Source organism: Mobula birostris, chromosome 30 (assembly GCF_030028105.1).
Source record: "Mobula birostris isolate sMobBir1 chromosome 30, sMobBir1.hap1, whole genome shotgun sequence".
Taxonomy (NCBI): domain Eukaryota; kingdom Metazoa; phylum Chordata; class Chondrichthyes; order Myliobatiformes; family Myliobatidae; genus Mobula; species Mobula birostris.
In genome coordinates, this window is record NC_092399.1 from 11,374,679 (window position 1) to 11,647,687 (window position 273,009).

The 273,009-nt window shown below is 42.7% G+C and overlaps 4 protein-coding genes across 10 annotated transcripts in view; 1 reads left to right on the forward strand and 3 right to left on the reverse strand.

Moving 5' to 3' along the window:
- Positions 1-24,266: 24,266 nt before the first annotated feature.
- On the reverse strand, positions 24,267-158,421 carry LOC140190504 (calcipressin-3-like). 4 transcript variants are annotated; one of them, XM_072247138.1, is made up of 5 exons: positions 158,343-158,421; positions 150,592-150,836; positions 57,769-57,942; positions 33,385-33,556; positions 24,267-27,753 (listed from the first exon to the last, which is right to left on the reverse strand). In XM_072247138.1, exons 2-5 carry the CDS (start codon positions 150,781-150,783, stop codon positions 27,596-27,598), a joined length of 696 nt encoding a protein of 231 aa, XP_072103239.1. In that variant the 5' UTR covers positions 150,784-150,836; positions 158,343-158,421; the 3' UTR covers positions 24,267-27,595. The 4 variants fall into 4 exon arrangements, with proteins under 4 accessions (XP_072103239.1, XP_072103237.1, XP_072103238.1 ...); XM_072247136.1 differs by lacking the exon at positions 158,343-158,421 and adding an exon at positions 151,881-151,967; XM_072247137.1 differs by lacking the exon at positions 158,343-158,421 and adding an exon at positions 151,857-151,924.
- LOC140190505 (keratinocyte-associated protein 3-like) lies at positions 156,539-202,241 on the forward strand. Of its 4 annotated transcripts, XM_072247141.1 has the most exons (7): positions 156,539-156,620; positions 156,859-157,001; positions 179,324-179,508; positions 185,272-185,331; positions 186,475-186,666; positions 193,309-193,431; positions 199,650-202,241. In XM_072247141.1, the coding sequence occupies exons 2-7, from the start codon at positions 156,989-156,991 to the stop codon at positions 199,734-199,736; spliced, it is 660 nt and encodes a 219-aa protein (XP_072103242.1). In that variant the 5' UTR covers positions 156,539-156,620; positions 156,859-156,988; the 3' UTR covers positions 199,737-202,241. The 4 variants fall into 4 exon arrangements, with proteins under 4 accessions (XP_072103242.1, XP_072103243.1, XP_072103244.1 ...); XM_072247142.1 differs by lacking the exon at positions 156,859-157,001 and having other exon boundaries at positions 156,542-156,620; XM_072247140.1 differs by lacking the exons at positions 156,539-156,620; positions 156,859-157,001 and adding an exon at positions 157,701-157,796.
- A 31,444-nt stretch (positions 202,242-233,685) lies between these two features.
- LOC140190653 (hippocalcin-like protein 1) lies at positions 233,686-270,156 on the reverse strand. Its single transcript, XM_072247418.1, has 3 exons — positions 269,779-270,156; positions 236,352-236,457; positions 233,686-233,783 (listed from the first exon to the last, which is right to left on the reverse strand). The coding sequence occupies exons 1-3, from the start codon at positions 270,154-270,156 to the stop codon at positions 233,686-233,688; spliced, it is 582 nt and encodes a 193-aa protein (XP_072103519.1).
- A 14-nt stretch (positions 270,157-270,170) lies between these two features.
- The window catches only part of LOC140190469 (hippocalcin-like protein 1), a 141,525-nt gene continuing 138,686 nt past the window's right edge, over positions 270,171-273,009 (reverse strand). Inside the window, exon 3 of the mRNA XM_072247082.1 lies at positions 270,171-270,176. Within this exon, the coding sequence (XP_072103183.1) occupies positions 270,171-270,176 (6 nt within the window). The remainder of the gene's footprint in view (positions 270,177-273,009) is intronic.

Genomic DNA, 273,009 nt, shown 5'->3' on the forward strand with positions numbered 1-273,009 from the left:
CTCCCCCCTGCCATAAAACGGCCCATGAATGCATGAACGTCACAAATTTGCTCTCTATTTCACTATTAATTTATTTTTTAAAATATTTCTTATTGTAACTTACAGTAATTTTTAAGAATTGCACTGTACTGCTGTTGCAAAACAATAAAATTTACCACACTCACAACACGCTGGAGGAACTCAGCAGGTCGGGCAGCAGCCATGGAAACGATCAGTTTACGTTTCGGGCCGGAACCCTTCGTCTTTACCACATATGTCAGTGATAATAAATCCGATTCTGATTCTCGACCAGTGATTATGAAGGATCAAAAAATAGTGCATGCTTCTTGTAATTAAAATGCTTTGATTACTGTCCGGAAGAGCTTGGCAATTTATTCTGTGACTTCCAATACCTTGAGGCTCTGTATTCAGCAAAGAATTACTCATTTCTAAACCTTGAAACTGAGTTACAACAGAATCCATGAGTAACATTCCTGTTAAGACCACCCACTAATACTGCCAATGACAGTTACTGAATAATCACCCATTGCTTCTTCCATTTATATTTAGTCAATGCCTTCTAATTACTGGCTTCACTGCCAAATGAATAGGGCTTTTCTTATCTACTTTATCCAGGAAACATAAATTTGCGACTTGCGCCCGAGTTATTTGGATGCAGTTGAAAAGTTAATGGATCCAGAAGCAGTGTGACGGCAACCACTATTTGACAAGTTAGTCGCGACCCAGTCATTCTGCCACTTCTCGAGAATGTCCAGAGGGGAAAACGTAAAACTGCTCAGAGTCACTAGGACTTTCACAGCAACGGCAACAGCAGTGCTAGGCCTTCCTCCATAACCTGGATCAACGAGTTGACGTCACATGGAGGCTTGCGTGCTTCAAGGGCTCCATCAGGTGACACCAGCTCAGAGCCACCCATGTTGGAACGGCTGCGGATGAGATGCCAGATGAAGACTGATCCAACCCCCAGATCCCAAACGGGCAGACTCACGCCTGCCCCCTCCCCCGCCATGCCATGCGAAACAACAACTGTGGTATTGTAACCCCAAGACTGTTCTTTGGCAGATGACAGCTCTAGCTCCCTGAGACCTCCAGAGACCTACAGCATTGTTTCCTAGAAGGATTTAGCCATTTCCGCACAGGGCACTAACCCATGCATATGGGGAACGTCACCACGCTTCCTGAATTCAAGTCAAAATCAAAGTAAGGTATGTATATGTCAGTGTATATTTTAGACTTTTCTTGCAGGCATTTACAGGAAAATAAAGAATTACAATAGCACCAGAGAGGCATTCTGTAATGATCAATAAACCAATTGTTTGGAATCAAATGACTTTCCCTGGTGTCTCAGGGCTGGGTGTGTCTGCACCTGTGCCACACCTGTCCCTGGCACTCCTTCTCTACCACCTGCCCACACCCCTCCCGTGGTGCTCCACCCTCGCCATTCCCAACACGCTTTGCTTCCGCCGGCTTTACAACTTTGCTCTCTGCTCCACATTGGCAAATCTAGTATCGTGCAAAAATGAGGCACCCTAGCTATATATCTGTGCCTAAGACTTTTGCACAGTACTGTGTATGAAAAACTATACATAAAGACTGACAAGCAATCAATGTGGAAAAGAAGACACATTGTTCAAATAAAAGAAAATAACACCGAGAGGCATGCGTTGTAGAGTCCTTGAAAATGAATCTGTATGTTGTGGAAGGAGTTCAGAGTTGAGGTGAGTGAAGTTATCCACACTGGTTCAGGAGCCTGATGGTTGTGGGGTAATAACTGTTCATGAACCTGGTGGCGTGGGACCTCAGGTTCCTGTACTTCCTGCCCGATGGGAGTAGTGAGAAGACTGCATAGCCTGGATGATCGGTGTCCTTGCTTGAGTGGCGGAGAATTAATGTGTCAGGCAATATGGAGCACTGAGTCATACCTGTCTACTGAGCACAGGCACTCTACAAAGTGGTCACCTAATATGCATCATGTTTCTCCAGCGTCGAGCATACCACGTTGTGAATACCAAATGCCGTAACCTAGATTGGAAGAAATTCAAGCAAATCATTTCTATCTGCAGGAAAAGAAGAAACGAGTATGCTTTATTTTGGAAAGTGGCCTATGCAAGCAAGAAAGAATTAATGGGAATGGCATCAGGCCCGATTAAACTCTGAAGAAGGAAGAAGAATTCACACATTCAGCTAACCGATCAGAAAATGGATCAAAGAGCTGAATTAATTTCACAACAAGCAGTCGGTAACACAGATTGCAAAGGAATAACTGTGTACCTCAGCCCAGTTTACATTGCAGCTTAATATTCCATCTCAGATGAAATAAAATCCCATCATTTAACAGCGTGCCATTATTTCCTGTGGTAGACATGCGCCAAAGTACACAGCAGAATTATAACCAATTTAGATGCTTAACAGAATCTTTATGTTCTTTCTTCTTTTTTTTTGTGTGGCAGTCATTCATCTAGGAAACTGGTAATTTAATATCACCTGGTACATGAAATGAATTGGGGCATGGTACTGTGCAAACAAGATCAGATTCAAATCACCTCATATTCTTCCAAAATAAATGTAATTTCTAATTTAAAATATTACTAGCATGAACGTGCACACAGTGATGACTTGTTTTTGAAGGATCAGTTCCTGTGTTAGCTTGTAGTCAACAGGTTTTATGGGATACATTGAGTAGTTTTTTTGGCCTTTAACTGTTTCATATTTTTACCTCAGGCGCTAACAAGAATACAAAAAGGGTTCAATTTTAGCCAGAAAGCTTAAAGCATGAGAAACATCCAGTGGAAGTTCACAAACACAAGAGATTCTGCAGAAGCCAGTGATCCAGAGTAACACGTACAAAATGCTCAAGGAACTCAGCAGGTCTGACAGCATCTAAGGAAAGGAAAAAGAGTCAACATTTTGGGCTGAGACCCTTCAAGAGGATCTTATCATAGTAGTAGTTCAGACTTTATATTTCTTAGTCTAGGCTTCTAAATCATCTGTGAGGATTCCCAGCAGCCGATTACTCCGACAGGCAGTAAATTGCCACGTTTCACGATATATCCATACAGTTTCTGCTTTAAACAGGTAAACATTGAAGCTGTTGACAATTATCTTCAAGACCCTGGCCAAGAAGCTGTTGACAATTATCTTCAAGACCCTGGTCATTGCAAATGAACTCTGATACACCAGAGGAAGAGGCTTGTTTGAGCTATTGATAAGACATCAGAATGAGTAAAAACACAGCGGATAGAATATAACGCCAGTAAACGACAGCAAAGTTCAAAGAAAACTTATTATCAAAGTACATATATGTCACTATATACAATCTTAAGAATTATTTTCTTGCACACATATTCAGTAAATCTCAGAATCAGAATTAGGTTTATTTTCTCTGGCATGTGTCATGAAATGTGTCAACTTAGCAGCAGCAGTTCAAACCAATACATAATATAAGACCATAAAACCATAAGATACAGGAACAGACCCATCAAGTCTGCTCCGCCATTCAATCATGGGCTGATCAAAATCTTCTAGACATCCCCACTCCTCTGCCTTCTCCCCATACCCTTTGATGCCCAGGCTAATCAAGAACCTATCTATCTCTGCCTTAAATACACAGAATGACTTGGCCTCCACAGCTGCTCATGGCAACAAATTCCAGATTTACCACCCTCTGACTAAAGTAATTTCTCCACATCTCAGTTCTAAATGGACATCCTTCAATCCTGAAGTCATGCCCTCTTGTCCTAGAATCCCCTACCATGGGAAATAACTTTGCCATATCTAATCTGTTCAGGCCTTTTAACATTCTGAGTGTTTCTTTGAGATCCCCCCTCATTCTCCTGAACTCCAGGGAATACAGCCCAAGAGCTGCCAGATGGTCCTCATACAGTAACCCTTTCATTCCTGGGAACATTCTTGTGAATCTTCTCTGAACCCTTTCCAATGTCAGTATATCCCTTCTAAAATAGGGAGCCCAAAACTGCACACAATTCTCCAAGTGTAGTCTCACGAGTGCCTATAGAGCCTCAACATCACATCCCTGCTCTTATATTCTATACCTCTAGAAATGAATGCCAACATTGCATTCGCCTTCTTCACCACTGATTCAACCTGGAGGTTAACCTTTAGGGTATCCTACACAAGGACTCCCAAGTCCTTTTGCATCTATGCATTTTGAATTCTCTCCCCATCTAAATAATAGTCTGCCTGTTTATTTCTGTCACCTGGTTCGGATATGGCCCAAGTGCGGAGTGAGAGACACTGAAGTGGGTCAACATTTCACAGTCTTTAATGCAAAAGATGTTAAAGGGAAAAAGAAAACAATAAATGCTAGGGCAAACAGGATCATCGACTAAAACACTCAAATGGAAAACGAAGCCTGCTCTGCGGCTGAAAGGAACAACTAAGAATAAAATGAACACCGTTAGTCTTCAGAGTTAGTTGATTCGACAGCCCAATTTCTCAGGCAAGGCGGAATGCAGATAACGAAGTGTAGCTATGCCTTGGGTTCACGTTTCGACGAACACTATGAGGGAATGAATGGAGTTAAATACGATCGCAATGAAATAATAATTAGGGGGCATGTGCATATTCATGAGCGCAATTGCTGAATCTGCTGTGCTGCTGAATCCGTGGTTGTGACAACTTCTACCACCAAAGTCCGTGACCATACACTTTCCAACATTGTATTTCATTTGCCACTTCTTTGCCCATTCTCCTAAACTATCTAAGTCTCCCTGCAGGCTCTCTGTTTCCTCAACACTACCTGCTCCTCCACCTATCTTTGTATCATCGGCAAATTTAGCCACAGATCCATTAATACCGTAGTCCAGATCATTGACATACATCATAAGAAGCAGCGGTCCCAACACCAACCCCTGTGGAACTCCACTGGTAACTGGCAGCCAGCCAGAATAGGATCCCTTTATTCCCACTCTCTGTTTTCTGTTGATCAGCCAATGCTCCAACCATGCTAGTAACTTCCCTGTAATTCCATGGGCTCTTATCTTGCTAAGCAGCCTCACGTGCGGCACCTTGTCAAAGGCCTTCTGAAATAGATTAAAAATCATGCAAAAAACAGAAATAATATATATTAAAAAGTGAGATAATATTCAAGGGTTTAATACCCATTTAGGAATCGGATGGCAGAGGGGAAGGAGCTGTTCCTGAATCACTGAGTGTGTGCCTTCAGGCTTCTGTACCTCCTACCTGATGGTAACAGTGAGAAAAGGGCATGCCCTGGGTGCTGGAGGTCCTTAGTAATGGACGCTGTCTTTCTGAGACACCACTCCTTGAAGATGTCCTGGGTACTTTATAGGCTCGTAACCAAGATGGAGACATCTGAATTTACAACCCTCTGTAGCTTCTTCTGGTCCTGCGCAGTAGCCCCCCGCACCCCATACTAGACAGTGATGCACCCTGTCAGGGTGCTCTCCACAGTACATCTATAGAAGTTTTTAAGTGTATCTCTAGAATAATAACCGTAACAGAATCAAAGAAAGATGACATTAGAATCAGGTTTATTATCACCAGCATACTGTGTGTTGTGAAATTTTGCTGTCTTTGCAGCAGCAGTACAAAGCAATACTTAATAATAGAAAAACTCTTTTCACTTCTGATCCCTCTATGAAGACTGGTGTGTTTTCCCTCGTCTTACGCTTTCCGAAGTCCATGATCAGTTTTTTGGGCTTACTGACTTTGAGTGCAAGGTTGTTGCTGTGATACCACACAGCCTGCTGATATATCTTGCTCCTGTCCGCTCTCTTGTCACCATTTGAAATTCTGCCAACTACAGTCGTATCATCAGCAAATTTATAGATGGCATTTGAGCTGCGCCTAGCCACACAGTCATGGGTGTAGAGAGAGTAGAGCAGTGGGCTAAGCACACATCTCTGAGGTGCACCAGTGTTGATTGTCAGCGAGGTGGAGATTATATTTCCGATCTGCACAGATTCGGTTAGGAAGTCTAGAATCAATTTTCACATAAACAGAGAACCATCAATTATACTTTGAATGGAAGAAAATGGATCGGATGAAAAGATGGAGGAGTCTAGCAGCTTAAGAAAATATAAAATACCTGAAATTGATGAAATAATGGATTTTACAACAGGGTTAGTCCGTTACGTTCTGTGTCTTTACCTGGGTGGTGGGGTGGAGATACGTCTCTACCAAAGGAGATGTAAGACACTCCTTCCCTCCGCTAGCCTGCAGGTCATCCTTCGGCAAGGTTTAGCACCTGCTTAGCCCCTGATCGGGGTCACGTGAAGCCATGGGAGCTGGTGGTGGATGGTCGTAGGAGCAACTGGTGCATATTACAAGTCCTGTTTATGCGACCACTGACGCCAGGCAGGCAATCTCTGAATGATAACCCATCTTGTAAAGACACTACCGAGAAGAAGGCAATAGCAAACCACTTCGGTAGAAAAGTTTGCTAAAAACAAACATTGTCATGGAAAGATCGTGATCTCCTATGCCATTTTCAACAGGATAAAATGTAGAATACGCAGTATAACCTGTGAATACATATAAAAAGCCTCATAGTTGGGAGTTGGCTGTGACTTGGATCTACATGTTGTTGAGATGACAGAATGGGCATAATTCAAGTTCACCAAAATGCTACAATTTGTAATTAATCAGCTACCTTCTGATCCAACAAACTGTACCACAGAAGCACCCTGCTAACGTGGGTTTACCCCTGGTGGTGACCAGCATTTTTAGTTTGAAAGCCAAGCCACTCTTCTGAAACCAATAGAAATTAATCTAATTTAATAAATAGCCTGTTTATTTCATTTTTGTTAGCACTGGTGCAGATGGATATAATTTCAGTTTCAGGAGATCAAAACATACAGAATACCTGGGGTGTATGGACCCCTCGGTTAATAGTAGGGAACTCACGCGGTATATTCTCCTTAATGTTATAGCCCCTTACAAAATTATGCTTTTTGAATATTCTAATGAAATGTCGATTGTTTATCCCTCTCCATACATGCAGCCTGCCCTGCTGAGTTTCTCTAGCACATTGTGTTTGTTGCTCTGCAGAATCTCGTGTTTTTACCACAGTTAGTTTGCAAAGGATTATTTTAATGTCACTCATATCTGGGGTCTGCTATATTTACTTTCATGTTCTCCAATGATTTCATATGAACACTATACTCTGCCTCAACTGTTCTGTGTTCTTATAATTGATTGTAGTTACATTGAAGTGGGTGCAGAACCAGGGTAGAATTTGAAATAAAGATTGCAGCACCATTACAGAAAGACTAACACCAATGTTAATGTGCACGTAGTGATTCGTTGCCAAAGCACACAAGGGAAATTCAATTAGAAACCTATCACTGTACTGTGGATTCTCTCATTATCTGATGTTCAACGATAAGAGAGAATTAACCAGAGTGCCTTTGTTGCCACAGCAACCTGAACATACTCAATTCACTTTGAAGAGGAGCTTGAGAGAACCAAGGATTATTCAACAATTCAGCTATGGTGGTTGTCCATCGTGTCCGACGATGACAGGAAAGCTGTGCGGGAGAGTTTTTAAAGTGCAAAAACCATTTGCACTGGGGCAGTCCCACTCTCTCAACCTCAGAAGCATCACAACCTGGGGGTCTTGCTTTAGCAAGACACAGTTATATAACAGTGTGCTCTAGAATCATTAAAACGGAGTCAGGTAACTGACCACAGTCAGTGAACACCGCATTTGTCCCGTAAAAGCAGTGGCAAATCAGGTCATTTTGTTAACATACTAATTTATTCCATGTTTCCTATGAGAGAGAGAGCGAGAGAGAGAGAGAGAGAGAGAGAGAGAGAGGGAGAGAGGGAGAGAGGGAGGGAGGGAGAGAGGGAGAGAGAGGGAGGGAGGGAGAGGGAGAGGGAGGGAGAAGGAGAGAGAGAGAGAGAGAGAGAGAGAGAGAGAGAGAGAGAGAGACAGACAGAGACAGACGCCATTAGGTCCATACAGTCTATGCCAGCCCCCAGAACATTCCAGCATGGTGCACTGCACTCTTGGGTTCCAGTTGACCTACTTTCTACCATGTTCATTTTATTCTTCAGTGATACACATGTGGGCACGTGGCCAAGTGGTTAAGGCATTCGACTAGCGACCTGGAGGTCATGAGTTTGAGCCCCAGCCGAGGCAGTGTGTCGTGTCCTTGAGCAAGGTACTTAACCTCACGGTGCTCTGTGACGACACTGGTGCCAAGCTGTATCGGCCCTGATGAAGGGTTCCGGCCCGAAACGTTGACTGGTCGTTTCCACGAATGCTGCCCGACCCGCTGAGTTCCTCCAGCGTGTTGTGAGTGTTGTTTCGACCCCAGCATCAGTAGAGTATTTTGTATTTTATGTTTTGGCCCTTGCCCTTCCCTTGGTGAGGGGATACTTGCAGCATGGGCAACTGCCGGTCTTTCATACAACCTTGCCCAGGCCTGCGCCCTGGAGAGTGAAGACTTTCCAGGCGCAGATCCATGGTCTCGCAAGACGAACAGATGCCTTAACTTAACACATCAATATCCCCTTAAGCCCCTTACAATGGCCTGATTTGCAAAAGACTTTTATTGTAGATGGGAAGAGTAAACCTGAATGTATTTCTGTAGATCGCCTTAAACTGGCCCACCGAGACTTGGATGGTTCCACTATCATATACCCTGCATCACGACATGACCATGTGTGTGTACCAACACACCTCTGGATGAGCTGAAGGTGCCTGCTGTTACACCAACCAAGGCACATAGGACCTGAGCCCAGCTCTAAACAGACACACAACGCTGGTTTTGATGAATTCTGGAGGAGGCACGTGTAGGGTAATGTAAGGGGTGACCGGTGATATTCATTGTTCATAATAGAAACTGTTCTACATAATTCACAAACACCGTCGTTGAGTTGTTGTGTTCACTTTAAGAGACGGTCTCTGGCATAATGACATCAGTATCAGTGCTTATGGTTCGTTTGTAATGGAAGTAAAGGGCTGCGGCTTTTGTTAAGGACATAAAACTTTCGCGTGTTTTATTCACGAAGTCCTACACGTTGCCATGGTAATGCAATTAGCAATAGGCCGGTTATCTCCAATTACTATATTCCCCATAGGGGCCTTCTGGGGCTTGTATTTTAAGCACTGTTAGACAAATCAGACCTAACTCTCTGGGAGGGTAGAGATGCACATAGAATAAAATAATGTGGACTATTTTGAATATGTCTACAATTATCACACTTCAAAGGTGAAGGTGACATTCAAAGGTTTGCAAACAATTGAGGTTATTGTCCAGCAGAGCTTCGAAGTGTTTACTTTTGTATTATGGAAGTCACAACAGTAAGTACATATTCATAGTACAAAGTAAATTTATTATCACAGCCCTGAAATTCATTTTCCTGCAGGCATACTCAACAAGTCTATAAAAAAGTAACTATAACATAGTAACTATAACTATAAGAACAACCAGAGTGCAGAAGGCAACAAACTGGCAAAAGCAAATATAAATAAATAGCAATAAATAATGAGAACATGAGATAAAGTGTCCTTGAAACTGAGATCATTGTTTGTGGAAATATTTCAATGATGGGGCAAGTGAAGTTCGACGTAGTTATCCCCTTTTGTTCAAGAGCCTGAAGGCTGAGAGGTAGTAACACACAAAATGCTGGAGGAACTCAGCAGGCCAGGCAGCATCAATGGAGAAAAATACAGTCGATGTTTCAGGCTGACATCCTTCGGCAGGACCCAGATCATCCAGCATTTTTTGAGTGTTGCTTGGATTTCTAGCACCTGCAGATTTTTTCTTGTTTGTGGGTTCTCAGCCTTCACCATTTATCTCTGGTGAAGACTGAAATTTGTTTGTCATGTGTACATTGAAACTTACAGTGAAGTGTGTTATTTGCACTGACATCCAACACACACAAGGGTGTACAGGGGGCAGCACATATTCTGGTTTCACCATAACCTTCCTACAATGCTCAGCAAAAGAACACAGAACTCACCAAGCAACAAAACAACAACAGCAAAGATGAGCCATGTTCCTCCCTCCCACCCATGCACATACATAGCCTTTTAACCCCAGGACAGAGCTCCAAACTCCCATGGAATTGGGTCCTGCCTTAACCAGGATTCGACCTCATCAGTGGACTTGCAGAGATTCGTAGTCTTGGCTCTGGCAAATGGGCCTCGAATTCCGGACTTCTGATTTGACCTTGATCCTTGGCATTGATCCCAGGACATTGCTGATTACCGAGTACTAGGCCCCAACCACCAGACTCGCCAATGACGGGACCGCAAACACTAGGCCTTGAACTCCAGTCTCTCTGATTTGTAAACCCAGGGGGGATTGGAACTTGTTCCACCTGTCCGCATGGAACTCCAGAACTACTGCCAACGAGCTGACCTCAGGCCCACTTTGCCGGTCTAATATCCATGTCCCACATCCATGTCGCTGGTCTTTAAACGCAGAGTGGAGACTTAGACTCCAGGCTGACCTCTAATTCCCCCACATCCCTGTCCATAAACCCTATTCTGACCCCTAACTCCTCTCTCTGTCTCCAAAACCGTCCTTATGAACATAAAAAATGATTATAAAACTAAATCTTACTGTGATTATAAAACTAAATCTTAAAGGAACAGCAGTTATAATGGGTGACTTCAATCTACATGTAGATTGGGTGAACCAAATTGGTAAAGGTGCTGAGGAAGAGGATTTCTTGGAATGTATGCGGGATGGTTTTTTGAACCAACATGTCGAGGAACCAACTAGAGAGCAGGCTATTCTGGACTGGGTTTTGAGCAATGAGGAAGGGTTAATTAGCAATCTTGTCATGAAAGGCCCCTTGGGTAAGAGTGACCATAATATGGTGGAATTCTTCATTAAGATGGAGAGTGACATAGTTAATTCAGAAACAAAGGTTCTGAACTTAAAGAGGGGTAACTTTGAAGGTATGAGAGGTGAATTAGCTAAGATAGACTGGCAAATGACACTTAAAGGATTGACGGTGGATATGCAATGGCAAGCATTTAAAGGTTGCATGGGTGAACTACAACAATTGTTCATCCCAGTTTGGCAAAAGAATAAATCAAGGAAGGTAGTGCACCCGTGGCTGATAAGAGAAATTAGGGATAGTATCAATTCCAAAGAAGAAGCATAAAAATTAGCCAGAAAAAGTGGCTCACCTGAGGACTGGGAGAAATTCAGAGTTCAGCAGAGGAGGACAAAGGGCTTAATTAGGAAGGGAAAAAAAGATTATGAGAGAAAACTGGCAGGGAACATAAAAACTGACTGTAAAAGCTTTTATAGATATGTAAAAAGGAAAAGACTGGACAAGACAAATGTAGGTCCCCTACAGACAGAAACAGGTGAATTGATTATGGGGAGCAAGGACATGGCAGACCAATTGAATAATTATTTTGGTTCTGTCTTCACTAAGGAGGACATAAATAATCTTCCAGAAATAGTAGGGGACAGAGGGTCCAGTGAGATGGAGGAACTGTGCGAAATACATGTTAGTAGGGAAGTGGTGTTAGGTAAATTGAAGGGATTAAAGGCAGATAAATCCCCAGGGCCAGATGGTCTGCATCACAGAGTGCTTAAGGAAGTAACCCAAGAAATAGTGGATGCATTAGTGATAATTTTTCAAAACTCGTTAGATTCTGGACTAGTTCCTGAGGATTGGAGGGTGGCTAATGTAACCCCACTTTTTAAAAAAGGAGGGAGAGAGAAACCGAGGAATTATAGACCGGTTAGCCTAACGTCAGTGGTAGGGAAACTGCTGGAGTCAGTTATCAAAGATGTGATAACAGCAGATTTGGAAAGCGGTGAAATCATCGGACAAAGTCAGCATGGATTTGTGAAAGGAAAATCATGTCTGACGAATCTCATAGAATATTTTGAGGATGTAACTAGTAGAGTGGATAGGGGAGAACCAGTGGATGTGGTATATTTGGATTTTCAAAAGGCTTTTGACAAGGTCCCACACAGGAGATTAGTGTGCAAACTTAAAGCACACGGTATTGGGGGTAAGGTATTGATGTGGATAGAGAATTGGTTGGCAGACAGGAAGCAAAGAGTGGGAATAAACGGGACCTTTTCAGAATGGCAGGCAGTGACTAGTGGGGTACCGCAAGGCTCAGTGCTGGGACCCCAGTTGTTTACAATATATATTAATGACTTGGATGAGGGAATTAAATGCAGCATCTCCAAGTTTGTGGATGACATGAAGCTGGGCGGCAGTGTTAGCTGTGAGGAGTATGCTAGGAGGATGCAGGGTGACTTGGATAGGTTGGGTGAGTGGGCAAATTCATGGCAGATGCAATTTAATGTGGATAAATGTGAAGTTATCCACTTTGGTGGCAAAAATAGGAAAACAGATTATTATCTGAATGGTGGCCGATTAGGAAAAGGGGAGGTGCAACGAGACCTGGGTGTCATTATACACCAGTCATTGAAAGTGGGCATGCAGGTACAGCAGGCGGTGAAAAAGGTGAATGGTGTGCTGGCATTTATAGCAAGAGGATTCGAGTACAGGAGCAGGGAGGTACTACTGCAGTTGTACAAAGCCTTGGTGAGACCACACCTGGAGTATTGCGTGCAGTTTTGGTCCCCTAATCTGAGGAAAGACATCCTTACCATAGAGAGAGTACAAAGAAGGTTCACCAGATTGATTCCTGGGATGGCAGGACTTTCATATGAAGAAAGACTGGATGAACTGGGCTTGTACTCATTGGAATTTAGAAGATTGAGGGGGGATCTGATTGAAACATATAAAATCCTAAAGGGATTGAACAGGCTAGATGCAGGAAGATTGTTCCCGATGTTGGGGAAGTCCAGAACGAGGGGTCACAGTTTGAGGATAGAGGGGAAGCCTTTTAGGACTGAGATTAGGAAAAACTTCTTCACACAGAGAGTGGTGAATCTGTGGAATTCTCTGCCACAGGAAACAGTTGAGGCCAGTTCATTGGCTGTAATTAAGAGGGAGTTAGATATGGCCCTTGTGGCTAGGGGGTCAGGGGGTATGGAGGGAAGGCTGGTGCAGGGATCTGAGTTGGATGATCAGCCATGATCATAATAAATGGCAGTGCAGGCTCGAGGGGCCGAATGGCCTACTCCTGCACCTGTTTTCTATGTGAATCAATGGAGGGCACAACTCAGCGCCACCTTGGAACCAGCTCTCTGTAAAAGAACAGGCAGGAACTTACACATTGAAATAATCAACGGTAGATATGTTCCTTCAGAGTTTGTGGAGACTCAGCATGACATCTAAACTTTGAACAACTTCTATAGACGTGTAGTGGAGAGAATATTGACTGGCTGCATCAGAACCTAGTATGGAAGCACCATTGCTCTTCAATGGAAAATCCTACAAAAAGTAGTGGATATGGCCCAGTCCATCACAGGTAAAGCACTCCCCATTAAATGCTGTCGCAGGAAAGCAGCATCCGTCATCAGGGACCCCCACCACCCAGGACGTGCTCTCTTCTCACTGCTGCCATCAGGAAGAAGGAACAGGAACCTCAGGACTCACACCACCAGGTTCAGGGATAGCTATTACCCCTCAACCATCATGCTTTTGAACCTAAGGGGATAACTTCACTCAAGAGAAAATCTGCAGATGCTGGAAATCCAAGCAACACACACAAAATACTGGAGGAACTCAGCAGTCAGGCAGCATCTATGGAAAAGGGTATAGTCAACGTTTCCGGCTGAGACCCTTCATTAGGACTCATGTTGAAGGGTCTCGGCCCGAACCGTCGACTGTCTACTCTTTTTCATAGATGCTGCCTGACCTGCTGAGTTCCTCCTGCATTTTCTGTGTGTAACTTCACTTGCCCCATCATTGACCTGTTCCCACAACCAATGATCTCACTTTCAAGGACTCTTCATCTCATGTTCTCCATATTTATTGCTTATTTATTTATTTATTATTATTATTATTTCTTTCTTTTTGTATTTACAGTTTGTTGTCTTCTGCACGCTGGTTGAATGCCCAAGTTGGACAGTCTTTCATTGATTCTGTTATGGTTATTATTCTACAGATTTTTTGTTTATGCCCCCAAGAAAACGAATCTTAGGTTTGTATATGGTGACAGATTATGTACTTTGCTACTAAGTTTACAATGAACTTTGAACTTTGAAATCTGGGAAATAAGTAATGGTAATTAGGGGTTCCCTTTAACACTCCTATTTTCAATCTCTTTTTAAAATGGTTGACAGCACACATACAAAGACACGAGAGAATGCAGTCTGCATATAATTAAGAAAGAATCTGTCTGAGAAAATCAGTGGGTTGAGAAGCATTCGAGGGGGTGGAAAGGAACTGTTGACGTTTCGGATTGAGACTCGGGTTGTGATGTGGCTCGACTTACTGAGTTCCTCCACCAGATGCTTTATAGCTTCCTGATAGTTCACTGTGGAATAGACCCTTAGCCATGTCAAGAGGGTGTTTGTTCAGAACTCACTGAGCTAAGCTACTACCAGGTGGTGCCAGGAATTTAAAGATCCAAGTCAGTAGGTACAATGACAGCATTGTTTCTGAATGATATGTAATACTGATATACGTAGTGGAATCAAAAAGCACACGACCTGATTTCATGTTGGCATTTGCTCTCAGGAAAGGTTTAGTTTGGTGAAATAGCCTTTTTATGACTCATATGTTTGCCTCTTTGGATATGGAGCTAAAATGTGTACACAATCTGAATAGAATATTCCAACTACTGAACGTCCCATTGATAAGACCTGTCAAGGTTCCATTAGAGTAGTTACCTGACCAAGGTATGAGTAGTTTATCAAACTACCAGATTCCCACAACAAAATGAATTGTAGGCATCTAAGGTCAGAGGGAACAAGGAAGGCATCTGCTGTATATAAAAATGATCTATAGAAGCCCTGATGAGGGTCACGACCTTAAACGTTGACTTTTTATTCCTTTCCATAGATGCTGCCAGGCCTGCTGAGTTCTTCCAGCATTTTGTGCGCGTTGCTTTGGATTTCCAGCATCTGCAGAATCTCTTATGCTTATGTGTTATCTATAAAAAGATGCAGTTTTAATGCACTCCATTGAGCAGAATCTTCTTTACTTCAAGAGCAACCTTGCCTCAGTCACAAAGAAAAACTGTGCAGAGGTAAGCAATTTAAACTGTGTTTGCTTTGTGAATGTCAGTGTGACAAATTTGGAACCGCACATGCCATGGCCTTTTCAGCTTCTCAGTTTGAGAATGGTTAATGGCATATGAAATCGAATGTGCAAGATGTGAACTTAAAAAGCACAAAGGGAAGAACAGCTTTACACTTGACTCTGAGACACTTCGGCATTGGACCATTTATCAGAGTCATCACAAAGAATGGTTATTTTTACCTTCAAAATGTTGCCTGGCATCGTTCAAGTGCAGTCTTGTCATAACTTTCTTTTGATTTTCGTGGTCGTTTAAACTGGACCTCCCTCTTGAAGATCCAAAAATAGCTTGCAAGATGTGCCCATGCACCCGTTCACTGGGAAATGCATAATATACCATTAGCAGAGGCTCCCTGCCACCAGAGATGTGAAAAGAGACAATTGAGGTGCTTGAGAAGTCTTGAAGTCTCAGCTTATCTGCTGCTGAAACACCCACCTGTAACTTTTCACCCATAGACTTGTCCATTACAACACCTGTAAACTCCAGATCTAAAATTCGGCTGTCCACTCATTGACCCATCACGGAGTTTGTGGACCAGCACTGGCTTCTGGTTACTTAAAGTTTTCAAGTTCCTCTTCCTTTCACACTTGCCATTTTGACTAATTATATCTTTTACATTATAGCTCACAGGATGTGAATGCTGTTGGTAAGATTACAATCTGTCGTCCACCTCTAATGGCTACTGTGCCTTCAAGGACAATTTCAGAGTGTGGTTGAAAGTTAATCTTTTTGATTAGTCTGGAGTCATTGTAAGCCAAGACAGAATAAGGATCACAAAACGCTTTCATGGAAGACTTGTACGTGTCAGTAAGATTTCAGAATCAGGTTTAATATCACAGGCATAGGTTGTGAAATTTGTTGACTTTGTGGAAGCAGTACAATGCAATACATATTAATAGAGAAAAACATGAATTACAGTAAATATAAATATATTAAATAGTTAAATTAAATAAGTTGTGCAGAAATAGAAATAAAAAAGTAGTGAGGTAATGTTCATGGGTTCAATGTCCATTCAGAAATCTGATGGCAGAGGGGAAGAAGCTGTTCCTAAATCACTGAGTGTGTGCCTTCAGGCTTCTGTACCTCCTTCCTGATGGTAGCAATGAGAACAAGGCATGACCTGGGTGATGGGGGTCCTTAATGATGGATGCTGCCTTTTAGAGACATCGCTCCTTGAGAATGCTTTTAACAACAGATTCATCATGTCATTGTCTCTAACACCAATAACTAGCTTTGTTTTATATTTCCACTTGAACTTTGATGCACCTCCCCTTCAAGATGAGATATGAATTCTTATTTCTGGATGCCCATCCATACCTATGCATATCACCCATCAATTATTGTTTGATGATACTTTGAAGTGCTTTAGAGATGGCTTGCTAACTTAATGGTGCTATTAGTGAAAGTTGTGATTTGAATCAAATACTTGTAAAATTTCTAACATATCGCATTGCATCATTAAGATGCTGGTGTAGTGAGTGAGGGGAAGGGGTGGAGCCAAAGGACATGGAGTGACTTTGAAAATAGGTTTTATTTACAAATTAACAACACATATTCCTCTCAGAAGACTAGCTAAGAAAATAATTTATTTGATCATAAAACCTAGTGCCAACAACAAGTAATTTGATCTCCATAAAATAATTAAAGAAACATGATAAAACCTTACTATTATCTTGCCACAAATCAAACCCATATTGTTTTCAAAATGTCAGGATTGTCTACCACTTTTTTTTGGTCCTGACCTTCTAAGGAGAAATATTTCCTTTGTGCTCGAGTTTAAATGTCAACAACTGTATTCATAAAAAGAAAAAAATATTGCAAGCAGAAAAAAGGTCTTTTTTTGTAAGAATCAGTTAGCTTCTGCGCAGAAATAACCATTTAGGAATTAACATATTTAACAATGCATGGTGGTAACATTATCCACAGTGGCAAGCTGATAAAATCTGTTTTATGAAATTGCTGATCAGTGACACTACAGGCTTTGTATTCGTACTGTGGAGACACTTTTTTAACATATAACTGTTGGCACAAAGTATCAAAAAAGTGTTAAGAAATGGTGGTAGATGTCAATCTGTACCACAATGTTTCAGTTTGGTTATGTCAGTCCGTATTTTGTACTATGCCAGTAGCAGAGGTTTTGCACCAGATTTTGATAATTCTTTCACTACAATGAACAAAATTGATTGTAGCAAGGGCAAGAACTCACCGGAATTAGTTGTGCTGAATTTTCACTGATATCTTCTCTGTTGCTTGTTCAAATCTACAAGCGTATCTTATTGTAATGTCATTACACTTGGTCAATTAATAATTCACAATACCTGGCTGTACCTCTTCCAAGTCTCAATGCCTTCCCGGCAAGTATGGTAACTGAACTGGAACAGACTGGTGTAGTGGAACACTCAGCAGTCCTCATAGAGGGGTAAGAAGTGGAAAGAGTGAGCAATTTCAAGTTCCAGACTGCCAACGTATCTGAGGGTCTATCCTGGACCCAACATATTGATGCAATTTTAAAGGAGGCATGACAGCAGCTACATTTCATTTAGAGTTTGAGGAGATTTGGTATGTCACCAAAGACACTCGCAAATTTCTACAGATGTACCATGGAGAACATTCTAGCTGGAATGGAGAGGGGTGGGGAGCAGGTTACTGCACAGAATCGAAATAAGTGGCAGGGAGTTATAAACTTAGTCAGCACCATCACAGTATCTAGGACATCTAGCCTTCCTAGTATCCGAGATATCTTCAAGGAGTGATGCCTCAGAAAGGCGGCATCCATCATTCAGGACCCCCACCACCCAGGTCATGCCTTGTTCTCATTGCTACCATCAGGATGGATGTACAGAAGCCTGGAGACCCACACTGAATGATACAGGAACAGCTTCTTCCCCTCTGCCATCCAATTTCTGAATGGACATTGAGCCCATGAACACTATCTTGCTACTTTTAAAATTTCTGTTTTTGCATGACTTATTTAACTATTTAAGACCATAAGCTATAGAGCAGAATTAGGCCATGTGGCCCATCGAATTTTCTCCGTCATTTCATCACGGATGGTTCATTTTTCCTCTTAGCCCCAATTTCCTGCCTCCTCCCTCCCCCGTATCCCTTCATGTCCTAACCAATCAAGAATCTATCAACCTCTGCCTTAAATATACATAAAGGCTTGTCCTTCATAACTCCCTGTGGGAACGAATTCCACAGATTCACCGGTCTCTGGCTAAAGAAATCCCTCTTCATCTCGTTTCTAAAAGGATGCCCCTCTATTCTGAGACTGTGTCCTCTGGTCTTAGACACTTCCACCATAGGAAACATCCTCTCCACATCCACTCTATCAAGGCCTTCCACCATTTAATACGTTTCAATTAGGTCACCCCCATTCTTCTAAATTCCAGTGAATACAGGTCCAGTGCCATCAAACACTTTTCATATAACAAACCGTTTATTGCTGGAATCATTTTGGTGGCCATCCTTCAAACCCTCACCAGTTTCAGCACATCCTTTCTCAAATAGGGGGCCAAACTTTGCTCACAATACTCCAAGTGAGGCCCCACCAGTGCTTTATAAAGTCTCAGCATTACATCCTTGCTTTTATATTCTAGTCCTCTTGAAATGAATGCTAATATTGCATTTGCCTTCCTCACCACAGACAATACCTGCTAATTAACCCTTAGGGAATCCTGCACAAGGCCTCCAAAATCCCTTTGTGCCTCAGATTTTTGTATTTTCTCTTCATTTAAAAAATATTCAACCCTTTCATTTCTTCTAACAAAGTGCATGACCATACACTTCCCAACACTGTATTCCATCTGCTACTTCCTTGCCCATTCTCCTAATCTGTCTAAGTCCTTCTGTAGCCTCCCTATTTCCCCAAAACTACCTGCCCCTCCACTTTGCAAACTTTGCAACAAAGCCATCAATTGCATCATCCAAATCCTTGACATATAATGTAAAAGGAATCTGTCCCAACGGACCCCTATGGAACACTACCAGTCACTGGCAGCCAACCAGAAAAGGCTCCCTTTATTCCCACTCTTTGCCTCCTGCCATCAGCCACTGCTTTATCTGTGCTAGAATCTTTCCTGAAATACCATGGGCTTGGTGCTTATTAAGCAGCTTCATGTGTGGCACTTTGTCAAAGGCCTTCTGAAAATCCAAGCACAGATCAACCAATTCTCCTTTGTCTATCCTGCTTGTTATTTCTTCAAAGGATTCCAATAGATTTGCCAGGCAAGATTTTCCCTGCAGGAAACGATGCTGACTATGGCTTATTTTATCTTTTGCCTTCATGTACCCTGAGACCTCATCCTTAATAATCAACATCTTCCTAACCACTGAAGTCAGACTAACTGGCCTATAGTTTCCTTTCTTCTTCCTCTCTTCCTTCTTGAAGAGTGGAGTGACATTTTCAATTTTCTAGTCTTCCTGAACCATTCCAGAATCTAGTGATTCTTGAAAGATCATTACTAATGCCTCTACATCACTCCAGCTGTCTCTTTCAGAACACTAGGGTGTACACCATCTGGTCCAGGTGACTTATCTATCTTCAGATCTTTCAGTTTCCCAAGAACATTCCCTCTAGTAATGGTAACTTCACACACTTCATGACCTCTGACACCTGAAACTTCTACCATACTGTTAGTGTCTTCAGCTGTGAAGACTGATGAAAAATACTTATTCAGTTCATCCTCCATTTCCCTGTCCCTCCATTACTACCTCTTCAGCATCATTCTCCAGCAGTCTGATATCTACTTTCACCTCTCTTCTACATTTCATGTATTTGAAGAAACTTTTGGTATCCTCTTTAGTACTATTGGCTAACTTACTTTCATATTCCATCTTTACCTTCTTAATGACTTTTATAGTTGCCTTTTGTTAGTATTTAAAATCTTCCTAATCTCCGAACTTCCCATTAATTTTTGCTCTACAATAGGCCTTCTCTTTGGCTTTGACTTCTCATGTTGGCCATGGTTGTGTTACCTTTCCTTTAGAATACTAGTTCCTCCTTGGGATGTATATATCCTGTGCCTTCCAAGTCACTTTCAGAAATTCCAGTCATAGCTGCTCTGCCGTCATCCCTGCCAGTGTTCTTTTCCAAACAATTCTGGCCAACTCCTCTTTCATGCCTCTGTAATTTCTTTTACTCCATGGTAATACTGATACATCTGACTTTACCTCCTCTTTCTCAAATTTCAGGGTGAATTTGATCATATTATGATCACTTCCCCTAGGGGTTATTTTACCCTAAGATCTCAAATCAATTTGAGATCATTGCACAACACCCAATCCAGAATAGCTGATCCCCTAGTGGGCTCAACCATGAGCTGTTTGAAAAAAACATCTAATATGCATTCTAGAAATTCCTCATCTTGGAATCCTGCACCAACTTGATTTTTCCAATCTACTTGCATATTGAAATCACGCCTACTATTGTAACATTGCCCTTTTGGCATGTATTTACCATCTCCTGTTGTAACTTGTAGACCACATCCTTACTACTCTGTTGGGGTCTGTATGTGATTCCCATCAGGGTCTTTTTACCCTTGTAGTTCCTTAGCTCTATCCACAACGATTCAATATCTTCTTACCCTATGTCACCTCTGTCTAATGAATTAATTTCAGTTTTTACCAATACAGCCTCTGCCTTCCTTCCTGTCCTTTTGATACATTGTGTATCCTTGGTCATTAAGCTCCGAGTCATAATCATTTTTCAGGCATGGTTCACTGATGCCCACAATACCATACTTACTAATCTGTAACTGTGTTGCAAGTTCATTGACCTTATTCCATATACTGCATGCATTCAAATATAACCATATAACAACTACAGCATGGAAACAGACCATCTCGGCCCTTCTAGTCCGTGCCGAACTCTTACTCTCACCTAGTCCCACCAACCTGCACTCAGCCCATAACCCTCCATTCCTTTCCTGTCCATATATCTATCCAATTTAACTTTAAATATAACATCTTTAGTCCTGTATTCACCTTTTTCGATTTTGTCTGCCTTTTATATTGCAACTCATCCTGTTGACTATGATAGCCTCTCCTTGCTAGGAATCTCACTACACATTTTCTCTGTTTGTAACCCAACTACCTCATCTTAAGCACTATCACTCCAGTTCCCACCCCCTGCCAAGTTAGTTTAAACCCACCCAAATATCTCTAGCCAACCTGCCCGCAAGGATATTGGACCCCCTCGGGTTCAGGTGTAACCTGTCCCTTTAGTACAGGTCATACCTGCCCCAGAAGAGATCCCAATGATCCATAAATCTGCACCCCTGCCCCCTGCACAAGTTCCTCAGCCATGCATTCACCTGGCCAAGCAGCAATCTAGAGATTACTACCCTGGTGGTCCCATTTCTCAGCTTTCTACCTAGCTCCCTAAAATCTTTGTTCAGGACCTTCTCACCTTGTCTACTGATGTCATTGGTGCCAATATGTTCCAAGACTGCTGGTTGCTTATCCTCACCCTTGAGAATGCCATGGACACAATCCAAGACATCCCTATTCCTGGCACCAGGGTGGCAACAAACCATTCGGATGTCTGTATCACACCCTCAGAACCTGGTCTCTGTTCTTCTGACAAAGGAATCTCCATAATATATATTCTGTAACTCACTGCAATTCATGTGTTTTCTCTATCATTAACTATTGCATTGTCCTACTGCTGAAAAGACAACAAATTTCACAACATATGCCGGTGACTTAAGACCTGATTCTGATTCTGAACAGACTCAGATTTATGGTAAATCAGAAATAAATAAACAGTATGTGCCATAGATCCAGCTTTAAATTTTATTCAAAACTTTAAACCTACGAATAGTTATTATGGAGCACTAAGGTCATTTTAAAATTGCGGAATATCTATTATACATGAATGGGACGTGTACTGTAGAAACATTATCTAATGTAAATACAATAACCTCTTTGTAGTAATAGCAAGCTTCTGCTGTTCTGAGAAAGATAAGGGATATAGAACTCCTGAGTGTTGCAGGTTTAGGCTACACAAACATATTATCCACTCAAACTACTGCTATCTGAAACTTTTCATATATTCCTTTCTTCCAAACACAAACTGTTGCAAAATGAAAAACTATACTGCTATTAGGTTAATAGATTTGTGCTATTAGTAACATTAAACTCTCAGAAAACCCAGGCAAGTTGCAAATGATTACAGAGTTCATATTTGTTTATATATTTAAAACCAATGTTCAGCTGTCAGCCAGGTGGATTCTGCAGTAGGTGACTGATTATTCAAAAGATTACTGAAGCAATTTAGCTTAAGAGCTTTATTAAGAGGGCGAAAATGTATACTTGCATGCACTCTGAAAACTAAACAATACTTGTCAGTTACAGCATGAAATCACATCTTTATTATAGTTTCATCATTATTTTTTTCAAATTTCATTGCTTAAGTGGGAACCATTACATCCAGTTTGTTCGTCGAGGTGGTTAGAGCCTGCGTTGTGATGCTAGGCAGCTCATATACCACTTCTTTATGCCACTGATCGTAACTTCAAAGTAATCCATCTTTTTGTAACAGACATGCACACATGCATGCATGATAAGCATAAGAGATGATGAAACTGAAACTTTTCTCCCTATTAGGCTAAATCAAAGGATTTGGTGAATTATTATTTGCTCTTGGCCTCAGTGTGAGGATGATGATAGACAGATCACACCCAAAAATCCATACATTAAAATCAATGTCCTGACCCCAGTATTAAGATTTGTATGTGTCTGCAACAATAAAAATGCCATAAAAGTGCTTCCAATATAAACACTTAGACTTGAGTTTTTAGTATACAAAGTTCAAAATGCTATGATACTTCATTATACTTTAAGCAATTAATAATCATTTAAAGTTGTGGCACTCTCAAATCTGAATAGCAAATGTAAAGTATACAATTAATATTTTATTTTCCTCCTTAATATTTACATTCGCACAATATTTTTACATGGTCAGATGTGGAATTTAGAGACTTCATTTTAGGTTGGTAGAGAGTTTGAAAATAGTGATGCTTAATTCTCACAAATATTTTCAAAATGGGAGAATGGGACAAATTTGTTCCACCTGAGCATCCATCACTTATATATGAGTTTCTAAAGTACCTTGAAAAAAAACAAATCCCATGATGTGTGATCATCATAAATAAATTTTAAAAAAATCACATATCATCTAATCATATGAGTACAGCATTAAGTGGTCCGAACAGGAACGGCTATGGAAGTTATGGCTATGGAACAGTCGACAGTCGACATTTCAGCTGAGACCATCCATCAGTCCCGAAGAAAGGTCTCGGCCTGAAACGCTGACTGCTTTACTCTTTTCCATAGATGCTGCCTGACCTGCTGAGTTCCTCCAGCATTTTGTGTGTGTTGCTTTGGATCTCCAGCATCGGCAGATTTTCTCCTGTTTATGAAACGTCTATTGCTGCATTTTGCACAGAATGGCTACTTAAGAAAAATCATGGATTCCAATGTATCCCTAAATTGTTGCCTGATAATTTTGACACTTCCCATTCTAAAAAATCCTCTGCCTAGTAGTATTGCCCCAAACTTAAAGAATAACATATTCTCCTCCTTTCTGCTATCAGTTGGAAATTTGCGTGACTGAAGACAAACTGGACCACAGCAATGTTTAAAAGAAAAATAGCTGAACTCTCCTACTTTAGAAATCAGTAAAAGGCTATAATAGGCACCTGAAAGCCTAGGGGACCTAGCAACAAGAAGATTATATCTGAGGTAGATTTATTGTGATATATCGGTTGGTTACTGTTGCTTGTACAAGCAAAAGCAGATAAAACGCAGGAATATTTGAACGATAATCTTTATGTGTCCCTGATTCTGTATCATTGTGCTCAGCAAGAGTATTCCTTATGTTGTGCTCTGTGGCACTCTTAGTTTTGCTGAGTAGTCTGTCATTCTTGGGACTCTTTGGAAGAGTGGAGTTAAATTGATTAAAACTTTTATTTCTTTATGTTGCTTTATGATAAAGGAACTGTTACATTTTGTAGCATTGTCATCTCTGTCATGTACCATGAGGCAAGTTAAGGTAATGGAATGTACTGATTCAAGTGCTTTTGACAAACACATTTTTCTGCAAGAAGCAACCGAGAAAGACAAAATACACTAATATTCAATTGACATTTATTAGCTCGTGTTAATTTTTCTCCCAATTACTACTACTATTGATTTCTTCCAATTACTATTTTTGCAAAGAAAGCACGACGGCACCTCTACTTCCTTAGGAGTTTGCAGAGGTTTGGCATGTCATCAAAAACTTTGGCAAACTTCTATAGGTGAGGGGTGGAAAGTGTATTGACTGGCTGCATTACAGCACCGTATGGGAACACCAATGCCTTTGAGTGGAAAATCCTACAAAAACTGGTAGATAAAGTCCAGCACTTCACAGGTAAGACCCTCCTAACTTTTGAGCACATCTACATGAAACGTTGCCGTAGAAAAGCAGCATCTATCATCAAAGATCCTCACCACCCAGGCCATGCTCTTTTCTTGCTGCTGCCATCAGGTAGAAGGCACAAGAGCCTCAAGACCCACACCATCAGGTTCAAGAACAGTTACTACCCCTCAACCATCAGGCTGTTCAACAAAAAAGGATAACTACACTCAAAATCTATTTCTGGTGTTCCGACAACCAATGATCTCATTTTAAGGACTCTATCATCTTGTTATTTCATGCTCTTGTTATTTATTGCTATTTATTTATATTTGCATTTGCACAGTTTGTTGTTCATTGATCTTGCTTAGAGATCTTGTTCTGTAGATTTGCTGAGTATTAGCAAATCAGATTATCACAGTTTGCTTTGCAATGAAGGCCCCTTTACATTTAGGCATCTGATCAGGCTCTGTCAATTTTCTTGATGATTAAATAAGTTTGGATAGGAATGCAATGTAAGTTTTCCCCAAGATATAGGAATGTAGGAGAATGTGGTGCTTTCTTCTTCTGCTTACTGCAAATAGTAGTCTTACTGTGGAATAATACAGGAATTGTGACAAACAAATTCGACTCCGCATAAAGGGAATGAAATTTATGGTTGCATTGCCTTGTGCAATCTGGCCATCAAAAGAATTACTCATTTAATATGTTTGTTAAAACCTCAAACCTTGGTAATAATTTAAAGGTCAGAGCTGACGTTCTTGTACCTTCTACCGACAGTAGTGGCCACGAGCTTTTCTCACTGTTGCTATCAGGTAGAAGGTACAAGAGGCTCAGGCCTCGCACCACCAGGTTCAAGAACAGTTACTACCCCTCAACCATCAGGCTCTTGAACAAAAGGGATAACTACACTCACTTGCCATCCATTGAGATGTACCCACAACCAATGATCTCACTTTAAGGGCTCTTTACCTGATTATTTCATGTCCTTGTTACTTATTGCTATTTATTTATATTTGCTTTTGCACAGATTGTCATATTCTGCACTCTGGTTGATCTTTCATTGATCCTGTTATAGTTGCAGGGTCTATAAATTTGCTGAGTATGCCCACAGGAAAATGAATCTCAGGGTAGTATGTCATGACATATATGTACTCTGATAACAAAATTTACTTTGAACTTTGATTTAAGGCTCTGTATTTAAAGGTTAGCTCATTATCGACAGAAATCTTGGTTTGGAATATGATGTCGTGTCTAAACATACTTAGAAACAAGGTTTACAAATCTTTTGCAATTATTTCTAAGGCATAAATCTGTTATAGGAATAACCCAACTGGAAAGCATGGTTAATTAATAAGCAGTTAACTTAATCATTCAGAAAAAAACATAGAGACACTATCAGAACTAAATTAATAAATATTCAAAGTGCAGTGTAAATGTAACTCTTGATCATTATCGAGAAATTAATTCATTTCCTTAATGTTCAAATTACATAAATTTAGTAAATTTCAGCATTAAGTTCTGTACTGTTATGTATGTTATTTAGTTGCAATTTTTGGAACAGTTTATTGTCTCTAATGCAATAATGTCTATGTTTTTTTTACTAGAAGTTACTCAACAGCAAATCTGTTGCAGGAAAGCAGCATCCATCATCAAGGACCCTACCACCCAGGCCAAGCTCTCTGTGAATGCTCACTAGAAAACAAATCTCAGGGTTGTATATGGTGACATATAATGTATATTAGTTAGTTCCTCTCCATGGCTTGTGGCACATCGGGTGTCAATATTGCTGTTCCTTTAGCTGTGCTTTTTTTACGAGGCTGAGTTGCTAGCTCGATGTTCAACCCAGCACGGATGGTAAGCATGCAAGGAGCCGGCTGGATTCGAACCCGGGACCACTCCCTTCGAAGTCCGGTGCGGATGCCACTACACCACCAGTCAGCACATACTGTACGTATTTTGGTAATAAATTTACTTCGAACTTTTTGAAATTTGAACATATTCTTCTCTAAGTTTATTTATTATTAAAGTAAGTGACATTGTGGCAAGTAATTCATTACCAACAAAATCTGTTCGTTAGCTCTGAAAATTTAATGTGAACTTGTAATTTCTCGGGCAACACTTGAGTTACCTTTGACAATTGTAAAAATTGGTAGGACACGTTTCAGCATGCCACCTCTTGTCAAAGTCATTCATGTTAAATTGCTATGATTTTGCATGGATAGGAATTACAATTATCTTTTTAACAGAGAAACATTGTGTAGGTTCAACTTGTAAATAAAGTTTGAAGTGCTCACAGACATGCCTTTCCCGTACCTTTTTTTTTGGTTTTTGCTTCAGTCAGTAAACTGACCTTAGAGAGGACAAAGACAGAAGACATGCAAACACAAACGGCACAAAGTTTATAACTTCTCCACTTCAAAAGCAAGCAATATTATATATTTCACCTCTGCAGTGTTGTGGAGTGGGCGAGGAGAGCAGAGAGAATGGGGGAGACACAGCAGGGGAAGATGTGGGCGAAGAAGAATGCCTCGTATCTGTCATCCCAATCACTCACGATGTAATTAGCAAGAAGTTTTAGAAGAACACAGATGGCAGAGTATTTACTTCCCTTTTACGTGGTCAATATTTGTTCAAAATAACATACAAAATCACACATGCACATACAAGAACAGTGATAACAATACTTCAGTAGGAGACAATAGCAATATTTACATACCCCACATCTGGGAAGTGCTGAAGCTCAGCTCTGTTTAAGCACTGAAGCTGAATAAACAGCATTATGGATTTGAAGCTTTTTGAAGGAGGGGGGAGCAATGTACACACCATTTTCATTCCTCTATCAGCCAACTTATACTGATGAAGCTTCAATATTCTGCATGGAAATGAAATAAAGCTTCAACACCACAAATGAAGGAGTCCTTACTGATGTTCTTTAATCAGGCAGTCACCCAAGTTTCAACTATTTTTTTTAAAAACAGTCCTCAAGAAAACAAGAGACAGCTGATGAAGTTGTTGCTGCAGCAAATGATCTGGTCACAGGTGACGGGCAGTCAGGGCTTTCATTTCTTCCCTGCTGGGACACTATCTGGTCGCCTGGTCTGAACTATTTTCTGTTTTGGCGGCTTAACTGCACCTTCCTCTTCGTTTTCACTCTCACAGATATGGACGACAACACTCGGAGTGCACTCTGTCCCGGCGTGGACCTCGTACTTTTCACCTACAGCACAAAGGAGGGAAGAGCGATGGCGCTGCATTACAGAGAATCTCACACACCAGCAAATGGAAACTACTCCTCCCTTTCTGAAAGAAATATATGCATCTTCCACCTTTTTAACATAACAGCAGGTGAAAGTGGAGCAGCCTCTGGCAGGCATAGCAAGCAAAGCATGCATACTCACGAGTTGAGTTGGGAGTCAACCAGCTGAAGCTTTACAGGGCATTGTCAGGCCACACTCGGAGTAACGTCAGCAGTTCTGGGCTGGCATCCAAGGGGGTCCAGAGGAGAGTCACCAGAATGATTTTTGGGAATGACAGGGTTAATGTGTGAGGAGCATTTGATGGTTCTGGGCCTGCACTTTCTGGAGTTTAGTAAAAGATGGGGGGGATCTCAGTGAAACGTATTGAATATTGAAAGATCTAGACAGAGTGGACATGGAGAGGACGTCGCCTCTTGTGGGGAAGCCCACAAAGGGCACAGCCTCAGAGTAGGAGGATGTTCCTTTAGAATAGAGGTGAGGGGGAATTTTCTTAGCCAGAGGGTGGTGAATCTGTGGAATCCATTACCACAGACGGCTGTGGAGGCCAACTCACTGGGTATATTTAAAGCAGAGGTTGATCGGTTCTCGATTAGTAAGGGCGTCAAAGGTTATGGGGCGATGGCTGGAGAATGGGGTTGAGAGGGATAATAAATTGGCCATGATGGAATGGCAGAGCTGACTCAATGGGCCATTTGGCCTAATCCTACTCCTGTGTCTTGTGGTCTCAATAGTGAACAGCAGCCTCCACTACATTGACTCTGCCTATACTCCTGCTGCTTCAGGAAGGCAGCTAATATTACCAAGGACTCCTCCCAACCAGTCACTCTCTCTTCTCCCCTCTTCTGTCTGACAGAAAATATAAAAGCTCGAAAGTATGTACAATGAGACCCAAGGACAGCTTTGATCCTAATGTTATCAGAATCTTGAATGAACCTCTCAGACAAAGAAGGAACTTTTGATCTCTTTCTGGCCTTGCACTTTATTTGTTGCTTTTTGTCAGCAGCTACAACACAATATTCTACATTCTGTTTTTCTTTTACAACCATCATGTACTTACATGTGGCATTATCTGACTGGGTGGAACGGATAACAAAAGTTTTTCACTGTATCCCAGAACATGTGACGATAACTAACCAATACCACTAGCATTATCTCCTCCAAGAGGACCACAAACTTGTACGGTATAGAGGCTTGTGAGCCTCAATGACCCAGAGAGTTATGTTGGCTGGAGTCAGGGCCTTGTGCTTTGACTGTTGGTGGGATCACCCATGCCAAACAATTCACAGGGTAGAGGCCAGACTAAGAGTGGTCCAATGATCCTCCAGGTTTGGGGGTTCAGCTCACGGCTAACAAAGTTAACTGGTAAAACAAAACTGTTACGGAAACGGCAATGAAGATCCTTCAATATCTTTGTGTGACAGTATTCTTGAGTCTCCCCCTGGGACTTGCATGACTGACAGTAATGAAAACCGAGAGGAAGCTACTGGCACGATAAAGGAAGTCCTGAACACTGCCAAAATCAAGACCAAAATTGTTTTTTACAGCCGAGGACCGACAAAGATGGAGGACCTTCATTGCTGCTCTAAACTCTAGCACCGTATCAGGCAGTAAGACTACCACTATCTGTGCTTTAGCATATTATCCCAGTCATACAATTGTAATATTTCCACATCCATTCATATATTATTTCAATTAATTGATTGCTGCTTTAGCATAATTTTGAGCAGGTGAAAGTTGTGACAATCTGTGGCTGCATTAGATAGCACTCATTGGTTTACTAAATCTGACAGAAGAATTTGATCGAGGCGGCAGGCTCTGCAGCCTGCAGTCAATGAACAACACAGCACTAGATTGAACTGAACTGAGCTGAAACTGAACTCTTCAGGACTGTTTTGCTGACTTTATTGGTTTGATGTTTTATATTATGTGTTTTTCTTTTTTATTTGCTGTTTGTGCGATTTGTTCTTTTTTTGCGCAGAATGGGTTGGGGGGTGGTGGTTGATGTTTTTCCCGGAAGGGGTTCCATGTTTCTCTGTTTCGTGGCTGTCTGTGGGAGAGATGAATCTCAGGGTTGTATACTGCGTTCATACTTTGATAATGAATGTACTCTGAACCCTTGATGTGGGAGGAAATTCATCTGCTATAACTCTGCGGCAATGCGGAGTTGCCACAGTGAACGCTTCAGTTCAGCTCCAAATCATTGGTTTATTCATCATATGTCAGTCTTGACATTCTGGAGCCATATGTTACATGAAGTAGAGACCCTAAAATCATCCAGCATTCGCCTAGGTTCCAGGATGATAACCTGTCCTGCTGCAGAGTGCAGTGGGCTCAGTTTGCGGATAACCACATTTACACTCCTACCGCTGGCTCCAACTACCAGCCAACCAGATTCCTTCCTAAGATTAAAACTGCCCTGGGAGCATTCAACATATTGAAAGAAAAACTGAAAATGTTGGGAGCACACAGCAAAGTTCAAGGCTGAAAGTAAATTTATTATCAAAGTTCGTATATATCACCATATGCTACCCTGAGATTTATTTTCTTACATGCATTAACGGTAGAACAAAGAAATACAGTAGAATCAAAATGAAAAACTGCAAAGACTGACAAACAACAAAAGAAGACTTTGCAAATATAAAACAAATAATAATAAATAAGTAAATAAACAATATAGAGAACATGAGTTGTAGAGACCTTGAAAGTGAGTCCATAGGTTGTGGTGTCTGTTCAGTGTTGAGGTGAGTGAAGTTATCCACTCTGGTTCAGGAACCTGATGGTTGAAGGGTAATAACTGCTCCTGAACCTGGTGATGTGGGACCTAAGGCTCCAGTACCTCCTTCCTGATGACAGCAGCGAGAAGAGAGCAAGGCCTGAATGCTTGATGATTCTTGATGCTTGAAGGCTGTCCTTGATGATGGATGCTGCTTTCTTCTGGCAGCGCTCCTTATTGATGTGCTAAATGATGGGGAAGGCTTTTCTCGTGACGGACTGGGTTGTATCCACCACCTATTCGAGGCTTTTCCTGTCACGGACGTCAGTATTTCCATGCCAGGCTGTGATGCAACCAGTCAGGATATTCTCCACTATGCATCTATAGCAGGGCCAACAAGGACCCTTTTCCAGAACTGGATGTCAGGTAGCTGGATACCAGATCAGAACGATTTCATAGTTGGGGTTGGGAATGCAATGGGGCTGGTGGTGCAATGGTTAGGATGGCAAGGATGAGAAGGTAGATTGTGGCCATCTTGGCCTGGGCCTCAGGCATTTTGGGAAAACACACCCAAGTAGAGATCCATCCACTCCTGTGCTGGGAAGCCCAGGTTGTCCCAGGAGAGAGCTGTATAATGCTTGTTGCAAGACATTTTACATAATTCACATAATTTTGAAACAAAGTATTGGATTCCAGTAACACAAGTTCGAAGCAAGATATTAACCAAGTGAATTTCTAAGCACTACAACATATTGGCATTTTTACCTACAAAGTATTTTGTGGACAATATCAGATGAGTAGGGGATATGGGCCAGCCCATCATGGGTAAAGCCCTTCCAATTATTGAGCATATCTATAGGAAACGCAGCATCCATCATCAGGAACACCCACCATTCAGGATGTACTTTCTTCTCACTGCTGTCATCAGGGTGAAGGTACAGGAGCCTCAGGAATCACACCACCAGGTTCAGGAAAACTCAACCATCAGGCTCTTGAACCAAAGGGGATAAATTCACTCAACTTCACTTGCCCCATCATTGCGATATTCCCACAACCAATTAACTCACTTTCAAGGACTCTTCACCTCATGTTCTCAATATTTATTGTTTGTTTGTTTATTTATTTATTATTTCTTCTTTTTGTATTTGCACAGTTTGTTGTCTTCTGCACTCTGATTGAACACCCTAACTGGGTGGTCTTTCATTGATTCTGTTATGGTTATTATTCAAAAGCTTTATTAAGTATGCCCACAAGAAAATGAATCTCAGGGTTGTATATGGTGACATTTATGTACTTTGATAATAAACTTATTTTGAACTTTTATGAACTTTGAATCTCGTTTCAAAATAGCGGTGATATTTTCAGCGGGATCTGCTATTCTGGACCAGCAGAGGGCACCGAAAGCTGCCGAACACAGACTGACCCCAGGACTTTGCTGAAAAATCCTGCCTGTAGCTTTTTAAAGTCTATTGCATTCACTTTTATTAAAACTGTGGTAATTATTTTGCCTGCTGCTACATGAAACAAAAGAATTAAATGCAGAGTACTGGTGCAGATGTACCTGAGCACTGTATATTAGTAGAATGAATGGCAGATTCAGGTCAATACACAACTAGGCTCAGCTAAGCGCACCTCAGGACTCATCCAAATTGGAATGGTTCTTCTTGGGTGGAGATTTTAATGAAGATCAATCTAAATCAATAAAACCTTACAATTCTCGACCAGTCAAATCAGAAATGACACGGAAGATTCAGACAGAAATCATGCAAGTTTGATTGTATAAAACAGAAGGATCAGTCTATTCTTCAGGACTGGAAAGGAGGGGGGAGGGCACCAGAATACAAAGGTGGAGGGAAGGGAGGGAGGCTTGCAAGAAGGTGATAGGTGAAGCCCCAGGTGGCTGGGAAAGGTAAAAGGCTGGAGAGGAAGGAACTTGATAAGAGAGGAAGTGGACTATTGGAGAAAGGGAAGTGGGAGGGGACCCAGGGGGAGGTGATACACAGATAAGAAGAAATGGCCTCCTTCCCCTTGTCCTGTGCTTCACTCTCCTCTCCTATCAGATTCTTCCCTCTCCAACCCTTGGCCTTTCCCACCAACCTGACTTCACCTATCACCTTCCAGATAGCCTCCTTCTCCTCCCCCCCACCTTTTCATTCCGGCGCCTCCCCCCTTCTTTCTCAGCCCTGAAGCAGGGTCTTGGCCCAAAATGTCGACTGTTTGTCCATTTCCATAGATGCTGCCTGACCTGCTGAGTTTGCCTGGCATTTTGGGTGTGTTGTTTTGGAGTCCCAGCATCTGCGGAGTCTCCCATGTTTTGCATCAGTCTGTGCAGTTTGCCTGCTAAATATAGAATGTATTTCTGAGGCAGAACAAATTAGATGAATTTTGAAGAAAGAATGCAACACCCTGGGACAATTATAGAGTGAGTTTAGTGCCAGTAATGAGAGACAAATACTATTTTTTAGGGAGGAATTACTGTCATCAACAATCATTCAAAGACATTATTTGCAATCTTTGCTTATACATTTAGACAAAAATAAATTATTATTCCAAAGTTGTAAGGGCCAATAAACAATACTGTGAGGGTTTTACACAACACAGATCCTGGGCATAATTGCACTCAGTGCAATCTGTAATTAAGTGATTCAATTGTACAGATTTAGAGCAGTCTCACCCTTCTCTTGTGGGAGTAGGCCTCTATAGGATGGGTGTTCTAGCTCAGCAGCGAGGGAAAATTTATACTAACTGCTTTATCACAATTAATTATGAGGAATTCATTTAAGGCCCATCCACAGTAATCTGGACATCCTTACAAAAAATGCTCGGATAAACACGTGCACAAACTCAGGACTAACGTACAGATGATGCTATATCTCACCTGGCCCGAGTGTAGCAATTGCGCGCAGCAGGTCGTAGTTAATGGTCGGAGTCGCATCTTCAATTGGATGCCACCCCACTGGCGGAGAGGCTGGAGGGGAGATGAGGAACTGTTTCACAGGTGGAGGCGGGGCCAGGTACGCATTCTTGGCCTGATCTTGGGTGCTCTGGACCTGAAAAAGAAAACCAATGTCAACATTGGACACTCTGGTTACCAACACAGCTTGAAGCAGTACGATAGTCAAGTTGCAAGATTCAAGATTTAAAGTACAGTTATGATCAAAGTATGCAGTATACCACCCTGAGATTCGTCTTCCTAAAGACAGCCATGAAACAAAGAAAGAAATCCATGGACCCAGTTCAAAGATAAACATCAAACACCAAACACGCAAAAAAAGACCACAATGGCAAAAAAAGAGCGAGACCACCCGCCGCCCCCCCAGAAAATAAAACACCAAGTCACATATCATCGAACCAGTCCATGCATATTCCGATTAGATCAATCTAGTGCAGACATCCCACCCTGCAAAAACTCATTTCAGGGAGGTAGCACCATCAATTTGCGGGAGACTCCCGGAACTTCCAGGAGAGGTGGGACGTCTGCAATAGAGTAGCTCCTTAGCAGCTAGCCAGCTAGTTAAAGTAATGTTATTTATGCTAATGAACGAATGACACCTGTTAAACTCACCTCAACATGTCTTTTACAGTTTTAACCCACCATGGGCAATAGAAAAGTCACTGTTGCAAACAGTGCAGCGAGCAATACTGTCATTATTTTTAACCCCTATTAAGCAGGGGTACACTTTAGTGTAGTCTGGGGTGACGTACATTTAATATTTTCTTTTTTTGGAACACTCTGCCATGGCGCACGCGCGCTCTCTCTCTCTCGTGCTCTCTCACTCTCTCTCTCTCTTGTTCTCTCTCTCTCTCTTGCTCCTGCGATCTCTCGCTCACTCTAAATAAAAATTGATTTCCGGGATATTGTATATAATTTGCAGGCATCAGGAAGCCACTATCAACATGCGGGAGACTCCCGGAACTTCCGGGAGAGGTGGGATGTCTGCTAGTGCTATGTTGTTTGTTAATTTCAGGCCACCGGACCAGTGTGCCCCCGATCACAATCGCACAAAACAGCAACAAAAACAGGAGCAACCGGAAACCAGAAACACATGATACTGAACTACAGAGTCTAATACACAAACCACATTGATTAGACCATGCCCAAGGCCCAGGACTCCGGTACCATCCTCTGGCATCAAGCGAGAGAGAGAGAGAGAGAGAGAGAGACCATCTGGACGCAGGCACCTTCCTTCAGGAGCAGTGGACAAAAGGGAGAGCGAATTCGGTCGCCTGCAGGTAGATGCTGCTGAAGCCCCGCTCACCTTCTGCTCTCGCCTTTGGTAATTCCGATTTCCTCGACGCTTTAATCGGTGAGATCGGCAAGAAATGGCATTGGTCACGGGCTCACGCACACCGTCCCCTGGCATCTTGACCTCCAGGCCGCACATTTTCACCTGAAACCTCATCGAGCCTCCTCAGAGTCAGCAAAGCACCAGATGGCTCAATCAGCCCGAAAACACGTCATCAAAATGTAGGCCACAGGCTCCAGCTGTAGCCAAATAACATTTGAAAGAAAAAGGAGTGAAAGGAACACACATCAAAGTTCCTGGTGAACGCAGCAGGCCAGGCAGCATCTCTAGGAAGAGGTACAGTCGACGTTTCAGGCCGAGACCCTGACGAAGGGTCTCAGTCCCAAACGTTGACTGTACCTCTTCCTAGAGATGCTGCCTGGCCTGCTGCATTCACCAGCAACTTTGATGTGTGTTGCTTGAATTTCCAGCATCTGCAGAATTCCTGTTGTTTAGGAGTGAAAGGAGCAGTTTTGTGAACCCTCTGTGTAGGACGTCACCCATGGTCATGTTATTTGCTGGCCTCACCCTCCCCAGCCCAAAATGTTGTTGGCCCAAAGTTGCCAAAATTAAAATGGCAAATCAGTTTTTCATAATCATATTGCAACTTTTCCTATTTAAAATCTGTGAAGAATTCCCAATGCTTATTATTTTTCTTTGAACAGAGCAATTGCAATTATTTTGGAATCTTGAACAAATAAGGCCTTGGGGACCTATGTGTATCTTTTACACTGGTCAATCATAGTAGCTGCATTTATAGTGAACACCCTGTTCCCTTCCTTCTCTGATAAGGCATTTGTCTCTATTTTCATGGTCTGCTTCAATAGCTTCTATGGAATCACACTGTCTGATTTCAATACATTTTTTTAAGTGAGTAAGTTCGGTTTAATTTTCCACCTTTCTCCTTACTAACCTCTGCAACTCCTGAAGCCCCCACACGTGAACAGATTTTGCCATTCACCCTTTTACTAACTAGTCAAATTTACAGATAATCAATATTGTATCATTATTTCCCCACCAGTGACCCTTGCTTATCTGAAAGCCAACCAACTCAATTTTGAAGTTTTAATCATTTCTTGGCAGGAACTTTGCACTAATGTGAACTTTCTTTTTCAATATTTTTATGAATTACTTACATAGACAAATACAAAATACATTATATTATGGAAACAGAAATAAGATTGAATTTCCCCATATCTATGTATAGTAAATTAACCATAATATTGAAAAGGTATATTTTATTCTAATTTAAAGCAAAATCAAAACCCCATAACAAAACAGAAAAAAAGAGAAAAAAACAGCTGTTTGGTTAAAAGAAAAGAAAAAAAATCTCTTACATATAGTTGTAAATTCGAACATATAATAGCCATCATTATTGCTGAACAAATCGAAAACTGTGAAAGTAGTTCCAAAAAGGTCCCCATAATGTGAAAAAATCTTGTCTAGGTATAGAAATAGAACACCTAATCTTCTCTAGATTTAAACATGACGTGACATCAGTCAACCAATGGGCGGAGCGGCATCTTTCCATTTAAGCAACACAACTCTTCTGGCTAAAAGAGAAATAAAAGCCAAAATATGCAAATCATTCGGCTTAACAGTAAAATCATTTCCTCCAACAATGCCAAACAAGGCAGTCAGAGGGTTGGGTTTAAAGTTTATGGTTTTGAAATTCTAATTGTGCTTTTCTTGTAAAAATAGTGTAAGGTTTAGATTTTCACTTGTGAATGCTGCTTGTATGCTCCTGCTGAAAGAATTTCTTTGTCGCTGTGGATTAATGTACTTGTGCAGGTGACAATAAACTCAACGGCAAAAGAAATGTTTACTTACATTTCCCCAAATAGCTGCTTCCTAATTGTAAGATAATTCCTCCTTGTTCTCAATATTATCTATACTTTCAAATAACTTCAATAAAACCCAACAAATCCTACTTTAAACATCGTGAACATCTCAGTCATTAATATTCAAGGAAATGCAAACTTTATTTATGAACCAGTCGTCATTTTCTAGCCCTTTCAGTCCAGAATTGATCACTGATAATGAGTACTTGATCCGCTGGTAGCTGGGATCAAGGGTTGTGGACTGTCAGGAAGAAAATGAGTGGCCTTGAAGTTAATTACAGTGAGAGAAATGGAGGTGCGGTGGAAACAAAGGTTTCAAAATTTACCTCAACCATAGAGACAGCTGCATGACAATAAACATTTTCTGTTCTCTGGCACTGGTCTAAGAAATGTCAGATGCTATAAACCTGAAGCAGACTTCAACAAACCAATTAAAACCTACTCCACAGACATGCCTAAACCAGTTACACACAATTCATTGTGACCACAGTTGGCCAGGAGCCTCTATACATATTCATCTCATAAGATCTGCATCTCATTCCTGGGAATGCATTGCCAACACACAATGTACCCTGTGAAATTAGTATTCAGGACTTTCTATAAAATCTGATTGGGCAAGCAAACATTATACGACAGAATTTCTTGGCTTGTGCACTTCCAAACACCTACTCGTTAGATCTTGAAAGGTTACTTTTCAAGACAACAATCTTGAGAAGAACATCAGGTCACAATCCAAAGCCATGGCAACTTTCCTGAAAATAGGGAACTCATAAAGTTCAAAGTATATTTATTATCAAAGTATGTATAATACATACAATCTTTAGTTTTGTCTCCTTACAGACGGCCACAAAACAAAGAAACCCATTAAAAAGGAAAATTGTCAAACACACAACGTGCAGAAAAAGAACAAAATTGTGCAAACAATAAAAGTAAGCAAATAACACTCAGAACTGAAGTGCACGGAAGTGAGTTGACAGCCACGAAGCCAGTCGTCACTGCAGCCGATTCAGGAGCCTGTTAGTTGCAGGCCACAGCCTTAGTTCAGCGCAGAGGCAAGTAAACCTCATGGTGCAGCGAGCTGAACCAGCCCATCACTTGCCCTATATGTTCTCAGACCTGGGCCCCACCAGTTCGATTGGGCCCACACCCAACCTTTTCGATCTGGCCCACCACTTAAGTCGACCAAGCCGGTTGTTCCTTACGCTCGGGCATGGGACCCACAGCCTCAACTCTGCCCTGCCTCAGCTCTGCTGCTTTGAGCCGCCTCCAAGTCTGCTCCAGCAATGACCAAACATTGGCTCGCTCCCTGCTCTCGGGCTTGGACTTTGCCGTCTCGATTCGACCCTAGCAACCACACCACAACCATCCTGTACCTTCGAGATCTCAGTTCACACCGCAAAAACGGCAGACCGTACTGGTGGTTCAAAAGCTCAGCTCCGAAAGGGAAGTTACAGGCTATTGATTACAGTGATCAATACCAAAAAAAGTGTGATTAATAAAGCAGTTAATAGTTTTGAGTGCTGCCAGCAAATTGTCGCTGTACTTCACCAGTGCCATCTTACGGCTCATAAGGATATTAAATATAACTTAAACAATATCAGCCCTTAAATTTAACATTTGAAAAAGATGTGTAATTTTGATTCAGTTACCTTCTTGCCAAACCTTTTATATCAACATTCTTTAAAATGCGGTTTAGTTACAGCATTGCTCAGTTAAGTCAGAAGGACATGGGATAAATATCTGGCTGACTTTCAGCATGTGATCTAGGGCAACATTTCAAACCCACGTTGTTTATTGTTAAAGAAGAATTCTAGGCACTTCCTCAATCAGTTCTTCAACATCTCAGTAAGTGGAAAATTCTTTTCACTTCCTGGGCGATATCCTACTGTGGGAGTATTAACTCAAAAACAGTCCTGTTTCTAAAGGCAAAAGCAGATCATCTTACCAAAAATAACTTATTTATATCCTTTGTGAAATGCAATAACTTGGGTGGAAGTGTACAGTACTGTACAAGAAGTCCTGACACACACATATATATAGCTAGGGTGCCTAAGACTTTTGCACAGTACTGTATTTGTCAATGTGGAGCAGAGAGAGAGTTTGTAAATCTGGCGCGAGCAAAGGATGTTGGGAATGGCGAGTGTGGAGCGCCACAGGAGGGGTGGTAGGGAAGGTGTGCCGGGATGGCGGGGAGATTGGCACAGGTGTAGACACACCCAGCACTGAGACACCAGGCAAGGTCATTTGATTCCCAACAATTGGTTTATTGATCATTACAGAATGTCTCTCTGGTGCTTCCTATTCCCATCCTTCTCCCTTCCCCTTTTCCCAACCATGATTCCCCTCTCCTTACCCGCTTCACACTCTCAATCCATAAAAGAGACCCATATCAGAATCAGGTTTATCATCACTCACATACGTCAAGAAATTATTATTTTTTTGCAGCATATGTACAGTGCACCCTAGCTATATATATGTGCCTAAGACTATTGCACAATACTGTGGATTGACTTTGTTATAGTGTTGGTGTGGAAATCCCTGTTGGTTCATGCATACATTAGTGTTTAGCTGATCCCCAGGCCAGTGTAGGTGTGGTTCCCAATGGCAGGAATTCTCCGCTTGTAGTTCCCCAAAACTCATTCCACTCGCGTTTCAACAGAAAACGAGTAAGACCTGCAGAATGCAAGGGATGCAAACATACAGAAGCATACAGTTCTATGATGTTAGAGTCCTCATCTGTCATCTCCACTATGGTTCAATGATCTCTTGTCAAGCAGTTATTTACAATTAGAGAGGGATCAAAGGAGGCTCACAAAAATGATTCCAGGGTTGAAAGGCTTGTTATTGATGGCTCTGTGCTTCTACTCACGGGAATTCAGAAGATTAAGGGATGATCTCATTGAAACCTATTGAACGTTGAAAGGCCTTGACAGAGTGGATGTGGAGAGGATGTTTTCTATGGTGGGGGAGTCTAAGACCAGGGGACACAGCCTCAGAATAGAGGGGCGTCCTTTTAGAACGGAGGTGAGGAAGAAATTTCTTTAGCCAGAGCGTGGTGAATCTGTGGAATTTGTTGTGAGAAGCGGCTGTGGAGGTCAAGTCATTGGGTGTATTTAAGGCAGAGGCTGATAAGATTCTTGGTTAGTCAGAGCATGAAGGGATATGAAAAGAAGGCAAGAGATTGGGGCTGAGAGGGGAGAATGGATCAGCCATGATGAAATGGCAGAGCAGACTTGATGGACCAAGTGGCCCATTTCTGCTTCTATATCTTATGGTGTTATAATTCACAGGATTTGGCAGCATCAGTCATCTGTCTGAGTAATTAATGACTGAGAGACCCACGGCTTATCAGTTCCAACTGCCCTACCAAGACCTCAAGTGGGGATCAATGTCTAGCATATTAGGAACATCTTAAGAAAACATTAGTCACTATTGTACAATCTCCAGTCTAGAATCCTACTGTTTAGGCATTCTTTGGGAAATTGAATCAGCATTTCAGGAAAAAAAACAGCCAAGCCTGTGAATGATTTTCTTTCAAAGCAAAGAACAACAGCCAGTAAATGCGTGTTGAAGGAAAATGAGTGAATCTGGGGCTCAGCATAACCTGAACACGCAATGAAAAATTCCACTCGGCCTACAGCGTCCACATCAACCAGTGGGCACCCATCTGCACGAGTCCCATCTTTGAGTACCTCTTGCACGATTCCTTCTACATCTAGGTGCTTGAAATGCTCATCGAGACACTTCCTAAATGGTGTCAGTAACTGTGCTTCCAATGTTCTCGCAGGCAGTGTACTCCAGGCACTCCACACTCTCTGGGTGAAACAGCCCCCCCTCAAAATCTCTTACCCCTTACACCAAATCCATGTCCTCTTGTTTTGTCTACCTCCATTATGAGGAAAAGTTTGACATGGGTTACTCTATCTCACAATTTTATAGATGTAGGAGCCATGTATCTATCTATCTTTTGTCCCAATGAGCTTTCACCACCTAATTAACCAACTAATCCATACATCATTGAATGTGGGAGGAAACCAGATCATCAAGAGGAAACCCACGTGGTTACTCGAAGAACGTATAGTACGTAATCCTTACAGAAAATGGCGGAATTGAACCCGAATTGCTAGTGCTGCAATAATGTTACGCCACTCTTCTGCAATTTTCAGAAAAGATATGGTAGGCATCAGATGAAAAATATGTTGAAACAAAGCAAAGTCATGTTACCATTGCATGGGAGGGGAGGGGGGCAATAGAAATTCCACAGATTGGCATGATCCTATTTGGAAAGTGAGACGAAGGAAGTTAACTGTGAGCTGTGACACAGGAATAGAAGGAGATGCCAGCCTGAGTGTGAGCTTTGCAAGCAAGTACATTTAATTTCAGTAGACCACAAAGTGGAAGAGACAATGAGACTTGAAAGCAACATATGCTCATCAAAGGAACACTTCCAAAGGATGAAAGCAACGATTAACCTCCCACTTAAAGTACCAATCGTACTGGTGAAAAGGAAATTTGAGATGGACCAGAATGGGTTAATAACCATGATTTAAACCTAAATGTTGGGTGAGCTGCATGGTGCTGAGATAGTAATCTGTTAGGCTATTGTTATGCCTAGAGCTCAAGGTCTCAGATTAGATGATCAAGAGCGACCACTATCCAATCTCCATTCTACAAGACATTGCAGAGGACAACTAGTGGAGACCGCTGGCATAGCCTCCTTTATGTTAGTCCGACCAAATGCAGATTGAGGGACTGCTTCATTGAGAACCTTTGCTCTCTCCACCATAAAAAGTACAATCTCCTGGTGGCTACCCATTTCAATTCAACTTCTCATTCTCATCTAATATGTTGATCCAGGACCTCCTCTACTGCCGTGATGAGGCCAAACACAGGTTGGAGGAACAATACCTCATATTCCGTCTGGTAGTTTTCAACCTGATGGCATGGACATTGATTTCTCTATAATTCCAGTGATTTCTCCACCCGGCTTCCTTCTCTTTTTGCATCCTCCATGCTCCTTCCTCTCAACCCTTCTCATCTCCTCACCTGCCCATCACCTTCCTCTGGATCCCCTCCTCCTTCCCTCTCTCCTATAGTCCCTTGTCCTCTCCTATAAAACCTCTTCCACCTATCCCCTCCCAAATTCATCCCTACTCCCCAATCACCCACCTTCACCCTCACCTGGTCTCATCTACCATTGTCAGCTTGTGCTCCTTCCCCTCCCACCACCTCCTAATTAGGGCTTCTTTCCCCTTCCTATCCAGCATTGAAAGGACCCGGATGATAACGTCACGATTTATTCCTCTCCATAGATGCTGCCCGACTTGCTGAGTTCCTCCAGCACCTTGTGTGCGTTGGCTAGTGGCGTTTGGAATTTCAGCAAACCTGATGCCAGAAACGGATTGTGGAACTTGAATCTGAATGACAAGTCCTCACTATTGACAAAAAGTTAACAGACGCGTATGAATCAAGTTCTAAGGTCAACCTTTGGGCTTCAGAGTGGGAAAGGATGTATGTTTCAGCACAAAGGAGACTGAAGATGTAAGGTACAGGGGTAGCAAGTGATAGCCAAATCAAAGGAGTCAGTGAACAGAACCGAGACTGTTATCTCCAAGAAAGTACAAGGGTGGCTGAGCCCTAAATGCTGAGAAATGAGTTATAAAAGGACATAGAATGCTAGCTTGTTAAAATGGTAAACACACCAGACACAGCAAAGCCAAGGTCAGAAAAAAAGGTCACAGCTATTGCTGAGAGTGAGACCAGAAAGAATAATCAATGTATGAATTCCTCCATCTCTCCTGCCTGAGACATGCAGCAAACCTGAGAGACTGAGTGAATAAAGATGCCAAGTTTCAATGGTTGCAAATGAAAATGAGCTTTAGCAGACCTAAAGAGGAGGTATACACCGAGACAAGCCTGTCATTTTCTTCTTTTCAAAGGTCTGGGAGCAGCCAGCGTAAAAGCTGACAGTGTTTACCTCAGACTCACTAAAATAAGAGATGCCAACGTGGAGACAGGGCTATTATTTAAGAACGCAAGTCTCACATTCATCTCTACAGAGGAATTTTGTATTAGATAGTGATCACCTATCCTTACAGCAAAACTAAATGAAAAGCCTGTGTAGACCACAAGGAAGGCTCTTGAGGCTTAGAGTAATGGCTTCACTCAGGGTAAATCAACCCAGAAAAGAGACGGGTGCTAGTGGTGCAGTTTTAATCTAATAGCCCCACGGGCAGCATGAGAGACCCTGGCGTGAAGATATATAGTAGGCAAGAAATGTGTTTGTAACAAAACTACACAAGGTCAAAGAGAAAACTGATGAAGACAAGGAACTACAGATGTTCTCACAGCAAGTGCTTCAGCAGAAACAGGGTCAGCAAAGACATTATTGTTAAATCTGAAATGATGTACCACTGTAAGGTGGTGTCCTATTGCCTGAATCCGGAATCAGCACAACCAAAGGGAGAGTAGAATTAGAATTTTCATCCATTAAATCTTACATCCATTCCACAACATGAGGAAGTAAAAATCTTCACCTTTTGACTGCATTACAATGTACAGGCATGTGAATTTAGGAAGAAGCTGTCCTGTAGCCTGTCGGACCTGGCTTTAATGCTGCGGTACCATTTGCCAGATGGAAGCAGCTGAAGCAGTTTATGGTTGGGGTGACTGGTGTCCCCAATAATCTTCCAGGCCTTCTTTACGCACCTGCTACTATAAAGGTCCTCAATGGAGGGAAGTTCACATCCACAGATGCGCTGGGCTGTCCGTACCACTCTCTGCAGTGCCCAGTGATCAAGGTTGGTGCAGTTCCCGTACCAGGCGGTGATACAGCCAGTCAGGATGCTCTCAATGGGGCCCCTGCAGAAGGTCTTGAAGATTTGGGGGCCCATGCTGGATTTCTCAGTTGCTGAGATGGAAGAGACATTGTGCTCATACGACCATCCACCACCTGCTCCCATGGCTTCATGTGACTCCGATCGGGTGGGGGAGTTGCTAAGCAACTGCTACACCTTCCCCAAGGGTGATCTGCAGGCCAGCAAAGGGAAGGAGTGCCTTACACCTCCTTTGGTAGAGATGTATCTCCACCCCGCCACCCAAGTATCACTGCTACTAACAATATCCTGCTTGGGGGGGGGGTGTGGGAGGATACCATTCAATTAGCCACATAATTACTGTGGGACAGGCAACACACATCAAAGTTGCTGGTGAACGTAGCAGGCCAGGCAGCATCTCTAGGAAGAGGTACAGTCGACGTTTCGGGCTGAGACCCTTCGTCAGGACTAACTGAAGGAAGAGCTAGTAAGAGATTTGAAAGTGGGAGGGGGAGGGGGAGATCTGAAATGATAGGAGAAGACAGGAGGGGGAGGGATGGAGCCAAGAGCTGGACAGTTGATTGGCAAAAAGGATATGACAGGATCATGGGACGGTTTATTGCCCATCCTCTGGGCTTCACCCTTCCCCCTTTCCTTCTCCTTGGGCCTCCTGTCCCATGATCCTCTCATACCCCTTTTGCCAATCACCTGTCCAGCTCTTGACTCCATCCCTCCCCCTCCTGCCTTCTCCTATCATTTTGGATCTCCCCCTCTCCCTCCCACTTTCAAATCTCTTACTAGCTCTCCCTTCAGTTAGTCCTGACGAAGGGTCTCGGCCTGAAACGTCAACTGTACCTCTTCCTAGAGATACTGCCTGGCCTGCTGCGTCCACCAGCAACTTTGATGTGTGTTGCTTGAATTTCCAGCATCTGCAGAATTCCTCGTGTTTACGTAATTACTGTGGGAGACTGTGGAAAAGCCAAATAGCACTTGCAGTTGTGATAATTCTGCATTCAGCCAATATAGGCACCCTACTTTACTAGTTAGACTTTACATGAAGACTGCAGTGCAGCAGAGAGCAGCAATGTGTGTAACCCAGCAGAGCCAACGACCGAAGCTCCTGAGATAATAATCCGAGAGGAATGCTGGCTTTGAGACACGCTGCCGGCTTTTGCATTTTCTCCTGAAAAAGGGGGCACTGGGTGCAAGGCTTCTAATGTGCAGACCTACACAGAGAGCTCTCAGAGCCTTCCCTGGTGACCCTCTTCCATGAGTGGCATTAGGACACTGGGACATAGGATGTCATAGTCATAGTCATACTTCATTGATCCTGGGGGAAATTGGTTTTCGTTACAGTTGCACCATAAATAATAAATAGTAATAAAACCATAAATAGTTAAATAGTAATATGTAAATTATGCCAGGAAATAAGTCCAGGACCAGCCTATTGGTTCAGGGTGTCTGACCCTCCAAGGGAGGAGTTGTAAAGTTTGATGGCCACAGGCAGGAATGACTTCCTATGACGCTCTGTGTTGCATCTCGGTGGAATGAGTCTCTAGTTGAATGTACTCCTGTGCCCACCCAGTACATTATGTAGTGGATGGGAGACATTGTCCAAGATGGCATGCAACTTGGACAGCATCCTCTTTTCAGACACCACCGTGAGAGAGTCCAGTTCCATCCCCACAACATCACTGGCCTTAAGAATGAGTTTGTTGATTCTGTTGGCATCTGCTACCCTCAGCCTGCTGCCCCAGCACACAACAGCAAACATGATAGCACTGGCCACCACAGACTCGTAGAACATTCTCAGCATCGTCCGGCAGATGTTAAAGGACCTCAGTCTCCTCAGGAAATAGAGATAGCTCTGATCCTTCTTGTAGACAGCCTCTGCAAGAAGCTGAAATTGTGCAGCATTATCCCCCCGCCACTCAAGCACAGATCAATTCTAAAATGGCCCCAGTAGAAGCATTTTCAGGGTCGCCTGAAAATCGATTCATTCAACGGGCAGTTAAATTTAGGAGGTGACATATATTCCCCAGAACGGCCTTTGGTATGAGAAAACCATGTCGCTTAAGAATGGTATAATGAAATTAGGTGTGCGGGTGGAGATACGTCTCTGTCAAAGGAAGTGTAAGGCGCTCCTTCCCTCCGCTAGCCTGGAGGTCACCCTTGGGTGAGCTGTAGCACCTGCAGTGCCCCCCAGTCAGGGTCAGCTGAAGCCATGGGAGCAGGTGGTGGATGGTCGTATTAGCAGCTGGTGCATATCATGAGTCCTGGTTTCTACGACCGATGCCAGGCAATTTCTGAAGAGTACTGCCAATGACTGGGGTCACCCGTCTTGTAAACAACACTGGCTAGAAGAACTCTGCCCATTATGCTGCAGTCACTTACAGCAGCATTAACAGGCGACCCCAGCCATTGTTAAAACTCTTCAGAGGTTGTCCGCCTGGCGTCAGTGGTCACACAACCAGGACTTATGATATACAGCTGCTGTTCATATGACCAGCCATCACCTGCCCCCCTGGCTTCATGCGACTCTGATCGGTGGGGGTGGGGGTGCTTAGCAGGCTTTCACCACAGCCAGTCATGCAAGTCCCAGGTGGAGACTCAGGAATACCGTCACACTCAGATGTAGAAGGATTCTTCACTGCTGATTCTGTAACAATTTTGTTTTACCAGTCAGGGTTGTTAGCCCTGAGCTGGACCAGCTGAACCTGGAGGCAGGCAAGCCTCCAAACCACGACAAGGTTGTGGTCCTAGTGGAGGTGCATAGAAGAAGGCAATGTAGAAAAATTTGCCAAGAACAATCATCGTCATGGAAAGACCCTGATCACCCATCTCAAACAAAATGGCATATAATGAATAAACACACTTTACCTTGCATACTGCCGATGATTCAGATACTATATTAAACCCAAGCCTTCCTTTTACCTTTGCTTTTTTCTTTTTGCTCTGTTCCCCCTCTGCGGCTTTTGACTTACTATCTGACTTGTCAGCAGATTGCTCTCCTTCCTGGGCAAAGACAGATACAAATTCACTATTTAAAAACTCTGCTTTATTCAGTCTCCATCGATTCCTGCCTTCCTTAATAACTTTAAGTGAATTGATATTTTCTAGGATTCAAGCATAAACATATGGTATTTTAAGCAACTGAGCACTTTACATTTTGTTGCTTTTATCTACTGTCTTATACTAGCCTTATAATTTACTCTATGATCCTGCCCAGTTCTCAGCATGATTACAAAGATCAGTGCTTTTCCCCTGCACCAACAGCCGACTGAAGCAATAATTACAGGGAAAGCCCAATTTCGTTATTTATGTAGATTTCCAGATAACTTTTTTTTTACTGAGCTACAGTGTGGTCTAGACACTTCTGGGCCTTCGAGCTACACCACCCAGCAATCCCTTGATTTAGCCCTTGCCTAATCACGAGTCAGGTTACAATGATCAATTAACCTACCAACTGGGCAGAAACCGGAGCACCTGGAGGAAACCCACGCAGCGAACAGGGGAGAAGGTGCAAACTCCTTGCAGGACAGCGGTGGGAATTGAACCCAGGTTGCCTGTACTGTAAAGCGTTGTGGCAACTACTATGCTACCGCGTTGGCCCATCTGAAAATATCTCAGAAAGAAGTAGAAAGCAAAGCACCACCGATGATGGAATTTCCTAAAAATAAAACTGACAATTCAGGAAATGCAGCTGGCCTCTCAATGTCCAACTCTACATTTCCATCGTGAGAGGTGGAGACAGGTAAGGCCGGCCAACAGGGCTCTGTTGAAGCGATATAGGCCAACGCCCCCGCTGTACAGAGGATGCAATGGATTGCAGAAATGTCGATGAGCTCCAACCATACCATCGACTTTGGACGATGGAGACAGGAGGTCATCAATTGCCTATGCTCCTCTGGGAGCTCGTACAAGTGCCCAAGAAGAAGAAGCGGGAAATGCAGAAGAGGTCTGTCAGTATCTCTGGAGAGGGAAACAGAATTTATGACACAGGTCATTGAGTTACATCTAAAATATACAGATAGAAACTGAGAGTGCTTTAAGTTGCAAAGGGGTTAAAGGGAATGTCTGTGATGGAAATGTAGGGACTGAGTGATGCCAGTGGTGGTGGTAGTCCTGCCTGAGGGAGGGTAATAGCAGCTGATCTGCCTTCTGAAGGTGTTAATCAAGGGAGATGAATGAATGAAGAGAGAGAGAGAGAGAATAAAAATCAAGAATGCTGAACTGATGAGATAGAGAACACCACAGTTGCTGAGAATCTGAAACAAAAGAAATGCTGGAAATATCCAGCAAGGCAGTCAGCGTCTCTAGAGACAGAGAAAAACTGAGCTGTCATTATAGGTTGATGAGCCTTCATCAGAATGGGCCAACTCTGACATAAATTGGAGAGGCAGGTTATCTGAATTTAACTTTCTCCAGCTTTTGTTTGAAAAAAAAGTCTTCTTGAGCTTCATAAATATCCTTTCAAAATCTTTCACAGCTCTGAAATCAGAACCAGAATTAGGTTTAATATCACTGGCATATGTCGTAAACTTGTGATATGGCAGTACATTGTAACACATAATAATAAAAACTGTGAATTACAGTGAGTCTACATATATATAAATTAAAATAAATATGTTGTGCAAAACGGGGCAGCACAGTAGCGTAGTGGTTAGCACAACACTTTACAGTACCTGTGACCCAGGTTCAATTCCCACCACTGCCAGTAAAGGAGTTTGAACATCCTCCCCGTGACTGTGTAGGTTTCCTCTGGGTGCTCCTGTTTTTTTCCCACAGTCCAAAGGCGCATCAGTTGGTAGGTTAAATAGTCATTGTAAATTGTCCCGTGATTCAGCTAAGGTTAAATTGGAGGACTGCTGGGCGGTGTAGCTTGAAGGGCTGGAAGGGCGCTGTATCTCAATCAATAATAATAACAAAAATAAATAAATAACAAGAGAAAAAGTAGTGAGATAGTGTTCATGGGTTCAATATCCATTCAGAAATCTGATGGCAGAGGGGAAGAAGCTGATCCTGAATTGTTCAGTATGTGCCTTCAGGCTCCTGTACCTCCTGTGTTAAAAATAGTCCAGAACAAGAGGATTAGAATGTGCCTGAAGGGGGAGCTCTTCCAAAACATGGTAAAGTATCAAGGACTGGATGGCCTTGAAGCTGTAAAATTTATGATTCCTTCCCAGATGGCTTATGAATTTATCAATAATCACTTCAATGATCACTGTTTATTTATCCTTCATATTGAAGACAACAGTCTCTGGAGTAGTAACCAAAATATTAATAACCTTGACCTCAATAGCTGCTCTTCAACATGTCATCATTAACAAGCAACCAAAAATCAAGTTCTAGTTTAATTGTCATTCACCCATATATGAATACCCATGAGTACAGTAAACAAGACAGTATTACTCAGGGGCAAAGGTGCAACATACAGTACTAACAGTCACACACAGCACAAGGCACATATACGATAGCAACTACATATAAGATACCAGTAAAATACAGTCACACAAAAAATAAACATTATCCAAGCTCCTGATTCCATGAATGTTGCAGGAGTCTGCAGTTGAACACAATACAACTTGTCTTCTGCCGAGCGAACACTAGGGGCAGCACTAACTCCAGCTTGGACTCTGCACCTCTAGTGGAGAGTACCGATTCTGACGCTTCTCTCCTGAGCAGCTGTAAACAGGCGACACCACAACTTAAGGCCTAATCCTCCCTTTGACTGAGGCCACACGGCTCCCCCGCCATCCGCCAACAAACCAGTGAATCTTACTTGCAGCATTCCACACTTACAATGTCCTACAGAGCCTTGCAATCACGAGAGAAGTGACTAAGATGACCACTTGCTGTTAGGCTGCACACTGACTCCTCCGACGTCTCTCTGGTGCAGGCAGCAGCATGATCCACGTCACGTCCAACTCCTTCAGTTTCTCCGCCAGCAGGCAACTTGCTGATGGGGTATACCAGCAATACTTTAAATTCTTAATGTGCAGCAGGGTCTTGTGATAATAAAAAATTACATTTAAAAAGGATAACAACACCTTTGGTTCACCCCGTAGAAGCTGCTGTAATTGGACACACCGTTATCTTACTGAATCTGCAGTGTTGCCCAGTCACGTCTTCTAATTTCTTCATTAATAGGTCTCAATTATCTCAGCTAAGGTACATTCAAATTAATGTTTCTAATTTCAAGATATTGCTTTATGTACTTATACCAACTGTTAGATGGTAATAAAGCACAGTGGATATGTTTAATCACAAAATACAAGTTATTGATATAAAATGGAATTCCTCGTCCGTTATTTTCTTTTCTTTGGTCAGTTGTCCCATATTTACTTCTAAGCATAAACTTAAAAAATATCGCCGGAAACAGAGCATGATTTACATATCAGGTCAATGTTTTTACAAAACCACGAAAGTTTATTTGCACAAAAAAATTACACAAAATACAAACATCAGGTATTTACAAGACAGTGAACAAACTCAAATTAAAATATGATTATTACTGTCTATAAAACCATCCATTCCTGGAAATCCCCCACTGTACCCTTCGTGACCGCATGCTTCCTCTCCAAGGACACCCGGTCACGAATAAAGAGAGGCAGTCATTCGGCCCTGCCATGTCCACTACCTGGATCTCAATCAATAGCCTTCATTGGAATGAAGGAACGACATAGATTAGAAATGCTAATTGCATCTCTCTGTAGAAATGTTGACTGATCCAATGAGTATTTCCAGCATTTTGTTTTTTCTCAGAATCTTAGCAAATTGTTTGATTTTTGATTTATTTTTAAACACTCTTCCTGTGATTTATGCCTTCACCACTCACCATTCTCCCAGCATAACACATTCTCCTTGAACTCTTTCAAAAAAAAACAGAAAGTAATTTCCTTTTCTGCTATTTGGTCTACCTTTTCTGTCGAGGGAAAGATGCAACCCATTACTCTCGTGCTCTGCTATTTTACCAAATTTGGATTTTTGATTATAGTTTTCATCCAATCAGTGATCCTCACAAGACAAGATCATAGGCATGTTGTTTTGTCATTTGACATATTCAAGCAATCACACTGCTGGTGTTAATTTGAAGGCAAGAGATATGAGGGGGTTAGAGGTGGGGTTTCCACAAACAGGATTATTACCAACAAGAAAATGTTATGGAATCAGGAGTGAACATTTTCACCCATTCTGTACAAATTCTGTTGGCACTGCAGGGCAATTGTTCACCCTGAAAATCTATCTTTGCAGTGTATTTGAAATTTAGTGTGTAGAAGTCTTTGAAATGCAATCATTTAATCACTCAAAATGGAGCTAACAAAAAGTTGGAATGCTTATAAATATATATATAGTGTATTCCCCAGCTTTCCTTCACTTTTCAATATTTACAGAGCTAAATATGAATCTCCTCAGCTAACCTTTCTTGTGTGCTTCTGGGTCAGAATTTGGAAAGGATGTTTATGTAATGTGAAAGACATGACGGGTTTTAACTTTACTGTAATGAATGGCGTACCATGTGGATCAGTGCCAGGATCTTTGCTATTAGAAACAGCGAAGGATTAAATATATAAATGTAAGCTATTCTGCAGATGCTGGAAATCCAGAGCAACACACACAAAATGCAGCATCTGTGGAGAGGAATAAACCACAAAATACTGGAGGAATCCACCTACAACTTAATGGCATGGGCACTGATATCCCTAATTTTTTCCCCTCTCTCCTTTTTCATTCCCTATTCTGGCTCCCCTCTTACCCCTTCTCTTCTCATCTACCCATCGCCTCTCTCTGGTGCCCCTCCTCCTTCCCTTTCGCCCATAGTCTACTGCCCTCTTCTATCAAGTTTACCTCTTCCACACATCACCTCTCAGCTTTCACTTCAGCCTGTCTCCAATACCCACCTACCTCTTCCCTCACCTGGATTCACCTATCACCTGCCAGTTTGTGCTCCTCCCCCTCCCCCACTTTCTTATTCTGGCTTCTTCCCACTTCCATTCCACTCCTGATGAAGGGTCACAGCCAGAAAAGTTGACTGTTCCTCTCCACAGATGCTGTCTGATATGCTGAATTTCTGCAACAGAGTGTGTTTGTGTATGTGTGTGTCTCCAAATATATCAGCGACTTGGGTGAGTGTGCATGGCACTGTGCAAAAGTCTTAGGCACATATCTGAAGCTAGGGAGCATAAGACTTTTTCACAGGACTATAGGAATTCTATGTATTGCAATGTACTTCCGTCCGTGGACTCACTTTACGCCGCATGCTGTCGGAGCAGTGCTGCCAGGATAATCAAGGACATGACCCACCCAGCCAACACACTTTTCGTCCCTCTTCCCTCCGGGAGAAGGCTCAGGAGCTTGAAGACTCGTACGGCCAGATTTGGGAACAGCTTCTTTCCAACTGTGATAAGACTGCTGCACGGATCCTGACCCAGATCTGGGCCGTACCCTCCAAATATCCGGACCTGCCTCTCGGTTTTTTTGCACTACCTTACTTTCCATTTTTCTATTTTCTATTTATGATTTATAATTTAAATTTTTAATATTTACTATCGATTTGTAATCCAGGGAGCGGGAAGCGCAGAATCAAATATCGCTGTGTTGATTCATTCTAGTATCAATTGTTTGGCGACAATAAAGTATAAAGTACCGCTACTGCAAAAAAAAGTTTGTGACGTATGTGAGTGATAGTAAACCTGATTCTGATATGGGAATCTATTGTGAACTGAGAGTGGGAAGGGGGCAGGGAGAAGGGAATCACGGTTGGGAAAGGGGGAAGGGAGAGGGGAGAGAGCAGAAAGCACCAGAGAGACCTTCTGTAATGATCAATAAACCAATTGTTTTGAATCAAATGACCGTGCCTGCTGTCTCAGGGCTGGGTGCGTCTGTACCCACACCACCCACCGGCCCTGGCACTCTTTCTCGCCACCCGTCCCGTGGAATGCCGCCCTCGCCATTCCCAACATCCTTTGCTCCCACCAGATTTACAAACCCGCCCTCTGCTCCACGTTGACAAATACAGTACTGTGTAAGAGTCTGAGGCACCCTAGATGTATATACAGTATGTGCTCAAGTACTTTTTGCACAGTACTGTAGGTGGTTTGAGTGGGACGTTTGTCGACAGCATGAAAATTGGTGGTGTGGTAGATAGTGAAGAAGGTTGTCTAAGGGCAAGGTGGGACATAGATGAGGTGGAAACTTGGGCAGAGCGGTGTAGGGCAATGCACCATGGGAAGTAAAATTCCCATAGTTCGTGTAGGTTAAAATAGTACAAACTTGAAGAGTCCTACAAGGTGTTTTCAACCTTCTCCTTTGAGCAAAATGGAAAGGACACCCACTATTGACTGTCAGACTTTTCACTAACTCTATTGGTCAATGATACAACTGAGGCCCAACTATTGTATCTATACTTTTCAGTACAGTTGAACCTACTTGTCATACTAACTGGCAGGAAAAGAGTCCAAGGCAGATGAGCCCATTCGTGTTCTTTCAAATGAAGTTTGTGGCCACCCAGCCATTTCCTGGTGAGTTATTGGTTCCTGCGGTACCGCTGATCGTCTCACAGCTCAGTGACCTGCTGACAATCATGGGCAGCTTCAGGCCAAAACCTCACTGCAGCTTTACAGAATAGGCCCTGCAGCTAACCTTGCTCATACCTGAACATTGTGAAAGTCTGTCAGCTTGTTGCTTTCTTCTAAGTAAATCTGGCTGAACAGGTTGATCCTCAAGGGTGATGAATCTGTTAGAATCCAGTAAGTAGTGACCTTCATTCCATCAGGTACATCATGGTAACCATTTGACTGTGGGACATGGGCAACTTTTGAGCCAAGCTTGCAACTTAATCTTTTAAACCCTTCTTCCTTCCAAAAATGGAAGCTACAGCACAAAAATACTGCTTGGCAAGTCGGTTGTTTTAATTCTGGAAACTGGGCCAGGTCGTGCTGGCATGTCCTGCTGGCTACAGTTGCTGACTAAAGTACCACTAAGATGCCTGCAGACATCCTGCACTTCAAGGACAGCTTTATTAACCGATAAATGGTTAAAGCTGGCACCAGAAAATATCTGATTGCATAGCTAAATCATAACCAACCTGCCATCAGGAAGGTGGTAGAGGAGCCTCAGGACTCACACCAGCAGGTTCAGGAACGATTATTACCACCCCTACCCAATCACCAGTCATCAGGCTCCTGAACCAAAGGGAATAACTTCACTTGCCCCATCATTCGAATGTTCCCGCAGCCAGTGGATTCACTTTAAAGTAGCCTTCATCTCATGTTGTTGATATTTATTGCTTATTTATTTAGTATTATTTCTTTCTTTTTGCATTTGCACCTTTGTACACTGGTTGAACTCCCCAGCTGGCACAGTCTTTCATTGATTCTGAAATGGTCATTATTCTATTATAGATTTACTGAGTAAGTAAAATAAACCTCAGGTGGCATATATGCACGTATATAATATACTGACTTTGAACTTTGAACCTTTGTAGTATGGGGGTGTGGCTTATTCGTCAGTCAAAAGCCCCTTCCACTGTATCGATTGCTGATTGGTCAGTTTAAAGTCTGTAGCAGCTCTTCCTATTGATTGGTCTGCGGGCCAGGGCACCTAGTCTGATGTGTGCCCGAGGTTCGCTCTCTTTCCCGTTGTCTCTAGGGCATGCTGCACAGAACCTTTGGGAAGGTATGCTCTGTGCGCACTTTTACTTCTGTAGTTTGTGTAACTTGGGGGAACATAAATGTTTTGTCAAACTTTTTACTATTTGTAAATAAATTATTAATATGCTTATTCGTAGTCGGTGCTTTCTGACTCACCAAACCTGAGAACGTGCGCGCACAGCTCTCCGGTGAAATGATATCGTATCTGTTAAATAGGGGCCGTGGACAATTCTGATTTGATGAAGACAGACCTGAGAAGTAGAGGAACATCTGGAGAAATTTCTGAAATGCCCGGTTCGCTGCCGTTGTTACTGTGCGATTGAGAATCTCCGGAGGGAAGGCCCTAAAATCCCCGGCTTTGCCTGCTGCTGGCGACCGAGGCTGAGGTCAAAGCATTCGGATAGAGATGGTGCTCGGTACTCGGTGTCGGAAGGCTGATCAGAGCTTGAAGTTTTTGGACGACTCAGAGTCGGACTGTGGTTGGGCATGGCAGGGAGAGTTTTCTTCCTTCTCCAGTCTGCGTGAGATGTGGGACTTTCGAGAGACTTTGAACTTTTTTACTGTGCCATGGACTGTTCTTCATCAAGTTATGGTATTGTTGCACTGTTGTAACTATATGTTACATTTATGTGGTTTTGTTAGTTTTCCAGTCTTGGTCTGTCCTGTGTTTCTGTGATATCACACCAGAGGAATATTGTATCATTTCTTAATGCATGCATTACTAAATGACAACAAAAGAGGACTGCGTGTCTTCATTATCTAATCTAATCTAATAATCTAATCTAACCTGCCCCCTTGTTACAGACATCATCTTCATTAACAAGCCAAATGACCATGTACAGCTGCATTAAATGCATTCTACACCCATTGTTGATTAATACTGGGAGATAGTTTAGCTGCCAGTATCATCACACCAGTGCATTCCCAAAGCTGGCAGTCAATATATTGTAGCTTGCTTGACAGTACGTTACGAGATACCATGTCCAAGTTTTTAATTAGCTGCATTGTTAGCTACAAAGCTCTCAGGTCTACTCCTGCATTCGGTCTTACGCAGCAAGATATTCAACCAAGGTACCAACACCTGCCAACTAGGCTGCAGTGCCAATCCCTGTGGAAGTTACCTAGAAAAGGAAAGTCTCTACATTGATAAGCAGATTTTTCCTCTTGACAACCATCAGGGAAAAGGATTGTATCCCAATAGGTTCTATCATTTTCCAGTCCAGTGCTAGACTGTGGTTAATTTTACAGGCTTCCACATAGATATTTTTAAATCTTTAAACAATTAAATGAAGTTTGGGTTTACAACAAATTTAGCAAACTGTAATTGCTAAAATTTACTTCAACTGCTACTCACCAACTTTTCCCTCTCAGTTTCTCGTGGGATTGACATCTTCATTGTCCAGAGGAAAACAAAGGTTCGGTTAACCACAGTCAGATTCAGTTCGAATTTTTCCCCACTAACAGCAATGTTCTTTGTTTTTTAAAAAAAACAGATTATCGCAAAGGTGTTACAAACATCGATAAGACACAACGGTACCCTACACACTGGAGACTGTGGATGTAAATGCAGTTGAAACTAAACCATCATTAGTCAACTGTATTAAATTTCAATTCACAGCATACCTCCTAAAAACCTAATAAATGACAATTGCCTGAAATGTGTACTTATTTTTATGGCCAAAAGTACAACACCCCCCATCCATTAATAGACAATGGTTTGTTCCTTTGATGACATCACAGTTTTAACTGCAATGTGCTATTCCCTTTTCAACACATTTACTGTCCAATTACAAGAGAGAAAAGCAAATGGACTTGGCAATAAAGTTAAATTGCAAATCTTCTTTCTTGAGCTCTGGAATTCAGTGAAAGAAGTTGATAAACACGCATATTTTAAAATTAAAATGGAAAACTTAAGTATACTGTCTTCTGATATGATCTTTTGGGTGAAGGAATCTTTCTGAACATTCTTAGTTAGTTTGAAGCGACCAAAAACTAACGTAATCTGATCATGGATATCTGACCAAGTGTTTTGCAATCCCCAAGGCAATTGATGTAATACTTCTGGATTATTTAATTGCTTTACATTTACAAGCATTTCATCATCATCTCAATTATTGTGGAGACACCTCTCCAAGTCCAACCCTCTGTCCCCGTCATGAGAGGTGGAAGCGGGTTTGGCTGGCCAACAGGGCTCTGGTGCAGCTGTATCGGTCGATCCCTTTACAGTGGATGCAATGGACTGCAGAAGCAATGATGACTTCCAACCATACCAGCGACTTCAGAGGACAATGGAGACAGGAGTTCATCGATAGCCTTTGCTCCAGGAGCTAAGGGCCCAGGTAAGAGGGTGTTGTGGAGACAAATCAATGGGGTGAGTCAATTACCAACATTTTCACCAAATTGGCTTTCGGAGGAAGGACTGTTTTCCTTCGCACCTTTGGCATTTTTTAAATGGGTGATTGTCATCTGTGAGTACTTGACTGTGAAAAAATCCAGTGATCTTTGAAACATTAAGACTGAAGTGACTGTAGCTCTAGGTTTGAAATATTTTCTCCCATTACGTAAGGGATCTTAAATGGCTTCACACACACAGAAAAACTAGCATGTTAACGTATTAGTTACACAACTGAGAAGGAGGCCAAGAACTAAATTGTATAATTAAGTCATGAGGCTTAATTCCAGGATCCCAATGAACAATGAAAAAACAGGTCAGCAGCATCTGTGGAAAGAGAATACTTCAGGTCTAGGACCCTTCATCAGAACATACTCACGCTGAAAGAGAGTGGGTTACAAGATGCAATCAGTACACAGTTTCTGATGTAATGTCTCAGGCCTGTGACATTAAGTATTCCTCTTTCCACAGATGCTGCCTGACTCACTGAGTATCTCCAGCATTTTCTTCTCTTAATGCAGCATAAAGTCCTTTGATGAAGAAGTAGATATTCTTTGAGACCTGGCTTGTTATCTCCTTGTGCAACTGGAACCTCACTGGCAGACCCCAGTTAGTGAGGTCTTGGCAACAACATCTCCTCCACATCACCATCACCACAGGTAGCTTGCTTAGCGCCCTGCTCTACTCAATTTAGATCTATGATAAGTTGTATCAGTGTTGATTTTTATTTGCACAATTTGTCTTCTTTTCAACCTTGGTTGGTTGTCAAGTCTTCGTTTATGAAAGTAACTTCGAAAATGTGTAGGTTGGGTGGTTGATGGTTGGGTTCAGCTGCTCTCCGATCTTGGCGATCCATTTTCAAATGTTTTGACACCATACGAGGAGACATTGTCAGTGCACTGTTCACTTGTGGTGTGTCCTCTGAAAGCTTGGCCTTCTTATACTTATTGATCGATTCATAAGCTTATGAAGACCAAGCATTTGGAGGACACTCCACAAGTGAACAGCACACTGACGAGGGCTCCTCGTAAGATAACAAAACATTTGCAAATCGACTGCCAAGATCAGAGTGCAACTGAACCCAACAGTCTTTGTTTATATATAGTTTATTGTAAATTCTTCTGTATTACTTTATTTAACTGTAAATGCCTGCAAGAAAATGAATATCAAAGTAGTATATGGTAGCATAAGCACTTTGATAATAAATTTTACATCAGTGGTGACTGGACTTTGACTTTTACAGTAAACCTTTAACACCACTAACACAATAGCATACCTGTGCAAAATAAAGTTTCAGCTTGGTGCCATTGAAGTCCGATTCATGTAGTTCTATTCGTGCTTGTGCAGCTGCCTCGCGGTTGCTGAAGTTTATCTGCACTCTCTGAAAGCTCTGGAATAATTGGAATGTGGCATGTTCATCATAGAAGCGGAAAAGGGCTTCGAATCGGTCCTGTTTAAGAAAATCACATCACATAGTCACAATCTTGAAACGCAGAACGTTAGTTACAACATGATGCAAGCACATCCTTGCCAAACCTCCTTTTACAAATTGGCAATGGTATTCAAATAAACACTCCCTATGACTACTCTTTCATTTATATCACAGTATTCATTAAACAGCATATCACAAATATTATCCTGTTTGGTCTTCATTCACACTTTTCTAAACTTGCAATAAACTAAAAATAAATTATCTGCATTATTTACACTGTGTGTAACATCAACATTAATGATAGCTGGATGTATATGAAAAGAACAGAGCTGGAAAGCATTGACATTTTCCTTTTGAACTTTTGGACATTTCAATTGGTCCAACAGCAACAAGAACTGGCAGGAGCGGACTGCCAAGGTGAAACAGAAACTGGGACTGTGGGGAGGGCGCTCCCTGTCGATAACGGGCAAGAACCTGGTCATCAGGTGTGAGGTGCTCTCAGGGCTGCTGTACTTGGCGCAGGTCTGGCCCGTCCCCCGCTCCTACAGCTCGGAAATCACCCGAGCTGTCTTCAGATTCGTCTGGGGATCCAAGATGGAGCGGGTGAGACGGACCGCCATGCACAAGTCCCTGCACAACGGGGGCAAGAACGTCCCCAATGTCGCCCTCACCCTGATGGCCAGCTTCGTATGTGGCTGCATCAGGTTGTGTGTAGAGCCCAGGTATGTGGGCACCAAGTACCACTATGTGCCCAGGTTCTACTTGTCGCCCTGGCTACGAAGGATGGGTCTGGCCCCACTCCCGCGCAACGCCCCAGTCAGCTGGTCGTTGCCGGCATACCTATCCCACGTAGCAAAGTTCTTCCAGGAGAACGCCTTTGACCACAAGGCCATCAGGCAGTGGTCGGCACGAAGTGTCCTGCAGGCACTGCAGGAGAAGGACGTGATGGACACAGTGGGGTGGTTCCCTGAGCAGACTGCCCAGTTCATCTGGCAAAATGCCTCATCGCCAGATCTCACCAACAGGCACCAAGACCTCGCCTGGCTGGCGGTGAGAGGGGCCCTCCCAGTCAGAGCCCTCCTGTACGCCCGGAACGTCATCTCCGCACCCCACTGCCCACGGGAGGACTGCAGTGAGGAGGAGTCTGTGACCCACCTCTTTGCACACTGCCAGATCGCAAAGAGGGTGTGGAGGAGGATGGACGGGCTAGTGTCACGTTTCATCCCCAGCAGCTGCGTGACAGAGGACTCTCTGATCTACGGGCTGTTCCCGGGGACGCACACGGAGACCAACATCCGGTGCTGCTGGCAGATCATCAACTCGGTGAAAGACGCTCTTTGGTCAGCCCGAAACTTGATGATCTACCAGCACATGGAGATGTCCGTGGGAGAATGCTGCCGACTGGCACACTCTCGGCTGCAGGAGTACGTGCTGAGGGACGCACTGAAACTTGGTGCAGCCACCGCAAGGGCCCGGTGGGGAAGGACCACAGTATAGGTTTCTCCACCCGTGGGAGTGGGAGGGGTCGGTGGGCGGGGAGTATACCCCTCAACAAGGAGATGCTAAGCTGAACTACTGGAGTGCCACGTGGGTGGCTATAAACACGGGTATTTTACTGAGTATAATGGAAACGTATGTAAAGGATGAAAAGTTATTGAATGGTTTATTGTATATATTTATTTTTGAATAAAGTATATTTTGAAATAAAAAAAAAAAAAAACAGATCCAAACGTGGACTATTATTTGGGAAAATATATCTTGTTCATTATTTAAATAGCTCTGCCGCCAATTCTCCTCCTCCTGTCCTTGTCCAGGATGTGTACACCTCTAAAATCCAATGTCTTCCTGCCAACAACCATTTGTATTCTCTTCAATTCTACCCAAAACCAAAATGCTCTTTCCAGTGTCCCAGTTTCTCATTACTCCTGCTCTAGCCACTCTTTCACTGGAAAGTCTCGTCCTTGTTTTTAAAGACTTCCATTACAGTTCTCCTTCCTAGCTTTTGTGGCTCCTGCAGCTAAGACCTCAATTGATTTATCACCATGCTGTATGATGTGGGCAGTTATGGTCTTCCATCTGTCTTTAATCTGCGAGGAAGACCCCATTCCCGTGGCTCTTCTTATTCTTTTCTCGACCCACGACCATGATTGTTCTTGGCAAATTTTCCTACAGAACTGGTTTGCCATTTCCTTCTTCTGGGCAGTGTCTTTACAAGATGGGTGACCCCAGCCATTATCAATAGTGTTTGGAGATTGTCTGCCCGGTGCCGGTGGTCATATAACCATGACTTGTGATGTGCACCAACTGCTCATAAGGCCATCCATCACCTGCTCCCATGGCTTCATGTGACCCTGATTTTGGGGAAGGGGGCGCTAAGCAGTTGCTACATCTTGCCCAAGGTGCAGGCTAGGAGAGGGAAGGAGCACCTTACACCTCCTTTGGTAGAGACAGATCTCCACCCCCCCCCCCCCAATTATCACTGGTGGCTGTTCCTTTAATCGTTAAGGTTTTTGAGCTCTGGAATTCCTCCTCTAACCAATCTTCTACTTACATAACTCCTTAAATCCTAGTTTATTTGTTTCATTATTTTCTTAAGCACTTTGTGTCAAATTTTATTGGATTAAGCTCTGAAGATTTATTCAGAGCCCCTACACTGTTAAAGGTGTCATATAGACTCAGTGGCTACTTTGTTAGGTATATCTTATAACTAATAAAGTGGCCACTGAGTGAATGTTTGTGGTTTTCTGCTGCTGTAGCCCACCCACTTCAAGGTTCAACATGTTGCTGTGTTCAGAGATGCTCTTCTGAACACCACTCTTGTAATGCTTAGTTATCTGAGTTACTGTCGCCTTGAATCAGTCTAGCCATTCTCCTCCGACCTCTCCCATTAATAAGGTGTTTTCACCCACAGAACTACTGCTCACTGGATGTTTTTTTGTTTTCTCGCAGCCTCTGTAAGCCCTAGAAGCTAATGGGTGTGAAAAGCATTGGAGAAATCATTGCAGTTTTTGTGATACTGAAACCACCCTGCCTGGCACCAACAGTCAAAGTCACTTAGTTCATATTCCTTCCACATTCTGATGTTTGGTCTGAAGAACAACTATCCAGATCTGCATGCTTTTATGTATTGAACTGCTGCCAGATAATTGACTGATCAGATATTTACATTAATGAGCTGTTGTACTTAGTAAAGTTGCCACTGCATGTAAATGTGAGGAAGCGTTGGGTATGATTGATTCGTGTTTGGTTCTTTGCTCCAAGCTTTTTTTTCAATATCACAAGTTACTGGTTATTTTTTGTATAACTGAGCCAAAATAACATCCACAGGGCATTTAATCATAGGATGAACCATAATCGTAATCCAACAGTTAATATCTAATCTTTCAGATTGACTTTAGCTGACATATTTGATCATGAGTATGTGTCAGTTTCAGAGATAATTTCAGAATGAAGATCCTGCCCACACATGCAAACTGCACAGTTACTAAGAGTAAGATGCTAACTAAATTTTCTAGCCTGATTTTTGATAATGGTTTAACAACACTCCAGACATGTCCTGGTGATTGGCCTCTAAAAACCACAGTCTGTGGGGTATGACTGCAAAGGTGTCCCATTGATGGCTGCCGGTCAGTTTTACCATAGCCTATCGATGTCACACTTGATCAAGTGTAGCTTCAAGAGCAGTCACCCTCACCTCATCTCAGGAGCTCAGCTCCTTGTCCCCTGTTTGGATGGAGTCTTAGGTGGAGTAGTCTTGGCAAAACCAAAACCATGTCTTGGTGAGGAGTGGAATATAATGAGGCCAGGCCCAAAAGGACATCAGCAGCAAGGACGGGGAAGTGGAAGCGAGGGATAATTGCCGGTCTGATAATTGTTGGAAGATAGTCATCCCAGATTGCACCACCACTATTTAGGTCAGGCTGATTACCCTTAACTAACTGCAAAGTAGGTCATACTCAGAGACATAGGAGACTGCAGATGCTGGAATCTAGAGCAATAAGACATTGCTGGAGGAATCCATTCGACTGGGCAGCACGTTTGGTGGATTTGACAGGAAAGTTTGGCATTTTGGGTCACGGTATCCTGACACAATACATGATCACGTTTACAAACTGGGCTTGCAATTAAAACTTTTGCACAATACATAAAATGGTGAAAAATGATATCGTATCTGTTAAATAGGGGCCATGGACAATTCTGATTTGATGGAGAATGGACGTGAAAGCACAGAGGAACATCTGGAGAAATTTCTGAAATGCCCGTTCCCTGCTGTCGTTACTGTGTGGTCAGGAATCTTTCAGAGGGTAGGCCTCAAAATCCCTGGCCTTGCCTGCTTTTGGCGACCGAGAAGGAGGTCGAATCGTTTCGACAGAGATGGCGCTCAGTACTCGTTGTCGGAGAGCTGATCAGTGCTCAAAGTTTTCGGATGACTCAGAGTCGGATTGTGGTCAGCATGACAGGGAGAGTTTTCCTTCCTCCTCCTGTCTGCGTGAGATGTGGGACATTAGAGAAACTTTGAACTTTACTGTGCTCATGGACTTCTTCATCAAGTTATGGTATTGTGCACTGTTGTAACTATATGTTATAATTATGTGGTTTTGTCAGTTTTTTCAGTCTTGGTCTGTCCTGTGTTTTGTGATATCACACTGGAGGAAATAATGTATCACTTCCTAATGCATGCGTTACTAAATGACAATAAAAGAGGACTGCGTGTCTTCATAATCTAATTTAATTTATTCCACCAATGATCTTCTAGCCTCTTATTTGAAAGATGGCATAATGGTGACATGGTCCTGGCTTTGAGTGCTGCCTGTGTGCATTGTCTACATTCTCGCTGTGACTGTATGGGGTTTCTTTGGATGCTCTAGCTTCTTCTCACGTCCCAAAGTCCTGTGGTTGATCACTGCTCCTCAGGTAGAGATACCTCATAGATGCTACTCAACCCACTAAACCTTGCCACCATTAGTTTTTGCTGCAGCTACTCAGAAAATCCCCTTTAAGGCACAACGAGTGCTGGATACGTGTGTTATGACCAAAGGAAAAATGGCAGGAGTTGCTTAGCACTTTAACCCAAGGGTGTTTATTAGGTGCGACAAAAAACTAAACTTACAAAAATTAGCGAAAATAGTGAAAATTGCTAATATTTACAAAAAGATTATCTACCAGAAAACACAACATTAGCTCCGTACTTATTCTTGTTAAGTGTGAACTCCTGGCAGCCCGTACTGAGGGTAATCAGCTCTTCTTTCTTCACACTAGGACATATCATTTTTAATTACCCACAATGTTAACTTAAGCCTATACTTGAATTAGAATATGGTGCACCCACAATGTGGTTACAATCACATTACATTTAATGTCCTGGTTAAGATTTCTACTGCTATGCTGTAGGTCATTTCACTTCAGCAGTTTCCTGCAAAGGCACTGTGTCTTGCTGGAAGAATGTTTTGGTGTTGGCTAAAGATCAGAAAAACTGCTGTTCAACTTAGGAACTTGGTGTCAGCCAATCAGGATGGTGGGATCTGGAGAAAGTTCAAGAAAGAGCAGTGCAGAGAGAGTTTTGTGATGGATGGATGGTGGTCTTTTGGCGGGAGCTGCAGAGCAGACAGAAGGGAAGGTGCTGCAGAATGCCGTTGGAAGGAGAGTCCCTGTTGCAAGAAGTGCTTTGTGTAGATGAATGGCTCCAAGAAGGAAGGGGGAGAGAGGGAGAGGGGGATGGGGAGAGGGTTAGGGTGAAGGCAAGGGAGAAGATGAGGGAGAGTGGATAGAGAGAGATAGAAAGATGGCGAGATAGAGAGATAGAGAGATGGAGAGAGATAGAGAGAGAGATAGATAGAGAGAGATAGATAGATAGATGAGAGAGAGAGAGAGAAAGAAAGAGAGATAGAGAGATACCTATATAGCTTGAGTTGATCTTCAAGGGGAGTTCAAAAAAGTGGTGGGTGTTTTCACGCAGACCCATGGGTCTAGGACGTGAGTTAGAAATACACCCCCGAATACCCAGTTTTAGAAGAGACGAGCTCCAATGGTTATGTGCACATTGGACTGGTTAAACTGTAATCGGCCCATTTCCTTTTATTTTCTTTTTCCTAATAATAGTTTGATATATTTGAATTGAATTGAATGATCTTTATTGTCATTATATATAGGTACAATGAAACTGTTTGGTTTCCTCTCAGGCAATTAAATAGAGCAGTAGATAAAAACAAGACAGTAATAGAAAAACAGTATTAAATAGATAAGTAGCAGAAAATAAGCTGCAGCAGCACCAGAATATCACAGTAATGCACAAAGTGCCGTTAGTGCGAGTATTTGAGTTCTTGTGTGTGCATGAGTGTGCTCACAGTCTCAGTCATTGTTCTGTGGGAGTGGTGTGATGGAGGACACAGCTCTGGGATAGAAGCTGTTCCTCAGTCTATTTGTTCTGGCTTTTAGGGTCCTGAACCTTTTGCTGGACGGCAGCGGGTCAGACAGGGAGTGGCCGGGGTGTGGGGTGTCTCTGGTCATGCTGATTGCTTTCCTCCTGAGTCTGCTGGAGTAGATGGTGTCCAGTCCTGGCAGCTCCATCCTGACAATTTGAAATCAGTAAATATACTTTTTTTAATAATTTAATGAGGTGTACGATCTGTGATTTCTTGTTTATGGGCAGTATTTACACAGCATTCGCTCAAATCGAGGTTCCTTTAATCAGAACATAACTATGTTCCCATTTGGTTGAATCCCAAATCATACCGACTCTAGACGTATATCATTTATGAAAGATGGCCTTCTCATCACTGAGTCACGTGGCTGTTAGCAGAGATAGCTAACGAGGCAGTTTGCGGTGAGGGAGTTACATAGAAAATAAACAGAAGTCTCTACGTGAATTACAGTATACAAACAACATATACACATCCTCATTACTAAAGAATCAGGATTAGGTTCAATATTATTGATGTATGTCATGAAATTTGTTAACTAGCGGCAGCAATATATGATAATATAGAAAAAACAAAGTAAATCAATTACAGTAAGCATATATGTATATGCATATTAACTAGTTTAAATAAAATAGTGCAAAACCAGAAAAGATATAAAAACAAAAAATTGAGGCAGTATTCATGGATTCAATGTCCATTTAGGAATTGGACGGCAGAGGGAAAGAAACGGTTCCTGAATTGCTGAGTGTGTGCCTTCAGGCTTCTGTACTTCCTTCCTGATGGTAACAATGAGAAGAGGGCATGTCCTGGGTGATGGGGGGGGTCCTTAATAATGGATGCTATCTTTCTGAGGCACCGTTCCTCGAAGATGTCTACGGAAGCTGGTACCCAAGATGGAACTGACTAATTTTACAACTATCTGCAGCTTCTTCCAATCGTGTTCGGTAGCCCTCTCCCCCATACCAGACAGTGATGCAGCTTGTCGGAATCCTCTCCACAGTACATCTGTAGACACTTTTGAGTGCTTCAGGTGACAAGCCAAGTCTCCTCAAACTCATGATGAAATAAAGCTGCTGTCTTGCCTTCTTTATAGCTGCATCAATATGTTGGCACCAGGTTAGATCCTCAGAGATGGAATATTCCGCGGTGCATGGAGGGAAAGGCACCCTAAAGCTAACCTGAGTGTATCAGCTCAGTTTCGGACCCATTATGAGAATATACAGGGGAAGACAATTAAGTGCGTACACCTAGCACAGTGACAGCAGGACGACAAGGCAATGTTTGTGTGTGTGTAAATATGTGTGTGTTAGGAGTGCGTTCACCGAGCTCTCTCTCTTACACAAGGACTTTGCTCTCTGCATGGTCTCGTCTCTAATTCTCAACAGCTTTCTATTTTCATTAACATTGCAGTGTACAGCACACAAAACTGTGGTGTTACACAATCCAGTTTCAGGGCAGGAACATTACAAGGAAGGAATTTAGGCTCATTCCAAATGAATAAATAAGGATGAGTTACATGTTTTTACAGATCCAGAATTTTTTTTGTGGTCTTGCACTCATAGTAGTACCATTAAGAATCATACTCTGATAAATTAGATTAGTTAACTCAGCATAACTGAAACAACGCCAGCTGTACAAAAATAGCAAGACTTCTAAACAGAAATCCAAAATATATCGAAGAAAGGTGATCTAGTTTAGAAGCTCAAATGCAAGAGGAAATTCTGCAGCAAGAGGCAGAACCCTTAGGGACATGGATCTTTAGAGGGACCTTGAGGTGCAAGTCCACAGCTTCCTGAAACAGGAAACACAAGTGAACAGAATGATAAAAAAAAAAGAGGCACATGCCCTCATTGACTGGGTAGACAAAATAAAGTGGGGTGCTGTTCACGGGTTCAATGTCCATTTAGGAATCGGGTGGCAGAAGGGAAGAAGCTGTTCCTGAATCGCTGAGTGTGTGCCTTCAGGCTTCTGTACCTCCTCCCTGATGACAACAATAAGAGGGCATGTCCTGGGTGATGGGGGTCCTTAATAATGGATGCTGCCTTTCTGAGCACTGTTCCTTGAAGATAAAAATTGGGAAGTCAGGGTACATCTGTTTAAAACTTTGTTCAGCCACATTTGGAGTATTGTGTAAAGGTCTGGATGCCACATGTGGGGGCACTGGAGCAGGTACTGAAAAGGTTCACCAGGGTGTTGTCTGGATTAGAGAGTGTGGACTACATGAAGAAGTTGGATAAACTTGGACTGTTTTCTCCGGAGCTTTGGAAGCTGAGGGAAGACCTGACAGAAGGTCATAAAATTATGGGATGCATAGTCCAGGTATGCACAAAGTCAGGGCTATGTCAGAGTCCTTTTCTCAGGGTGGACTTGTCAAAATCTAGAGGACTTTGGTTTAAAGTGAGAGGTGTGGAGTTTAAAGGAGGTTTGCAAGGCAAGTTTGTAACAGAGAGTGGTAGATTTCTAGAATGCGCTACTGCATGAGGTGGTAGAAGAAGATATGAGAGCACCAATTAAGTGGTATTTAGAAAGACACATGCTCAGGCAAACAATCGAGGGATATAGACCAAGTGCAGGCAGATGGGGTCAGAATCAGGTTCATTATCTTTGACATACAGTAAGTCATGAAATTTGTTGTTCTGCGGCAACATTACAGTGCAATACTTAAAAAATATTTTAAAAAATTGTCCTGAATGATTTTCCCTTCTAGGGCGTTGATGTTTCCATACCAGGCTGCAAGGCAACCAGTCAAAACTAATTCAACTGTACGAGTTTCCTCTAGAAACTCTAGTTTCTTCTCACATCCCAAAAGTCCTGTGGTTAGTTGACGGTTGTGCACCGCCTGTCCTCAGTCCTGATGACAGGTCTCGGCCTGAAACATGGACAGTTCACTCTTTTCCATAGATATTGCCTGACCTACTGAGTTCTTCCAGCATTTTGTGTGTGTTGCTATAAAAGATAAGCAGTGCAAAATATTGTGGCAGTGTTCATGAGTTCAAGATTTAGAAATCTCTTGGCAGAGGGGAACAAGCTGTTCCTAAAATGTTAACTATGTGTCTTCTGGCTTCTGGTAGTAATGAGAAGAGGGTAAGTGTCTTTAATGACGCACACCACCTTCTTGAAGCATCACCTTTTGAAGTTCTTGATGGGGACTTGGCTAGTGCCCATGATGGAGCTGATGGGATGAGTTAAGGTTGACATTGTTGAATCTCTGTTTAATTTCTGATCCATAGGGTTCTTCCAGGGGTCAAGCACAGTGAGCAGTCTGAATTCCAAGATTTTGGTTCATTTTAAAGTACAAGCAACTATACAAGAACTAAATTAAAAGCTGGGAAATGATGTTGAGACAACAGACATCAAAGTTGCTGGTGAACGCAGCAGGCCAGGCAGCATCTCTAGGAAGAGGTACAGTCGACGTTTCAGGCCGAGACCCCTCATCAGGACGAGGGGTCTTGGCCTGAAACGTCGACTGTACTTTTTCCTAGAGATGCTGCCTGGCCTGCTGCTTTCACCAGCAGCTTTGATGTGTGTTGCTTGAATTTTCAGCATCTGCAGAATTCCTCGTGTTTACGTTTTTAAATGATGTTGGGAGGTGTACAGACAGAGGAATGAAAAAGAAGCCAAGACAGCGCTTCTGAAAATCCATCACTTTTATAATGAAATAAAGAAAATTCCTTAGCTAGGAATGAATTAGTTAACAGGCTAAATAATTAAAACAATTACATCGCATGGGTAAAGTGCTGGTACTTAACCAATGAAAAATGAAAAAAGTGATAAACTGTTGGTTTACCTGCTATACAGCTTTCTGCCAGTGAGTGTGAAAAATACTTTTACCTTCTACCTTAACTGCTGAATTGGTAATTAACAGTATTTGGTAAAAATCTTATAAAAAGCATCATGGACAACACAGTCAACAACTGAGAGTTGGTTCCTGTTTTGTATTGATCTATGTTTAAGGAGAAACGGTTCTATTGAAATGATTATGACATTATTTTAGCGGTTAAGCCAACGCTGTACAATACTGCTTTGCAGCAGGGACCAGACTGAATCTGTATCTTTTCTAAAGCCATCCCTGTGATCACAGAAATGCTGTGCTTTTAGATGGATCCTTGACATCGTCGTTCTGGCTGCATCAGATATTTGACCCTCATAGACTGCAGCAGTGATGCACCAATTTCCTGCAGTTTCCCACTTGCATGAGCAAACCTGCATACTCGTCATGTGCATTATTAGATCAAGTGCCTGATCAACAAATCCATTCATTTCAGTGGAGCAGAGAGGCTCCAAGGGATATGTTCAAGTCTTTAGTATTTCCATTTTTTAAATGACTGACTTAATTGAAGTGTATTTAATTTTGAAGTGGATTTAATTGTTTTCTGGTGCTTTAATTTAATTTTTTTAACTATTTTAGGAAGTGTGTTAATAGCATGATTAATTTTTAATGGATTTTTTGAGCATTTTAAATGTGAAGCAATAACCTTTGACAGCTGGTGCACTTGGGGAGAAGTTGGGCGCGACTTATCTGCTACCATTTCATCTCTGGGCTTGCATTTCCAGGACAGCCCCGCACTGGTCAGAAACTTCGGGCACCATGTTGCCTCTGCAGTGTAATAGTGGGCATGGGCAGCTTGCCAAGCACTGGAACAACTCACAGGTACGATGTAGTCTGGGGCCCGTGTTTTGTAAACCATTTCTCCAAGGGAACTGGACGTTGGAGAACTGAAGCATGGAGCAGCATCAGTGAACATCAAGAGATGAGGCAAAACTTTATACCTCTTACTCTGGAAGAGGTTCACAACCTTTTTGTTTGCTGTGGACCCCTACCATTAACTGAGGACCCCAGGATTGGAACCCTTACTCTAGGAAGCAATACATACCAACTGCCTTCCATAGATTTGATCAAAGTAGTACAAAAATAATGGTTTATTTATTTATTTATTCAGTGATACATCGTGGAGCAGGTCCCTCTGGCCCTTTGAGCCACGCCACCCCAGCGCCCCACAACCCCGATTAACCCTAGCCTAATCACGGGACAATTTACAATTACCCGTCAGCCTACCCAGTACGCCTTTGGACTGTGGGAGGAAACTGGAGCAACCTGGGGAAAACCCACACACCTCACGGGCGAGGACGTACAGAGACTCCTTGACAGAACGACGGCGCAAATCAACTCCGGATTCAGGTGCGTCCCGAGCTGCACGAGCATCACGCTAACCCGCTACGCTGGCATGGCGCCGGAGGGGTGCACCGTTTGTCCTAATAAAGGCAGGTGACACCGAATTAGGGTACAACGCGCCAAGTCAGCAGAGAATAGTAAAGGAAACACCGAGAATGCAGGCGCTGCATTCCGAGGCAACACACTACATAGCTGGAGGAACTCAGCAGCATCGTCAGAGGGAAAAGGACGGCTGATGCTTTGGGCCTTTCCCTTCATCAGGAATGATGAAAGGTCTCGATCCCAAACATCAACTGCTCCCTTCCTTAGAATAGCTAAAAAAAGTGCAGATTTATTACGAAGCAGTTAGCAAGCAAAGGAGGTGAACCTATGAGCTGGAAAAACTCAACTACATTGGCTTTAAACACAGGCAGAATGATCACATCTGACATAAGTAATGCATTAACCCTTTGCAAAAGAGTGAGCGAGGCCTGTGATTCTTGCAATGGCAGGTAAGTCAGAAGAGGGAAAATTAAGAAGGCTGGTCTACCCTCTGGAAGAATTTAGAGCAGGGGTTTCCAACCTTTTTCATTCAATGGACCCTTACCATTAACCAAAGGGTCTGTGGACCCCAGGTTGGGAATATCTCACTTAGAAGAATGAGTGGTAATATCACTGAAACATACAGAATTCTGATAGGCTGGTCACAGTAGATGTGCTGTTGATGTTTCCCTGGGCTGGAGTATCTGGAATATGGAATTGGTCATGCAGCATGAACTGAGAAGAAACTTCGTTGCCCAGTGGTTAATGAACCTTTGGAATTCTATAGCCAGTTGGGGAATGGGCATGTGGCCAACTGGTTAAGGCATTGGACTAGCGACCTAAAGGTCGTGAGTTCGAGCCCCAGCCGAGGCAACGTGTTGTGTCCTTGAGCAAGGCACTTAATCACACATTGCTCTGCGACGACACTGGTGCCAAGCTGTATGGGTCCTCATGCCCTTCCCTTGGACTACATTGGTGTTGTGGAGAGGGGAGACTTGCAGCACGGGCAACTGCCAGTCTTCCATACAACCTTGCCCAGGCCTGTGCCCTGGAGAGTGAAGACTTTCCAGGTGCAGATCCATGGTCTCGCAAGACTAACGGATGCCTTAAATTAATTGGGGAATGGAGAATCCGCTACTGACCCTCATGCAAGAAAGTGGTGCTGTGGTAAAACAAATGATCTTTTACCTTTCTGAATAACAGAGGGAATGTGAGAGGCCAAATAACTTGCAGTTCCCTCCCAGGTTCTGTGAGGTGTCTTTAAACCCCACAGTTCACAAGTCAGGACTGAATGCATGAACAGTGATCCCAGATGGCTCAAGATACTTGCAGTGCAATAGTAGACAGCAAATTCATCCCACTGTCTTCCAAACGCTCGCTTCTGTGTATGCGCTGTACTTATACACCTGTACAGGTATTGTTAAACCGTGGAGACCCTGCACTTCAGTTTTGAATCTGAAGTTGCCTCAGGGAATCCAAGCTGTTTGACTCTATTTGGCCGATAAAGCTTCCCTTGAGCACCGATTAAGGTGTGAGGGAGATTAAAGCATCGAGGCAAGTGCGAAGGGTGAGCGCTGGCTGCCTGTCTTATGATGCCTCTGTTACGGAGAGGGAAAGGTCTGCCACTGGGTCTAGGGAACGTTGCCCAGATTTTCTGCATTTTGGATGTGGACTTGGGCAATACCGACGTTTTTCCAGTCTTACAGTTTTTATACTCTGTGTTTTTTGCCCGATCTTTCTTGGTCTCTTTTTCTGCGGGAGGAGGGATTTGAAGGTCAATGTGTCTTGTTCTGTTTTGTTCATTTTTTTTGTGTGGGGAGGGGAATTTGAGGGTTTGACGTGCCCGTCTATTTTGCTCGTTTTTTTTGTGTGGGGGGGAGGGATTTGAGGACCAATGTGCCTGTTCCATTTTCTTTGTTTTTTTGTGCGTGAGGAGGGAGTTGGGGGTTGATGTGAATGTTCCATTTTGTTTGTTTTTTTGTCTTTGGGGGGTGGGATTTGGGGGTTGATGTGTCCTGTTTTGTTCTTTTTTTGCGCGGGGAAGTGGATTTGGGGGGTTGATGTGCTTGTTCCGTTTTTGTGCGGGGAGTTGGGGGGGGAGCGATTGTGCTGCCTTTCTATTCTTTCTTGGTTTCATGGGTACCCAGAGAAGAAGAATTTCTAGTTGTATACTTTGATAGTAAATGAACCTTCGAACATATGGATTTAGAGATTAAGTCATTAACGTTAAGAGCTTTACAGCACATAAAAGTTAAAGCTATTTCTCAAATGATGACAACCACACAATACTTAACATTATTATACAATGAAATTCAGCATGGCTCTGGTAAATGGGCCAAGCATGCAACGTTTCAAAGCAAACTGTGGGAGCCTTACCGCAAAATGCCAAAAATGCAAGTCGAGGAAACAGTAATAGCCAGATAAGCAATGCCCAAAGCATCCCCCACCCCCAGCTCAACCACAGCAGCTGCCAAAGATTGTACATTCACAAGTGAATTATTCAAAATAAAACTAAACCAAAACTTTGCAGGAGATCAGAACTAAGGTCAATGGAATGTAGAAGAAACTGGAACCTAGGGGTCAAATGTTAGAAAGACAACGAGAGTCAGTGGGGAGAGCACTGATGCAGAGGACCACGTTTCAGATGGATGACTATCCCCATTCCCTTTGCTTTCCAAAGAACTGCAAAATATTGAAGCTGAAAATACTAAAATGAGGCAAAAAACCGTTTGGAAAGGTCAAGGGCTGGAGAAGAAGGGATCGGATAGATTAGACCAATGGGAGAAAGGGAAGGAGGACAGGACCCAACAGCAAGTGACAGGCAGGTAAGAAGAGGTAAAAGGTCAGAGTGACCCTCCACCCTGAGGGTGGCCTCACCTTGGCACAAGAGGAGGCCATGGACCAATACATTGGAATCGGGAATGGGAATATCAGAACAGGAATGGGAATCGCTTAGTTTTTCCTTCTACCCCCATTTTGTTTTGCAGCAAAGCATGTTGAATGGAATTGGCTATCCAAATTCAGCTGCTTCATTCCCCTCGATAAATTCGATATTGTTTTATGCTGTCAAGTGTTTAACAAGGTGATGTGAAGGGCAGTGAGGAAAATGCCGATATCGACCACAAGGTTGCTCATCCTGCCTTGGGCATACATATGTGCCCTCTTTCAAATTGGCAGTCGACTGAATAATGAGTCAAGGCGAAAGGCACACCACATCCTAACAATCATCCAGTAGTTTATGATTATAGTTGAAATTAGAACCTGTGAGCTGTTTTTAGCCAATTACCTTCCTATTACTGCAGTTGTAATGACATCACAATGAGGTATTCTGACAATTTTCAGTAATACTATCATTTTACAGTGGGCACAGAACTGAATTTGTTTTTTCACAACATTGTCGAACATTAAGTGCATGATGGCAACTCTCGATGAAAAATGATACAGCTTTTACATTCGCACAGTTTGAGCAGCACAGATAGCTATGACCCTGTGTAATCAGTTGCTTCACTTGAAGAAAATAATCTTCATATGCCACCTGCTATTCCCCAAATGAAGGCCAGATGAACAGTTTGTTTCCAGACATCTGCCAACAGATTTTTCGTCCTGCTTGTAGTAAACTTCCCGGCTCTGGGAAACAGCATATTGCAGTAGTGCTCGATGTGACCAAAGATCGTTTCTGTGATAACCAACCGGTAGACTGATGCATTGCAGGCCCGTGCTGTGCTCTCAGATCGGGTGACGGTGCACCAGTGCAGAGAGAGCACAGCACGCTGCAGGTTAACGTGGCAGCATACTGTGCTGTGGAGCTCTAGCTTGCAATTCACCTTTTCAGTCCACATGCTGTGCCTCTGATCTCGGCCATGCTGTCGTGGCAGAGTTGCCAACAAAGCGCAGGAGGAGCAAAGGGAATGGAAATGAAATACATTCAGAATCTAAATGTAGGACAAGGGCTTTTTGTCCGATTCCCTTATCAGTGCATTATTAGGGTCACAGCAGCACCTTCTAGAACCCACACCCTTTTCCGATAATCCCTCAGACACTTTGGGGAGCTAAGAATATTATCCAGCTCCTGGTAAACCACTTTATCAAAGTCCCACAACTTTTCCCTTTACCCACAAAATTGGACAACTTTTCTTTTTTTTTAAAAGACATTTTTCTGAATCTCAGAACAAAAATGTAAAACATCTCACCCTCTCAGTATACAGGCAAAACATGAGAGATAAAGAAAGAAGTTAATGTCTTGCAGCCCCTTATCACCATTGCCAAACACTGATATTGGATTTTTTCCCCATTCCCTATTGACGGCACCTGAAATGTTACAAACATTTTAGCAATTTGTTTGTTAAAATTTTCCTACATTCACTTTATTTTGCTTCCTGTAAAATATACGCTTGGTACATATTTGCCCTGAGGTTGGGCAGAGCAAATGGTACATCTCTGGTACGTTATCTGTCTGGAATGGTTCGGCATCTGGCTCACTGGGTGATCGTTCTGACACTCGCTTTAAACTCGCCGGAGGACCATTTCCTCTGCTCCCTTTAAAATTATAGAGACCCTATTCTGGGACTCCTTGGAACTCTGAGGGCTCATGGTTCCCTTCCTATCTTAAAACTTCACTGGAAATTTTTGTAAACTGGCAGGCAACATGAAAAGGTATGTGAATTAAATGTGTGTTGGGTAATCAATACTCAGCAACATTCAGTAGTCTAGAAAATCTGCCAGGTCCTGAGTGTTTTGGATTATAAGAATTTTAATGTATACTATATTTAAATAGGTATTAGTAAAAGAAGCATTAGCACTTTCCTTTCTTACAAGGCTTCCCACTGGAACTATTTTTACCCTTTTGTCACAAACAAGAGAAAATCTGCAGATGCTGGAAATCCAAACAACACACACACACACAAAATGCTGAGGAACTCAGCAGGCCAGGCAGCATCTATGGGAGACAAAGTACTCCCATGTCTTCACCTTTTCGGTTGGTTTGTTTGTTTTGTGCCGTGTTGTATGACGTGGGTGATGAGGATCTTTCCATGACCATTATTGTTCTTGGCAGATTCTTCTACAGTAGTAGTTTGGCATTTTCTCCTTCTGGGCAGTGTCCTTACAGGACAGGTGACCCCAGCCATTATCAATATTCTTCAGAGATTGCTGGGTGTCAATGGTCACATAATCAGGACTTCTGATATGCACCAGCTGCTCATACGACCATCCACCACCTCATGGCTTCACATCACCCTGATCGGGGGGGGGGGGGGGGGGGGGCTAAGCAGGTGCTACACTTTGCCCAGGGTGACCTACAGGCTAGTGGAGGGAAGAGGTGCCTCACACCTCCTTTGGTAGAAATGTATCTCCACCCTGCCACCTGGAATGTTGTGGTGGGGTGCCCAATATGTGTGGATTTACTTTAGTGTTTGTACAAATTTTAAGAGGTTAACATGCTACCTTCTCAAGTTAAAAAAATTGGTGAGAGGCCAATTTAGTTATTTCGGACTTTGTTTGAGGAGAAAGAAAATTACATACTCCCCATGATATCATTTAATTGCCTTCTGATTAAGTCCTTTACGTCCTCCATACTAACCAGAAAATAAAGATTGTTGACTGTTCTTCACAGACTTAAAGAAATACGTTCCTGATAATCAGTTGCAATGCTCCACTTATCTATTTTAACTTACTAGTTTATTAGATAAACTTGAATATATTGAAACAATTATCTCACCAGATTTATTATATATTATGTTATTTATACACCTCTTTCCTCTCCAGTATTCAGAACTCCAAACAATTCTTCCAGGTGAGGCAACACTTCACCTGCGAATCTGCTGCGGTCATCTATGGTGTCTGGTGCTCCTGATGTAGCCTCCTCTACATTGGTGAGACCTGTAGTAAATGGCGGGGGGGGGGGGGGGACTGCTTCGTTGAGCACCTCTGCACCATTAGCCACAAACGGAACATCAAAGTGTCCAAGCATTTTAATTCCGATTCCCCATTCCCATTCCAACATGTTGCTCCATGGTCCCCCTCTTGTGCCAAGAATAGGCCCCCCTCAGAGTGGAGGAGCAATACCTTACTTTCTGCCTGGGTAGCCTCCAACATGATGGCGTGAATATTGTTCTCTCCTTCTGGTAAAAAAAAATTATCCCCCCACACCCCCATCCCCCCACCATTCTTCACTCTGGCTTCTTGCTTCTTCTTATCCGCCCATCATCTCACCCTGGGTCCACTCCTCCTTCTCTTTCTCCCATGGTCCACCCTCTTCTCCCATCAGATTCCTTCCTCTCCAGCCCTTTACCTTTCCCACCCACCTGACTTCACTTATCACCTTCTAGCTAGCCTCCATCCCCCTCCCCCCCACCTTTTTATTCTGGCATTTTCCCCCTTCCTTCTTGGTCCTGAAGAAGGGTCTCGGCCCGAAACATTGACTGTTTATTCATTTCCACAGATGCTGCCTGGCCTGTTGAGTTCCTCCAGCATTTTGAGCGTTTTGTCAAGCAAGTAATTACTGGCATCAATATTCAACCTGATGTAAATAAATTATTCAAACGTTTTATTCAATGGTTGAGATACATAAAATAAGCTTTATTCACAATAAAAAATTTACCTAGAAGAATAAACCATTCAATACCTTTGCATTCTTTACATCCATGGTCAGTGCTTTCCATACATTTCAAACACTGTTGCCACTTACGTGGCACTCTAGGATTTTATATTAAATATTACAGTAATCGAGGGGCTTCCTGCCCCCCTCCCAGCATCCCCCCCTCCCCAACTTCCAGCAGGGGAAGAACCCCAAACCATGGTCCTTCCCCACCAACTCTTCTGCAGTCAACATTTAATAGTAAATACTGCCATTTTAACTACATCACGGTAGCGTAGTGGTTAGCACAATGCTTTATAGTATAGGAGACCTGGGTTCAATTCCCATCGCTGCCTGTAAGGAGTTCATGCATTCTCCCTGTGATTGCCTGGGTTTTCTCCAGGAGCTCTGGGTTCCTCCCACAGTCCAAAGATGTACCGGTCGGTAGATGATTTGGTCATTGTAAATTGTACCGTGATTAGGCTCAGATTAAATCAGGGGTTGCTCGCCGACACAGGTTCTAAGGGCCTATTCAGCCCTGCGTCTCAGTAGATACGTAAATAAATAGATATGTTTACCTATCAACTCCCCCAGATCCTATCTTCCTTCCCTTTTTCCTATGGTCCACTCTCCTCTCCTATCAGATTCCTTCCCCTCCAGCCCTTTACCTTTCCCACCCACTTAGCTTCACTTATCACCTTCTAGCTAGGGTACATATCATATCTGTGGGTATTAATTGTTCTCTCATTCACACAATGATTCTGGAGGACAGACAGTTCTTTAATAATGTACTTTATGCAAGAAAAGTTTACAGAATCAGGCAGCATATCTATGCTTTGTGCCCATTACCACACAAGCAAGCTGCTTCTCCTCATAGACAAAGGGTTTCCGGAACGTTCTAACATAAACATTGCTGCAATGTATCCAGAAGGAGCAGTTGCTGATATGCTACATCTTAAAACAATTTGCACCAAAATGTTACATACCACCATATATGATTGTATAACAAAAATGTTATTTTTTTCCCCCTTCTAGTATTTTGAGTTTGACTTGCAATTATAAAATGGAATTCCAATTTGGGTTACTCATTCCTCAGTACCACATAAAATTCTAAAATCTCAAAAAGCAGCACCAGATATATCTGTGCTATTCCCAAGACTAGCACTACAAGTTGTAGGATAGGAATTTTCAGGATTTAGACCTAGAACAATGAAGAAACAGTAATATACACTTTTCCAGGCAGGATAGTATGTCACTTGGAGAAGAACCTGCAGGTGGTGGTGACCTGCCACTAATTTAAACACTGTGTCAGGTCAGAGGCAGGATATTCTGCAGTCAATGACTCCCCTCCTGACACCTCAATGCCTTTCTGCCATCTACAAGGCTCAAATCAGGAGTGCAACGAAAAATCTCCACCTACTTGACTGAGTGCAGCACTAACAACTCCCAAAAAGCTTAACACCATCTGAGACAAAGCAGCCTGCTTAATTGGCACCCAGTCCATCATGCAAAACACTTAATCCCTCTCCACAACAAGTGGACGTACAGAGGCTACATTATATGTAATGTAGAACATCTTACTGTCCATTATGCCACTGGTGTTCAGGGCAGCAATGAAGATCCTCCATCTCTGGCGGTGTTCAGGGCTTCCTTCATCATGTCAGTAGCTTCCCCTTGGTTTTCACTACCGTCAGTCACGCAAGTCCCGTGTGGAGACTCAGAACATCATCACACTCAGGTGAGGAAGGATTCTTTGTTGCTGTTTCCATAACAATTTTGTTTTACCAGTCAGGGTTGTTAGCCCTTCAGCTGAACCCCCAAACCTGGAGGACCAGTGGACCACTCTTAGTCTGGCCTCTACCCTTTGACCTGTTTGGCATGGGTGACCCTACCAAGGGCCAAAGTATAAAGCCCTGATTCCAGCCAACATAGCTCTCCAGGTCTTTGAGGCACGTAAGCCTCCAAACCACGACAAAGCTTTGGTCCTCTCGGGAGTATGTAGAACATGGATCGTACTTATTTATCTAAGCTCCTCTGATAAAAACTCTTATCTTCTACCAACATGAAGGTCAATGGCTTTAGCTACAAGGGAGCACCACCACCTGCAAATTCCCCTCAAAGGCAGACACCAGCCTAACTTGGAAACAAGTCACTGTAGCTTTAATGTTATTACTTCTAAATTGTGAAACTCCTGAGGCAACGTCACTGTGGTAACGCCTTCCCCAGAAGGGCTGCATCAATTCAACAGACAGTTCAGCACTCCCTCCTCAGTGGTTACCATGGAAAGGCAATTAATGATGGCTAGAACAGAGACACCCGCATCACGAATAACCAAAACACATCCTTACAAGATTAATTCTAAACAGGTTAAGCATGTAGCAGATTTTTAAAATAATATTCAAATGTTTAATCCACAAAATAAATCTGTCTGGTCTGAAGCAGTTTATGTATCAAAAAACTCTGAACTGGATGGAACAGGCTTCAGTGCAAATTCTCCATATCAAGAATGAATGCCTATCCAAAAAATGGTGAAAATGTTGAGAATGAGAGTTTTTTCTTCCTAGAGAAAGTATGACAAAGTAATATTTAAACCCATTGGCTCAGATTGCCCTTTGCCCTGCTGTAACCATTGAAAAGGGTGGGAGAACTCCATCCAAGCCTCTGAAGCCACATTCAGATGATTCATCGTGAGCTGGGTAACACTTAAAATTTAATAGAAATCTGAGAACATACCCATTTCCAATTGCTCCATAAAACAACATCCCAATCCATTTAAAGAGACAAAATAGTCAAGCACACTTTAACTAATTCATATTGACACAATTCTAGTGCTAAATTAAAAGGGTTAAAATGAAGCCATGGATCGAATTGCCTCAGAGTTCCGTGGAGTTAATTTGGGGTTAATTTTGCAGCTTGTATAAAGCCCAAAGTGGTGTGTGGTTTGACAGAATTCTCTTTCATTGATTTTACTCCAGAAATAATGTGACACATTTTGCATTAATACAAATTCAAGGTCATTTCGTTTCAATGCAGATGCGGCAAAAAGATCCAACTACATGAAAGAGAATCTCCATCAAAGTATCTTTTGACAAATATTTTGGAGAAACAGGGTTAACTGTAAGAATTGAATTGTGCACCCAACAAATTATGATTTTTTTTTATTTCGAAAGCCACAGGCAGCAGCCACTCAAACCTACAAGGAAATGTAAAGTTTATATAACCAAATTAACAGCATTACTGCCATGGCTAAGGTCACTGACTATATCCACAGTTCTGTTCTTACATAAATAGGCTGTGTCATTGTTGTCTAGTTCTAAAGTCATCAATTACTCACATTATTTACAGCTAAGAAGTTATAAATGATGGGAGCACTTTAAATCCCCAATATATCACTTAAGAACAGAAGTAATTTTTAGATTCATAGTCACCCAGCACAGAATGAATCCATGTAGCCTAATATGTCTGCCTCAACTCTTTGAAAGGGCCTTTCAATCCTCTAAGCTTTCTATAAAGCCCTACAAATATCTTATCCTTTTCTGAAAATACCAAATTTTCTTACCATTGAAGGGTGAGAGGGTGGAGATATGTTTCTACCTAAGGAGGTGTAAGGTGTTCTTTCCTTCCACTAGCCTGCAGGTCACCCTTGGGCAAGGTGTAACACCTGCTTAGCTCCCCCTGCCAGCTCCTCCCCGCCCCCATCAGAGTCACTCAAGCCATGGAAGCAGGTGGTAGAAGATGGCCGTATGAGCAGCTGGTGTATATCACAATTGCTGGTGATACAACCAACCACTGATGCCAAACATACTGAAGAGTGTTAATAATGGCTGGGGTCACCCGCCTTGTAAAGGCACTGCCCAGAAGAAGGCAAAGGCAAACCACTTCGGTGGAAAAAATTGCCAAGAACAATCAGGGTCACGGAAAGACTGCGATCGCCGACGTCATACGACACGGCACATAATGAATGAATTTATTTAAACCCCACCCCTTTCGACTGGCAGTTTAAATTCTGACCACTCACCTCAGCTCCTTCCGTTTTCATTTCCATTTACTTTAATCCCACATCCTCTGTCAGTGGTAATAGCTTTTCCAAAGTTCTAAGTAAATTTATTATCAAAGTACATATATGCCACCATATACAACCATGAAATTTATTTTCTTGTGGGCATACTCAATAAATCCACAACAGAATCCGTGAAAGACCATACTAACATGGGCACTCAACCAGTGTGTAAAAGACACAAACTGTGCAAATATAGAAAGAAATAATAATAGTAAGAATAAATAAGCAATAAATATTGAAGATGCGAGGTGAAGAGCCCTTGAAAGCGTGTCCGTAGGTAATGGGAACAGTACAGTGATGAGGCAAGTGAAGTTGGGTGAAGATATCTCCTTTGGTTCAAGAACCTGATGATTGAGGGGCAGTAAGCGTTCCCAAACCTGATGGTGTGAGTCCCGAGGCTCCTGTACCTTCTCCCCGATGGCAAGCAGCAAGAAGACAGCATGTCCTGGGTGGTGGGGGTCCTTGACGATGGATGCTGCTTTTCTGCAACAACATTTTGTGCTGAGTTGCATAATGGTGGGGAGGGCTTTACCCGCGATGGACCGGGCTGTGTCCACTACCTTTTAAGAGGATCTTCAGGTAGGGCATTGATGTTTCCATACTAATTTACACATTCCAGGCCACTGCTATTAAATTGACTCTCAGCTTCCCCTGTTCTTTAAGGTGAAGAATATAAAGCAGGAAAAAGGCTTCTCAACCATCCGTTGCCATACAATGAGATCAAGATTAAAATTCAACACCACACTACTTCCCGGCTTTTACAGCGACTTCTTTCATCCTCCAGAAAATTACTGAATGCAGATTTCGGTCTGATCATTGACCAATGATCCACAGTACTCCAGGATTTCTAGTCGCAACAGTTCACTAGCCATAGCATTTATCCTCTCCGGTCAGTTAAGACATTCATTCTACTCAAGAAGATTCGTTCTCATGCTTCCAACTACAAGTCTCTTCTTTTATACACTTAGAGCCCACTTTATTAGGTATGCCTGTGCACCTGCTCATTAATGCAAATATCTAATCAGCCAATCATGTGACAGTAACTCAATGCAGAAAAGCATGCAGACATGGTCAAAAGGTTCAGTTGTGAAGAAATGAGATCTAAGTGACTTTGACCGTGAAATAATTGCTGGTGCCAGACAGGGTGGTTTGATTACCTCAAAGATTGCTGAATCACTGGGATTTTCACGCATAACAGTCGCTAGAGTTTAAAGTGAATAGTGCAAAAACTGAAGAAAAAACATCCAGTGAGTAGAAGTTCTGTGGGTGAAAATATTTTGTTAATGAGAGAGTTCAGAGACTGGCCAGACTGGTTCAAGCTGACAGGAAGACGACAGTAATTTAGACAACCACGTGTTACAGTGGTGTGCAGAAGAGCATCTCTGAACGCACAACACGTCGAATGTTGAAGTAGATAAAGTGGAAGCAGAAGACAATGAGCATACACTCAGTGGCCACTTTATTAAGTCCCTCATGTATCTAATACAGTGACCTCTGAGAGCATAACCTACCAACAGCAAGTACAATCTTGAGACTAAATAAGTTTTGACAAATTAAATGCAGGGCCAGTTTGAAAAGGTCATGATGCCGGGGTCAAAGGTGAGGGATGGGTCGGTTCAGCTCACTTCTCCGAGATGTTTATTCGTCTATGCGCTGAACTGAGTGAGGCTGGGGCCTACAACTAACGGGCCCCTGAATCGGCTGCAGACTCACTTTCAGGAGCTTCAGTTCTTGGATGCTATATGCTGACTTTTATTGTTTGCACAATTTACTGTTTTTTCTTTCTCTGCACATGGGGTGTTTGATAGTCTTCTTTATTTCAATGGGTTCTATTGGGTTACTTTGTTTTGCGGCTGTCTGAAAGGAGACAAATCTCAAGGTTGTATATAGTATAGATACCTTATTATCTTTGAATTTTAAACCACAGAGCTCCTGGTTTTCTCCTACTTAGGGCCTATACAATTACAGCATGAGATCATTATTTATGCACTCGCACACTCCCTTAATAAAGACTAACCTACTATTTACCTCCCTCATTTCCTGTTCCATTCACATGTTTGCGTGCTGCTTGTCACCTCCTGCCTGAGAAGCAACTTGGATCCACTCAAATTTGTGAACCGAAGAAACAGGTCCACAGCAGGTACCATCTGTTTGGCTCTTCAGCCAACTCTGCAACATCTGGACAGCAAAGATGCATACATCAGGATGTTCTTTACCAACTACAGCTCAGCATGCAATGCATCATCCCCTCAAAACTAATAAATAAGCTCCCAGACCTTGGCCTCAATATCTCCTTGTGCAATTGGATCCTCAATTTCCTCACTTGCAGACCCCAGTCAGCTCAGACTGGCGACAACATCCCCTCCACTACGTCCATCAGCACAGGTGCACCACAAGGCTGTGGACTTAGCCCCCTGCTCTGCACGCTTTACACTTATAAGTGTGTTGCAAAGCACAGCTCCAATGCCATATTCAAGTTTGCCGATGACACCACTGTTGCAGGCCAAATCAAGGGTGAGGACGAATCAGCACATAGGAGAGAGATTGAAAATCTGGCTGAGTGGTGTCATAACAGCAACCTCTACTTGGTCAGCAAGACCAAGGAGCCGATTATAGAAGTAGGAACCTAAGGTTCATGAGTCAGTTCTCATTGGAGGATCAGAGTTGGAGAGGGTTAGCAACTTTTAAAGCCCTCTCAACCATTGAGCACATCTACATGAAATGCTGTTGCAGGAAAGCAGCATCCATCATCAGTAGCCCCTAACACCCAGACTTGCCCCATAATTGAAATGTTCCCACAACCAATGGACTCAATTTCAGGGACTCTTCATCTTATATTCTCGATATTTATTGCTTATTTATTTATTATTATCATTCTATGATTATTTTTGTATTGGCACAGTTTGTTGTCTTTTGCACACTGGTTGAACACCCAAGTTCGGCGGGAGGAGAGAGAAGCAGCCCTCCAATGAAAAATGATATTGTATCCGCTAAATAGGGGCCGTGGACAATTCTGATTTGATGGAGATGTACGTGAAAGCACAGAGGAACATCTTGAAAAATTTCTGAAACGCTCATTCGCTGCTGTCATTACTGCGTGGTCGGGAATTTTTTGGTGGGAAGGCCTCAAAATCCCCGGCTTTGCCTGCTGTTGGCGACCGAGATGGAGGTCGAATCGTTCGGATAGAGATGGCACTCGGTTCTCGGTGTTGGAGAACTGATCAGAGCTCGAAGTTTTCGGATGACTCAGAGTTGGACCATGGTCGGGTATGGCAGGGAGAGTTTTTCTTCCTTCTCCCGTCTGCGTGAGGTGTCGGACATTTGAGAGACTTTGAACTTTTACTGTGCTCATGGACTTCTTCGTCAAGTTATGGTATTGTTGCACTGTTGTAACTATATGTTATAATTATGTGGTTTTGTTAGTTTTTTTCAGTCTTGGTCTGTCCTGTGTTTTGTGATATCACACCGGAGGAAATATTGTATCATTTCTTAATGCATGCATTACTAAATGACAATAAAAGAGGACTGCGTGTCTTCATAATTTAAAAAAAATTTGGTGTGGTCTTTCATTGATTCTGTTATGGCTATTATTCTATGGGTTTATTGACTATGCCCATAAGAAAATGAACCTCAGGGCTATGTATGGTGATGTAGATGTTTATTAATTTACTTCGAATAATGATACACAAGCATTTCTATACCAACAGTTACTCTCACCATAAAAATATTCATGCTTGCATTTCCATTGTTCACTATCATCAAAAGCTTGTATTTTTTTTTAAATAGATCCTTCAATATAATGAAACATTCTCTGAAATGTATCCAAAGTATTAACAAAAACAGTCGATGATCTTTTTCCTGCTGGTTTGAAAGCAAGGGCGTTACATTCTCAAAGTCAAAGGGAGATACAGGCCATGCAGCCGTGTACTTCTACAGCAGAGACAAGCGTTGTTCTCTGGAAAGTGCCCCCTGTGTGAAATTTGCCCATTCTCCCCCTAAGATCTTGTGAGTTTCCTCCGGGTGACCTGGTTTCCTCCCACATCCTGGGAATGTGCTGGAGGGTTAATAGGCAACTGTAAGTTGCCCCTTGATGTCAGCAAAATAATCAAAACCAAAGAACTGATGGGCAATAGAAAGAGATGGAGAGTTACTGGACTGTAAGACAAGGGGGAGTGGGAATTTTTGGGATTGCTCTTATTGGAGCCTGTGCAGATTCCACAGTCTATAAACCTGCAGTCTGTTTTATAATAAGTATGCGACGTGCAATCTGTCCTGTAAGAAGTACTTGATAAGTCAAAATAGCAAGATTAAACTGCCCTTTAGAAGGATAACACACACATAGAAGTTGAGGTCTAGGAAGTTTTATCATAGAAGACGACATTTAGGTGTGCCACAAGACAGGAAGTGTGATAGAGAATGCATGAAGTCCACAGGTTTTCTGTTTGGTCCTCCCTGTGCTTGGTCTGCATGGAGGACCCCTGATATGCTCATCAGCATCAAGACGCATGACCCACTAATAGCACGAGTGGTCCATTTGCATGAAACCTTTGCACCCTGTAAGGAAATCCAGTTCAAGGTGACTGGCTTCATGTTCAGCAAAAAAAAAAGAGATGCACCCATTGTGATGGCTCTTTCTGGCACCTCATTTACCAATCCTCTTCACGACCTCTAACTCCTCCAAGCTAAATGCAACCCTGAATATTCGGAATGACAGTGTGGTACTCTAGATCACTGAGCATTCCAACTAGTGATTAGGATGGTTCAGCACATCAGTGGGACTCAACGAGAGGACCTGTAGGCAATCTGCAACTCTCGATGCCTACGGCACTCTCATAACGTCATTAAAGACCCATCCCATATTGGGCACTGTCCGTTCAATCTCATGCCATTTGGTAGGAGATACAAAGACATCTTAGCCAAGACAGAAAGACCGCTTCTTGAGGGCTATTGTGCAGCTGAATAATGCTACACCCGGCTTTCCAAAAGCCTTGGTGTTATGGACTATCGATGTCACGTGTTGCATGTAAATATGGGAATTGTTCTTTTGTAATTAAGCAGTACTACGTGCATTGTAAATATCTGTTCTTGCACAGACTGGAGTAGCACCGCAATCTCGTTGTCTTGAGCAATGACAATAAAGTTCTATTCTATTCTATTTCTGAATAACTCCCAAAAGTTAATCCTGACTAAACCCCAGCCATTCCTGACCCTTGAAATCCCTGCTTCCTTCAACCCATCATGGAGTTTCCACTTTTATCTCTCTCTCCACCAAAACACATCCACTTTCCCTTGCAAGTTCATTGGTGGGTTTCTAAAAGATTTAATATTATACTTTTGAGGGGGTAGCACAGAAGGTAGAGTCACAGCCTTACTGCACTAGAGACTCAAGTTCAATCCTGACCTCCCATGCTGTCTTTGTGGAGTCTGACTGATCCCATGTGAGAGCACCAGTTTCCTCTGGATGCGCCGGTTTTCTTCCATATCCAAAAGACATGGAGGTTGTTGGTTACTAGGACACTGTAAATTGTTTAACTGTAAGTGGATGCTTAATGTTCAGCATGGGCTTGCAGGGCTGAATGGTCTCTATCTCTTTATGACTGTAAAGAAGGGGATCCCAATCTTTCTTATGTCATGGACCAATACAATTAAACCAAAGGGTCCATGGATCCCAATTGCGAACCCCTGATATAAAATAACATCCTTAATTTTGAACTCTAAATTGGACCATCTGGAAAATGGACGTTAAGTTAGCAACGCTGTATTAACCTGCTACATATCACCACTGCAGTGATTTCAATCAGCAATCTTGGGACTTAAGGGCAAGAGAAATTTGCGGCAACAACCCCTGCAAATTAATATTTGTTGAGCTGCTATGCAGCACTCTTAAGCATGCCTTTTCCATCGACGATTGATTTCTGGGATAGAGAGTTTCAGGGGAGAATTTCAGTGCTGAGCTAATATTCTGGTAAGTCTCTGAGCATCTTCTCCAGGGCCTTTAAATCCTTCCCACAGTGTGTACCCCACAAATGGACAGGTTAGTGCAGACGAGACACAATCATTGATTCAGAAAGGTTTAGATTAACTTTCCTTGTTTATTGTAAGGAAGGGGAGGGAGTGCGTGTGACCATTGGACACAGCTGAATAGGCTGCATTAATACAGATATACACAGCTTTCAATACAGTGCAGTGCATGCATGAATTTCATAATGCCTCATCATAAGGATTTTAATAACCAACCACTACTAATTTGGTGCATCGCCATAGGGCAAAATTTCAGTGAGTACAAACAAGTACCAGGCAGATTACTTCCATCAGGAATGCAGTCATCCAGGCAGTGGTTCCCCCGAGGGCAAGGTCACAGATGGGATTGACATTACACCTGCCATTACAGTGAGGCACCCTTCTGAAGAAGGCGAGTCACAACTTCAACATTCGGTGTACTGGCAGGATTGTTGGACGTTTCACTCCAAGTGCCCAGGAGCACGGTGCCTTGGGTAAAGCTTGGAGCTGTCTTGATCACTGCATTTTAGAGCACAGCTATGTTACAGCTTCCAGTATAGAACAAGCAAAGGGACCTTCTAGCCTTCGTGCTGAAGGAGAGGCTCAGACTGCTGCCGTTGGCTGTCTGTCTTCCAACAAATTGCTCTTCCCTTGAGGAATGGGAGTGTTTACACGGAGTATGAACCTGCAGCCTTCACTGTGGACGACTGCTACAAATTTAACATTTGAGTAATCTTGTAAATATATTGCCTGATTAACCATCCTTTGTTGTTTATATAATTATGGGTTATATGTATAAATACGTGAATTACATTCATCATCACGCTACCACGTGATATGTGCACGCCTTGCTTAAAGTAAACATGAAGTTAGACTCACATTTCAGACTCTCATGTCTTCTTTTGAAACAGTTTAATATTTTGAAGTTATAAAACATAACACTGACAAATACCATCAAAGCTACATCCTCAGCCCATATCTACTCCCTGTCCACTCACAACTGCGTGGCCTGATTCTGCTCAAAATCCATTTATAAGTTATCAGATAATGCCACCATAATGAGCCGTATCTCAAATAACGATGAACCAGAGTACAGGATGGAGACATGGAGAGTTTAGCGGCCCTGTGTCCTTACAGCGACCATTCCCGCAACGTCAGCAAGACAAAAGAGACCCCGGACATGCTCTTGCCCACATCAACTTTGCTGAAGTTGAGAAGGTTGTGAGCCTCAAGACCCTGTAATCGTGCATAGCCAATAGCCCGTCCTGATCCAGCCATGTGCAGACCACAACCAAGAAAGCTAACTAGCACCTCTAATTCCTCAGAGGACTAAAGAAATTTGGCATATCCTCTTTGAAGCTCACCAATTTTTAATCAATGCATCACAGAAAACACCCAATCTGGATGGAACACAGCTTGGATCCTGACCACAATAAACTACAGAGAGCTGTGGATACAGCTCAGGACATCACAGAAACCAACCTTTCCTCCACCGACTCCCTAAAGCAGCCAGGCTCATCAAAAATCCTAGCCGCCCCAGCTGACCTCTTTTCTTCCCTCTCTCGTCTGGCAGAAGATACAAAAGATTGAAAGAATGTAGTACCAGAATCAAGGACGGGTTCTATCCCACCATTATAAGCACTGTTCCCTCTAAACTGTGCGGGTGCGTGGCCGCGCAATAACTGAAATTCTCCCGCACACATAGCCTTTGTTGCTGCGTAGCTGGAGTTGCCTTTTATATAACGTTAACAAGAAGAAAGTGCTGCGTAGTTTTCAGGCTGTGTAAAAATGTCCTGCTCACAGCAATGGTTAGTCTGTACAGCTGTAAAATAAAATGAGAGGGAGCGTTGGTTCTAAGACTAATGATAAGATGTAAGATTCAAGATCAGCATGATAAGCAGATGGTGACTTCTGAACTCGCCATCACCCTTGCTTTGACCTTCCACTTTGCTGTCTGCCTGTACTTCCCTTTCTCTGGACCGTAACACTTGATCCTGTACTCTGTTAATGTCTTACCATGTGCTACCTCAATGTGCTGTTGTAAATAAATTAATGGTATGAATATGTAAGGCAAGTTTTTCCACTGTACGTAGGTACATGTGACAACAATAAACCAATTTACCAAGGGGCAGTCCAGATCAATGTTTCTTCAAACCAGAGCTTTTGAAGGCTTCAACATAATCTGGGCCAAAATCAGTTCACCAAATTTGATTCTTGTTCAACACTTCTGTTTACTCTTCTCCCACACTCTAGAGCAAACCATAATTGTAAGTACTAATTAAGGACCTTGAGGAGGATATTGAAGTATTGGTGCCAGAATACTGGCAAGCATTTCTCACGAAACGATGAACATTCCAGACTGTGAACAGTATCCCCATTTATAAAGTACTTTTAACATTGCTTTCATGTCCCGAGGCACAAGAGCAGCTGACACCAACAAAAAAATTATGTCAAACTGTTTTCTTCCACTAACTCATTTTTCAGGATGTATGCAGTGCCGGTAATTCAGCTAATTATTGCCCATCCTGATCTTCCCTAGGGAAGCGGTGGTGAGTCACCAACGCCAAAATATTTCAGGTCTTTTAGTGAATGAACTCCCAGTGCTGTCAGAAGGGGATTCCAGGATTTAGACACAGAAACATATTGCTGGTCTTCCACTCTCTTTAGTGGTCCTTCGCGGTGCCCAATTATTAGCCCTGCCTTACGTGAATGTTGTCTGGGTCTGAGAGTATGCAGGCCCAGAGAGATACACTTATCGAGCAAATGCATGATGGAGCAGAACACTGCAAACTCATCCAACGCGCACCTACTTAAATTAAATGGACGCGAGCTTACTAAAGGAGGAGCTGAGGGCAATTAAGCCTTGATTCCTGCCCTAAGAGAGCTCTCTTTGTGATATCCTATGCTGGGAAGAACAACCAGGACGGAGTGCAACTTGCAGGGGAAGCTGCAGTGGGCGGTTTTAACCAGGGATTGAAATCAGAATCAGAATCAGGTTTAATATCACTTGCATACGCTGTGAAATTAGTTGTCTTTGCGGCAGCAGTACAATGCATACATGATAATCAAAAAAACTGAGTTACAGTAAATATATATATATAATAAGTTTATATAATATATATAAAATAGTTAAATAAGTAAAGCAAAAATAGAAATAAACAAGTAGTGAGATGGGATCAATGTCCACTCAGAAATCGAATGGCAGACGGGAAGATGCTGTTCTTGCTTCACGTGAGTTCATGCTTCTGTACCTCCTTCCTATCGATGACAATGAGTACAGGGCATGACCTGGGGGGTGGGGGTCCTTAATGATGAACGCTGCCTTTTTGAGGCACCGCTCTTTGAAGATGTCCTGGATACTACAGTGGCTAGTACCTATGATGGAGTTGGCTAACTTTCTGCAGCTTACTTCTATCCAGCTCCCCCTCCCCACCCCATACCAGATAGGGTTGCAGCCAGTTAGAATGCTCTGCACGGTACATCTAAAGAAATTTTCAAGTGATTTTTGGAGTCATACCAAATCTTTTCAAACTCATGATGAAATATAGCTGTTGCCGTGCCTTCTTTCTAACTACATCGATAGGTTGTGTCCAGGTTAGATCCTCAGAGATATTGACACCCAGGAACTTGAAATTACTCGCTCTCTCCATTTCTGATCCCTCTACGAGGACTGGTATGTGTTCCCTCCTCAATGGAAAAGGTCATGGGTTTGAATGCTGCTATTGGAGTGGACTTCAGCAGATGGTGCGCACACACCATCTACTGCAGTGTACACCAACGTACACCTGAGGTAGGGGGAATGAATGTAGCAGGTAGAGACTGCACTGTCAATCAAGTGACACAAGAGATATTGCAGACGCAATCGTGTGGCCTGCTTTGTCTTGGGTAGTGTCAGGCTCCTTGGGTACTGTGGAATGGCGCCCATTCTGGCAAACATATACAGAGATAGTGCAGAGGCTTTGAAGTGTCAGGAGGTTAGTTACTCATTGATGGATGGCTGTAGAGAGAATACTTAAGTGATTAGTTCATTTGAATTACTAATCAATGGTAACCACCAGTATGTGGACAGGAGGCCAGGTGGTGATGGCAACATCAAGGATATATACTTGGTCTGTCTTTAGATGGAATTGGTCCTTGTCTTGCATGGTGAGAGGCAAATACTGCCTGCCATTTATTAGTTCTTACCTGAATGTTGTCTGGATCTTATTGTATGCAGTCACAGACAGCGTTGCTCGCTGAGGAAATGCAGATGGGACATTGCTCCATCATCTATATTCAACTCTCTTTCAAATGGATGGATGGGTGCTCTCTAAAAGAGGAGTTGAGAGTCGTTGAGCCAAAAACTCCTATTGTAATGTTCTGGGGCTGGGATTAGTTTCCAAAATTCACAACCATCCTCCAATGAGTGAGATATGACACCAACCATTAGAGTATTTTGCCATCACTTCAAAAGTTCAAAGTTCAAAGTAAATTTATGATCAAAGTACATTCATTTTCTTGCAGGCATACTCAGTAAATCATTTGAATGATAACCATAAAAGAATCAATGATACAACACCCAACTAGGGCATTCAACTAGAGTGCAGAATACAACACACTGTGCAAATACAAAATAAATAATAATAATAATAAATAAATAAATAAGCAATAGATCTCTAGACCATGAAATGAAGAGTCCTTGAAAGTGAGCCCACTGGTTGTGGGAACATTTCAACGATGGGGAAGTGATGTTATCCCCTCTGGTTCAAGAACCCTACGTTTTTCTCGATGGCAGTAGTGAGAAGAGAACATGTCCTGGGTGTGAGGCTCTCTGATGATGGCTGCTGCTTCCGTGCAATAGAGTTTCATGTAGATGTGCTCAATCCTTGGGAGGGCTTTACACTGATTTTTGCTTTGTCTAGGTTCCTCAATGCCACACTGCGCTAAATGCCACCGAGATATTAAGGGTAATCACTCACCTCACTGCTGCAATTCAACTATATATTAAGGTCCAGAGCCAAGCAGACCTAGTGAAGTGCGGAAATCTGGAAAGCAATATTGGCAACACCTTCATCACTTTGATGATAACTGAGTAGACTAATTGAGTGGTAATTAACTGGTCTGGGTTTGTCCTGCTTTTTATGAACATTGTTGGTTGTTGCAATTGCTATAGCAAGACCGAAACAGCCTGGGCTGGACGTACAACTAATTTCAGCATGCAGGTCTTCAACACTACATATAGGTGAGATTTTTTAAAGTCCCATAGACTCATCTCCAGAAGGAAATGAGAGCACAGGATTTAAAGATCAGACAGAGGTCAGTTTTCCAGAGCATCTTAGAGGCTGGCTTTCCTGCTTATTACAGTGTAGACAGAAACAAAGATGCAAGGCTAAAACGAGGATGTAAAGATGGGGATACGTTAAACTGCTGAGGAAGGAAGCACATGACTGGTGAGTGAATGAAAATTGGCACGAGCTTGGGTGAAGCAGAAATTTCAAGATCGCCCCATTTTACAGATTGGCTGGCGGGTGGAGGAAAATACAAAGGAGGTGTACAGCGTTCCTGCCCTCCGCTAACCTGCAGGTCTCTCTTGGGCAAGGTACAGAACCTGCTTAGCCCCTAATCAGGGTCACTAAAAGCCATGGGAGCAGCTGGTGGCTGGCCGTATGAACAGCTGGTGCAGATCACAAGTCCTGGCTATGCGACCACTGACGCCAGGCAGGCAACTTTTGAAGAGTGCTGATAACGGCTGGGGTCACCCGTCTTGTGAAGACACTGCGCAGAAGTTGGCAATGGCAAATGACTTCTGTCGATAAAATTGCCGAGAACAATCAATCATGGAAAGACCATGATCGCCCATGTCATACGACATGGCACAAAACAAATGAACGAGCTACTTGTGCAAATACAAATTAAAATAAAACCCATCTGGTTTAAAGATACAGACAAAGTGGGAAGGGGAATAATGATCATTGTGATTGGGTAGAAGTGATCACGTGACAATGGTGGCGGGGTTGAGATATGCCAAACAATGTGGGGATGGTAGACAAGATTTTAATGGAATAATGAAGTCTAGATATATCAAAAGCATATTTGAGGGCTTCATTAAGTAGCTGGTGGAGCCACTATCACTCAGCACCAAAAATACTGACCAAGGGTGCTGTCCATGTGGAGTTTGATCATTCTGCCTGGTGACTATGTGGGTTTCCTGCGGGCGCTCCCATTTCCTCCCATGTCCCAAACCTGTGCAGAATGGCGGTCAGTCCCTCTAATGTTGTCCCTAGTGTGTAGTGTGTTACACGGCATGCTCGCTTTACAATACAGGCAATCCGGGTTCAATTCCTGCCCGTGCCTGTAAGGAGTTTGTATTTCCTCCCCATGACCGCACAGCTTTCCTCCGGGTGCTCCAGTTTCCTCCCACAGTCGAAAGACGTACCGGTTGGTAGGTTAATTGTTCATTGTAAGTTGTCCTGTGATTAGGCTAGGATTAAATTGGGGGATTGCTTGGCGGTGTGGCTCAAAGCATTTTATCTCAATAAATAAATAAAGGCATTTGGCCATGTGAGCTGGGTGAGACAGCTGCAGTTGTACTGAGGGTCTCATTTATTTTTGTGCAAACATCTGTGAGCTCTTCTCAGTCGCTGCTCTCACTGGAGTTGAGGGTGGATGTTGCAGGAAAAAGAGATTTAAGTCTGCTTTCAGAGCAATGCCAATCTTCAAGCTGTTGGACTAAACATTCAGACTGCAAGGTTTTGACTTCACATCCACTCCAAGGATATCACATGGACCTGGGGCTAAATCAAGAAACAGATTATGAGGCTCGTACCCCAAGCCACTGCGCGCATTCATAGTTTTTGTTTCAGCTGTAGTACCAATAAGACATTCAGCTCAGAAGCAGGCACTTTGATCCATCAACTAGCCATCTGTCCTACTCCCATTTACTAGCACTTGCGTCTTTGATGTATTATCTCAAAGTTCAAACTAAATTTATTATCAAAGTACATATATATATGTCAACATATACAACCCTGAGATTCATTTTCTTGCGGGCATACCCAATAAATCCATAGGATGATAACAATAACAGAATCAATACTTCTTAAGTGTTGTGAGGGTATCGGGCAGTACGTTTTTACACTGTGGGTACACAATGGAAGCATGAGAGTCTGCAGATGTTCAAATCTGGATCACAATCTGCTGGAGAAACTCAGCGGATCGGGCCGCTTCTGTGGGTGGAAAGGAACTGTTGATGCTTCAGGTTGAATCCCTGCACCAGGGTGTCGACAATTTCATCCCCCACCCCTACCACAGATGCCTCTTGACCCACTGAACTCTTCCAGCAGATTGCTGTTTTGTGCTGTAGGTGTCCTGCCTGAGAGGCTGAGAAAGGAGCACCAGTACTACACAGTATACTTTCTTTGTATTGAATTCCTCGTGGAGCTTGAAGCAGAAGATTTCTTTCAGCCCCCTGAGGAAGCCTTGCCCTCCCATCTCTAAATCAAAGCAGCTCTCCAGTCTCCCAATGACTGCAGCTCCCCCTAGCCACCTCCCCACACTAATCTCTCCACTGGCTTATTTACAACCTTCTCTCAATAAATGATTTATCTTTATATTCTGTATGAAGAACAAATACAAAACAGACCCAACCGATTAGATACACTGGTTACAAATTCCTCCTCCTTTGATTTGTGGACCATTACTCAGTCAATCTAATTATTAGCCTGTCCTGATTTGAGTTATTATATCAGAGATACCCAAAGTTTACCCAAACCAAAACAGATCAAATTCTTCTCAACGTACTAATTTGAGCCAATCTGGTGTCACCCATCTAGTCTAGAGTCCTCATAAAGCTGAGCTATAAAAGGGTTAAAAAATACAACAAGCCATAAAGATAATTGTTAAACTATCCCACTATCCGACAACACTGGTATGCCCATGGCTATAGAGTCTATTTATTGATAAAGGTCAGTGCTCATCAATCCCTCTGAATGGTTTCAAACTTGATGAAGGTCAGTTATCATTAATGACTGACAAGGTTATAAAGTTCACAAGCACCAACTATAATATAGTGCTTAAATTAATTTAAGGTTCCTTAAGGTTGTTATAGCCGTGGGTGGTAATGGGGACAAGCTCCCACTACCTATTAAATGCTCCTAATGGCGAGCACCTCAAATAGCTTCTGACAACCAAGTCCAGTTCCTGGCCTTCATGTGTGGCTTAGCTACTAAGCACGGCAGAACCAATTCTACTAACGAGAGAAGGGGAAAAGGTGGGTTACTGGCGCCTTAAAACCAGTTGCTTTGGGGAGATGGGTCTCGTCAGTCATGGTTAGCAGCTCATCTAGAAGGAAGACTGACCTCATTCCTCCACTGCCTTGCAGCTATACCCACTCATGGGGAGGCTTCCAGAGTAAACCCTGAGGGGAAACATCCGGTGGTGGAATCCCTCAGGCAGTCCTATGTTGAGTCCAATGCCGACTGGTCACTCCTGTGATGCTGCTGGTGCCAAACTGTATCGGTCCCTGCGGTTCCTTTGGCTTCATCAAATGCATGGAGAGAAGAAGCTTGCTACATGGGCAACAGCTTGCCCTCCATATTTTACTGCCCTGGCTTGCATATCTAGACAGACAGGACAAAACATCCATGGTTGACCCTGACCAAAGGAGGCCTCAGAGGTAATCATCTAGATTCTGCTGTAATTGTGGGCGTGACCAGCACTAAGGGACACAAATAGAAGATGGTCATCAAAAGTTCTAATAGGAGAGTTAGGAGAAACATCTCCACGAGAGACTGTTTGGAATGATGAACTCACCCCCAAAAGAGCAAAATGAAGATTCTGGAATGATTTAGAAAGTAAAATCAGCGGATGATGTGGACAGAAGAAATGGCAGATACATTTTGATGTAAGGCGGCTAGGAGGAGGCTCAAGTTAACAAGAAATTGGATCTAATTGATGAAATATTAGAAATTTTCTAAGTAATAAACTGACAGTATGTGCACGATGCACTTGGTGGCCACTTTATTAGGTACACCTGCTCATTAATGCAAATCAGCCAATCATGTGGCAGCAATTCAATGCATAAAAGCATGCAGGCATGGTCAAGAGGTTTAGTTGTTGTTCAGACAAAACATCAGAATGTGGAAGAAACATGGTCTAAGAGAATTTGACCATGAAATAATTGTCGGTGCCCAATGAGGTGGTTTGAGGATCTCAGAAGCTTCTGGTCTTCTGGGATTTTCATGCAAAACACAATTTCTCAAGTTTATAGAAAATGGTGTGAAAAACTATAAAATATCCAATGAATGGAAGTTTTGTGGAGGCCAGAGGAGAACGGCCAGACTGATTCAAAGTTCAAAATTCAAAGTAAATTTTATTATCAAAGTCACCATATACAAACCTGAGGTTCATTTTCTTGTGGGCATACTCAATAAATCTGTAGAATAATAACCATAACAGAATCTATGAAAGACTGCCCAACTTGGGCATTCAACCAGAATGCAGAAGCCAACAAACTGCAAATACAAGAAGAAGAAATAATAAATAAATAAGCAATAAATATTAAGATCATGAGATGAAGGGTCCTTGAAAATGAGTCAGTTGGGGTGGGAACATTTCAATGATGGGGCAAGTGAAGCTATCCCCCCGGTTCAAGAGCCTGGTGGTTGAGGGGCAGTAACTGTTTCTGAACCTGGTGGTGAGAGTCCTGAGGCTCCTGTACCTTCTTCCTGACAGCAACGGCAAGAACAGAGCATGTTCTGGGTGGCAGGGGCCACTGATGATGGATGCTGCTTTCCTGCAACAGCAGTTCATGTAGATGTGCTCAATGGTTGGGAGGGCTTTTAAAGTTGCTAGTCCCCTCCACCTCTGATCGTCCGATGAGAAATGGCTCATAGACCTCAGGTTTCCTTCTCCTGAAGTCTATAATCAGCTCCTTGGTCTTGCTGACCAAGTAGAGGTTGTTGTTATGACACCACTCAGCCATATTTTCAACCTCTCTCCTATATGCTGATTTGCCACCACCTTTGATTTATCCTATGACACTGGTGTCATTAGCAAACTCGAATACGGCATTGGAGCTTTGCTTAGCCACGCAATCACAAGTATAAAGCGAGTGGAAGCACACAGTCATGTGGTGAACCTGTGCTAATGGAAAGCATGGAGAAGGTGTTGATGCCAATCTGAACTGACTGGGGTCTACAAGTAAGGAAATTCAGGATCCAGTTACACAAGGAGGCATTGAGGCCAAAGGTCTTGGAGCCTACTGATTAGTTTTGAGGGGATGACAGTATGAATGCTGAGCCGTAGTTGATAAAGAGCATCCTGATGTATGCACCTTTGCTGTCCAGATGTTCCAGAGTTGAGCGAAGAGCCAGTGAGATGGCATCTGCTGTGGAACTGTTGTTCTGCCAGGCAAATTGGAATGGATTTAAGTTGCTTCTCAGGCAGGAGTTGATATGTTTCAAGTGCTACTAGGTACTTACAAGCTGATAGGAAGGCAGCAGTAGCTCAAATAACCATGTGTTCCAACAATGACCATCTCTGAATGCACAACACATCGAGCCTTGAAGTAGATAGGCTACAGCAAAAGACCAGGAACATATAGAATTGCACTCCTTAGCCATTCATTAGGTACCTCCTGTACCTAATAAAGTAGCCACTGAGTGTATAAGGTGAAGGAATTTCAAAGCACAGAATGATACACAACTATAGCATCAAATGAGAAATACTAAAATATCATGTACCTTCAAGCAAGGAACTTCACACAATACTGCCTCCAGACAGAAGTGATTAACCAATGGTCCATGCAATTACGCAGTACGACTAGCTTGAAGACAACAAATGCTGAATATGAACAGTTCAAAATTCAAAGTAAAATTCGTTATCGGAGTACATACACGTCACCACATACAATCCTGAGATTCTTTTTCTGTAGGCATACTTAGCAAATCTATACAACGGTGAAAGTGTAAACATCAGGTACTGTAAACTGTGAAGAAACTGCAAATGCAGATTTAAGTAAACAGCAATAAATAACGAGCATAAAATAACAATATAAAAGCGCCTTAAATGAGTGGAGTTATCCCCTTTTGTTCAGGAACCTGATGGTTGAGGGGTAGTAACTGTTCTTGAACCTGGTGGAGTGAGTTCTGAGGCACTTGTACCTTCTACCTGAAGGCAGCTATGAGAAAAGAGCATGGTCTGGGTGGTGAGAATCTTTGACGATGGATGCTGCTTTTCTATGACAATTTTTCCCTTAGATGTGCTCAACGGTATGGAAGATTTTACCCGTGATGCTCTGGGCCGAATCTTCGACCTTCTGTTGGATTTTCTGCTCAAGGGCATTGGTGTTCCCATACCAGGCCATAATGTAGCCAGTCAGCACACTTTCCATAACACATCTATACTGTAGAAGCTTGGCAAAGTTTTTGATGGCATACTGAACCTTTGCAGACTCCTGAGGAGGTAGAGGCGGTGGTTTGCTTTCTTTTCAATAATATTTATATGATGGGTCCAGGACAGGTCCTCTGAGTTAGTGACACTCAGGAATTTAAAGTTACTGACCATCTCCACTTGTAATCCTCCAATGAGTACTGCCTCATGGACGACAACAGGAATTCTGCAAATGCTGGAAATTCAAGCAACACACATCAAAGTTGCTGGCGAACGCAGCAGGCCAGGCAGCATCTCTAGGAAGAGGTACAGTCGACGTTTCAGGCCGAGACCCTTCGTCAGGACTAATAGGCCTTCTATATATTGACGAGACCCGACGCAGACTGGGAGACCGCTTTGCTGAACACCTACGCTCTGTCCACTAGAGAAAGCAGGATCTCCCAGTGGCCACACATTTTAATTCCACATCCCATTCCCATTCTAACATGTCTATCCATGGCCTCCTCTACTATAAAGATGAAGCCACACTCGGGTTGGAGGAACAACACCTTATATTCCGTCTGGGTAGCCTCTAACCTGATGGCATGAACATCGACTTCTCTAGCTTCCACTAATGCCCCACCTCCCCCCGTACCCCATCCGTTATTTATTTTTATACACACATTCTTTCTCTCACTCTCCTTTTTCTCCCTCTGTCCCTCTGACTATACCCCTTGCCCATCCTCTGGGGTCCCCCCCCCCTTGTCTTTCTCCCCAGACCTCCTGTCCCATGATCCTCTCATATCCCCTTTGCCAATCACCTGTCCAGCTCTTGGCTCCATCCCTCCCCCTCCTGTCTTCTCCAATAATTTTGTATCTCCCCCTCCCACTTTCAAATCTCTTACTAACTCTTCCTTCAGTTAGTCCTGACGAAGGGTCTCGGCCTGAAACGTCGACTGTACCTCTTCCTAGACATGCTGCCTGGCCTGCTGCGTTCACCAGCAACTTTGATGTGTGTTGCTTGAATTACCAGCATCTGCAGAATTCCTGTTGTTTGCGTGATCCATATATCTCCATAGGTGCTGTCTGACCTACTGCAGGTGTTCTTGTGTGTTGGTTATTGAATGGTGGAGCTGGTTCAAGGTTTCACATGAAAAAATGGAAAAGTGATGAAAATATGCAGCAAATACACAGTAGGGTGAGAGTATTGATAATGACTGGGGTCACCCATCTTGTAAGATGCTGCCTAGAGGGCAATGGCAAACCAATTCTGTTGAAAAATTTGCCAAGAACAATCATGGTCACGGGAAGACCATGATCGACCACGACATATGACACGGCACAAAATGATGATGGTAATGATCAAGGAAAGGCATTCTTGCCATAGAGGGCTACAAAGAAGTTTCACCAGATTGATTCCTGGGATGGCAGGACTTTCATATGATGAAAGACCGGATCGACTAGGCTTATACTCTCTGGAATTTAGAAGATTGAGGGGGGATCTGATTGAAACGTATAAAATTCTAAAGGGATAGGACAGGCTAGATGCAGGAAGATTGTTCCCGATGTTGGGGAGGTCCAGAGCGAGGGGTCACAGTTTGAGGATAAAGGGGAAGCCTTTTAGGACCGAGATGAGGAAAAACTTCTTCACACAGAGAGTGGTGAATCTGTGGAGTTCTCTGCCACAGGAAACAGTTGAGGCCAGTTCATTGGCTATATTTAAGAGGGAGTTAGATAAGGCCCTTGTGGCTAAAGGGATCAGGGGGTATGGAGAGAAGGCAGGTATAGGGTTCTGAGTTGGATGATCAGCCATGATTGTACTGAATGGCGGTGCAGGCTTGAAGGGCTGAATGGCCTACTCCTGCACCTATTTTCTATGTTTCTATGTTTCTATGATAACTTTTGCTCTACTTTCCTGTTCAACACTGATAACCTCCACTCTCATCTTTTACAACATCTAACGAGGTTGAAGACGGAGGCAGATTGTGATTCAGCAGTCACAGTTCTCTGGGAGGAGAGTGCCAAAGATTCACAATTCTCTGAGAATAAATTCCTCCTCATCCAAGTCACGAATCCCCGGAGAATGCCCACTAATTCTAAGCTTCTGTTCTGCTGACAAGAAACAAAGAGAGGACTAAGAGAGATCCCCAAAGACTAGAAATAATAGCATCAGAGCAGGAATATGTATAATTATTCAATATCAAATCAACACTGCTCATTAGCCAAGAAGTAGTCATTTACCCAATTCTTGACAAGACATTATATTCTCTAATTAATCCCATCTTGCTTCATCTTTTCCCCCATCCCATTTTCCCAAAGCACCCAAAAAGGATTGAAAATTGCTAAATGTTGGAATTCATTGTGATGGCTCAGTACTTTTCTTTCTTGTAACTCTGTGAGACAGAATACCCTAGGTACTAACAACTATCTCGTTCGGAATAAATTTATTTGCTTTTATTTAGACACAAGACAATTAAATGTGGAGCCTCCCACCTCAACTTTTAGCAACATCTGCTGCATTTAGCACCTAATCTTCACAACTATCCCTCTGTGCTACAGTAATTTAGTAGCACTCACATTGCCTCAGTTGGGCTCCAAATTTCTTGCCATGCCTAAAAAGAGAATGGGGATCAGACGCCTTGCAACAAACTCCTCAGCTGTGGTGATTCTTGTGGAAGAAATCAGTCAGAGTAATTCACCCTGGTGATCCAAAGGTAAAATGGCCAGGTGACCTCTGATGAGCTCATAGGGAGGGAAAATAAACTAGTGAGTCAGATAGCAAACCGTTGGGAATTCTGAACAAGAGAGTGAATTATCTTACAGAGTATTGTTCAACTACTGCAAGCAATTGGAGAACAAGTTTCTCTCACTAGTTTGGTGATTAGTAGCCAATCACCAAACAATAGGGTGTAACATATTCCTATAGTGACTTAATATTACTGGACATTGACATGGTATATGTTAGATATCAGAGCTCAAAACACAGGGAGAAGTAAAAACAAATGCAATACTTGTTTTCAATGCTTTATCTTAAAGGCTTTCAAGACAAAGGAAAGATATACATTAATGTAAGTATAATGGAAAGAGGATCTGGGAGAATATTAGTTATGTCAGTGTACTGATAATTCACCTCCAAGAGGCCCACAACTTTCACCTGGTTGGGGACGTATATTGGCTGGAGTCAGGGCTTTATACTTTGGCTGTTGGTAGGGTAACCCATGCCAAACAGGTCAAAGGGTAGAGGCCAGACAAAGATTGGCCAACTGGTCCTCCAGGTTTGGGGGCTCAGCTCAGGGCTAACAACCCTGACTGGTCAAACTAAACTGTTACGGAAACGGCAATGAAGAATCCTTTCACATCTGAGTGTGACGGTATTCCTGAGTCTCCACCTGGGACTTGCGTGACTGACAGTGGTGAAAACCAGGCTACTGACATGACAAAGGAAGCCCTGAACACCCCCAGAGATTCAGGACCTTCACTGCTGCCCTAAATGCCAGCAGCGTCATGAGACGTACATAGAGAGACTAATAATCCAGAGGAAGAGAGTTTAAAAAAAGAATGACAGAATGGTAGTTTAGGAATCTGAATTCAACTAAAAGTTAAAATAAAACTGTTGTTGATCAAAAACAGTGGTCCCAAGTTGTTGGATTATCCCCCCCAAAAAATCTACATGATAAACAAATGTCTTCAGAAGGGAACCTGTTGCAGTAATGCCTGCATAGGTCTCATCCATCAAAGCCATGTTGGCCTAGATATTGAGACACATGACACCGTTTTCTTCTGCTCTAAGTCAACCAACAAATGATGACAAAGTATATTGAAACACAAAGCAATCCTATACTGAAAGAAGTCTTCTTATTCTTCTTAGGCAGTCTCTCGGGATCAAGCATAACTGGCTTCCACTTCATGTGAGGAGACTGTTAGAAGATCCTGAGGGTGACTGATGTAAGAACTACAGATTGATCCATCGATGGGCAGGAGGTGATTGTCCTATGGGTAGATTACTATCCTTCACTGTGGTGTTCTATACGTTCCCAATGCAGGGTCTGTTTGATTCATGCTCCTTCTCCACTTTGGGGAGTCATGGAATTGGAATTCCCAGGAATCAGAAAGGATGCTATATTTTTCATACAGGGTCTTGAAAATATCCCTTAAGTCTTTTTGCCTCCACTTTCTGAGGCAATGTTCACCCCTGCACCATCCGACACAAGCGGGACTTCCCGGTGGCCAAACATTTTAAATCCCATTCCCATTTCATGGCCTCTTCTATGTCAAGACGTGGCCACCCTCAGGGTGCAGGGGCAGCACCTTGAATTCCATCTGGGTAGCCTCCAACCTGATGGCATGAATATCAATTTCTCCTTCCGGTAAAAAAAAATTCCCTCCCACCCCTCTATTCCCCACTCTGACCTTTCACTTCTTCTCACCTGCTTATTGCATCCCCCGGGTCCCCTCCTCCTTCCCTTTCTCCTATGGTCCACTCTCCTCTCCTACCAGATCCGTTCTTCTCAGGCCCTTGACCTTTCCCACCCCGTCTTCACCTATCACCTTCCAGCTACCCTCTTTCCCTTCCCTCCACCTTTTTTATTCTAACATTTTTCCCATTCCTTCTCAGTCCTGATGAAGGGTCTCAGCCCAAAATGGAGACTGTTTATTCATTTCCATGGATGCTGCCTGACCTGCAGAGTTCCTCCAGCATTTTGGGTGTGTTGCTTTGGATTTTCGGCATCTGCAGACCTCCTCCTGTTCTGGAGTGCTTGTTTTGGAAGCCTGGTATTGGGCTTGCGAATCCAAACAACTTATGAATTAGTGTAATTGGAGCCTCATTGTTGGGCTGTAAGAGTGGGCTGTAATGTACTCCTCACCGCGCCTTGTGGGGCATCGGGTGGCGACCTTGCCATTCCTTTAGCATTTGTCTGTTTTTTTACGAGGCCGGGTTATTAGCTCGATACGCAACCCAGCACGGATGGAAAGCGTTGCCCGGGGCCAGCCGGATTCGAACCCAGCACCACTCGCTTCCAAGTCCAGTGCTGATGCCACAGCACCACCAGCCACGTAAGAAAAAGTGAGAGAGGGTGCTGTAGTGTATCTTTCCAGTGGATTTTGGAGGATTTGCACAGAAGCATTAATGGTATCACTCCAGTGAATTAAGGTGTCTGCTATAAATAATCTAAATTTCGGAAGCACAGAGTAGGGCATTCTGGAGTGTACTAGAGGAAACTCATTCAACTCTGACATACAGATAGAGAAATCTTTAAATGTGAAACATATAAGTATACTGATCTTTTATTGAATATTCAGTACCACAAACTTGCCTAGAAATTATATGATTTTTGAACTGTATAAATTCATGAGAGATGTGAAGCAATGATAAAAATGATTCTGATATGGGTCTCTATTGTGGACTGAGAGTGGGAAGGGGGCAGAGGGAGGGGAATCACAGTTGGGAAAAGGGAAGGGAGAGGCAAGGGAATGGGAGGCACCAGAGACACATCCAGTAATGATCATTAAACTAATTGCTTGGAATCAAATGGCCTTGCCTGGAGTCTCAGGGCTGGGCGTGTCTATACCCGATCCACCCCATCCTCCTCCCCAGCCCCTGGCACTCCTTCTCTGCCACCTGTCCCACACCCCTCCCGCAGCCATTCCCAATATCCTTTGCTCCCGCCGGATTTACAAACTCGCTCTCCATTCCACATTGACAAATTCAGTACTGCACAAAAGTCTTGGGCACACCGGCTATATAAATGTGCCCAAGACTTTTGCTGAGTACTGCACATCTTTTCAACTTTTAGAAAAATCAGGAGCAAGTGAATGGATATTCTTAATACTCAACGTGCTTGTCATTTTAAAAGCAACATTTTCAGCAATCTTCCATCATAAATTCACCTTTCCCGTAAATCGGCACCCCATGTATGTGTGAGGTGACCTTCCCAAGGTGGGAAGAACACCGTGGCCCAAAGGGCCTGTACAGTGCTGTAATGTTCCAAGGTAAGGAGTGCAGAGTGCAGAACTAGAAGTGGTCCTGAAGGTGGCGTCAGAACATTCTGGTGTTGCTGATTATAGGCTAGAGAATATTAATTAGTTGGTAAAATAGGCAAAGCAATGGCTGATGGAATTTAATCCTGATAATTGCCAGGGTTGCATTTTGGAAGCTCAAATAGCAGTGGGATACATACATACACACACAAACACACACACACACACACACACACACACACACACACACACACACACACACACACACAGAGTTAATGGTAGGTCTGAAGGATTTCTGAGGAACAGAAAGACCCTGGTATGCAAGTCCAAGGATCCCTGAACAGCTAAATAAGGTAGTATTGACTGCATAGAGGATACGTCCCTGCTCCATCCAGGGTACACAATTTAAGAGGAGAGATCATGCTACAACTTTATAAGCTTAGGCTTGGCTTGTGTACACTCCTGTTTGCCATATGATTACACTAGTAACACTACAGAGAAATTTCACTGGGGCGCAGCCTAAGATGGAGTGTTTTAGCCATTAAGGGAGATTAGATGGGCTGGTTTTGTCTTCCTTGGTGTGCAGGAGACTGTGGGGGTTGGAGTGATCTAACAGAGGCATACACTCAGTGGCCACTTTATTAGGTACACTTGCTCGTTAATGCAAATAACTAATCAGCTAATCATCTGGCAAAAACTCAGATGCACAAAAGCATGCAGACATGGTCAAGAGGTTCAATCAATGTCTAGAGCAAACATCAGAATGGGGAAGAACGGATCTAAGTGAATTTGACCGTGGAATGATCGTCGGTGCCAGACGGGATGGTTTGAGTATCTGAGATTTTCACACACAACAGTCTCTACAGTTTATAGAGAATGATGCAAAAAAAAAAAAAAACAACATTCCAGTGAGCGGCAGTTCTGTGGGCGAAAAGACCTTGTTAAAATAAAAGGTCACAGGAGAATTCACTAGAATTCAGAAGAATGAGTGTTGACCTAATTAAAATGTATTGAATGGTGAAAGGCCTTGATAGAGTGGATGTGGAGATGATGTTTCCTGTGGTGGTGGATGCTAAAACCAGAGGACACAGCCTCAGAATAGAGGGGTGTCCTATTAGAACAGAGATGAAGAGGAATTTCTTTAGCTAGAGAGTGGTGAATCTGTGGAATTCATTGCCACAGGCAGTTGGGGAGTCTAAGTGTTTATGGATATTTGATAGATTCTTGATTGGTCAGTGCATGAAGGGATACAGGGAAAAGGCAGGAGATTGGGGCTGAGAGCAAAATTGGATCAGCCATAATGAAATGGCAGAAGGGACTCAATAGGCCAAAGGGCCCGATTCTGGTCCTACATTGTATGATTTTATAGTCTTATATGCACTTGAATTGAAAGCATAGAAACTCAAGACCATGTACTGGCACATGGAATTAATATAGAAACATAGAAAATAGGTGCAGGAGTAGGCCATTCGGCCCTTTGAGCCTGCCCCGCCATTTATTATGATCATGGCTGATCATCCAACTCAGAACCCTGCACCAGCCTTCCCTCCATACCCCGATCCCCGTAGCCACAAGGGTCATATCTAACTTCCTCTTAAACATAGCCAATGAACTGGCCTTAACTGTTTCCTGTGGCAGAGAATTCCACAGATTCACCACTCTCTGTGTGAAGTAGTATTTCCTAATCTCGGTCCTAAAAGGCTTCCCCTTTATCCTCAAACTGTGACCCCTCGTTCTGGACTTCCCCAACATCGGGAGCAATCTTCCTGCATCTAGCCTGTCCAATTCCTTTAGGATTTTATACGTTTCAATCAGATCCCCCCTCAATCTTCTAAATTCCAACGAGTACAAGCCTAGTTCATCCAGTCTTTCTTCATATGAAAGTCCTGCCATCCCAGGAATCAATCTGGTGAACCTTCTTTGTACTCCCTCTATGGCAAGGATGTCTTTCCTCAGATTAGGGGACCAAAACTGCACACAATACTCCAGGTGTGGTCTCACCAAGGCCTTGTACAACTGCAGTAGTACCTCCCTGCTCCTGTACTCGAATCCTCTCGCTATAAATGCCAGCATACCATCCGCCTTTTTCACCGCCTGCTGTACCTGCATGCCCACTTTCAATGACTGGTGTATAATGACACCCAGGTCTCGTTGCACCTCCCCTTTTCCTAATCGGCCACCATTCAGATAATAATTTGTTTTCCTATTTTTGCCACCAAAGTGGATAACTTCACGCAGATGATGGGCTGACAGGCCTGCTGCTGTGCTGTACGGCTGGATCACATAAAACAGCCTGGAACCTCTGACTCTATGCCAGCTCAGGTGCCAGGATTTAACGGTGTGTCCCACAAAGCCTCAGTTTCCAACTCAATCCTGGTTCCAGGCCAAAGGTGGCATCTGCTACCCTGGCTGCCTTCATCACATCTGGGGACTCTTCCAAGTCCAACTGGACGACAACAATCTCCTCAGGCTTCCCTGCTCTGAGGCAGGCTGGGACAAGAACAGCTGTCCTATATAAGTGAATGAGGCACAGCCCATTGAAAGATAAGCCAAGTTATTTATTATTTATTTATGTTAGGTTTGATGGTTTTTTTTTCTCTCTTGCAGTGTGCATTAAATATTTTTGACTTAATTTTAACAGGCCAAAATTATTACTGAAGCTTTACAAAGGTAAAAGACCTTCCCAAATATTCAACAATCCCTAAAAGTGACAGCACAGCCAACGCGAGAGCCTACGGGCAATATCTCACCAGCTGTCAAAACCATGTGGCAAGTACAATAGATGTCTGCACTGAGCTAGCCTCTTAACTGCGCTCAGTCCCATTGAAGAGCAGGAAGCCAGACTCCCTGTGGACAGCGGCATCTGGGCCATGTTTGAACAAATATCCTGCCCTGGAGGCAATCAGACAGCAATCAAGACAACGGAAAATCTGTCTCAATAGCTTCATCTCTTCACTTTTTTTCATTCCAGTTCTTTTGACACAAAGGAAACCTTCTACGAGTCCTGACTTGGTTTTAATAACTTTCCACCAAGTTTTAGTTCTCACAATTATTTTCCTTTGTCATGATGGCTACTTTCCCACCATACAGAAAATCTATCAATTTGCCTTTTGTGAACCAAACCGTGGTAATCACCAAGTAACATTGGCTAAAGAAGCCAATGGCTTAGAGCTAACAAGGATGAGAGGTGACTTGATAAAGGTGTGCAAGATGATAAGAGGCATAGATCAAGTGGACAGCCAGAGACTTTGCTCCCAGGACAGAAATGGCTAATACCAGGGGGCATAATTTTAAGGCGATTGGAAGAAAGTATGGGGGGTGGGGATAGGGAGGATGTCAGAAGTAATGTGTTTTTTTAAACACAGAGAGCAATGAATGTGTGGAACACCCTGCCAGAGGTGGTGGTAGAGGCAGATACATTAGGGACATTTAAGAAACTCTTAGACAGGCACGTGAATGATAGGGAAATGGAGGGCTATGTAGGAGGGAAGAGGTAGATTGACCTTACAGTAGCTTAGAAGTTTGCCACAACATCGTGGACCAAAGGGCCTGTACTGTGTTGTAGTATTCTACATTCCAAAGATTTGTGCTCTACTGTATGCTTGATCAAACATCAGGCTCCTGAACCATAGAGGATAACTAAACTCATCTTCACTTGTTCCGTCACTGAACTGTTCCCACAACCAAAGGACTCACTTTCAATGACTGTAGATTTGCTGAATATGCCCACAGGAAAATGAATTTCAGGGTTGTATATGCTGACAGACATGTACTTTGATCAAAAATTTACTTTGAACCTATATTTTTTTTAATCGATTTGCTTCATTTACTAAAAATCCTTCTGTGATGCCCTCTTCCAAAAGGTAACACGTAATCTGCTTCTTCTGTAAATTTCAATGACCCAACTTTCTTCTTCTGCTTTTGCAGCTCTAATTGTTCCTACTCCTATTCCATGAGCTCTAGGGTGATGCCAGTTCTCTCCAGGGAAATCTGGCTTTTGCCATGGGTGGGAAAGGCACAAGAGCATCAGGAGACATTGGAGAGGGCAGGAAGGTGGGTTGTTGGGAACGTGCTCCCATTCTGAAGTTATCGCCCGGCCTCCACATGCTCCAGAAGTAGAGAATTCAGGGGAGAGTGCTATCTTCCCCAATGCCCCTCTCCCTCCATTCTTTCACATAGATCACTGATAGATGTGCAAAGGGGAAATCTTGGGGGTGGCACCCCTTACTAGACCTGTCTGAGCCCGTTTCTTTGTTCCAGACTCCATCTCCATTCATCCAATACAATTGCCTCAAAATCTGTACATTTCTGAATGTGTTAATCACCAAAGCCTATCTATATAAAACACTGGTTATGAAGCACGCATATTAACTTTATTGAAAGGTATATCATTCAGCAGAATAAATACTGAAACCTGATGCAGAATCTTAATAAATCCTACACAAAATCAAATAAAACCCCTCTTTTCATTGTCAATAGTTCCTTGATTTTTCTTTGCCAATCCTAGCAAACAGGGCAAGGGTCAAGAATTTCCCAGTGGACACAATGTGATCAGATGCATTTGTCCCGATAATATCCAGACTCTGCCCTTCTTTGCACAAAGACTCACGTCTCCACTTTCTACATCTTCAGTCATTGTGCCCCCTCCAATTTAATGCTCATTGTGCCAAACGTGCCATGTGGCCCACATCAAAAAGGAGTGTGGGTGTATGTGTGTGTGTGTGTGTGTGTGTGTGTGTGTGTGTGTGTGTGTGTGTGTGTGTGAGAGAGAGAGAGCTGTCTTGTGTCGTTTCATTCCACCCAATTAGAAAAGAAATTTCTTGCTTCTGCTAATCAGTCAGAACTAGATGGAAAGCTAGACCCCAGCGGTTAAATAACTCTGTCCTAATCCACTGCACACCAAATTGATAAACATACTGTTTTGATGCTTTTATTTCCTGTCCAGCATTTCCCATCCCCGATTTCACTAGGGCAACAATTGCATTGGCAATTGCAGATACTGATGAAGGTCACCTTGCAGAATGCCAGAAGGAGAACATTACCCAGTGCATCTAAAGGTGGAACAGTCATTGCCATTATCGTCATTCTGTCCCTCAACATGTTCAACCTGCTCTCGGCTTGGGGGGAGGGTGGGCTGGTGCGCACAGAATGAAATGAGCAATTCTTCTCGATGCGGAGTTTAAAAGTCTCACTGCGTTTGTGTGTAAATCCATGCAGACAATGAACAGGGGACAAAAATATTAGCAGAGAGCAGGAAGAAAGACAGGCTGTACTTACTAAGGTGCACAGAAATTTTAAGCAGAATTACACAGTGAACAAAATCTACCCAACACCATTAGGGAGCAATGATGTATGCTAAAAAACATTAAGTCATGAAACTTAATGCAAATACATAGGTTAAAGAAATGAATTTAATTTATTCTCAGAACTGCTAATATTTTCTCATGTATATATTAATTTGTGTCAATGTAAATAATACCTTCAGGCATGCAATGGTTACTGAAGCTTCAATTGAAAATGCGCTTGCTGCACAGGTACATAAGCGCATTTGAAATTTTGTGCTGTGCGTTATATAAAGGCTACATGCTTTACTGTAAGATGAATTACAATTTGATCAAGTCTCTGCTTACAATGTACAACAGGACGACTGGTGCAGTTATTAAAAATAATGGATTTGTAGCGTACCTGAACCTCTTGGTTTGTGAATATCTCTTCACTGACTTCACATGCAACTAATACTAACAGTTCCCACTCCATCTTCTGCGCTGGCATTATTCAATGTGCTCAATTTATTTTTGTAGTTTTTCCACTCTTTCTTTTTCTTGCTCTCTCCGTAGCATAGGAAAATCAAGCACTTAGGATCCTCTATCAAAGAGAGTTTGGATGATGCTTTCAGAGCATTCGTGATAACGTAACAAAAACACAAAAGACGGAGAAAGACAGGGTTTAAAAAAAAAATCAGCTACGAGTGATGATCCAGCTTACAGGCAGCTCAGATCTGTACTCCATTTGGCTTCAGGAGATAGATGCAGGCACTGAGAACTGAACACAGGATTTAGTCCTGCTAGTGACATCACTGCAGCACTGACCTGGCATGCTAATTAGCTTGCTGTCTCCTTTTATAATTTATAGAGGGTGTTCAAATTATACAGTTTTAAAAAAATAAACAACAATTGCTAAAAATAATCCTTTCACCTGAAGTTATAAATTACATATTTATAATTTTGTAGTTATTTCCAATAATTAGCCTTCAATTGACACAATTCTGATTTTATTTAGATTAGGTAGCGTGGTTTCTCTACAAAGAAAAAAAGCTTTTGAATTCCTGTTGCTAATAAAGAAAAGATTCCTCATGCTCAGTGTGACAAGACACTCCTTTAAACTCCCTCCCCAGCAAACGAGAGCCTGGTTTTAGTGGTATCATATTTTACTTCTAGTGACCTCTGCAATGACTAGAAAATCGTTGTCACTGTGTTTCTGCTTACGGAAACATCAGATGCCACAATGCAGGACAATGCACACCCATCAAACCCTAGCGTAAATGAATAAGTGGAAAAATTTACCAAACTATAGACTGCTTAGTAAATGACAGATCAAAGAAGAAATTTGCAGTCACTGTGGACTGAACTACTCCACCTTGAGATGTAGAAAGTACAAACACTTCTCGTGCACAGTCACTCAATTGGGAACTGCAGTTAAGTCCACGATTGCTTTTCTGTTCCTGATTTTTGGTATGCCCTAAAAATTCGATGGCTTCAAAATAATTATCAGCGTGGAACAACTGGGGCCACACTCAGGCTGGAGGAGCAACACCTTATATTCCGCCTCAGTAGCCTCCAACCTGCTGGCATGAACATCGATCTCTCAGACTTCCAGTAATTGCCCTCCCCTCTCCTCTCCTTTACCATTCCCATTTCCCTCTCCCTCTCACACCTTACCTGCCCATCACCTCCCTCTGGTGCTCCTCCCCCATCCCTTTCTTCCATGGTCTTCCGTCCTCTCCTATCAGATTCCCCCTTCTCCAGCCCTTTATCTCTTTCACCAATCAACTTCCCAGCTCCTGATCTCTCCTGGTATCACCTATCACCTGCCATGTTGTACTTCCTCCTCCTCTCCCTCCACATTCTGACTTCTTCCCCTTTCTTTCAAGTCCTGACGAAGGGTCACAGCCCAAAATATCGACTGTTTATTGATTTCCATAGATGCTGCCTGGCCTGCTGAGTTTCTCCAGTATTTTGTGTGTTTTCAGTATCTGCAGATCTTCTCATGTTTGTGAGCCGAATACACCTTTTGAAGATAAACTTGAATAAAGTAAATTAAACACTAATTGATGTCATTCAAAAACCCTGCAAACCGACACTGGCTTTTGAATTCAATTACGAACCCTATCCTACAAACAAACTATCAGCATTGAAACAATCAGAAGTGGGAAGAGTGAGCAATTTCAAGTTCTTGGATGGCAATATATACTTGAGGATCTAACCCGGGGCCAACATAGCTACAAAGAAGGCACAACAGCGGCTATATTTCACTAGAAGTTTGAAGAAATTTGGTATGTCAGCAAAGGCACTTGCAAATTTCTACAGATGTACCGTGGAGAGCATTCTAACTGGCTACATCACTGTCCAGCATGGTGGGGAGGAGGGGGATTGGATACTGAACAGCATCAAAATAAACTGCAGAGATTTGTAAACTCAGTCAGCTCCATCATGGGCACTAACCTCCGTAGTATCCAAGACACCATCAAGGAGAGATGCCTCAAAAAGGCAGCATGTATCATTAAGAACCTCTATGATCTACATCATGCCTTGTTCTAATTGCTACCATCAGGAAGGAGGTCCAGAAGCCTGAAGGCACACACTCATTGATTCAGGAACAGCCTCTGCCATCCAATTTCTGAATGGACATTGAACCCATGAACACTATCTCACTACTTTTTTATTTCTATGCTTGCATTGCTTATTTAACTACTTAAAAGAAATATTATGTACTACATTGTACCGCTACACAAAGACAACGCATTTCATGACATATGCCAGTGATATTAAACCTGATTCTGATTCAATTACTATTTTCAAACAGATTTTGTAAAATTACAGTAAATTCACTTTTACAGATTCTGATCTCGCTTCCTTAATATCCACCACCAGATAAAACACATGACTAGAATACATCAAAAAACATGGGTAATATCTTCAAGTGAAACCATTCATGAGCTTGCCTGGACATCAAAAGCTAAGAACTCTATATTTCTTCACCCATTCACCACCCCAAATCAAAGTAGGGGAAAGAGAGTCTATAGTTACCCAGGACTAAATCAAATGAATCACCAACTAACATCAGAGCAGCGGCAACCTGTGTGAGCAAGATAGTTGTAGCAGATATAACCAATGGTCATATGTTAACACCTGCTGACTTCAGAGCTACCAAAAAAAACCCACCAAGTTTTGGGTGCTACTGAGAGGGCACTGCACATTCCGGTGTTGTACATGGTTTAACGTATGCTATTCAGTAATGACCAACAGAGGATAAGGTACTGTGATCGAGTAAGCAACACAGAGTCAGAAACAGGCCCTTCAATGGGCTGGACTATAATTCTACTTTATTCTTCCCATATTCTTAACAACTCCCAAAATATTCTAACCCCTCACCTACAAATTGTGTTGGGCACGTGGCCAAGTGGTTAAGGCGTTCGTCTAGTAATCTGAAGATCACTAGTTCGAGCCTCAGCTGTGGCAACGTGTTTGTGTCCTTGAGCAAGGCACTTAACCATACGTTGCTCTAGTGCAGCGGTCCCCAACCACCGGGCCGCGGACCGGTACCGGGCCACAGAGTATGCGCTACCGGGCCGCAAGGAAACAATGTGATTTGGCGATATGAGTCAGCTGCACCTTTCCTCATTCCCTGTCATGGCCACTATTGAGCTTGAACGCACGCGAAGTCATTACCCGCGCGTTATCCATGTCAGCGCGGGAAGGAGATCAACTCCTTCAGCTTGCAAATGACGGCGGGCTGAAAAACATGTTTGACATAACATCTCTGCCGGCATTCCGGATCAAAGTCAAGGCTGAATATCCTGAGACAGCCACGAAAGCACTGAAAATGTTGCTTCCATTTCCAACATATCTCTGTAATGAATGCAACAAAAACTAAATTGCGGAATAGACTGGACATAAGGAACCCCCTTCGAGTATCGCTGTCTCCCATCACCCCTCGATGGGACTGTCTTGTTGCAGGGAAACAAGCCCAGGGCTCCCACTGATTCAGCGATATTGGTGCGTTACGATGATTTTATATGTTCATACGGGGAAAATATGCGCTGTGTGTTTACTATTCAAACGTTACTTAAAATGTTATGATGCTATTGACTTATATAACCATATAATAATTACAGCACGGAAACAGGCCATCTCCGCTCTTACAGTCCGTGCCGAACGCTACTCTCACCTCGTCGCACAGACCTGCACTCATTCCTTTCCTGTCCATATACTATCCAATTTAACTTTAAATGATAATACTGAACCTGCTTCTGCCACTTCTACTGGAAGTTTGTTCAACACTTAGTTCAAGCTCCCCTGTCTTCCCCTGATAACTGACTTATCACTAAATTCATGCGAGGAAAATATGCGCTGTGTGTTTAATATTAAATTCGTTAGATTATCCCTTTTAGAAATGAAATTGAGTGTATTAGCCACTTATCACCGATATTGCGGTCGTGATTAACACCCCCCCACCGAACAGAATCGCCAAAAACCATTTGTAGAAAAATAATCGGCAGGTGCACTCATGAGCAAGTCACACATGCGCACTGGTGCCCGTGCAAGGCTTCATGGTCATTGTAGTCTTTTTCTGGGTCAACACAATGTATTTGACTGCTACTCTTGTCCGTTGGCAACTATCTCTCCCCCCAACTCCCGGTCGGCCGGTCCACAAGAATATTGTCAATATGAAACCGGTCTGCAGTGTGAAAAAGGTTGGGGACCCCTGATCTAGTGTCTGTGTGAGGAGTGGCGCCCCACACAGACTTCCAATCTGAGCCTTGTAAGGAATGAAAATGCCCGATGCAGGCATCTCATGGACGTTCCCTCCTTCCCTCCCCACCTACAAATTACGACAGTTAACTGTGGCTCATTAATCTACCAGTCCTTATGCCATGGGGATGTGGGAGGATAACAGAGCACTCTGTGGGAAGCCCAAGTGGCCCATGTATCAAATGTGCAAGCCCTATACAGAAAACAGAGAAAGTTGGGATTGAACCCAGATCTCAACCAGATGTGGCATTGTGCCCAGTATGGGGTGAACATGACTGGGATCCAAATCCAGCACTCTGTGAAGATCTGCTTGTCCCAGGAAAGCTCAACTGTCTGGAAAACTTGGCAGAAATTTCCTCACAATGCTCCACTAAGAGCTATACCACATCGGGAGTGATGTTTTCCTGCAGGTAATCATGGCAAAAAATGCTCAAGACTGCCCACTAAATTCCTGGTGTGGCTCAGCACAAACCCTAAGCGATCATTATCATTTCCAACACTGGGAAACTAAAAGTGACTCCAACTCCTTGCTGATCCATCACTGGATGCTGATCTGAACCCCAGTCTCCCATCACTTTAGACTTCTGATACCGTCACTAAGCAACACATTTTAAACCACGCGCAGCACCTAAATGCACAGGCCCCTCTCAGCAGCTGGGAAACAAAGATGCCAAAAGTCTGTGCCAACTCATCTTAATTAGCCCACATTGTTTAAGGGAAGTATTTAGCTTCCTATGTACTATGTCATTTAGAATCTTATCTACAGTGGATATTAAGTTCATTTTTTCCCTTACACAGAAAAATTGATGCATTTAGATGATCACTTCTTTTTCCTCTCATGTTATACATCCTAAGCCATAGGAAGGAAAAAATAGTAAATGAATGGTAATTGAAACAAAAATTTCATGAAGGCCTGTTAATTTGTTTTGCAGATTTAAGACTCTTCACCAACTATTTAAGTACTAACAGGAACATGTTTGTGAACTGAGAATGATAACAGGTGCAGGTAGTAAATGAAGCCTTGTTTTCAACAGACTGTTTCGAGCAATTCACCAAGTCAGACTTCTGACTGTGCATTTTAACATTCACACTTGTTTCTAGATAATACTCCCTACAATCCTCATGTCAGAGTGCCAACGTAAAATAGCGATTACTGAGTCATTTCCCCCTCTCCAACATTCCCTGCTCTATGAGCTGAACCCTAATCACTCTCTCCAATATTTGACTCAATTTTCTCTTAGTCGCATCTTGACCACATTTTGATCCAGTATCGATTCAGAACTACATTTTTGTTACTCAGTTAGAAACAATGCACGATTTGAACAATTACCCCCTGCCAAACCAGTAACTGTTTATCAAAATAATTAAAACAGTAAAGACAAATTATTATATTCTTTGCATTATATCAACATCTCAGTTCACTACACACTGAGATACTTGGCAATGTAATTTTCATTCCTTGCAATATTCATTACATTGACTATACAAAGCTAATCAAATTTTACATCCCAGTAATTGCCCCCATATAGTTTCCAAAAGCTTAGGCAATATTTTCAAATATAAATTGCATGATGCCACACAATGTCAACATAACAAAAACTGTGATAATCTGATACTTTTGGCATTTTGGTGACGTTGGACTGGCAGATTTTCCTGGACAATTGGACGTTATCTCTACTAGTGCCACAGCATAGTGCTAAATTATTTTTTTTTAAAAAGATGTTAACACTGAATTTTGGCAGATTTTCAAGTAAGCTGGGTAAGTTTTAAAGGAGGGTGGGAACCAGGCCCTCAATGAGAGAAAATCATCATCATCATCATGTGCTGTGTCATATGACATGGCTGTTCATGGTCTTTCCATGAGCATGACTGTTCTTGGCAAAGTTTACTACAGAAGTGGTTTACCATTGGCTTCTTCTGGGCAGTGCCTTTACAAGAAGGGTGATCCCAGCCATTATCAATACTCTTCAGAGATTGTCTGCCTGGTGTCAATGGTCACATAACCAGGACTTGTGATACGCACCAGCTGCTCACACGACCATCCACCACCTGCTCCTGTGATCGGAGCAGGCATACCTGAGCAGGTGCTACACCTTGCCCAAGGATGACCTGCAGTTAGCAGAGGGGAGGAGTGCCTTACACCTCCTTTAGTAGAGACGTGCCACCCAGAATGAGAGGAAATGGAAGGCAATAAACGTCATTTGCTGAGTTGGCAGGAATTTCAAACAGTTGGATGAGCAAACATCTGACTTTTCCAGCAATTGGGAAAAATATTCTTTTCCACATGCTTTTCTTTAGATCGACAACTACAGATCAGGTCATTGTGATATAACACATGCATGGTCTGGGGTCAAATCATTGAAACATGCATGGAGAAGGAATTAACCAAAATGGCAAAAAATTGATAGAAAAAAATAGGAAAATTCTTCCATCCAACTACATTGTTTTGTGTGATAGGGATGTGACTTAGGCTGCCTTTTCATTCTGGTCCATTTCTTCTGCCATTGACAACTATTTCACACTAACACCTCTCCAGGCACTGAAGCCTCGTTTCTAGGAGCTAAAGATGGCGCCAGAGGGTGACTTCTTCCAGTTCACCTGAGAAACAGTTTAATATCTTTTCTTTCCTTTTCAAGGTGACTGGGGTCCTGTCAGAGTCTGTGATCTACAGCTGCACTCAAACTGCAGTTCTTCACAGCGGAGAGTTCCTGCTTTTGGAACTTGCCAAGTGGCTTGGAAGACGAGTTCCTTAAGGGTGCGGTGCCTGCAGACAACTTGATTCCTCGCCGGTATCACCACCTGAAGTGTCATGGGAGACTGAAACATCGAGACAGCAGTATATGCTGTTGTCAAATTAAGCAACGTGTGGCGCGTGGCTAAGTGGTTAAGGTGTTGGACTAGTGATCTGAAGGTTGTGAGTTTGAGCCCCAGTCGAGGCGGTGTGTTGTGAACTTGAGCAAGGCACTTAACCACACAATGCTCCAGTCCACCCAGCTGAAAATAGGTACCGGCAAAATGTTGGGGGTTAACCTCGCGATAGACTGGCGTCCTATCCGGGGGGGGGGGGAGGGGGGAAGAGTCTCATACTCTCAGTCGCTTCACGCCACAGAAACCTGACATAAGCACCGGCCTGATGAGCCTATAAGGCTCAGGACAGATTTTAACTTTAAATTAAGCAACGCTGCAGATTGTAACATCAAAACAGCAAGCTGTTGGCCTCCTCTCTCGCAGTGGCAGGAGCGATACCGCTCCCTCCCGTGTCAGGGGGATGTCCAAGTGTTGGGTTGGACAGTGTTTTTGTCCTGCTGCTTGTGAATGGGGGGAGGTGGGGATGAGGGTTTTGGGGAATCAAACATTTTCTGTCATTCATTCTTTGGGTTTTTCTTCTGTTTCGTGGATGTCTGTGAAGAGTAAGAATTTCAAGTTGTATACTGTATACAATTCTCTGATATTGAATGGAACCACTGTATACAAAGATATGAGATGTGAAAGTTCTTTGTTCTCATAAAGGATTTATCCATTAAGCAAAAAAATTTTATTGCTCAGAGAGATAGTGTTGCCGAAAAGGCAATGAGAGCGAACAATAAACTTTATAAAATTTATGATGGTTTAACAAATTGTTATAAAATATGCAAATTAATTGTAGAAATACAAGAAACCTAATGGAAGAAGGACAAGATGAGATGAAGCTAAAGATTTCTTCACAAATTATTTCTTACTATTTTCTAAAATGATGATACAGTGATGATGAAAAACTAAAGCCCAACCAGTTTTTATTTTAACTCCGGCCACTGTCTTGTTTTACATGATGTTGCTGACTAAAAGCTTTTTAATCATGTAGCCCAACTGTGTTCATCTTTATTTCCATACTTGCACTCATCTAAAGGCTAGATTTACACTTTTTTAAAAACTCTATCTTCGGCATCATCAGAACACATTCAAGATACAATCCAACTCCTTTCGAATCAAAATTACATTGCCTTGATGTCCTTTTGGCAACAGGTTCAGATTAAGCCACTGAAAGTCTGGCCAATGTTTAGGGTTTTTTGATGGGAAATACTTTATGGATTTGCGGTCCCTCATTAAAACCACTTAATTACACACTATAATCATGGAGCCATTAGATATATAAATGTACGTAATGTGCAAAAGTCTTGGGCATATATAACTAGGGTGCCTAAGATTTTTGCACAGTACTGTCTTTGTCAACCTGGACTAGAGAGCAAGTTTATCAATCTGGCGGGAGCAAATGACGTGGGGAATGAAGAGTGGGACGGGTGGCAGAGAGTACCAGGGTGGTGTGTGACGTGGGTGCAGACACACCCAACCACAAGACACCAGGCAAGGTCAGTTGATTCCAAACACTTGGTTTATTGATCAGAACAGAATGTCTCCCTTGTGCTCTCCGTTCCCTTACACTTTCCCAACCATGATTCCCTTCTCCTTGCCCCATTCCCCCTCTCAATCCGCAATAGAGACTCATATCAGAATCAGGTTTATCATCGCTCACTTGTCGTGAAATCTGTTTTTTTTTGCTGCAGCAGTACAGTGCAATACATGAAATTACTACTGTACTGTGCAAAAATCTTAGGCATCCTAGCTATATATATGTGCCTGAGATATTTGCACAGTACTGTATAAAAGAAAGCATCCACAAGATTTTATGAACAACACTGACCCTCTTGAAGAGATCTAGTAATCTCCTCAATGTTGATTTTGCCTTTCTTGTTATCAATTGTGGTCAATTAATGACTCCTGAGAACCTCTGACTTCAAGCAACAGCCCTACCACTACAACTATAGTGAAGAACTCTCACAGGCAAATAAAGTAGAAAGAAAAAGCTTTAATTTTATATTAACTTAAATATTTCACAGAATAGAGATTTCAACATAAGTAAGACCCAGATTAAAATTGAATTGCCAGTAAGTGTTCTTAAGGAAAATATTAATTATTTTTAAAAGGCATAGACTTTTGAAGTAATTACCACTTAGATAGGTGGCGTGAAAAACTTACAAGGATGTTGCTCTGACTAAATATTCACAGACAAAACTGGATGGGCAGAAGGAAGATTTAATTGAGACAAAGTGGGTAATAAGTCATATCATAAACACAAGAAAGTCTGCAGATTCTGGAAACCCAAAGAACACACACAAAATGCTGAAAGCAGCATCTATGGAAATAAATAAACAGTCAGCTTTTTGGGGGGAGACACTTCTTCGGGAGAGGAAAGGAAGGGGGAAGATGCCACTATAAGAAGCCGGGCGGAGGGGAAGGAGGAGAGCTGGGTGATAGGTGAAGCTGGGTGGGTTAGAAAGATAAAGGGCCGGAGTAGAATGAATCTGATATGAGAGAAGAGTGGCCCATAGGAGAAGGGGAAGGAGGAAGGGACCCGGGGTGAGGTGATAGTCAGATGAGAAGTAGGAAGAGGATAAAGCCAGGAACAGAAGAAGAGGGGAGGGAGAGGAAACTTTTTTTTAAACCGGAAGAGAAATCCATATTTATGCCCTCAGGTTGGAGGCCACCCAGACAGAATATAAAGGTGTTGCTCCTCCACCCTGAGGGCGGCCTCATTTTGGCACAAGAGGAGGCCATTGACCGACATTTTGGAACATCCACCTCTTAACAGATTAATCAATAACCATGGAGGATTAGAAAGATAATGCAGACCTTTGTTTATAAACCCAGAGGATGAAGAGATAGAGGAATGCATTCATTTGGCCTTGGATACGCAGCACCTTGAAGAGTACAACCGACAAGGCACCAAGAAAGTGGGATCAGCCTGCATTACCTCTTCCATCCACCGACTATATATTCCTATGATTCCATCATTTTTAAAAGGAAATGAAAAATCACACTAATAAAATTAGGGACATTAACTTTAAGCCACAATTATGGCTTTTAGCTTAATGGCTGTACTTACTTAATGCTGGTTATGCTGCTAGTGTTTAGAAAAACAAAGAAGGCCCTCCCTCTCTGTCAGTCCATTCCGTCGCACACAGATAAAGAAGGAATCTTCATTGCTTTTTCCATAACAAATTTTTTTTGACCTGTCAAGGTTGTTAGCCCTGAGCTGAACCCTCGAACATGGACCCGATTGACCACTCTAAGTCTGGCCTCTACTCTTTGAACTGCTTGGCGTGGGTGATCCCACTAAGAGCCAAAGCACAAGGCACTGACTGCAGCCGACACAGCTCTCCGGGTCAATAAAGCACACAAGCCTCCAAACCCTGTGACAAGGTTGTGGTGCTAAAGGCTTTGGTCGCCCTGATTCAATGTGAGATAACATTTCACCTGTTTATTTAATCATGGAAACAATTTGTAAAAAGCTGAAGCTTTCTTTGATTTGCTAAGCAAAGAAGGAAAGATGCAGTGCACGCACTCTGTGAGGGCAGCATCACTGGCAGTAACTCAAACACGAGGAATTCTGCAGACGCTGGAATTTCAAGCAACACACATCAGAGTTGCTGGTGAACGCAGTACCTCTAGGAAGAGGTACAGTCGACGTTTCGGGCCCAGACCCTTAGTCCTGACGAAGGGTCTGGGCCCGAAACGTCGACTGTACCTCTTCCTAGAGATGCTGCCTGGTCTGCTGCGTTCACCAGCAACTTTTAAGTGTGTTACCTAGAAGTTACTAGGTTACTCCTTGCACATCCTTTCATTCCAATAGTGTGAACAGAAACACTATCATTGTTCTTATCATAAGTTCCTTTGCACAATGCAATTTACTGGTGGTTAACAAAGCAAGAAATACAACTAAAATTGAGCTTTTTAGCCATCAGACTAAATGGTTTGGCACCACCACCATGCTTCGTGGTAGGGGTGATGGCGTCTACATCATGCTGTGGGGATGCTTCACTGCAGCAGGCCCTGGTAGAGGGTAACATGTTTGAATGCAGCAAAATACAGGGAAACCCTGGAGGAAAATCTGATGCAGTCTGCAAGGGAACTGCAACTTGGGAGAAGATTTGTTTTCCAGCAAGAATGATTTAAAGTGGAAAGTTCTTTGTAAAATTCAGATACAATAAAACATAAAAGCTACGTTCACCACCTAGAATTAAAGCTGTAAAATTAATTTTAATATTTAGCCAAAATCTGCATCAGAGAGTAATTGAGCAGTGACTTCAGGAGTGTTGCTCACTGTAGAATTCCTGTCCACTGCACAATCCTAAACTGCTATTCAGAACTGCGGTTTCCTTTTAATACTTACGCAACCACACCCTTTAGATAAGTGCACCATAATCTAATACTAAAGCTTTCACTGCCAAGTATTGCAAATATTGTGGCCTGATTTTGGAGGAAGGGCAGCCTTACATCTTAGATTAGATCTACCCTTCTTGTTTATAGAAAATGACAGTGAAGATTGGATTCAGTGCTGTAGCGTACACTGGTTTTGACAGTGAACCATTGGGCACTGAAAGGCCACTCATTATTTCAAATGAACAATGAGCGTGTGACATCAAGACAAGCTAAAAGGCAAAACTTCACCATGCCAGGCCGAGGTATTGGTGAATGATGGAAGATATAGCTTCGGAAGTCTCCGTATAGGATCTTCTTCATGATCTAGTTTCTGTGCGCTTTTTCCAGTGGCTTGTAATATTAGTTTAGGCACCAGTTTTTTGTGCATCCAGGCCAATACTGTCAACATTTGCTGTGCACCAATAAGCCAAAATCACAGTGGCAATATTGAAAGTGTCAATAAGACGAGAGAAGATGTGCAGGAAATCCAAGCAAATCGGGTGATTTCTCATCAAACTTCTGATAATTGCCCCCCTCCTCACCATTCCCACTCCTCTCATTTCCTTACCTGCCCATCTCCTCCCTCTGGTGCTCCTCCCACTCCCCTTTCTTCTATGGTCTTCTACTTTCTCCTATCAGATTCTCCCTCCTCTAGCCCTTTACCCCCTTTACCTATCAGCTTCCCAAGCTCTGTGCTTCACCCCTCCCCACTCCCATTTTCACCTACTGCCTTGTACTTCTTCCTCCTCTCCCCCATCTCCTTGCTCTAACTTCGCAGCTTTTCTCCCCCAGTCCTGATGAAGAGTCACGGCCTGAGACATCGACTCTCTACCATACATGCTGCCTAGCCTGCTGAGTTCCTCCAGCATTTTTGTTTGTGCAGTGTCAATAATAATTGTTTTAATTTTAATCCTATTCACCCAGCAGGGAAAAAGGCACTTGGGGAATGTTAACAGTAAGCCATTTCCATTCAGTAGTCTAGGCAAAGACTTGGCAAATGAGGCTTAATTTGGGAAAATGTAAATTTATTTCTTTTAGCAGGAGGAATCATGCAGTGGACTGTAATCTAAATGAAGAAAGACTGCAGATGACATAAGTACTGAGGGATCTAAGTTTTTTTCCCCCAAGAAGGTTCAGTAAGCTACTAGGAAGGCAGGCATAAAAGACTGCAGATGCTGGAATCTGGAGAACAAACTATCTGGAGGAACTTGTTGGGTCAAACGGTATCTGTGGGACAAAAGGAACTGTCAACATTTTGGACTCCGATGGAGGCTTTCAACCTGAAAGGTCGACAATTCCTTCCCCCCCACAGATGCTGCTCCACGTGCTGGTTTCCTCCAGCAGACTGTTTATTGATTAGGGAGGCAAATGGTATACTGGTCTTCATCAGAAAAGGACTGAAGTTTAGAAAAAGAAGAGGATTGTCACAATTGTGCAAGATACTAGAGAGGCCACAATTTGGTCCTTTTAAGTAAAGGATATGCTGGTATGGGAGGCATTCACTAGGCTAATTCATGGGATAAGAGTGTTACCTGACCTGAAGCAGTTGCAGCAATTAGATTTATATACCTCACAATTTGGAAGATTGAAGGATGGCCTTATTGAAACATTCTTAGGGTGCACGACAGTGTGGAATTCAACGCAGGTTGCTGGCGGTGTAATAGCAGTTACCGCAAAGCTACACCTCTAGGCCGCCCACTTTATTCTGCATTGTTTTCTTCTTTTAACCTTATTCTAGCTCAATGCACTCTGTAATGAACAAATCTGTATACACAGTATCCAAGACTAGCTTTTCACTGTACTGTGGTACTTGTACAATAATAAAGGACTATCAGACTGGCCCTGAACAAGAGCTGAGGCCTGGGATAGATCAGTCACAATCATACTGAATGGCCAGGTAGGCTTGAGCAGCTGAGTTGACTACTCATGTTCTTGTATTCCTCATCTTCAAATGTTCTTATGTTATTTCTGCATTGGGTGGTGGGGTGGAGATACTTCTCTGTCAAAGGAAATGTAAAGTGCTCCTTCCCTCTGCTAGCTTGCAGGTCACCCTTGGGCAAGGTGTAGCACCTGCTTAGCCCCCCTCGATCGGGGTCATGTGAAGCCATAGCAGCAGGTAGTAGATGGTCGTATGAGCAGCTGGTGCATACCACAATTCCTGGTCCTGTCGCCAGGCAATCCCTGAAAAGTATTGATAATGACTGGAGTCGCCCACCTTGTAAAGACACTGCCCAGAAGGCAGCAATGGCAAACCACTTCTATAGAAAAATTTGCCAAGAACAAACATGGTCAAGTCTATGATTGCCCACGTGATACAACACAGCACATAATGATGATGATAATTCCAGCTTTGCCAGTTTTTAAAAATGAACAGAACTATGGTATAAGCACATTTATAACAAATTAATTAGTTGAATACAAATGGTGTATCACAGTGAATTTGATCTGGAATTTGGATAAAATCCAAAAACACACAGTGGTGTAAGAGATAAAGATCAAGCTTTGAATTATCATCTTTGTGGGAGAATATTGTTGTCAGATGGTTAGACTCTACGGGGGGAGCTTTGAACTTCATCTTGTCTTTCTCACTGCCTGCTGGCCTTGGCTACGAAATACCTATTCCCCACAGCCAACAGTATACCATAAACTATTTGGCTTTGCTCAGGTTCCTAGGACGGTGTGTTTGTTGTACGAGACAACATAAATTAGATTCAGCTTAGGTTTTCTTGGGTTCAGTGGAACGAGGGATGTTTTCATCGATTCATACAAACTTCTTACAAGGCTTGATAGGACAGATGTGGAGCTGATGCTTCCTTTGCCTGATGTGAATCTGATGAGATCACAGATTCTGATGGATGGCCATTCGGGGCAGAGATTTGAAGGGTTTCTTCACCCTGAGCAGAGGTTCCCAACCCATGACCAATACCATTAAGCAAGGGGTCCATGATCCCAGCTTAAGAAGTCCTGACCTAAAGGGCAGTGAAACTTTGGAACTCAGTATATAAGAGGCTGTGGAGATTCAGTCACTGAGAATATTTCTGGAGCTCAATAGATTTTTAGCGATCAAGTAATGTGGTATTCCTGCTGAATAATTCCACTGATTTATAAGATCAGCTATAATATCATCAAATAGAGCTGATACAAAAGGCAGAAAGACCTAACTTGCACCCATTTCTTACTTTGTTATGCCCTGCCACTCAAAAGGTTCCAAAATTCAGCCCTGCCCTTGACACCATCTCATTTCAAGCAAACATCTTCAATTATTTAAGTGAGGCACAGGGAGTTAACCGTGAGGGTTACTGAGCATGCGGATTCAGTCCCGAATCACTATCCTGCAGCTCTGCTAGGATGTGAACAGTGGCACAAGCACAATGGGCGACCCAGTGAAGCGGCTGAAGCAAGGGACCTTGACCGTCTGCTGTGAAATGCAATAGCAAACCGTTTAAACAGTTGAAATTGCACACAGGGACTGCCAAGCCAGCCGCTGCTGAGCTAAGGGTTGCTGCAGAATGAGAAAAAGAACATGTTTACTGTAGAACTGTACATTTCTCAGAAGAAATAGGAGACAATTACCACCAATAAATTGAAGGGGGGCCTACAATTGTCAGCTGTGACATTGTTTTTGACACTGCTGAGTTTCTAATGACTGGTGGCACCCACAGCAAAGTAAGACTTGGAACCAGACACTCAAACAGTGAGCTTTTCTACCATTCTAGCTCATTCACTACAAAAACATGGCATCAACTGGTCAGTTCCGTCAGGGTGGACAGATGACAGCCGCAAGACAAACAGACACCCAGAGAGTACCCACCTCGATGTTCAATTAGATTACACTCCAGTAAAAAGAAATGAGAATAAATATACCACGGAAATCAAGGAAAATGCGTTTTGAATGTTAATTTTGACGGGGACTTAAAGCACAATTTTACTCAGATAAATGAATGTTACAGTCAGACAAATGCAGAGAGTGTATATGGTGTAATTGTGAATAAATATGAACTTCCTTAACGATACTTCTACTTTGAGCCGGAAAATTTCATTCAGCAATTTTTGGCTCTGTTCAAATGTGGGCAGGGGGGCTGAAGTTTGCAGCTGGTATTATTTATTGCATCTCGCTATCCAGTTCACTAGTTTTAAGCATGCTCTGAATTACCTTGGAATATATTTATCTGCAATAAGAATTCAACAATTTTAGACAAAATATTTATTTAGAGATACAATGCAGAATAGATCCTTTGGGCCATGTCTCTAGAAACCTGTGATTTTAACCCTAGCCTAACCACAGGACAATTTACAATGATCTACTAACCCGTCTGTCTTTGGACTGTGGAGGAAACCAGAGTACCAGGAGAAAACCTGCACATTCCACAGGGAAAATATACAGACTCCTTACAGATGACATCGGAATTGAACTCTGACGCCCCCAAGCCGTAATAGCATCATGCTAACCTCTACACTACTTTAGATGAAATATGAATGCATACCGCAGCTGCCCTGGTTACCATGTGACTACGAAGATTACTACACAGTTGACAGTATACTCCATTTATAGCAAACATTCTGCACCCTTATGTAAAATGGAAGTCTCTCTCTATCTCACTCTTACTTACTGCCCGTTACACCACTGCCACTTAGGGCAGCATCTCTGGTGGTATTCAGGGCGTCTTTCATCGTGTCAGTAGCCTTACCTTGGTTCTCATGCAAGTGCCGAAAGGAGACTCAGGAATACTATTTGCACTCAGTTGAAGAAGGAGTCTTCATTGCTGTTGCCACAACAAGTTTTTTGAGCAGTTAGGATTGTTAGCCCTGAGCTGAACCCCCAGACCTAGAGGACTGGTGGACCACTCTTCATCTGTCCTCTACCCTTTGACCTGTTTGGCATGGATGACCCTACCGTGAGCCCTTACTCCAGCCAACATAATTCTCTGGGTCACCGAGGCCCACAGACCTGATAAGGCTGTGGCCCACTTGGAGAAACTTGCACTCTTAAGGTAATAAGTCATCCAAGGACAGTTCACAGAAGGTCGTATAACCAACCAGCACTAGGGAAAGGATGAAAGAGTGTTGAACACACAAAACACTGGAGAAACTCAGTGGGTCAGACAGCATCTATGGAGGGAGATGGACAGCCAACATATTGGACTGAGAACTTTATCTATATTGCTATGAAAGTTGGAAGAAGGGCCAGTAGAATAGGGTAAGAGTTGAGCCCAGAGGCAATAAAATTATGGATAAAATGCAGCCAATCCTGGGGCCTAGGGTTAGGTTGAAAATTAGGTGAGAGACGGAGATGGGTAGCTGAAACCAAAGGGCTGCTGAGACAAATGCCAGAGAACCTGCGAGCATGGGCATTCAATATCACGGCTGAATCTGTACCACAGCACCATTTTCCTGCACAAACCACATATCCCTCCACTCCCTTAATATCAGAAAAATCCATTGCACCCTACTCTGTCTTGTACTTGATTAGCAACAGAGTCTTGAGAGAGTTCCAAAAGTTCACTATCCTCAGAGAAGAGGAGGGTGTCCTCTTCTTAACCCTAAATGACCGATGCCTCCACTGGTTAATCTCTTAGCATGGAGCAACACTCATCCTGCAGATCAACCTGGTGAACCTCCTTTGTGGCCCCTCAATTATCATAAGCATATTATCCCTGATGGGAGGCTGGGTGGAGAAACTGGTGTGAGGGTGGCCTGCAGGTCACCCTTGGGCAAGGTTCAGCACCTGCTCAGCCCCCCAGTCAGTCATGTGAAGCCACGGGAGCAGGTGGTGCATATCACAAGCCCTGGTTATGCGACCACTGACGCCAGGCAGACAAGCTCTGAGTATCGATAATGGTTAGGGTCGCCGATCTTGTAAAGACACTACAATGACAAACCATTTCTGCAGAAAAATTTGCCAAGAACAATCATGGTCATGAGACCATGATCACCTACGTCAATACGATACGGCACATGATGATGATGATGATGATGATGATGATCTTTCCCGAGCTAGGAGGACCAGAACTGTGCACAGTATTCCAGTGCATTCTCTTTGGGGCCGTAAATAATTACAATAAGACACCTAAGAGGATTTGATTTCAAGAGTATAGGCCAATACTTGTTGTTTGCTATACCAAAGTGCTCGCTTCCAGTGACACACAGGCACCACTGAAAAGTTAACACCAATACTTCAAATCTCTTACCATTTAGAAAATATGCAACTCTTCTATTAATTTACCAAAGGGAATGAATCAGTTCTCCACAAATTGGCCATGTCCTCACCCATTTGATCAATCTGCCTGTATCTCCTTGAAACTACTCCACATGCTCTTCACATCTCACACCACCACCCAGCTCTGGATCATCAGCACAACTTGGACATTGTGCACCAGGTCTCCTAACCTACTAATTGTGGCACTAATCCAGGTGTTCCCAACCTTGTTTATGCCGTGGACTAATACCAATAAGCAAGGGGTCCTTGGAAGGGAACCCCAGCACTAATCCCTGTAGCAACACACTGGTACAGTCTTAAAATGGCCTGTATATATCAACCTTGATTTCTATCCCTTAATCAGTCTGCAGCTCCTCAATACCTTGCTTCTTCCAATTGAAAATGCACTAATTCTTTCTCGTAACCTCTAGAGTGTTGCCTTACAGCTCTTACATTTTGCCACATCCATTTCACCGTTAGTTTTGTCTGTTGACTCTCAGGAGGGTAGGGATTACTGCTTTTCAGTAGATTAAGATGATAGTATTGCTCTGCAAACTTGGTATCCATACACCCTTTTCCTCGGACAGCCATATCTGACACATTAAAGGCAACAGTCAATTATCATCTGTGTTTGTCTTTACTGAGAAGTAGCTCCTGATTTATAGAAAGAGATCCACATGTTCCTGGATCTCTTGTGGACCATTATTGTCAGTGGGTGGCATTGAGTAGTGGGACCAAGTTCAACTTTATTGTCATCTGATTGTACATATATACAACCAAACGAAACAACATTCCTCTAGACCACAGTGCACCTGCAATATATATTAAGCCAGAATATCAGCTGAGATCTTCAAAAAATGGTCCTTCCCGTAGATCACAAGCAGATAATGGAAATCCAAAGGAACACAGCACATAAAACAAAATATTACCACAAATGTTAATAAAATATAATTCAAAATGCATTCGAAGTGTGCAGCATGGGTAAGAGTAAAGATTTTGTTGTCATAGTGACAAGACATAGTGTCGGGGGCGAGGTGCAGACTGAGAAGAGGGGTGAACCAATGAAGATGCCCTGAGGCTGGGTCTCTGGTGGAGCGCTTGTTACAAATAATCACAGGTTGTACATCATCATACGGAAAACTGAAAAACAAGCACAACGTTGTGCTGGCAGCCAGATCTGAGAGGGATCATGTACACAGGCCAGCGTGACTCCCTGCTTTATTCAACAACATCAAATAGCAATGCTCATGTCCATTTTGTCTCTTGCCACATGGAACTCACACTGTGACTTTTAGAATAGGTGTTTGAAGAGGAAATTGAGAAGTTTGTTGATACACAGAAGGAAGACCACTGCAGTTCATCGATTGGGTCCCTTTCCTTTCCTGAAATAGGTCCTCACTTTTATATTTCTGTAGTTCTTCCTGCACTGGGGGGGGGGGGGGGGTCATGAAGTGTGGACTTCATTTCAGAAGGACTGTTCTGCCAAATTTAGAATGACAGCAGGTCAAGATGCTTCAGGAACTGAGCAGGTCAGGCAGCATCTATGGAAAAATAGTAAACATCAACATTTCGGGCCGTCGCCCTTCATCAAGGTCTCGGCCTGAAACGTTGACTGTTTACTCTTTTCCATTGATGCTGCCTGGCCTGCTGAGTTCCTCTAGCATTTTGTGTGTGTTCCTTGCCGTGGACGATGAATATCTCTCGGCCCCTGATAAACTCTCCTTCCTTCACAATGTACCAGGGGTGATTGATAAGTTCGTGGCCTAAGGTAGAAGGAGTCAATTTTAGAAAACCTAGCACATTTATTTTTCAACATAGTCCCCTCCTACATTTACACACTTAGTCCAGCAGTTGTGGAACATACGGATCCCTTCTTTGTAGAAGTCGGCATCTTGGACCTCCAGAAGTGGTCCACAGCAGGGGTGATTGATAAGCTCGTGGCCTAAGGTAGGAGATAAGTTATACAGCTCTCGTTACATGCACGTGCAATTCAACTCTTTGAATGATTATGCAGACAGTTTGAAGTTAATAACTCATCTCCTTCTACCTTAGGTCACGAACTTATCAATTACCCCTGCTGTGGACCACTTTCTGGAGGTCCAAGATGCCGACTTCTACAAAGAAGGGATCCGTATGCTCCATGACCGCTGAACTAAGTGTGTACATGTAGGAAAGATAAATGTGCTAGGTTTTCTAAAATTGACTCCTCCTACCCCAGCCCACGAACTTATCAATCACCCCTCTTATATCACTCAAAGTAGGATGCAGCAGTGTGACCCTCTCCAATGCATTACTCATTTGGTATCCTGCAGCACCTAAGCAGTGGAACTGCATTTTGAGAACCCCAAAGATAATTTCCACCAGACTCTTAATTATCTCACATCTATAATTCTCCCTGATAAGCAGTAATCTCAACTGGTGTGTGCTGACAGGATGGGAAAGCTCTTGTTTTCAAGATCCATCTATCCATTCTACAGGATAGCTGAAGCATGGAGGTGGACAGTCTGCAAAGGAAGGAGTGAGCACCGGGAGCAGTTTTGTGGCCCTTATCTAAGAAAAGATGCGCTGGCATTGGACAGAGTTCAGAGGAGGCTCAGGAGAATAACTCTGGGAATGAAAGGGTTGTCATATAAAGAGCGTTTGATGGCTCTGGGCCTGTATTCACTGGAATTCAGAAGAATGAGGAGTGACTAATTGAAACCTATTGAACGGTGAAAAGCCTTGATAGAGTGGATGTGGACAGGAAGTTTGGCGGGAGTGTCTAGGACCAGAGGGCACAGCTTCAGAATAGAGGGGTGTCCTTTTAGAATGGAAATGAGGAGGAATTTCTTTAACCAGAGAGTAAATCTGTCGAATTCTTTGCCACAGACAGTGTGGAGGCTAGATCTTTATGTATGTTTAAGCCAGAGGTTGATAGATTCTTGATTGGTCAGGACATGAAAGAATAAGGGGAGAAGGGAAGAGACTGGGGCTGAGAGAAAAAAAAATGGATCAGCCATGATGAAATAGCAGAGCAGACTCAATGGGCCGAATGGCCTAATTCTGCTTCTATATCTTGTGGTCAACATAGAAGCGTTTGCTGGCTGGAGTTTAGAAGAATGAGGGGGGAATCTCATTGATAGAGATAGAGTGGATATGGAGAAATGTTCCCTATAGCGGAGGAGTCTCAGACTAGAAGGCACAGCCTCAGAATGGAGGGATGTCCATTTAGAACAGAGATGAGGAGGAATTTCTTTAGGCAGAGGGTGGTGAAACTGTGGAGGCCAAGCCATTGAGTATACTTAAAGGAGAAGTTGATAGGTGCGTGATTAGTCAGGAGGCCAAAGGTTATGGGGAGAAGGAAAAGAAAGTGGGAATGTGAGCGATAATACGGGATATAGAGATAAAATGGGATTGTGATGGAATAGCAGAGCTGAATTAATATGCCAAATGGCCTAATTCTGTTCCCAATGTCTTATGGTCTAATGAGTCAGGCAAGTGTCCAGACGCCTGGTATGAACCAGCAGTGTTCCTGCTGATGGCCAAACACCCCATCTGCATTCAGAAAGTGAGGCCTTTGTGCTTCACACAGGCTATTATTCCCTAAACCTGCAGGAAGCCTCCAGTTCAAGCAAATCGACCTGCCCATGTAATGTCAAAGTAAATTTATTATCAAGGTACATATACAATCCTGAGATTCATTTTCTTGCAGACATTTACAGGAAAGAAATACAATAGAGCTTACGAAAACTATTCATAAAGACTGACAAATCGTGCAAATTTAAAATTGAATAAATAAATAATACTGAAAGCATGAATTGTAGAGTCCTTGAAACAGAGCCTGTAAGTTGTGCAATTAGTTCAGTTAAGTGAGTGAAGTTATCAACACCAATTCAGGAGCCCCATGGTTGTGGGGCAATAACTATTCCTGAGCAGCAGTTTCTAGTCAAGGGCAAAAAGATGAACTTCCCCCTTGAGGGAACTGAGAATGTATGAACTACATACAGAACAATGAGCTGCCCAGATTGATCCAAAGGTCAAGTTCAGTGAGTTAACGACCTTCATTTCTCAGGCGTGCAGCAGCAGCACTCTGTGCAGAAGGCAGAGATCTAGCACCACTGCCTTGTGTCCTGAACACACTGCTCTTCAGGGGACAGGGGCTTGGCTCCTGGAAAACCCTTTAGAATCAGGGTGCTACCTCCTCTGTTTTGGACTCCTCTGATCCTGCTCATGTCTTAGGCCCAGCAAATCTCTGCTGTGTACATACATAACATGCCATCTGCTTTCAGTGGGTAAAATAAGATTAGTGCTTAGACACACTCTGAAGTTCTATCTGCAGTGTTGTGGCCCTTCAACTGAAGTACTTCAAGCTGAGAACCTGCAAATGATTAAAGATCCCCTTGCACAGCACCGGTGGAGAGAATATTCCTGCTCTTGAGATCTGTTTCCCCGCATGCCGTCTGCGTTAAGTGTTAACAGCATTGGTGTCGTTCAGTTGCACAGGGAAGCCTCCAAATGAATATTCCAGTTTTATGTGCATGTCTGTCTTCTTCAGTCCATGTACAGACACATCACAGAAGTGCCTGATCAAAGTTCGCATCACCTGCTGAAATGCCATTTGCGCTTTGTGATTGATTTGTAGTAAAGAATCAACCTCTTACCATTTAAGAAACATCGATATCAAATTGAATTTCTAGCCGCATTAGTATAACATAAACTTTCTTGGTGCCACACATCACAATCTATCCTTTGCTCTAATGTTTACTCTGCTATTTCTATCCCAGATTAACCCCTTGTTCAGTTTTCCCTTTACACATTGTGGCTGAGCACAGTTCGATTATAACATCCTTCCTTTCATTTGCTTTGGAAACATTACCGACGTTGCCTTTTGACTCTGCATGCTGACACTATCACTGCTGTATGCCATCACCCCACAGCAAGCACTAACCTCACTAGAGTGTCTCACTGTGCACAAAGAACCAGCTCTAGTTTTAAGCCTCTAGTCCAGAATTCTTCCACTAGAGCAGGGGTTCCAACCTGGTGCCCAATGACCCCTTGCTTGATGGTATTGGTCCACGGCATGAAAGAGGTTGCTCTGGAGGAAAGGGCTCTTCCTTGTCTACCCTCGATCATCTCTCAAACACTCCTTGTCCTTATCAAGGCAACTGGGCTTGTTGTGTTGTCTAGGGGACGTTTTGCCATTCATCCAAGAGGCTTCCTCAGTTCTAATCCATGGTGGGTAGTTTTCTGGTTTATAAACTCTGAGTGGTTTAAAGGCTGATTTATACTTCTGCGTCAAATGGACGCCGTACCAGCAAGTTTTCATAAGCACAAACTCATCCACACAGGTTTTAATGAAGTCGGTAGGCATACTCATCCAGATTTGAAGATGAATCCCTGAGTCCACTGATTCAAAGCAGTCTTGTATGCACTCCAGTGCTTCCCTTGTCCAAACCTTATTGGCTCTCACTTCTGTACCAAGAGGGTCTTCAGTCTCTGCCTATACTCAGGGAGTAGAAGTACAGCCAGGTGATCAGTCTTTCCGAAGTGAGGGCGTGGAATAGCTAGTAGTCATTCTTGATGGTGGTGAGATCTTCATCGTTGTTAAAATTCTTATCATCTAGTCTTATTTCAATGGCTTCCTTCACCCTGCGGTCGCAAAATAAAAACCCCAATAAAGCAGCAACGGGAAAAAAAAGCCGGAAGAACTCAGCAGGTCAGGCGCAATCTATGGAGGGAAATAGGCAGCCTGGTTTCCTCCACCAATGCGACCTGACCCACAAAACTCCTGCAACATTTTGTGTGTGGTCTCAGAATTCCAGCATCTGCCATCTCGTGTCTACACTCAGTTCAGAATATGGCAGATTGTCATGACAACTTGATGTTATTCCTTTTAATATTTCAATACACTTTTAATTCTCTTTCTTTCGATATTGCATAATAATGTAATACATTTTGCTGTGAACTCATTAAGTGTAAAGAGTGTGGGAACAGGTGAACAAGAAGGAAGCTCAGAAAACAGGCAAGCCAGATGCTGAACAGTCGGAACCTTTGTACAATACTGTCATGTGGGGGATATGGCTTATTTGCCAGACAAAAGCCACCTCCACCGTGTCAGTCAGTGATTGATCCATTTAAAAACTGGAGCCGCTCTTTCCCATCGGTTGTCTTGCATGCCACGGTACCAATTTCCAGTTCCGGGCACCTCAGGGGGTACAAAATAGCACATGCAGGAGGCTTGCTCTCTCTCTTTTCCTTTGTCTCCAGGGAACACTTCACAGAACCATTCGGAAGGTATGCTCCACACTCACCTTTAGCTCACCTTTATCTGTGTGCTGACTACCTAGTTTTGTAGTTTCTGTAACTTGGGGGACTTAAATGTTCAATTGAATCTTCTACTGTTTGTTAATAAATGATTCATGTGCTTATTTGTAATCAGTGTCTTCTGTCTCCTTCACCAAACCTGTGAACCTGCTTCCACATTACAAATGCAGTAGTGTATTATCTGAGTTTTTACTGCATTTGTTCTATTTTAGACAACCTCTCATTTTATCTTCTCTGTTGTCTCAATTTACTTTAGTCTGAAACTATTAATTTCTAAACCTGATCCTGAACATTCCCTCACCAACCTACCCTCTCTTCAAATTAAGCACACGTACCTTCTCTCTTTTTCAGTCTTACTGAAGTGTCCTTGACTGAAAGGACGACTCTAGTTCTCTCCCCAGACGCTGCCTGACCTAGTGTGCTTCTAACATCTTCTGATTTTATTTTGAATTTGCAGTATCTGTAGGTGTTGCTCCAATTACTGCACTACTGAAGGTAGCCTACTTCCAGTAAATAATGCACACTGCAGGGTTCACACATAAAAGTTGCTGGTGAGCGCAGCAGGCCAGGCAGCATCTCTAGGAAGAGGTACAGTCGACGTTTCAGGCCGAGACCCTTCGTCAGGACTAACTGAAATAAGAGCTAGTCAACTATTCCAGGGCTTGACTGACAATTCTCTGCTCATCTCCAAAGATTAGCAGAGAAGCTGTATGAGATACGGGTGAGGCCCAATTTGGAGAACTGTGTGCAGTTTTTGTCACCTACCAACAGGAAATATGTAAATAAGGTCGAATAAGTACAAAGGAAATTTACAAGGATGTTGGCGGATATGTTGGACCTGAGTTATAAGGAAAGGTTGGATAGGTTAGGACTTTATTCCTTGAAACGTAGAAGACTGAGGGGAGATTTGATTGAGGTATATGACATTCTGAAGGGTACAGAAAGGGTAAATGCAAACAGGCTTTTTCCACTGAGGTTGGGTGGGACTATAACCAGAGGTCATGGATAAAGGGTGAAAGGTGAAATGTTTAAGGGGAACATGAGGGGAAACTTCTTCACTCAGAGGGTTGTGGGAGTGTGGAATGAGGGGCCAGTACAAATGGTGCATGCCAGCTTGATTTCAACGTTTAAGAGAAGTTTGGACAGGCGGGGGTACGGAGGGCTATGGTGCAGGCGTGGGTCGATAGGATAAGGCAGTTCAAATGAAACGGCATGGGCTAGATGGGCCAAAGGGCCTGTTTCTTTACTGTATTTTTCTGTAACACTATTACTTTGCATTTCCCAATTGCAAATACATTTTTCAGAGCTGTACAGTGAGTTAAATAGGCCCTTGGACCATCAATTCCTCGCTGATCAACCAAACGACTACACAAATCCTACATAAATCCTTAGTTTTTATTCTTCCACCATATGCACCCACTTTCCTGGACCCCAAGGACAATTTACAATTGTCAATTAATCGATCAATCTGTACACCTTGGGGAAACCCGGAGCAGACTCGGGAAGAACTGCGCAATCACGACCCAAGGTCAGGATTGAACCGGGCATCTGGTGCTGCGAGGCAGCAGCTCCATTAGCTACACCACTGTGCCACACTAGTTTTGACATATCCTGATGTACCTGCAGGACACTGGACAGAGCTCCAAACGCACCACAGCACCACCGTTAGAGAATAACGCTGCTGCGACCAGTGCACAGAAGTGTGAAATCAGTGGTGCCAGTTCAACGTACCAGATTAAGAATCAGGTTTAACATCACTGGAATATGTCAAGAATTTTGTTAACTTTGCGGCAGCAGTACAATGCAATGGATGATAAACATAAAAAACTGAATTAAGAGAGGGAAAGCTCTGATCTCAAACCTCCGCTGCCTTGCAGCCATACCCACTGATGGGAAAGGCTTCGGGAGTAAACCCCAAGGAAAAATCCGGAGCTGGAGTCCCTAAGGCAGTCCAACGTTGCCTTCAACCTCGCTCTGGCAACTCCTGCGACGTCATCGGTGCCAAGTTGTATCGGCCCTTGCCCTTCCCTTGGACAGCATCAGTGTCGTGGAGAGGGGAGACTTGCTGCATGGGCAACTGCCGGTCCGCCATACAACCTTGCCCAGGCCTGCACCCTGGAGAAACTGAAGCAAGACTTTCCGGACGCAGATCTATGGTCTTGCCAGACTAATGGGTGCCATCCTAAATAATTAAAGTAAGTAGTGCAAAAAAACAGAATTTTTAAAAAAGTATTGAGGTAATGTTCATGGGTTCAATATCCATTTAGAAATCCAATGGCAGGAGGGAAGAAGCTGTTCCTGAACCGACGAGTGTGTGGCTTTCCGCTTCAGCGCCTCCTTCCTGATGGTAGCAATGAGAAGAGGGCTTGTCCTGGGTGGTGGGGATCCTTACTGACAGACGCTGCCTTCCTGAGGCACTGCTCCTTGAAGATGTCTTGGATACTACGGTTGCTAGTACCCAGGATGGAGCTGACTAATTTTACAACCTTCTGCAACTTACTTCGATCCTGCGCAGTAGCCCCTCCCTCCCCCACATGGACGGTGATGTAGCCAGTTAGAATGCTCTCTACGGTACATCTTTGGAAGTTTGAGTGTCTTAGGTAAACAACCAGATCTCCTCAAACTCCTTATGAAGTATTTTTTGAGAGAATAATAAGGTGTATCACATAATTTTAATCTGTAATATGCCACGGACACATTGAAGAGTTTAGAGAACACACAGACATTTTCTAAACAAAGTCATGTAGCTTACGGACAGGCTTAAGTAGAACAAAGCAATTCTTACAAAGATTTAGGTTGTAAGCAAATTGTCTGGATCCCGGACAACCACTGAACTAAAACATAATGCCATAGAGAAGTTGTGGACACAAACAGCACCACCCACACTAGAATTTCTAATTAATTTGTGGCTTGATTTGTTCTCTTTGCACTGCAGTCGAACAAAGCACTTCCAAAGTTTTCTGACCAACACATAGGTCCTGAATGGTCAAAATAAAACAACCATAAAACTTCAATAATCTCACACACTTGGAATTTGGTGGCATTGTACTGGTGGATTCGTTGGACAGTCGGTGTTATTGCTATGAGTGCCATAGCCTAACTTACATTTCTTCCTTTAGATGTTACAAAGTATTAGAAACATACTTTACAGTGAATCAGGTAAATTTAAAAGGTACTGTGGGAACCAGGACCCTGGCATGTTCAGTGAGAATGTCATGAACTTCAGCTGGTGAGGAACAAAGCTGTACCATCAGGTCTTCGGATAAATAGATGACTTATTGCGTTGTATTTAGCAGTGCTTTGAAATATAAAATGGAATCAGCCTGGGAGATAGCATCCATGGAGAGAAAAATAATGTTGCTGGTCAAAAGGATTAGCATTAAGACACACACAAAGACGATAAGATATAGGAGCAGAATTAGGTCATCTGGCCTATTAAGTATCATGACTGATCTATTAAATCTCTGAACCCCATTCTTCTGCCTTCTCCTCTTAATGCTTTATGTTCTGACAAATAAAGAACCTATCAACCTCCGGTTTAAATATAGCCAATGTGTTTACCTCCACAGGCACCTGTGGTAATGAATTCCACAGATTCATCACCATCTGGCTAAAATAAATTCCTCATCTCTGCTCTAAATAGACATCTTTCTATTCTGAGCTCTCTCACTATAGGAAACATCCTCTCCACATTCACTCTATCTCGGTCTTTCAATAAGAGGAAAGGCTTGTGACAAGATGGAAGATTAGAAGATACCAGGGACGGTGGGGCATGGAAAAGGTCGTAGGACAAGCAGAGAGACAAAATAACAGGTTGAAATGGGAGCAGCAGAGTATTCATGCGATGCCAGAAATAGAAAGTCTGCAAGCTTGTAATGTTTTTAATCGAGTTGCAGATTTAAAAAAATCAGATAAATCAATGCTGCAGATCTGTTTATGCTAAAATCATGAATTATTAAATGAAAGGTCACTTCTTAAAAAAATATGCTTGCCTAGAATTTTTCCCTGCACTGAAGGATTAAACCTGAATAAACCACTCTGAAATTCAGTTCTGTTGACTTCAGCAGTGTATATATAATTCACACTGCTAAACTGCGTGCTTGGTGGCACTGATCAGGAATGAGTTTTGGGCTAATTGAGCAAGTTTTCAGCCTTGATCCAAGTTTAAATAGTCTTCAGATAATATTGCTCCATCCACTGACAGAACCATGCTCATTCATTTGAAGCGTAAGGAAACACTAGGGACCTGAGACGCTGGACTGAAATGAAGTGTAATACTGGCCTCTAATGGCTAACCCGTGCACTGCAAGATTATCGATCATTGTTATCCTTTTGGGGGCACAGCAATAAAATGCAGACTGGTTACACCAGTGCTCTTCACCATCAAGGTCAAACTTTTAAAAAAATTATCAAATAATTCCTACTACTGGAAGTCATTGCACTACAGCCAAGAACACTACAGTATTGAGCCCCATATCTAAAAAAAGGATGCGCTGACATTGGAGAGGTTCCAGAGGTTGTTCACAAGAATGATCCTGGAAATAAAAGGGTTAATATATGAAGAGTGTTTGATGGCAATGGCCTGTACTCATTGGCATTTAGAAGACTGAGGGGAGACTTCAGTGAAACCTACTAAATATTGAAAGGGCTCGAGTGGAAGTGAGGAGGAGGTTTCCAATTGTGGGTGAGTCTAGGACCAGAGAACACAATCTCAGAATAGAAGGCCATCCCTTTTGAACTGAGATCAGGAAGGATTTCTTTGGCGAGAGAGTGGTGAATCTGGGGAATTCACTGATACAGACAGCTATGGAGGCCAAGTCATTGGGTATATTTAAAGAGGAGGTTGATAGGTTCTTGATTGGTAAGGGCATTGTAAATTATAGGGAGAAGGCAGAATAATGGGGTTAAGCTGGAAAATAAACCAGCTTTGATAGAATGGCAGAGCAAACCCGATGGGTTGAATTCTGCTCCTATGTCTTATGGCTTTAAGTCTAGGTATAGGAAATCCAAAACCTTGTAAAACAATATTTGGGAAGTTAAAAATTAATTGTTGGAACAAGGGCTTATGGGATTTGGAGGAGGTCACACAATTCCTCAGCCTGTTCTGTATTTCAACCCGAGATGGGCTAATCTGAATTTCTGATCCATTTACCTGTTCTTGCATTATAACATTTGGCACCTACAAAATGAGAACACATCAGTCACAACCCTGAAAATACCAACTGATTTAGTTTCCAAGACTACTTGGAGTGAAAGGGTTTTTAGCTCATCATCATCTTAAGTATGCAAATGCTTTCTGATTTTAATCCCAAATTTGGCTTTTTGATTTTAAAATGATATCCCCATTATTCTTAACCCATTCACAGAAAATACTTCATAACCATCCTTGTGAATATTCATTAAAATAAAATACCTTGATAAAAGTGTATCTCAGGACAATTTTCCCTAATAATAAACCCTTCAATCACATCTGCTTCATTAATACTTTTCATGGAGGCAAATATTCCATCCTTACCTTGCCTGCCCCTGATGCCCAGGATAAAAAAATAATTGCAGGCCTAGTCAGCTATGTTCACAATTATGAACAAGTAAAAAAGAAAGTTTCTGCTGTCACTCAACATTCATGGGGCTGGATCTTATGTACAAAACTCCTGAACACCTCATGCTCTTGGACCAAGGAGATAGCTTCACTTACCCCATTGCTGAACTGTTATTATTTCTTTCTTTTTGTACTTGTACACAGTTTGTTAGATTTTGAACACCCAAGCTGGTGCAGATTTTCATTGATTCTATTATGGTTATTATTCTATTATGGATTTATAGAGTATGCCCATAAGAAATTAATCTTAGGATTGTATATGGTGATATATATATATATATATATATATATATATATATATATATACACACACACACACACATATATATATATATACACACACACACACACACACACACACACACACACACACTTTGATAATAAATTGACTTTAAACTTTTGAACTTGAAGCTCGTATCATATAAAGAGGCTATATGAGCTTCACAGCTTCAATGGTGCTTTGTACGTAGAACATGCATGCTTCAAAAGTATTAACCCAACACCATATAGACTAACACCAGCAATGTAGAGAGGTTTATTTCTATGAATAAAGTTTATTTCTGAAATCTATCAGATGATTCAGGGTACATCTCCGAGGTCAGCACCCCTTATTGAGGATCAGCAATGATCACAATCTTCCAATGGCTTTGGACAACTGAAGCTTGGCTTTCTCACCTCATGATCCTACGCTCGACCTTGGAATGGCCTTTACATTTTTTTTTACTTGAGTGATGTGGACATTGTTGACAAGGCTAGCACTTACTGTCGTTCCCAATTACCCAGCAGGGTGGTGGTACTGGGGGGTAACCAGGATCTCGATGTCATGATAAGGGAACATAGGAGCCAGAGCCCCAGTGAGTCAGAAAGAAGCACGAACAACATCACCTACTGACCTAGTTGCCAAACTGCTGGAATCTGCAAATGGCAGCACAGCAGATTATCTATGTTTTACTGTATTACTTTTCTGCCACAAGGCAGCCAACGACCTCGCCAAGCTGTCGTCATTCCACACCGTGAGCCGCAGGAAGCTCCTCCATATTTTCTGGCCACAAATGGTCTCCTACACCTTCAGAATCACCAAGAGGACATGGCCACAATCATCATGAAGAAACGTTGGAGGTGGATTGTGCACGTGGTGGGAAGAGAGACCAACTCCATCGTCAAGGCTACACTTCATTGGACCCCTACAGAATGGAGGAAACACAGGAGACCAAAGACAACTTGGTGCCATGGCGCCCAGGCGGGAATGAGGACCCTGAACCACACCTGGGGCACAACGGAGAAGGTGGCCAAGGACAGACAGAGATGGAGGACCTTCATTGTTGCCGTAAACACCAGGGGCATAGCAGGCAGTAAGTAACTAACTGTTTATTGTAACTAAGCATGAGCAGAGACTTCAAGAATTCAACAGGGTCTGAAAACACAGAGGCAATTGGAACCGAAATCACAATAAGTCTCAAGGGACAACATTTCAAAGTGAATGATTAGTTGATTCAATGGGAAAATAAAATATGAAAACAGAAATCCTCTGAGATGTACTTTATGAACACGAGAAATTCTGCAATATTATTCTTCAGAGATGTTCCTGTTGTGTCTGTGAATGAAGTCACCAGGGAGACATTGAGCTGGTGGATACAGAAGTCTACATTCAACAAAACAAGCAGGTAACATACTGGAGACACTCGTGGAAGAAGTGGCCTCCCAATATTACATGACATTTTATATGCTAAAGATCAAAAGGTAACAGCAGGACAGTTCTATAGTTATAATGTATCTACAATACTTCCTTTAAATTACATATAAATTTTCAAAATACTTCAAACGCCCAAAATAAGTGCTAAAACCATCGTCTCTCCAACTGCATTCATGCATATGCAGACATCTCAGGTGACCAACCCCAGTTTCAGCACCAGGAAGACCACTACATCAGAGCCACTTTTTTAAATTGAATCTGCAATCAACATTCAAATCTGAAGACTGGTTGCTGTTGAATATTTGCTCTATACCCTAACTCCAGAATATACCCTAACAGTTCCAAAGCACCGGTTGCATATAGAGCAGCGGAATGAAGTGGCAAGATGTTGCAAACATTATTTCCACCACGTCCTCTTTGCAATTCAATGAGGTCAATTCCAAAAAAAAACACAGCAAAGATAAATTGCCATGAAGATTTACAATTAAAAAAAAGAGCTGAGGTATCCATTTTCCAAATGGTGAATTGGGATAAGGGCAGGGAAAAAAATGAGGAACAGAGCAGGAGTTTGCTCAATTCAATATTTCCAGTTACCAACTCAGATGCAAGCACCATATGTAAATTAAAGCTTAGCTTAGAGGGAAGATCTGTACATGATGAGACACTGGACACCACTGGCCTAGGCCCAGTGCAAATGGAAGGATAGAGTTGGCTCTCACTAGCCTTACTTCCAACACAAGGTCAGAATTATTGACAATTGCACAATATTTTAATTCCACTTGCAATTCCTCCGCTGCAGAAGCAATCTGTGCCAGTCTGTACAAGACCTGGTAACCTGCCCAAGCATGAGCTGGAAGTGGCAAAGAGCACTCATGCCTGCAAATGGCCATATGCAACAACAGAGGCTAATTATCTACCTTGGGCATTCAGAATCAAGTTTAATATCACCAGCATAGAGTATGTTGTGAAATTTGTTATTATGCAGCAGCAGCACATTGCAATATATAACAATAAACACAGTAAATTACGTTAAGTACATATATATATTTAAAAGTTAATTTAAATTAGTACAAAAGAAAAAAAAAAGTAGTGAGGTAGTGTTCACGGGTTCAACGCCCATTCAGAAATCTGATGGCAGAGGGGAAGAAGCTGTTCCTGAATCGCTGAGTGTGTGCCTGCAGGCTCCTGTACCTCCTCCCTGATGGTGGCAATGCGAAGAGGGCATGTCCTGGGTGATGGGGGTCCTTTATCATGGATGATGCCTTTTTGAGGCATCACTCCTTGAAGATGTCCTGATGCCAGAGAGGCTAATGCCCATGATAGAGCTAAGTTTGCACCTTTCTGCAGCTTATTTTGATCCTGTGCAGTGCCCGGCCCATCCATACCAGACGGTGATGCAGCCAGTTAGAATGCTCTCCACAGTACATTTGTAGAAATTTATGAGTGCCTTTGGTTTTGTACCAAATCTCCTGAAACTCATAATGAAATATAGCTGCTATTGTGACTCCTTTGTAACTGCATTGATAGCTTGGGCCCAGAATAGATTCTCAGAGATGTTGACAGTCAGGAACTTAGAATTGCTTACCATTTCCAGTTCTGATCCCTCAATAAGGACTGGTGTGCGTTCTCTAGTCTTATCCTTTCTGAAGTTTACAAACAATTTTTTGGTCTTAATAATGTTGAGTGGAAGGCTATTGCTACAACACTGTTCAACGAGCTGATCTATCTTGCTCCTGTACGCCCTCGTCACCATCTGAAATTCTGCCAACGTTCATTGCATCTTCAGCAAACTTATAGATGGCATTTGATCTGTGCCTAGCCACACAGTCGTGGGGTAGAGAGAGTAGAGCAGTGGGCTAAGCACACATCCTTGAACTGTGCCAGTGTTGATTCATCAGCGAGGTGGAGGTGTGATTTCCAATCCGCACAGATTGTGATCACCCGGTGAGAAAGGGGAGGATCCCGTTGCAGTGGGAGGTACAGAGGCTCATATTTTGGAATGATTGTGTTAAACACTAAGCTGTAGTCAATAAACAGCAGCCTGATCTAAGTATTAGTTTTCTCTAGGTGATTCAAGGCCACGTGAGAAGCCAGTGATATCACGTCCATTGTAGACCTATCGTGGTGATAGGCAAATGGAAGTGGACCTAACTCCTTAACTGAGACAGGTGTTGGTTCTAGCCTTAACCAATCTCTCAAAGTACTTTATCACCACAGATGAGAGTGCTACTGGATGACTGTCGTTAAGGCAGATCACCCTTCTCTTCCTGGTTACTGGTATGACCGTTGCCCTTTTGAAGCAGGCAGGAACTTCCAAATGTAGCATGAGAGATTGAAAATATCCTCGAACACACCGCCAACTGGTTGGCGCAGGTTTTCCGAGACCTGCCAGGCACTCCGTTGGGGCTTGTCACCTTGCGAGGATTTTCACCCTCTTGAAAGAGTCTGACGTCAGCCTCTGAGACAGAGAACACAAAGTCACTGGGTGCAGTAGGGATCCTCATAGCTGTAGTTTCATTCTGCCTTTTAAAAAGCATTGAGCTCACCTGGAAGTAAAGCATTGCTGCCATTCACCAGATTCTGCGGCTTTTCTCTTTGGAACAAAGGAGCGTGAGAGACAATTTAAGAGAATTGTACAAGATTAAATGAGACACAGAAAGAGTGCAAAGCCAGTGCCTTTTTCCCTGGGTGTCAAAGGTCGAAACCAGTGTACATACTTTTACAGCGAATAGGGGAAAGTGTAGGAGGGAGAATGTCAGAGGTAGCTTCCCCCTCCTCTCCCCCATACAGTGATTGGTAAGTGCTTGAGTGCACTGCTAGGGGTGGTGGCAGAGAGTCTTAGGCACTTAGAAACTCCAAGAGGACTACAACATTTTCGTGGGGTTGGAGTCTTATGTGCCTCAATGGCCTGGAGAGCTAGGTTGGCTGGGATCAGGGATTTATGCTTTGGCTCTTGGGAGGGTCATCCATGGCAAACAGGTTAAAGGGTACAGACCAGACTAAGAGCAGTCCATTTACCTGTACTTTCCACATATCCCAACAAACCTTTCCTATCCATATACTTGTCCAAATGTCCTTTAAATATTGCAAATTGTACCCATCTCTCTACCACTTCCTCTTGCAGCTTGTTCCCCATCTCCAACACTGTGAAACCTTGCCCTTCAAGTCCCCAATAAATATTACCCCCCACCCCCATCTTAAACCTTAAACTCCTCTAAAAAGATTATCCACCATCTCCATGCCCTTCATAATTCCATAAAGCTCAATAAGGTCACATCTCAGCCTCCTTCACTCCAGGGGAAACGGTCCTAGCTGACCCAATCTCTCCTTTTTTCACCTGTCCAGGCAACATTCATGCCAATCTTTACTGCACCCTCTCTAGCTTCATCACACGCTTCATATAACAAGTGGAAGAGCACACAACATACCCAAGTTCAGCTTAACTAATGACTTGTACAACTGCAACATGTCCACACAATCCCTATGCTCAATGTCTCCGTCAATGAGGGCAGGCATACCACTCTGTTGACCCGTGTCGCCATAAATGCACGGCAGTTATTTGGCCAGGCTACTTAGATAGCATCTTCAAAAACCCGCAAGTATTATCAAGGTGGTCAAGGAGAACAGGTACATGGAAACATCTCCACCTGAAGACCGTTTCAATCACCATCATTCCTGCCTTGGAATTACAAAGTATCATCGTTCCTTCACCACTGAGTTCAAACCCTGCAGTTCCAGCTTCAATAGAACTATTAGTGTTGGCGTGTGGCCAAGTGGTTAAGGTGTCGGTCTAGTGATCTGAAGGTCGCTAGTTCGAGCCTCAGCTGAGGCAACACGTTGTGTCCTTGAGCAAGGCACTTAACCACACACTGCTCTGCGACGGCACCGGTGCCAAGCTGTATTGGCCCTAGTGCCCTTCCCTTGGACAACATCGATGGTGTGGAGAGGGGAGACTTGCAGCATGGGCAACTGCCGGTCTTCCTTGCCCAGGCCTGCGCCCTGGAAACCTTCCAAGGTGCAAATCCGTGGTCTCACGAGACTAACGGATGCCTATAGAAGAACTATTGGGAGTACCCTGACCAGTAATGCCGTGATTGAAGTTACCACAACCTGTTCAAGGACGATGAGGGATAGGGAGTAAATACCGGCTACGCCAAAAATGCCCAGTTGCCAAAAATGTATTCAGTGACCCTCAGACAGTGCAAGGAGCACTGGGTATTCACAATTTGAAGCCAGGCAGTAAAGTATAATTTTATAGGAAAGGACAATTTTCAGGAAATATAGGAAAAGTACAGTTATTAGCAAGGTCACCACTAAATTAATGGTGCAATATTCCACACTTGGGAATATTGTGTTCAAATCTTCACCCTATTTAAGATTCAATTCAAATTTAATTGTCGTTCAACCATACATGAATAACCATGAATACAGCCAAATGAGACAAAGTTAGTCCGGGGTCAAGGTGCAAAACACAGTACCAACAGTCACACACAGCACAATGCACATATAGCAAACACAGGATAGCAAGCACATGTAAGAAAACATTAAAATACAGCAACACTAAAAAAAAATCATCCCAGTCCCTGAGTCCATAAATGCTGCAGAAATCTGCAGACAGACCCACTACAGATTGTCTTCTGCTGAGCGAATACTGAGGGGACAGCACTGACTCCGGCCATACTGCCCCCAGTGGAGCGCACTAGCTTCGATAACTCTCTACTGGCACCTGTAAACAGGTGGCACTGCAGCTTGAGGCCGAGGCCCCACCGCCTGCCAATAAAACAGCAAAGACGACTTGCAGCATTCCATATCAACAATGTCCAGAAGGGTCTTGCGATCACAAGAAAAGCAACTAAGATGGTCTCTTGCTATTGGACTCTATGCCTTCTTCACGCCCCGAGTCCTCCTAAGCTTCTCTGAAGCAAGCAGGAGCACAATCTGCACCGAGTCCAACTCCTTCAGTTTCTCCGCCAATGCGCAACGCGCTGATGAGGTAGACCTGCAGTACTTTAAGTTCTCAACGCCTAGCAGGATCTCGTGATCATGAAAAATAGGTTTAAGAAGGACCGTAGCCCCCTTTGTTGACCCTGTAGAAGCCACTGTGATCGAATGTGCCGCCATCTTACCAGATATGGAAGCTACAGAGAGCACGTAGAGGAGATTGACCAGGATGCTACCTGGACTAGAGGGCATGCCTTATTACAACAGATTGAGCAAGCTAAGGATTTTCTCTTTGGAGCAAAGGAGGATGAGGGATGACTTGATAGAGGTGTACAAGCTGATAAGAGGCATAGATCAAGTGGAGTGTGGCATAATATGAGGGGGTAGTGAGTGGTGGAAAGTATAGGGGGTGTCAGAGGCAAGTTTACACACACACACACGGGTGTGTGGAACACTGTCAGGGATTGTGGAACAGGCAGAAACATCAGCAATGTATCTCTAATGTATTTAAACTCTTAGACAGGTTTTGGGAGGCGGAGGGGTGGGGATACATCTCTACCAAAGGAGGTGCAAGGTGCTCCTTCCCTCAGCTAGTCTGCAGGTCACCCTTGGCAAAGCGTAGCACCTGTTTAGCTCTCCCAATCAGGGTCATGTGAAGCCACGGGAGCAAGCGGTGGATGGTCGCACGAGCAGTAGGTACACATCACGTCCTGGTTATGCAACCACTGATGCCAGGACATCTCAAAGAGCACTGATAAATGGCTGGGACCACCTGTCTTATCAAAACACTGCCCAGAAGACGACAGTGGCATGCTACTTCTGCAGAAAAATTTGCCAAGGACAATCACGCTCATGGAAAGACCATGATTGCCCAGGTCATACGACATGGCATGTAACGAACGAACTTGGCTTTGGACGGAAGTATTCCAAGGGGTCTGCAGCAAACCATCTTCAGACAGATTAATAGGATTGTTAAGGTTCTACCTAGGGAAATGAAGGAGCCTCAGTGAAGCACAGACCACAGCCCTCTGCAAAATCAATCCCATCACTGTACCAGTACTTCAGCTGGAATAAGTCCACGGCTGATTTCATACACATAATGTACCAGTTGAAACTGACAAAGGTCATCCATTAAGCCTCATGCACAAAGTACAGGAGGAATTCAGTAGGTAAAGCAGCATCTGTGAGGGGGAACAAACAGTTGATGTTTCAGGCCGAGACCCTTGCGCAGCCTTCGTTTAACTACGCTGCAGTTACTGGTGAACACCCAGCTAGGTAAAGGTACAAGGACAGGTGCCACAGTATATGAATGCACGTGGCCCTGATTGCTGTTAATGCTGCATTTGTTCCCAGGATGAGGCTTTCTCCTCTAGGCTCTGATGCCCTACTTCAAAAAAAAACAAACAAGGCTTCCCTTCCTCCACATTGATGCTGCCCTCACCTACATCTCCTCCATTTCACCCCATCTTCCCACCACCTTAACAGGTATAGAATTCCTCTTGTCCTCTCCTACCACCTCATGAGCCTCCACATCCAACACATCATTTTCTGCAAATTCTGCCATCTTCATACCACCAAACACATCTTTACCTACCCCCCACCCTCTCAGGGGTTGCTCCCCTGTGATTTGCTTGTCCATTCATCCCTCCCCACTAACCTCCCTCTTGGCACATATCCCTGCAAGTCACAACTATGCAATACATGCCCTTTCACCTCTACCCTCAGCTCCATTTAGGGTCCCAAACTGTACTTCCAGGTGAAGCAATACTTCACCTGCAAATCAGCTGGGGCTGTCTATTGGATCCAGTGCTCCCAATGCAGCCTCCTCTCCTCAGATGCGGCCCGACGTAAATTGGGGAACCACTTTGTGAGCGCCTCCGCTCCATCTGCCAAAAGCAGAATTTCCCAGTGGCTTATCCCCATTCCCATTCCGACATGTTGGTCCACAGCCGCCTCTTTTGCCATGATGTTGGAGCAGCAACATCTCATATTCCTTCAGTCTCCAACCTGATGGCATGAACATTGATTTCTCCTTCTGGTTAAAAAAAAATCCCTTTACCCCTCCCTCTCCATCTATTCCCCATTCTAGCCTCTTACCTCTTCTCACCTGTCTATCACCTCTACATATTGCCCCTCCTTCTTCCCTTTCTCCCATTCGCCCACTCTGCTCTCCTATCAGATTCCTTCTTCTCCAGCCCTTTACTTTTTCCACCTACCTGGCTTCACCTATCACCTGTTAGCTGGTCCTCCTTCACCTCCACCAATCTTTTAATTCTGGCAACTTCACCCTTCCTTTCCAGCCCTGAAGGAGGATCTCAGCCTGAAACATCAACTGTTTATTCATCTCCATGGAGGCTGCCTGAAGTGCTCAGATCCTCCAGCAGTTTGAGTGTGTAAATTTTCTGTTGGCTCTAAGCAGGGCATCGTGTTCATGATTGTTGCCAGCTGAAGGAAGATCGGATGTGGAGAACTGTTGATGAATAGACACTTGTGGTTAACTTGCAGTGCAACTTGCCAAGCTGGTCATGAAAAGCCTCTCTATTTTACTTCTTTTCTTCAGCTGATTGCTCTTTGGCTCGAAGCAAGGGCTGTGTCCTCAAAATGGTGAGTTTGTGCAACAGTGAGCAGACCACTTCACAACTTGAGACCAACCATGAGTACTTCAAACTCTATGTATGGGAACAGAGTGCTTGAATCTCCGATGTGCACCATCATATTTTATGTGGCGAGCAGACGTTCAGACAAATTTATAGCTGCCAGGATACCAGGCATTGACCAGCTGGTCAATGAGACAATGAAATCTCTCTTGGTCGAAATACAGCCTTTGAAATGACAGGCAATGTTTGCAGAGCGCTCCGCATCCAGTCTGTGGAATTCTGCGACAAGAGAAGGCCTGCAAACTCCTCCAGAACTTTTGTTCGCTCAAACCTCACAACCCTTGAGGCACAAACACAGACTCAAAATGCTGGAAGGATTCTGTATGCCAGGTGACATCTATAGAGAGGAATAGACAGTCGATGTTTTGAGCCAGGACTGAGAGCTGAGGAAGGTGCTCAGCTCAAAACATTGGCTCTGTTCCTCTTTGTACAAGCTGCCTGACCTGCTGAGTTCCTCCAGCACGCTGTGTGGGTTATTCTTGATTTCAATCATCTGCAGAATCTCTTGTGGTTGTTGACACTGAGGCACTCTTCTCCCTGCTCAATTAAGAATATGAAAAACAACAAACACTTGTAGAGCTGTGGCAACAAGCTGCAAGTAGTTAGTAATCCCATTAAATATGTGTTGCTTTGGTGCTTCAGGGTCGTTATAACTGGGGGTAGAAGTGGGGTTAAATGCTCCCAATGGCATCTGTCACAAATAGCCTTTGACAACCAAATCCAGCTCCTGGCCTTCACGTGTGGTTTAGCTACTAAACCCAACAGAACAGCTTCTGCTGACAGAAGGGGCAAAGGCAGGTTACTGGCACCTTAAAACTTGTCACTTCGGGCAGATGGGGAGTGTCAGCCGTGGTTGACAGCTCATCTTGAAGAAGGAAAACTCTGATCTCAAACTCCAACTTCCTTGCAGCTATATCCGCTTGTGGGGATGGCTTCAGTAGTAAATTCTCAGGAAAATTCCATAGCTGAAGTTCCTAAGGTAGTAGTACACTGAGTTCAACACTTGCTGGCAACTCCTGTAACGCCACTGGTGCCAAACTGTATCGGTCTCTGCCATCCCTTTGGACTCATCCGCTGCAGGGAGATGGGGAATCTGCTACATGGGCAACAACTTGCTGTCCATATCGTACTGCCCTGGCTTGTGTATCACGTAGAGAGCTGGGACACAACTTCCCTGGTTGACACCAATCAACTGAGGGCTTCATGTTGGCGCCGAAATGCGTGGCAGCACCTGCTGCCTGCTCCCAGTACATCCTTGGGTTGTGTTGGTTGTTAATGCAAACAACACATTTCACTGTATGTTTCGATGTACACTGAATAAATAACACCAATCTGAATCTGAATGAATCTAAATCAGGTAACAGTGGAAAACTGAGGGTTCTTCCTGCCAGACGCAACGAGCATTGCGGGCTTAACACCCGGAGCATCACACACAAAATGCTGGAGGAATTCAGCAGGTCAGGGAGCATGAAAAGGAATAAAGTGTCGACAGTTCAGTTCGAGACCCGTCATCAGGACTGCAGGGGATGGGGGAAGAAGATGGTGAGGAGACAGGAAGGAATACAAGCTAGAAGGTGATAGGCGAAGCCAGGTGAGGGAGAAGGTAGGTGGGTGGGGGAGGGGATTGAAGTGAGAAGCTGGGCGGTGATCGGTGGAAAAGGTAAAGGACTGAAGAAGCCTGATAGGAAAGGAGAGCGAACTATGGGAGAAAGAAAAAAAGGGAGGGACACCAGAGGGAGGTTATATAGCTGGAGCATGGAGTGCCAATTTGGCAGCGTGATTTCAAGACAGCTTTACCTTATAATCAGCCATCATGAGTGCTTCTAGCACATGTTAATGTTGCAAGCATTTACATTCTTCTGTAGGCCACAACTACAATATGGATTTGATGATTCACAGATAAAGTTACTAAGGAAAGTTGTACAGACTTACATCAATGAAGAAATTTCCAAATTACAGATTTACGTGTAGTCTAGAAACTAAAAAGAATCTAAAAGTAATCAAATCAGTGACTGCAAGGTGTAAGAAATTTGTAGGTTATTAAAAGACCATAAAATGTAGGAGCAGAATTAGGCCATTCAGCCCAACGAGTCTGCATCATCATTCCATCATGGCTGATTTATTTTCCCTCTCACAACCCTATTTTCCTTCAGACTCCATGAAACCTCTGATGCCCTTACCAATCTCCACTCCAGTGGCCATGAATTCCAGATTCACCACCCTCTGTAATGCTGCCCCACCCCACTGAAAGATTGTTTTTATGTGATTCGGAGGAGCCAGTTCTCAAGAGCAGCAGGCGGCTTCCACCCCACCCCCAATCCCCAATGACTACAACCTTGATTTCTCCTTTGGTAATGATTTTTCCAAATTAAAAATGGTCAATAAAAAATGAGAAATGTTAATAAGTAATCCAATACTTCTAAATGGCGAACTTACTCTGTGTTGTTCATCTTCATAGACTGCTTCATGCACAGAACAAGCCATGAGAGTGGTGGGCAGTTCATGCAAATCCATAATCCTGGAGTCCAAATCCTCATAATTCTCAAAGATCAGAACCTCTTGATCATTGTCACAAAGACTGGGGCAGCTTGGAGTGTCAGACCATGTTTGAATACCTTCTCTTATCATTGGGTCACTTGTTTTTGGACTTTATTTAAAACACAAATTAAAATAACTGCACCCTAAAAGAAAGACAAAGATTGAGATGAATTAGGTTCAAACAAGACAGGAACTGTTTCCAATTTAAAACTGTATCTGTTCTACACAATCCAGTTGCGCGATTTTTTTAATTAGAAGCAATCCATGGTTGGAAACCACAGAATTAGAAGTCAGGGCTATGCTAATGTTCATGACAACACTGTGCAAGTAATACCCTATGTAGAAATGGCAAGGAATGGGGGCAACTTATGCCCAGATGCTGCATCTATACATTCAAAGTTTCATAAAACTTATTTTAAAACATTTTTTTACTCAACATTGGTGTAAACTGCTGAATAACGTCCTCTATAGAACAACCTAGAAACTGGATTACAGTTTTCCATCAACTAAGAGTAAGGTGCATTTCTGCTATTGCAAACTCTTTCTCACATCTGGTCTCGGCATGAAACCTGTAATGGACAACAATCGCACTACATTACAAAGTGAGAGGTACTTTACATATCATGCCTGTTTCTCGAAAGCTGCCCCCCCCATACACACACATAAATTTAAGAATTGAGATGTCTACAAAAGCTTTTAACTAATTCAGTCCCACCAGAATTATCCAAAACACACGATTGTTAACGCAGCCACCAAAAGATTAACAACCGTGCTGTTGACTCCCATGAACAGCAATGGGAAATGTTTAACTGTCTCACTCAGTTAATGCAGAACTGTTTTGCAGTTATTGGATTGAGACGGAATTTGCACGACAGCCGTGTCCCTTGGAAGACAATTCAACATTGCACTAATTTCTGGATGTTAAACCAACAACAGTTATAGTTCCTAAAACAAATAAAAGTGATCGTCAAATATGTTTTACGCTCAAATATTCTTATTGTTTTTAAGTGGATTATTGTAATTTGCAGTTGAAGCCAGACGGAAATTAAAATAACAATTAGTTGCATGGCTAACTAAATGCAATTCTCTGCTCCTGGTACTGCTTTGTCATTAAATTAAACACCACGCAGAAGCACAATATTTGAAATAATCCCTAGACAAACCTGCGACTCGTCCACTGAACCTACCCTCAATGTCCTCTTCGCAGCTCGAGTTGCTAACGAAGAAACCGACAGCGGCGACGGAGGGATGATTGATGTTATAGTCGACCAACCAAAGAACAGAAGAGGTGAAACGGACTTGCATATGACGTCATGTACGACGAATCCGCGCCGGGAGGCGGGACTTCGAGCAGTCCTTCAGGAGGAGCGGACGCCAACATGGGTCCGACTCTCTAAGTTGTTTTCGTCTCATTTCGTTTCTTTTCGTTTCCAGCCCCTCTCCCCGCATAATTGGAAATAAATGTATTGCGTGACTTTCATTTAATGTGCCACATTTATTATCATCAATGCCCTGTATCATGTGCCATAACAGTTGCTGCCTCAGGTCAATCAATGATGGAAAGCTGAGTGGTTCTGGTTGAAGAATTTAGGATTTGTGAATTTTATTGAAAAATGAAATGCTGCAGGGGCCGGAAATCTGAAAATTTTAAAAAAATACTGAAAATACAAAGCAGGCCTGGCAGAAACTGTGGAGAAAGGAACAAAATTAATTCCTGGGTGATTATTATTGGGAGATACACATTTTGTTTGTGTATGATCTCGGCAGATCATGCCATATACATGTACACCGGGTGGTATGTTGGCTGGAGTCAGGAATTTATGCTTTAGCTGTTGGTAGGGTCACCCATGCCAAACAGGTCAAAGGGCAGAGGCCAGACTAAGAGTCGTCCACTGGTCCTGTTGGCTTGTGGGTTTAGCTCAGGGCTAACAACCCTGACTAGTCAAAAACAAAAATTGGGAGCAGCAATAAAGAATCCTTCTGTATCTGTGTACGACGGGATATGGCCAAGGACAGAGGTGGAGGACTTTCATTGCTGCCCTAAACGCCAGCTGTGTTTTGGGCAGGAACTGAACCAACTAGTGCATCAGAGCTGCAGTGTGTATCATCCATATTCAATCGTGTTACATTAGTCAAACCCTAAAACTCACAACCCCTCTCACCCAAGTAGATGAGAGGAACTGGCATGTAGGGACACTGCCACCTCCAACTTCCCATCCAAATCACAAAGCATCTTGTCTCGAAAACAAATTGCTATTCCTTCATTGTCACTGTATCTAAATCCTGGCCTCTCTACACACCCACGAGTGTCTTCAAGTGAATACTGTAGCGGTTCGGGAAAGTAGCTGACTACCGACACCTCAAAGGCAAATCAAGAAAAGCAATAAATCCTAACTGTAGGAGCCATGTATCTGTTTTCTAACTGCATAGTATTTTGTGTTGCGGGGTAATGCGTTAGTCACGTGGTGGGGCGTGGTTAAAGCAAAGAGTTTAGTTACGTAGTCATGTTTTGTCTTTAGTTTGATTAGGTCAGTGAGAGTTAAGGGGTGGGATATCTATTTGTTGACCGCTCTATTATATTTAAAACCGCGAAACTTCACTTAATTCGGCTTAGTTTAATGTCGTTAGTCTTATCGCTTCAAGATTGTTTGCTGGTTGTTTAATAAAGGATTGAATACGTCTCTTCGACTTTGAACATGATTAGTATTAGATCAGAAGGCGCGTCATGCAGGACAACTCGCCGTGCTTGGTAACAGTGATGTTTGTTTGAGCAGCCGCTCTTTTGACCTTGTAGGTAGCACACGTGCAGTTGATGAAACATCTTACTAACTTACTCGGGTCCTAACTGGAGCACAGGCCATCGGTGATCTCCCATCTCCATCCTCCTCTGAAGTTGATGGTGCGGCTGGAGTTCATCATCGCTTCTGCAATGCAGCTTTACAGCTTCTCCAGAGCCCTTATAGCCGGTCTGAGCCGTTTCCACCTCTCACGATGGGAAGAGAGGTTTGGACATTGAGGGGCAGTTAATAAAACATGTGTCGGACTAAATATTAAATCTGGAAGACTCATCATGTTTTGTGGATACACGGAACCTACCTTGGAACTTCAGAACATCACAAGGACACGTTTTAAACGTTTTCACTGTTACCCAGGAAATGCAACAGCAAACCAAGTTTTAATGATGGCTATGTGATAACTATAAATTTGAAATGTAACTGATAAATGCAGGGCAGGATTTCAGGAAAACTTCCTTGCTTTTACTGATTTTTCACACCTCTGCTCCCAATCTTCCACGCTGATGTGCAAATCACAACCGTGTGTAGAAAAATTTTCTCAGTGGCAGGCCATACTTGTCAAAATGATTTGGTACCGGTTGAAGAAAATTAGATTGGGGAATTGCTTTCTCTCCTATCCCATATCTATCACTCGAGCAATAAGAATAAAACAGGTTATTTGATCATTCATTTTCTTGCTGCTTTTTGAACTTTGGCAATGGTCTTTCCCTGCACCAAGTTGCATTTCTGGTTGTAAAACATGGGTAATTTGAAGAACATGAAGGATATTTTTATACATTTAAGGCATTTTGATTAGGGCATTTAAAAACTTTCACTATTTTATGAATCTGGCTTATATATTGATGAGGTCCAACTTATATAAATTTTCATGCAAGAATATAGACTCAGTGGCCACATTATTGGGTACCTCCTGCATCTAAAGAAGTAGCCACTGATTGTATGTTCATAGCCTTCGGCTGCTGTAGCCCATCCACTTCAAGGTTTGATGTGTTGTGCATTCAGAGATGCTCTCCTGCACACCACTGTTGTAACGCATGGTTATTTGAGTAACTGTCAGCTTGAACCAGTCTGCCATTCTCCTCTAACCTCTCTTATTAAAAAGCCATTTTAGCCCACAGAACTGGCGTTCAAAGGATGTTTTTTTTTCTCGCACCATTCTCTGTAAACTCCAGAGACTGTTGTGAGTGAAAATCCCAGGAGATCAGCAGCTCCTGAGATACTCAAACCACCCCATCTGGCACGGTCCATGGTCAAAGTCACTTAGATCACATTTCTTTCTCCATTCTGATGTTCAGTCTGAACAACAACAACAACTACTACTACTGCTTCTGAGGATTTATGGTGGCTGGCAAACAGTTTTAAGGTGCATTACCATCATCTTCTGAACTGGAGTGTAGGTCAGGATATCTAAATCCTATTTATTTTTATTTGTATCAAATTCTGTAAAAAAAAAGTTACCTGCATTCCTAAGGAACTGTACCATATACTTAAAGCAATAATCCTGTGATTCTTTCTGCAAAGTATTGTTAATGTTAGGTTGTATTGTATTCCACAATAACTTTGAAATCAACCATCCTCTCTCTTGATTATATCTTGGACACCCCACCTGTACATGTCCAACTGTTTCTTGTTGATCACAATACTCACACCTCTCATTATTGTATTTCTTCATTAAAAAAAAATGTTCTATTTAACCCTGTGTGCCCAAATCTCCATCTCCATACTCTTTTCTGCATTTCTCAACCATTCCACTTCTTTCTGCTTATTATAAAGCTGTCTTCCTTTTCCCTCTTCTCCACATTTTGTTGATTTCACTTTTAATAATGCTTTTCATTTCTCCTTTACTGTAATTCATTTGAATGTACACTTCTGTTGGTCTAGTTGACTCCCTTGCCAATTTAGCTGCTTGCTTATTCCCTCATAAATCATATACAGAGCCCCATCATTTTAAGTCTTAAAAGGTTTGCATTATCTCATCCATAATGTCTAGTCTTGCCTCGGAATATAAATCCTTTAGACTTATGATTGCTGTGCTTGAATCAGACAATATTAGAAATTTCATCCACCTCACTTACTCCACCCACTTCAAAGGTATAGTATAGCTGTCATTAACTGAACCTCTTGACCAGGTCTACATGCTTTTATGCATTGAATTTTTGCCATATGATTGGCTGATTAGATTTTGCATTAATGAGCAGGTGCATTAAAGTTGCCACTAAATTGTACAGCTTCATTTAATTACCTAATGCCGTTTTGTTCTTTTTTAAATCTTCTTTGCTTTATTGGCAGTGGGAATTACCTTTATGGTGGTGTTTAATGCTGTCCGGTAGTTTTGTTTAGTTTGGATCTATTTCTAACACTGTGATGGGATTGGGAATTCTTAGCCTTCCAGTTTTCAGAATACAGGTTTTATTTACGCCTTTCTTTAGATTCTAGGTGACCATCTAAAGGAAGGAAAAAGATATTGAATTAAGGTAGCCACTTGTTTCCATGACCTCTTAATATTTCCTCTACCTAATGCAATTGTTATTTGCTGTTCCCTTATCTGCCGCTGAACCAGGAATCAATTTAACCCATGGGTAAATATTTCAGCCAACTCTGAAGAAGTTTAAATCCTGGACACTTTAATATATTCTTAGACCTCATTTAACACCTGCATTATCATCAAAGTTGCTGGTGAACGCAGCAGGCCAGGCGGCATCTGTAGGAAGGGGTACAGTCCACGTTTCAGGCCGAGACCCTTCGTCAGGACTAACTGAAGGAAGAGCGAGTAAGAGGTTTGAAAGTGGGAGGGGGAGGGGGAGATCTGAAATGATAGGAGAAGACAGGAGGGGGAGGGATGGAGCCAAGAGCTGGACAGGTGATTGGCAAAAGAGATATGAGAGGAATCACCTGTCCAGCTCCTGACCCATAATTCTCTCATATCCCTTTTGCCAATCACCTGTCCAGCTCTTGGCTCCATCCCTCCCCCTCCTGTCTTCTCCAATCATTTCAGATCTCCTCCTCCCCCTCCCAAATCTCTCACTAGCTCTTCTTTCAGTTAGTCCTGACGAAGGGTCTCGGCCTGAAACGTCGACTGTACCCGTTCCTAGAGATGCTGCCTGGCCTGCTGCGTTCACTTGCAACTTTGACGTGAGTTGCTTGAATTTCCAGCATCTGCAGAATTCCTCCTGCCTGCATTATCATGGTTTTATTTAAATGAGCCCATTCATTTTGATTAGTAACAAACATACGAAGAATGAAGCCACAGGGATAATCTCACTGAGCTGGTCGGTCTGGGGGAGGAGAAATACGTGGGGCTGATCCGAATAATTTGGTGCACTGATTAAACATAATCCCGAACTATTCTTCTTTTGGCATGTCTCTACAGCCGACGCGCAGCGTGGGAGTGGCTTGGCTGCACTCGCTCTCCACTTCAATATAGTTTCTGAACTCCATGGAGTTTTTGTTGCTTATTGAGGGTGTGCAGGGGCGTGAGCCGCCCCTTCTTGTGAGTTAAGATGTGCAGAAAAGGTAAGGTCTGCTTTACCGCATCGATAATAGTGAAGTTAAAAAAAGTTGTTTTTAAAGACTGAGCAAGTATCGTAAAGTTTTCCTGAGCAGTGCGGGGCTTGACAAAGAAAGTGCTCGCCCCGAGCTAAATTGAACGCAGCGCGCAGCTTGCGCCCACTGCAGTGTAGGGCAGGTTGTCATCTCGGCGTAATAGGGGGGCTCTGCTCACGCCCCTTCACTCTTCACATGCCGGTCAAATTTACCGCAACACGGTACGATATGATTCACACTGAACTGTTAACCCGCTTCAGATAAGAGCCCTGATACCATCAGAGTATAAAGACGGAATATTTCCAAATTAAAGCTAAGAACAGGGCCACTTTCCCGATGCTTTCGTGACCAGGGCAGTTGCTGTTCACATCGGCTTTATTTTAATGGGTATTCAGATTTAGACGTAGAACCATGTTGTTTCTGTTTACAAATAAAATGATCTTGTTTGTTGGGGATGTCGTATTTAAATACACATAGCAATCCCTCGTCAGAAAAAGATGGAAATTAATTTAGCCCTGCTGTATCTTCCAGCAGCCATCTTTCGCCCGCAGAGGGAGTAGGCGCAATGAAACGGCAAGCTTGTTTAGCAGTGGAAAAGTGTAAAATACTGGAAATAATCTCCCCCCCCCAAAAAAAAACTACCAAAATATCCTGGAGACCGTACTGTAAAATAGAAGTTACATATATTATACGATTTGCAAGAGTCCACCATGGTGTGATCCAAGCCGTAAATACACGTTTTCGTTATGGAAACACGTTCTACAGGTATTTTAGCATATTTGCATTTTTATTAACTAAAGCAATTCCAATGCAAATAGCAACATCAGATTTAGTGTTGTATGTTTTTGTTACATGTTGCTGGAGAGCAAAAAATCAATTTCTGCACAGAATTGCATATTGATTTGTGGGTTAACATTAATACTATTTCAGAGGAAAAGGATGAACACAAAGCAGGGCCATGAAATCGGCCGCCTTTCAAGTTTTATTTGTCCGTAAGATGTAATATTAAACAACTGTAGATATTCTTTAATAAACCCTCAAAATGAATTTACTGATCTGAGCATCTAATAAGTATTATTACATTGTGAACTACACATAGAGTAAAAAGCTGCATTCTTTTGGGCATTGTGACAGAATTTTATCTTTGTTCCAAATTCTGTTCAATATTTTATCCTTTTTGATGGCAGATGATACAATCTGTAGTCATTTTAGTTGGTTTGAATTGTGTTTCTAAAGATACTGCATGCTATTTGTACATATTTATAATTATGCACAGTATGAGAGGCCTAATTTGCAGTATTGGTTACCTACCTTACGTACAAGAAAGATGTAAATACGAGGAAATCTGCAGATGCTGGAATTTCAAGCAACTCGCATAAAAGTTGCTAGTAAGAGATTTGAAAGGGGGAGGGGGAGATCCGAAATGATAGGAGAAGACAGGAGGGGGAGGGATGGAGCCAAGAGCTGGACAGGTGATTGGCAAAAGGGATATGAGAGGATCATGGGATGGGAGGCCTAGGGAGGAGGGGGGAAGGCCAGAGGATGGGCAAGGAGTATAGTGAGAGGGACAGAGGGAGAAAAAGGAGAGAGAGAAAAAGAATAAATATATATTCTTTTTCTCCCTCTCCTTTTTCTTGACAGTAGAGGAGGCCGTGGATAGACATATCAGAATGGGAATGGGACGTGGAATTAAAATGTGTGGCCACTGGGAGATCCTACTTTCTCTGGTGGACAGAGCGTAGGTGTTCAGCGAAACGGTCTCCCAGTCTGCGTCGGGTCTCGCCAATATATAGAAGGCCGCATCGGGAGCACTGGACGCAGTATATCACCCCAGCCGACTCACAGGTGAAGTGTCGCCTCACCTGGAAGGACTGTCTGGGGCCCTGAATGGTAGTGAGGGAGGAAGTGTAAGGGCATATGTAGCACTTGTTCCGCTTACAAGGATAAGTGCCGGGAGGGAGATCGGTGGGGGGGGGAACGAATGGACAAGGGAGTCGCGTAGGGAGTGATCCAAGGTTGAAAGAGTACAGAGGAAATTTGCAAGAATTTTGCCAGGTCTGGAGGACCTAAGTTGTAAGGAGAGATTGAATAAGTTAGGACTTTATTCCTTGGAACGTAGAAGATTGAGGGGAGATTTGAAAGAGGTATACAAAGTTATAAGGGATACAGATGGAGTAAATGCAGGCTTTTTCCACTGGAGTTGGGAGGGACTACAACCAGAGGTCATGGATTAAGGGTGAAATGTGAAAAGTTTAAGGGGAACATGAGGGGAAACTTCTTCACTCAGAGGGTCGTGAGCATGTGGAATGAGCTGTCAGTCCAAGTGGTGCACACAAGCTTGATTTCAGCATTTAAGAGAAGTCTGGGTTGGTGCATGGATGGAACAGGTATGGAGGGCTTGGTGCATGTCATTGGGAGTAAACAGTTTAAATGGTTTGGCATGGACTAGGTGGGCTGAAGGGCCTGTTTCTGAGCTGTACCTTTCTATGACTCTAACAGTTGCTGCAAAGGTGTCTTAAACAATCATAAGAAAGTAAGAAATAGAATCAGGACTTGTACATCTAGCCTAATGAACCTGCTCCATCATTGATCATGATAGACTACTTCAGCATTATTTTCCAATACCATCCCGCTATCCTTTGATTCCCTAAATATCCGGAATTCCTGTTTTGAATGAACTGAATAACTGGGCCTCTTCGGCTGTTTGAGTTAGAAGATTCCAGAGGTTCGCCATTCTCTGGGTGAAGAAATTCCTCCTCATCTCAGTGCTGAACTGCTTGCCCCTTATTCTTAGACTGTACCCCTGGTTCTAGTCTCTTCAGTCCAAAGAAATATCGTTCGTGCACCCAGCCTTAAAGTCCTTTCAAGAATTGGGTTTTTATTTGATTAAGTTTCATCTCGTGATTAAAAAGCTTGTCTTTCCCTTTTCACCCACCCATGAAAGCTGTTATGTTCCATTCTTTGCATGTCTCATCAAGTCCATCCCTGAACTCGAATGTATTGAGAGAGTGAAAGAAATGCTAGGACATGAGGTTACAGATTGTGATGGAATACAGTTCTATAGACTCTACCTTCAGAGATGACCAATTCTGAGATGCTGGATCTGTTATGAACCAATCCCATTGTATGGCACAACTTCATTCCAAATGGGATTAGTCCTAGCATCCTTGAAGTTGGACCATCAGAATTAGCTTAATATGTTCCTTCACACTCCTGATACATTCACGCTGAGCAATGGACTGGATTTTCGTAGGAAGTGCAGAGAGCACACTGGGAACAGCCTGATTTCCCAGCTGCCAGTCTCACAAGACAGTAGCCCAAGGATCTATCTTCCGTAAAACTATTATACAATTTGCAAAACCACAACCATCTACAGAATTGTGCAAAATTCTTAGGCACAGTAGACTTTTTAATATAAAATTTGTTTTAGGTATTTAATTTTCTGGCTTCTGCATTAGTGTGTCAGTAGAAAAGAACACATTTTAGATTTCCAAACATTCATTTCCCAAGTAAATTAAATGCTAAAGAGAATTTTTTTTGTATTTCATTAAAGGAAGTAACTTATTCAGTAATAGACCACTATACAAATAAAAACTTGATTACCTTGTGGATTTATAACCCTGTGCATGATTAAACAAAGATAACAAGTGAGTGTTAATGATCAATGATATAATGAGTTGAATGAACTAGTTAAATTAACTGAAACAGAAACAGGTGTGGAAGGGATCAAACTGGGTGAAGGACAACCAAACTAAAAGGTGAGGATGTGACAGTTTAATCTTCAAATCATCAATTCTTACGCCATGGCAAGAGTGGGGGCATAGCAACAAGACATAAGGTGGTCATTCCGTATCAGCAAGGTCTCTCCCAAGCAGAAAATTTGCTGCTGACAAGTTTCGAGATGTGCTGTGCAGACTCTTCTGAAGAAGCATGGAGGAACTGGTCAGGTTGAGGACCAGAAACGCTGTGGTCAGCGGCAGAAGCTGAGTGCTACGAATGAGATATAAATCAAACTGATGCCCCTTCTAAATCAGAAGAAGCCCAACACTGCTATCAGCTCTGAACTCACAGAAACCACTGGAACCCAAGTCCGCTACTCTACAGTCTGGTGAAGTCTTGTCAGAAGTGATCTTCATGGAAGAATTGTTGCCAAAAATCCATTCCTCCGAAGTAGAAACAAAGCCAAGAGACTCACCTACACACAAAATCTGGACCGCTGAACAATGACAGCAAGTGCTCTGGATCGACAAGTCAAAATTAGAAATTTTTGGCTCAAGCAGGAGGCATTTTGTCCACAGGAGAGCTGAAGGTTGCTACGTGGATGAATGTCTGCAGCCAACATTGAAGCGTGTCGGAGGTTCTCTGCAAGTTTGGGGCTGCATTTCTGCAAATGGAGTTGGTGATCTGGTTAGAATTAATAAGAAATCCATTGCTGAGAAGTACAAACAGATTCTCATCCATCACGCAATGCTATCAGGGAGCCATCTGATCAGTGGCAACCTCCTTCTGCAGCAGGACAATGACCCCAAACACATGGCCAGGGTCATAAAGAACTACCTTCAGCAAAAAGAAGAACAGAGTTCTGCAACATATGGTATGTCGTCCACAGAGCCCTGATCTCAACAACATTGAGGCTGGCTAGGATTACTGGAGAGAGAAAGAAGCAAGCGAGACAGCAGAACTATGGCCGGTTTTCAAAGCTGCTTGGAACAACTTACCAGTAATTTTCTTATAAAACTGCATAGTAGTGTACCTAAAAGAATTGATGCCATTTTAAAGGTAAAGGGTGGTCACACCAAATTTTGATTTTATTTAGTTTTTCACTGTTTACTGCTCTTTATAGTAACTTTTTTGACTTTTAGAAACTTTTCATTATTTTTTTTTGAAAGCACCTTCATTTTACAGATTTTTTTTTTACATACGCCTAAGACTTTTGCAAGGTACTGTCGTTAAATGAAATCTATTAGTGGATGGTGGTAGACAATTGATTAGCGAATACAAGGAGGAGGTCCCAAGAACATCCAGATTCTCAGTGAAGTCGGAGCCCAGAAAGGTGTCATCCAAAAATGCAAGTTTTTTTTCTAACCATATTCAGCCCAAGTTGTTGTGAAAGGTTGAACTCATCTTCCTCCTAAGATCTTCAGCATTGCAGAAGCCACTTTTCAGTAAGTTAATTTTGCTTCATGTGCTATTAAATGTGCGGCACAGTAATGTTGTGGCTCGTGAGTTGCTTTACAGTGCTGGCGATCGCTGAGGTTCGATTCCTGCTGTCTGTGAGGAGTTGGACCATAAGATCATAAGCTGTAGGAGCAGAATTGGGCCATTTGGCCCATTCAGTCTGCCCCACCATTTCATCATGGCTGATCCATTTTCCTCTGAGTTCCAAGCCTTCTCGCTGTATCCCTTCATGCCCTGACCAATCAAGAATCTATCAACCCTGCCTCAAATATACCTAATTGCTTGGCTCCCATAGCTACCTGTGACAATGAATTCCACAGATTCACCACTGTCTGGCTCTCTAGAGGTGAGAATTTGTACATTTCCTTCCTCCTATGTTGGAAGACTTCCAGATACATTTTGGGATAGTGCATTGTGGGCATGCTATGTGGGCACTGGATGCACGGTGACACCTGCTGGCTGTTCCCTGAGGAATCCTCGCTGATTAGATATGAGACAAATTTCGCTGCATGTTTCGATGTACGTGTAACAAATAGAGCTAATTTTTAAAAGTGGCTGAGCGTTCTGAAAGATTATAGCACGTATCACTCGTATTCTAGGTCTAGTGTTGCAGAGTGTTCCTCTAGCTAAGCTGTTTCAGTACAGTCCACACTGGCGTACATCCAACAATACGTTCTGTCTAAAAATATGTAGGAGAGATCTAATCTGATCAATAAACTCCTAATTTTAATGTGCAGTTGATCATCAGCAAAGTGGTGGAACATGTTGCTCCAATACTTACTCTCCATCAATCAGTTTCCCGATGCCCGGTTCTGTCAAGGCTGTCTTCATCCCAACATGGAGCCAAATGCTGAATTTCAGAGGTGAGGTGAGGGTGGCATTTAACTAGGTGTGGAATCAATGAGCCCCGGTACAGGCAAAATCAATGCGCATCAGGTTGGAAAAGACTCCATTGACTGGAGTCGTACCTTGCCCAAAAAAAAAAATGGCTTTGGTTGTGAAGATCAATCGTCCCAGCCAGAGGGCATCACTGCTGTATCTCCTCAGAATAATGTCCTTGGCACAAGCATTTTCAGCATCTCTTCATAGACCTTCCAAAGTCCCATTTGCAACTTCATAGAGCAGGCATTCCATAAAGTTTTTATGCCGTTGACTGAGGGGTCCATGGAACCCTGTCAGAGGCTGAAAAAACCAAAGCTTGCATGCAGTGATACTAGGCAACACTCGTGCATGGCTGGTGTGTGGCAAGTAACTTCGTACTATGGAATTGCCAGGGAATAACCACCGGCAAGAAGAAACTAATCTCTTGCCCTTGTCTATACTATCATCCACCATTACCGTCCTAGGGATCGCCACTGAAATAGAAACTCAAGTGAACCAGCCATGGGTCAGAACCTGGGTGTGTTGCTGAAAGTGATTCACTTGACTTCCCAAACCTTTTCACCATTTAGAAAACAAAAGTCAGCTGAAGTGCCTTCCATTGCCTAACTTGAGTTAATAATTACAAAAGGTGAAAAATAACTTGTTCCTAAATGGCCCAAATGCAGTTAAACCACAAACGCGAGAGGTTCTGCGGACACTGGAAATCTTGACAAACACGCACAAATTGCCGAGGGTACTTGGCAAGTCGGGCATCATCTGTGGAAGGGGGTAAACAGTCGATGTTTCAGGCTGAGACCCTTCGTCAGGACTTTAACAGTTTGTTTCATTTACAGTTACAAGGAGTCACAAATTGTATATCTCTGTGAAGAGGAGGGGAGCTTTAAATGACATCTATATAGCTGAGATGTCTGTCAGTTGGTACACACCCAGAATTGAGTGGTTGAGACACAGCTCAAATGCCGTCTATAAATTTGCCAACGACACAACTATTGCAGAATTTCAGGTGGTAACAAGGAGGCGCACAGGAGCGAGGTTGAGTGGTGTAGCAGCAACAACCTTGCACTCAACGTCAGGAAAACCAATTGATTGTGGACTTCAGGAGCCTGAAGAGAGACACTGAATGTTTCAGGAACAGCTTCTTCCCCTCCGTCATCAGATTCCTGAATGGACATTGACCCCATGAACACTACCTCATTAATTTTCCCTTCTCTCTTTGCATTACTTTTTAAACTTATTTTTGTACTGTATATACTTATAGTTTTTGTTATGTATTGCAATGTACGTCTGCGACAAAACAAATTTCGCAACATATCCAAGTGATACTAAACCTGATTCTAAATCTGATTGGTGTCCCACAGACACTGAGAAAATAACCAGATAATCCAGTTTAGATGCTGGTTGAAGGAGAAATGTTGATTTGGGGAAAACGGTGCTCTGAGAAGTTAGGCTGCTGACAAATTAGCACGAATTCTTCCAGAGTAATTGCCCATTTTCCTCCGCAGAGAGGGAGCATATAGGGAAAAAAATGTAGAACTACTGTTACCATCTATAGCCCAAGGCAGATTATTTCATCAGTCAGCTAAATCAGTCCCATGATCTTGGATGGTAGTGATTATATCAGATAGATTTAATAAAGAGGAATATGTTGTGGGGAGGCTGCGATCGCAGCCTGGGCAAGTTTGGAGCACAGCTATTTACCCTTGTGTGAGTGAATCATCTTAGTGTGTTTTGGCAAATTCAGACACATTTTCTCTGCTCTGTTTCTAGATAGTAATACATGTTACCTCCCTTTTCCACATTCTTATTTATTTTATTGAGATACAGGGCAGAATAGGCCCTTCAAGCCAAGTTGCCTAGTAACCTCCCCGGTTTAACCCAAGCCTAATCATGAGGCAATTTACAATGACCAACTAACCTACCAAGTGGTAGGTACATCTTTGAACTGTGGGAGGGGACCCACGTGGTCACGGGGAGAATGTACAAACTCCTTACGGCAGCTGTGGGAGATGGATATTTGATGTTGCTTATTAGGAAAATGAAACCAATCTTCTCTTGAATATGGAACTTCCAAAATCAAGAGAATTATCCTGATAATTTGATTTAGTTGCCAAATAAATATTGGCGAGGGTATCAGAACTCGGAGTCAGTTTTTGAAAAGAGCACACAATGTCCCAGGTTAGTGACGTGTCTGAAAGACTGATTTACCTCAGATGTACACTTCCTTTGTACTGTTCTGATAACCCTATGAGATTATGTACTGCATGATATGATCTAGGAATTTCTGAAAGGCAAGTAACAACAAATTGCATTTATAGCTTTAGTTAGGAGAGGATCCCAAGATATTTCCCACGAGAGTAAGCAATTTAAAAATCCCCACCCTAAAGAGAGGAAAGTGGGATTGGTGACCCAAATGACATGAGTTTTAAGGCGTGTCTGAGAAAAGACGGGGAGGTGGATGACTGAAGGCTTCAGGGAGACAACTGCAGAGATAAGGGCTTTTTATAGGCTGTTGGCTTCGTCTCCGAAAGTGATGTAATGAGAAGGGAATTCAGAAGAAGCCTGAATTGATAGGATGTAGAATTCTTGATGAGATGCAACCTCTAATCAGAGGGTTATAGATATAGGCCAGGGAAACAATGGGGCAGTTCAGACTACTGGTATCAAAATTATAGGAGATGGCTCCACCAGTCATGAGCTATATAAGAGTTGGAATAAGTGTTTTTGGTAATTGGAAGGGAATGAGATCAGTAGTCAGCTCATAGATATGATGCTGGATGTGATTAACTTCCCATTCTGGAGAAATGTCATTTTTCTCTATAATATCTCTGCTTACATTTCTAATAACATTTCCTAATATATAACCTCAAGAGATTCTGCAGATGCTGGAAATTCAGAGGATATCCATCGGGGTCTTAGCCTGACACATTGACTCTTTATTCTCTCCGTTGATGCCCCGTGACCTGCTGGCTTCCTCCAGCATTTTGTACGTGTTTCTTTTATTTCTAATATTGCGGTCCCTCTCCGCGCCTCGTGACGCGTCAGCCGGCAACCTTGCCGTTTCCTTAGCATTTGTCTGTTTTTTTACGAGGCTGAGTTGCTAGCTCGCTGCCCAAGCAGCACAGCTGGATGTGAGCCCCGAACCACTCACCTCAAAGCCCAGTGCGGATGCCACTACACCATTGGCAGGCTAATTATTTCTAATATGTTGTGAGATATTGTAGCTATTAAGAGTTTGCAAAACAAACACACATTATCACTCTGACTTATGTAGAATATGCTTAATATAATTTTGTGTTGGGGGTGAAAAGCAAAGATTATCATGAAATTCGACTGGGGAAAAAACAAAACTAGTTTCTAATAGCTCAGCTTGGTATCTTAATTTTTTCTTAACTGCAGAGTCACACTGTGTACATATTCAGTTGGCTGGTTTGATGCCGGTGATGTTGTGGTGTCCACACTAAACTTTGGAGCAATAGGTCCCAGGTTCCAACCCAGCCGACTCTTTGCACAAGTTCTTCTACTGGCACCTCAGCCTTGTAAAACAGACAAACGCTAAAGAAATGGCAAGATTACTGCCTGCGTGCGGGGAAGAACTCCTCACTCCTCACTCCATTACGTATAGTTGTGATGGGGAGGTGGAGCAGTTCATTGTGGTTCATGTGCTATTAGTTTTCTTGTACGTAGCAAATAAGCCAAATGTTTTTAAGAGAGAATCGTACACTTTTTTACAACAACATGTAAATATCTTACTGTCCATTCCCAATATAAATGGGACTTTTACAGGGACTACATGTTGCAACCAGGAGATTGGAAGAAACATAAAGCCATCAATGTTAAAGTTGATTGGCAATAACAGACCTTACAGATTTAGGCAACTGAAGTCAAACTGCAAGGCTATTACTACTTGGACATTAATGTTTCAAACAGTGAAGAATTAATGGGGGAGGGGTGTGGTTTCAAATATCTTTTGGTTTGAACAAAATTTGCAGATTGACAGATTACCCAGTAAGCACTCTCTTGATATTGAGGCTTAAAATTGCCAGGTCGTCCAAATGCAAGAATAACTTATTAGAATCAGACTTGGGTTTAATATCACTGGCATATGTCGTGAAGTTTGTTGTCTTTGTGGTAGCGATACAATGCAATGCATGGTAATAGTAAATCACTGAATTACAGTGAATATATTTTCTCACCTCTTGTGGGTGGTGTGTATGTGTATTTTTCTCTCAATCTCGGGTCCTCTACCAGAGGCCTGGGAGCTTGAGGACTCAGTGCAGTATCCTTGCTGTTCCTAGTAGCGCGCTCTTGTGGACCGAGATCTCAGATGTTGTTCCCAGGATTTGTAGGAGCCACAGCTCAAAGTCTCCTATCACTACTGGATTACTCTGACTTTAACCTTCCACATCATTTCTATCTGCTCTTTCAAGCCCTGGTATTTCTCCAGCTTCTCATGTTCTTTCTTCCTGACGTTACTGTCACTTGGGACTGCCACATCTATTACTATTGCTTTCTTCTGTTCCTTGTCCAGTATTACGATGTCTGGTTGGTTGGCCAGTACCTCCTTATCAGCCTGTACTTGGAAGTCCCAGAGGATCTTAGCCCTGTCATTCTCTGCTCCCGTCTCAGCTGTTTCTCATTTGGACTTGTGGGTGTCTAATCCATACCCAGTGCAGGTGTTCCGGTACACAATTCCTGCAACTTGGTCGTGCCGTTCAGTGTCTGCTGTCCAGGCCCGCATCCCTCACCCTGCTGTCCAGGCCCGCATCCCTCACCCTGCTGTCCAGGCCCGCATTCCTCACCCTGCTAGTACGTGCTGAATGGTTTCAGTGGATTCCTTGCACAGTCTGCATCCTGTGTCTTGTCTGGTGTGATAGACCCCGGCTTCTGTTGCCTTTGTGCTCAGCGCCTGTTCCTGGGCAGCCATGAGCCGCTCCTCTGTGCTGTCCCTCAGCCCTGCCACTTCCAGCCATTGGTAGGCCTTTCTTACGTCAGCCACCTCCGATACCTGGCGATGGTACATCCCGTGCAGTGGCTTGTCTGCCATGGCCTCTGGTCCTCTGGCTCTGCTTCACCCACTTCCATTTCCATATCCCCTGCCTGCTGTCTGAGGTATTCTCCCGGCAGGTCATCCTTTGGGACCATCTTCCTGACAGACTCATGAGTGTTCTGCAAATCTTCCAGGACTGTGGCCTTGACACTTCCAAGTTCCCGTCCTCCTTTATTCCGGTGGGTGTACTGCCACTGAATGTAGGACTTTGGACAGAATCCTCCAGGTATTGCTAGTAGATTCCAGGTTTTGATGTCAGCAGCTTCCAGTTCGTTCCTTGGCCAGGACACTGTTGTGGCTGGGTATCTGCGGACTGGTAGGGGGAATGTGTTGATGGCTTTTTAGGACCTGTCTCACTCTTTAGAGGTACTTGGATGTTGCAGTCTTCCTTGTGTGCTCACCGTGGCTTCCACGCCCCTGCAAGATCCCAGGTATTTGTAGCTGTTCCCTCTATTTGGCCTTCAGGTAACCCGACTCCTTCAGACTTGATGTGTTTGCCTCTTTTCACAACCATCAGCGGCACTTTTCAATGTGTGTGTGTGTGTCATATATATATGAGTGTTCATGGGTTCAATGTCCATTCAGAAATCTGATGGCAGAGGGGAAGAAGGTATTCCTGAATTGTTGAGTGTGTGCCTTCACCTCCCTGATGGTAACAATGAGAGGAGGGCACGTCCTGGGTGATTGGGATCCTTAATGCTGGATGCCGCCTTTTTGAGGCTGCAGGCCTTGAGGATGTCCTGGATACTCTGGAGGCTGGTACCCATGATGGAGCTGACTAATTTTACAACTCTCTGCAGCTTACTTTGATCTTGTGCAGTAGTGTCTCCCCTCACACTGCACCCCCCCCCCTTACCAGATAGTCTGGTTAGAAATTAACAAATAAAAATAAGCAGTTGAGAATATATACCCTCCTCAAAAGTTTGCGTTCATCCCAAATTAATCCAACGTCCAAGTCTTTCTGCATGCAACAAGGCATGTTCTTGGTGCACATGCATGTTTGCAGCTATTAAACCTTGCAGTGCTGTTTTAAGCTTTGGTGTATGGTTGCAGTAGAGTTCTGTAGAGACAGGGCAATGTGCAAATTACCGGGTTTCATATTTCACATGCCACTCGTAAAATGCAACTGTATTAGCAGATTGATCATGATGAATAATAACAACTCCAGACATATGGCATCAAACTTATGGGACAAAATAAAATTCAAAACTAATATCAATTGCAATTTATAGCGTATGCTTAATATCATTCATGTATGGAAATTGTTCTGGCGTTAATTTACAGAGACTTGTAATCTAATATTTGAAGTGTTTTTAAGGGACGAATTGTCCGTGGGGCTTTTAACGTGGGAAAAATAAAGTGATCCACTGTTCCACAAGGATACTGTTTTTCTGTTAATCAGAGGCTGCATTTAACTGAATTTAGTGTCGTAAATTAATGCGCGGGAGAAAAAACTCCTTAGTCTAATTGATCCATGACAGCCAAATTACCCATCTGACTGAGGCACCACTTAGCCCTTAATCTGTCTGTGTTCCCGTCTGACTGTTTTTAAAAGATTGTTACCATCTTTGTATGTTAATATTAAAGAAAAATCTTTGCAATTATTGGCTGTAATTGTAATTTTTCCTTTGGAAGTGCAAAATTGAGTGGGTTGCCCATTAAATTTGAGTGTAATTTGGGGAATTTCAAGTCTGTGAGAATTAGCATGATGATGATACGTTAAATTTAGTGAGGATACCATTCAAAGGCAGAATTTCTTTGTCATATATTATCATTCCCTAGGTAACTTTATTAGAAGATCGGATCTTCAACATGTTTAAATAAAAATAAACTTATCTGGGAGTAATTTTGGTTGTATAAATTGGCTAGTGTGAATATAACCTGGCATTATGAGGGGGATACATAGAGTTGACGTGGATAGGCTTTTTCCATTGAGAGTGGGAGAGATTCAAACAAGAGGACACGAGTTGAGAGTTAAAGAAAAGTTTAGGGGTAACATGAGGGGGAACTTCTTTACTCAGAGAGTGGTAGCTATGTGGAACGAGCTTCCAGCAGAAGTGGTTGAGGCAGGTTGGATGTTGTCGTTTAAAGTTAAATTGGATAGATATATGGACAGGAAAGGAATGGAGGGTTATGGGCTGAGTGCAGGTCGGTGGGACTAGGTGAGAGTAAGAGTTCGGCACGGACTAGAAGGGCCGAGATGGCCTGTTTCCATGCTGTAATTGTTATATGGTTTTATATAGTTAATATTATCTGCATTTTACACCAAGAGGCGTAAACATTTTTTCTCCCCTTCTCCTCTTCTTCTGTTCCCCACTCTGGCCTCTTCTCACCTGCCAGTTACAACCCCCCCCCACCCCCCCGTGCTCTTCCACCTTCCTTTTTCCTATGGTTCAACCTCCTCTCCCATCAGATTCCTTCCTCTCCAGCCTTTTATCTTTCCAACCCACCTGGCTTTGCCTATCCCCTTCTAGCTATCCTCCTTCCCCCTTCCCCACCTTTTTATTCTGGTATCTTCCCCCTTTCCTTTCCAGCCCTAAAGAAGGGTTTCGGCCATAGACCTGCTGAGTTCCTCCAGCATTTTGCTTTGGATTTCCAGCGTCGACACACTTTCTTGAGTTTATAATCATATCAAGAGCCTTTACGAGTCAAGAGGTAACGTTGCAGCTCTATAGGACCCTGGTCAGACCCCACTTGGAGTACTGTGCTCAGTTCTGGTCGCCTCACTACAGGAAGGATGTGGAAACCATAGAAAGGGTGCAGAGGAGATTTACAAGGCTGTTTCCTGCTTTGGGGGGCTTGCCTTATGAGAATAGGTTTGAGCGAACTCTGCCTTTTCTCCTTGGAGCGACGGAGGATGAGAGGTGACCTGACAGAGGTGTACAAGATGATGAGAGGCATTGATCGTGAGGATAGTCAGAGACCTTTTCCCAGGGCTGAAATAGTGAGCATGAGAGGGCACAGTTTTAAGGTGCTTGGAAGAAGGTGCAGAGGAGATGTCGGGTAGGTTTTTTACGCAGAGAGTGGTGAGTGCGTGGAATGGGCTGCCGGCAACAGTGGTGGAGACAGATACGATAGAGTCTTTTAGGAGACTCCTGGATAGGTACGTGGAGCTTTTAAAAATAGAGGACTATGGGTAACCCTAGGTAATATCTAAGGTAAGGGCATGTTCGGCACAGCTTTGTGGGTTGAAGGGCCTGTATTGTGCTGTAGGTTTTCTATGTTTCTATGAGAGTGTATTTTGACTTTCCATCCCCTTCACTCCCATACTGTTCAAGACAAGGTAAAATGAAGAACTGCTAATTGGATGCAGTGGCTTGTAGTTGTTAGCTGGATAGATTTAACAAGCTGGTGAGGTCATGCTAATAACCTGTGTTCCCTTTCTTTCTGAAGGAGAGTTAATATTTAAAGCCTTCCAGTGTGTCTCAAACCCAAATGTCAATAGTTTGTTTTGATAGGAAGACCAGTCATTTTGTTTATCTGCACACATTGAACTGAAAGCCACTTAGTAGAAATCTATCTCTGGCAGACAAACAGCATGATAAAACTTGAATATCCCAAGAGGCAAGAAAGGCAAATTGAACATTATTTGAATCCCAGTGTCACTGTGCAATTCTGTGATTTTTCTGTGACCACAGTGATGTACTGTGATATGAACGGTATCTTCACAGCTCTGCTTAATAAGTAAATAACATGGCTAAGCACTTGGGTGTGCTGTTACTTTCAGCCAATTCTAATTCACTTTGAAGCCACTTTGCACAGAAACTCTAACTTACCTACCTTTGAATATCTTGTGTATTGTTTTCAAGCAGGTTTTAAAACAATGTAATGATCTGATTGAAAATCACAGGGCATATTATACAAATAGACAAATCAACTAAGTAAATCTATCCACGGCCTCCTCCACTGTAAAGATGAAGCCACACTCAGGTTGGAGGAACAACATCTTATATTCCGTCTGGATAACCTCCAACCTGATGGCATGAACATCGACTTCTCTAACTTCTGCTAATGCCCCACCTCCCCATCGTACCCCATCCATTATTTTTATACACACATTCTTTCTCTCACTCCCTCTGTCCCTCTGACTATACCCCTTGCCCATCCTCTGGGGTTTTCCCCCCCTCCCCCTTTTCCTTCTCCCTGGGCCTCCTGTCCCATGATCCTCTCATATCCCCTTTTGCCAATCACCTGTCCAGCTCTTGGCTCCATCCCTCCCCCTCCTGTCTTCTCCTATCATTTTGGATCTCCCCCTCCCCCTCCCACTTTCAAATCTCTTACTAGCTCTTCTTTCGGTTAGTCCTGACGAAGGGTCTCGGCCTGAAATGTCGACTGTACCTCCTCCTAGAGATGCTGCCTGGCCTGCTGCGTTCACCAGCAACTTTGATGTGTGTTAAGTAAATTCTTTGTAATCTAGACTGTAACTCTGAATCACTATATATCATTGAGGCCATATGCATTAATTAGGAAAAAGGATCAGGAACCAACTAACGTTACTAATAATACTAGTGACACCTAATCCCCACGAATAGTTTAAAAAGGTGTAAATTTCATTGATCCTTGTGTTCATCCGAAGGAGAAATACCTCAAGGGATTGGCAGTAATGTACTATGCAGTGATAGGAAAGTATCTATTAAGTTTCTGCTTGCGACTATAAGAAGATAGTGCAGATTTCAGGAATACATTCATCCCACAGAAGTGGAAAGAATCAAGTGATTACTTGCATTGGTGCAGTAAAAGCTGGGAATGTTGGAAACACTCAACAGGTCAGGTAGCAGCTGTGAAGGGCAAAACAGTGTTAAGATTTTAGGTTGATGACCCTTCATCAAGGAACAGATACAGTGGATTCCAGTTAGTTTGACTATTGGTTAATAAGGGCAGCTGCTTATTTGGGACAACTCTTAAAAGGAACAAAAATTAGTTGAGAAAATAAGCAGGATTCCTGTTTGGGACACTATCCCAATTAACTGGTGTAGGAGATCGTTGACAAACAGTTTCAAACTAGCGTTAGTATTGTGCACTTGTGTGGCGGTTAGACACAATACCGTGCTTCAAGCAGACAGTTTATAAATAGCATCTGTTGCATGTGTTTGTGTTCAAAAGCAACAATTTTTAGAACTGATAGTCGGCAAGAAATAAGCATTAGACAGTTCTGAACTTTTTTTGCTCACTGAAGTTTCAAGAATTCAGGCTTGGAGATGCCAGAAATGGCCGGGAGTGAAAATGAAACTATTTCACTACTCCAGCCAGTTAGAAACTATGGAAAATTTGAAGGTATAGGCAATCATCTTGAATATTACAATGAAAATGAAGATTGAGCCATTTGAAAGCACTGCTTAAAGGCACTAGGTATCTGTGCTGATTTTGTTCATTTACAGTCAAAAGAATGCAATGCAGATAAATTCCTCTGCCAATAAGTTTTGGATTCTAATACGTAGTTTTATTGTTCTCAAGTAGTATTGGCAGTGTTACGTACCCCGTAACTGGGTTGCCAAACCAGCAGAAATGGATCACTCAGTTGGAGTCTGGATTACTAGAACTAGGAAAGTTTTATTAAAGAAACAAGCAACACAGTACTCTAATCAAAAGGATAATAAATGCAACAGTTCAGCAATGATAAACATACATGTACACAGAATTAAGATAACAGGATCAATCAAGCTCTATCATTGTCTAGGGGTAAATGACCAGTTTCAAAGTGACGCAAAGTTCAGTTCAATTTAGTTCAGTTCAGTTTGCAGTAATCGCTGCCGTGGCGATGGACAGTGGGGGGAAGGAGAGAGAGAGCAAAATGAATGAATATTCAAAAACGACTTCCACACAGACCTTCGCAGTCAGCTTTCGGACGAGTCCTTTGTGATGTCATCTGAGGTCACCGACCGTGACCCCTCCGTTTCCTGATACGATCGTTTCTCTGCGGTGAACCCGGCACCCAGGCAAGGGTGGACACACACCAGGTTACCGCCGGTCGTGCCTTTCCACCCTATGTGTCTATGGCCTGGTCCCGCAACCGGCCTTCCAAAACTTCCCACCAACTTTTGAGAGACACACCGCTTCCAGGGTCTCGTTACCTCGGGTGTCGTGTGTGTCTTGCCTTAGCGAACCTGTCCCTTTTTATCCCCCTGCTGGGGTATCGCCTGCCCATCACTTCAAACAGTTCAGGGTTCAAAGGGTGAGCCGATCTTGACAGCTCTCCTTCCGTTACTCTCTCCCATCCCTTCATTAACATCTCCAAATGCTGCTCCATTGTTTTCCTTATCTCTCTCTCTCCTGAAGACAGGTGGCAGACCAACTGCTGATCCCACTGGTGCCAGCACAGGACAGCTAACATCTTAATCTATGTGTACTCTTGTCACAGCAGTGTTATAATTTGTACTGTTTTTCATTTAAATACATACGGCGTTACTCAGGCTTTTTAAAAACTTCTATAGCTATTTTCATGAAACTTCATCTAATTGGGGCAGCCTCTTAAATGAGCTAAAATATACCAGTCGTGATATGTCCCAGTTAACTGGAATCCACTGCATTTTGAACGGAACTTCACATCATTGGACAAAAATGTGTAATAGTAGAATTTAAGTATATAAAAATAACATTCTGTATAAATAAATAAATATCGTCATTCCAGTCAACCCCCTTACATGCTAGGGATAATTTATAGTCACCAGTTAATAAGCACCATGTCCTTGGAATGAGGGAGAAGACTGGAGCCCCAGGGGAAACCCATGGGGTTACAGGGAGAACTTGCAAGTGGCATACTGCACTGGTGGTCAACTTTCTCCCTGGAACTGTGAGGCATCATCTCTACTAACTGTGCCATTAGGGTAATTGTATGTATTGCACTCCCGCTTTGTCACCTGTCCCACACTCCTCCCCGGCGCTCCCCCTCACCTTTCCCAACATTCTTTGTTCCTGCCGGATATACAAGCTCACTTTCCTCTCCACGTTGACAAATACAGGTGTCCCCTGCTTTTCGAACGTTCGCTTTACGAAACCTCACTGTTATGAAAGACCTACATTAGTTACCTGCTTTCGCTAACAGAAGGTGTTTTCACTGTTACGAAAAAAAAATCAGCGTGCGATAAAAGGCAGCGCGCGCCCTGAGCAGCTGCTCTCCCCGGTTTTAGCAAGGTGAGTTCTAAGGTATCAGAAAAGCCTAAAAGAGCTCGTAAGGATGTTACAGTTAGCGTAAAACTAGACATAATTAAGTGTTTCGATTGTAGTGAACGAAGCAAGGACAAAGTGAGTTTGGCTTGTGGAAGTTGACAAAGATGATGTTGAAGAGGTTTTGGCATCCCGTGACCAAGAACTGATAGATGAAGAGCTAGTGCAATTGGAAGAGGAAAGGATAACAATTGAAACCAAATGCAGTAGCGAACGGACCGAAAGTGAAGTCGTCCAGGAACTGAACGTGAAGCAACTGCATGAGATTTTCGCTGCAGTGATAAAGTACGACTTTAATTTTGAAAGGGTACATCAGTTTAGGGCATATTTGCAGGTTGGTTTGAGTGCTTACAAAGAACTGTATGATCTAAAAATGCGCGAGGCTGAGCAGTCAAGCAAACCTTCCACAGCAGACAGCGAACTTCGACCTTCGACATTGAGGCAGGCAGACATAGAAGAAGATGACCTGCCTGCCCTGATCGACGATGAGTTGACACCCTAGTGTCCCACCACCCCAACCCCCGGGCCGCGGACAGATCGCGGAGAATGCAGCGGTAGCCGGGGTGCACCCAGCACATCTTTAAGAAGAAAGCTGAAATAAACAAGTTAATTAATTAGGTGCCGCCCGGCACGTAAGTGTCAGCCCAGATCAGGGGGGATTGCACCCTGCCACCATGGGGTCAGAAATCAGCATATCAGAGTCGCAGAGCAATACAGTGCAGATGCAGGCCCATGGTGCCACCCAACTATTTCCTGCATTTGGCTGGTGCCCCTTTAAGGCCCGCCTCTATGTAACCCAGTTTCTGTTCCTCTCTTCAGAGACTCAGACAGTCAGGAAAATCAGATGTGTCTACAAAACCAAACAATACACAGACTGAGGAAAAGAAATGAAGGGTGACTCATCACCAAGCTGAAAGGAAAAACCAATTACATTAAACACCAGTGTTAGGAAGCAGACATGCATTGTCAAGAGAATCTAGTCAGTGTGCGTCAGCCCAGCGTGTCTGCTGCGCTGTTTTGATTGTGGATTTGAAGAGAGCAGTGGCTCCACAGAGGATGTTTGCAAATATGTATATTTAAAAAAAAATATTCTAACAGGTTTAGAAAAATAACTGGTGAGTTGGATGAATTGATGTTTCTTTTTTAAATCTGAGAACAGTCATCGGATTTAAACATTGGAAAGATGCAGAAAGAAAGTGGTGTCATGGACAAAAAAGATTTTTAGCATCTTACATCAGCACAGTGCCTTTTCACAAAGAGAATGCTTCAACGCCATAGATTCTGTAGGTGCTGGGAATCCAAAGCAACACACAGAAAGTGCTGGAGGAACTCGGCAGGTCAGGCAGCATCTATGGAAATGAATACACAGTCAAGGTTTTGGGCCGAGACCCTTCTTCAGGACTGGAAAGGAAAGGGGAAGGTGCCAGAATAAAAATATGGGGGGGGGCAGGGGAAGGAGGATAGCTAGAAAGTGATAGGTGAGGTGAGGTGGGTGGGAAAGGTAAAGGGCTGGAGAAGGAGGAGTCTGGTAGGAGAAGAGAGTGGACCATAGGAGAAAGGGAAGAGAGACAGGCCCAGGGGAGGTGATAGACAGGTGAGAAACAGTAAGAGGCCAAAGTGGGGAACAGATTGTTTTAATCAGAAGGAGAAGTGGATGTACATGCTGTCAGGAGAATCCTTGATTGTTACCTAATACAAGTATTAAATTCGTTAAGTGAAGAGAACTTTCTTGAGGAGAGAGAAAGCCACATCAGGAATGGTAGTCCATCATCATTATGCCTTCTCCTTTTCCCTGACCTTTGCCCTTCACTCCCTGAACCACATTAAAATTACCCTTGCCCTCACGTTCCAGCCTCCACATTTAATTGTTCATCCTCCGCCACTGCTCGCAACAATTGTTTGATTCTACCAACAAACCTATTTTCCTTCTCCCTCACTTTTAAACCTTCTACAGTAATGTGGTTATAAACCCAAGCACCAAGAGTACAGTGTCAAATGTGGAGGAAAGAATTTGAAGAAATGGGATTAGTTATTTGAGGAGCTGACATATCAAATATGCTATCTTTCTGAGATTGAGAAGAAGAGACTAATGTTTGCTTAAGCTGAGGAAAATGAAAGATGATGTATTGGACTATTTAACTCAGATGGCTTGACAGGGTTTAATCATTGTAGAACTGAGGTGATTGTTCAACTAAGGATTTGCTCATTTAGGGTCAAGTGTGGGAGAAAGTTGTGGATTGATTTAGTTTTCTAATTTTGGAAGCTGTGGATGATTAGTGGGATGTTAGAATTTTGGGGTGAATAATGTATGAAGGAGTTATTTTGTAATCTCAAATGGATATTAAACAAAACTCTGGAAATAATAATCTGTTATTCAAGTTCACTGTCCCATCTCAAGAAATATTTGCACGTTGCCCCCTATATATAGCAATAAATCACTGGTGGCTCATGTAACTATAATATAATCACAGATCCAGTGATATGAGTTTTAAATCCCACATTGGCAACAGGGGAATTTAAATTCAACATGATTAAGAGTTATGGAATTAAAATCTCATCTCAGGCTGTCTTTGGGTATGGACTGTGTTCGCAAAACTAAAGAGCTGATCATAGTGATAGTCATAGAAAAGTACAGCACAGAAACAGGCCCTTCAGCCCATCTAATCCATGCCAAGCTTCAGGAAGGGGAGTGGTGCTCATGCTCTTCTCTACATCAGCAGTTGAGATCTGCTAGTTCCTTGGAGTGAACACCACAAATAGCCTATCCTCATCCAACTACGTTTATGTCACAGCCAAGAAAGCTCCCCAGTACCTCAGGGGGAGGGAGGGAGGGAACGTCGACTCAGACCATGAGAGGCCTGCATCGGGCATTTTCATGCCTTACAAGGCACAGATTGGAAGTCTGTGTGGGGCGCCACTCCTCGCACAGACACGAGAGCAATGTGTGGTTAAGTGCCTTGCTCAAGGGCACAAACACGCTGCCACAGCTGAGGCTCGAACTAGCGACCTTCAGATCATTAGATGAACGCCTTAACCACTTGGCCACATACCTCAACTTCCCCAGAAGGCTAAAGACATCTGGCATGACCCTGGCGCGGTTTATCGATGCAAGATGGAAAGTGCTGTTATCTGGATCCCTAATGGCTTGGTATGGTCACTGCTGTGCAGGCGACCACAAAAAGCTGCAGAGAGGGACGGACACATCACAGGACGTAGTCTCTCTTCTATGGACTCTGTAATTTTCACAGCATCAGTAAAGCATAAACAAAGACCCCACCTACCCTGGGCACTTTCTCTTCTCTCCTCTCCCAATAGGCAAAAGATCCAAAATAACACACACAAATGCTGGAGGAACTCAGCTGGGCAGGCAGCAAATAAATGGAAGTGAATAAACGTATGCCATTCTGGGCCAAGACCCTCCTTCAGGACTGAAAAGGAAAGGAAAAAATGCCAGAATAAAAAGCGGCGGGAGGGGGGAGGAGGCTAGCTGGAAGGTGGTAGGCTAAGCCAGGTGGGTATGAAAGGTGGGGACGAGATGGTTCACCTCGCTGCTGTGCAAGATTTACTCGTCTCTGCACTGAACTGAGGCTGTGGCCTGCATTTAGTGGGCTCCTGAACCGGTGGCAGTGATGCCCAGCTTCGTGTCTGTGGACCCACTTTAGTGAACTTCAGTTCTGAACAATAATTGCTTACTGTTATTGTTTGCGTGATTTGTTTTTTTTTATCATCTCTGGACTTATTATGTTTCTATGTTACATGGCTGCCTGTAAGGAGACAAATCTCAATGTTTTATAAAAATATACATACTTTGATAATAAATGAACTTTGTAGCTGCCAGGATCCTCCCTGGAGTTAACCATTTCTTTAAATTAAGATCCAGTCTTCTTCTTTTTAAAAAGTTTGTCAATATTATGTGGTAAAAATCACCTGTAGATATTGTTGAGAAAAGTCATTTGCCTTGTTGATGCAGGAGTCAACAGGTGAAACCACATTTCATATGCATTTCTATTTTGTGTTTCAGATAATTCATTGGATAAAAAGCTGCTGATGAAAGTAGGAATTGTTTTAATTATAACCGGGCACTTGAACTTCATACTAGGAGCGATTGTCCATGGAACAATCCTGCGCCATGTCACCTTGCCAGGAAATGGTCTATCTGTTGAGTATTCTGTGACCAATGTTTTTGTCGCAATCTCAGGAATACTGGTACGGTTATCCTATTTTATTTTCCCTTCCACACAACTTTACCATTAAAGCTATTAGAATGATGGTTCTATCTGCAACTAATGCACACTGGAATATTTTCTTTTGAGTTTTAAATACGTCAGAGGAAAAAAATTAAGCACGCCAAGCAGCATCCTTAGAAAGAAACTAAGTCAGTGATCGTTCTTCAAAACTGGAGACATGAGTGAATACAGATGCTGGGATCTGGAGAAAATTTTAAAAACAAGTTTTCCCAGTGGGTCAGGCAGCAGCTATGGAGGGACATGGACCGTTGATGCATTGGGTCTTGGCTCAAAACATTTATTGCTCATTTTGGTCCTGGCCGGCTGGGTTCCTCCAGCAGATTGTTTTATATTCATCAGTTTGATGTTACAGTGTTCACTGAGCATGTTAATTAGCTTGCAGACATTTCATCACCATTTGAGGTGACATGCTCAGTGTGCAGTTGTTGGGGTCTCTCTCTGGGAATGCTCATGGTTAAATAGCACTTTCCTCAGCCCCGATTGGCTAACCCTTCAGTTGACCTGTTGAATTCTATTGGCTCACATCTCTTTGGCTCTTAGGGTTTGCCTATGGTGTCTCTTTTGATATGTTAGTAATGGAAAGGTGAGAAAAGAAGCTAGTTTGAAATAGTTTGGGGGGGGGTGGGTTTGCAGATAACAGAGATGAGCTTTGTGATAGAGTGAGGACCAAGGTTGTTTAGGTGACAGAAGTGCTGTTGGTGCTGTCTAGTTGTGGGCAATGGCAGTTTATTAATCATAGCTGATCTCTCTGAAAGTTCAAGGTAAATTTATTATCAAAGTATATACAGTTGCAAGAAAACCCTTTGCAATTACATGGTTTTCTGCAATAATTACTCATAAAATGTGGTCTGACCTTCATCTAAGTCACAGTAATAGACAAACACTATCAGCCTAAACTAATAACACACAGACAATTGTACTTTTCAAGTCTTTACTGAACATATAATTAATCATTCACAGTCCAGGCTGGAGAAAGTATGTAAATCCTTGTATTTAATAACTGGTAGAACCTCCTTTAGCAGCAATAACCTCCACCAAATGTTTTCTGTAGCTGCTAATCAGACTTGCAGAATAGCGAGGAGGAATTTTAGACCATTTCTCCATACAAAACTGTTTCAGTTCATCAATATTTCTGGGATGCCTTGCATGAACAGCCGTCCTGAGGTCATGCTACAGCATCTCAATTGGGTTAAGATCTGGGCTCTGAATTGGCCATTTCAAAACATGAATTTTCTTCTTTTTAAACTATTCTGTTGTTGATTTACTCTTGTCTTTTGGATCATTGTCTCGTTGCATCTTCCAACTTCTATTAAGCTTCAGGTGATGGACCGCTACCCTATCGTTCTCCTGTAAAATGTCTTGATACAGTTTTGAATTCATTGTTCCAGGTCCTGAGGCAGCAGAGCAGCCCCAAACTATGATGCTGCTTCCACCATGCTTCACAGTTGGGACAAGGTTTTGGTGTTGATGTGCAGTGCCCTTATTCTTCCAAACATAGCAGAGTGTATTTCTGCCAAAAACTGCATTACTCTAGGGGCTCACATGCTTTTTTGAACTTAGACTGTGATTGTTTAAATGGTCTACTCAATATTGATGAGAAGAAATACAAATGTTTGTGTGCTATTACAGACATCCCACCACTCCCGGAAGTTCCGGGAGTCTCCTGCATATTAATAGTGGCTGCCTGATGCCCGCAATTTATATACAATGTCCCGGAAATTGATTTTTTTGTGAGTGCGCATGAGAGAACATGCGAGAAAGAGCAAGGGGATGAGCACAAGAGAAAGAAAGTGAGCGCGAGTGAGAGCGACCGCGAGAGAGGGAGAGAGAGAGGAACCACGAGAAAGAGAGAGCACGCAAGAGCGAGAGCGTGAGAGTAAGAAAGCAAGCGTGAGTAAGAGCGACCACGAGAGAGAGCGCAAGTGCGAGAGAGAGACTGAGAAAGCAAGTGCGCGAGAGCGAGCGCGAGTGAGAGTGACCACGAGCGAGAGAGTTACCAAAAAAAGTCAGAGTGGCAGAGTGTTCCAAAAAAAGAAAATATAAAACGTACGTCACCCCAGACTACACTAAAGTGTACCCCTGCCTAATAGGGGTCAAAAATAATGACAGTGTTACTCACTGCACTGTTTGCAGCAGTGACTTTTCTATTGCCCATGGTGGGTTAAGACTGTAAAAGACATGTTGAGATGAGTTTAACAGGTGTCATTCGTTCATTAGCATAGCTAACATTATTTAAACTAGCTGGCTAGCTACTAAGGAGCTACTCTATTGCAGACATCCCACCTCTCCCGGAAGTTCCGGGAGTCTCCCGCAAATTGATGCTGCTATCTCCCTGATATGAGTTTTTGCAGGGTGGAATGTCTGCTATTAGCTTGGGCAGATTGTGTTTGTCTATTATTGTGACTTAGATGAAAATTAGATTTTATGAGTAAATAATGCAGAAAAACTATTGCAAAGGGTTCACAAACCTTTTTCTTGCAATTGTATGTCACTATATACAAGTCTGATATTCATTTTCTTGCCGACAGTCTCAGTAAATATGAGGAACACGATGGAATCAATGAAAGACCACACCCAACAGGATAGACCATAACCAAAGGGCAGATTAAAAGCAATAAAATGTGCAAATACAAAAAGAAAGAGGGGGGAAAAAAGATTTTTAAATAAATAATCAATAAATATCAAGAATGTGAGATGAAGAGTACTTGAAAATGAGTCCATAATTTGTGGCTGAAGAAAAATAATGTAACTATAAGAACACTGCAGTTACTGAAAACCTGAGATAAAGGAAAATACCCCAAAAAATAAGGGATATCTGTGGAGTCATAGAAACAGGCCTTTTGGTCCATCTGGTCCATGCCAAGCCAATTAAACTGCCTACTCCCATCGACCTGCACCCGGACCATAGCCTTCCATACCCCAACCATCTATGTACCTATCCAAATTTCTCTTAAACAGTGAAATTGAGTTTACGTGCCCAAGTCGTGCTGGTAGCTCATTCCACACACTCTCAACCCTTTGAGTGAAGAAGTTTCCCCTAATATTCCCCTTAAACTTTTCAGCTTTCACCCTTAACCCATCACCTCTGGTTGTAGTCCCACCCAACCTCAGTGGAAAAAGCCTATTTGCATTTACCCAACTATACCCCTCATAATTTTCTATACCTCTATCAAGACTCCTCTCAATCTTTTGGTACTTCTGAAAAGTGAAAAAAAATCACATTAAAATATTACAGGAGAGATGGTCACCATTATCTGAAATAATTGAATATTGAATCCCAAGGTTTCTGACTTACTTAGATGGGAGATAAGATGCCATTCCACAAGATTACATTGGGCGTTATGAGAACAAAGTCAAAAGGCTGAGAGTTCAGAGTGGGAGGGAGAATTAAAGTGACAAGATTTCCTTGCAAACTGAATGGAGTTGTTTTGCAATAGGATCGCCCAGTCTGCATTTGGTTTTTCCAATATAGGGTGACCAGAATTGAGTGCAATACACTCCACAAGTGACAAACTTGATTTCCTCCAGCAGATTGCTTGTCACTCCAGGTTCCAGCATTTGCAGTCTGTAGTGTTAATGTGTTTCTTTGAGTTTTTTTAGAGTCAGAGTTGTTAAGGTTAAGAAAATTGCGTTCCTTCATTGAGGTGCCATTTAAGGTCAGTGCTTTAAGGAAGGTCGTAACTGTTGCTTAAACTATAAACTACAGAGCAGGCCTCATAAAAATAACATGAACTGACAGCTTTAAACTGTACAAGATAGCACCATATTTTACAATAGGTGTAATTTCTTTACATACTATAGCTGTTGGAAGTCATGATATTAGTCAGTACTCCTGTAATGGAAATAGATTTAGTATTTGTGCCTTTTCTTTTGGAAAAAACTAGCTCCTTTTGGCATAATAACAAATCTCTGCTGCGCACTTTTACATTTAGCTGTGCAGAGGCAAAGTTTACTAACGCACCAATTCACTGACATAATGAAGTAGAAAATTATTAGGAAGTGTTTTGATCAAATCCAAGCTCTGCAATTAAAACATTAAAACTGATTCGACTTCTGTCTTAATTGACCCTTCACAAGGCAAAGCAAGTAAATATGGCTGTAATTAATACAAACTATTCTATTCCTCTTGCCTCCTGAGTTGGTGACTGCTTTATTTTTTAACCCCCTTTCTCCTCCGGATTATTTTGACTTTGTGAGTACAAGTAGGAGCCGGGTTTAATGCGTGGTTTAATGGTGGTGGTGTGGTCACGTTTATATCCCATGCCCAGTCCACTACTCTGCAGCTGGCTCACGCTGACTAAGGTTCCCATCTAAGTTGGTTGCATTTGCCCACACCTAGCCAATAAAGGGTTCCCAAACTTTTTTATGCCATGGACCCTGCTACCATTAGCCAAAGGGTCCATAAACCCCGGGCTGGGAACTCTTGCTCTAAACCTTCCCCCCAAGGGATGAAGCTAGTCCTATTTGCCCACATATGGCCCATATCTCTCTAAACCAGGGGTTCCCAACCTGAGGTCCCCATTGTTTAGTGGTATTGGTCCATAGCATAAAAAAGGTTGGGAGCCCCTTGTTTGAACCTTTCCCCAAGTGTCCAAGCTTTTCCAGAAATTTTGTTGATGTACCTGCCTCAGCCACTTCTTCTGGCAGCTCGTTCCATAGACTGGCTACCTTCTGAGTGGAAAAAGTTGCCCCTCAGGTTCCTATTAAATCGCTCCCATTTCACTCTAAACCCATGCTATCTAGCCTTTGATTCCCCAAAAGACCGTATGCATTCCACCTGTACGACACTCCTGCTGCTTCTGGTACGAAAGGATTTATGACTTCTAAGATGCAGCCCTCACCTCCCTTTGTACATCGCATTTCCCTACCCTAGGAATTTTAGCCATCCAGCATTCAGTCCAGAGGTTACATTTAATTAGAGCAACCGCCTTCTTTTAGTATTGAACTGCTTCCTTGAACCAAAGTGACTCGTCAACCTCGATGCCGTCCATTCATCATTGTTACGTGTTGTGTCGTATGTCATCATCATTATGTGCCATGTTGTATTGACATGGGCGATCATGGTCTATCCATGAGTATGATTGTTCTTGGCAAACTTTCTACAGAAGTGGTTTGCTATTGTCGCCTTCTGGGCAATGTCTTTACAAAATGGGTGACCTCAGCCGTTATCAATACTCTTCAGAGATTGTCTGCCTGGCGTCACCAGGACTTGTGGTACGCACCAGCTGCTCATATGGCCATCCACCACCTGTTCCCAATGGCTTCACGTGACCCTGACTGGGGAGGGAGTGGTAAGCAGGTGCTACACCTTGTCCAAGGGTGACCTGCAGTCTAGCAGAGGGAAGAAGCACCTTACAGTTCCTTTGGTAGAGTTGTAGCTCCACCTCGCCACCTCGCCACCCAGCCATCCATTACAAGAGGGAATTTATTGTTTGTAGTTGGGTTTGAGGTGGACAAAATTTATTGTTTCATCCCCCACCCCAACACCTTCTCTAAATGTTACAATATAAAGACAATAGAGCCACATGAATACACGAATAACCACAGAGGAATTTCCTGCAAGTCTAAACCACAAAATCTCTACGTTGTCACCTGTCATCTGATTGCATGCACAACTATTGTTCCCATTGCGAATGGTTCATCAACTTGTTTTAATTCTGCCTTGTCAAGTTTCTAAAGCTCAAGTGAAGATTGTAATTTCGCTTGTAAATCTCTCTTTCAGACAATTTGTACTGGAATTGCAGTGATTGTGTTATCTGGGAACTTGAGTCAAACAGTCCTGGTGAGAAGAATGCATTAATTCTGTTTCTGACTCTTTTTATTGCCATTAATCTTTTCCCTACAAACATTCGTGTCTATAATAAAGCAGAACTGTCTTAAAAGATATTGGAAAGCTGGGGTAGTTAGAGGAGTTGGTTAAGTGATGTTTGAAGAGGGTTTTAAAGTATATTCTTAAAGTGGGAAAGTTACTGAAGGAGATACCGAGAATAAGGGGTACACTGATCAAAGGTTCTGGCACTATTAATAATTTGGAACAAAGGAGCATGTAAAATGAGACGCGGTTGACTAGAGTTCAGAGTGCAAAGTAGAATCAGAATCAGGTTTAATATCACTGGCCATGTAAAGTTTCCTACTTAAATGGTTGGTCCATGTAGCTGTGGGGGATAAAAATTAGAGGGAATGTTGAGTTCAAGCTCAGAACATATTGCATGTCCTAACAAACTAATATGCCGTGGATACACTCTGTGGAATCGCAGCACGTTAGTTTTCCATTAGCATTTACATATTATGCTCAGCATCACAAAGGTCATTGGATTTAAATCGGCGGTACTCACAGTGTGAAACTTTGGGGCCATATCCACATACAGTAATAAACAAAAGGACAACATGACCACTGTACTGTTATTCTGCTCACCACCCCTCCAAATGGACACACACAATCATCGTAAATATATAACAACAGATACAGTTAAATTCTTTAAAATGTTTACCAAGTTTTCAGTACAGTAAAAGTGACATAATTAGGTTTAATATCACTGACTTATGTTGTGAAATTTGTTCTTTTGTGGCAGCAGTACATTGCAATACACAGAATGCAAAAAGAGAGGAAATAGAAATAGTGAGGTAATGTTCATGGGTTCAATGTCTGTTCAGAAATCTGATGGCAGAGGGGAAGAAGCTGTTCCTGAATCATTGAGTGTGTGCCTTCAAAACCCCTGTACCTTCTCCCTGATGGTCGCAATGAAAAGAGGTAGAAGGGATGGTAGTGTTCAGATATAAATCTGAATGCCATCTTATCACTCCTGGTGATTAGATGGCATCTTCTACAGATGCAATTGTAAATAAAGACAAGTGTTACTCAGCATTCCTGTCCTCGTATGCCACTACAATAATGCTTTTCTTTCCCTCTGGTTTAATTTTGCAGAAGTTCATCGTGGTTGCGAGTAGTATGTTCAATTCACTCATCGCCATAGCCTGTGTGCTCGGTTTGGGTGTCTCTGTGGTGCTGACCATTGCAAATGGTGGAAGAACATTGCTGGCAGCCTGTCGTCTCAGTTCCATCAAGGACGTTATACAAGTAACGAATGAGTGTCCATTTGACCCAACACGAATCTTTGTAAGTTAAACTTGCGTAGTGAGGTAGTGGTCATGGGTTCAGTGTTCACCAGAAATCAGAAGGCAGAGGGGAAGAAGCTGTTCCTGAATCAGTGACTGTGTGTCTCCAGGCTCCTGTACATCCTCCCTGATGGTAGCAATGAGAAGAGGGCATCTCCTGGGTGATGGGGGCCCTTAATGATGGATGCTGTCTTTTTGAAACATCGCTCCTCGGAGATGTCCTGGGGTCTTTGAGGGTCTTTGGTGACATGCCAAACCTCAAAACTCCCAATGAAATACAACCACTGTTGTGCCTTCTTTGTATATATTGGGTCCAGGATAGATCCTCTGAGACTTTAGCACCCAGGAACTTGAAATTGATCACCTTTTCCACTTCTGATCCCTCTGAGGACAGATACATGTTCCCTTTCTAAAGTTCCCAATCAATTATTGCATGCATTTAACGACCTGAATTTTGGTTTAATTTAGGGCTTTCCCTTGGTGACACGTGTTCTATGAAATTGGGATCTGTTTGAGGTACTAACACTGTGTTGGAGAACAAGTCAACTTCACCTATTACTTTTTTTCTTTGATTTTTTTTTAAAAATAGGACAGTCAACTTGTTTCATTTTATTGAGCACAAAATGCATTAAATTGACTGTCCTATTTAAAAACTATTTGGCACAAACAGTGTTCACACCCCTAATTTTAGTCATAGTCATACTTTATTGATCCCGGGGGAAATTGGTTTTCATTACAGTTACACAATAAATAATTAAATAGTAACCAAACCATAAATAATTAAATAATGATATGTAAATTCTGCCAGGGAGTAAGTCCAGGATCAGCCTAGTGGCTCAGGGTGTCTGACCCTCCAAGGGAGGAGTTGTAAAGTTTGATGGCCACAGGCAGGAATGACTTCCTATGACGCTCTGTGTTGCATCTCGGTGGAATGAGTCTCTGGCTGAATGTACTCCTGTGCCCAACCAGTCCATTATGTAGTGGATGGGAGACATTATCCAAGATGACATGCAACTTGGACAGCATTCTCTTTTCAGATACCACAGTCAGAGAGTCCAGTTCCATCCCCACAACACCTTGTATATTCAGCTTCGTACTTTAGTTTGCTGCCTTTTGCCATGTTTGGTCTTCTGTTCCATATTAAAGTCTGCAAGAGAAATGTCCATGATTGGTTAAAAGAAATACCATGGGGCGCTATGGTGGCGTAGTGGTTAGCTCAATGCTTTACAATACCAGCAAGCTGGGTTAAATTCCCAGCACTGCCTGCAAGCAGTCTGTACGTTCTCCCCGTGACCGTGTGGTCATAGGCATCCTCTAGTGACTTCCTTCCGGGTGCTCTGGTTTTCTCCCACACTCCCACGCTCCAGTTGGTAGGTTAACTGGTCATTGTAAGTTGCCCTGCGATTAGGCTAGGGTTAAATTATTGGGTGGCAGAGCTCAATGGGCTAGATGGGCCTATTCTCCTCTGTATCTCAATAAATGAATAAAATCTAATTAGGTTTTAACTGGCATTCTGCGAGCAGTATAAATACCCTACTCTGCTTTCTGCTGGTTACACCGCTGGCATTTAGGGCAGGAGTGAAGGTCCACCAGCTCCGTCTGCCCTTGTTGTCACACACAGATAAAGAAGGATTCTTCATTGTTGTTTTTGTAACAATTTTTGGAAATCCAGTCAGGGTTGTTAGCCTGAGCTGACCCCGCCCCCCCCCCCCCCCCCCCAAAGGCTGGAGGACCAGCGATCCACTTTTAGTCTGGTCTAGACCTGTTTGGCATGAGTGACCCTACCAAGAGTCAAAGCATGAAGCCCTGACTCCAGCCAACGTAGCTCTCTGGGTCATTGAGGCACGCAAGCCTCCTAACCCTACAACAAGGCTGTGGTCCCCCTGGAGGACCCTACTTTAGTATAGTAAAATGTTATATTCTCATCCAGAAATTACATGCTCTGAAGAGTCACATATGGCTCAAAATGCACAGCGTTTGAACTGTTTGAAACGCCCAGTCAGCAAATACCCTTACAGTAAATCCTTGCCTAATTCACATAGATAGTGATTATCAAAGTTGCAATAGAAATAAAATCCTACCACCTTCACAGCAGGCTAATACAGATTCTTTTAAAATTGTTTATTAATTTGCACTTAGAAAATATCTACAATAGGTCTATGGCAGACACAATCTCAATGGGTCTTCACACAGCCTTGGATCACCTGGACAATAGATACACCTATGTCAGTATGCTCTTTGCTGACTATAGCTCAGTGTTTAACACCATCATTCCCACAATCCTGATTGATAAGCTACAGAACCTAGGCCTCTGTACCTGCCTCTTCAATTGGATCCTCGGCCTAAGCAGAAGACCACAATCTCTGTGGATTGGTGATAATATCTTCTCCTCACTGATAATCAACACTGGCACACCTCAGGGTTAGCCTACTGCTCTACTCCCTCTATACCCATGAATCTGTGGCTAGGCATAGCTCAAATACCATTTACAAGTTTGTTGAAGATACAGCTATTGTTGGTAAAACTTCAGATGGCGATGAGAGGACGTCCAGGATTAGATATGGCAAAGTATTTCGCATGGTAGGAGGGTCTAGGAGAAGAGGGCACAACTTCAGGATTGAAGGACGTCCATTTTGAACAGAGATGCGGAGAAATTACTTTAGTCAGAAGGTGGTAAATCTGTGGAATTTGTTGCCATGAGCAGCTGTGGAGGCCAAGTCATTGGGTGCATTTAAGGCAGAGATCGATAGATTATTGATAACCAGGGCATCAAAGGGTATGGGGAGAAGGCAGGGGAGTGGGGATGACTGGAAGAATTGGATCAGCCCATGATTGAATGGCAGAGCAGACTTGATGGGCTGAATGGCCTACTTCTACTCCTGTATCTTATGGTCTTATGTACCAGCTAATTGAGTGGGCCACAGCGACGTCCTTGCACTCAATATCAATAAGACAAAAGAACTGATTGTGGGTTTCAGGAAGGGTAAGATGAGGGAATACGAACCAGTCCTCATAGAGGGATCAGAAATAGAGAAAGTGAGCAATTTCAAGTTCTGGGTGTCAAGATCTCTGAAGATAAAACCTGATCCCAACATATTGATGCAACTATAAAGAAGGCCAGACAGTGGCTATATTTCATTAGGAGGTTGAAGAGATTTGGTTTTTCAACCAAAATACTCGAGATCTTCTATAGATGTATCGTGGAGAGCATTCTGACAGGCTGCATCACTGTCTGGTGTAGGGGTGGGGGAGCTACTGCACAGGGCTGAAAGAAGCTACAGAAGGTTGCAAAATTATCCTCCACTGGGGTGCTAGCCTCTGTAAAATCCAAGACATCTTCAAGGAGCAGTGCCTCAGAAAGGCAGCATCCATTATTAAGGACCCCATTACCCAGGACATGCCCTCTTCTCATTGTTACCTTCAGGAAGGAGGTACAGAAGCCTGAAGGCACTCACTCAGTGACTGAGGAACAGCTTCTTCCGCTCCGCCATCCGGTTCCTAAATGGACATTGAACCCATGAGCACTACCTTACTTTTTGAAGAAAATATATGTTATTTCTGTTTTTGTACTATGTTTAATCTGTTCAATATATGGATTATTGTAATTGATTTACTTATTTTTTTCTTTCTATATTATCATGTATTGCATTGAACTGCTGCTGCTAAGTTAACAAATTTTACAATGCATGCCGGTGATAATAAACCTGATTCTGTTTCTGAAAGTACCTACCATAGTGTAAGTAAAGATTTGCACTGGGCTCACTAGTAGTGAGCTCACTAATAGCGGCCTCCTATCAAACAGTCTATTTTTAATTCTCTAGTACAGTAAGAATGTAAGTTCCTTCCAACGCCTTGTTTGGTGCGTCAGGCAGCATCTTTGCCGTTAGTCCATTTTACGAAGCTGAGTTGCTAGCTCCGACGCTCAAGCCAGTGTGGATGGAAAGCGTGCAAGGAGCTGAGCTGCATTTGAACCTGGGACCTCTTGCTCTGAAGTCTGGGTATGGATACCCGACACCTCCAGCACAGACTCGCAGTAGAATGTGGATGAGACAATATCCTTGGAATCGTAACTCTATTAATCACCTGCATCTCTCTGTTACCACCAGCAGCCTGAAATGAAAAGCGCAATATGGCACACACACCAACTAGAAAGTGAAATTGTAATAGTATTTGAAAACAGCTCATTAACATTTTAGTCATTGGATTCCAAATTGTTGTAAAACTGCTGAGATCCATAATTTCCAAATCTGGGAAGCTATTGTATCAATCATTGCTATCAACAAATCACTTTTATTGCTCTTCTCACAAGGCTTTTGCTCTGCTTGTCTCACTGAGGATGTTTAATGCATAATAAGACTTTTATTAGCACAAGCTGCTTTGTCAATTACACTGATATATATTTATACGCCTTTGTCAAATTTTTATTTCTGCTGCAGTTTACTTGAATCTCTGGTGGTGCCCATTTCCAGCACTGATCACACAGCCTGTTCAATTTGCATTGAAGCTCCCTCACATTGTGCGATGTATTTGCTGCCATTGAGTGAATTTTATGTCCGTGCCTGTCATTCTTCTGCAAATTCACTGTGCACGTTTTGTCTGCAAAAGATGCACATCCATGCAGTCCCTTAGCCCGCACAGCCATGTCAGATTGCAATGCCCGAATTGAGGGGATCTGATTGAAACCTAGAAGATTATTAAGGGATTGGACACGCTGGAGGCAGGAAGCATGTTCCCGCTGATGGGTGAGTCCAGAACCAGAGGCCACAGTTTAAGAATAAGGTGTAGGCCATTTAGAATGGAGTTGAGGAAAAACTTTTTCACCCAGAGAGTGGCGGATATGTGGAATGCTCTGCCCCAGAAGGCAGTGGAGGCCAAGTCTCTGGATGCTTTCAAGAAGGAGGTGGATAGAGCTCTTAAAGATAGCGGAATCAAAGGTTATGGCGATAAGGCAAGGACTGGATACTGATTGTGGATGACCAGCCATGATCACAGTGAATGGCAGTGCTGGCTCAAAGGGCCGAATGGCCTACTCCTGCACCTATTGTCCATTGACTTCACCTCTGCAAGGATCTTGTACCTATTTATCATATTTCCACACTGACATTGGGGAGGGTTCAAAGGAGGTTCACTAAAATGATTCGAGGAACGAAAGGCTTATCATATGAGGAGCATTTGATGGCTCTGGGCCTGTAATCAGAAGAATGAGGGGTGACCTCATTGAAACCTATCGAATGTTGAAAGGCTTAGATAGAGTGGAGTTTCCTATAAGTAGGAATGTCTAGGACCAGAGGGTACAACCTCAGTAAAGAGGACATCCATTTAGAATGGAGATGAGGTATTTCTTTATCCAGAAGGCAGTGAATGTGTGGAATCCTTTGCCACAGGTGGCTAAGGAGGCCAGGTCATTGGGTGTCTTTAAGGTGGAGGCTGATAGGTTCTTGATTAGTCGCTGCTTGAAAGGTAACGGTTAGAAGGAAGGCAAATGGAGTTGGAAATGGAAATGGATCAGCCGTGATCAAATGGCGGAGCAGACTTGATGGGTTGAATGGACTAATTCTGCTACTATGCTTTACAGTCTCAGAGATTAGGGGAGAAATGAAGGTGGACACTTCATCTCAGGATTTAAAAAAAAATAGCTGGGCAGTACTTGAATCTGCTGGGTTATGGACCAGGAGCTGGAGTCCTTATTGGCTTACAACAAGTAAAACCAGCTTGTATTTGTGTTTCTAATGAGCACCTTCTGGCTCCCTGCCTACTTGAGTTTGTGCCATCAGGGAGCCAGAAGTTAAACTGGACTCTTTCCCTTAAAATCTACTACTTCAGAATCAGAATCGGGTTTAATCACTGGCATGTGTTGTGAAATTTGTTGTTTTTTGCGATAGCAGTACAATGCAATACATAATGATAGAGAAAAAAGCTGTGAATCACAGTAAATATATTATAGTTAAATAAGTAGTGCAAAAATAGAAATAGAAAAAAAGTAGTGAGATATTGTTCATGGGTTCAATGTCCATTCAGAAACCGGATGGCAGAGGGGAAGAAGCTGTTCCTGAATCATTGAGTGTGCCTCCAGGCTTCTGTACCTCCTACCTGATGGTAACAATGAGAAGGGGGCATGTCCTGGGTGATGAGGGCCCTTAAGGATGGATGGTGTCTTTTTGAGGCTTCGCTCCTTGAAAATGCCCTGGATACTGCGGAGGTTAGTGCCCTTGATGGAGCTGACTGAGTTTACAACTCTCTACAGCTTATTTTGATCCTGTGCAGTATTCCCCCCCCCCCCCATACCATTTAGAATACTCTCCACATTTACATATTTACTCTTCCTGCAATCTCTGCACTTGAGTATCTGAATTTGGTTGATGAAACAGCCACAGATTACTCTTATCCTCCAGGTATTGGAGAGTTAGGAGAACAAAATTTCCGATGGAACTCACTTATTTTCAATCACTTGTGAAGACAATTGTCAGAGTACCCTCAGGAGGAAAGAAAATTGTAAGGAGTGTAACTCGGATATTAAGCGGTCAATCTTAATTCACACAACTGCGTGCTCTGAATATTTTAGTCTACCATCTGCAATGTGACTAAAATGTTAACCTCGGTGACCAAGGAGATGACATATGTAATCTAATACTTTGTCTCCTAGGATACCACGCTGGCAATGTGGATTCCATGTCTGGTACTGACTGCTCTGGAGGCTTTCCTATCAATTAGATGTTTTTTAATCTCGTTGACCTTATTGAGAATCAAGAAGCAGCAACATAAACAGGTAGGAGAGGAAAAAAATCAACCCCACAGACAATCTGTCTCTTATAATTCTATAAACACCACCATATAGTTAAATGCTTTTTCGCAAATGTGGTGAATCAATAATTTCACAGCTCTAATTTTTATGATATTGTTAGTTTAGTGGTTAAAAGATTTGCACTTCTTAAGTAGTATTTTAAGTTTAATGACTGGCTCTCGTATCCTAGATGATCACCATCTGGAAAATGGCTTTTTCTCAAAAGTCGCGAACCAATAATTTCACAGCTGTAATTTTTACGATATTGTTAATTTAGTGGTTATTAAAGAATTTGCATTTCTTAAGCAGTTTTATTTTTAAGGAAAGAATGGATGTCTTACTGTATCATAGATCATTGCCATCTGGAAGATGTCCTTTTGGTGTCAGATTAATTATTCATATTAGATGAGGCAGCACAGACATTCACTGTGAGCTGGGCATACCAACTTAGCATCTTTTTTTTAAAAATGTATAAGATCTCCTCCTGGCAGCACCATGGTCACATTTAACCAAACACTCTGATCAAAATGACTCTGGAGATAGCTCAAGATGATAGGTTTAAAAAGTCTAAGATTAAATATAACCAAATAATGTAACATTTAAATGCTTACAAATATGACTGTTAATCAATATATCAAATATGGGACAGGGGAAACAAATTGCTTCCAGATCCCCTTGCTACCAGGGATGCAGTTTAACCACAGTGTAGGGATGGTATCAGCTCGCAGGTTTAATTTTTACCTGTTTGGAATGTGACATGGCATGGGGACAACCAGGCTGGCATTTCCCAGTGCAACCACCTCTTCCATCCTGGAATTCTGTCCGGTGCTGAGTTTGCAAATCTGCCTCTGCCAATGTCTTGGTATCCTTGTGTGTTGACATTCCTATGTTCCTATATTCCTATTCCAGCCTGTCTTGTTTAAGATTTAAACATCAATAAGAGTGATTATTGGTAAATATAGATATTAATAAAACAAATTGATCTAGCACACAGCTGCTTTAGTACCTGAGTAATTGGAGACCAGTGACTTAGACAAATATGGTTGTGTTTCTTCGGTGGTTATAGCCAAGAGGGGGTGGTAATGGGGACAAGCTCCCACTACCTCTTAAATGCTCCCAATGGCACGTATCTCAAATAGCCTCTGACAATGAAGTCCAGCTCCTGGCCTTCACGTGTGGTTTAGCTACCAAGCCCTACAGAACCGTTTCTTCTGACAGGAGAAGGGGCAAAGGCAGGTTGCTGGCACCTTAAAATCTGTCGCTTCAGGCAAATGAGGTTCGTCAGCTGCCGTTGGCAGCTCACCTAGAAAGAAAACTCTGATCTCAAACCTCTGCTGTCTTGTGGCTATACTCACTCATGGGGAAGGCTTTGGGAGTAAATACCGAGGGGAAAAATCCAGAGCTGGAGTCCCTAAGGTAGTCCTATGTTGAGTTCAACATTGACCGACAGCTCCTGTAACACTGCTGGTGCCAAATTGCTTCGGTCTCTCCTGTCCTTTGGGTTCATCAGCTGCAAAGAAGCAAGGGAGCCCACTGCATGGTCAACAGCTTGCTCTCCATATTGTACTGCCCTGGCTCCTGTGTCATGTAGTCAGACGAGGCACAACAGCCATGTCTCCCTCAACCAACGGTGGGCCTCATGGACGGAAGGATTCTCTGTGAAAGTTGCATCTGGTTGGTTGATTGGGGAAAGGCAGATCAGACTCGATGGGCCGAATGGTGTAATTCTGCTCTTGTATCTTACGGTCTCGACTTATTGTTACCAAGTGTGATGATATGGTTATCCAAATGATACCAGTCTACATAATTTACTCAGAACATACTTAAGACTCCAAAAAGATAAAAGCCTTAACATCAAAAAAAGGTTTCACTCAAAACAAAGGATGTTACAGAATGAAGGTTTACAATGGGTAGTGACAACTTGTTTGATATACCATCCCTAACATTGTAAAATAAGCTGCTGTGCTTAAATTAGCTTTGATAACTTGGCCCTGACTTCTGCAGTGAACTCACAGCAATTCGCAGACTTAGGGCTCCAGTCATCCGGCCTTGGCCTCTTGACTTCCAATTGACCTTTTGCCTTCAATCTGGACCTCTGATTGACCTTCAGGTGATGAACTCCAGGCCCCAAATTCCAGACTCGCCAGTGATAGGGCTTGAAAGCTCGGCCTCAAACTCCAATTTGCCGACGATGGGACCCCGAACGTCCTCGCCGATCTGCTGGGATTGACACCCAACATCCAATCACGCACACGTAGATGCCCTTCAAACGCAGAACAAATTTAGACTCCAGCCTGCTCTTCAATTCCTTCACATCCTTGTCCCTAAACCCTAACCTGACCCCTAACTCCCCCCTGTGTCCCCGAAAGCATCCTTACAAACCTAAAAACTGTGTGCGTCTGAACCATGACCTCAATGGAGACCGGAGACCACCACCGTTTTGATGGTAATGTAACGTTCAAACTGCAAGCCTTTCCACAGTGACCACACACCCACCCATCAGCTGGAGTCTGGGGCTGCTCTGGGTCCTGACTCATCAGTGAGCCTGAGCTTATGTTCTCAGGATTTCTCTGTGGTGACTACATCAGCCTTATCCCTTCTTCAACAGAGATTGTGGTTATAAACAGGAGGAGACAAGAAACTGTGGATGCTAGAATCTGGAGCAACGCACAAAATGGTGGTAGAACACATTGGGTCAGATGGCTTCTATAGAAGAACATGGACAGTTGATGTTTCAGGTTGAGGGCAGGTTGTCCAGAGGTCAACAGGATTCTTGACTTTGAGAACTTGCTTAACCTCGTGCAAATTTGGACTTCATCCATCATGGGTAGTCCTTGAAGTTGTCAGACTGATCTAGAAGATAGTGGTTTCTTATCTGGTATCTCTCTTCAGGGTGCGATAATAGTGCTCTGGAAAGCAAGTCAATGTTCGTCTCTGATTCGATTGACAGCGAAGAGAAAAAGGGCATTCAGACTGACAGTAACTAACACCCCAGTGCTGTATGACACTATACTTTATACTTCATACTTTATTGTCGCCAAACAATTGATACTAGAACGTACAATCATCACAGCGATATTTGATTCTGCGCTTCCCACTCCCTGGATTACAAATATTAAATATTAAAAATAGTAAAAATTAGTTAATATTAAAAATTTAAATTATAAATCCTAAATAGAAAAATGGAAAGTAAGGCAGTGCAAAAAAAACCGAGAGGCAGGTCCGGATATTTGGAGAGTACGGCCCAGATCCGGGTCAGGATCCGTTCAGCAGTCTTATCACAGTTGGAAAGAAGCTGTTCCCAAATCTGGCCGTACGAGTCTTCAAGCTCTTGAACCTTCTCCCGGAGGGAAGAGGGACGATAAGTGTGTTGGCTGGGTAGGTCATGCCCTTGATTATCCTGGCAGCACTGCTCCAACAGCATGCGGTGTAAAGTGAGTCCAAGGACGGAAGATTGGTTTGTGTGATGTGCTGCGCCGTGTTCACGATCTTCTACAGCTCCTTTCGGTCTTGGACAGGACACCTTCCATACCAGGTTGTACTGAGCATCAATGGAGATGGTCTTACCCTAATTGGATGTGCACTTTGATCTTTACTATAATTTTGCTTTTTAAGCAAAATAATAATTTCCCCAGATCTTTAAAAAAATGAAAGCAAATTGACTGTGTGCACTTCCGTCCAATGTTATCTGTTGTTCATAAATTGCAGTAACTTGTGAACTAAAATCTTTTACAACACATGCTCAGCAAGTCCTACCAGCAAATCTGTTACTTCTGTTGGTGCTCCAGAAAGACTAGAGGGACTTGTGCTAACTTTGGGGTATAAATTAAATGGGGAAAACCAAAATCAAAGTTTAGCTTTTCAATAGCTCTGTGTTGGTGTATCTAATTTTATCTTTTAATGTGGTTTCTGCCTATTTGAAATAAAGCTGTAGGCTACTTGAAACCAAGGGAGACCAGCACATAGCAACAGTGTTGAAATAACTTTCAAACCTCTTAGAATCAGCTTTGGTTCATCACGGGTAAAGCCTTCCCAAGCATTGAGCACAGCTACATGGAATGCTGTCGGAGGAAAGCAACATCCATCATCAGAGACCTCCACCACCCAGGCCATTCTCCTTTCTCCCTGCAGCCATCAGGTCGAAGAGCCTCAGGACTCACACCACCAGGCTCAAAAACAGTTACTACTCCTCAACCATCAGGCCCTTGAACAAAAGCTACACTCACTTGCCTATCCATTGAGATGTTCCCACAACCAATGATTTCACTTTAAGGACTCTCTATCTCATATTCTCATTGCTTATTGTTATTTGTTTATTTTTGCATTTGCACTGTTTGTTTTCTTCTGCACTCTAGTTTATCTTTTTATTGATCCTGTTATAGTTACTGTTCTTTAGATCTGCTGACTATGCCTGCAGGAAAATGAACCTCAGAGTTGTATATGGTGACATATATGTACTCTGGTAATAAAATTTACTTTGAACTTTCAACCTTTTCCCCTCTACCATCAGATTTCTGAACAGCCAATGAACAAACCTTTGAACACTACCTCATCATTTTTTGCATTACATGTATAATTGTATAAAAATAAATTGACATCGTACAGCACTATTCATTCTGAGCATGAATGGCACTCCCTGTTTTGTTTCCAATCTCTGTCATTAGCGATGATGAAACAAAAGCTAACTTATACAGGTACGCCAGGCAACTTCATAAAGGTGTGTCAACTGGTTGTACTGAAAATGAACTTTTACCTAAGATGTGTGTGGGCATGCAACAGCAAGCTCTGGGTAAAATATTAATTATTGTTTATGGTCTATAGTACTTTGCAAAGTCTTAGACACATATATACAGTATATAGCTAAGAATTTTGCTCAGTACTGTAGTAATTTTATGTATTGCTCTGTACTGCTGTCACAAAAAACAAATTTTGTGACATGTGAGTGATGATAAAGCTGATTCTGATATGGGTCTCTATCATGGACTGTTAGTGGGAAGGGGGCAAGGAGAGGGGAATCGTGGTTGGGATAAGGGGAAAGAACGGGAAGCAGCAGGGAAACATCCTGTAATGATCAATAAACCAATTGTTTGGAATCAAGTGACCTTGCCTGGTGTCTCAGGGCTGGATATGTCTGGACCTGCACCACCCCCACCCCAGCACTCTTTCTTTGCCACATGGCCCACATCCCTCCAGTTACGCTCCACCCTCGCCATTTTGAATATCCTTTGCTCCTGCCAGATTTACAAACTCATTCTCTGTTGCACTATGACAAATACAGTACTACGCAAAATTCTTGGTCACCCTAGCTATACTTATGTGCCTAAAATATTTTGCACAGTACTGTGCATAATCTCTATAATTGATTAATATTAAAGAAACAGCTCTAAAAAGTAATCGGTGAAATTTCATCCTTGATTCCAATCACCGAGAGCCATGCTTCCCCATGTTTAATTTTATCAACTCCAGGCCAACTGAATGTGTGGCGGGTGTATACAAGCACTGATGAATACTGTCTCATACTGTTTCTCTAAGCAGCTTGGGTGCGTAGCCGTGCAGTAACTGAAATGCTCCCGTGCACATAGCCTTCATTGCTGTGCACCTGGAATTTAATTTTTATATAATGTTAATATAATTTTGAAATGATGCTAATATAATTTAATAATCTATGTTAATATTGTGAAATATCCTGTGATTATGTGACAATGAATATAATCCATAAACTTTCTAAATAATAAACATACCACAGCTTTTACTTTGCAACATTTTAGAGCGTCAACCTATTTACATTGTTTCAAGTTACAACACTGTTACAAATTGTAATAATAAACACAGAATGGACTTTTGTAGCCCACTGAGCACCAGTGCCATCTAAGCTTAAAAGTTTATGAAACTTAGATTTTCTTTGTTGTACTACATTTCATTATACCCTTCAATTAATAAATAAACTCTCCTGCTCAGAGAAATGTTGGTCTGGGCAGCTGTAAAAAAAAAAGTTAGAGAAATGTTGCTCTCTCTCTCGTTTTTAAAACTGGCAATATTAGATACTTTTCCTCCCTTTTCATGCCAGAAGTGGTAATGAACTTTGCTGTGGAAAATGGCTGAACACTTGCTGCAGTGTATTCATGCCCAGTACTACATTTCTCTTGAATTACGCCCTTGCATGACGTTTCTGCTCATCATCTTGTCTCGTTGGTCTCTGACAGGTCATTCGCAAACCTTTGGAAGAGATTCAGGAAGTTGGTGAAAATGATGAACTTTTGGAAGGCACTAGAGTGAAGTTCTGGGTGTGACTGCAGTCCATCTTGGTGAATAATAAGCAACTGCGGGAAGAAAAGTGAACATTCTTGAAATAAAGGACAATTACAAGAAAGCAGGGATTTACAGGCATTGATGCTTCCTGTAATGAACACTGGATTTTTTTTTCTAGATTATAAAGTGTCACAATATCTTTGCAGAGAGATTTCACTGAAACACTTTTCGGTATTTTCGGATTGCATTTGAGATACCAAGTTATTCGAACTGTATTAATGAAAGATTATTCACTTCTATGTATCAAGTCATTCTGATCTTGGATACTCTGGCTGAATAGCTGGGGTTTGGGGTATACAGTATATTGAGTACTAACTTCTAAAATGCAGTGGAACATATAACTAAAACAAGTTTTCAGTGTTGAGGACAGGCTGGGCAGAGGGATATAAATGAATATTTCCTTTAAAGAGCTAGCACACAACAATGGACTGAATGATCTTCCATTCTATATGGTTCTAATATCCAGGATGTACTTTTTACAGAGCACAATGTACACTTTTCAGAGCCTGACATCGTAAATGGCCCAAAATGTCGACCGTTTATTTATTTCCATAGATGCCGCCTGACCTGCTGCGTTCTTCCAGCATTTCCTGTGTGACATTTGTACAGGGATGTCTTTAAGCACGTTAGGGCTTTCCACCAATACATTGGGTCACACTCCAAGGAAATTCTGAATGCAAATTTGATGTGTATTGATAACAAGCAAATTACTGTTGTGTGTTATCACTAGTTTAGAGGCTTGATAACCATTCAAAAAGGTAAAGAATATCTGATGACTTCATATTTAAACAACACAATGTTTATCAGCAAAAGTGGTGAATAAATTGGACACATTTAATTTATCGGACAGGCTTTTAATTTGTTTTGTAAACTATATTCTGTGGTCTTTATGTTCTTTATTCCTATCCAAAGATGCTGCCTGCCCTGCTGAGTTCCTCCAGTATTTTGTGTGTGTGTTATTCTATGGTGTTTTCTGCTTTTTTTATGATAAAATGCTGACCATCCCAGTGGTAATTTAATGGACTTCGGTGATGAATATCTGTTATCTGTCGAGTAGGGGACCGTGCACAATTCTGATTTGATGGAGACGGACGTCAGAGTACGGAGGAACATCTGGAAAACTTCTGAAATGCCTGCTCTGCTGCCGCTGCTACTGTGTGGTAACCGGAATCTCCGGAGCAGAAGGCCCCGAAATCTTCGGCTTTGCCTGTTTCAGCAGCCGGGGAAAGGTCGAAGGCGTTCGGCAGAGGACGGCGCTCAGGAGGCTGTATTGGAGAGGCTGGTCGGAAGCTCGGAGTTTTCGGACGGATGGACTCAGTGTCGGCTGGGGTCAGCTGCTTCCAAGGCATCGGCAAGTTGACGGTGCCTGGAGGTTTATGGCAGGGTGTTTCTCTCTTTTGCCGCCTGCTATCGGGGATTCGGGAGTCGATCGACTTGGGACTTTGAGACTTTTTTTTACTGTGCCCATGGTCTATTCTTTATCAAATTGTGGTATTGCTTTGCACTGCTGTAACTATATATTATAGTTATGTGGTTCTGTCAGTGTTGGTCTTTGGTCTGGCTTGTTTTCTGTGATATCACTCCGGAGAAACATTGAATCATTTCTTAATGCATGTATGCATTTCTAAATGACAATAAAAGAGGACTGAGTGTTCTCATAATCTAATCTAATCCAATCAAATTCTTTCTGCTGGGAGAAGACATTCTGAGGAGGTGGATGGTAATGAGGTGAGGTGCCCCACTTCCAAGATGAACTTGCCTTGGTTCAGCGAATGGAAGCAGAGCACCTCTACCAAAATGAAGATTGAATCGTTAGCTTTATTTGTGGCACATACGTCGAAATATACAATGGAATGCGTCGTTTTCATCATTGTTTCTGATGTGCTGTGGACAACCTGCAAGTGTCACCATGCTCTCATTGTCAAAATAGCATGCCCGTAACTCACTAACTACCTAACTGTCCATCTCTAGAATGTGGGAGGAAACTGGAGCACCCAGAGGAAACCCAAGCAGTCACAGGAGAACGTACAAACTCCTTACCGATGGCAACGGGAATCAAACCCCCAACCTGTGATCACTGGTCCTTTAAAGTGATTGTGTTAACTGCTATGCTACTGTCCCATTCTACGTTCATTCATTAAGTACCATGTCAAAGGACGTGAGTGATCATGATCGTTCCATGACCATGAATGTTCTTGGCAAATTTTTCTACAGGAGTGGTTTGCCGTGCCTTCTTTACAGTGTCTTTACAAGACAGGTGACCCCAGCCATTATCAATACTCTTCATCTTAAATAAAACCAACTCCCACATTTTTATAAGTTTGCTTCTCAGGACAATGTTAATGATTCAGTAGCCTAAAAGCCTGATAGGTGAAGCAGACTTTGGGTATAAATATGTTAATCTATTAAAGTTTATTGAAGTTCCTGTTGAGGGTTAAAAGAGGTGATATGTTTGCCAATGTGTACTGTTGACTTTCAAATACAGATTCAGGAATTTAGCAATATTTGTATTTAAAAAAGATCTATAAGAAAAAGTTGATTTTATTAAATTTATCTGAATAAATTCAAGATTCAAGTAAACTTATTATCAAAAATGTATAAATTGTACACATTGAGATTTGTCTGTTTGCAGGCAGCCACAAAGCAAGAAAGCCAAAGAACCCAATTTTTAAAAAGACGATAAGGGGGGAGAAAACACACACATCCTGCAAACAATAGAAGCAAACGACAGCATGCTGAACCAGAAAGAGTCCTTGGATCCGTTCCCCAGAGCAGCCGGAGAAGGCCCAAGCCTACTCATATTAGCCATCACACATCAAAGTTGCTGGTGAACGCAGCAGGCCAGGCAGCATCTCTAGGAAGAGGTGCAGTCGACGTTTCAGGCCGAGACCTGACGAAGGGTCTCGGCCTGAAACATCGACTGCACCTCTTCCTAGAGATGCTGCCTGGCCTGCTGCATTCACCAGCAACTTTGATGTGTGTTGCTTGAATTTCCAGCATCTGCAGAATTCCTGTTGTTTGTGTTCATATTAGCCATCTCGTGTTCATCATGTCAGCGTGCAAAATATTATCAACTTTTTCCTTTTGTTGCTTTCTACATTTTTTATACATTGATGTAGTATGTTATTTGAAATTTGTATATAATTGTGTGTTTTGAGCAGGGATTCCCAATGTCTTTTTTTGCCATGGACCAATACCATTAAGCAAGGGGTCCATGAACCCCTGGTTTAGAGATGCAGCATTTTACCAGGCCTTTCTGCCTAATTACACCCTTCTGACCAACTAACTTATGTCTTTAGGATATGAAAAAAAACCCACATGGTCACGGGGAGAATGTACAAACTTTGGACAGACAGTGGCAGAATTAAGGCTGGCTCTCTGGTGTTGTAATAGTGTTTCGCTAACCTCAGTGCTACAGTGAAGTTCATTAACATTTTACTGAAGTCCTGCTAGCAACCTTACATAAGAAATCCATAAAATAGAGTGAAAAGTTACCAGTGATTATTGCTGGAAAGAATTATGTTATTAGATTTGGACACTGCTGGCAAGACCAGGATTTACTGCCAGTCATCAGCTGTCTTTCCACAGAGCCCTCACAAAGGGCTGTAGTACATTCCTAGGAGGTAGTTTATTGGGTGAGGATATTCAGAATTGTGGTGAACTGACTATACAGTTGGCTTTCTCCGTTGAATGGTCAGCTCATTACTCCTGATGGTCAGTTCTGTTCACTAGATGGCCAGCTTGCAATACCAGGGATTCCGTTCGCACAATGGAAGGTCAACTTCCTCCACTGCTCCCTTAATAATTTATACAGTCAGAGTTTGGAGCTATGGGACCAAGAGTGATTTTTACATTCCCTCAACATGGTGCAGCTTTGCAAGTCGTACACGAGTGGAAATGCCAAACAGAAATGTTGACCAAGTGCACTGATGTGATTCATGATTCAGGTTTTGATTGCACATGAGTGTATTTGACAATTTTAAAAAATATTGAGTGCTTAATTGAAGTCGCTGGAATAATCCTTGTGTGTTTTGCATCAGCAGTTCCAGTGGCAACCCATTACCTGTTTGAGTGCATCCATCACTGAGTGCGATCCCGGAGGAAATCATTCTCAGGGCCATGTTGGCTCAACAGGTAGGGAAATCTCAATAATTGAGTTATTTCTTCATCTGACACGCCACAGAAATAGCTCCATGGTGCTCCAGGGAAATTATGCACTGGAACTGTGCTAGTTCACCAGTCTCCATTCAAGCTCTATGTCCTGAACTATTACTCCCAACAACACGCTATTGACAATTGAAAGGACAGAACTGTACTTTGAACTTTGAAATGGAACAGGCACAAACCTTTTGTTGAAATTAAATACTGAATTATAAAGTCCTCTGGAAATTCAGTGATACAAACCCCCTGCAGATCTTCCATGTTTGCAAGGGTGGTGTTTTTTTTGTTAGGTTTTCCTTTGTTGCTTTCCCAGGAATGAGGGCAGGGAAGGACAAGTCGAGAATCTCAATCCAAGTGCAAACAGTAATGGAAAGTGGAAATATTGCTCCAATGCAGCCGAGTTTAGGATCAGAGTGCTTCTAGGGGCTTAATAAAGACATGGCCATTTCCACAGCAGCACCTCCGCTTCATGGCACTTCCAGGTGGCTAAACATTTTAATTTCAATTCCCATTCCCATTCCCGTTCCAACAAGTTGGTCTGTGGCCTCCTCTTGAACCAAAATGAGGACACCTTCAGGGTGGAGGAACAACATCTGGGTGGCCTCTAACTAGATTTACAAACTCGCTCCCCGCTCCATGTTGACAAATACGTTACTGAGCAAAAGCCTTATACGTGTATATGTGCCTAAGACTTCTGCACAGTAATGTACATCAAAACCATTTAATAGCCAAACATTTCAATTCCAAACCCCAATCCTGTTCTGACTTGTCAGTCCATGACTTCCATGAGCCCCATCTCAGGGTGGAGGAGCAACACCTTATATTCTATCTAGGTAGCCTCTAGCCTGATGGCATGAATGTTGATTTTTCCTTCCAGTAAAAAAAATCCCTCCTCCTCCTCCCTTCTTCTACTCCCCACTCTGGCCCCTTATCTCTTCTCACGTGCCTATCATCTCCCCCTGCTGCCCCTCCTCCTTCCCTTTTTCCTGTGATCCACTCACCTCTTCTATCACATTCCTTCTTCTCCAACCTTTCCTACCCACCTGGCTTCACCTATCACCTTCTAGCAATCCTCAGGCGGGCACAGGGAGAACATACAAGCTCCTTAAAGACAGCGGAGGGAATTGAACCCCAGTCTTACAGCTGATGCCAGCCACGCTACCGTTCAACATCACTTGGTGCCAGAGCCACAATGCTGAGTACCATAGAACACACCTTGCGACTTTCAACGAGTTTTGAGACCTTCCATTTGCATGGGGGAGGATTACAGATGGGTCATGGATGGAGGGCAGATGTAATGGAGTGGGGGGGGGGGTTGCTAGGGAGAGAGAGACCTGGCAACAGTGTGGCAGAATCTAAATATCATTATGAGGGAATCGGGGCCCTTAATTTGGTTTGGGACGACAGGGTGTGGAAAAAGTAAGGATCACAATTACAGCTTGGCAAGGTGATGAGGGGAGGTCAGGAACAATAGGGAGAGTTACAACATTGGGGAAGTTTATAACTTAAAAGGCCAACAGCTAACAAGCAGGACCATTAAGTATCACTGAAGATGACATTGTAGACTGCAAATCTGTTTGCAAGGTCCACCCTATCCATGGTTCATGAGTACATGGTTGACACGGCATCAGATTCTGATGAAGGGTTTCAGCCCAAAGCATCAACTATTTATTCCTTTCCGCAGATGCTACCTGTCCTGTTGAGTTCTTCCTGCATTTTTTGTGTGCTGCCCTGGATTTCCAGCATCTACAGAATCTGTTGTGTTCACATCCAGCCATCAGAGTGAACTGTGCATATCTGGGAGCCTCCAGTCTCAGTCTGCCAATTGTATGGGGATTGTGAACCATGCGAGTCACTCAAAATACTCTGGCTTTCCAAAGCAACCATTGAATCAAGCACATAAACAAGGTTTTAATAGGGTGTGTAGCAAGAAACTTATCTAGAAGTTCCATTAAAGTAAATTTTGAAAACAAAGTACTCTTTATTCAAAGCCATATGACTGAAGAAAAACACCTTTGGAATAACTGCATTGTACCCAGAGGATTCTTGAGGCAAAATATCACGTTCTGTTAAACAAGCTACAGCTATTTCATTGCAACAGAACTATTTTCCAAAATGAAACATATTGTAAGCTCACAAATCCCTCGGGAAATCAAGCAATAACATGACCTGCTCCATTTCCTGTTCTGGAATTATAAACTATAAACCCTAAAACTAATGCCATCGTCACCCAGGAAGATTGCGTTCGCTTTCTAAGAGCCACAACCTCATCGATGCGAGTTTAATTGAAGCATAGCACCAAGACCTCACAACACACAAATAGCTCGAAATAAATTCATGAACTGTACCTGAATGCAGTTCTAAAAAATAACAGAATGCTTCTGTCACTTTTTTAACCTACAATAAAATAACTGCCCTTGAATCATTTCCACAGAATGTAGAATATACACAGAGTGCCATAAGCCACAGGGGAAATCACGCTGTGCAAGACTGCAATGTCATGATGTACAGAGAAGTAATTACAATGAGCCATCTGATGCTTGTAGTACTTCCCCAAAGACTATTAGTTTACTGCCATTATACCTTTTCATTACTGTCAGCTGATTTCTAATTCCTCAAAGGCTGACATTTAGATTTCTCTGATTCATTGTGATTTGTCCATGATTGTATGTGTGCTGGTAATATTTTGCTCCGTTGTACTTACTTACCAACTGCTTGTTACGCCATTGGCGTTGAGGCCCGCAGTGAAGGTCCTCACACAAGATGCTGGAGGAACTCAGCAGGTCAGGCAGATTCTATGGAAATGAATAAACAGTCATGTTTTGGGCTGAGGCCCTTCTTTAGGATCGAGAAGGAAGGGGGAAGATGCCAGAATAAAACTGTGTGCTGGGGTTGGGGGAAGGAGGCTAGCTGGGAGGTGATAGCTGAAGCCAGGTGGTTGGAAAATGTCATGGTCTGCAGAAGAAGGCAGCTGATAGGAGAGGAGAGTGGACTATGGGAGAAAGTGAAGGAGGAGGGGAACTAGGGGGAAGTAATAGGCAGGTGAGAAGATCAGAGTGGGGAAGGGAGGAAGGGGGTGGAATTTGTTTACCCGAAGGAAAAATTGATATTCATGCCATGAGGTTGGAGGCTACCCAGACGGAATACAAGGTGTTGCTCCTCCACCATGGATCAAAACGTTGGAATGGGAAAGGGAACCGGAATCAAAATGTTTGGCCAGCAGGAAGTCCCGCTTGGGTAGGATAGTGCAGAGGTGCTTGATGAAGCGGTCCCCCAATTTACGACAGTCTCACCATCCCCTGTAGTGTTCAGGCTTCCTTCATCATGTCAATAGGTTCCTCTCGGTTTTCACTTCCGTCAGCCGTGCAAGTCCCGGGTGGAAACTCAGGAATACTGAGATGTAGATGCTGTTTCCATAACAATTTTGTTTTACCAGTCAGGGTTGTTAGCCCTGAGCAGAACCCCACTGAACCTGGAGGACAGGTGGACCACTCTTAGTCTGGCCTCTACCCTTTGACCTGTTTGGCATAGGTGACCCTACCAAGAGCCAGAGCATAAAGCCCTGATTCCAACCAACATAGCTCTCTGGGTCATTGAGGCATGCAAGCCTCCCAACCCTATGACCCTTGAAAACAAGGATTTTGCTTATTCTTGTCAGATGGAATGGGTAGGAAATGCCAACTATTTGATGAGACACCAATGAAAGAGTAGTGATCTTCTGTCAGTATAAGGAAAAAATGCTCAAAGGAACCTTCTGCCCATGCTCTTCACAATGACTGGGAACATGAATTTGGGCAGACTTATTAACCAAGAAGACTTATTATCTCACTGTGGTTGGGTGAGACTAGAGCTAGAGATCATAGGTTAAGGGTGAAAGGTGATATATTTAAGGGTAACCTGAGGGGAAGCTTCTTCACTCAGAGGATGGTGTGAGTGTGCAATGAGCTGTCAGTAGAAGTGGTGGATGTGTGTTCAATTGCAACACTGAAGAGATGATTGGATAGGTACATGGTTGGGAGGGGTATGGAGGCCTATAGTCTAAGTAAGGGTCAGCACTGACTAGATGGGCCAAAGTGTCTGTTTCTGTGCTGTGGATAACTCTAAGACTTAGATAGAAGTTGGAGAATGCATTCTATACTATAGACCACACATAGGCATACTACTTGGTGATGGGTGCACGTCAGGCTGTGGAAAATTTACCTGTCAAATAGACCACTGCTCCAGATGACATTGGATATTTGTTATGCAGCTTTGCTCTGTCTTGACCTGCCAAAGATTTCTTCATAATCCTGATCTGCTTTACAGCTGACAAAGGCTTAGGAGAGTTGGGTATTCTACAGTCAGTAGTCTGGTCACAGAGATGCCATGTAGCTGGCTCAGTGCAGAATCTGTTCAGTGATGTGTCAACAGGTATTGACAATGGTGTTACAGTTTAACATTATGGAAGGTGGAATGCTTGCTAGAGTGGCTCATTGTTGGGGATTCATATGCTGCCAATATTCTTGCAACTTTTCCTCCTGGGATGCTCTTTGGAATTAATTGGTATCCTTTTCCATTCTGCACTTTATCCCCTTCCTCAGCGTACCGATTCATTATTCTGCCACCAGAATCCTCTCGCTTCCTTTCGTATAGTCTCATGATACAGTGTACAGTGCAATAGTTGGGTTTTCTTCCATACTCTTCTGACCAACCATTTACTTCACTTGTCCTTTGATTTTTTTTCATCAGTAGCCTTTTGGATTTTCATTGCTACCCTATAGCATGCCCAAGATATTTTCCAAGACACTTCTTAATCCATTCCTCATGGTGCTCAAACATCATGATTCTGGTGAGCTCCTGCTCACCCAATTTGGAATACCTAATGGGTGAATTGTTGTCCATATTACCTGTCTTTGAGTTCACTTCAGCTATCCTGACAGTAATCTACACCCCTTCCCCCACACCCCCACCTCAGAGAGACATGGAAGCTTGCACTCGACAAACTATGCTCTGTAGGTAAGTCTTGAAACAGGACAATCCAAGACCTTTCTCAGTGTTATGGGGACCCCAACTAGGCCAACTTCAAAAGTACATGACCACAATAATACCAGTATGTCTCCTGTCCCACCAGGGGCCCAAACACCCTGACCATTGCTAGAAGACCACCAAAGATGCCTACCAAGAGATCCTTCATACACACTTTGGTAAATCAGACCACCAGGCTGTACTCCTACATTCAAGGGTCTAATGCATGGTCAGGGTTAGGGGTCAGAAGCTGAAACAAGAGAATCAAGAACAGAAAGGTATACAGTGCTGGTGTGAGAAACAGAATAGATCCTACAGTACGTGACCACTTTGAGTCAGTAGACTGGTCCACGTTTAAAGACTCAGTGGTGTGTCCGGATGAGTATGTTCATACCATCACAGACTTTATCAGCAAGTTTGCAGGCTGTGTACCAAAGGGAACAATCTTGGCTTTATCAAACTGGAAACAACATTGATGAACTGGGAGATCCACTCTTCTGAAGTCAAGGTCAACAGCATTCAAATCAGGTGACCCTAATCTTTATTAGAAATCAAGATATGATGTCCGTAAAGCTATCAGAGATGCTAAGATACAGTACTGTCCAAAATAGAGTCTCAGTCCAACCATCAACTGTGGCAGGACTTACATATTATAAGAGGTTAGAAAACCAAGTTGGGCAGCATCCTCAACAACATCCCTCCCCTTCCCAATAAGTTTAACGCATTCTAAGCACGTAATTAAGAAAAGGTTGGATAGACTTTTGTATATTAGGCGAATTAGGGGTTATTGCTGATTGATGGTGTTGGCAATTGATACTTTCTGCTAGTGTATTTAGAGCGTGGCAGCAGCTGGAGAAATCTCATAATGATGCATACATAGTTAGTAAATCTCACATGAAAGGCAGCAAAATATTTTGTTGTCATTGTAGGATCTTTGGAACAATTCCTCACTTTTATGAAGAGAAATATTTTCATGGTCTATGGTTTTATTAGATACAAACAAAAAGCTTTTATTCCCACCATAGGAATACCAGATGTAGCAGGAATGCCCTCCATTTGGGAAAATACAGAGAAAAAGGTGAGAAAGTCAAGGAACTCACACAAGATGCTGGAGGAGCCCATCAGGTCAGGCAGCATCTATGGAAATGAATAATCAGTCAACCTTTCGGGCCGAGCCCCTTCAGAGGGAAGGGGGAAGATGCCTGAATAAAAAGGTGGGGGGAGGGGAAGGAGGCTAGCTGGAAGGTGATAGGGAAGCCAGATGGGTGGGAAAGGTCAAGGGCTGGAGAGGAAAGGATCTGGTAGGAGAGATCTGATAGGTCTTCTGGTCAAGATGGCACCAGCGAACAACGATTCCTTGGGCGACATCTTCCTGATAGCAAATCCATCCAATTATTTCACTTTTTCTATGCCTTCTGCTTGTTCTTTTTGTCTAGTTTGTCTGACAGAAACTGTTGGAGGCTGTGATGTACAGTTTGGAACTCAGTCAAAGAATCCAGCGCTATGCTGTGTCCAGACAGCTGCCTTGTGGAGATCAGAGATGGGGCCGAAAAGGTCCAAGAACATAAGCTGACTCATAGAAAAGTCCAGAGGCGAGGCATGGGGTGTTGGACAACTCCATCTCGAAGCAGCAAGGAAATAAGAAGCACCAAGGTAAATGCAGAGGGGGTCAGAGATGACTCCCAACGGAGTCGGGCAGTAGCCGGATTGGCGCGTTTGGCATGTTCGGCCCCAGATCAGTGCATTCGACCTGGATCAGCAGCGTTTGGACCCCAGTCAGTAGTCATTCTTTGCAGAAGGACTGAGTTTATGCAGCTGCTCTTCTTGTATGCAGATGAAAGGAAGTTTCCCATATTCTGACAGTTATGTGATTATCGGAGTGTATTTTATATTGGTTTCCGTCAGTTTTTCGGTGTTTTCTTTCTTGTGGCCGAATGGAGGTGAAGTAATCTGTTAATTTTTGTGTGTAAGAGGGGCGTTGGGGTTTGTTGCTACTGCCAGTGTTCTTTTCTACAAGTGAGGGTGACATGGACTAGGGATTGTTATGTGTAAGGGATCAGTGATTGTTATTGTGGCTGTTTTTTTGCTGCGGTGGGGTGGAATTTTGGGGCCTGCGAGTTCTGCTTTTTTATTTTTCATGCAGGGGAGTAGTTGATGTCTTTTTTTTCATCTCCACCCATGGTCTTTCTGTATTTGATGGCTATCTGGAATAGACAAATATCAGGGCTGTATCATACATGCATATTTTGACAATAAAAATGTGAGCCCTTAAGAGTGAACAGTAGGAGAAAGGGAAAGAGGAGGGGACCTGGAGGGGATTAATAGGCAAGTGGGAAGAAGGTCAGAGTGGGGAAAAGAGGAAAAGGGTGAGGGAAATTTGTTCAATGGAGGGAGAAATTGTTATTCATACCATCAGCGTGAAAGGTATCCAGGTGTTGCTTATTCACCCCGAGGGTGGTCTCATCTGGGCACAAGAGAATGTCATGGATTGACACATCGGAACGGAAATGAGAATTGGAATTAAAAAGTTTGGCCACTGGGATGCCCCACTTGTGACGGATGATGCAGATAGGGTAAAGCATTTTGTGTCTGATAGGACGCTGACGACGCACCTCGCCTTAGTTTCCCCTGGAGGTGAGGAGAAGACACAAAACGGGCGGGTCAGCCTCTTCAAAGGCAAAAGGCAGGTTAATGGTTTGAATGGTGATGGATCCTGCACTCTGTGTGGAGTTAGTGGCTGCATTTCTCACTTGGATTTACCTTCCCCTGATGAGGATGGCTGAAGGAGCTGACCTGACAAAGGAAGTTCTGAAAGGTGAGCATACTGAGGCTTCACCCCAGCACTTTCTTCACTGCCTTCGACAATTATTTGCTGTCAATACTCCTCAACAAGTTTTAAATGTTTCTGACAGCTGAGGTGTATCCCAAATAGTTGTATACCCTTTTAAGAAATTCTATAAGAAATATTTTAAAACTTAAAATAACTTTTAAAAAAACACTTTCCTGATTTTACATCTTTTCACTGGATTGCTGGCACTATTGCCATTCGTATGCACTGAAGAACCAGCCGTTATCACCACCCATATGTACTGGAAAATCCAGACACCATCACCATCTATATGCATTGGAAGAACTAGATGCAATGCACATCTTTCCCTTGCCAGTCTTCTGCTGGGCTTAATGTTCACCGAAGGAGCAGGAGGTCAGCTTTGCTAGTGTCTGCCCTCTAGCTCAATTTCGACTTCACTGTTGGGACAACCTCACAGAGTAGATCAAGAAGAGCTTACAGTGATCATCTTTCTAAGGAACCACTGAGATCAGTCAATTCGACTCACTTCCCCATTTTATTGCCCTTCCTGAGAAGTCCACATAAAAGTGGCTCCTTCAATTTGGATGGAGAGTGATTGTCAAGAATCTTATCCCACCATGTCTCCATTAAACAAGTCTGCAAATGTTTCCTGCGTTTCATTTGTCTTGCCTCTTCATAGTTTATAGGATCCCTTCAACTCCTTCTTCTGATTGTTAATGATATTATCAGACAAAATAAATTTTACAAATGATGAGTATTTAATTACTAATATTCCAACACCACACTCATAAACATTTGAGGTTTCCTCTCCTCTTCATTGCTTGCACCAGTGCCACGCTGATCAAAAGTCAAACTCCAGAAATGTAACAAGTACAAAAAAGTGGAAAAAACAAAAACAATTTTCTCCAAAACACCAAGTTGTCAGTGGCAGCACCACTGGAAACCGGTTCCACCACATAATAAGCCTATTTATTTCTTGTCTTTGATAGCAATCACACCTACTGTAAATTTTTTTTTAAACAAGTTGACCTATTCTATTTAGATGCTGCTTTGATTTGTTAAATGCTCAGGAAAGTGTTGTCCTTTCTTTGACCTGTAGCTTTTGGTCCTAGATAGGAATCTACATAAAGTATATAGTGCCAGTGGTGTATCATCAATATGCCCATTGTTCATCTTAAAAGTATTGTTGCCCAACCTACTGCTCTGGTTTCATTGCTTATGTAGGAATATCTATTTATGAATCCTATTAAGATACTTCAGAAGCATTTGCAAATCCAAAAGCAATTTATGCTGAAAATTATCACGCATTTCCAAGTTTATGTTCGAACTCAATTGCATAATCATAATACTTACAAAATTTACAAATATTCCAAAAATAGGTGCAATCAGTTCACATAATAAAAAGTAATCCTTGTTGGTTTTTGAATTAAAATAGTCGTCAACATGCTTCCTTAAAGTTGTTATGGCCGGGGGGATGGGATGGGTTGGGGGAGTGGTAAATGCTGCCAGTGGTGTGTGTCTCAAATAGCCTCTGACATCCAAGTCCAGCTCTTGGCCTTCACGTCTGTTTTAGCTACAAATCCCGGTGGGATGTTTCTACTGACAGGATAAGGGAAAAGGCGGATTACTGGTGCCTTAAGATCAGTTATTTCGGGCAGATGGGGCCCGTCAGCTGTGGCTGGCAGCTCATCCAGGAGATCATCCTCTCATATCCCTTTTGCCAATCACCTGTCCAGCTCTTGGCTCCATCCCTCCCCCTCCTGTCTTCTCCTATCATTTTGGATCTCGCCCTCCCCCTCCCACTTTCAAATCTCTTGCTAGCTCTTCTTTCAGTTAGTCCTGACGAAGGGTCTCGGCCCGAAACGTTGACCGTACCTCTTCCTAGAGATGCTGCCTGGCCTGCTGCGTTCACCAGCAACTTTTATGTATGTTGATTAAAAAACACTCATTTTGCCAAGGATTACGGTGTCAACTGACACCAATACACACAGGAGAGGCTGTTGAGTATTCAGTACCTTTAGCATTTTAGTGAACTCAGCATAAAAAGGCAATTTAAATTCAAGCAACACACACACAATGCTGGAGGAACCCAGAAGGCCAGGCAGCATCTATGGATACGAGTACAGTCAACATTTCAGGCCGAGCCTTGCCGAAAGGTCTCGGCCCGAAGTGTCAACTGGTTACTCTTTTCCATAGATGTTGCCTGGCCTGCTAAGTTCCTCCGGCATTGTGTGTGTGTTGCTCTGGATTTCCAGCATCTGCAGATTTTCCCTTGTTTGGAACTTAAGTTCAAAGTATTTAATTTAGGTTGACTTTTCAACACTAAAAAACAAGGACTACTGCAATAGAATAGATACTGAAACATAACCTGCATTCCCTGGGACTGGCATTATAAAATGGAGACAGGAGGATTTACAGAAACAGTCTAAATGGTGGTACTATTGAAGCAAGTAAAATAGTCAATATTGAAAATATATAAATTATATAAAAAAGTCACAAATACCAGCTTTTGCTCCAGCCCTTCCCTCCAACTTTTTATGTTAGCTATTGTAGGAGCCACACACCTGTTCTCTACTTGCATTGTATTGTGTTGCTCGTTTATTATGTCTATTATGATAACTAGTCACATGAATAGGAGGCGTGGTAAAAGCAAAGGGAATAAGTCATGTATCCTTGCTTTGTTCATCGTAGTTTGTAGCTTGGGACTGACTGCAGTAGTTTCTTTCACTGATCGCTCAATTAGTTTACACTTTGGTACACTTAAGTTTCATTGCTTCAAGATTGTATGTTTGCTAATTGCTAATAAAGGATCAAAATGCACATCTTGGACTTTTGGAGCAATCGTTATTGGAGTGAGGGTGCTTCATGCAAATATAACAACTCCATGGGGTCACTGGCAGTGGCAATAATTCTAGTTTGGTTTGGCCACTACAGCTGTCTTCCCTCTTTCTTTTCCACTCAGCTGAAGGGACTCAACCCAAAATATAGACTGTCCATTTCCCTCCATAGATGCCGCCCCTAGCACTTTGCAAATGCTGGAATCTGGTGCTATACACAATCTCATTTGTCTCCAATTTACATGAACATACACAAGCAGAGCAAACGTGTGTCCCAACGTTATTTTCTTCCTAAACTGGATCAAGTCAAATGAAGAATCAGATTATAGATGAAACAATTTAGCTTCATTCAAGAAAAGACTGTCAAATTCAACCAGGAATACTCCAGATTTGATTGGACTGAAATGACTTCAGAGAACTAACTTTTTGTAGTTCTACCTTCTTCCCTTTATTTATGAAGTCAGTTTAATTGCTAGGTAAACAAAATGATGCCAAAACCTCCAGGGTTTGTTTGATTTTTTTTGCCAGTGGGTGGGTGGGAGGTTTGATGTTCCTGTTGGCGTTTGCATGATTTATTTTTCTTTGCGTGTGGGGGTTTTGATGTACTTGTTGCCATTTTCACGATACATTTTTTTGGTGTGTGCTGGGAGAGGCTGATGTTCTTGTTGGCATTTGGGCAATTTTTTTTTGCATGTGGGGGTGGTTGATGTTTTTCTTGGACCTCCATGGTTTACTTTGTTTCATGACTGTCTGGAGAAGACAAATCTCAGATTTGCAAACTGCATACATAATTTGACAATAAATGTACCTTGAACCTTGAGCCATGTATGACCGTCAGTGGTTACCAACTTAATTTTAGCCTTCAACTGAAGGTTTAAGATTTAAAAAGATCAATATGTTTGCTTTTGTTACATGTTTTATTCGTAATATAACATTACAGTATATGAGGGAAATTAGAACTCAGTAAAAGAGAGAATGAATTGAATCTGCTGTAAAATCATCCTGCTTTGTGTGAAGATACCATTACACCCTCAAGGACAAAATGGTTAGGAAAAGGACTTGTTCTTTATATACAGTGCCTATAAAAGTATTCACCCCTTTTGCAAGTTTCCATGTTTTATTGTTTTATAACATTGAATCACAGTGGATTTAATTTGGCTTTTTTTTGACATGAAAGAGTCTTTTTCTGTTGATCAGTGTCAAAAAAGCCAGATAAATTCCACCATGATTCAACGTTGTAAAACAATAAAACATGAAAACTTCCAAGGAGGGTGAATACTTTTTCTAGGCACTGTGGCCAAGGAGAGATGTAACAAAATGCTTCACTCCAAAAGCAGCTACAGTTCCATGTGCTGCCTCAGCAATAGCACTTGTCACCATATTTTGTGTCATAGACAAATACAGTACAAAGCAGATACAGGGCCAGTGTCTCATAGTCATAGAAAACTACAGCATGGACCCATCTAGTCCATGCCAAACCACTTTAATTGCTTCATCCTATTGACCTGCACCCAGACCCTAGCCCTCCAAAGTATCTCTCATCCATGTACCTATCCAAACTTCTCTTAAACATTGATATCAAGCTTGCATGCACTACCTGCACCAGCAGCTCGCTCCACACTCTCATAATTTCAGCGAAGACGTTTCCCTTCACGTTCCCCTTAAACATTTCACCTTTCACCCTGTTTTCCCACCCAACCTCAACGGAAAAAGCTTGCTTGAATTTACCCCATCTATACCCCTCATAATTTTGTGTACCACCATCAAATCTCCTCTCAATCTTCTATGTCCGAGGGAATAAAGTCCAAATCTATTCTATCTTTCCTTACAACTCTGGTCCTCCAGTCCTGGCGACACTCTTGTAAATTTTCTCTGTACACTTTCAACCTTATTTACATCTTTCCTGTTGGTAAGATCCGAGTCCATGCTGACCATTAAGCACCCATTTTGCACTAAACCTACACTGACTCACATTACCCCCTAGATTCTACCACTAACATAGATCTGCAATTATTTACTGTGGCTGATTAATCTATGCTGGCATGTTTTTCAGGGGTTGGGAGGAAATGAAAAATAAGTACAGGGACAGTACTGGAGGTCAGGCTAGAACGTGGGTTGTTGGAACTTTGAGGGTGTGGTTCCATTCGCTGCGACACTGTCCCTGCTGGCATCCAACATCAGTTCCCGATTTGCCGAGCAGGTGCTCGGCGCCGTCTACCAGCCTCTCACTCACTGCTGCCAGTGGAAGGTGTCTGCGTGTGATGGTCTCTCTCTCTTCCTCTTGCTTACCGCTCCCGACGGAAGCTCCCTGCGTTCGAGTGGTCCCCCTCCCGCGGCGCTATTGGTGCCGGATTTCTGGGACTGCGGGTTGTCAGTTGGACTAATGAGTTGAGAGTTAAAGGGCAAAAGTTTAGGGTTAACATGAGGGGGAACTTCTTTACTCAGAGTGGTAGCTGTGTGGAACGAGCTTCCAGCAGAAGTGGTTGAGGCAGGATCGATATTGTCATTTAAAGTTAAATTGGATAGATATATGGACAGGAAAGGAATGGAGGGTTATGGGCTGAGTGCAGGTTGGTGGGACGAGGTGAGAGTAAGAGTTCGGCACGGACTAGAAGGGCCCAGATAGTCTGTTTCCGTGCTGTAATTGTTATATGGTTATAATGAACATTGAGCTGAGCTGAACATGGACTCTTTCGATTTTCTGTTTCGTTTCCTGTATTTTCACTCATTCATTTTCATTGACTTTTGCGCGATTTGTTTTATCTTTGGGTGTTGAAGGTGGGTGGGTGGGGTGTCTGGTGTTCATTGTGCGATTTGTTTTTATGCAGGGAGGGAGGGTGTTTGATGTTTTTCTTTGAATGTCTTCCATTGTTTTCTTTGTTTCGCGGCTGTCTGTTGGAAAATGAATCTCAGGGTTGAACACTGCACACATACTGCGATAATAAATATACTTTGAATCCTTGAATCCTTAAAGCTACTGACAGAAATACTCTTCTTCTGACCATGGTAATGCTATTTCGTTGACATTATTGACAGTGTTTTATCTATTACCCCGCAAGTATGAAGAATCACCACCCACGACGTTGCCAATTAGCACAACAGCTGAATGTCACTAGCACACCATTGCTGCTTTAAATAGTGGCAGACGGGTTAAATTACTGTACTAAGAAACCAGGTTCTGATGAAAGGTCGTCGATCTGAAATGTCGTCTGTAATGCTGCTGCCCAACTGTATTGACAGTAACCGTAATGATAGGTGCCTCGACACTTCCTCCGCAGCCCCAAACAGTCCTTCCAGGTGAGGCGACACTTCCCCTGCCAGTCTGTATGGGTCACGTACTGTATCCAGTGCTCCGGGTGTGGCCTCCTGTATATCGGCGAGACCCGATGCAGACTGGGAGACCGCTTCGTCAAGCATCTATGCTCCGTCTGCCAGAAAAAGCAGGATCTCTCAGTGGCCACCCATCTTAATTCCACTTCCCATTCCCATTCTGACAGGTCACTCCACGCCATCCTCTACTGTCAGGATGAGGCCACGCTCGGGGTGGAGGAGGAGCAACACCTTATATTCCGTCTGGGTAGCCTCCAGCCTGATGGCATGAACATCGATTTCTTGGACATCCAAGTTATTGAACCCCTCCTCTCCTTTACCTATTCCTCTCACACCTTCTCTTCTTACCTACCCATCACTTCCCTCTGGTGCTCCTCATCCTTCCCATAATGTTCTGTCCTCTCCTATCAGATACCCCCTTCTCTTTCACCAATTTCACAGCTTTTTACTTCACTCTCTTCCCCTCTCTCAGTTTCATCTATCACCTGCCACCTCCCCCCTTCCTCCCGTCACCTTCTATTTCGGACCTCCTCTTCCTTTCCAGTCCTGAAGAAGGGTCTTGGCCCAAAACGTTGACTGTTTACTCTTTTCCATAGATGGTGCCTGGCCTGCCAAATTCCTTCATCATTTTGTGTGTGTTGCTTTGGATTTCCAGCATCTGATGATTTTCTTGTGTTGGTAGTACTAGTTATAGAGTCATAGAGATATACAGCACTAAGATGCAGGAAACTAGTGGAACATAGACAGCCATAACCCCTTCCCCACCTCGCAAAACACACAAAATGCTGGAGAGACTCAGCAGGTCAGGCAGCATCTATGGGAAAGAGTAAACAGTCGATGTTTCAGGCCGAGACCCTTCTTCAGGACCGAGAGGGGAGGGGGAAGATACCAGAATAAAAAGGTTGCGGGGGGGGTGGGGGTTGGGGAAGGAGGATACCCGGAAGATGAAAGGTGAAGCCAGGTAGATGGGAAATGTCAAGGGCTGGAGAAGAAGGAATCGGATAGGAGAGGAGAGTGGACCATAGCAGAAAAGGAAAGAGGAGGGGACCCATGGGGAAGTGATAGGCAGGTGAGAAGAGGTTAAAAGCCAATGTGGGGAATTGAAGATGGGTGGAGGAGGGAAACTTTTACTCAAGCCATCAGGTTGAAGGTTAATACAAGGTGTTGCTCCGCCACCTAGAGGGTGGACTGATCTTGGCATGAGGAGACCATGGACTGATGTGTTGGAACAAGAATGGGAATTAAAATGTTTGGCCAATGGGAAGTTCTGCTTTTCTAGGTGGAGCACAGGTGCCCGATGAAGCAGTCACCCTTTCAAGTCACATGGCTAGACTTGGAAATGTATCACCATTCCCTTCTCAGAGCGGAGCCCAAGTATTGGAGCCATCTTTAGCACAATAAGAATAGGCTCAGCCTATAAAATGGTGCCCGACATTGAACAATTTGGGTCCCACCACCTTCTCAAAGACAATTAGGGGTGGACTATAAATACTGCCTGTGTCAGTGACAGCCATATTCCATAAATCAGAGGAAAAATAGTCTCACCCAGATAAAGAGATGATTCCGGGAATGAAGATGTTAACATATGAGAAGCGTTTGGCTGTTTTGGGCCTGGAATTTAGAAGAATGAAGCTCAGGAGGGATAATGGCATCTAATGGCGACTCCTTTGTTTGCATCTTCAGAAACAGCTCTATTTCTACCTTTAATATCTTTAATTTTCCCTTTCGGGGTTCTTTTGAAGACCCTGACCTGGAGTTACACGCAGGCTTTGGTTCTTTGCGGGAATGGGACCCATTCTCGGGGTTTCACGACTGGCTGTTATTTGACATGCCAATGGTTTGGCCTGAGACTCTTGATCATGTTCAGAAGCCTAAGATCTTGGGGCTCTGGAAACAGGCGGATCGAGGGTCGGTGTCACGGCAGGAGACTCGTGTGTCATCGGGGAGGCCGGACAATCTTTAGCTGTAGGCCCGAAGACCTGAGGTCTTTGCGATCTTTGGACACAAAGCTCGAAAAAGCAACAAAACGGACTTTTAACATCGTAAACCAGCAGGTTGTTGTTTTGTCTCCTGCTTGCTCTGAAAATGGGGGACACCTCCCTCTCCCTTGCCAGGGAGAGAGAGAACCTGTCGAATGTTGGATGAAATGCGAAGCCTTTGAGGTAACTTTGGTCTGTGTCTTTGCTATTGCTTAGCACACGCTTGGGCTCAGCGATGGTACTGACGTGCACTTTTTTTTGCTGGTGGGATTGTTGCTTGCTGCTGCGTACACGTGGGAGGGGGAACAGGAGGGGGACTTTGGGGTTCTCACATTTAACTGTCATTCATTCTTTGGGGCACTTCTCTGTTTTCATGGATGTTTGTGAAGAAGAAGTATTTCAGGATGTATATTGCATACATTTTTCTGACATTAAATTCAACCTTTGAACCTTTGAGTGCAGGGGATCTCATTGAAACCTACTGAATGTTGAAAGGACTAGATAAGGTGGATGTGGAGAGAATATTTCCTCTGCTGGGGATATCCAGAACTAGAGGGCACAGCCTCAAAATTGAGGGATAACCTTTTTGAACAGAAGTAAGGAGGAATTTCTTTTAGCCAGAGTGGTGAATCTATGAAATGCTCTGCTACTAACTGTGGTGAGGCCAAGTCCGTAGTATATTCAAAGTGAAAGTTGATAGATTCCTAATTGTTTGGGGCAGCAAGGGATATGGTGAGAGAGCAGGTGTATGGGGTTGAACGGGATATGGGATCAGCCACGACCAGAAAGGACTGAATGGCCTAATTCTGCTCCTATGTCTTGTGGTCTAACAGGGCCTCTTAAATTAGCAGAATGTCCTACTTCCTTACTTCAGAATCAAAGGCAGGTTCTGCCTCAAATCTTACTCCAATGTTCAGCTTTCTGAAACAACAGAACATAGTCAACGAGTTCACTTTTGGGACTGATTGCATAACAGTAATGATGCAGAACTAGTGATTCCATGTCCTGGATTATATATCCAGAAGCAAGTTCAAATCCCATTACAGCAGCCATAAGGAAAATAATTCAATTATTTAAGTAATCTAGAATGAAGCAATCTAGTAGTGTGAAAACACGAGGTTGTTCCGAGAGCCCTCTGATTCAGCAATGCCACTCAGGTAGGAAATCTGCAATCCTCATGTTCTCTGAATTGCATTAATTCCAGGCACGCAGCATGGTGGTCAAGTACTCCTGAAAAATGATTAATCTTAAAGGTTAACCTATTTCTCTCTCTCCACATAGATTTTGCCTGAACTCATGAATATTTTTATATTCCAATTCATAGAGTCACAGAGCACAGAAGCAGGCCCTTCAGCCCATCTAGTCCATGCCAAACTATTATTCTGCCTAGACCCATCAACTTGCACCAGGACCATAGCCTTCCATACCCCTCCCATCAATGTATATCCAAAATTCTCTTAAACTTTGACATCAAACCTGCATCCGCCACTTACCCGGGAAGATCTTTTCACGTTCTCACCACCCACTGAATGAAGAAGATACCCCTCATGTTCCCCTTAAACACTTCACCTTTGACCTTTAATCTGTGGCCTCTAGTTGTAGTCTCACCCAACCTCAGTGGAAAAAAGCCTGCTTGCATTGACCCTATCTATACCCCTCATAATTTTGTATACCTCTATCAAATCTTCCCTCATTCTCCAGTGCCGCAGAGGGGTGAAGTCCTAACCTGCTGACTGATCATCAACAGATCTAGGTTAGGTAGCTCACTAAGCAAAACTTAATTAATCAAAGCTTGCACTGTATTGTCTCTGCACAAACAACATCGTAGCTACGCTGACCCCAAGCCAAAAACTTAACGCATGAAATCTACTGTTCCCTCTGTATCAATCGGAGTCATAAAAAGTACAGCACAGAACCTCACACAATACTCACTCAAACCACTTGTCCAATTTGTAACAAAATACAAATCTCCCCTTGGCCAGAAAATCGATCCTTTTTTTTCTCCCAGCCCCTCGCATGGGGCTCTACCTTGCAATATTCAGTCTCCAGAGTTCTCACCACTTTGCACTTGAAACTCTGCATTCGTGTACTCTTCCCTTATCAGGTCAAATGTTGCATTTCAATCTCATTGGCTCGAGTTCATCTGACTGATCTGAGTCAGATTCCCATTGGATGTATACCAATTTATTGCCCTTCTGCAAGTGTCTCTTTGTTCTGAATCAGCCAGCTTCTAAGTTCGAGTTACACAGACTCTCTTTTTTCATAAACTTGCATGTTCTATTGTACCAAAGAACTCCTCACAAATAACTTCTCATTTGGAAATGATCTCCAGGTCAGCAGATTATTAGGAGCATCACTGTGTTAACTTTAAAGCACTTTGATAGAACTATTACTGAGCAAAATCAGTTCACAAGACAGCTCACAAAATGGAGGTTACAGAACACCTTCACAAAATGGCAGACTCCATTCCTCCAAGCACATGGCATGAACAAGGACAATTGGTTTGTCTAGTTTCATTTGAGTTTGATGTGTTCTTGCATATTTTAATTCCTTCACGGCCAACAAACCTTTTCAATCTTTCCCTATAGCTCAGGTCCTCCAGTGCTGGCAATATCCTTGTAAATTTTCTTTGTAATCTTTCAATCTTACTGACATTTTTACTGTAGATAGGTGAACAGAACTGCACACAATGCTACAAATTATGCCTCACTATACAACTTCAACATAACATCCAAGCTCTTCCTTAAATCAAATATGTTGATTTATGAAGGCCAATGTGCCAAAAGCTCTCTTTATGACCCTTTCGACCTGTGACACCACTTTCAAGGAATTATGGATCTGTATTCCCAGATCCCTTTGTTCTACTGCACTCCTCAGTACCCTACTACTCACTGTGTAAATCTTACCCTGGTTTGTCCTCCCACAGATTATCTGCAATATCTTCTGTTTATTCTTTTCTGTGACAGAAAACCACATATCACAAGTCCCCATTGGTTGATTCACACAATGAAATCAGGTTGTCCTTATTTTTTGATCCCCTACAAGTACTCAAACAATAGCTTTCTTCTTTCAAAATGAAAGGAAATGAACCTGCATCGTGAGAACCATTGTGCAGGACCTTGCTGAGCTACTTTCCAGCTGCAACTAAACAGAACTCAACTTCCAACTTTAATAAAATCTATTAAACACACACTCTGTTTCATACCTGTATCAAGTTACAGAAAGGTGGGGCAAAGAATTCTATTTTGCTGTCCTACCCTCCACTTGCTTCTCCAGTTCTGGCCTCCAGAAACGATTTTAGTCTCTTCATGAATATTCATTGCTTGCTCTTTTCTGATCATTTTCACCTTGAGTTCGAGCTCCGCGTTATTACTGGCAATACTCCTAACGTGCTGCATTGTACAGATAGCTCAGGCAGGAGGAGATTGAAAACTCAGACATTATGATTTTGGGGAGCTTACAGTTGAATGGCTTGCCTGTTCAAACAAGGGATCAGCTTTCAATATATTAGGTGATGAAAATCTCAAAATAAATGTCGCAAGAAATAGAATTTTCATAAGAAGCACTGCCTGCAGGGAAGTAACTTTAGGGAATACCTGATTTATTTTAGGGCCAGTTAATTAAATTTTTGAACCTACCAGTCACCAAAAAAAGTGAATTATTCCACCAGGATATGTGCTGCTTATGGTCTTCTATCACTTGTCTACACCTGTTGTTTTTTTATTGAAAAGCACTGGAAGGCACCTTAGCCTAGAGGTTCTGGTGCGCTTGCCGTGGATGCGCCAAGCCGGGTGGATGTCTTTAGGAATGATAGTGACCCGTTTGGCATAGATGGCACACAAGTTGGTGTCCTCAAACAGCCCCACTAAGTAGGCCTCGCTTGTCTCTTACAGTGATATTACAGCCGAACACTGGACGTGCAGGTCAGTCTTGAAATCTTGTGTACCCTCACAGACCAGGCACCGGAAAGGCAACTTGCAGATCAGCAGCTCGGTTGACTTCTGGTAGTGCCGGATCTCCTGCAGCGCCACTGTGCCTGGCCGGTAGTGGTGGGGCTTTTACACAACACCTGTAGCCAGAGCGCCTTGGACGCGAACTGCTTGCAGAGTATTCAAGATTCAAGATTCAAGTTTACTTATCAAAACATGCAGTGAAATATGTAGTTTACGTTAACAATCAACTTGCCCAAGGATTAGCTGGGATTATGTTGTCAATGAATGTTCCAAAGGTATGAAGGAATGAAATAAGAAAGAACAAGGAACATTAATTAGAGGATTGTGAATAATTAAGCTTGGGAAATATGGATTATTTGTAAGAAAATTATGAACTATGTACATCAGAATCAGGTTTAATATCACTGGCATATGTCGTGGAATTTGTTGTTTTTGTAGCAGCAGTACAGTGCAATACATAATAGAAAAAAATGTGAATTACAGAATATATATATATATAAAAAAGTTGAATTAAATCATTAGTTCAAAGATAGAAGTAAAAAAGTAGTGAGGTAGAAATCAGATGGCAGAGGGGAAGAAACTGGTCCTGAATCATTGAGTGTGTGCCTTCAGGCTTCTGTACCTCCTTCCTGATGATAGCAACGAGAACAGGGCATGACTTGGATGACGGGGGACCTTAGTGATGGACACTGCATTTTTGAGGCACTGTTCCTTGTGGTGAGTTCACTTTGTCCTGGTCCAGACACATGGACACTTTGCCCATAAAAGCAAACCAATGCCTGTACTTCCTCAGAAGTTGAAGAAGTTCACCATGGCTCTTGCGATTTTTTTATATATGTGCTATAGAAAGCATCCTACGTGGATGCATCAGAGCTTGCTACGGCAACAGCTTTGTCCAAGACCGTAAGAGTTTATGGAGAGTTGTGGATATTCTCAGCCCATCACACAAACTAAGTACCCTGTCACTGAGCCCGCCTACATTTCCCACCATCTCGTGAAAGCAGCTAACCTTATCAAGGATCCTTCTCACCCTGGCCCTACTTCTCCCGTCCCTCATTGGGCAGAAGATATAAAAGTCTAACCACCAGGCTCAAAGACAGATTTTGTCCCACTGTTAATAATGGACAATAAAGATTTTGCTTCCTGAATACTTTTTGGGTGTATCTTATAGATTTTGGGCTGCTGATCATGAAAATTACTATGAAATTCCCCTAACACATAGGGCTTTTTGGAAATGGTCTATTTTTTATTTCAATTCATAATTCAAGTCAGAATAACTGATGCCAAGATTAAGGAAGGCATTCAATGATGGTGTTGAAATTTTTCTTGGCAGCAGTGTGCAGCAGGTTGAAATATGCTTTGAGCATACAGAATCATAAAATCTGACATGTCATTAAAGATTCATTTTCTGCATTCCCATTTTGACTTCTTCCAATCAAATCTTGGTGCTGTCAGTGACGAGCATGGTGCAAGGTTTCACCATGACATGATGGTCAAGGAGAAATGGTATCAGGGCAACAGGAATCCAACAATGTTGGCTGATTATTGTTGGGCACTTGGTGAGAATGCTCAGACACAGTATTAATGAAAATCATCAACAAAACTATCGCAAAGCATCAGCACTGTTATGTAATTAAACACATTATGTTCAATAAAAGTTAATTTCTTGTTTCTCCAAAATCCTATGTGATACAAGTACTATAGTCTGAAATTAGATTTGTGCTCTGCTTCAAGTGGTCTATTATGAACAGAAAATGAGGAAGCAACACTTTTGGAAAAAAAACTGTTGTCTGGTTTTATCAGACTCTTAAACAGGCATCTCATTCACTAAGAGATGAACTTTCAAACACTTGATCTCCCAATCTGCCTTAATGTGGCCCTTGTACTTAGTCTAGCTGTAATATACTTTCTCTGCAACAGCAAATATATAATGTCTACAACATTATATTCTATCTTTTTTCATTCTATTAGTTTGATGCAATTATGTGTCGCATGATCTGAATAGATGGCACATACAGTGAAGCTTTTCACGGTAGCTCAGTAATAAAAACCAATTCCAATCTTGTATCAGGATAACAGTTATCAGGAGAGGGAAATTACAGAGGAAGAGAGGATAACTGAAGATAGTAACCCCTTTAATTGAATGATAAGGACTACTGTTGTGACTGTGAATGAAGTCACTAGAGAGATACTGAAGCTGATGGATACATAAGTCTTTATTCAGCAAAACAAGCAGGCATCATATTGGAGACACTCTTGGAAGAAGTGGCCTCTCTGACTCAATATTACATGACATTTTTATATGCTAAAGATCAAAGGACAATTATATAGTTACAATGCTTCCTTTAAATTGCATATAATTTTTCAAACACCTCAATCTGCACATCAGCATACCAGACACACAAATTGAATGTTAATCCCCCCAAACTCTGGGCTAATTCATGCATACGCAGATATCTTAGGTTAATGGAGTGTTTCTTTGTTTTCAATCAACCTCAGTCAGCAGCTCCAAGAACACAGCTGCATTTTAAACTCAATCTACAATCCATGTTCAGGTCTGTAAAACCATCAATTCCATCATCCAAATCATTGACATACAACATAAAAAGAATCAGTCCCAACACAGAGCCCTGTGGAACACCAGTAGAAACTGGCAGCCAACCAGAAAAGGCTCCCTTTATTTCCACTCTTTGCCTTCTGCCACCCGGCCACCACGTTATTCATACGGGAATCTTTCTTGTAATACCATGGGTTCGTAGCCTGTTAAGAAGCCCCATGTTTGGCACTTTGTCAAAGGCCTTCTGAAAATCCAAGTACGCAACATAAATCAGCTCTCCTTTGTCTATCCTGCTTGTTATTTCTTCACAGAATTCTGACAGGTTTGTCAGGCAAGATTTTCCCTTGAAGAAACGTTGCTGACTACGGCCTATTTCATCATGTATCTCCAAGTACCCTGAGACCTCATCCTTAATAATCAACTCCAATCACTGAGGTCAGACAAACTGGCCTATAATGTCCTTTCTTCTGTCTCTCCCTCTCCATGAAGACTGGAGTGACATTTGCAGATTTCCAGTCTTCCGGAACCATTCCAGAAGCTAGTGATTCTTGAAAGATCGTAACTGATGCCTCCACAATCTCTTCAGCCACCTCTTTCAGAACCCTGGAGTGTATACCATCTGGTCCAAATGACTAATTTACCTTCAGACCTTTCATTTTCCTGAGAATCTCCTCTCTATTTATGGTAACATGACCCCTGACACTTGGAACTTCCACCTTACTGTTCGTGTTTTCCACAGTGAAGACCGACGCAAAATATTTATTCAGTTCATCCGCCATTTTATGGTTAAGCATTCTATGTTTACATAATTTATTGCGGGTTAAGTGTAAAAGTATATGAATGGCCCACGTCATCACGTCACCATGTCAGACTGTATGTGTGCACCTCACTACAGTAAAAAAATTAAATAGACATACATCTCCCAGCTTTGCGTTTTTCTTTTAATTAGTTTTATGTTTTGGAGTTAGAAAAAGTAACCCTATTGTAAATTACTTAGTGCAGATATGTGGCAAAAGAACCAATGGGGAGCTGATAGGTATGTGAGAGAGAATAAGATGCAAAGCTGCTGGGGAAATGGGGAACTGGACTGATAGAATTGTTCTGCTGGATCTGTTAGTCTCAAAACCTCTTTGCATTGTAAGTGCAAAAGATCCGTTCTCTGGGACCAGCTGTACCTCAATCCAAACTGGCCCATAAGACACAATGTAGAAAATGGGCTTGGTATGTCAATTATCTAATGTCTGTTGTCAATTAGAAATCAAGCAATGGAAAATGCAATGTTATCAAATGGCTCTTAATCACCAAAGCCCTGCTTTCCGTTGCTCTGAATAAACATGACAGATTCAGCAGGCGCTAGAAATCCAGAGTAAAATGCTGGAGGAACTCAGTAGGTCAGGCAACATCTACAGAGGGAGTTAAGTAGCCGATGTTTCAGGCTGAGATCCCCTTCATTAGGACAGGAAAGGAAAGTGGAAGAAGCCAGGATGACTTAGCTGCAGACCACCTAATGGGTCTGTTCCACATGAGCTACAAAGCCTAACTCCAGAGGCAAGCTGAGGATAATTGTTCTTGCCAAAAGCCTGTATGTAATTGACTCTTGCATGAAGGAGATCTGGAAAGTATTCAGATACAGCAAGACTTGTTTAGCATTCAGGCATAGAGAAATGGCAAGCGATAAACATAAAATTAACCATCTCTGACTAGTGTTTCTTACTATTTACATCAAACATTCAACAACCATCAGCAAATCCCTAAACAAGAGCATTCTTTGATAGTCACCACTGAACAGAAATGTAATGGGGCCAGCTGCATAAATACAGTCCAAAATCTTTTCATCAGCCACAGGGGACAAGTTCAGATTGTGATGGAATATGCTTCACTTGTTTGGATGAGTTCAGCTTCAAAATAACCCAGAACAGCCATTACTGGCGTAGCATAATTGTACTGCTTATAATGGGTGGCAAGGTGGAGATACATCTCTACCAAAGGAGGTGCTAGGCACTCCTTCCCTCTGCTAGCCTGCAGATCTCCCTTGGGCAATGTGTAGCACCTGCTTAGCCTCCCCCCTCCCCCAACTGATCAGGGTCACCTGAAGCCATGGGAGCAGGAGGTGGATGGTTGTACGAGCAGCTGGTGCATATCACAAGTCCTGGTTATTTATGCGACCACTGACGCCAGGAAGGCAATCTTTCAAGAGTATTGATAATGGCTGGGGTCACCGTCTTGCAAAGACATGGCCCAGAAGAAGGTGAAGGCAAACCACTTCTGTATAAAAATTTGCCAAGAGCAATCATGGTCATGAAAAGACCATAATCGCCCATGTCATACGACACAACACATAATGAGCGAATGATCATTGACAAGGTACACTGCAAAAGAATGCTCGGTCTGCTTCAGCAGCAACTTCCAACCTCTAGCGAGCACTGAGCAGAAAGATCAGTCCAACCCCTTGTACACAAGAACTCCACTGCCTGCAGGTTCATATTAAAGATCTAGATTCAATCTAGATCCAAGTGCTCTGGATTACAATAATTGCAGAATTTCAAGGAAGGATGTCATTACAATCTTTTTATGGGCATCTAGAATGGAATAACACTTGCTGGCCTTGCAGAATAGCCGCTGTCTGTGCCAAAGTATTTCCACAATTCTGTGGGTCCACACACCATGCCTTGATACCACTCTCACCAACATTGCCCCCAAGCTCACTGGTACACCATTCCTCTGCTTCAGCATAGTTGCTTAGCGTTCACTTCTGTGAATTTAGATCATCTGCCTTCTCTATATACAGGAGACAGGTAACTCAGTATGGTCTTAGTGGAGTACCAGCTTATGCCTGCTGAGCTTTGCACCCACGTGTAACTAAGCAATGTCTGCAGTAAGTCACACCACTGCTAAATATCACACATTACTTCACTAACCCCGTAACAAATACACCAGTACCAATAGTTAACACAGATATATTGTGCTCATACCACATTGCCAGTGTAATATCCTTCGCCAATGCTCTTGTACTGCTACCCGATTAGCTTGTATTGGTAAGTGTATTTCAAGGGGCCTCCAAGAGGACCATAACCTTGTGGTTTGCAAACAAGCAGGGCAAAGCATAATGCCCTGACTCAAGCCAACATAGCTCTCCTGGTCATTGAGACATGTGTGCCTCATTGACCTGGAGAGCTATGTTGGCTGGAGTCAGGGCTTTCTGCTCTGGTTCTTGGTAGGGTCACCCATGCCAAACAGGTCAAAGGGTAGAGGCCAGACTAAGAGTGGTCCATCAGTCCTCCAGGTTCGGGGTTTCAGCTCAGGGCTAACAACCCTGACTGGTCAAACAAAACTGTTACTGAAACTGCAATGAAGAATCCTACATCGAATGTGCTGGTATTCCTGAGTCTTTACCCAGGACTTGGATGATTGACAGTAGTGAAAACCAAGAGGAAGCTATTGACATGATGAAGGAAGTCCTGAACTCCGCCAGAGATGGAGGTCCTTCATTGCTGCCTTAAATGCCAGTAAGTAAGTATTTCAAGGGCAGTTAAGTCTTTTCTCCAGCAATGGGTGATAAACATGTAAGCATACTAAATGGTTTGGATATTGTGTGATAACCATAAGCATTGCTGTGTTTTTAGTCAATGGTTCCCAGTGATGTAAACATAGAAAATAGGTGCAGGAGTAGGCCATTCGGCCCTTCGAGCCTGCACCGCCATTCAGTATGATCATGGCTGATCATCCAACTCAGAACCCTGTACCAGACTTCCCTCCATACCCCCAATCACTCAAACAAGAGAAATTGCAACACTTCTTGGCAAGTTGTCATTATCTCTGTACTGGTAGCCTGATCTTTGCATGCTCATCCTTATCCCAGTGGTGTCTGAGCTCTGAATACACTGGACAACACATTTTTTCAAAAGTGTTCCTTCCTCAGAATTTTTTTTATGGTAGACCACTTGAAGTTGAACACAAACATAATTTCAGACTTCTTGTATCATGTAGGAATTTGGAGAAAAAAGAAATTAACTTTTGTTAAATATAATATTTAATTGCATAATGGTACTGACGCTTTGCGATAGTTCAACTATGCTAAAAGTGCTTTGTTGATGATTTTTATTTTTTACTCAGTGTCCTAAGGCTTCTTGCTTAAGTGTCTAATAATAATCAGCCAGCGTTGATTGATTCCAGTTGCCCTGATGCCATTCCTGCATGCAAGATCTTTAGTGACACTTCCTGCTTTTGTTATGTTTGAAGCATGTTGTCAGCCAGCTGCACATAGTTTGGTGCTCTGTACTTGCAAAGAAAATTTTCAACAACACCTTGAATGTCTTCCTTGCGATTTTCTCTGGTCCCACTAGAAATTCTTTGAATCGCCTGTCGTTGATGGCCTGTTTGATTTGTGGACCAACAAAAATGCCTTCCTTAAACTTGGCATCAATTATTCTGACTTGAATTATAAAGTGAAATAACAAATACAGGTGCTTAAAAAAACACCTGAACTCTACCTCTTTAAACTAGGGGTTCCCAGCACTTTTAATGTCATGGACTTCCGCCATTAACCGAGGGGCCTGTGGACCTCAGCTTGGGAACCCCTGCTTTAAACTGATGCAGATGAGTCGGAGATGTTAAGATTGAGCTTCTACAACATGCTTCTGTCCTTCTAAACCTGCCCATCCTTGGGAGTAAAAATTCCCAACATTATCTCTGCCTCGTACATCTCCAACACTGCATTAGGAAGTCACAAACTGCAAAGTGTAATGACTATTCTCTGTGCTTTATGCAGTGAGAGGCAAGGCAAAAAGTGTTCAGGTCTGCTCTTTACGGCCCTTCAAAGGTTGGGGTTCAAATTCCACCCTGAAGTCCAGAGTACATGTCAGAAACCAAGCCCGTTCTCTAATTTGGTACCAAAAGATTGACTTTTGAATGAGACTTTGATGGAGACTGCATCTACCTCTTTAAGTGGATGCAAAAGACCAAATGGTCATCTTTGAGGGTGAGTAGAAGTATTAACTCTACAGTCTTGGACAACAATTCTCTCTCAGTAAACGTTACTTTAAACACTTCACCTGGACTTTATCACATCACTGCTTGTGGGAACTTACTTTGACCTCTTTTTTTTCCACAGAAGAATAGTGATTTAAATTCAAGGACTTCACTGGATTAACAAAGCTTCAGGGTATTCAAGCAAGGAAACAAATAAACACACGAGGTGCTGCAGATGCAGGAAATGCACGGTAGTGTCATGGTTCGCACTATGCCTTAACAGTACAGTGCCCAGGTTCAGTTCCCACTGCTGCTGGTAGGGTGTTTATAGGCTCTCCCAGTGACTGGGTAGGTTTCCGCCGGGTGCTCTGGTTTCCTCCCACAGTCCAAAGGTGTAATTTGCCATTGTAAATTGTCCTGTGATTAGGCTCAGATTAAATCAGGAGTTGCTGGGTGGCGTGCCTCGAAGGGTTGATTCCGCGCCGTATCTCAATAAATAAATAAATAAAATGCTGGAGGAACTCAGCAAGGAAATGAATGGCGCTATGTAAATACAAATCCTTCTCATCATTGTTTTCAGCCCAGCTTCTGCCTTGGAGTCTTGAGCACAAATATCTGATAATCTGATTCAAATAACAAAACAAAAAGTGCCATACTCACATTACAAAAGCGCAAACATAAAATATGCCCTTTTCTTCAATGCACTAAACATTCTTGGATACAGCAATGGCACTGCCAAATTCAGAAAGTCTAAAACTTTATGACGCTGGTTTCAATAAGTAGACCATATTTGACTTCCACGGGATGGGGGCAGTTGGGGGAAAGAATGGCATTTCAATTCTTGCGTTAAAACAATGATGTTTTAATTTAGAATAAGATGAATTACAACACTGTTAAAAATACATTTACTTTTTAATACAATTTCCCCCATACCATGATCTAACATGCACTGACAGTGGCTCTGCCTTCATTTCTGAAGCACACAAAACACTCTGGCTGGAGCAGACGCAGCAATTTCATCACATGAATTAAGGGATTTTTATTCCAGTTATTATAACATGGTAAAACAGTGATAATATCAGGCAGGAAGACCTTGCATCTGGCCCATTTGTCCACAGTATTCCCTTGTACACTTCTAACAGCCCTGAACTACATTCGTCACTGGGTTAGACAGGAGATATGCTCTGTAAGTCGGTGCATGAATCACATTCACATGACTGGAGCACTGATGCACCAAAACAAGTGATTATTTACCACTGAGTCTAAGATGTTTTTTTTCCACGAGTGTGATACCTATTATTATTTCACTATACTTGACTACAAAATCCAATCTCAGCAGATCTGTTTTGTTAGAACGACAATTGTTTTTGTGGATTTGCAGTCTGGTGGGTCCTCCATTCTCCCACTCCTAGCAACTGCTTCCCCTCTTCCCGGTCTGTGGAATCACGGAGATGGGCCGCACCTTTGGTTCTACACGACCTGAAGGAAATATTGGCGGTTTTCAATAACTTGGGCAGCAGCCCATTGTCATTCCTATTTAATAAAAGGCCACTTGCACCAATGGGTCGATCCACACTTCGGGAATCTACCCGATTTAGGAAGGGGAATGTATGACGCCTGATTAGAACAGGGCATTAAAATAAAATTAAACCCAAGGGTACCTTTTGTATGCATGTTAACAACTCCACTGTGTACTTGAGGGCCACTTAATCATTTATCCTTGGTTTGTACCTCCCCTCGCAAACACCGTCTGTGATGTCTTCCTGCTTTCTAAGCATGAACTGTATTTCCCACAGTGATCTTTGAGGCTTACCGAGTGAATCCGCAAGTGAAATAATCTAATAGCTTCATTTGCAGAGAATATAGATCATTCTGGGAACTGTAACTGTTGGCTTTGTACAACAACAGCAATAACTAGAGCAGCTACAATGCAACTCAAAGCGTGTTTGCAAGCTCCCTTGTGTGGCATTTTTTACATTCGTGATGTCAATTTTATGTTTAGCCTAAGGGCCAGTGATAGACACGTGCAATATTCTGAACCGTAGTGAGAGCCTTGTGCACAATGCCCCATTGCTCAATATGTGTTGGCATGCCTGCTTTTTGAAGTGTCCATCGCACAGAAAACACAAAACAAAGTAACAACGCAGTGACTATAAGCTCCTCTGAAGACAGCGCGGGTCGCCCACGCGGTCCCGTGTTCGTCATTCACCCTGTTATGGCAGGAAGATCAATTCATGATGAGATGGAGGTCAGAGAAAGGGTTGGCAATCCAGCTGGAATGAAATCTCGCTCCTTTTCTTCAGATGATAAGTGTGATACAATCATGTCCCAACTAGAACTGAGATGCACTGCTTGGGTCACATTGTAGTAACCGTACGATGGAGGGGTCACTCTTGGCACCTTTAATGAACTCTTCAAGAGACAATTTACCTGGAAGAAATTTGTAAACAGTAAAGTGGTGTATTAACAAGCAATCTATTCTGAAAACAACAGGTTGTTTTCATGAAGACATGATCCATGAAAGTGGAATGTTTCACTTAAGGAATGGGGAATTCAATACCAATCTTTGTCCTTGTTATTGGTAAACAAATTCTATTCTATTTATTTATTTTTTGAGATACAACACAGAATAGGCCCCTCCGGCCCTTCAAGCTGTATGCCCAACAATCCCACAATTTAATCCTAGTCGAATCACGGGACAGTTTACAATTTGGAAACCCACATGGTCACGGGGACTTCTGTTCGACAGTAGCAGGAACCGAACCCGGGTCACCGGTACTGTAAAGTGTTCTGCTAACCACTACGCCGAGGGTCCCCAACCGTTTTTGCACCGTGGACCGGTTTAATATTGACAACGTTCTTGCGGACCGGCCGATTTGGGGGGGTGGTGTTCAAGTAGGGTTAAACTCACCTCAACATGTCTTTTACAGTTAGGGTTGCCAACTTTCTCACTCCCAAATAAGGGACAAAAGTAGCAGTCAAATACAGGATTCTTGCATTTACCCCGAGAAATACTACCATGACCATGAAGCCTTGCGCGGGCTCCTGTTTGCGCATGTGCAGTGTGCGTGCACATGTGCGTACGTGCTGATTTTTTCCCACAGATCAGTTTCAGCTTAATTTTCCCAACTATACTGTACATACATTATTTCTACTTTATATAGGCTGTGTATTTATCACATCATTCCTGCTTTCACTATATGTTAGTGTTATTTTAGGTTTTATGTGTTATTTGGCATGATTTGGTAGGCTATTTTTTGGGTCTGGGAACGCTCAAAAAATTTTCCCATATAAATTAATGGTAATTGCTTCTTCGCTTTACACCATTTTGGCACGAACGGTTTCATAGGAACGCTCTACCTTAGCGGGGGACATACGGGCAGTTCCGTATGGGACAAACCAATTTAGCCCAATATACGGGATGTCCCAGCAAATACAGGACAGTTGGCAACCCTGTGTTCAAGTTCAACAGTGTGTGACAGGGAATGAGGAAAGGTGCAGCTGACTCATATCGTTTCCTCGCGGCCCGGTGGTTGGGGACGGCTGCACTACGCTACCGTGCTGCCAGGTGACTGAGGGAATGAGTTAGGAATGATGACGGGCAGAGTTTTATTTTGGTAAAGTTTGATAAAGTATGGAGTAAAATCGACCAAGGAATGCTATTCGAGCAAAAAGTACCCATAAACTCAGGTAAAAGAATGGATATTTTGGGTAAATTTCCTCCTCGTGTCTACCAACCCATGTTCACAATAAAAAGAGTTTTGGAGAGATTGCTTTTTCAGTTGTCTGAAACTCAGTTCTTCTGTATGCCATGTGAGAAATATGGTCAAAGTCAAGCAGAATCACCACCCTCCCACTCCCACAAATTACGGGGTGCACCATGCTGGAGGTGTGCATGACACCCGTTATATTAACATGCCCCCTCAGCAGGTGGGAATGCAATAACAAGTCCAAAACTACATGGCTTGACTCAGTGATAAAGTCAATGTGCTCAATAATCACACTGATGTATGACAAATATGATTTAAGTTAACACGTGGCACAGTAGGGTAGTGATTAGCGCCAGAATTGAACTAGAGTCACTCTACTGGAAGCATCATTGTGGCTTTATCTTTCTTTTAATTTGCCTCTACATTTTAATTTTCTTCCTCCATTTTCATCTCGTTTCTGGATTTTTATGGAATGAGGCATTATTTTTTTAGTACCCATGGGTCCCCTCCTCCTTCCCTCTCTCCAATGGTCCAATCGCCTCTCCTATCAGGTTCCTTCATCTCCAGCCCTTTATCGTTCCAACCCAGCTGGCTTCACCTATCACCTTCTGGCTATCCTCCGTACCCTATCTCCACCTTTTTATTCTGACGTCTTCCCCCTCCATTTTCAATCCTGAAGAAAGGTCTTGGCCTGACCAACTGTTTGTTCATTTCCAAAGATGCTGCCTGAAGCTGCATCATTTTGTGCGTGTTGCTCTGGATTTCCAGCAACTGCAGGATATCTTGTGTTTAAATATTCCCTGTAAATTTTATTTTACCTTCCTATTTATGCAGTTCAATCCTCTTAGTCCATTGCCTTTTCTACATAGAGCTCAATTCCTTCTGGTTCTCCTTTTCATTCCGGCTGTGAGTTCTTATGCAGAGTATAAACAGCAGTACACTCAAAATGCTGGAGGAACTCACCAGGTCAGGCAGCATCTACGGAGAGGAATGAATGCTTTGCTCTGAGACCCTTCATCAGCACCGAAACGTCGACCAGTTATCCCTCTCCACAGATGCTGCCTGACCTGCTGAGTTCCTCCAGCACGTTGTGTGTGTTGCTCTGGACTTCCAGCATCTGCAGACTCTCTTGTGTTTATGATTTACTGCTCTTCAGTTAATTAGTTCATGTAAAGGGATATGAAAGCATAAACCTGGGAAAATGCTAGTAGGACTTTTGATGCAAAAGATTAATTATGTAAGGAAGGTAGAAAGTTTCAGATTCTCTGTGAGAATAGTTGGCTGTTACCATCATTATTTGTGTCCATCTGTCTGAAGATTTTATCTGTTCTTTTCTCTGGTGTTGCTTCATCATCGGGCATCTTCATAACCGTGGATACCATCTTGTAGATTGCCTGTCAAAACAAGAACATCAACAAATGGTTCACTATTCATTGTCCAATACACCACTGGTACTGGTCCTCACTCACTCTTTCTTGGGGATTAATATCAAAGAAATCCAAGAGCTAAAAATTATCCAGGTGCTGGAAGCCGAAATGAAAAGCAAGAAAATCCTGGAAATGTTCAGCTCTGGCAGCTTTCCTGGGAAAAGAAACAGTACACATTAAATTGCCGATCTTTCATCAGCGTTGAAAGAATGGAAATCTGGGACATCCTCAAGGTGCAATGCCTCAGAAAGGTAGCGTCCATCATTAAGGACCCCCTATCACCCAGAACATGCCCTCTTCTCATTGCTACCATCAGGGAGGAAGGACAGGAGCCTGAGGACACTCACTCAACGATTCAGGAACAGCTTTTTCCCCTCTGCCATCCGATTTCTGAATGGACATTGAACCCATGAACTCTACCTCACTACTTTTTTTTTGCATTACTTATTTAATTTAACTTACTGTAATACACGGTTTTTATTATTCAGCATTGCAATGTAGTGCTGCTGCATAACAACACATTTCACCAAATATGCCAGTAATATTAAACCCGATTCTGATGAATGGGTTTAGCAATGCAGAGAAGTGGGTGTAGCTTTGGATAGGAAGTTGAACAGACGGTCAAGTGAATGAAAGGGAAGATGGAGACACAGGAGACCGCAGATTCTAGAATCTGTAGCATATAAACAAACTGCCTGAGGATCAGGCAGCATCTGTGGAGGGAAATGGACAGTAAGTGTTTCAGGTCAGGATCCTTAATTAAGTAGTCAAGTTTGTATATAATTCCACACGCTTTGCTGATGCCTAACTCCTAGGGTTGTGGAATAACGCCATTAATTGTTTCACTGATATTTCACTGAGGCTGCATCAAAATGCACGATCACTGATCTACTCTGACGCTCAGACTCTACCTGTTAGTACTTCTGTATAAATACAGTCCGAGAACAATTTTGGTGGCACGGTAGCGTAGTGGTTAGCACAATGTCTTACAGGCGAGGTGACCTGGGTTCAATTCCCGCCACTGCCTGTAAGGAGTCTGTATGTTCTTCCTGTGACTAGGTGGATTTCTTCCGGGTGCTCCGGTTTCCTCCCACAGTCCAAAAATTATTGGTGGATTAATTGCTTGCTGTGAATTGTCCTGTGATATGTGCTGGAATTAAATCTGGGAATTGTTGGGCGACACAGCTCGAAGGGATGTTCTGTGCTGTATCTCCATTAACAAATAAATTCATTGGGTGGTAACTGCATTAAGTGTTCACATTTTGCTCAAAATTATTTTTTGTTGTGCTCAAAGTCACTGTGCCACAGGAGAATATTTTTTGCACTGCTTTCAGTAACATTGCAGAAATATCAACATCTACCAGCAGAGGGCGCTTTAGATCCAAATTGTATGCATCATATCTCCATTCAGTTCCTTGTTGAACAAAATGCCTTTCTTCATTCAGTTACTACCAAGCTGATACATATGGGTTAGAATCCCAAATCACAGCAAGGGAGTCATACACTATATCCATGGATATGCTGAACACTTCACAAGAAATTGTTAACACGAGGAAATCTGCAGATGCTGGAATTTCAAGCAACACACATCAAAGTTGCTGGTGAACGCAGCAGGCCAGGCAGCATCTCTAGGAAGAGGTACAGTCGACATTTTGGGCCCAGACCCTTCATCAGGACTAACTGAAAGAAGAGCTAATAAGAGATTTGAAAGTGGGAGGGGGAGGGGGAGATCCAAAATGATAGGAGAAGACAGGAGGGGGAGGGATGGAGCCAAGAGCTGGACAGTTGATTGGCAAAAGGGATATGAGAGGATCATGGGACAGGAGGCCCAGGGAGAAGGAAAGGGGGGAGAGGGGGGGAACACGATGGGCAAGGGGTATAGTCAGAGGGACAGAGGGAGAAAAAGGAGAGAGAGAGAAAGAATGTGTGTATATAAATAAATAACGGATGGGGTATGAGGGGGAGCTGTCCAGCTCTTGGCTCCATCCCTCTCCCTCCTGTCTTCTCCTATCATTTCAGATCTCCCCCTCCCACTTTCAAATCTCTTACCATCTCTTCTTTCAGTTAGTCCTGACAAAGGGTCTTGGCCCGAAATGTCGACTGTACCTCTTCCTAGAGATGCTGCCTGGCCTGCTGCGTTCACCAGCAACTTTGATGTGTGTTATAAGAAATTGTTGATTTCATTGGTCACATACAATTATCATCATCATCATTGTGTGCCCTGTCATATGACGTGGGCAATCATGGTCTTCCTATGACCATGATTATTCTTGGGAAATCTTTCCACAGAACTTGTTTGCCATTGTCTTCTTCTGGGCAGTGTCTTTTCAAGATGGGTGACCTCAGCCATTGTCAATACTCTTCAGAGATTGTCAGCCTGGCTTCAGTGGTCGCATAACCGGGACTTGTGTTATGCACCGGCTGCTCATGCGACCATCCACCACCTGCCCCCATGGCTTCATGTAACCCTGACCGGGGGCTAAGCAGATGTTGCACCTTGCCCAAGGGTGACCTGCAGGCTAGTGGAAGGAAGGAAGGAAGGCCTTACATCTCCTTTGGTAGAGACGTTTCTCCACCCCCATCACCCCGACATAAAACACAAGCACAATACACATGCACAAGCATTTCTAAGGTTCAGTTTCAACATTAGTTGAAGCATATTCAGCTCCAATAAACACGACCAATCACATAATCAATCGTTTACTATTTAGGTGCTTTTCCTATAGAGACACAAATTAGGGTGCCACAGTAGCATATGGATTACGCAACGCTATTGCAGCTCAGGGGGTCAAAGTTCATAGTTGAATCCCAGTATCTTATGTAAGGAGTTTGTACTTCTTCCTTGTGAACATGTGGGTTTCCTCCGGGTGCTCCTGTTTCCTCCCACAGTTCAAAGGCGAACTTGTTAGCAGGTTTATTGGCCATTGTAAATTGCCCTGTGATTGGCCTGGGTTAAATCTTGGACTGCTGGGTGGCATGGCTTGAAGGGCCGGGAGGGACTGTTTCACGCCATGTCTCCAGATAAATACAAATTATGCTTAAGGTGTTCGCTTTGGACTGATTTATTACTGTTGAAAGCAGAAACTGTTTCAACAACAGTCAAAAGAATGTTTCCCAGGCTCTTTAAACAGGGACGTGGAAAGTTATAGGAGGATGGTTAATCTTCCCAGTCTGAGAAGGTAGGAAAGAAATCAGCCAGCACTGGCACTGCTGGTCAGCAATCCTTGCCGCAAGATGCTGGCCCATTATCAGGTTACGCCATGACCCTAGCTTTTCTCCAAATGCTTTACCCACTGGCAATCACAGTCGACGTTCAACCAATAAACAGGGCCCTTTGAAGAATTTGGGTGTCAGGGGTGGAGATACATCTCTACCGAAGGAGGTGTAAGGCGCTCCTTCCCTCTACTATCCTGTCAGTACAGCCTTGGGCAAGGAGGATCACCTGCTTAGCCCTCGATCAGGGTCACGTGAAGCCATGGGAGCAGGTGGTAGATGGTCGTACAAGCAGCTGGTGCAGATCCCAAGTCCTGGTGATGCGACCACTGACGCCAGGCAGACAATCTCTGAAGAGTATTGATAACGGCTGGGGTCACCCGTCTTGTGAAGACACTGCCCAGAAGAAGACAATGGCAAACCACTTCTGTCGAAATATTTGCAAGACAATCATGGTCACGGAAAGACCATGATTGCCCACGTTATATGACATGGCACATAACGAGCGAATGAACTTTGAAGAATTTAAATTCTTTAACTGATATTCTTGCACCCAGAACTCAGCTAGCAGTGCTGTCAGAAAAGTCCAAGTGGGAATGGAATTGCGGCATTCCAAACAGGATGAGTTGTACCCTTTTTCACTGCAGTAAAATTCGAATAATCCCACTACACAATACTTTCACAATCCTGATAGATCTGCATCTGGCTCTCTGGGTACAGTGACATGTGTCAGTATTAGTAAAACCTGATCCTGATCCTGATATCTTTAGTAAACTAACATTCCTGTCCCTGCATTCAAAGTTCAAAGTAAATCATATTATCAAGGTACATACATGTTCTTGAGGACATTCTCAATAAATCTATAGAATAAAAACCAAAACAGAATCATTGAAAAACCACCCAACTTGGGATGCAACCAGTGTGTAGAAGACAACGGACTGTGCAAATACAAAAATAAATAATAATAATAAATAACTAAGGAATAAATATCGAGAACATGAGATGAAGAGTCCTTGAAAGAGGGTCCATTGGTTGTGGGAATACTTCAATGATGGGGCAAGGGAAATTGAGTGAAGTTCAAGAGCCTTATGGTTGAGGGGTGGTAGCTGTTCCTGAGCCGGTGGTGTGAGCCCTGTACCTTCTTCCTGATGGCAGCAGCAAGAAGAGAGCATGTCCCGGGTAGTGGGGGTCCCTGATGATGGATTCTGCTTTCCTGCAACTGTGTTTTGTGTAGGTGTGCTCAATGGTTGGGAGGGCTTTACCACAATGGACTGGGCTGTATCTGTTAGTTTTTGTTGGTCTTTCCATTCATGGGCATCGCTATTTCCACAGCAGGCTGTGATGTAGCCAGTTAATATACTCTCCACTACTCAGACAGACCCGCTTATGTTTCTGGTTCCTTTAGCCCACCAGGATCCTGGCTCCTGCACTCCATTTATCACACTGGGGCTTGGGTTTCCACACCTCCTTTAACTCAGCAGAGCTCTAACTCATACGATCCCTTTGACATGCACAGGAGTCCCGGTCAATGGGTAACCTTCAATTCACTAGTGCCCTACTTCCCAGCACTCCCCGTAAACTCACAGGGAACCTGCTTCCTGCACCCCCTTTCAAATTACTAGGCTTGCTGGAAAGTATATTATATTGTGCATAGAACCTACAAAACAGTGAATTTTAAAATGTATGTTGGAATATTAGTGGCAATAACATCAAATAGTCTGGAACATATGCTTGTCTGGCGCTACTGAAGGCCTGAGTGTGGCAGATTATCAGAGTTTTACCGGACCCGTATTTAGTTTGTACAAATGAAACCCAGTGCAAAGATATTAAAGAACATGTACACACAGATCCTTTGAGGTCAATAAGATGGTGACCCTAATCAGGGCATGTGGTGTCCTGATGAAGGGTCTTGGCTGAAATGTTGACTGTTTATTCCTCTCCATAGATGCTGCCTGACCTGCTGAGTTCCTCCAGCATTTAGACCATAAGACCATAAGACAAAGGAGCAGAAGTCGGCCATTCGGCCCATCGAGTCTGCTCCGCCATTTTATCATGAGCTGATCCATTCTCATATTTAGTCCCACTCCCCCGCCTTTTCACCATAACCTTTGATGCCCTGGCTACTCAGATACCTATCAATCTCTGTCTTAAATACACCCAATGACTTGGCCTCCACTGCTGCCCGTGGCAACAAATTCCATAGATTCACCACCCTCTGGCTAAAAAAATTTCTTCGCATCTCTGTTCTGAATGGGCGCCCTTCAATCCTTAAGTCATGCCCTCTCGTACTAGACTCCCCCATCATGGGAAACAACTTTGCCACATCCACTCTGTCCATGCCTTTCAACATTCGAAATGTTTCTGTAAGGTCTCCCCTCATTCTTCTAAGCTCCAAGGAATACAGTCCAAGAGCAGACCCTCTTATTCCCGGAATCATTCTAGTGAATCTTCTCTGTACCCTCTCCAACGTCAGCACATCCTTTCTTAAATAAGGAGACCAAAACTGCCCACAGTACTCCAAGTGAGGTCTCACCAGCGCCTTATAGAGCCTCAAAATCACATCCCTGCTCCTATACTCTATTCCACTAGAAATGAATGCCAACATTGCATTCGCCTTCTTCACCACCGACTCAACCTGGAGGTTAACCTTAAGGGTATCCTGTATGAGGACTCCCAAGTCCCATTGCATTTTGTGTGTGTTACTCTGGATTTCTAGCATCTGCAAAATCTTTTGTGTTTGCAACACTAAAATGTACCAGTTTAGGCTTTCTGTTATTCAGTGCAAAAGAGAATTTGTACAGCACAGCTGACTCACAGCGCATTTCCTCACATCAAGAGCTGCTTGGTCCTTGCCTGTTCCCTCATTCCGTCAGACCGCAATTAATCTGCATTTTGACCTGACATACGTAAGCCTTCAAACTTTTCCCCAATTTCCAAATGACATAACCTCAATTACATTTCAGTGGAAGAATCAGAATCAGGTTTTATACATAAATATATATATATAAAATAGTTAAACTTAGTAAGTAGTGCAAAAAGTAGTGAGGTAGTGTTTATGAGTTTAATGTACTCACTTTGAGCCTGTACTCAGTGGAATTTAGAAAGATGCATGGGGACCTCATTGAAACCTACTGCAAGGACTAGATAAGGTGGATGTGGAGAGGATGTTTCCTACGGTGGGGGCATCTAGAACTAGAGGACACAGCCTCAAAACTGAGGGGGCGACCCTTTAGAACAGAGGTACAGAGGAATTTTCTTAGCCAGAGAGTAGCAAATCTGTGGAATGCTCTACCACAGACTGCGATGGAGGCCAAGTCCGTGGGTACATTTAAGGCAGAGGTTGATTGTTTCCTGATCGGTCAGGGCGTCAAAGGATATGGCGAGAAGGCTGGCGAGTGGGATGTGGGATCAGCCATGATGGAATGGCGGAGCTGACTTGATGGGCCCAATGGCCTATTTCTGCTTCTCTCTCTTATTGTCTAACGTTCTTTCAGAAATCTGATGACAGAAGGGGAAGAGGGGTTCCTGAACTACTGAGCGTCTGGAAAAATGTTCTTGACTTTCATTCTACTTTGATTGAAATATCTGATAACATCATCTGTGAACCGCTGAGATGTGACTCCAAGGATATCAAGGATTCTCTTTATCCCATAAGCACCACTTTAACAAGTAAGCTTGGATTTGATAGGGCTGACCAAGAAATTTGAGCCTTTACTGCTGTGGTGAAAGGGAAGCTTTGAAACCGAGACAGATACCAACACCTACACGTAACTGCGGAGTAGGAGCACTTCTTCAAATGCTTTTCAACCAGAGAGCAAGGTGCTGAACATGAATGGCCGGTCAGTTCCTGCAGTGATGCTCTTGGCCAGCATCCAAACATGTTACGCAAGTAGATCAGCAGTGTAATTACTTGTACAGCCACACAGTATTCTGAGGGCGGACAAGCCTGCCATTTCAAGTGGGCACAAATTATCTTCATCACATACAAGCACTCCCAAGTCAGACAAGTGCCCATTCGATCCTAGCAGAATATTAACACAGTCAGGAGTTGTGCTGTATAAATTCCAATAGGCAGACCTCCTAATCCCAGAGTGATGTTTTAATTCAGCAAATATATTCTCTTCTTATCAAATTCTTTCAACCATTGCAGAATTGTTAGAGGTATATGAGCAAAGCTTGTAGTTTTCCCAAAGTATAGCAAAGTTCCTTACGATAAACTTCTGACAAAATCAGTCTGAAGAGTCCTCATGTGTAGCCTGAATCCCCACTAGTGGCACTAGAATACTTTAAATCAGATTAGAAGTGATGAAGGTCATATCTGAAGTAATAAGGTTCTTCAGTGTCAGGAGAAGCACTGAAAACAAGAGCTTCCCGATGCATCCAAAGTAATTTAATACAGGTTCACGTATTCTCAATCTTTTTTGACCACTTTCATTTAGAAACAAAATATAATCCCAATTATAACATCGTCCTCTAAAACATGGGCAAAATCCTGCCAAACTGACTTTTAATCATGTACATCCATAAAAATCCTGATCTCTCATATACACACAAACACACACAAAACAATTTCTTGCCAAGCTAATTATATAACATTATCTACATGCAGGATGCTGTTTCCTTTCAAGAGCATAAATGGACAAAGTGAGGGAATGATTTAACTCAATTGCCGCAGAGCTGGAAATTATAATGAAAAGGTTAAGAACTTCCTGATATTCGGCAATCCACGCCAGCTCGGTTCCTGGAGGGTAGTTATGCACTGCCACCTGAGTGGATGACTGCAGATGTCCAAGCACTCAAGTCCAAGAAGAACTGAGCTGCATATTTATTTCTTCATTTATTGAGATGCAGCATGGAAAAGGTCCTCCTGGCTCTTCGAGCCACTGGACAATCTATAATGACCAATTAACCTACCAACTGGTACATCTTTGGACTGTGGGAGGAAACCAGAGGACACGGAGGAAACCCACACGGTCATGGGGAGAACGTACAAAAATCCTTACCAGCAGCGGCAGGAACTGAACCCTGGTTGTCTGTGCTGTAAAAAGTGTTGTGCTGACCACCACACTACCATACTGACAGTCAGCAATTCTTAATGGAATGTTTGACCTCAGTCAGGATGACTGGTCCCTCACAGGGAAGTAAGCACTTTTTAAATCTGCAAGTTCAGGCCCCAACTCCAATTTGAGCACGTAATCTTGGCCGACACTGAGGAAGCATTGCATCAGCCAAGACTCACTGCGTTGAAGCTCTAATCATCTATACTTTGAAGCTCATTTAGCATTGAACAGTCTCAATTTAGATTGCTTCTATGTCTCAAATTACAGTGGCCAAATCTTGATTGTTTGCAAACTGGTTCTCATGCCAACTAATGCAACAACACTTGTGATAATTGCCTATAAAACGTTTTGAAACATCTTGAGACATAAAAAGGCTTTTTACATCTGCAAGCTTTTCATTCTTTCAAATCCAGGATAGCACTAATATTATTCTTCATTTCATGTCTCTCAGAATACCAATTGAGATGAAAGCAAATAGCTATAAGTAGGCTGCACAATTATCACTTCAAATGGCAATGCTGCATTTAGTAATTTGGGGAAAAGAGTAGCCCGGCTATAAGACCATAAGAAACATAAGTAGGATTAGGCCACTTGGCCCATCGTGTCTGCATCTCCATTTCATCATGGCCAATCCATTTTCCCTTTCAGCCTCAGTCTCCTGCCTTCTCCCTGTATCCCTTCATGCCCTGTCTAATCAAGAATCTATCAACCTCTATCTTAAATAAACACAATGATTTGCCCTCCACCTCTGCTTTAAATATACCCATTGACTTAGTCTCCACAGCCGGCTGTAGCAACAAATTCCATGGATTCACCACTCTCTGGCTAAAGAAATTCCTCCTCAACTCTGTTCTAAAAGGATGACCCTTTATCGTGATGCTGTGTCCTCTGGTCTTAGCTTCCCCACCTTTGGAAGTACCCTCTCCACATCCACTCTATCGAGGCCTTTCAACATTCGATAGGTTTCAATGAGGTTGCCCCTCATTCTTCTGAATTCCAGTGAGTTCAGGCCCAGAGCCATCAAGCACCTCATATGGCAAGCCTTTCAATCCTGCACTCATTTTTGTGAAACTCCTTTGAACAACTGGCAATCCTTTAAACTTCCAACACAGCATAGCCTCACTGCTTGCTCAACACTTGCTTCAACGTCAAAACCACACCATTTGCAAAGTGCTCATTTGTGCCTGTAATTCACTATTGCATGGTTAGCACTCTGCGAGCCCAGGGACATCACAAACACAAAAAGGACCACGCACCCTCACCTCTTGCACACCCATGAAAGGTGATGCAAGACAACCTGGAAATAGTAATTACAGATCACTCCAGGAAAATGCACTATCAATTTAAATTGAAACGACCTAGAAAACATTGGTAACACACACAAAAGCAAGAGGAACTCAGTAGGTCAGGCATCATCTGTGGAAATTAATGAACCGTCGATATTTCGGGCTGAGACCCTTTATCAGGGAAGGAAAGGGTAAGATGGCAAAGTAAGAAAGTTGGGGGGGGAGGGGAGGGAGGACAAGGTGCTAGGTGAAGCCAGGTGGGTGGGGGAGGGGGGATGAAGAAGCTGGGAGGTGATAGCTGAAGCAGGCAAAGGGCTGGAGAATAAAGAATCTGATTGGAGAGTGGACCATGAGAGAAAGGAAAAGGAAGGAGAAGGGGCACCAGAGGGAGGTGATGAGAAGAGGTAAGAGGCCAGAGTGGGGTATTGAAGAAGGAAAGAGAGGGGAAAATTACTTGAGGTTGGAGAAATCGATGTTCATGCTAGTGTACAGGAAGTTGGAGACTATCTGGATGGGATACAAGGCGCTGCTCCTCCGGCCAGAGAACTGTATTCCTTGTGGCAGAAGAGGAGGCCATGAAGCAACATGCTGGAATGGGAATGTGTTTAGAAATTAAAATTCACATAAGAATGTTGAAGAAAGCAATGTGCTGCTATAGCAACCAATTAGGAAGGCAAGTATTAAGCTAGTCTTTAGTGCTTGGAAGTTGGATTTAAGAGGTCTTGCTGCAATTGTCCAGGGCTTCGATGAAAGAACATCTGTGCCAGTAAGTGTACTTTGCGACTCAATACCAAGGAAAGCTACATTTTCCCTTGAGATAGTGTATAATTAAAAAGACATAACATTAGCAATAAATTGCACTTCAGGAGTAAAGGGTCAATAAAGGATTAGTTAATGATGCAGATATTTAATTTTTTTTTCAACATTTATGAACAGTTAATATATCTCCAAGGATATATCAATCTCTTCAAACTGGAAATAAGATATGCACTCACTGAAGCAAATTTCATTAAAGCAATTAGATAGAAGACTCAAAGTCATAAGGTCAGAATTAGAAAGTTTCAAAGATAGAAGAAAAACTTTTGTAAACACTCAATTGCACAGAATCAAATGTGCCTCCATGTTTCGCTGGTTGCCTTCAACTCCTTGGTACAAATTCTGTATTTAAGCAACGAGATTATTTATAATTTAGATATTCAGAGACAATTTTCTAAATATTTGGTAAGGGGAAATCATGGTCATGGGAAGTTTGCCTGAATTTTCCAAGGATACTGATGGGACATAAGCAAAGTACACTCAGTGGCCACTTTATTAAGTACTCCTGTACACTAGCTTGTTAATGCAAATATCTAATCAACAATCCATATGTGGCAGCAATTCGGGAATGGTAGCGGAGGATTGGAGGGAGGCGAATGTTGTCCCCTTGTTCGAAAAAGGTAGTAGGGATAGTCTGGGTAATTATAGACCAGTGAGCCTTACGTCTGTGGTGGGAAAGCTGTTGGAAAAGATTTTTAGATAGGATCTATGGGCGTTTAGAGAATCATGGTCTGATCAGGGACAGTTAGCATGGCTTTGTGAAGGGCAGTTAGTGTCTAACAAGTCCGATAGAGTTCTTTGAGGAGGTGACCAGACATATAGATGAAGGTAGTGCAGTGGATGTGATCTATATGGATTTTAGTAAGGCATTTGACAAGGTTCCACACGATAGGCTTATTCAGAAAGTCATAAGGCATGGGATCCAGGGAAGTTTGGCCAGGTGGATTCAGAATTGGCTTGCCTGCAGAAGGCAGAGGGTTGTGTTGGAGGGAGTACCTTCAGATTGGAGGGTTCTGACTAGCAGTGTCCCATAAGGATCGGTTCTGGGACCTCTACTTTTCGTGATTTTTATTAACGACCTAGATGTTGGGGTAGAAGGGTGGGTTGGCAAGTTTGCTGACAATACGAAGGTTGGTGGTGTTGTAGATAGTGTAGAGGATTGTCAAAGATTGCAGAGAGACATTGATAGGATGCAGAAGTGGGCTGAAAAGTGGCAGATGGAGTTCAACCCCGAGAAGTGTGAGGTGGTACACTTTGGAAGGACAAACTCCAAGGCAGAGTACAAAGTAAATGGCAGGATACTTGGTAGTGTGGAGGAGCAGAAGGATCTGGGGGTACATATCCACAGATCCCTGAAAGTTGCCTCACAGGTAGATAGGGTAGTTAAGAAAGCTTATGGGGTGTTAGCTTTCATAAGTCGAGGGATAGAGTTTAAGTGTCGCGAGGTAATGATGCAGCTCTATAAAACTCTGGTTAGGCCACACTTGGAGTACTGTGTCCAGTTCTGGTCTCCTCACTATAGGAAGGATGTGGAAGCATTGGAAAGGGTACAGAGGAGATTTACCAGGATGCTGCCAGGTTTAGAGAGTATGGATTATGATTAGAGATTAGGGGAGCTAGGGCTTTACTCTTTGGAGAGAAGGAGGATGAGAGGAGACATGATAGAGGTATACAAGATATTAAGAGGAATGGATAGAGTGGATAGCCAGTGCCTCTTCCCCAGGGCACCACTGCTCAATACAAGAGGACATGGCTTTAAGGTAAGGGGTGGGAAGTTCAAGGGGGATATTAGAGGAAGGTTTTTTACTCAGAGAATGGTTGGTGCGTGGAATGCACTGCCTGAGTCAGTGGTGGAGGCAGATTCACTAGTAAAATTTAAGAGACTACTAGACAGGTATATGGAGGAATTTAAGGTGGGGGGTTATATGGGAGGCAGGGTTTGAGGGTCGGCACATCAATGTGGGCTGAAGGGCCTGTACTGTTCTGTACTATTCTATGTTCTATGTTCTATTAACTTAATGTATAAAAGCATGCAGACATTGTCAAGGGGCCCAGTTGTAGTTAAGACCAGTCATCAGAGTGGGGATAAATGTGATCCTAGTGACTTCGACCATGGAATGACAGTTGGTGCCAGATGGGTGGTTTGAGTATATCAGAAACTGCTGATCTCTTGGGCTTTCCACACACAACAGCCTCTAGTTTACAGGGAATGGTGAAAAAAAAAAACAAAAAAAACAACTGAGTGGAAATTCTGTGGGCAAAAATGCCTTGTTAATGTGAGAGGTCAGAGGAGGGTGGCCAGACTGTCTCAAGCTTACAAGAAGGCGACAGTAACTCAAATATACATGCGTTTCAGCAGAAGAGCATCCCTGAATGCACGACACGTCAAATCCTGAATTGGATGGGCTGCAGCAGTGGCAGACCATGAACATACACGCAGGGGCCACTTTATTAGGTGTATATAATAAAGTAGCCACTGACTGTATATAGTTCAGATAGAGTTGTCAATTGTTTCAGGCCAAAGTGCATTGCAGGACCTCTGACTGAAACAGTTTCTAACTCTCCAGACTTCAACAATATTAATAATCAATGGCGCAACTCTTATTGGACTGGGCCAACTGCATTCACTTCACGCCTATGTCCACCTGGTACAGGTCTGGAGGTATCTCACTGGATCTTTGGATCACATCGCTACTTAGTTCCTCATTTTTGGGGCTTATTTAGTTCCAGATACTGTGAGAGACTTTGGCAGAAGGCAAAACTAAGAAATGGAACTTCTGTCAAAGCTGTTAGGGAACTTAACCATTTAAATCTCTCTAGTGTGAGACATAAGACCACAAGACATAGAAGTAGAATTAGGCTATTCAGCCCATCGAGCCTGTTCCGCCATTCCATCATGGCTGATCCTGGATCCCACTCAACCCCGTACACCTACCTTCTTGCCACATCCTGTGATGCCCTGACTGATCAGGAAATGATGAAATTCCACCTTAAATACACGCACGGACTTGGCCTCCACCGCAGTCTGTGGCAGAGCATCCCACAGATTTACTACTCCCTGGCTCAAGGAATTCCTCCTTACCTCTACTCTAAAGGGTCACCCCTCAATTTTGAGACTGTGCCCTCTAGTTCTGGAGACCCCCACTTTGGGAAACATCCTCCCCACATCCACCCTATCTAGTCCTTTCAACTTTTGGTAGGTTTCAATGAGATCCCCATGCATTCTTCTAAATTCCAGTGAGAAAAGGCCCAAAGCTTCCAAACATTCCTCATATTTAATCCCTTCATTCCTGGAATCATCTTCATGAATCTCCTCTGGACTCTTTCCAGTGACAACACATCCTTTCTGAGATATGGGGCCTGAAACTGTTGACAATAATCTAAATGCGAACTGATTAGTGTCTTAGAAAGGTTCAGCATTATCCCCTTGCCTTTATATTCTACTCCCCTTGAAATAAATGCCAACATTGCATTTGCCTTCTTTACCACAGACTCAACCTGTAAATTAACCTTCTGGGAGTCTTGCACAAGGACTCCCAAGTCCTTCTGCACCACTGATGTAAGAACCTTCTCCCCATTTAGGTAATAGTCCGCACTATTGTTCCTCTTACCAAAATGCATTATCACCCATTTCCCAACACTGTATTCCATCTGCCACTTTTTTGCCCATTCTTATAATTTGTCTAGGTCCTGCTACAATTGCATTACTTCCTCAGCATTACCTACTCCTCCACCTATCTTCCTATCATCCGCAACCTTTGCCACAAAGCCATTAATTCCATTATCCAAATCATTGACAAACAATGTGAAAAGCAGCGGTCCCAATACTGACCCCTGAAGAACACCAGCCAGCCAGAAAAGGCCCCTTTTATTCCCACTCGCTGCCTCCTGCCTGTCAGCCATTCTGTTATCCATGACAATACCTTTCCTGTAACATCATAGGATTTTATCCTGTTAAGCAGCCTCATGTGTGGCATCTTATCAAATGCCTTCTGAAAATCCAGGTAAGTTACATCCACTGTCTCTCCTTTGTCCACCCTGCTTGTTACTTCCTCAAAGAACTCTAACAGACTTATCAGGCAAGACTTTCCTTTACAGAAACCATGCTGACTTTGACTTATTTTATCATTAGTCTCCAAGTACGTTGAAACCTCATCTTTAATAATAGACTCCAACACTTTCCACTGTTAGGCTAAAGGGTCTATAATTTCCTTTCTTTTGTCTCTCTCCCTTCTTAAAGAGTGAAGTGACATTTTCAAACTTCCAGTCCTTTGGGATCATGCCAGAATCAAGTGATTCTTGAAAGACCATGACCAATGCATCCGTTATTTCTTCAGCAACTCTTTCAGGACTCTGGGATGTAGTCCATCTGGTCCAAATGACTTATCCACCTTAAGATCTTTGAGTTTGCCTGGCACTTTTTCCTTTGTAATAGCAATGGCACTCACTCTTGCTCTCTGATACTCACAGACTTCTTGCACACTGCCTTTGTCTTCCTCAGTGAAGACAAATGCAAAGTACTTATTAAGTTCCTCTGCCACTTCTTTGTCCCCCGTTATTATCTCACCAGCATCATTTTCCAGTGGTCCAATATCAACTCTCACCTCCCTTTTACTCTTCATATAACTAAAAAAAACTTTTGGTATCCTGCTTTATATTATTGGCTAGACTGCCGGCATTTTTCACTTTTTCCCTTCTTGTAGCTTTTTCAGTTGCCTTTTGTTGGATTTTAAAAGCTTCCAAATCATCCAACTTCCCACTCACTTTTGCTACGTTATATGTTTTTTTTCCTTGGCTTTTATGCAGTCCTTAACTTCCTTTGTCAACAGCAATTGCCTACCCCTGCCATTTGCAAACTTCTTCCTCTGCAAAACTTATTTATTCTGTGCCTTGTGAACTATTCCCAGAAACTTCTGACAACTCTGCACCACTGTCATCCTCATCAGTATCTTCCTCCAATCCACCGGGGCAAGCTCCTCCTCTCATGCCTCTGTAATTCCCTTTATTCCATTGCAATACAGATACACACAAGTTATGCTTCTCCCACCTAAATTGCAGTATGAATTCAATCACATTATGATCACTGCCTCCTCAGGGTTCCATTATGCTAAGCTCCCTAATAAGATCTGGGTTGTTACACAACACTCTATCTAAGATAGCTTTTCCCAGAGTAGGCTCAAGCACAAGCTGATCTAAAAAAGCCATCTCGTGGGAATGCAACAAATTCCCTCTCTTGCGATCCAACACCAACCTGATATTCTCAATCCCCCATTAAAATTGTGTCATTAACCTTATTGCACGCCTTTTCCAACTCCCTTTGCAATCTCAACCCCACATCTTGGCTACTACTTGGAGGCCTATATATGATTCCCATAATGCTTTGTGCATCTCAGAAACTGCTGATCTCCTGGGATTTTCATGCATACCAGTCTCTAGAAAGTGGTGCAGAATGTGGTTCTTACCCAATGTAAGTAACGATTGAAGATAATTAAAAAATAATGAAAAAATAAAACACAAAATCTCACAAGCTATTCTAACCACTAAACTGAAAATAAAAGGATTAAAGCAAAAAACCTTCCATGTTCTGCTGGATGAGCATTCTCACTCATCCGAGTGGTTGACAGTCTCACGCCAGTTCTGAATAGCTCGAAGGTCACTGGACTCCAGCCACAGAACAGAATTTCAGATGTGGTGACATCAATCGGTTGAAGAAGTCTTACATTCAGACAGATCCATGTCTTAGGTGAGGGTGCAAATGACTGAATGCCGGCAGCTCGCCTTAGAAACTCTAACATAGTTCAACCACAGTCAAGTGAGTTACAGCTTGTGCTATGGTTGATGGATTAAAACAGCGGCTCCCAACCTTCCTTATGCCATTGACCCCAACCATTAACCATAGGCTCTGTGGACCCCAGGTTGAGGTCTACTACTACTACTACGTCGACTCAGGCCTAGGGGGCCGGCGTCGGGCATGATGACGGACTCTCCACTTCTCCCTCTCCCTCATCAGTGTGTTCAGTTCATCTACATTAGCCATGGCGCTGTCTTCTAGGAGCGTGTTGCCCATAGTCTTGGGAGGGCACCCAGGGTTCATCCTCCCGTGCTTGGGCTCCCATATGATGACTAGGCTGGCAGGTAGCTTGGGGTGGCGTAGACAGTGCCCCGCTAGTTGCAGTCTTCTCGCCTCGATTTTAGTGGAGAGCATCGGTAGGTTGTGATAGGGCTCGACGTTCATCATGTGCTGTTGCCAACTCACATCAAGAGCCATCCGGAGCATTTGTGTATAGCAACCATCTAGAGACTTTCGTATCGTCTTGGTAAGTGTCCACGTCTCGCATCCGTACGTGAGAATGGACTCTATGGCTGCTATGAAAATCCTCTTTTTAAGCACTCTGGTCAGGTTCGACTTCCAGATTTCCTTCATGTCGTTCATAGCCCTCCATGCCAGCACCTTCCGTATCTTTATGTCCTTCTCTGAACTCATCATTCTTGACCCGAGGTAATTATAGTCAAAGACTTTCTTAATGGTATCATTCTCTATGGTCGCAGTTAAACACCATGTACTCTGCCTTTTTAGCGTTTTGGTGAAGTCCAACTTTATTGCACTCAATTCCCACTTTTGTCAGTAGCTGCTGTGCTTCCTCCATCTGGTCAGAGAACAGGACTATGTCATCTGCAAAATCGAGATCTGTGCGTGTAACTTGCCTGACTCTTTTGGTTTGCCATGGTTTTATGGTAAAACCAAGCTTGTCATGATCTCACCCTTCCTTCAGTTAGTCCTGACGAAGGGTCTCGGCCTGAAACGTTGACTGCACCTCTTCCTACAGATGCTGCCTGGCCTGCTGCGTTCACCAGCAACTTTGATGTGTGTTGCTTGTCATGATTTTTGGTAGCTTGACACAGAGCGCAATTAAGGACGATTATAAAGCTGTAGGGTGCCAGAGTGTCTCCTTGCAGCACAACAGCTAGGAGCTCGAACACTGCTGTTTCTCTGTTTGGTGATACAACTTTTGCCATGGTTTTGGTATAGCTGGACTCTGTTGCTCTCAGTAGATGGTCTGGCACTCCGTAAGCTTTCAGGATCTTCAGCATTTTACCTCGGTGAATGGAGTCTAACTACTTCCTAAAGAACCCTAAAGGGGCCAATGAATGACAGACTAGCAGTACATAAGATATGCTATGTTTGCACCCATACCAAATTTAAAAGACAAATATTAAACTAAGTACATCATCATGCTCTTTCATCAAGGGTAGATTTGCTGGTCTGGTGCCAAGTACACACAATGTTTAGGGCATTCCACTAAAACAGGGATTCCCAACATTTTTTTTATGCCTTGGAACAATACCAGTAAGCAAGGAGTCCATGAGCTCTAGGTTGGGAACTTCTGCATGAAGAGTTGAGGTTTGTCAGCTCAATAAAACTCCAACAGGATATAAAGGTTTGCAAAGTATAATTGGCAGATGAAGAAGAAATAATTCAGGAAGCAAAAAAAGTAAATTCCAAGTTAAACAGTTGTGTAAATTCAATTAAATAAAATTGCTTCAAATAACTGCTTGACCATTTAAATTATTCAGCTTAAACTGTAAATTCACATTTTTCTTATTTCTTTGCCGAGAAAAGCTCCCCAGAATAAATTATTGAACAGTTTAATGGCTTATTCAGCAGTGAAATGAATAAGATTAATGTTTTTGCTCCTTTGAGAGAATATACTCATTCTATAGCAGTGCACTTGCACAAAGTCAGCTACCAAAGCTTGTACATTATTCAACACATGAAAATAACACAAAAGCAGAGGTTGTGTATTCGGGTCTCTCACGTCTACTCTCTCACTCATTCATCTGCCTGCTATGTCGTTGGCGTTTCGGGCAGCAATAAAGCTCTTTATCTCTGTCTCTTCGTGGGCATCTTCCCTATTATGCCCCAGGTGTGGTTCAGGGTCCTCACTTCTGGCTCTACGGTACAGCGCCAAGTTGTCTTTGATTTCCCTCGTTTGCCCCGCCCTTGTTGTCTTGATGACGCTGTTGGTCTCTTTTCTCATCTCGTGCCCAATCCATCTCCAACGTTTCCTCATGATGATTGAGCCCTTGGCCTCTGGATGACTTTGAAGGAGTAGAGCATGGTTGGAGACCTTTCTTGGCTAGAAAGTATGAAGGGACAGCATCCTCAATCATCTTCCCTCCTGTCTTCTCCCAGCTCCTGCCAACAAAGATTTCTCCGCCCTGCATTCTCTAGAACCATTCCCCAATTCTACTATCCCGATTGGCTGCCACCACATTCCTAAATTGAACAACAAAGCCTCTTATCTCAGGCTACATCCACGCTACGCCGGATAATTTTGAAAACAAAGCCTTTTCTCTTTGTTTTGACCCTCCATCCACATTGAAACGGGGTTTTCATCCCCTGAAAACGGAGCTTTTCGAAAACACTCTCCAGGGTCTGTAAATTTGAAAACGATTGTTGCGCAGTGTAGTGTGGACGGGGTAAACGGAGATATTTAAAAACGCTGTCAACACCACAACAACAATGTTTTTTCTGCTTCTGCTTGGTACCGCGCAAGCACTGCCGGACAGCTGTTATAACGCGCAGTCGGTGTGAACGGTGTGAGAGTTAAATTGTAAAGTGAGCTTTTTTGACTATTTAAAAACGCTGTCATGACGTGCTGGAACAGGTGGCGGTAGCGCGGCATTTCGTTGTTTTCTTGAACGCAACCCCCCACACAACCTAACAATTTCAGAACAGACGGCAACGAGATTGAAGCCAGAAGAGTTAGAAATGTACTCACCAAATACTTTGACCCATAGCTTACTGAATAAACAAGTATACTCACTTTGCCCGGTTTTCTGTCCTTGCTTGTATGAAGGTGGTTTACCTATTTATGCAAGTACTTCTCTGACAATAGATGTGTAACAGCCTAATGTAAAGTTGTATGGACATGTTTTATACATTTAACAAGGTGCTTTATTAATGCAACAGAGTTGGTCAGTTTTTCAATGTTCGTCATCAGCCGGGTCATACTGTCCATGAACTCCCTGTTGCCTCCATACGCTCCAGTATTTGTTGTTTTTTAGTTTAAAGTCCTCCTGCGTGAGAGCCAACAGCAATTCCTTTAAAGTTTTTCTAGTCTGTAACTGAGCAATTGCGCACCAGGTATACCGTTTCCTCTTTGCTAGTTTTCTGTGTGTCCTGTGCATGGCCAGTAGGAGGAGATTCGCCCAAATATCCGTTCTAATGTGGATGGAGATATTTTGAAAAACACTTGGTGTGGATGCCTGTCGTTTTTACTCCAAACCAGCATTTTCAAAATTATCCGGTCTAGTGTGGATGTAGCCTCAGTTCAAACCCAAACAAGCTGAAGGATCTTACAGAACTGCTAAAATGAAATACCTACAGCATAGCAGTAAAAGTCTTAACCAGAAGTGTCTAGAAGGTCTTGCTTCAACTATGTAGTGTCCTGGTAAAGTGGCATCTGGAATGTTATGTACAGGTGGATCTCATTACCTGAGGGAGGATATCTTTATGATATAATGAGTGTGGTGTAGATTCACCAAATTAATTCCTGGGATGTTATGTTGGTCAAACAGCAAGAAATAAAGCAGACCTGACCTGTAGCTGAGTTGAGAAGAATGGGAGGTGATCTTATTGAAGCATACAGATTTTGCTTTTAAACAGGGTTTGACAAACTAAATTCAGAATTGAAATCTCCCTTGGCTGTGGTGGATTAACCCAGGAGTTAGAGTCTCTAAGTGGTTGATCAAAGGGTCATAGAAAAGTACTGCACAGATACAGACCCTTTGGCCCATCTAGTCCCTGCCAAACCATTTACACTGCCCACTCCCATTGACCTGTACCAGGACCATAGCCCTCCATACCCCTCCCTTCCATGTACCTATCCAAACTCCTGCTAAACTTTGAAATTGAGCTTGCATGCACCACTTGTGCTGGCAGCTCATTCCACACTCTCACGACTCTCTGAGTGAAGAAGTTTCCCCTCAGGTTCCCCTTAAACTTTTAACCTTTCACCCTTAATCCATGATCTCTAGTTGTAGTCCCACCCAACCTCAGTGGAAAGAACCTGCTTGCATTTACCCTATGTACACTCCTCATAATTCTGTATACCTCCATTAAATCTTCCCTTAATTTTCTATGTTCCAAGGAATAAAGACGCAAAGAAGTTTTCTCAACGAGAAGGTAGAGACTCCCTTCTACCCAAGAACACCTTGAAGACTTGGTCGCTGACTTAAAATAGAAGGGATGAATTTTTTAGTTTTAAGGAAATCAAGGGATATGGGCATAGAAAAGTGATGTTGAGGTAAAAGTTCACACATAACTTTACGGAATAGCTGATCTGGCATGAGGGGCTGAATGACTTATGATTCAAATTCTTATCTCACAAGGTGGTGAAGAATTATTTCCCCAATGTATTTAATTGCTGCCCCTTACAGAATCTGCAAAAAAGGTTTTTTACACATTGGAACTTCAGGAGAATTTCCATTGAATTACAAGGCATTGCATTGTAATCTTGTGAAAGGTTTAATAAAAGTCATACAAAATTAGCCAGTGAGGCTATGTGATGGAGGGCAATTGCTGCAGATTCACACTTTTGCCTATGAAATGCAATGCTGCTTTTCCTACACAGGATATGGAATTGCTCAATATTCAAATGTTCATTTTATTGTCAAAGTATGAATGTACAATACAACTCTGATATTCGTCTTCTCCAGATAGCCAGTAAATACAGAAAGACCATGGGTGCTAATGAAAGAAAAGACATTAACTCCCTGTCCCCAGCACGATAAAGAAAAGAAACAAATATCCCCCCTCCTCCACAGCAATAAAACAATAACAGTTCCCGACCTTCTCACTCGCAGCAAAGAACAGCAGCAATAACAACCGCCGACTCCCCCCTTCGCAGAAAAAATGACAGTAGCACCAAACCCCCAACACCACACCACACACACACACACACACACACACACACACACACACACACACACTTAAAAATAAACAGATCGCCCGCCCGCTAATCAGGCACAAGAAAGAAAATGCTGAAAACCTGAAGGAAACCAATATAAAGTACAATTCAATAATCACATGAATCTCAGAATAGGAGAAACATCTTTTTGAGCAGCTGCACCATTAAACCATTCAGTGTTCCTGCACTGAAATACGTTAACACATGCCAGTGATAAAATCATGAAGAAAACAAAAGGCACAAGTTTGATAAATTCAGTTGCCTGTAAAGTTCCAACGAATAAAGGCACTTGATAATTCCCAAGTGGGATTCAGGGAAAATAAACCAGTTGCTAACTGCAACGACAAGCACCTAGACAAGACAAAAGAGGGCATCGTGTCCCTTGGCTTAGAACACATACTTGGAGTCATGGAGATACAACGTAGAAAGAGGGCTTTCAACCTACCACGTTTCAACCGTCCATCTGCACTAATCCTCATTACATTACTACAGTACATTAGTGGTTACCATCCTGTTGCAACATGCTAGATGTTGATATCATGATAAAATTCATTTGCAATGTTCACAATGATTAGACCGGCAATGAAAAAAAGATATGCTTGATCCAGTAATTACAGGATAAATAGTTCTAAAACTGGTAATTAATTGAAAAAACAAGTATACAAAGACTGAGAAATATTTAAAAACCTGTGAGGGACGATGAAAAAGATCATAGAAAGAGTAGGAGAATAAAAATAGACAGCAAGGGCTCTCTATAAATGTGTAAAATTGAAGACAATAACAGAAAATGCAAAGGCATCTTAGAGAAGATTGGGGAATTGATCGTGAGATTTTGAACAAACATTTTTTATCCTGTTTAAAGTGACACTTAAGACATCCCAGTCAAAGTAAGGAAAATCGGATCAAAACCGGAGGGGAAATCAATCAGTAAAATGAAAGAGAAAGTAAGCAAAATGAACAAGACTACAGATGACGTACATCCTGTGGTCCTAAGGAAGTGGCTGTCAGGGTCGTGGATACACTGGTTCTGATCTGCTGGAGTTCCTCAGAGTTTGGATAGGCCCACTGTGTTATTACGTGTGCATCATAGAAACTTCAGTTCCCAGTAGGCAGTGCGAGGAGTTCACCCGGAACTGGAAGCTGCAATGCAAGTTGCACGCCTACAGGTTGAGCAGCAGTTCAGTAATAAAGATGTTCTAATGTAAACCCACTCAGCTTTGACTTTATTAAGAACAAACATAACACACCATATTAGAAAAGCTGAAAACTCAAGAAGGAGCTAGATATTGGGAAACCATTTGTCAGTCAGCCTAACATCCTTCATGGAAAAAAGATGCAATCCATTATTTAGGAGGTACCAATGGGATTTTTTAAACACTAATAAGGAAATTAATCAGAGTGAAGAAGGTTGCATAGATGGGAAAGAAGGATAAGTGAGGAAGTGACAAACAGATTGGATTCTGCACCAAGCACGAGGTTATGGCTTAGTATTTAATGAGGTCCGGCTAAACAACAGAAAGCAGAATCAGAGTGAGTGTTTATTTTCAGGTTGTCATTCTATAAATAGAGAGGTGCACAGAGTCTTGAATCTAGGGACAGCACAGTAGCATCGCAATTGGCACAATGTTTTACAGTACAGGCGACACAAGTTCAATTCCCGCTGCTGACTGTAAGGGGTTTGTACGTTCTCCCTGTGACGGCGTAGGTTTCCTCTTGGTGCTCTGGTTTCCTCCCACAGTCCAAAGTCATCCCGGTTGGTGGGTTAATTAGTCATTGTAAATTGCCCCATGATTAGGCTAGGTTTAAGTTGGGGGATTGCTGGGTGATTGAAGGGCCTATTCCACACTGTATCCCAATAAATAAATAAATTTTATTATATATATCAACGACATAAATAAAAAAGAGAGATTTTCTGAGAAAATAAGATAGGAAGCAACTCAAAAATTGAATCTGCAAAGGGTTATAGAAACAGTTAAAACATGGCAGAAGACACCTAATGTGGGAATTGTGAGATTATCTATTTTAGTAGGAAGAGGAGAAAAGCATTGTTTAATGGAATGAGACTACAGAACAATCCTTTATTGAGGGCTTTAGTTGACTTGAACATGAAATATAAAGTTGGCATGCAAATACAACAAATTATTGGAAGGCAAATATGTTGTCCTTTTGCTAAAACTGGGTTAGACCACAGAAAAATATACCTTTGTGCAGTCTTGGTCTCTTTATTTCGGGAGGGACATGTTTGCCTTGGAGGCATTTCAGAGGAGGTTCACTTAGTCTCCTGGTATGAAGGAGCTGTGAGGAAAGAGTCCATATATATTCATTAAGTTAAGAATGAGAGTGTCTTGGCCTGAAACAGTGGCTGTTTATTCTTTTCCATAGATGCTGCCTGACCTGTTGAGTTCCTCCAGCGTTTGGTGTGTGTCACTTTGGATTTCCAGCATCTGAAGACTTTCTTGTGTTTAAGAATGGGAGATCATCTTTTCAAAATATCAGCTTGTAGAGCCTGACAGGATAGATGCAGAGAGGATGTTTCCCTCATAGGACAATCTTGGACTAGGAGACAGAGTATTAAACAGTTTCCCCTTTAAAGGAGCAGATGAGGAGGAATTTTTTTTCTCCCAAAGTTTTGTCAATCGTTTGCACTCCCTGATGCAGAATAAAGTCCAATCACTGCACGTATTCAAGAGCAAGGAAGGCAGATTTTAGGTTTGCTGAGGAGTTTAGGGTTATGGAGAAAACAAATAATGACCAGTGCAAGGCCAAGTTCAGCTGATGATCTCAGTGAAGGACAGAGACGATCTGGGAATGATCAGGGAAGTGGAGGAGGCAAGTGTAAAGGGCTGTACGACCCACTCCTTCAATTTCTTTTATGGACTTGCAAAATTATAGTGATTGGAAAATCCTGTAAAAAGACATAAATACACAGGAATTTCCAAGAACCATGTGTGATTTAAGCTTTCAAACAGAAATTCTGAGGTCAAATTTTATTAGTTAATATTTCAAGGCAAGACAACAAATGGCAGGCCAAGGGGACCCAGCCAACAAGGGAAGAAATGATAACTCAGAAGACATGTTATCGATAAATTTAGCTTATCTGGGGTCCATAATTATTCCTAATTAGCCAGGAAGTTTGATCTAACGGCGCAATGATTAGATTTGACAAAACAGCCAAACTTATTCTGGTACATCATTCTTCTAAAGTTTGACAAGGAGGAAAGCCAGCCCATTTTCAATTACAACTATTGTTTTTTTTAAGTGAAGCACATATGGTCAAGATTCATGTAATGCAATGCATCTGAAAAGATTCTTGATCCCTTTGGAATGCCTGCAATCCTCAGTCAGTTTTAACTGAAGGTTTTACAGTGATTGTGCAACATTTGGGAAGTTAATTTGCAAAGATCTCCTCATCACAGCTGCCTTCAACACTATCACCAGCTTAAACAGCTTTAACACATGAAGAAGTTAGTATTGTACAGATTATTAGGTTTCAATAGGTAAATTTAGTGTCAGAGAGATATATACAATATACATCCTGAAATTCTTTTTCTTCGCAAACATCCACGAAAACAGGAGTGCCCCAAAGAATGATTGACAGTTAAATGTTAGACCCCCAAAGTCCCCTGCAACTCCCCCTCCCACACGTAAGCAGCAGTAAAGCGACAACACCCCCCCCAACCCCCACCAGCAAAAAAGCACTGGCACTCAAGCGTGCAGCAAATCATCAATAAAGACACAGGCAGTACCCCATAGACTACTCATTTACCTGGTAATTCAACATACCACAGGCTCTCTCTCTCTCCCTAATAAGGAAAGAAGAGGAGTCCTCGTTTTTAGCTGACGTTTCGGCCCGAAACGTCGACTGTACCTCTTCCTAGAGATGCTGCCTGGCCTGCTGCGTTCACCAGCAACTTTGATGTGTGTTGCTTGGATCTTCAGCATCTGCAGAATTCCTCCTGTCCTTGTTTCAGTGGCAGTTTATCATTTAAAAATTTGTAGTGGACCTAAGCCTCCTCTGCCATACACAATCTTGGCTGGTCGGGGTGAAACCTCAACTTCACATTCCAGCCTACCTACATCTACCCACGATCCTTAGGAATCTTAGAGTTACAGAGTCATAGAACACTACGGTACAAAACACAGGCCCTTCAGCACACCTACTCTGTGCCAAACTATTAACACCTGCCTAGTGCCACCGACCTGCACCCGGACCATAGTCATCCATATCACTCCCATCCATGCATCTATCCAAACTACACGTAAATGTAGTCTGCGTGAGATGTGGGACATGCGAGAGACTTTGAACTTTTTTACTGTGCTCATGGACTGTTCTTCATCAAGTTATGGTATTGTTGCACTGTTGTAACTATATATTATAATTATGTGGATTTGTTAGTTTTTTCAGTCTTGGTCTGTCCTGTGGTTTGTGATATCACACCAGAGGAACATTGTATCATTTCTTAATGCATGCATTACTAAATGACAATAAAAGAGGACTGCGTGTCCTCATAATCTAATCTAAATGTTGAAATCAAACCCGCATTATTTCGATCTTGAAAATATTCCACCACCCTTGAGGATGACATTTCCAAATGAAAAATCAGTGATCAGAACCAGTTTTAATATCACTGGCATATGTCGTGAAGTTTGTCTTTGCGGCAGCAGTACAATGCAATACATAATAATAGAGAAAAATGGAATTACTTTAAGTATATATTAATGGATATATAATAATTAAATGAAATAAGTAGTGCAAAAATAGAAATAAAAAAGTAGTGAGGTAGTGTTCATGGGTTCAATGTCCATTCAGAAACCGGATGGCAGAGGGGAAGAAACTGTGCCTGAATCGCTGAGTGTGTGCCTTCTGGATTCTGTACTTTCTTCCTGATGGTAACAACGAGAACAAGGCATGACCTGGGTGATGGGAGTCTTTAATGACAGGTGCTGCCTTTTTGAGGCATCACTCCTTCACGACGTCCTCGATACTACGGAGGCTAGTGCCCATGATGGAGCTGACTGAGTTTACAACTCTCTGGAGTTTACTTCAATCCTGTCCAGCAGTCGCAGCCCCACCCCCCACCCCCAATACCAGATGGTGACGCAGCCAGTTAGAATGCTCTCCAAGGTACATCTGTAGAAATGTGTCTTAAATGGACCACCCCTTAATTTTTTAAATTGTAACTCCCAGCTCTAGATTATTCCTTAAGAGGAAACATGCTCAACTTTCACCCCATTAAGACTTTTCGGAAACATGGAAGAAAATCACTTTTAAAGTGTGTCATTCATTTATCATTCAATTGAAAGATTGTAATCCATGTTTAAAATGGAACTAGCCTGAGCAGCCAGATCTAGGCTTGAGTCAGCTTTGCAATTCCTCCTGCTGAAGGAACATCTGCACACAGTCAGCGGTTCACACAGGGTGGAAAGAAGTCGTTCAGCCCCGCTTAATCATGCCAGATTAAAAGATAATAAATCATGGTTCCTTCAAAATGCTCTGCTTTGTGAGGAATTTGAGGGGATTTGGTGTGTCACCAATGCCTCCAGCAGATTCCTACAGGGATAGTGTGGAGGGCTTTCTGACTGACTGGTATGGAGGCTCCATTGAACAGAATGACAAGGAGGCCGCACACGGCTGGAGACACACCCAGCTCCATCAAAAGCATAACCCTCCCCACCACTGAGGACACCTTCATGAGGCCGGCCCCATCATTCGTTACAGCACCTTACCATCTGGGACATGAACTTCTCTCATTTCCATTATCGGGGAGGGGGGTTAAGGAGCCTGAAGACTCACTGTTACGTTTTGTAACGTAAACATTAAATTAATTCAACAGAACACATGGGAGTCGAGAAATACAGGTGCAGTGTTGTCCTTACTTTAAGTGAGGTGAGCACATATCACGTGGTAGCGTGATGACGTATGAAATTGATGTATTTTTTTCATACAACTTGTAATTAATTATTTAAAGGAACAAGAGGGCTTAATCAAACTACATAACCATATAACAATTACAACACGGAAACAGGCCATCTCGGCCCTTCCAGTCCGTGCCGAACTCTTACTCTCACGTAGTCCCACTGACCTGCACTCAGCCCATAACCCTCCATTCCTTTCCTGTCCATATATCTATCCAATTTAACTTTAAACAGCAACATAGAACCTGCCTCAACCACTTCTGCTGGAAGCTTGTTCCACACAGCTCCCACTCTCTGAGTAAAGAAGTTCTCCCTCATGTTACCCCTAAACTTTTGCCCCTTAACTCTCAACTCATGTACATATTTCCAAGATTTCTGAAATATTATTGAAATATTAAATACACAACGCCCACACTCAACGATTCAGGAACTGCTTCTTCCCCTCAGTCATCAGATTTCCAAACAGACCATGAACACTACATCATTGTTCTTATATTGTCACCATTTTTTAAATTTATAGTAATTTTATGCCTTTACATTGCTCCCGCAACACACACAAATTTCATGTCCTGTAAGATAGCTAGATAGCGATAACAAATCTCATTCTGATTCTTCAATTTTTAATTCAGTTGGACTGAATAATCCCTCCAATTTCTTTGCAGTCTCATCATTTAGCATTCAATAAATGTACTGTCTTCTTGGACAGGGAGCAAATAAACAGATTATTACTGAGGGGCTTATCAGATAAATGTACCAACCTGATGCCTGTTTGCTCCACTGATATTTTGGCCAGATTAATAAGAGTTTACATTTTCCAAAGCTGCTGGAGGCTGTGATAAATCCAATGAATCACTTGGCCTTTGTTGGTCTCTAAGACAGACACTCACTGCATTAAAAAAATCACAACTAGTTATGTGGTAAGAAGGAATTTAATTCTCACTGCCTTTGATTTCAGTCAAATTGATATCACCAAAAATATTGTTTGAAAATGACAGATATCAAGGCTAGTGGGTGGGGTGCGTTGGATCAGGATTATTATTCATTTATTTTATTTATTGAGATACAACGTGGGATAGGTCCTTCCGGCCCTTTGAGCCACACTGCCTAGAAACTTCTAACAATCCCTGGTTTAACCCTAACCTAATCACAGGACGATTCACAATGACTAATTAACCTACCCCGGCCAGTGGCGTGGAGGCATCCACACCGGACGTCGAGGCAAGAGGTGCCGGGTTCAAATCCAGCCGGTTCTTTGCACGCTTTCCAACCGTGCTGGGTCGAGCGTCAAGCTAGCAACTACGACCTCGTAAAAAACAGTCAAGTGCTAAAGAAGCGGCAGGATTGCCTCTCAATGTGCGAGGAAAGGAACAACAACCATTTACCTACTGACTGCTATGTCTTTTGACCGTGGGAGGAAACCCATGCAGATTCATCATAGATACCATCAGAATTGAACTCCGATGTAATGGCGTCATGCTAATTACTACACCACCACGGCCCAGAGGCAATTTTTATTAAAAATATCAGCAAGCACTGGAAAGTTAAACTACAAGAAAAATAACCATTCTTTGCTCTAATTCAACAGGTGACTGAGAGGTAAGGTTGCTGCTTCACAACTCCGGTTACCTGAGGTCTATCCTGACCTTTGTCAGTGTGAAGAGTTCACATTTCCATCCAGTGACTGCATGGGATTGATTTTCTGCATCCCACCACCCCACCAAACCCCCAATGCTCGGATTTCTTTTGCATGCTGGGTTCAAAGTTCAAAGTAAATTTATTATCAAAGTACATATATGTCACCATATAATACTCTGAGATTCACTTTCTGGGTAGTGTGTGGAGACGTATAAATACCTTGATACTTAAAAGTGTACAGTAGATGTGCAAAAGTCTTAGGCACATATACTTCGCTAGGGTGACTGACTTTTGCACAATGCCATACTTGTGGATCGGAGAGCGAGTTTGTAAATCTGGCAGGAGCAAAGGATGTTGGGAATGTAGAGGGTGCAGGGCCACGGCAGGGGTGTGGAACAAGTGGAAGAGGAGTGCCAGGGGCGGGCATGGTGTAGCTGCAGATACACTCAGCCCTGAGACACCAGGTAAGTCATTTGATTCCAAACAATTGGTTTATTGATCATTATGGAATGTCTCTCTGGTGCTTCCCTTCTCTCTCCCTTCCCCATTTCCTAACCATGATTCCCCTCTCTCTACCCACTTCCCACTCTCAGTCCACAATAAGAGACCCATATCAGAATCAGGTTTATCGTCACTCACATATGTCATGAAATGTGTTATTACTTTGCGGCAGCAATAAAGTGTCATATATAAAATTACTACAATACTGTGCAAAAGTTTTAGGCACCCTAGTTACATATACAGTATGTGCCCAGGACTTCTGCACAGTCCTGTATATATTTGATTGGCTACCATGAATTACCTCTGGTGTGGATGGCAGGAGAATTGGGGGGGGGGGGGCGGGTGGTAACTGACAAGCATTTGAGAGACAAGGGGAACAAGCAATGTTTCAACGTCTGGAAGATTCAGGAGGTTGAGTGTCTTGTGTATTTAATATTTCCATAAAATTTGAGTAATACATTAATTATATTGTTTGATTAAAGCATTTTTTGTTTGTTTACATAATTCACTATGGGTTTTATGTACAAAGTACATGAATGGCAAATGTCATTTCACCACCACTTCATTAGTCAAGGACAAAGTTCAAAAGCTGTGAGGTAAAGTTAGACCACACTTAGAATAGTGTGCTCATTTCACTTCAGTTTATTATAAGATGGATGGAAAAGCTTCAGACAGGTTGCAGAGGAGTTTTATCAGGATGCTGCCTGTATTAGAGAGCATGTCTTATGAGGATAGGCTGAGCAAGCTTAGGTGTTTCCTTTTGGAGTGAGGGATGATGAGAGGTGACTTGTTAGAGTTGTACAAGGTGACGAGAGCTATAGATCGAGTGGATAGCTAGAGATATTCTCCCAGGGCTGAAATAGCTAATACCAATGGACATAATTTTTTTAATTAATTTTTTTTATGAGTTTCTAGATTACAACAGAAACAAAACCCACCAACAAAAAGGAGATTTATGCAGTGCAAAACCGTGTCTGGTGTATGATTCATAACAGTAAAAGAAAAAGCACCCAAAATAAAATCATATAAAGTTAGTTTCCTCCCCACCCTCCCACTACGCAACTCCAAGCCAACCATTACGATATAAAGACAAGTTAATCAGAGCTTTTGTCACCACAGAGCTGTGGATATAAAAAAAGTGTATTGCCTACTACCTAAACTATAATATATTTCACATTAGACTTCAAATTAGACATTTTATTTATCCTTTAATCCCAAACTTTCCTGAGATGCCGGAAAAAAATGTTGTGGACGTGTTTCTTTGTTTAAACCTATTGGATAAAAGTTTAATATCTACTATTCGTGATAAGTTAACGACCTTGAGGCGTGTCCCCTTTGATAAAATTAGAACTGCCTGGGAGCATGATTTAAATATTTCTCTGCCCGACGAGGTTTGGGATTCAATTCGTAAGTCAGTTAACTCAACCTATTTATGTGCTCGCCACTGCCTTTTGCAGTTCAAGGTTGTACATAGGGCTCATACGTCTAAAACTAAATTATCGCGCTTCTATTCTGATATTAGTCCCTTTAGTAACAAGTGTGGAGTGGGTGAGGCTTCTCTTGTCCATATGTATTGGGCTTGTCCTAGTTTGGAGAAATTTTGGAGAGATGTCATTTTAACTTTATCCCATATACTTAATTGCCACTTAGAACCTAACCCTTTAATTGTTCTTTTTGGCATTTTGGGTGAAGTTGACACACGTTTGAGTCCGACTAAACGTCGAACATTGTCTTTTGCCTCTTTTGGCTAGATGCTTAGTTCTTCTTAGGTGGAGAGATGTTGCCCCACCCACTCATGCTCAATGGCAGAGACATTATGTCCTGCTTAGACCTTGAAAAGATTCATTATTCACTTCTTAATTCGGACATAAAGTTCCATAAAGTGTGGGGACCTTTTCTTGAATATTTTCATAACTCCTCTTTAGATTAAAGGTTTATCCTCCTTTTTCTTTCAGTACTTTAATCCCTTACTTACAGCTTTCTTTTCTAGTTAACTTTTATGGGTTTTTTTATGGACATAATTTTAAGGGGATTGGAGAAAAGTATAGAGGTGTCTGATTCAGGTTCTTTACAGAGAGTGGTGGGTGCATGGAAAACACTACTAGGGTGGTGGTAGAGGCAGATACATTCGGGGCATTTAAAGTTAGGTAGACACATGGATGATAGAAAAATGGAGAGCTACGTAAGAGGGAAGGGTTAGATTGATCTTAGAGTAAGTTAAAAGGCCAACACAACATTGTTGGTCAAAGGGCTTATGCTGTTGTGTTCTATGTATTTAACTCCATTGACTGAACGATGCTTTGGAATTATTCATTTCCTCCTGGTGGAGGCGCTCTTCTGCTTCTACACCACCTAATGGAAACACCTCTGTATTTAAGGATGTTTGGATTGTTTTCTATTATTCATACGGACGAATATATGCATTTAAGGTACAATTTATTCCCCGGACTTTGCAGAGATGGAGAAATATCTGTGGAAGTAAACAATGTCATCAGCACTCCGGAGGCAGAGAAACAATAAGTCAATTTACTCTTGACAGTAATTGAATTCAAAGATGTATTCTTAACAGTCAAAAAAAACTGGCTAGACGCAGGCAATTTTTTTTATACAGTTCTTAAGAATCCTAATAATAGCACATCTTTTCATTTGGGGTTCTCACACACTTGTTCAAAACATAGAATTACATCAAATTCTACGCAGTGTTCTAATTTCTCATGCCAAATGCTCGAGGAACTCAGCAGGTCAGGCAGCACCTAAAGGAAGGAATAGAGTCGATGCTCCAGGCCAAGACTATCTCAGCTCTTTATTCCTTTCCATGGATGCTGCCTGACCTGCTAAGCTCCCCTAGCATTTTGCGTGTGCTACTCCTAATCTACAGCAGAACCTCGCGTAGTTTGTTGCGGAATGTGGGTACCACGGTAGTGTAGCAGTCAGTGTGGCACTATTACAACTTGGAGCTTTGGAGTTTGAAGTTTAATCCTGGAGTCCTGGGTAAGGATCCTCCTTGTGGACTGTGTGGGTACTCCTCAGGTTCTCTGGTTTCCTCCCACGGTCCAAAGACATATTGGATAGGTTAATTGATCATTGTAAATTGTCCTGTGATCAGGTAAGGGTTAAATCGGGATTGTGGAGCTGTATAGCTTGAAGGGAAAGAAGAGCCTTTACCACGTTGCACCTAAATAATTCAATGATATCATGACTACTTGATCTTAGTGTCAACACATGCTTTGACAGTGCGACTGAAGGAGATTACTGAGGAACAAAAACTGGGGTTTTCTTTTGCTCGGTAATCCTCAACGCGTAGAGAGAAATCAGCATTGTTTCTGGGTGGCACAAATGGGTATACATAAAAGTGGATCAATTTTAAAAGACGCATTCAAATTAGTGTGTGTGTGTGCACGCACTTGTCCACACGGCATCAAAAATAACTTCAAAGGAAGCAATTCAATACACTCTTCAACGCTCTTTTGTGACGAGGCATTTGTGAAGTGCCTGAATGAAAACAGACCCCAAAGTGATCCTGAAGCCCACAACCCTACCTGGAGACAAAGGGAGGAATCAGACCATCACCAACAAAAGGTAGGATCCACTTAAAATGCAAAGATTAAAATATTACAGTGAAGCAGAGGATAGGACTTTCACAAGGGATGATTTACAAATTAGCGACATGCCCACACTTCAATGCATATTTAATAAGAAGACCAAACATTAAAAGCTTTCTCTTTCCCCAAGAGCTGTAAAATTTGAATTATGCAAGAGGCTGACATGCAAAATATGGAAAGGAGCAAACTGGAAGAGACCAAACCTTAGCCTTCGATTGACCATCTATAAAATGAGCTACATTTTGCACTTACCTGTATCCCTAAAATTCCCTGTGTTGAACCTTACCTGGACAATCTCCAGCATTTCATCCCGACTGATGTACCCATTCCCATCCAGGTCATACATGCTGAATGCCCACTTCAGTTTCTGCTCCAGCTTGCCTCGAGAGGTGACACTCAGTGCAATAATAAATTCTCGGAAGTCAATCGTTCCGTCGGCATTGGTGTCAAAAGTGCGGAACACGTGCTCAGCAAACTTGGAGGCGTCCCCATAAGGGAAGAAATTTGCATATATTTTCTTAAATTCTTCGACAGTCAGATTTCCACTCGGGCAGTCTTTCAGGAAGCCTTTGTACCACTCCTGGAGCTCGTGGTCAGTGAATTCGGTGTTCTCTCGAAGATCCTGAAGGACTTCAGGACGTAGTTTGCTATTTTGCTTACCCATGTTGTCTCGTGCGGTCACACCTGATGAAACAGGAGAAAGGAAACAGACTTAGCATGGCTCATATTCGTTGTCCGCTTGCAAGTAGAAGACACTTTCACTGAAGGAAGCCCTTGATATAAACCACTGTGTGACAACTGAGTAATTGCAATTTATTCAGAACGACAATTGTTTGGGTACTTGAGCCGGAATAAACTTACTTGCTTCGAGTCAAAGGGTTTATGTAGTTGAGTGATATATAAAATTTGTGGGGCATTGCCAGTTGCAGAAGTAGGATTTAACCGACTGAGTTACTATTAATAAAATTCATGTGCTTGATAACGTGATGTGCTTATGGCTGAGTCACTAACGCTAGGCCTCATGTTCACACTGAGCACAGAAACACCTTTAAATTCTGACCTGAATCATTGATTCCATTTCTCTTTCCAGAGATGCTGCAGATGCTGGAATTGGGAGCAACAATCTACCAGAGACATGAGAGGTAGCGTAAATGCTGGAAATCTGGTGCAATACACACAATATATGCTGGAGGAGCTCAGCAGGTCAGGCAGCATCTACGGATGGGAATAAATAGTCCACGTTTTGGGCCAAAATTCAAAGTAAATTTATTATCAAAGCGTGTGGGAGGAGGGAGGGGTGTTTGGGGGTTCTGTTTTCTGTCATTCATACTTTAGGGTTTTCTCATCTTTCATGGATGTCTGCAAAGAGTAAGGATTTCAAGTTGCACACTATATACATTCTCTGATATTAAATTGAACCATTGTTACCATATACAACCCCGAGATTCGTTTTCTTGCAGGCATACTCAGTAAATCCAATAACCAGAACGGATTCAATGAAAGAATGACCCAAAAGGGCAGACAACCAGCATGCAATAAACAACAAACTATGCAAATGTAAAAAAAATAATGCAATAAATAGAGAATATGAGATGAAGAGTCCTTGAAAGTGAGTCCATAGGTTGTAGGAACAGTTCAGTGATGGTACAAGTGAAGTTGACTGAAGTTATCCCTTCTGCTTCTAGAGCCTGATGGTTGAGGGATAATAACTGTTCCTGAATCTCCAAGAGGACCACAACCTTGCCTTAGGGCTTGGAGGCTTGCGTGCTTCAAAAACCCAGAGAGTTATGTTGGCTGGTGTCAAGGCCTCATGCTTTGACTCTTGGTAGGGTCACCCATGCCAAATAGGCCAGACTAAAAGTGGTCCACTGGCAATGAAGAATACTATATCTGTGTGCGATAGTGTTCCTGTGTCTCCACCCGGGATTTGCATGACTGACAGTGGTGAAAACCGAGAGGAAACTATTGGTACAATGAAGGAAGACAGAGATGGAGGAGCTTTGTTGCTGCCCTAAATGTTGTGGCATATTAGGCAATAAGTAACTGTTCCTGAAGCTGGAGCATACTATTATACTACTCTTTTTTTTCACCTTTTCTTTCCCTCAAATTGTTTGTGAGATTTAAGCCGTATTTGTATGCACAGATGAAAGTTCGATTTTCTATTGGTTGGGGTATTCCTATACAGTACTTTGAGATACAGTTCACAGAAAAATCTAATTGAATAGTAGGTAGTCAGTTCACCCTTCTGGATTTATGTGCACATTAATGATTTCAATTAAACCAACGGACTACTACTTTTATGATTAATTCATGGATTTGCAAATCATTATTGTAGCAGAAGTGGATTAATTGGTTTAAGTTCCTTTTCGGTAGCGACTAGAAGAAAGATTTGACTTGTATTTGAAAAGTACATGTGAATATTTTGCATCTTGTTGATCGCTATACTCTGGGTACCACTCATATCTAATAATTATGCAGATTTTTTCAAGGGAGATCCATCTCTATTTTATGTGTTCATGTCAGGAATAATGTGAAGATTAAATGCGATTTGAATAATTCCTCAGCCACACAACATTACTGTTATAACTGAGGTTTATTTCACACAGTCAACCTTCCTTTCACATTCATGCAGTACATTAATTCAACATGCTCAATGAGTCAAAAATCTGTAAACAGTTTAATAAACACTTCATTATGCGACACCTTAGTTCAAAAACCTCACCATGTTTGAGTGTACAAATTTCAAATGTCATTGTAACAAACTCTAATCCAGTTAGACATTGCGTCTTGGCATCATCGGCCCCAACTTCATTTCTTATTAACTACGAACTGTTCAAAATCCTAGTACAATGTACTTCAATTCTCAGATGGAATTTTATGATAAAGCTCATTGGCTTGATTTGTTTTAGTATTTAACAGATTTGGCATTTTGAGTTCATTGATGTATATCGTTTATCAGTGTCATTAAAGGTTCATTTATTATCGAAGTACGTATGCAGTATACAACTCTGAGATTCATCTTCTCCAGATAGCCACGAAACAAAGAAGAACCATGGAAATCAGTTCAGAAAGAAACAGCGAACCCACCCACAGCGAACGGCAACCACCTACCCCCAAAACCCCCTCCTCCACGCAAAAACGCAACAAGAACACTGGCCTCCAAAATCCCCCTCTACCTGCACAAAATAAATGAGAAAGAATGGGTGAAAACACAGAATATATAAACTATAAGATTGAGAAAAAAAGTCCTTTGTCCATACTCCGAATCGATAATCACAGAAAACTTCGGTAACATCCTCCAAAATCACCAAAAGAGAGAGAGACCTGTTAAATATAGTGAAATACATTCTTTCCATCAGTGAACCAGTCACTTTGAGCCTTTTAGATTAATATCCCATTTCAGAATCCCATATCTGTGTATGATTAAAACTTAAAACAGATCACATGGCAGATCTATTTTTGCATGGAAAGAGGGGTATGGTATCATTTCTGGAAGATTATCTTTGTTAGCAAATAA

Bases quoted from the DNA above. Each gene is read 5' to 3' on its own strand.
- LOC140190505 (XM_072247140.1), top strand. The intron at 185,332-186,474 runs GTGAGAAGAATG...TTAATTTTGCAG, and splicing joins ACTTGAGTCAAACAGTCCTG to AAGTTCATCGTGGTTGCGAG. The intron at 186,667-193,308 runs GTAAGTTAAACT...TTTGTCTCCTAG, and splicing joins TTGACCCAACACGAATCTTT to GATACCACGCTGGCAATGTG.
- LOC140190504 (XM_072247138.1), bottom strand. From the start codon at position 150,783: ATGATAAGAGAAGGTATTCAAACATGGTCTGACACTCCAAGCTGCCCC. The intron at 57,943-150,591 runs GTAAGTTCGCCA...TTTCTTAAACAG, and splicing joins ATGAAGATGAACAACACAGA to GACCGATTCGAAGCCCTTTT. The intron at 33,557-57,768 runs GTATGCTATTGT...TTTCTTTTTCAG, and splicing joins TGAAACTTTATTTTGCACAG to GTCCAGAGCACCCAAGATCA.
- LOC140190653 (XM_072247418.1), bottom strand. From the start codon at position 270,156: ATGGGTAAGCAAAATAGCAAACTACGTCCTGAAGTCCTTCAGGATCTT. The intron at 236,458-269,778 runs GTAAGGTTCAAC...TTGTTTTGACAG, and splicing joins AAATGCTGGAGATTGTCCAG to GCAATCTACAAGATGGTATC. The intron at 233,784-236,351 runs GTAACAGCCAAC...AATTTCTTCCAG, and splicing joins GATGGACACAAATAATGATG to GTAAATTGTCTCTTGAAGAG.